The 230,394-nt window shown below is 49.0% G+C and overlaps 3 protein-coding genes and 1 long non-coding RNA gene across 38 annotated transcripts; 1 reads left to right on the forward strand and 3 right to left on the reverse strand.

Annotated features, from left to right (window-relative positions):
* Positions 1–1,265: 1,265 nt before the first annotated feature.
* On the reverse strand, positions 1,266–178,815 carry LOC127472609 (uncharacterized). Of its 34 annotated transcripts, none has more exons than XR_007905079.1 (22): positions 178,407–178,812; positions 178,102–178,160; positions 177,670–177,987; positions 177,248–177,392; positions 176,943–177,001; positions 176,616–176,828; positions 176,182–176,332; positions 173,768–173,832; positions 172,398–172,601; positions 172,083–172,231; positions 171,780–171,927; positions 171,338–171,525; positions 171,111–171,248; positions 170,836–170,950; positions 170,571–170,708; positions 170,105–170,317; positions 169,817–169,972; positions 18,457–18,558; positions 18,127–18,229; positions 17,943–17,999; positions 17,235–17,645; positions 1,266–1,847 (listed from the first exon to the last, which is right to left on the reverse strand). XR_007905079.1 is itself a non-coding variant. In XM_051791091.1 (22 exons), exons 1-22 carry the CDS (start codon positions 178,525–178,527, stop codon positions 2,054–2,056), a joined length of 3,042 nt encoding a protein of 1,013 aa, XP_051647051.1. In that variant the 5' UTR covers positions 178,528–178,811; the 3' UTR covers positions 1,268–2,053. The 34 variants fall into 34 exon arrangements, 30 of the variants coding, with proteins under 30 accessions (XP_051647051.1, XP_051647044.1, XP_051647050.1 ...); XR_007905080.1 differs by lacking the exons at positions 17,235–17,645; positions 17,943–17,999; positions 18,127–18,229 and adding exons at positions 9,542–9,952; positions 10,250–10,306; positions 10,434–10,536 and having other exon boundaries at positions 1,267–1,847; XR_007905082.1 differs by lacking the exons at positions 17,235–17,645; positions 17,943–17,999 and adding exons at positions 9,542–9,952; positions 10,250–10,306 and having other exon boundaries at positions 1,267–1,847.
* COL6A3 (collagen type VI alpha 3 chain) lies at positions 40,204–101,140 on the forward strand. Its single transcript, XM_051791131.1, has 46 exons — positions 40,204–40,388; positions 48,252–48,400; positions 49,325–49,942; positions 53,695–54,297; positions 58,305–58,907; positions 61,640–62,239; positions 63,550–64,116; positions 66,823–67,443; positions 68,572–69,171; positions 69,742–70,344; positions 70,755–71,357; positions 73,311–73,657; positions 74,139–74,217; positions 74,553–74,698; positions 76,109–76,201; positions 76,630–76,683; positions 77,567–77,638; positions 78,528–78,554; positions 78,672–78,716; positions 78,823–78,876; positions 79,036–79,098; positions 79,483–79,548; positions 80,221–80,274; positions 81,011–81,046; positions 81,575–81,637; positions 81,930–81,992; positions 82,654–82,716; positions 83,186–83,248; positions 83,409–83,459; positions 83,582–83,617; positions 83,714–83,776; positions 83,905–83,967; positions 84,658–84,690; positions 84,792–84,828; positions 84,936–84,947; positions 85,110–85,603; positions 86,260–86,359; positions 86,854–87,552; positions 88,777–88,885; positions 89,805–90,070; positions 91,425–91,685; positions 93,420–93,494; positions 95,633–95,812; positions 95,924–95,971; positions 99,934–100,104; positions 100,281–101,140. The coding sequence occupies exons 2-46, from the start codon at positions 48,313–48,315 to the stop codon at positions 100,319–100,321; spliced, it is 9,633 nt and encodes a 3,210-aa protein (XP_051647091.1). The 5' UTR covers positions 40,204–40,388; positions 48,252–48,312; the 3' UTR covers positions 100,322–101,140.
* LOC127472620 (uncharacterized) lies at positions 117,769–157,565 on the reverse strand. 2 transcript variants are annotated; one of them, XR_007905086.1, is made up of 8 exons: positions 157,282–157,565; positions 156,328–156,577; positions 154,316–154,487; positions 154,071–154,169; positions 140,861–141,006; positions 134,390–134,505; positions 129,989–130,123; positions 117,769–118,102 (listed from the first exon to the last, which is right to left on the reverse strand). It is a non-coding gene; the product is annotated as an uncharacterized LOC127472620 (long non-coding RNA). The 2 variants fall into 2 exon arrangements; XR_007905085.1 differs by having other exon boundaries at positions 134,390–134,510.
* Positions 178,816–180,806: 1,991 nt separating the features above from the next.
* On the reverse strand, positions 180,807–217,124 carry TRPM8 (transient receptor potential cation channel subfamily M member 8). The gene is made up of 27 exons (XM_051791067.1): positions 217,029–217,124; positions 214,337–214,516; positions 213,146–213,219; positions 211,805–211,961; positions 208,758–208,935; positions 208,243–208,415; positions 206,749–206,923; positions 205,691–205,758; positions 203,318–203,515; positions 201,784–201,886; positions 201,129–201,247; positions 200,442–200,732; positions 200,030–200,125; positions 199,396–199,525; positions 197,709–197,854; positions 197,063–197,175; positions 196,260–196,476; positions 193,373–193,464; positions 192,536–192,674; positions 191,466–191,637; positions 191,072–191,249; positions 188,439–188,629; positions 186,952–187,074; positions 186,540–186,639; positions 185,313–185,346; positions 184,300–184,386; positions 180,807–183,730 (listed from the first exon to the last, which is right to left on the reverse strand). The coding sequence occupies exons 1-26, from the start codon at positions 217,068–217,070 to the stop codon at positions 184,336–184,338; spliced, it is 3,540 nt and encodes a 1,179-aa protein (XP_051647027.1). The 5' UTR covers positions 217,071–217,124; the 3' UTR covers positions 180,807–183,730; positions 184,300–184,335.
* Positions 217,125–230,394: the final 13,270 nt, after the last annotated feature.

Raw genomic sequence — 230,394 nt, forward strand, 5'->3', positions numbered from 1 at the left:
AGGGAACAAGGGGGAGCCTGCAAGTTTTAGGTGTTTGACCCAAGTTGCTTCACTGGAGAAGCTGCTTCTGCTTTTCCAAAACTGGGCCCTTTAAAAACTTTCCAAGTTGGGCAGCCAAGACCAAAGCCACCCAGAACCACCAGTTGCTTTGGAAGGTTGGCACCACAGTGGAAAACACTGCTCTTACCTGGCAAGAACAGCACCATGAGTCCCACAGGACAGTAAAAGCAGTAAAAGATGCTCCCTGGAGCTGCTGTTAATGCATGATCCTATGTGCTCAGGTGGGCTTCCTCAGTTATTCTTGCATTGCCCTTATGACTGTTGCTATTAATTACTGGAAAAAGGAAGGGCCTGATTACATCAGGGCAGAGAGGTGAAGGAGAGCTCCGAGATGCACACAGCCACTCCCCCCTCTGTTTAACGCTGACTGTAAAGAGAAGGTGGCTTTTCTCCAACTCCAGTGTCCTCCTTACAGCCGTGACTGAGGAGAACCTCAAAAAGTGATCATAAGAGAAGATAGCATATTGTCCTCTTGGAAAGAGGGGAACGATGTGAGCAGTTCATGGCATCTTCCTCTGATTTGATGTGACAGCAGAGCACTCTAAGCACTGTCTCAGGAAGCCAAGTACAGGCAAAATGTCTGCTTCCATCTCCCCCTACCCGTCCCCTCCAGCTACATCTGAGATACGACTGCAATTCACCAACTGCATTACATCTGGGAGAAGGGTCTGTTCTCAAAAGTGTCTAAGACAGCTGGAAATAAACTTTGGCGACAGCTCAAAAAATAAGTGAAAACTCAGCTATTCTGCCTGATCGTTTCAGGCTGGGCAGTCAATAGAGAGGCCTTGTGGCCACTTTTCCTGAAGCCTTTGGCCAAAGCCGGTGCAATCGTGCTCACAGCATGCCCGCTTTTGGCATGCTGGCCGGTGTGGGTGCCTGGCTGAGGAGGCCCAGGCGTTGTGGCTGCTGCTGCTGTGCACAGCCTGCTGCTCTTGTCTGTGGCTTGGGCGGCAGTGACTGCACGGCCCTGCCCGAGGAGCCCCGCGCCCTCCCCGTGCTGGCAGCAGCTCTGCAGGCCCAGAGCTCCAGCTCAGCGGGCTCTGGGACACAGCCCCATGGGCTGGGCAGCCGGGGGGGCCGGGCTGGCCCACAGCCCTGCCTGTGCCCCTGCCCCTGGCTGGCAGCACCCAGGGGATGTGCCCCGGCAGGGCCTCCTTGCCCTCCTTGTCCCCAGCAAGGCCAGTCTGGCCCCCTTGGTTGTGTGCCCACCCTCCTGCCCAGGCTCCAGCCCTTCTGCCGCAGGCATGGGAGATGCCCCGGGCGAGCGCCACAGCAGCCGGCTGGCAGGGAACCGGGAGGCTGCCTGGGGGCTGCTTATGGCCTCTGCCCCCCAGTTGCTCAGCCCTACCCACAGCCTGTCCCCTCAGGGCCTCCTCTGCCCAGCCTGTCCCCTCGCAGCCTCCTGCCACCCACCCCCTCACGCATTGCCCTCGCTGCTTCCCACTCCCTTGTCCCGGCAGGGCCTCCGCAGCCCCTCAGCCCTTCAGGGCCTCCCAGCGCCCCGTCCCCTCAGGCTCTCCCCCAGACCCCACAACCGGCCCGGCAGCGGCGCAGCCCTGAAGGAGCTCCACGGGAGCTGGCTCAGGAGGCACCTCCCAGCCCTCAGCAAGCCAGACAGCAACACACGGGCAGGCCACAGATGCTGCTTCCCGGCTGGCACAGGGCTTGTGGCCACCTCCCAGGACCAGCTTCTCAGGGAGCCCCACAGCTCCAGGCTCTGCCCATCCGCTCTGCCGCAAGTGTTGAGGCTCCAGCAGAACCCCCCAAGGCCAAGGGCCTTTGGGGCACTTTCCCCTTCCCCACTGCACCTTTGGACAAGTGTTGTGGAGCACAAGGGCCCTTTTTCCCCTCTTCCCAGATGCCCTGTGGACACCGGGCACAAAAAAAAACTCCTGAGCCTCTGTGTATGCTAAGAGGGATTTCATAGTCTCAAGGTGGAGGAACAGGAACTGGTTGCACAGAGGGGTCTGTCCCGCAGGCTCAGCTGGTCCCATCAGACAGGGTTCCCAGGATCAGTTCTCCGCTGACCTCCGGCAGCTGCCCCACGGAGGAGCCTCCCTATTCTGTGCATTCTGGAGCTGATCTTCAAACCGCTGAAACCTGGATAAGACTGAGGTCTCTGGACAGCTCTTAGGATTTCCTGGGTTTGAAGTGCCAGGCTTTTGACAGCAGCGCTGTCGGGAGTCATGCCTTCAATAACTGGAAGAGAAAAGAACGGAGCCAAGGTCAGAGAGCAGATCTCTGGCGAGCCAAGAAGCCCCTCCTGCCAGGGCCATCCCAACCAGCTCTTGCCATGGCCAGGAGGGAGCAGGGCCCAACGGGATCAGCCAGGAGGTGCTGGCCACCAATACCCCCGTGCCCCTGGAATCTCTCTCTGCTCTGCCCAAGCCGTTCCTCATCTCTGCAGGGAGCAGAGCCCTCCACAGCCGGGACAGGACTGCAGCTCCCTGCCCCGGGCTCTGTGCTCCCCTCACCAGCCCCACTGCCCTCACTCACCGTCAATGGCGATCTGCAGCTCTTCCCGCTGTCCCTTCAGGTACCTGCCGGCCATCCCTGGGAACACAGACCCTGTCAGGGCCCCAGAGGCACAGCTCCCCCCCCGGGCGCTGCCGGCCCGGCCACGCACCCTCCTGCCCTGGCAGGGCTGAGCCAGCGGGGCGGGAGGGACCTTGTGGCTCACCGATGAACCTGAGGGCCGCCTCTCGCACGGACTCCTGGGGGCTCTCCAGGTACGGCAGGGCCTGGTGCAGGTACTCGGCCGCTCTTCTCTTGTCCTTTTCCAGCTGGAGAGAGCAGCAGGGCACAGAGGGAAGGGTTGGCTGGGGCTCTGCCCCTTGGCCGGGCGCTGCCTGCGCCCAGCACTGGCCTCCCCTGCCCGCACGCCCCAGGCAAGGCAGCAGCGGGTGGGGCGCAGGCTGCTGTCCCGCGGGCGGCTGCAGCAGTGGGCAGGGGCACAGTGCCAACCCCGCACTCTGGGCACTGGGGACTGCGGCTTTGGGGTCGTCCTTACCAGGCACTCACTGAACCTCCAAGGCTGCTCTGCCTTCAGCAGCTTCACGAGATCCCTCCTCTTCAGCAACCACGCTGCACAAAGCAGCGCTTTCCGAGAGGCCTGCAGAGCAACAGAGACCAGGACATGGCATCGCAGCCCAGGGCGCAGGACCCGTGTCCCTGGACCAAGGCCAGGAGGAGACTGGAGCCTTGGAGGTGCCAGGGCAGGAGACAGCCCAGCCTCCTGCCGTGGGGACACCAGACCCTGCAAGTTCTCACTTCTGCCACGTCCTGGTTCTCATCATGCCAGTGGAAAAAAAGTGGGAGCAGGCTGAAGATGATGTGTGTCTTCAGGGGTTGTTTACTCTCCTCCACTCCCAACTCCATCACCTTTCGGAAGAGGTCAATGGAGAGCACCTGCACGTGGATGTTGTCCTGATGGAAAGGAAGTGGAAAAGACCTCAGCACCGGCTGCTCCAGGCCCACCGGGGCACAAGCCTGCAAATCCACAGGCCACAGTTTCCTGGCAGCACGCAGTGCCTGGGGTGGGGGGCACAGAGCCTTACGTGGCCAAAGAGTGGCTGGAGCACCTCAGCCAGCCGCAGGGCAGTGGGGGTGGAGATTCGGATGTCTCTGTCCTGGACTTGATCGATGAATACAGAGAGGGCCGCCCAGACCAACTCTCCGTCTGTATCCCACAGTACTTCCACGAGGCTTCGTGTCAGGCTCCGCATGCCGTCAGCCTGTGTGGAACACAATGCTGTGGAATCCTAGAATATCCCGAGTTGGAAGTGACCCACAAGAATCACTGAGTCCAGCTCCTGGCCCTGCACAGGACCATGCCCAACAATCCCATCGTGTCCCTGAGAGTGTTGTCCTTGAGCTCTGGCAGCCTTGGGGCTGTGACCTCTTCCCAGTGGGGCCTGTTCCAGTGCCAGACCACCCTTCACCTCTGAGTGAAGAACCTTTCCCTACTCCCCAGGCTAAACCTCCCCTTGGCCCAGCCAAGCCCAAGCGATTGCGCTCCCCAGCCCCAGGCTGCCGGCACAGCTTCAACCAATTGCCCCCTCCTCACCATCCCAGGAGCCTTGCTCAGCACCACGAGGCCTCTCAGCACCAGGCGACGCATCTCTGTGCACTGGCTCCACAGGCGCCTGGAAAGGATCTCCAGGACGCTGTCACTCCACTCAGTCATGTTTGGGCAGTCCAGGACCTGAAAGGCACGGAGCAGTGACGGGATACCCGGCTGGCAGGAGCCCAGACCCGCACACGGCTGGGCCCAGGCAGCAGCACAGGGCACGGCACCGTCCCCGGCAGCTGCGGCTGCGAGAGGGCAGAGAGGTGGAGGGGGGTCAGCAAGGCAGCGCTCGCCATCAGGCTCACCTCCACAAGGAACGCCATGGCAGGAAGCTCCCAGCAGGTCTTCTCCCTGCTGAGCAGCCTCAGCAGGCAGCGGGCAATCGGGTAATACAAGGGGCTCGAGGCACGGCGCATCTCCCTGCCCGGGGGAAACAGGCACCATCAACCCTGAGCCGGGTGGGCCAACCTCTCCCGGGACTCACTGACAGAGTCCTGGTCTTTCCCCACCAGTCTGGGAGGGGACGAGGGTGCTCTGGGAGGCAGCTCCTCCTGTGCCCCCGCCTCTCCCAGCCTTTGCCACTCTGCTCGGCCATCCCGGGGTGACAAGGCCCTCTGGCCCACGACCACGGGCACTGCGTGGGGTGCCCCGTGCAGAGGGCAGAAAGGACAGGGGCAGCGGGGACAAGGGGGTCTCACCTGGCCAGCAGACCCACTGCGTAGTGGTGAGTGTCAGCCCTGAGGAGCGTGTCCCAGGCACGCTTCCGTTCCATTGAAACCATGACATCTTCACACTCCAGATGACAAAGCAGGGCCTTCATGGTCAGCACTGCAAACCTGGGTGCAGAGCAAAGCCCGGGTCACGCTGGGAGCCCTGAGCAGCCCCAAGGGCATGAGAGGGTCAGGAGGACTGGGACTGAGCACCTCTTGGAGTTTGTTGGAAGGTCGTATTCCTTCTGGCATTCCCTCCACAAGGTGTCAACTTCCTCTGGCGTCTGCTCTGGGCTGATGGAAATCTGGAAGAGCAGGTCCACGAGGAGACGGGGGGAATACTTTTTCAATGGCTCTGGGCACTGGAGCACCTGGAGAATCTCCCAAATCACCCTGGTTGCCTGCAGAAGATAAAGCACCCGGACACAGCTGTCAGTGCCCAGATGTCCATGTGAAAGAGCCCAGGTGTGGGAGGGAGAGGCCAGGGAAGACGCAGGGGCAGCCCCCAGCCTGGTGCCCCTGAACCCGCCCCTAAGCCAGGTTTCCAGCCCGGCGCCTGAGGCAGGGAGATGCAGTGCTCGGGGAGGATGGAGAGCTGCTGGAGAAGCGACCTGTGGGCAAGTAAAGTCCAGTTCCAGAAACTCACAGCCAGGGCAAGGACATATGTTTTGTCCCCGTCGGAGGTGGACATGCTGAGCCGTGGCCAGTTCTGCATCACACGGAGCAGCGCTGCCAGCACCTTCGCCACTGTCCTTCCTGATGAGGCGATGGTCTTCCACAGGGTTGCAGCAGCTCTGTGGGGCCAGAGTTCTGTGTCAGGGGGGTGCTGGCCAAAGTGCCTTGAGGAGCAGGGAGGGACCATGGCAGCAGGATCGGGGCTGACATGGCAGGGCTGGGAAACAGAGGCTCCAGATGGTCCTGGAACTCTCCGTCCCTTTGGCAGACCATGTGGGACGGGATGGACAGGGTGATGCCCTCTGAAGGCTGGTGAGCCCCGAGCCGTGAAGGCAGGGAGGCCCTGTACCTGTCACACGATGGGGCACAGCGCAGGAGGGTGAACACAGCATCAGCAGGGTGTTCATCAGTCACCCTCAGAAATTCTGCCAGCAGCTTCTCGTCTGGAGTTGCGCTGGCTGTCAGTCTCTGGTGCACGTTCCTGACGAAGGCTGGCACCTGGAGGAGGCATGGGGGAAGAGCTGCCAACTTGCCCAGCTTCCCTGACAAGTGCTTCCCTTCCCACCACACTGTGCTGGCCTCAAAGGCTGAGAGGGCCCAGGGGAGCTGGCTTGAGGGGCCACAAGCCCCTGGAGTGGCTTGAACCTTGGGCACAGGCTGCTTACTTGCTCTGGACTGGAGACACCATTCTCAAAAATATCTGGAGTGGGAGCATAATTCACACTCTCCCTGGGCACGAGGTCAGTGTCTGCAGTGCCCTCGGTCATTGCAGTGTCGGCCTCCGCAGTGAGATCGGGCGGTGCAGCGCCAGAGTTTGTGGGTTCATCGCTCAACGGGATGTCAGAGATTGCAGTGCCATCGATGGATGGGCTGTCAGTGTCTGTTGTAGCATCAGTCATAGCAGGGTCAGACTTTGTTGTGTGAACAATCGATGGGCTGTCAGTGTCTGCTGTAGCATCAGTCAAAGCAGGGTCAGACTTTGTTGCGTGAACAATCGTCGGGGTATCAGAGTTTCCTGTGCCATCAGTCAGTGCAGTGGTGACATCAGGGTCTGCCTCGAGCTCAGTCGGGCTGGGGTCAGGCTGTGCCATGACCTCGGTTGGTCTGGCTGTGGTCCTTTTACGCCGAATGCCCAAGAATTTCAGAAAGGCCTGCAGAAGAACGGAGAGCAGGGAAGAGAGGGATGTGCCATGGAGAGCTCCAACAGCGGTGCCAGGCTGAGCAGGGACAGCAGGCCCAGCCCAGGAGGCCGTGGCTGCAGGTACCTGTGCTGCCCTGCGGAAGCGTCCACGGGCACGGTCCTGGTCTCGTGTCTGGTCCTGTCCTGGATCTGGCAAAGAGCGAGCGCGGTCAGAGCTGAGGGGCTGCGGGACAGGCCAGAGAACACGGCCCAGCCCTGCACTCCACAGGCAGGGCCAGCCCCGGCATGCCCAGTGCATGGAACTGCCGGGGGAGCAGTCCCGGGCCCTCTTCCCCCCTCCCTTTCCCTGGCCATGTCCACAGGGGACGGGGTGGGATGAGGCAGAGCCGGCTGCAGCCACCAGCCCTGTGGCCCAGCTGTGCCACTCACCTTCCTGCAGGGGATGCAACTGCTCCATCTTCTCCGGGTGCTGGGTTGGGGCAGCTCCAGGGCCTTCCTTCTTCTTCCGAAAGGGCCTGAGCAGGCTCAGGCGTCTTCCCGCCATCCCACAGCCTGGTCTTGAAGGCACCTGCAAGAGAGAGACACCTCGGAAGATCTCCGGGTCACCAAGTCCGGCAGGCTGCCCTCGAGGCCACCTACCACAGGGATTGGAGACTCCGGAAAATTTCCGGGTCCCCAGTCCTGCGGTCTGGCCTCGAGGGCACCTGAAAGAGGGAAAAGCCTAACAAACGGTATGGGTCAGCGAGTCCTGCAGTCTGGGCTCAAGGACACCTGAAAGAGAGAAAAGCCTAGCAAACGCTAGGGGTTAGCAAGTGCGGCCTCGAGGGCCGCTGCCGCAGGGATTGGGGACACCTCGCAGAAGCTCCGTGTCACCAAGTCCCGCGGTCTGGCCTTGAGGACGCTCGCAGCACAGAAAATCCACCAAAATGCTCCGGGTCAGAAAGGAAGGAGTTGGCTGCACGGGGGCTCCGCACAGCACCGCTCTGTTCCGTCTGTCCCGTTGCATGCTCCGAGGAGCACTGAGGCGTGGCCACCTCACCACCAGTACTATGTCCTCACGTGTCACAAAGGGCCCTGTGACACCCTGCCACGTGCCCTGGGGCCTCCCCTAGCCCGGCCAACCTGCCCCAGGTGGGAAGGAGTCCATTCTCCAAAGCATCCAAGACAGCTGGACACAAACTTTAGGCACAGCTGAAAAACTAGGCAAACCCTCCCCTGCTGTGCCTGCCCACGGCAGCAGAAGGAGCCCCCTCGGCTGCCGAGGTAGCCGCAGCGGGAAGGCCACGGGGCCTCCACACGAGCTGGCACGGGCTCCTTGGGAGAAGTGCCGGCTGGTGGCCCTCCCGAACACGGGGCTGTGACACACAGAAGGAACGTGGGGGCGAGGGCACCAATGCTGCTCCCACCCCATTGCCCGGGGCTGCACCAAAATCAGCAGCTCTGACAAGTCCTCGCCCAAGGAGACCTGCCACCGCCCCCAGTCCTGGCAGGGCTGGTGCCCGTCTCCTACCCCACACAGCTGTGTGCCCAGGGCACTTCTCTGCCCCAGGGCAGCCAAAGCCAACGGGCACTGATGTCTGTGCTCTTGCAGGGGGCTGTTGGGAGCAGCAGCTGGAGCAATTGGTGGCCGTGCTCGGCAGCTGTCAGAAGGCAGAAACACATTCTCCTTGTGGGAATGATTTTTTTGGGCAAGTGATGAGCTGCAGCACAAAACTCCCCTCAGTTGCTGAGTTTTGCAGGAAGATTAGATTGGTTAGACATCCTGTCAAGTTTCCTTGTGTTATTTGGACATTTTTTCTTGCATTCTGCAAAATAAAAGCTGCCCAGTCTGATGTTCAAAGCTCCAGGTTCTGCATGTCCGGCTGCGACTCCCAGCTGATATCCAGGGCATTGGGGAAAGTGAAGGGGACAGGGAGAACTCAGGGATGCAAACGTGTTCCGTGTCTCTGATTAAGGTGCCAGCCTCCTGAAGGAGCAGCCAAGACAAGTGCTGGCAGCAGACGTCTTTTGCCGGTTGCTGCTCCCACATGGACACAGGGCACACGTGTTGCCACGGGTGCAGAACACTTGATACAAGAGCAATGGGGGGCCATGCATTGGTAGGGAATGGGCTCCAGCAAGCCCAAGGTAGGATCCTCTAGCAGCAAAACCTGAGCTTGTGAACTGGGCCATCATTGCAGCAGACAGCACAGCACTGACTTCCCTCCATCCTGCAACCTGAGTCAGAGGAGGCCTTGCTTCAGCTTCTGCTGCTTCTTCCTTCCACTCCAGAAAGGCCTGCGTTTTGAGTTCAGAATCCCTGGCCCCCTTGGCTGTGTGCCTCTAGGCCTTCTGCCGCAGGCATGGGAGATGCCCCGGGCGAGCGCCACAGCAGCCGGCTGGCAGGGAACCGGGAGGCTGCCTGGGGGCTGCTTATGGCCTCTGCCCCCCAGTTGCTCAGCCCTACCCACAGCCTGTCCCCTCAGGGCCTCCTCTGCCCAACCTGTCCCCTCGCAGCCTCCTGCCACCCACCCCCTCACGCATTGCCCTCGCTGCTTCCCACTCCCTTGTCCCGGCAGGGCCTCCGCAGCCCCTCAGCCCTTCAGGGCCTCCCAGCGCCCCGTCCCCTCAGGCTCTCCCCCAGACCCCACAACCGGCCCGGCAGCGGCGCAGCCCTGAAGGAGCTCCACGGGAGCTGGCTCAGGAGGCACCTCCCAGCCCTCAGCAAGCCAGACAGCAACACACGGGCAGGCCACAGATGCTGCTTCCCGGCTGGCACAGGGCTTGTGGCCGCCGCCCAGGACCAGTTTCTCAGGGAGCCCCACAGCTCCAGGCTCTGCCCATCCGCTCTGCTCCAAGTGTTGAGGCTCCAGCAGAAGCCCCCAAGGCCAAGGGCCTTTGGGGCACTTGCCCCTTCCCCACTGCACCTTTGGGCAAGTGTTGTGGAGCACAAGGGCCCTTTTCCCCCTCTTCCCAGATGCCCTGTGGACACCGGGCACAAAAAAAAACTCCTGAGCCTCTGTGTATGCTAAGAGGGATTTCATAGTCTCAAGGTGGAGGAACAGGAACTGGTTGCACAGAGGGGTCTGTCCCGCAGGCTCAGCTGGTCCCATCAGACAGGGTTCCCAGGATCAGTTCTCCGCTGACCTCCGGCAGCTGCCCCACGGAGGAGCCTCCCTATTCTGTGCATTCTGGAGCTGATCTTCAAACCGCTGAAACCTGGATAAGACTGAGGTCTCTGGACAGCTCTTAGGATTTCCTGGGTTTGAAGTGCCAGGCTTTTGACAGCAGCGCTGTCGGGAGTCATGCCTTCAATAACTGGAAGAGAAAAGAACGGAGCCAAGGTCAGAGAGCAGATCTCTGGCGAGCCAAGAAGCCCCTCCTGCCAGGGCCATCCCAACCAGCTCTTGCCATGGCCAGGAGGGAGCAGGGCCCAACGGGATCAGCCAGGAGGTGCTGGCCACAAATACCCCCGTGCCCCTGGAATCTCTCTCTGCTCTGCCCAAGCCGTTCCTCATCTCTGCAGGGAGCAGAACCCTGCGCAGCCAGGGCAGGACTGCAGCTCCCTGCCCCGGGCTCTGTGCTCCCCTCACCAGCCCCACTGCCCTCACTCACCGTCAATGGCGATCTGCAGCTCTTCCCGCTGTCCCTTCAGGTACCTGCCGGCCATCCCTGGGAACACAGACCCTGTCAGGGCCCCAGAGGCACAGCTCCCCCCCCGGGCGCTGCCGGCCCGGCCACGCACCCTCCTGCCCTGGCAGGGCTGAGCCAGCGGGGCGGGAGGGACCTTGTGGCTCACCGATGAACCTGAGGGCCGCCTCTCGCACGGACTCCTGGGGGCTCTCCAGGTACGGCAGGGCCTGGTGCAGGTACTCGGCCGCTCTTCTCTTGTCCTTTTCCAGCTGGAGAGAGCAGCAGGGCACAGAGGGAAGGGTTGGCTGGGGCTCTGCCCCTTGGCCGGGCGCTGCCTGCGCCCAGCACTGGCCTCCCCTGCCCGCACGCCCCAGGCAAGGCAGCAGCGGGTGGGGCGCAGGCTGCTGTCCCGCGGGCGGCTGCAGCAGTGGGCAGGGGCACAGTGCCAACCCCGCACTCTGGGCACTGGGGACTGCGGCTTTGGGGTCGTCCTTACCAGGCACTCACTGAACCTCCAAGGCTGCTCTGCCTTCAGCAGCTTCACGAGATCCCTCCTCTTCAGCAACCACGCTGCACAAAGCAGCGCTTTCCGAGAGGCCTGCAGAGCAACAGAGACCAGGACATGGCATCGCAGCCCAGGGCGCAGGACCCGTGTCCCTGGACCAAGGCCAGGAGGAGACTGGAGCCTTGGAGGTGCCAGGGCAGGAGACAGCCCAGCCTCCTGCCGTGGGGACACCAGACCCTGCAAGTTCTCACTTCTGCCACGTCCTGGTTCTCATCATGCCAGTGGAAAAAAAGTGGGAGCAGGCTGAAGACGATGTGTGTCTTCAGGGGTTGTTTACTCTCCTCCACTCCCAACTCCATCACCTTTCGGAAGAGGTCAATGGAGAGCACTTGCACGTGGATGCTGTCCTGATGGAAAGGAAGTGGAAAAGACCTCAGCACCGGCTGCTCCAGGCCCACCGGGGCACAAGCCTGCAAATCCACAGGCCACAGTTTCCTGGCAGCACGCAGTGCCTGGGGTGGGGGGCACAGAGCCTTACGTGGCCAAAGAGTGGCTGGAGCACCTCAGCCAGCCGCAGGGCAGTGGGGGTGGAGATTCGGATGTCTCTGTCCTGGACTTGATCGATGAATACAGAGAGGGCCGCCCAGACCAACTCTCCGTCTGTATCCCACAGTACTTCCACGAGGCTTCGTGTCAGGCTCCGCATGCCGTCAGCCTGTGTGGAACACAATGCTGTGGAATCCTAGAATATCCCGAGTTGGAAGTGACCCACAAGAATCACTGAGTCCAGCTCCTGGCCCTGCACAGGACCATGCCCAACAATCCCATCGTGTCCCTGAGAGTGTTGTCCTTGAGCTCTGGCAGCCTTGGGGCTGTGACCTCTTCCCAGTGGGGCCTGTTCCAGTGCCAGACCACCCTTCACCTCTGAGTGAAGAACCTTTCCCTACTCCCCAGGCTAAACCTCCCCTTGGCCCAGCCAAGCCCAAGCGATTGCGCTCCCCAGCCCCAGGCTGCCGGCACAGCTTCAACCAATTGCCCCCTCCTCACCATCCCAGGAGCCTTGCTCAGCACCACGAGGCCTCTCAGCACCAGGCGACGCATCTCTGTGCACTGGCTCCACAGGCGCCTGGAAAGGATCTCCAGGACGCTGTCACTCCACTCAGTCATGTTTGGGCAGTCCAGGACCTGAAAGGCACGGAGCAGTGACGGGATACCCGGCTGGCAGGAGCCCAGACCCGCACACGGCTGGGCCCAGGCAGCAGCACAGGGCACGGCACCGTCCCCGGCAGCTGCGGCTGCGAGAGGGCAGAGAGGTGGAGGGGGGTCAGCAAGGCAGCGCTCGCCATCAGGCTCACCTCCACAAGGAACGCCATGGCAGGAAGCTCCCAGCAGGTCTTCTCCCTGCTGAGCAGCCTCAGCAGGCAGCGGGCAATCGGGTAATACAAGGGGCTCGAGGCACGGCGCATCTCCCTGCCCGGGGGAAACAGGCACCATCAACCCTGAGCCGGGTGGGCCAACCTCTCCCGGGACTCACTGACAGAGTCCTGGTCTTTCCCCACCAGTCTGGGAGGGGACGAGGGTGCTCTGGGAGGCAGCTCCTCCTGTGCCCCCGCCTCTCCCAGCCTTTGCCACTCTGCTCGGCCATCCCGGGGTGACAAGGCCCTCTGGCCCACGACCACGGGCACTGCGTGGGGTGCCCCGTGCAGAGGGCAGAAAGGACAGGGGCAGCGGGGACAAGGGGGTCTCACCTGGCCAGCAGACCCACTGCGTAGTGGTGAGTGTCAGCCCTGAGGAGCGTGTCCCAGGCACGCTTCCGTTCCATTGAAACCATGACATCTTCACACTCCAGATGACAAAGCAGGGCCTTCATGGTCAGCACTGCAAACCTGGGTGCAGAGCAAAGCCCGGGTCACGCTGGGAGCCCTGAGCAGCCCCAAGGGCATGAGAGGGTCAGGAGGACTGGGACTGAGCACCTCTTGGAGTTTGTTGGAAGGTCGTATTCCTTCTGGCATTCCCTCCACAAGGTGTCAACTTCCTCTGGCGTCTGCTCTGGGCTGATGGAAATCTGGAAGAGCAGGTCCACGAGGAGACGGGGGGAATACTTTTTCAATGGCTCTGGGCACTGGAGCACCTGGAGAATCTCCCAAATCACCCTGGTTGCCTGCAGAAGATAAAGCACCCGGACACAGCTGTCAGTGCCCAGATGTCCATGTGAAAGAGCCCAGGTGTGGGAGGGAGAGGCCAGGGAAGACGCAGGGGCAGCCCCCAGCCTGGTGCCCCTGAACCCGCCCCTAAGCCAGGTTTCCAGCCCGGCGCCTGAGGCAGGGAGATGCAGTGCTGGGGGAGGATGGAGAGCTGCTGGAGAAGCGACCTGTGGGCAAGTAAAGTCCAGTTCCAGAAACTCACAGCCAGGGCAAGGACATATGTTTTGTCCCCGTCGGAGGTGGACATGCTGAGCCGTGGCCAGTTCTGCATCACACGGAGCAGCGCTGCCAGCACCTTCGCCACTGTCCTTCCTGATGAGGCGATGGTCTTCCACAGGGTTGCAGCAGCTCTGTGGGGCCAGAGTTCTGTGTCAGGGGGGTGCTGGCCAAAGTGCCTTGAGGAGCAGGGAGGGACCATGGCAGCAGGATGGGGGCTGACATGGCAGGGCTGGGAAACAGAGGCTCCAGATGGTCCTGGAACTCTCCGTCCCTCCGGCAGACCATGTGGGACGGGATGGACAGGGTGATGCCCTCTGAAGGCTGGTGAGCCCCGAGCCGTGAAGGCAGGGAGGCCCTGTACCTGTCACACGATGGGGCACAGCGCAGGAGGGTGAACACAGCATCAGCAGGGTGTTCATCAGTCACCCTCAGAAATTCTGCCAGCAGCTTCTCGTCTGGAGTTGCGCTGGCTGTCAGTCTCTGGTGCACGTTCCTGACGAAGGCTGGCACCTGGAGGAGGCATGGGGGAAGAGCTGCCAACTTGCCCAGCTTCCCTGACAAGTGCTTCCCTTCCCACCACACTGTGCTGGCCTCAAAGGCTGAGAGGGCCCAGGGGAGCTGGCTTGAGGGGCCACAAGCCCCTGGAGTGGCTTGAACCTTGGGCACAGGCTGCTTACTTGCTCTGGACTGGAGACACCATTCTCAAAAATATCTGGAGTGGGAGCATAATTCACACTCTCCCTGGGCACGAGGTCAGTGTCTGCAGTGCCCTCGGTCATTGCAGTGTCGGTCTCAGCAGTGAGATCGGGCGGTGCAGCGCCAGAGTTTGTGGGTTCATCGCTCAACGGGATGTCAGAGATTGCAGTGCCATCGATGGATGGGCTGTCAGTGTCTGTTGTAGCATCAGTCATAGCAGGGTCAGACTTTGTTGTGTGAACAATCGATGGGCTGTCAGTGTCTGCTGTAGCATCAGTCAAAGCAGGGTCAGACTTTGTTGCGTGAACAATCGTCGGGGTATCAGAGTTTCCTGTGCCATCAGTCAGTGCAGTGGTGACATCAGGGTCTGCCTCGAGCTCAGTCGGGCTGGGGTCAGGCTGTGCCATGACCTCGGTTGGTCTGGCTGTGGTCCTTTTACGCCGAATGCCCAAGAATTTCAGAAAGGCCTGCAGAAGAACGGAGAGCAGGGAAGAGAGGGATGTGCCATGGAGAGCTCCAACAGCGGTGCCAGGCTGAGCAGGGACAGCAGGCCCAGCCCAGGAGGCCGTGGCTGCAGGTACCTGTGCTGCCCTGCGGAAGCGTCCACGGGCACGGTCCTGGTCTCGTGTCTGGTCCTGTCCTGGATCTGGCAAAGAGCGAGCGCGGTCAGAGCTGAGGGGCTGCGGGACAGGCCAGAGAACACGGCCCAGCCCTGCACTCCACAGGCAGGGCCAGCCCCGGCATGCCCAGTGCATGGAACTGCCGGGGGAGCAGTCCCGGGCCCTCTTCCCCCCTCCCTTTCCCTGGCCATGTCCACAGGGGACGGGGTGGGATGAGGCAGAGCCGGCTGCAGCCACCAGCCCTGTGGCCCAGCTGTGCCACTCACCTTCCTGCAGGGGATGCAACTGCTCCATCTTCTCCGGGTGCTGGGTTGGGGCAGCTCCAGGGCCTTCCTTCTTCTTCCGAAAGGGCCTGAGCAGGCTCAGGCGTCTTCCCGCCATCCCACAGCCTGGTCTTGAAGGCACCTGCAAGAGAGAGACACCTCGGAAGATCTCCGGGTCACCAAGTCCGGCAGGCTGCCCTCGAGGCCACCTACCACAGGGATTGGAGACTCCGGAAAATTTCCGGGTCCCCAGTCCTGCGGTCTGGCCTCGAGGGCACCTGAAAGAGGGAAAAGCCTAACAAACGGTATGGGTCAGCGAGTCCTGCAGTCTGGGCTCAAGGACACCTGAAAGAGAGAAAAGCCTAGCAAACGCTAGGGGTTAGCAAGTGCGGCCTCGAGGGCCGCTGCCGCAGGGATTGGGGACACCTCGCAGAAGCTCCGTGTCACCAAGTCCCGCGGTCTGGCCTTGAGGACGCTCGCAGCACAGAAAATCCACCAAAATGCTCCGGGTCAGAAAGGAAGGAGTTGGCTGCACGGGGGCTCCGCACAGCACCGCTCTGTTCCGTCTGTCCCGTTGCATGCTCCGAGGAGCACTGAGGCGTGGCCACCTCACCACCAGTACTATGTCCTCACGTGTCACAAAGGGCCCTGTGACACCCTGCCACGTGCCCTGGGGCCTCCCCTAGCCCGGCCAACCTGCCCCAGGTGGGAAGGAGTCCATTCTCCAAAGCATCCAAGACAGCTGGACACAAACTTTAGGCACAGCTGAAAAACTAGGCAAACCCTCCCCTGCTGTGCCTGCCCACGGCAGCAGAAGGAGCCCCCTCGGCTGCCGAGGTAGCCGCAGCGGGAAGAACACGGGGCCTCCACATGAGCTGGCACGGGCTCCTTGGGAGAAGTGCCGGCTGGTGGCCCTCCCAAACACGGGGCTGTGACACACAGAAGGAACGTGGGGGCGAGGGCACCAATGCTGCTCCCACCCCATTGCCCGGGGCTGCACCAAAATCAGCAGCTCTGGCAAGTCCTCGCCCAAGGAGACCTGCCACCGCCCCCAGTCCTGGCAGGGCTGGTGCCCGTCTCCTACCCCACACAGCTGTGTGCCCGGGGCACTTCTCTGCCCCAGGGCAGCCAAAGCCAACGGGCACTGATGTCTGTGCTCTTGCAGGGGGCTGTTGGGAGCAGCAGCTGGAGCAATTGGTGGCCGTGCTCGGCAGCTGTCAGAAGGCAGAAACACATTCTCCTTGTGGGAATGATTTTTTCGGGCAAGTGATGAGCTGCAGCACAAAACTCCCCTCAGTTGCTGAGTTTTGCAGGAAGATTAGATTGGTTAGACATCCTGTCAAGTTTCCTTGTGTTATTTGGACTTTTTTTCTTGCATTCTGCAAAATAAAAGCTACCCAGTCTGATGTTCAAAGCTCCAGGTTCTGCATGTCCGGCTGCGACTCCCAGCTGATATCCAGGGCATTGGGGAAAGTGAAGGGGACAGGGAGAACTCAGGGATGCAAACGTGTTCCGTGTCTCTGATTAAGGTGCCAGCCTCCTGAAGGAGCAGCCAAGACAAGTGCTGGCAGCAGACGTCTTTTGCCGGTTGCTGCTCCCACATGGACACAGGGCACACGTGTTGCCACGGGTGCAGAACACTTGATACAAGAGCAATGGGGGGCCATGCATTGGTAGGGAATGGGCTCCAGCAAGCCCAAGGTAGGATCCTCTAGCAGCAAAACCTGAGCTTGTGAACTGGGCCATCATTGCAGCAGACAGCACAGCACTGACTTCCCTCCATCCTGCAACCTGAGTCAGAGGAGGCCTTGCTTCAGCTTCTGCTGCTTCTTCCTTCCACTCCAGAAAGGCCTGCGTTTTGAGTTCAGAATCCCTGGCCCCCTTGGCTGTGTGCCTCTAGGCCTTCTGCCGCAGGCATGGGAGATGCCCCGGGCGAGCGCCACAGCAGCCGGCTGGCAGGGAACCGGGAGGCTGCCTGGGGGCTGCTTATGGCCTCTGCCCCCCAGTTGCTCAGCCCTACCCACAGCCTGTCCCCTCAGGGCCTCCTCTGCCCAACCTGTCCCCTCGCAGCCTCCTGCCACCCACCCCCTCACGAATTGCCCTCGCTGCTTCCCACTCCCTTGTCCCGGCAGGGCCTCCGCAGCCCCTCAGCCCTTCAGGGCCTCCCAGCGCCCCGTCCCCTCAGGCTCTCCCCCAGACCCCACAACCGGCCCGGCAGCGGCGCAGCCCTGAAGGAGCTCCACGGGAGCTGGCTCAGGAGGCACCTCCCAGCCCTCAGCAAGCCAGACAGCAACACACGGGCAGGCCACAGATGCTGCTTCCCGGCTGGCACAGGGCTTGTGGCCGCCGCCCAGGACCAGTTTCTCAGGGAGCCCCACAGCTCCAGGCTCTGCCCATCCGCTCTGCTCCAAGTGTTGAGGCTCCAGCAGAAGCCCCCAAGGCCAAGGGCCTTTGGGGCACTTGCCCCTTCCCCACTGCACCTTTGGGCAAGTGTTGTGGAGCACAAGGGCCCTTTTCCCCCTCTTCCCAGATGCCCTGTGGACACCGGGCACAAAAAAAAACTCCTGAGCCTCTGTGTATGCTAAGAGGGATTTCATAGTCTCAAGGTGGAGGAACAGGAACTGGTTGCACAGAGGGGTCTGTCCCGCAGGCTCAGCTGGTCCCATCAGACAGGGTTCCCAGGATCAGTTCTCCGCTGACCTCCGGCAGCTGCCCCACGGAGGAGCCTCCCTATTCTGTGCATTCTGGAGCTGATCTTCAAACCGCTGAAACCTGGATAAGACTGAGGTCTCTGGACAGCTCTTAGGATTTCCTGGGTTTGAAGTGCCAGGCTTTTGACAGCAGCGCTGTCGGGAGTCATGCCTTCAATAACTGGAAGAGAAAAGAACGGAGCCAAGGTCAGAGAGCAGATCTCTGGCGAGCCAAGAAGCCCCTCCTGCCAGGGCCATCCCAACCAGCTCTTGCCATGGCCAGGAGGGAGCAGGGCCCAACGGGATCAGCCAGGAGGTGCTGGCCACCAATACCCCCGTGCCCCTGGAATCTCTCTCTGCTCTGCCCAAGCCGTTCCTCATCTCTGCAGGGAGCAGAGCCCTGCGCAGCCAGGGCAGGACTGCAGCTCCCTGCCCCGGGCTCTGTGCTCCCCTCACCAGCCCCACTGCCCTCACTCACCGTCAATGGCGATCTGCAGCTCTTCCCGCTGTCCCTTCAGGTACCTGCCGGCGATCCCTGGGAACACAGACCATGTCAGGGCCCCAGCGGCACAGCTCCCCCCCGGGGCGCTGCCGGCCCGGCCACGCACCCTCCTGCCCTGGCAGGGCTGAGCCAGCGGGGCGGGAGGGACCTTGTGGCTCACCGATGAACCTGAGGGCCGCCTCTCGCACGGACTCCTGGGGGCTCTCCAGGTACGGCAGGGCCTGGTGCAGGTACTCGGCCGCTCTTCTCTTGTCCTTTTCCAGCTGGAGAGAGCAGCAGGGCACAGAGGGAAGGGTTGGCTGGGGCTCTGCCCCTTGGCCGGGCGCTGCCTGCGCCCAGCACTGGCCTCCCCTGCCCGCACGCCCCAGGCAAGGCAGCAGCGGGTGGGGCGCAGGCTGCTGTCCCGCGGGCGGCTGCAGCAGTGGGCAGGGGCACAGTGCCGGCCCCGCACTCTGGGCACTGGGGACTGCGGCTTTGGGGTCGTCCTTACCAGGCACTCACTGAACCTCCAAGGCTGCTCTGTCTTCAGCAGCTTCACGAGATCCCTCCTCTTCAGCAACCACGCTGCACAAAGCAGCGCTTTCCGAGAGGCCTGCAGAGCAACAGAGACCAGGACATGGCATCGCAGCCCAGGGCGCAGGACCCGTGTCCCTGGACCAAGGCCAGGAGGAGACTGGAGCCTTGGAGGTGCCAGGGCAGGAGACAGCCCAGCCTCCTGCCGTGGGGACACCAGACCCTGCAAGTTCTCACTTCTGCCACGTCCTGGTTCTCATCATGCCAGTGGAAAAAAAGTGGGAGCAGGCTGAAGACGATGTGTGTCTTCAGGGGTTGTTTACTCTCCTCCACTCCCAACTCCATCACCTTTCGGAAGAGGTCAATGGAGAGCACTTGCACATGGATGCTGTCCTGATGGAAAGGAAGTGGAAAAGACCTCAGCACCGGCTGCTCCAGGCCCACCGGGGCACAAGCCTGCAAATCCACAGGCCACAGTTTCCTGGCAGCACGCAGTGCCTGGAGTGGGGGGCACAGAGCCTTACGTGGCCAAAGAGTGGCCGGAGCACCTCAGCCAGCCGCAGGGCAGTGGGGGTGGAGATTCGGATGTCTCTGTCCTGGACTTGATCGATGAATACAGAGAGGGCCGCCCAGACCAACTCTCCGTCTGTATCCCACAGTACTTCCACGAGGCTTCGTGTCAGGCTCCGCATGCCGTCAGCCTGTGTGGAACACAATGCTGTGGAATCCTAGAATATCCCGAGTTGGAAGTGACCCACAAGAATCACTGAGTCCAGCTCCTGGCCCTGCACAGGACCATGCCCAACAATCCCATCGTGTCCCTGAGAGTGTTGTCCTTGAGCTCTGGCAGCCTTGGGGCTGTGACCTCTTCCCAGTGGGGCCTGTTCCAGTGCCAGACCACCCTTCACCTCTGAGTGAAGAACCTTTCCCTACTCCCCAGGCTAAACCTCCCCTTGGCCCAGCCAAGCCCAAGCGATTGCGCTCCCCAGCCCCAGGCTGCCGGCACAGCTTCAGCCAGTTGCCCCCTCCTCACCATCCCAGGAGCCTTGCTCAGCACCACGAGGCCTCTCAGCACCAGGCGACGCATCTCTGTGCACTGGCTCCACAGGCGCCTGGAAAGGATCTCCAGGACGCTGTCACTCCACTCAGTCATGTTTGGGCAGTCCAGGACCTGAAAGGCACGGAGCAGTGACGGGATACCCGGCTGGCAGGAGCCCAGACCCGCACACGGCTGGGCCCAGGCAGCAGCACAGGGCACGGCACCGTCCCCGGCAGCTGCGGCTGCGAGAGGGCAGAGAGGTGGAGGGGGGTCAGCAAGGCAGCGCTCGCCATCAGGCTCACCTCCACAAGGAACGCCATGGCAGGAAGCTCCCAGCAGGTCTTCTCCCTGCTGAGCAGCCTCAGCAGGCAGCGGGCAATCGGGTAATACAAGGGGCTCGAGGCACGGCGCATCTCCCTGCCCGGGGGAAACAGGCACCATCAGCCCTGAGCCGGGTGGGCCAACCTCTCCCAGGACTCACTGACAGAGTCCTGGTCTTTCCCCAGCAGTTTGGGAGGGGACGAGGGCGCTCTGGGAGGCAGCTCCTCCTGTGCCCCCGCCTCTCCCAGCCTTTGCCACTCTGCTCGGCCATCCCGGGGTGACAAGGCCCTCTGGCCCACGACCACGGGCACTGCGTGGGGTGCCCCGTGCAGAGGGCAGAAAGGACAGGGGCAGCGGGGACAAGGGGGTCTCACCTGGCCAGCAGACCCACTGCGTAGTGGTGAGTGTCAGCCCTGAGGAGAGTGTCCCAGCCACGCTTCCGTTCCATTGAAACCATGACATCTTCACACTCCAGATGACAAAGCAGGGCCTTCATGGTCAGCACTGCAAACCTGGGTGCAGAGCAAAGCCCAGGTCACGCTGGGAGCCCTGAGCAGCCCCGAGGGCATGAGAGGGTCAGGAGGACTGGGACTGAGCACCTCTTGGAGTTTGTTGGAAGGTCGTATTCCTTCTGGCATTCCCTCCACAAGGTGTCAACTTCCTCTGGCGTCTGCTCTGGGCTGATGGAAATCTGGAAGAGCAGGTCCACGAGGAGACGGGGGGAATACTTTTTCAATGGCTCTGGGCACTGGAGCACCTGGAGAATCTCCCAAATCACCCTGGTTGCCTGCAGAAGATAAAGCACCCGGACACAGCTGTCAGTGCCCAGATGTCCATGTGAAAGAGCCCAGGTGTGGGAGGGAGAGGCCAGGGAAGACGCAGGGGCAGCCCCCAGCCTGGTGCCCCTGAACCCGCCCCTAAGCCAGGTTTCCAGCCCGGCGCCTGAGGCAGGGAGATGCAGTGCTGGGGGAGGATGGAGAGCTGCTGGAGAAGCGACCTGTGGGCAAGTAAAGTCCAGTTCCAGAAACTCACAGCCAGGGCAAGGACATATGTTTTGTCCCCGTCGGAGGTGGACATGCTGAGCCGTGGCCAGTTCTGCATCACACGGAGCAGCGCTGCCAGCACCTTCGCCACTGTCCTTCCTGATGAGGCGATGGTCTTCCACAGGGTTGCAGCAGCTCTGTGGGGCCAGAGTTCTGTGTCAGGGGGGTGCTGGCCAAAGTGCCTTGAGGAGCAGGGAGGGACCATGGCAGCAGGATGGGGGCTGACATGGCAGGGCTGGGAAACAGAGGCTCCAGATGGTCCTGGAACTCTCCGTCCCTCCGGCAGACCATGTGGGACGGGATGGACAGGGTGATGCCCTCTGAAGGCTGGTGAGCCCCGAGCCGTGAAGGCAGGGAGGCCCTGTACCTGTCACACGATGGGGCACAGCGCAGGAGGGTGAACACAGCATCAGCAGGGTGTTCATCAGTCACCCTCAGAAATTCTGCCAGCAGCTTCTCGTCTGGAGTTGCGCTGGCTGTCAGTCTCTGGTGCACGTTCCTGACGAAGGCTGGCACCTGGAGGAGGCATGGGGGAAGAGCTGCCAACTTGCCCAGCTTCCCTGACAAGTGCTTCCCTTCCCACCACACTGTGCTGGCCTCAAAGGCTGAGAGGGCCCAGGGGAGCTGGCTTGAGGGGCCACAAGCCCCTGGAGTGGCTTGAACCTTGGGCACAGGCTGCTTACTTGCTCTGGACTGGAGACACCATTCTCAAAAATATCTGGAGTGGGAGCATAATTCACACTCTCCCTGGGCACGAGGTCAGTGTCTGCAGTGCCCTCGGTCATTGCAGTGTCGGTCTCAGCAGTGAGATCGGGCGGTGCAGCGCCAGAGTTTGTGGGTTCATCGCTCAACGGGATGTCAGAGATTGCAGTGCCATCGATGGATGGGCTGTCAGTGTCTGTTGTAGCATCAGTCATAGCAGGGTCAGACTTTGTTGTGTGAAGAATCGATGGGCTGTCAGTGTCTGTTGTAGCATCAGTCAAAGCAGGGTCAGACTTTGTTGCGTGAACAATCGTCGGGGTATCAGAGTTTCCTGTGCCATCAGTCAGTGCAGTGGTGACATCAGGGTCTGCCTCGAGCTCAGTCGGGCTGGGGTCAGGCTGTGCCATGACCTCGGTTGGTCTGGCTGTGGTCCTTTTACGCCGAATGCCCAAGAATTTGAGAAAGGCCTGCAGAAGAACGGAGAGCAGGGAAGAGATGGATGTGCCCTGGAGGGCTCCGACAGCGGTGCCAGGCTGAGCAGGGACAGCAGGCCCAGCCCAGGAGGCCGTGGCTGCAGGTACCTGTGCTGCCCTGCGGAAGCGTCCACGGGCACGGTCCTGGTCTCGTGTCTGGTCCTGTCCTGGATGTGGCAAAGAGCGAGCGCGGTCAGAGCTGAGGGGCTGCGGGACAGGCCGGAGAACACGGCCCAGCCCTGCGCTCCACAGGCAGGGCCAGCCCCGGCATGCCCAGTGCATGGAGCTGCCGGGGGAGCAGTCCCGGGCCCTCTTCCCCCCTCCCTTTCCCTGGCCATGTCCACAGGGGACAGGGTGGGATGAGGCAGAGCCGGCTGCAGCCACCAGCCCTGTGGCCCAGCTGTGCCACTCACCTTCCTGCAGGGGATGCAACTGCTCCATCTTCTCCGGGTGCTGGGTTGGGGCAGCTCCAGGGCCTTCCTTCTTCTTCCGAAAGGGCCTGAGCAGGCTCAGGCGTCTTCCCGCCATCCCACAGCCTGGTCTTGAAGGCACCTGCAAGAGAGAGACACCTCGGAAGATCTCCGGGTCACCAAGTCCGGCAGGCTGCCCTCGAGGCCACCTACCACAGGGATTGGAGACTCCGGAAAATTTCCGGGTCCCCAGTCCTGCGGTCTGGCCTTGAGGGCACCTGAAAGAGGGAAAAGCCTAACAAACGGTATGGGTCAGCGAGTCCTGCAGTCTGGGCTCAAGGACACCTGAAAGACAAGAAAAGCCTAGCAAACGCTAGGGGTTAGCAAGTGCGGCCTCGAGGGCCGCTGCCGCAGGGATTGGGGACACCTCGCAGAAGCTCCGTGTCACCAAGTCCCGCGGTCCGGCCTTGAGGACGCTCGCAGCACAGAAAATCCACCAAAATGCTCCGGGTCAGAAAGGAAGGAGTTGGCTGCACGGGGGCTCCGCACAGCACCACTCTGTTCCGTCTGTCCCGTTGCATGCTCCGAGGAGCACTGAGGCGTGGCCACCTCACCACCACTAGTAAGTCATCACGTGTCACAAAGGGCCCTGTGACACACTGCCACGTGCCCTGGGGACTCCCCCAGCCCAGTCAACCTGCCCCAGGTGGGAAGGAGTCCCTTCTCCAAAGTATCTAAGACAGCTGGACACGAACTTTAGGCACAGCTGAAAAACTAAGCAAACCCTCCCCTGCTGTGCCTGCCCACGGCAGCAGAAGGAGCCCCCTCGGCTGCCGAGGCAGCCGCAGCGGGAAGGCCACGGGGCCTCCACACGAGCTGGCACGGGCTCCTTGGGAGAAGTGCCGGCTGGTGGCCCTCCCGAACACGGGGCTGTGACACACAGAAGGAACGTGGGGGCGAGGGCACCAATGCTGCTCCCACCCCATTGCCTGGGGCTGCACCAAAATCAGCAGCTCTGGCAAGTCCTCGCCCAAGGAGACCTGCCACCGCCCCCAGTCCTGGTAGGGCTGGTGCCCGTCTCCTGCCCCACACAGCTGTGTGCCCGGGGCACTTCTCTGCCCCAGGGCAGCCAAAGCCAATGGGCACTGATGTCTGTGCTCTTGCAGGGGGCTGTTGGGAGCGGCAGCTGGAGCAATTGGTGGCCGTGCTCGGCAGCTGTCAGAAGGCAGAAACACATTCTCCTTGTGGGAATGATTTTTTTCGGGCAAGTGATGAGCTGCAGCACAAAACTCCCCTCAGTTGCTGAGTTTTGCAGGAAGATTAGATTGGTTAGACATCCTGTCAAGTTTCCTTGTGTTATTTGGACTTTTTTTCTTGCATTCTGCAAAATAAAAGCTGCCCAGTCTGATGTTCAAAGCTCCAGGTTCTGCATGTCCGGCTGCGACTCCCAGCTGATATCCAGGGCATTGGGGAAAGTGAAGGGGACAGGGAGAACTCAGGGATGCAAACGTGTTCCGTGTCTCTGATTAAGGTGCCAGCCTCCTGAAGGAGCAGCCAAGACAAGTGCTGGCAGCAGACGTCTTTTGCCGGTTGCTGCTCCCACATGGACACAGGGCACACGTGTTGCCACGGGTGCAGAACACTTGATACAAGAGCAATGGGGGACCATGCATTGGTAGGGAATGGGCTCCAGCAAGCCCAAGGTAGGATCCTCTAGCAGCAAAACCTGAGCTTGTGAACTGGGCCATCATTGTAGCAGACAGCACAGCACTGACTTCCCTCCATCCTGCAACCTGAGTCAGAGGAGGCCTTGCTTCAGCTTCTGCTGCTTCTTCCTTCCACTCCAGAAAGGCCTGCGTTTTGAGTTCAGAATCCCTGGCCCCCTTGGCTGTGTGCCTCTAGGCCTTCTGCCGCAGGCATGGGAGATGCCCCGGGCGAGCGCCACAGCAGCCGGCTGGCAGGGAACCGGGAGGCTGCCTGGGGGCTGCTTATGGCCTCTGCCCCCCAGTTGCTCAGCCCTACCCACAGCCTGTCCCCTCAGGGCCTCCTCTGCCCAGCCTGTCCCCTCGCAGCCTCCTGCCACCCACCCCCTCACGCATTCCCCTCGCTGCTTCCCACTCCCTTGTCCCGGCAGGGCCTCCGCAGCCCCTCAGCCCTTCAGGGCCTCCCAGCGCCCCGTCCCCTCAGGCTCTCCCCCAGACCCCACAACTGGCCCGGCAGCGGCGCAGCCCTGAAGGAGCTCCACGGGAGCTGGCTCAGGAGGCACCTCCCAGCCCTCAGCAAGCCAGACAGCAACACACGGGCAGGCCACAGATGCTGCTTCCCGGCTGGCACAGGGCTTGTGGCCACCTCCCAGGACCAGTTTCTCAGGGAGCCCCACAGCTCCAGGCTCTGCCCATCCGCTCTGCCGCAAGTGTTGAGGCTCCAGCAGAACCCCCCAAGGCCAAGGGCCTTTGGGGCACTTTCCCCTTCCCCACTGCACCTTTGGGCAAGTGTTGTGGAGCACAAGGGCCCTTTTCCCCCTCTTCCCAGATGCCCTGTGGACACCGGGCTCCAAAAAAACTCTGTGTATGACAATATTTGTTTAATATTCCATCACTGGGGTAATAGGAAGGGCTTACAGAGAACAGACGTATTCCCCATAGGCTCCAACAGACAGAGCTGCCTGCATCAACTCTCCACACAGCTACAGCAGCACAGGCACACACAACCTCAGAGAGAGGGCCAGGTACTCCATGCCCTGCAGAGCTGGTCTTGGAGCTGCTGGAACCTGGGGTAAGGAGCTCCAAGAATGTCAATGTTTTCATGTGTGAGGTCTTGGTTCTTGTCCTCTGTCGTGGCTTGAAGGGCTGGAACAGAGAGGAACAGAGACAAGGTCAGAGCCCGGATCGGTGGGGACCCGAGGAGCTCCTCCTGCCAGGGCCATCCCACCCAGCTCTTGCTGTTGCCAGGAGGGAGCGATGCCCAACGGGATCAGCCAGGAGGTGCTGGCCACCAATACCCCCCCCCATGGCCCTGGAATCTCTCTCTGCTCTGTCTGTGCAGGGAGCAGAGCCCTGCACACTTGGGGCAGGATTGCAGCTCCCTGCTCAGGGTCTGTGCTCCTCTGACAGCCCCTATTGACACCCACGCTCTACAATCTGCTGTAACTATTTCACAGTCTTTGCTGCCATCCAGCATCCTTTTTTGACAGTTGCAGTCGCTGAAACACTTTAGCTTTTGGGTTTTAGTCCATAAATGAATCCTTTATTGTGCTGTATCTTTTTGCTTTGCAGCCTTTAATGCTGATTGGTTGCTTGCCAGTTTGAAGATATTTTCTATCTGTTCGCAAAATTTATGTTCAGTCCTCTTCATCTAGAAATTATAAAATTCTCAGCAATTTGAGCAAAAATTATAGAACCATAGAATCAACTGGGTTGGAAAAGACCTCTGAGATCATCAAGTCCAACCCTTGATCCAACCCCGCCGTGGTTCCCAGCCCATGGCACTGATGCCACATCCAGTCTCACCTTAAAACCTCCAGGGACGGTGACTCCACCCCTCCCTGGGCAGCCCATTCCAATGGTTGATTACTCTCTCAGGAAAAAATTTCTTCCTAATATCCAACCTAAACCTCCCCTAGCACAGCTTAAGACCGAACCCTCTTGTCCTACTGCTGGTTCCTGGGAGAAGAGCCCGACCCCCACCTGGCTACAACTCCAGGGAGTCACAGAGAGTGAGGAGGTCTCCCCTGAGCCTCCTCTTCTCCAGGCTGAGCCCTTCCAGCTCCCTCAGCCTCTCCTCACAGCACTTGTGCTCCAGTCCCTTCCCCAGCCTCGCTGCTCTTCTCTGGACCTGCTCCAATTCCTCCATGTCCTTCCTGAGCTGAGGGCCCAGAGCTGGACACAGCAAATGTAAGGTTATACTCATTGTTTGTCACATACATAACTTTAGCCTAAAAAAATTCTACATTAATTCTTTATTAACTATTTCTACTTAAGCGTTAGTAGAAAAATTTAAAAAAACTTATTCATACTGTACATGATTTAACAAACAATGTTTAACAGCCCCCTTTCAGTTGTCCCATTTCCAAGTCTTGAAATTGGTTCTTCTTTGTTCTTGGATGGCTAATTTCTGTTTAATGTCTCCTTTTAAGCAATACAAAAACATACATCCTTTACATCTGCAAACTGTGTGTCTTATCTTTAAGGTTATAGGATTCTCAGGCAGGTTTCTCAAGCAAGCAAAAGTATTAACAACATTATTCTCAGGCAAGTTTTTTTCAGACAAGCAAAAATTTTAGAGCATCAATCCCAGGCAGGCCTCTCAGGTAAACCAAGTAAAACTATTTAACAGTATTAACAACTTCTTCAAGAGTAGCTTTGCTTTTGCACTGCAGTGTAAAATATTCCTGCCTGGAAGGACTGTTTCAAAGCACTGAGACTGTTCAGGACAGATGTGAACACACCTTTTGGTGTCTCCTTTCAGCAAGCATTTGGTGACTGACAAGTATTTCGAACTTCATTTTTTTTAGGAATAACACGCGGTATCTCTGGAAAAGAATCGCTCCTGCCATCAGATCTGTAAGTACTGGGTTTACAGCTGTGACCACTGCAGAGAAGACATTCTTCTGGATGAACATTTGGGAGGGTTTTTGGTCACAACAGGCAAATGCTGAACGTGGTGCAGTTTGGTCAGTGGGACAGACTTGGAAGCACTCAGAGGTCCAAAGTGACCTTGTGTGGGCAGCAGGGAATTGCCTGAAATGATTCCTGTGTGCTCAAACACTAATTATGAGAAATGAGAACTGTTGCCAAATTTGTGTAGGTTTTCCTGAAAGGATTTTAGGTATCGGGTGTAAATAAAAACCTCATGACAAAACCTTGTAATAACAAACTAAGTTGTTTGTAGTAGGGTTGTGTCTGTGATTGTGTATTCTACATACTGGAATTTCATAAACCACATGGTTTGTTCTGTAACAGCAAAACAGACCATTAGTTACCCAGTTTTGTCAGACTTCTGAGCAGTAATTTAGGGAACTTGGCTTGGCATTTCAGAACCTTGGGACACTCATAAGAAGGTTTATCTGTTACCTGTGACTTGAGACAAACGTTTTAGAGACTGTGAAATGGTAACATGCAAATTCTTGCTACCAGAGGGCAGCACAGACTGCTAAGAAGCCTTCTTATTTGCCATAACAAATTCTCTGTAGCTTTAGAAACAACTGATTTTTGATGCCATTAGTAGTTTAACTCATTGTTTTCCTCAGTTTTTTTCCCGCTTCTGAACTGTTTGACACACAAGCCTATTGCAAGTGGGGAATGCCATCAGACACAGGGTTTCCTGAAGTGGTTTATGTACTGGTGGGAGTACATAAGATCTGCATTTGGAAGTCAATGTGGTCTCTGAGGGGTTTTGTCCTGGCAGAGCAAGTTGTTGTCTCTGGCTGCTGAGTGAAATGGGTCAGTGGCTTGTGGAAAGGGAGGGGGAACTTTGGAAGTGCTCACTTTGGGGCTGGTAGTGGTTTTCCAAAGGCGTCAAAATTGGGAAAATATCCTCAGATTTCCTACCTGTGGAGTTGAGTCTCTGCTCACAGTGTTTCTGTGTCCTCAGATGGCACCAGGAGATGAGCCCTTGCCCTGGTTTCTCAGGCTCAGACATCGATAGTTGCAGATGATTTTGCAGCTTTCCTTGGGCTTCCTGTGGAAGAGGCTGTGAAAGGTACGTGGCATCTCTTCCCTGAGTAGCTTTGGTACAGGTGAGTGAGATCAGAGAGCTCTAAGTGATGATTAATAAAAATGTGTATACAGATCCTGAGACTGTTATAAAGACAAGTGATGGGGCAGTGAATAGAAATCATGTCTTTGCTCTGGATAATGGTCGTATTTTTGTAAATTATTTGCCACTACTTATTGTTTATTCTCCCCTTCTATATGTTAAAGCAATTCCATGGTGAGGGAAGGGTGAAAGGTGAAGCTAATTCTGTGTGCTATTGCTTTCCTGATGTTACTTGTTGAATTGCATGTCTAAATATAAGCATTTTAATAAGAAATTTATCTTGGAGTTATGGCACACAGGCAGTGAGCTGAGGTACTTTTCTACTGTCCTTAATGTGCCTCTTTATTTTGCATTTCTAGCAATCATATAAGGAAATGGTTCTTACAAATGCACAAATGCCCTTCCCGGTGGGCTAGAGCAGGACTGGCCAGTAGACTTTGCAGCTCGCACGGTGATGCCTAAAAAGCCAGGTAGGGGGAGCTGTTATTTCATGAAACACCGAGGGCAGCCTTTTCGAGGAATTGGGTGTTAGTTTTGAATTAAAACTGCACAGAATTCTGTTAGGTGTGTTTTGGAGGCTAATGCTGCTTATAAACATGGGACAGGTATAAAATGTAAGGAAGTACAAAATGGTGGGTTTGGTTTGGACTTCGGAGTGGTTTGGATTAAACTACATCCTCACGTGAACTTTTTTAAACAAAAGCTGTCAGGATATGCTGTGATTGCTCTGCTCCTCTGCTGCTGGCTCTGATTCAGTGGCACGTAAGCTGGATATTCTGCAATGATATGTCTTAATCTAAGAAAGATGAGTAAAAGAATATAGCATTTTGAACCTGAGAATTCTTTCAGGAGAATTAGAGCATTTTTGGCCAGGGATTTAGTGAATCCTTGTGTTCTGAGGAGCTCCAGTTGTTGGTATAATTTCCTTTGCTTTGCTTTTAAAATTTATTCATTTATTCTGCTGGATCTTATCTTTACTGTCATGGTGTTGATACCAGAATCTCTGTTCCTGCAAAGCTTGGGCTGCAGAAATACTTGGCTTCTTTTTTTTTTTTTTTTTTTATTTTTTTATTTTTTTTTTTTTTATTATTTTTGTTAAAGCTTTATCTGTGTCTGGCTGAGGCAAAAATAAATGTTAAGCTATGGAAGCAGGATGGAATGACTGGTGTTAAGCTGCTCTGTGCAGCTCTGGAAGAAGGAGCCAAATTCCAGCATATCTGAAAGGGCCACATGTATTAGACTAAGAATTGGAAGAGGTGCTGATCACCTCATGGAATCACAGGCTGGTTTGGGTTGGAAGGGACCATGAAGACAATCAGGACTCTGGCATCCGAATTCACAGCAAAGAGCACGTCCAGAAGTGCCTCCTCACCCTCCTGCATGTCATGAGTGTCTTCCACGGCACCACCCAGCCTCTTTGGGAACGGGTACGGCTGCTGGGAGCTCTGGCAGCAGCACCTGGAGAGCAGGTAAAAAGAGCCATGGGATTGGTTTGGCTGCTGCTGGATCTGGTTTTCTCTCTTCCAGATGTCCCTCTGATTGGTCTGTTTCACAGTGGGTTCCTAGGGCACATTGGTGGGTGATTCCAAGAATTGGAAAATAGTGGGAAAACAGTGGGACAACATGTGAACTTGATCCATTTCTAGTAATTCCAACCTTCTCCTGCAGCATAGTTCTGGGGAAACCTGGTTAAAGAGTAAGGATGCAGAGGAACAAGTGATCTAAAACCCCCTGGCTCTCTGTCAGAGCAAACCTGGTCATTCCAGTGGATCTCTCTTTGAAACTGTGGGATCTTAGAGTTTTCCAGGAAACAATAACAAGGACAGAGGTGAGGTCATAGGCTTCCAATTCTAATGCTTTGATGGACATAGGAATGATTCTTCCATGTTTTACACTTCCCTTTTTCTTCCTGGAATAATTTTAAAATGATTCCTTTAACAAACCATCTAAATTTGAGAATTTAAATTTGAGAGGAAACAATGCAAAACAAAAGGCAGGGAGAGCTCACAGAATCCTCATGGAATACTGGAGTGGTTTGGGTTGGAGTGGACCATAAGGATCATCTCATTCCGCCCCCTGCCATGGGCAGGGACACCTTCCACCAGCCCGGGTTGCTCCAAGCCCCGTCCAACCTGGCCTTGGACACTTCCAGGGATGGGGCAGGCACAGCTTCTCTGGGCAACCTGTGCCAGGGTGTCCCCACCCTCACAGGGAAGAGTCAGAATACACCAAATCCAGCCCTTTGCAAAGGAGGAAACTCCTGGGTACCTGGGCAGACTCTGCTCAGTCCCACAGGGACCCACTCTGTCCATCCCGCCTGCAGAGCCCTTGGCGTGGATTTGTGGGAGCACCTCAGGCTTCGGGGACAGCACATGGAATCCAGCCCCCACTCCAGCACCCCGAGCTCAGTGCCTCACCCCCCGCGGAGGTAGGGCGTGATTTCTGGAATTATTTCATTGTGTCTGAAAGAGATGAAAGTGTAATTGAAACAGAGGAGCAGTTGATCGCTGTGAATTCTGCTCCAGGGGCTACATCCCAAACATCACAAGAGTTGGAGACCCTTGGGAGATGCTGGACATAGCCCTGAGCTTGTTGCCTCTCATGAGGATTTATCCAGCTGCTGGGATGACTGCCCTGCCAGGTATCTTGTTACTCCATCATCTCACCATAAACAGTCCTCCCACTGCTCAGGCATGAGCCAGACCAGCCCTGCAGACATCCCTGCTGCCTGCTCTGAGATGCAGGTCTCAGCAGGGAGTTAGTTCCCATACAACGGCTTTTCCTTCAGCCCACGAGCATCTAATTTGATCTAGGGGCTTGCAGAGCACAGAGCTGGCAAAACTCGATGAGCAGATGTTTTCTGAGGAGGCCTGTGCTCCTCTGTGGCCCAGAGAGGAGGATGTCAGTGGCAGCCCCGCTCAGGGATGCAGATCAGTGCAGAGACCAGTGAGAACACGCTGCTGTCAGCAAGAGCCACGTACACGTTGTACTCTGTGCATCACTGCACGTTCCTGCTCCACCAAAGCCTCCCCCTGCAGTGCAGAGGGGCAGGTCATGTGACTGAATTCATCCTTTGCAGCCACACAAATCCTTCGGTGTCACTCCGCAGCGGGTTGCTCTGCCCCTTGAGCTGGGGGCACCAGCTGGTATTTTCATGCCCGTTAAGTGCCAGGCTCGGGAGCTTTGCAAGGCTGTTGTGGCACCTGGTTTCACCACGGCCCAAAGACTGGACCATGAGCTGCCACGGAGCAAGGCCTCCTCCTTGGTCTGGGCATCATGTGAATTCCCTGTCAGAGCTCACCTTCTAGGGTGTGGACCAAAACTGGGGGGGAAGGGGAAATTTGGAAAAGCTGATGGACTGCCTAGGCCCTCAATGTTGCAGCCTGGGCTGTGTCTTTGAAGGATACAGCCTTTTCCATGGTGCATTAAGGCAGATAAACCTTCCCTAAGAGTCAAAAAAGGACCACATTCACCCAATATATAGCAAAATAATTTTCTGGCTGGCTGGTGGTAAACTTACCTTGAACCCAGCACAGCAAGGACGGTTTCGGATAGGCACCCAAAATAAGCGTCTTAAATACGTAGCAAAGGTGGCCTTGCCATGAGGCTTCCTCAAAGCCAGGCACTTCCACATCCCTGGAAGTGTTCAAGGTCAGGTTGGAGGAGGCTTGGAGCAACCTGGTCTAGTGGAAGGTGTCCCTACCATGGCAGGAGGCGGAACTGGATGGGCTGCCTTCCAACCCAGGCCATTCTATGATTCTAAACTAAGGACAAGCTGGCAACCTCCCAGCATTTCACTTTCCTGACCAAAGCAGTAACTCACCAAACACCTCTCCTCGTTGCTCATACCTCTACATTTTCCTTGGAAATGAAACAAAAGCTGGCAAGGTCCATCTCCCCGTGGTGCCTGTCACCACCTCCCTGCCAAAGCTGTTCCTGTGCTGACAGCGGGTGTCAAGAGAAGACACATCCTCCATGTGAGATGCTGCTGGCATGAGAACCCACAAAACAAAAACATGTGTCACCCGTGGCTGGGCTGGACTTAGGTCCTTCTACTTCAAGAACAGTAAGTCTGATGCATTGAGGAATCAAAGCTGCTGTGCCAGAGGACAAAAAACAAATCTCCCAAAGAATTAGATTGCTCTGAAGGCAGGGAGGAAGCCTAACCCAGATTAACTGTGACCTGGGAGAGGAAACCAGTGAAAGAAATGCTGGTGTTGGTGGATGGTGCTAAAGGGCTGCTTGGCATCCGTCTCCTCTCTGCTTGGAGGACCAGAGACCCCTAAGTGTTAGATAAAACAGGGAAAACCACACACAGAGTAAAGCAAGACAATCCAAGGTTTGGGACCCAGCCCTGAAGAGGAAGAGGAGCTGGCTGGTGGGCAGGCTGAGCCCCACAAGTGCTGATGCACACTGGTGCAGCCCATGGAGGTAAAACTGGGCTTTGAGCTGGAGCATCAGTTATCTTGGATACAGGACCTCGTCCTGGCACGTGGCTGCCTGACTGGGCAGCAGCAGTTTGTCAGAGGGACAGGATGGCGAAAGTCACGTTTATTTGGAGGGGGTTGGATGAGACATGCTGCACCTGGACTTGCTCATAGGAGGATAAAACAACCCCTTGTGAAAGCTGATCAGGCTCGATGCACTCAAAAGCTCTGGTGTCTGAGCTTTGCAGGGCAGGTTCAGATGAAAGGAACACCCTTGGGGTGACAGTGCAGAGGGCCTGTTCACAGCTGGTTTGGGAGCAAGGAGTTGGGACAGACCATCATCCACTGTGAACTCATCCTGTCCGTGTACCTCCTCTCTAGGAGCAGTGATGTGCCAGCCCAGGGGAAGGGGTCAGCATATGGACCTCAGGGAGCTAGAACATGTCCAGTCAGGCTTTGCTGGCGCTCAGGCTCACTCCTCCCAAGTTTTACTCCCACAGACACTCAGACCCATAAAGACCATCCCTGTTCCAGCTTGCTTGGAGCTGACAGGTGACTTGCTACTCGGTAGCACAGGAATTTTTTAGGGACAAGCACACTGTTGTTCCGCCTTGGGGAAATGAAGTGATTTTCACGTGTTCCCACTGCAGGATGAATGAATGAGACATTTGACAGAGGACACATTTGTAAGGCTGGCAAGCCCACTGGCTCTGGGTTTTATATGGAGAGCTGAAGGCTGTTTTTCCACTCATTTCTGCCATGAGTGGTTGGAAAGGGTGATAAACAGCAACAGTCACCAGGCAAAGCCATCCCCACCTCTTCCTACCCCAGCACAGGTTGATCTTTCACATCCAGGGACATCCCCAGCCTGAGGGGCTGCAGCAGGATCCCGGCACCACGAGAGCTGCAGGTGCTGGTTGCCCAAAGAGATGCCTAAAGGTGGGGAAAGGTTCATTTTCGCAGAGGTTTCCCATTAACTGCGAGATGCTTCCAGCAGCAGCAGGGAGGATAACAACCTCCTGAGCCTCCACAGCCAATGTTTGCTCCCCAAAGCTGAGCTACAGGACAAAGAAAGACTCAGCTTCTCCTTTGGCTCTGTAAAACCAGGCTGGCTTCCTCAGAAAAAAACCCAAACAAAACCAAACCAAAACCAACCAAACAACAAACTCACGAAACTTAAAAACTTCAGCAAAACAACATCATATTCCCCAGGAAAATAATTTGCTAGTGCCTTTTTTTACCCCTTTTACCCCAGTTGTAAGCAGGAGCTTGCATCCAGTCACGTGAGCAGCTTTAGCAGATGAAGTTGGGTTTTTTTCCTCACACTTGAAAATCACTTCAATACCAAATTAGGGTCTCTCACTTTCTTACTGGTTTGTATTTGACTGTGTGGGAATAACCTGGCGGTGCCAAGGAACTGATGTTTGCTTAAAGAAAAACTCTCCAATAGAGCTCTCCTGCAGAAAAATCCATTGCTCTAAAAATTGCCTAGGCCAAGTTCAGCTGTGTTTCTAGATGGATTTGGGCAAAACCCTTGGCTTCCAAAGGAGCTCCAGCCATTTACAGGGGGAAAATCCAGCAGCTCCCATATGATGCCTCGTCAGCTGTACCCAACACAGTGAACAGCACGATGGAAACAAACAGTTTTACCTCGTTGTTAGAAACTCGGGGTCTCCAGGCGCTTCAGACAAACAAACACCTCAAGCACAAGTTGTTCCATATGCTCAGTGTAAATCACGGAGAAGCCCCTGAGGAATAAATACATACTGGCCACATACATGCTATTTCCTGGGATTTTTTTTTAGTACTAACTCCAAACAAAACAGCCACAATGTGGAGATGCTGTTTATATCAGCTCCCCATCAACTGACAGGATGTTTATAAAGGAGAGAGCAGCATTACATAGCACAGACCCCTGTGCCCACCCAGTGGGACTCCCATGGCTCCAGGGAGACCTCAGAGCACCTTCCAGTGCCTAAAGGGTCTCCAAGAGAGCTGCAGAGGGACTTGGGAACAAGGGATGGAGGGACAGGACAAGGGGGAATGGCTTTAAACTGACAAAGGGTGGGGTTAGATGGGATATTGGGAAAGAATTCTTCCCTGTGAGGGGGAAGATGGGGAGGCCCTGGCACAGGTTGCCCAGAGAAGCTGTGGCTGCCCCATCCCTGGAAATGTCCAAGGCCAGGTTGGACAAGGCTTGGAGCAACCTGGGACAGTGGAAGGTGTCCCTGTCCATGGGAAGGGGTTGGAATGAAATGAGCTTTAAGGTCCCTTCCAACCCAAACCATTCTGTGCTCCTATGGAAAGAGATGGAGAAGGGATTCAACTCCTCAAATCCATGTGCTCACCTTGAGCAGAATGCAGGGTTCCCCCCCCCTTTAATTCAGAGCTCTGTCAAATCAGGAGAGTGGCCCAGTTTTCACAGCTGAATTAAGCCTATTCAACTTTGCTCCAAAGATTAAAAAGCAGCAACATTTTGGACAGATCACCTGGCAGGATGCCCACAGGGTATTTCAGTGTCCAGCATTGCTGCTCTCTGGGCTCCTTCTCACCCTACCCACAAGCAAAAGATCTCACGGCAAACTCTATTTATCACATAAAAACCCACATGGGCAAGATAAAATATATTTTTCTTATTTCTTTAATAGGGAACCCTAACAAGAACATACCCCTGTGGCATGGGATATATGGCACATCAATAGAGAAGTCTACATTTCCAGGGCTCTCCTCTCCACTTTAATCATAACACATGATTTTTTGCTCTTTGCCACTGGTGCACAATGACCACAGGTTTCCAATGAAGAGGCTGCAGCAAATTCTCAGGTCTTTTTTTCCCCTCCATATCTTCCTGACTAACACAGCACTCATTCATGGGTATAAATAATTCCCTATAATTCCTTTTTGAGAACAAATAATTCCCTATAATTCCTCTTCGGCTCGTCTGCCGTTACATCATCCTGTCCGCGTGGGCAGTGAGTATTTCTGGCTTCTCCCTGACTCCAGCTCTTTTCAAGCCACCTCACCTCTCTCCCCGTAATTAGTAACAGGCTTTTCCATCACAAAAGTTGGAAATTTCATTGAACTGTTGAAATTCAGCCCATTTCAAACAGCTTTTATGCAGCACAGGACTTCCAAGTTGCCACAGGACTTGGAGGCCATTTGAAAGATTTTTTTTGATCCTCTTGTGCAAGGCTTGACCTGGAAAACTCCACAACAAGAAAACAGGAGCAATCCAAAACAATGGCTGGCAAGGTCTGTGTTGGCCAAAACACGTCTCGTGCTCCCTGGATTATCTTTTCTTCTGGAGAAGAGCGTAGTTGTCTTTCACAGAAGCAGAACATCACGGTTCACATCCCAGTTTACTGACCTAGGAGATGCACGTTGTGCGAGAGGGGGAAATATCCACATTATTTACATATTTGACAGTAGTTTGTTCCCTGTAATCACAGGAACTGAAAATCCCTTCAGGCAGAAGGGCTTTTTGCAGATGCAGTTGGTCAGGGCTCCAAGTTTCACCTTTTGAATTATGATCTCTCCTACAGGCCGTGGATTAAGACTGTATATATACACTCAGACTGTATATACACACATCCTGGGGCAGGCTTGCTTTTGTTGCTGACATTTTTAAGAGGGGAAAAGAAATCCCATAGAACCATAAAATTGTAAAATGGTTTGGGTTGGAAGGGAACTGAAAGCCCATCTTTTTCCATCCCCCTGCCATGGCAGGGACACCTGCCACTAGCCCAGGTCTCTCCAAGCCCCATCCAACCTGGCCTTGGACACTTCCAGGGATGGGAAGGAGGTTTTGCAGAGGTATTTTAACATCTTGGCCAGTGCTGCTGGATGGAAAAGGCAGAGCTCTTATCTTTCCTTACTTTCCACTCTGACCTGCCCATCCAGAGATGTTCTTGCCCTTTTCCCTGGCTGTTTCAAAGCCTGGAGTGGTATCAAATGCAACAGAAATACATCAAGAAATATTTGCACAGAGGCAGACAGACAAACAGAAAGAGAAGGAGAAAAGCAGAACCAGGAAAAGCTTCAGGAAAATATTTCCTGGACCACTTCCTAACAGGGGTGCTGGTGGTGTGGGAAGCAATTGGATAAAAGCAACAACAAATAGTTTGAAACTAATGAAAACCATCTATTGCGAGCGAAATTAAAATGCAATTTGCAGCCCTGCCCTTGTTCCTGCAGTGCAGCTCTTTGCACTGATTTGCAAGCAGAGAAATAGGGGTGTGAAGGCCCCAGCTGGACCCCACATCTCCAATCCACTGTGCGGATGCTCAGCCGGGGATGGAAAAGTAACAGAGCACCCCTTGGTTTTGGTGGTACTCCCTGATTTCAGAGTGAGCAGCAGCCCCACCTTGCAGAGGCAGTTTTTACTTGAGGGGAAAAAGATGAATTTGGGTTTGGTGGCTGCCCAAGGGGTCCCTGGAGGAAAAGCCAGCAGATGGTGCTCAAGGATGGAGCCAAGGTGGGATGCTCCTGGGTGTCCCCATGCACAGGAACCCGGAGCCAGCCCCCCTGAGCTTGTGTGAATCACATGGGGGAAATCCACAGAGCTGCTTAAATCAGGGGTAGAAACGGCCCAGCTGAAGCACATCAGCAAAGAACTGCAAAGCTTCACCACTCTCTGCCAGTTCCACTGAAGACTTCTTATGAGGGGCTCAAGCTGGGACCCATATTCTGGGGATGGGAGGACACCAAGGTCCCCTTTTCATCCAGGCAAGGATGTAGCACACATGGCTTTTTTTTTTTTTTTTTTTTTTTTTTTTTTTTTTTTTTTTTTTTTTTTTGTGGGTAGAAAGAGAATTCCTCAAAACCCTTCTGACTCATAGCATTAATCACGTCTGGTTATTAATACACCAGGGAGAAAATCTTGCTAAACTTAATCCCAGCTGCCTCTACAAATTACCAGTGTGATGTGATTCAGTCTTTTACTAATTATCAGAGGGTTTGTCGGTGTCTGGGGCTGCAAAGTAGTCTGTTCCTGCAGATGTGACCCCCTCTCCCCAGGTGTCACTCACCCCCAGAATGTCACAGCAGCCACAGAAGGGACCTGCCTGGGTTCCCTGTCGCTGCCAGGATGGACAGGGAGCGCTTTTCCGGGGGTCACCAACACAAACATGGAGGGAACTGCTAAAGGAAGGATTGAAAAGGATCGTGAGCGAAAGGGGAAAAAGGTAATCCCACCCCAAAACGCCCTGAGCATCCTGGCTGGCTGCTCCCCAACTGTGTGCCAGTGACAAAGCCCCTTTTTGGAAAGGAAAACCTCTCAGCTCGGTTATTACAGCCATAAAGGCAGTCAGATGGGAATTGAACAGCTCTTACAGCCTCATTAATTATTGGAGCACTGGTAAAAGTCATTTCAATATTAAAACCATATTAAGGCAAAGAAAAAAAGGAACAAATGCTAACACCACAACAAGAAATTAATCTAACTTCCAAGTTAAATATGTTCTTAATCGAGCTGCGATAGGCACTCAACACATGTGCACACTTTACTAGTACTGTTACATTATTTACCTGGAATCCTCTATCTTGGCTGTTTTCACTATGGTTCTGAGGGTGCCTGGAACTTTCCCATGGTTTGTTCTTCTGGGTTTTTTTCAGTCAAACGAAAATGTTTCCCTGTGCTCCTCCATTGCCACACAGAAAATTCTGGTTTTCAAAGGTGTTTCTGAAGTAAAGGCAACAAAGATCCCAGCTGCTATTGAACCAATATGACCAGACCATACTGGTTACCACTGGTGGTGGCAAACTGGAACCACTAGACCCCATTTGGCGGATGTAATTCTTCATACAGGTAACAGCACCCACAGTTGTGAGCTGCTGCTTTACTGGGATGCTGGTGCTGCTGAATCACAGAATGGCCTGTGTTGGAAGGGACCTTAAGCACCATCTCACTCCCAGCCCCTGCCACGGGCAGGGACACCTACCACTAGACCAGGTTAATCTAGATCCTGTCCAGCCTGGCCTTGAACCCTTCCAGGGGTGGGGCAGCCCACCTGGGCTCTCTGCCTGGCATCCAGAATCACCTGGAAAAGCCCTTGTTTTGGATGCTTCTGCTGACATAACGTACCTCCATTGTACGTATTTTATCCTCCAGCAGCTCTCTCTCAACCACTTTGAGTGAAAATAAAAATTTTAAAAATTAAAATAAAATAAAAATAGGCTGCTTGTCAGTGCTTGGCAGCCGCTCCCATTCCCACCACCCCTGTTCAGCACCCACCGACTGACCCCCAGTGAGGAGCTTTAGCTCCCTTCTGCCAGGCACATCTGTTATTTGGGAACACCCTGCCTTTGAGCTTCAGCCTGACAGATTTGGAGGGGGGACATGACACCCTGCTTGCTTTGAGGCTCGAGGCTGGGGAGGGTCACTCTGGATCCCACTGCGAGGTCGACGTTCAGTCTCTGCCAGCACCAAGACAAGCACCGTTTCTAGAACAAGCTGTTGCATCGCTCCAAGGGCTCAGCACTTTCCTGAAACATTCCAGCTATTTCTTTATGGGGCTGGTCTTGTGAACAGGACAAAACCAAGAGCAAACATCATAAATCCCTATTTGAAAAGAGAATTTGACTATTTGATTCCAGGGAGTCCATCTCTGTTCCAGCCTTATATGGAACCAAACAAGAGCAGGAGATAAGAATTAATGTTTCCATACCACTCTTTCTTGAAAAAAAACCCACCAAAAACCCACTCCAGGCTGAAATGTTTGACTTTGGCCAGTGATCTGCTCTCGCTAAAGGTGGAGGAATAAAATTAGTCCCAAATTTAATAGGCTCTGCCAAATAAAAGGTTAAAGGTATTCTTTCACAATATATAAGTTTAAAAACTTTCAGACTCAATTTGTTGCCTTTTAAACGTTTCCTTTAAACCTATATGTATTTTAAAATATGTATCCTTATGCTAAGGAATTACCTTTTATTTATAAGTTATGCTGTAACATAAATCCCCCACTTCTTCCTCTGCATCTGGGTAGGTAAAAAACTCCGGCTGTTTTCAGTAGGAAACAGCAGATTTCAATAGGAAACTGTACGAAGAGACTCTCTCCCGCTGTGTAGATGCTCGTGACTGTTCGGGGGAAGAGGCTGAGCTTCTCGCAGCCTCGAGCATCTCGGAAGGGCACTTCATAACTTAGTATGGTCCTTGGCACGTCCTGGCTCCTGCAAATATCCAAGCCCAGCCCTTCCTGACCAAAAGGCATAGTTTAATCGACTCCTTCCATTCCACAGGGCCTTTGTTTTGTTGTTTTATTTTTTTTTTTCCCTTTTTTTATACATTTCTTCTCACAGATAAGGGGGAAGCACTTTGGATGCCGCATGGCCAGCGCGGGAAGGGGAAGCCGCGCAGTGCGAAGGCGTCCCCCGAGGCCGGCCGGGGGGGGGTTGTGTGGGGAATGTGTGTGATGAGCAGCTCTGACCTCAGCCCCAGGAACGCCAGCACCAACCATCTGGATCCCATTTGCGGCGCCGGCTGGCCCGGCCCCCCGGCAGCGCCGCGCCCGCCGCCTCCCCGGCCCGGCCGCGCTCAGACCCACGGCAGCCGCCGCGGAGGGACCAGCGCATCCCGTCCCGCATCCCGTCCCGCATCCCGCCGGTGCCTGCACCCCACGGAGCGAGGCAGGCGGCCACCGGCAAGGCTGAGCAGCACCGCATGCCATGAAGCAAGGGTGAGAGGCGCTTCGGAGCAGAAAATCCTGGAATAAGCAACTTTTTTTGGAGGTTTGCTCAGGGGTAAGTGTTGCTTTCTGCGCGGGAGCCCTTAGCCTGGGCTATAGCCCCAGCCAGCTGCTGTGCCATTTCCCCCCTTCCTCAGGGGGGTGTTAGTACTTGGGGAGTTTTCAAGGAATTTTGGACAAAACCCATTCCCAGGTTTGCATCAGTGTTGGAAGAGCGGAGGTGCGCGGGGAGGGAGGGCGATTCTGCCAGTTTACTACTCTGGGAGTCTCCTCCCGGAGCCGATGCACCGCAGTTGTACAGGGACGCTCCTGTCCCTGTCTCTGCAGGTGAATGAATCCGTTCGAAAGAACTCAGCAGAGTACTTCCCCTGCTATTACAGGATGGTTTTTGCCTTTGATACCTCGAAATCACTGCAGCAGCAGTCTGATGGGATCAGAGCAGGATGACATGGGAAGCAGTGCCCCAAGGAGGGCTTGTAATATTTAGGGGAGCTGCTTAGGCACAAGGAGCATGAATGGGACCCTGCAAGGAGTGCGGCTAAGGTGGTGTCTCAGTGCCTCTTTCCTGCTCCCAGGGCTCGGGGGGTGTTTGATAGCCACCCTCACCCCTCCTGTCCCAAGGTGAGGCAGGATGAGCCTGGCAGAGATGCTGGTCAGCCCATCTGTGCCACTCGAGTCCTGCTTCCTGGCATGTCCCCATGGCTCTGGGGTGGGCCAGCATGTGGCTCCAAGAATAATCCTCATCCTCCTGTGGTCATCCCCAGAGAGGGAAATGAGCCAAACAGCCTTTCCCCTGAGAGAACGGGCTCTCCAGCCTTGCCGTCACCTCCTGTCTCCACAGCTCCCGTCCACACTCCCTCCCGCCTTCCCCAGCCCTCCTGCCCCCTAGCCCCAGTTGCCCTCGGCTCCCTGGGGCTTTGACACAGCAATGCTCTTGCTGAGGGGGCGGCTCTGACTAATGCTGGAGACACCCTGCCACCGTCCCGCTGGGCTCAGCAAAGCCCTCCCTTCCCAACTGGAGCCTGGAGCAACAAATGGTTGTGGCCAAACTGGTTTCCTGACCAAGAACGGGGGCCAGAACTGGCTGGAGCAGAGGTAGCCAAAGTGCCTCTGGTTCCAGTGGGTGTACTGGGAAACTCTCAGCTCATTTCTGGTTGCTGTGATGATTCATTTGTGCTCTCAGGGGAGGAATCTTGCATTTTTCAAACTTCTGGCTTTACCCCATTACTTACTGGTTTAAGGGGAAAAAAAAAAGTCAGTGCTTGTGGTCGGATGATTACTGTGCTTACACAGTGCTGCCTCTGGGGCACAACTACCCAGTTTAGGAGGTTTGTGGAGGACAGACAGATGTCTCCAGCCTGAGTTTGTTGCAGGGAGCTGGGGGATTCCTTCAAGGCCGTGTAGGAATGCAGTGGCAGAGGAGAGACTCTGCACTTCCCTGGCACCATCCCTTAAGTCACCGGTATCAGAGTTCAGGGAAACAAACTTTTCATCCCCAAACTTACACCTTCATTCCGTCCTGCTCTTTGCAGAGAGGTTGACTGTGACCAGGGCTGTGATGGCATTTTTAGGACAGGAGTGGAGGGCTTTGTGCTTGTTGCCACCACATTGCCATTCATTCATTCATTCCCTTTCCATTTTCCAGCACTCTTCCCAGTCCCCCTTTCTGGTTTTTCAAACATCTCTACCATTTTCCATTCAAATGCATTAACTTGCCCTGACTTCAGGGTGAGCTAAACCAGCCCCTGCTTTACTCCCACATGTCAAAGGCGGGGGGAGTTCCTCTTCTACTTTTGCTACGTGCCTGTCCAGGAACAGGAGGGAAGGGAAGGGAACATCTTATTCCTTCCATTAGTACAAACTGTGGTAACTGCACAGCCTTGCCAGTCTTGGACTGTGTTCCCCCAGCCTGGATGCGCTGGATCTCCAGGGGTGAGGCTGTCCCTGTGCTGGGCGTGCACGGCAGAGGGTGGCAGTGCGTGCCTGGTCTCTGCTGTGAATCACAGCCAGCCTTACCCCTCCGCGTGCCCATCACTTTTTCCACGTTTTTAAGTGCTCTGTGTTCCACATTAAGCAGCCGATTTGTTTGGGTGGAGAGGCTCCGGGAGGCTTCAGTTACTATACATAAAGAGTCATTGATCTTTGAGGGAGTTTCCTCTTCTTTTTTAGCAAATACTCCCTTTCCCCTTATTAACGACTCTATTTTAGTCTCAGCCTTAGGATGAAGAAAACAACTAGATTTTAAGCCAGCAGCATGCTTAGAAGGACAAAAATGAGTATATGATTCATATCAAACACAGCCACACAGCCAGGGAACTAGCCTGGATAGGATATAAACACAGCCTAACACTGTCACTTTGCTGAATTGGAGCTCACAAGGTTTGCAAAAGCAGGAAAATTTTCCACTCTTTCAGGCTTGTTTGCTCTTAATATTCAAGTCTACCTTTCTAGGAGCCCAACAAGCCTCACCTTCCCAGTGCCACATGGCAGCAACCTTCATGGAAATGCTTCAAAAGAGCCCATGCAGATTTAAATGGCTCCACCTGTAGCCATGAATAAATCCAGGATCTGTCCTATTCAAGCTCATCCTGAGCCTCTAGAAGTAGTTTTGCTTCTCCTGAATGCTGTGGAGTCAGGTGAGATTCAGTGCTCTGTGATGAAGAGGCAGCCAGGCATGGGACACTTATGTCCCTTGGAAAGGTAACCCAGCTGTTTCACATGGAAAAATCCTGGCATTTAGCCTCACATGTGCCCAAATCACTGCTAGGAGTGGCTTTTGGCTAACAATTTGCCCAGCTGAGAGAAATTTAACAGGGTATTTATCCAGGCAAGAGAGGAGCATGCCATCTGTGCCTCTAAGGCTCCATATCAGGAGTTCACATTTCTCCTCCCTGCTTGCTCCACAGTGTGACCAGATGCATATCCCACTGCTGGGGGTGCAAACAGCTGTTCTGGGTGGCTGGCACTCACTTTCAAGCCACTGGCAAGGCTTACAGCAGCCTCTTGTCTTCACTGCCAGTTCCTATGGATGTGGGTGCAGCAGAGAACAGGCAAGCCAAGGGGATTTGAGGCCAAGCAGTTTGGTTAGGAAACAGGGTGATGATGAGATCCCCCCAAAGCAAATTGAGATGAAAGCAGAAACAACTTGGTTTTGACTCTGACATCCCACGAGACAGACTTTCAGAGGGGTCTGGAGGATGCTCACAGCATCTCATCTCTTGCACCATCTCTGGGATGATGCTTTGCCCTCCCTCATCTCCTTTCAGGAAACCTGTTGGGACCCAGCTGCAAATTCACCTCTTTCTCTCAGTACAACATGATGCACCCTCTGTGCACAAGGAATTTAAGAGATGACATTGTTTCTCAGGTTTTTACTCTATATATTCTTTGGGTATGCTCTAGGGCTGGGCAGGAAAACTGGAGCACATGTACCACGGTTTGAGGCAGTGAGGCATCCCTGGCTGTGACAGGTGGCAAAGCTGCACGAGACCAAGCCCAAACCCAGGCCATTTGCCCCCAGAAAAGTACACCAGTTATAGCTCTGCCTACCATGCTTGCTTTGGGTCCTCTGCCCTTTCCCAGAGGCTGCTCAGCTCTGCACAGCACGAATGTGTCACTGGGAGGGGGAGACAGTGGGAACAGATGTCCCAAATACAATGTCAGTATGGTTTGGACCTTAGAGACCATCTCGTTCCAGCCCTCTGCCATGGGCAGGGATATCTTCCACTATCCCAGGCTGCTCCAAGCCCTGTCCAACCTGGTCTTGGACACTCCCAGGGATGGAACAGCCACAGCTTCTCTGGGCAACCTGTACCAGGGCCTCCCCACCCTCCCAGGGAAGGATTTCTTGCCAATATCCCATCTAACCCTGCCCTCTGGCAGTGGGAAGCCATTCCCCCTTGTCTTGTCACTCCAGGCCCTTATGAAAATATTAGTCACTGATTTTGGATTTCCTGCTTATCACATGCCAAGAGTCAGTTCCGTCCACCTCAGCCCTTTAACCTTAATAAAAAAAGTATCAAACTACAAAATGCCGGGACAGAAAACCCCTCTGACAGCTTATTGCTTTCTCTTAAGAGTCCAGCATGACAGATAACATCAGTGCCTGAAGCACTGCCCAGCTGAGAATTCAGTTTTAAGAGGGATTTTGCAGCATTAGTTATTCCCTCTGCATGCTATTGCACCTATCTATATCCCTGCATGACACACATCACATTCCCATAGATGCTTCCCCACCTTCCCAAAGCCAGGCAGCCCAGCTCAGAGGCAGATAGAATGAACCAAAGTGGTATGCAACAGCTGCAGTAATTTTTCCCTGCCTTTTATGTTTTGCTTTCTAAGTCTTCTCATCTGCTTTACACTCTTTTAAATATACTCTAGTGAAAAAAAAAAAAGGCAAAACCACATACACAAGCAGATGATTGCTTAGAAAGTGAATTTGAAACATTCCCTCGAGGGAAAATAAAGGAAAAAAAGATGTAAAATGTCGAATTTTATGCACAGAGAAATATGTAATATGCAAAAAATAGCTGCTGGGGAAAATATTTAAGGAAATCACTTCGTTGTGTCAGGGATAGAAATGATTGCTTTTTGAGAGCATTATTAGGAACAGATGTATTTCTTCTGATGGAGGACATATTGTAATATTAAGAGGTCAACACACACTATATAAACTCCAAACACACATAAACCTTCAGATTATTTAAGTCTAACAAGGAGTTAGTGTTTTAGCACATGAATCATGAAGAAACTGGCTCCCCACGTTTTGGTGCTAGTTCTTAACAGTTCAGGAAAACTCTTTCCTTTCCTAAAGACACTCAGCAGCCAGTTTTTTCAGCTTATTTTTCCAGTTTGCAGTGTTTATATCAAATGCTTCACCAGAGCTTTCACCCCCTCCCAGGACTGCAAGGGACTTTTCATTTAAAAAATGAAACAAATCCACCATCAAATCGCCTTACTCGAGATATAATATTGAAAATCCAAAAACCCAGGAGAATAAAGTTGCAAAACAAATACCTGCCATAAGAATGGATGGCTTTGCATGATGCTGAAGCTCATCTCTTGTTGATGAACAAGTCCCTCTGCTTTCACAGGACTATGATGTGACCACGATGGAGGTCACTGAGAAAGCTGGAAATAGATCTGGAGGCCTCCTAAAGGCAAAAATGGGAAAGGAGGTGATTAAAAAGAGTGGCCAATTTATTATTGCTTGGGAAAGGCATTGTATTTCCCAGTCAGGGAGAAGAAATAAAAGCTGACTCTGGGTGTTGGTTTGGTACACTGTGTTACCCAGGTTCCTCTCATGGTGCCCATGGGCTGTGGGAAGGTCACAGGGGATCCCATGGGCAGGGGGGATTTTGTAGCACCAGGGGCTTTCTCTTTTCCCTTCTGCTGCATTTCGTGGCTGTAAACAGGCTCTGTGCAGCTGCTCAGTGCAAAAACCCCAAAGCTCCCAAATGTTTGCTTCAGTCCTGTCATTTGTTGGCTGGCAAGACATTAATTATCACTGGTTTATCCTGATGCTCTGCTCGTCCCCAGCTGTTGCTGGGATAGGCTGCCAGCATTCTAATACACAGGATGATAACATAACTTCCTAGGTTCTGGAAAAGAAATATGAGCACTTTGACAGCATGCATTATTTTAACGGGCTGTTTTTCCTTTGCATGAATTTTAGTTCGTATTTTTCATTCATTGCTAGCAGCATTTTAAATCTGTGGCATCCCAGTCTAAAGGGGAAGGGAGCACCCAAGATTCTTGGATGCTCAGGGTTGAAAGGAAAGACAAAAGTCAGAGGGTCCACAAAAGCTTACACAGTTTTATTGGTAAATTACACACTTGGCATGGAAATTGGTCTGTCAGACCCTGCTCTCTGACACACACATTAGCCCCTTATCTTAGAACCCCAGAATCGTAGAATATCCTGAGTTGGAAGGGACCCACAAAGATCATGGAAGTCCAACTCCTGGCCCTGCATGGGCCACCCCAACAATCCCACCATGTGCCTGAGAGCTCTTCTTGGCTTCTACACACTCCCAATGGGTGCTGCAAGGCAAGCCCCTCTCCAAAAACATGTAGCTCTTCCCTAAACCTCTTCCCCGAGGGGAGATGCTCCAATGGGGTCGAATGGGTGGTTGTCATGAGCTCAGTGCTTTTTTGCAAATCTCAGCTCTGGGACCTACAGAACTTTCTGTATTTGTGTGCTCAGGGGTCAAACCCCGTGGCTAATCCTGCATCCATGGGGAAGCAGAGGTTTTCCCTCTCCATGTGCCCTTTGGGTGAAACTAGTTTTTCCAAGAGCAAGCTGTCCATCGGGGAAACGGTCCAGCAGAGCAGGTTTGCTCCCAGTGGAGGCATTGGGAGGTTGGGCTTGGAGTGGAACAGCCAGGAGGATGGACCAGTGCCAGCTCACAAATGTGATTTTTTAATTTATTTGTGAATGACAGCGATACCTCTGGGCTGCAGCAGCTGCCTCTGTGGATTGAGGGATTGCCAATAACAGGGAAGACTTGCCGTGTCTTAACTCACATTGTGTGCTAACTGCTGGCTCGGGGTGCCTGTCAAATGTCTCTCCATCTGGCATCATTACTGTTGTTATTATTATCATTATAATTATTATTCACAAATGTGGGGGGAAAGGTAGAAGGGAGCTTTTTCCAAACTCATAAATGCCAATGTCAGGATCAAGTCAGGTTTTGGGAAACCAGGTGGAAGTTGTCCCCTCCCTTCCACTAACCTGCCCTATGATAGCCCTGAGGAGTGTTTCTTCAATGAAAGTGGGATTAGCTGCTTATTTTTCCAAATTCCCAGCTCTTGGTTCCACTGCCAGCCATGCCAGCAATGGCCATCAGTGTAATTACCATGGCTTTCCTCTTCCCCCTAGCCCTCTGAGGCTCTTGTATTGGTCATAACTCCCTGGATTGATGGAATTGGCAAGGATGGTATTAAGAAAATTGAATTACCTTTTTTTTTTTTTTCTATGATGATGACCTGGTTAACAGTTTGATGTATTTGAGTCACTTTTGGCTGATTTGAGTAATTGAGCTCCTTTTGTGGAATGAAAAGTATTAAATCACTGTGTTCCCTTTTGGGAGGATATTTTCTCAGTTAAGCAAGCCTTGCTGGTTTCTACTCCGTATGCTTGGAAATGAAGATTAAATAATAAATTGGTCATCTCCATGACTACAGAAACACGGCTTTCCTGACAGAGACATTGTTTCAGAAGGCTTGCCAGGTGGATCACAGATAACAAACTTGCTTAAATTATATTTTTGGCTCCAAGAGATAAAATATTATTCCTGGGGCCTTTCCAAAATATGATCAGCCAGCACAGGCTATTCCACCACTGGGGCTGTGAGCCTGGGGGAGTCCAAGGCCTTTTTGCTGTACAGCCAGATCATGTGGTTCAGTTGGGTCTGGAGTATTTAAATTTCCATTTGTACATTTGGGACAGCTGAAAAGGTGAGCTGAGGCTAAGCGAGAGGTTCAGGGCAATTACTGTGGTGTTTAGAAAAAATAAAATAAGAAATGGCAACAGCAAGAGGGAACCTCTTGGCCAAGATGTTTCAGCTGGTCATCCACGGGTGAGGAGGGCAGGTGAGAGGCAATGACATATTTTGATGGTAGAAATGTAGGCTCAGCAATTTCCTGTGTATTGGGTATTACCTGGGACAGCACAGGCAAGAGGAAAGTCATCTCAGTCCACAGGGGTGATTAAATGTCAATTATGTGAGTGAGGATTCCTCTTGCAAAGGGCAGCTTGCTACGAAGTAGACTGTCCAGCAGTAAAATATTTTCTTTCCTGCCAAAATGCCACAAAAACCTTTTAAAACCACATGGTTTCGGCTTTTCTATCTCATGCCTCATCCGTGCCTGGCCAGCACTGCTGCTGTTTCTCACTCTCCCTGTTTTTCTCCCTTAGGTCTCACACTGGGTGCTTCGAAACAAAGAGAATAAAAGAAAAGCTCAGATAAAAGACCAAAATGAGGAAACACCGACATTTGCCCTTTGTGGCAATGTTTTGTCTCCTGCTCCCAGGATTTTGCTCGGTTCGTGCCCAGCAGCAGGCAGGTAAGACCAGACTGCTTCCCCTGACTTTGACCCTGTACAAACGAGCCACTAGCTCACCCTGTTTGTTTCTTAACATGCATGTCGATGGTATGTCGTGGATTGATGACCTTCTGCTCCGCAGCTCCCACCTCGCTGAGGGTCCCTGGGGACCCAGACCTTGCCAGTGCGCACGGTGCCCTCCCGAGCATGTCGCTGGCCCGTGCCGTGCCTTTGAGGATGCTCTGCGGGGGACTGAGCTGTGGGGTGTGCACCCAGGGTGGCCCCGAGAGGGTTTTCATGTGGGCAGAGCTGTTCTGCCCTCCTTGCATGTGTAGGAGGGCTTTTAGCAGTGAGAGGAGCACTGCCACTGACCTGCAGGGAGGCTGCTTTAAGAGGAGGTGCTGGTGCCTTTGGGACCAGAGCTGGTGTCACTGCGGGGGGTGTTCACAGCAGGAAAAATATGGAAAACTCATGCCAGCACCCAGGCTGCTTAAACCAAGGAGCCCTTCCTTCCCTGAGAACCACCACAGAGCCTGCAAAGCCCTGAGTCAGCAAAAAATGTGCAGGAGACCATGGGCAGCTAGAAACAGAATGAGCCTAAATTCACATGTGGAGCTGCCAGCGTCTTTGTCTGGCTCAGGGCTGGTGTCCAAACCTGTGAGGGGAGGGGAGAAGCACCTCAGCTCCCCCTCCCTGGGAAGGGTAGGTCGCATGCTGTCCCCTCCTGTCCCCCAGCACTGCAGTGACAGGGTGCTGGCGGCTGCCTGGTTGTTCTCCAGCGCTTCTCGTTTTGCTGCGGGCGATGAGGGGAAGCTCAGCTTCACTGTCACCGTGTGAAAGGGGCTCTTGGTTGGTTGTTGGTTGTTTGGGTGAGGAGGAGGAGGTGGAGGAGACGTGCTTGTGCTGATCGTAGAAAATCCTAAACCCCCATCTGTTTTTTTAAAGCTGTCAAAACCGTTGCCGTGGCTGATATAATATTTCTAGTGGATTCCTCCTGGACCGTTGGGAAGGAACATTTCCAACTTGTTCGAGAGTTTCTGTATGATGTTGTAAAAGCTTTAGATGTGGGAGGAAATGATTTCCGCTTTGCCCTGGTCCAGTTCAGCGGAAACCCCCACACAGAGTTCCAGTTAAATACCTACCCGTCTACCCGAGACGTCCTGTCCCATATTGCCAACATGTCTTACGCGGGGGGAGGCACCAAGCCTGGAAAAGGATTAGAGTACCTAATCGAGAACCATCTCACTAAAGCTGCTGGAAGCAGAGCCAGTGAAGGCGTCCCCCAGGTTATTATAGTGTTAACGGACGGACGGCCCCGGGATGATGTGGCTCTGCCATCATCTGTCCTTAAATCGGCCCGTGTAAACATGTTTGCGGTCGGCGTGCAGGATGCAGTGGAAGGGCAGCTAAAGGAAGTAGAGAGCGAACGCTTCGATACGCACCGTTTCAACCTAGAGAATTTTACTGCTCTCCACGGCATAGTTGGGGACTTAGTGGCAAGTGTCCGCTCATCCATGACTCCAGAAAAGGCTGGGGCCAAAGGACTGGTTAAAGACATCACAGGTAATGGCTGGCTGATGGTATCTGCTGGCATTGTGCTGTTTGAAGCCTTTGTAGGGGCAAGACTGAGATGGACGTTCAGAGGTTTAAAAATAAAGGTTTGAAGCACGTGGCCCAGTGTTTGTAACCACCGAGCGTGCTGTTGTTTGCAGACCAAGCTGGCATCCTTGCCAGAGCTGCTGGGAGTTAGCACAGGAGTCCTTGGATGAGCAGCAGCACGTTGTGCCCGTCCTTTGGCCCCCATGGTATGGAAATGCAAATGCAGGGAGCTCTGCAGAGTTACTAAATTGCCCCATGCTATTCACACCAAAGGCAGGGAAATAGGGGATGAACACACCAGACCTGATGGTGACCCTGACTGAAAACCCTCTGGAGACCGGTAAGGTCCCTGCTGATTGCGGGGATACCATGCAGGATGTCACCTTGCAGTAGTGGGGGGGAGACAGGCAATGTGCCACTCCAGGAAGTCACAGTCTTGGCTGAAGACAGCAAAAGAAGTTGGGTGGAGAACTTCTCTGCTGAAAGCCCCAACCCTGAGCTGACCCTTAACCCCTCTCCTCATGCACTTGGAGAAGGTGTGTGGTTGGAGAGTCACAGGAATGCCTTCTCTACAAGGCACTGGCTTCCACCTGCTGCAGTGCTGGACCCTTCCCATAACTGAAACCTCCCTCCAGGCCACGTTGACTCCAACGGATCTGCACTGACCACAAGACAGGGGCCCAATTTTCATGGAAAAAAAATGAGACAGTCTCCCTCTGTCCCTCCTCTGTTTATGAAATTCCAGCATGGGAAGGGCCTTCTGAGCAGCTTTGTTGTGTTTCAAAACAGAAGTCCTGGAGATCAAACCTTTCTTTTTATTCCTGAGACTCCATCTGAAGGTCAATAGCTTGTGGGGTGACGTGAGGCAACGGGAGCGTGATGAGGCAGCGTAACATTAATCTCCCTGTGTTGTCTTGCCTATTAACCCTCACGCCAGCCCCACTGGGTGCTCTCCATCTCTGCATGACACCGAGCAACACCAAAAGGCTGTGCTCATGTGTGTTTTTATTGTGCAAAGCGCTTGACAGGGCAACTGTCCAGGCCACGTGAAAGCCACAGGGGAGTAGCTGCCCCAGAAAGATGACTAAAGGCTCACCAATGCTAAGAAAATGATACCAATGTACATGGAAAATGGATGTTACACCCAACCTGATGACAGCACTGCAGCGGCTGTTGAGCGTCTTCGCCATGAAGGACCCCAGTGATTCCTTTCTGAAATCAATAAGAAATTGGTCTGTGGCAGCTGGCTGTCCTCCTCTGGGCCATGCCAGCAGGTAACCCCACAGTGTGGAGTCACAGACATTTCTTTAAAAGCATTAGAGCCAAAATCCTACTTCGAGTGTATAATGAATTTCCAAGTTTGTTTCTACTCAAAGATATTTTTTGCAAGTATTTCCTTCCCATCCTATAACACAAAATTAAAAAATCCCACTATTGTAGTTTTGCCCCCGTGTGACTTCCACGGGTGATACACAGAGTATCACTAAACATGGGAAAAGTTGTTACAGGTCCTAAACCTTGGATGACAGTAGATTGAAAAGCATGGTACCAATAACTGTTTGCATAAGAGTTCAAGAAGTCATTTATTGAGCTGGTAACTCCACGTGGCAATAACACACATAGAAGTGCCATGGATGTTAAGTTAGAAATGAGCCCTAAGAGGAAGTGGAAATGTAATAAGATCCCAGTCCCATAGTGGTTCCTGTAGAGAGAACCAAAAGTGTTGGTCTGTGGCAGTCCCCAGAGCTGACTCATGTAAGTACAACAGTCAGCCCCAAGTTTGCCCTGATGGATTTGTTAAAGCTGAGCTGTCTGTCTCATCTGACCCTCCTTGCTTAGCTGTGTAACCAGCATGCTTTTATTTGTTCTCCACACCGGCTTGTTCCATAAATGTGCACTGAAATACAAGGTTTTTTTACGGTGATGACAAATTATCCAACACATCTGTTTCATATCTATTTTCTCTCTGGTGGGAGCTGGTGTGATGGCTCCCATTAGTGGCTGAAATCTTACTCCTCAAAAGAGATAAGCAGCCCTGGGCACAACCACTTTGAGATTTCCCTTTCATTTGTATGATGAAGTAGGACCTGTACATCCCAACTGATAATGGCACAGTAAAGACAGACCTAAGCACCCCTAAATTTTGTCTCCAGGGAGAAATAAATCCTGGAGCTCTTTGCTGAACCCTGTTGAAGTTCTCCAAGCCAACACTGGCTACTGAGCTGGCCCAGGGGAGTGATGGTGCCCTGGAGTCCTTGTTGCTGGAATTGTAGCATTATTTGAATCTCTGGAGGGCATTGCAGCGTATGAAAACATTTACAGAAGAACGATCAAACAGGCAATAAATAAACAAACAAATAAATTATTGGCACTGCTGGTTAATAGCAAAGACCTGAGGTTTATTCCTGGCCCTGCCAAACTGCATGTCAGTTTTTCTCTGGTTTCACCTTTGGCTTTCAAAAGTTGAGAGCTGATTGATATTTCTAAATGCTGCTTGTCATTCATTTGCAAATAGTCTGAAATTTGAGTTCTTCACAAGACTGGAGATCCAATAGCATGGAAATATCCAACCATGCTTTAGGGGTGTTCTTCACCCCTTATTTTTTCCATGCATACAGCTCTTGGTGATGTTGATGGTAAAATTAGTTGAGCAAAAGGAGTAAGGGCAGACACCAGGGCATTTTGGGTCTGCTTTGGTAAGTGTCACAACAGAAATGCTCCCCCCCAGCACCATGTTCATGCCATATACAAACTTTGTTTGGTGTGTGTATATTCTCAGCAAATGCTTGTGATCGTCTGGGTATGGTCACAACAAATAGAGTTGGATAATTGTGTCATGACTGATTTCATCACCCTTTTTTAACCTGATTCTGCATTCTTTGATTGAATATCCAGAGTCCATAGGACCAGATATCAGACCAGACTCCTCTAGCAATAATCAATCCATCCTTGTGCATAATATTTAAAGTGAGACAATTTTTACACGGCCCGGGTTGAGAATTGTGTGGGTCCACCTTGCTGGACAAATAACACCGGTTGGATGCTGGCAGCTGGTCAAAGAGTTACAGTACAAGAAAAGCAACCAAAACCTTTTCAATTGTTTCTAACAAATGCATTTCAAATAATACTCCTTCATGGTGGGAGAAGCCAACATATTCAGCCACTGTGTTTAACCAGAAAAGAGCAGAATTGTGGCAGAGAGGCTGAAATGTTCCATGAATCCAGTAAATCCTGGCTGTTTAGCTTCCAAAAAATAAGAGACTGCGATGATAAAACTCCCAGTGAATATTACTGTCCTCACCTGCCATCTTTGGTGTGAATTGCCACCAAAATCCACCTTTTTCTTGTGGCTCTGTCTAAACATTTGGACAGTACTGGTGGAATGGATCTTGGTTTCCCAAATTTTTATTTTGCCAAGTTTTCTCCTTGTGTGCCAGCACTGCTGACCCCTGCGTAAGTACAGCCACTGGCTCAGGTTGTGTCCACTGAAGCCCTCTCTTGATGGGTGGTGGATGCTACTGGGAAGGGGCTGGGAGCCCATATTCAATCAGAATGCAGAACTAAGAGGCAAACGTCACCTCCTCAGTGATCACGTGTTTTGTTTTCTCATTTTTGTGTTTCTTACTGGTTTTCCAAGAAACATGTCAGAACACTGTACAACCGCATGTAATCACCCATTTTAATGCTTTCACCTTTTGCATTTCTTTTTTTTAAAGCTCAAGAATCTGCTGACCTTATTTTCCTTATTGATGGATCAAACAACATCGGAAGTGTCAATTTTCAAGCCATACGTGATTTCCTTGTAAATTTGATTGAAAGCCTCAGAGTTGGAGTTCAGCAGATACACATTGGGGTGGTGCAGTATAGTGATCAACCCAGAACCGAGTTCGCTTTGAACAGCTACTCCACAAAAGCGGATGTTCTGGATGCCGTGAAGGCACTCGGCTTCCGCGGTGGCGAGGAAGCGAACACCGGTGCAGCACTGGAGTTTGTGGTGGAGAACCTCTTTACCCAGGCGGGAGGCAGCAGGATAGAGGAAGCAGTGCCTCAGATTTTAGTGCTGATAAGTGGTGGAGAGTCTAGTGATGATATCCGAGAGGGCTTGTTAGCGGTGAAGCAAGCTGGTGTGTTTTCGTTTAGCATTGGGGTCCTGAATGCTGACAGTGCAGAGCTGCAGCAGATTGCTACTGATGGAAGCTTCGCATATACTGCCCTGGATATCCGTAACCTTGATGCTCTTCGAGAATTATTACTGCCCAACATTGTTGGAGTGGCCCAAAGACTCATTTTGTTAGCGGCCCCAACCATTGTGACTGAAGGTATGTATGTCTTTCTAGACCATTGCATTTCCGTGAATCGATGAATGAATGAGCTTTTGCACACTTTGCAAACATATTTAGCTCTTTAATTATCTAAAGAATTTTTTTTTTTCAATTCATCTCTCTGGTCTGGTTATGGACAAACCATGGGAAAGACAAATAGTCCTGTGGCTAATGTGCAGAAACTCGTTGGACCAGTGGGTTATCTTTCAAAAACCATGAGGTTTTGTTGCAATAAATCACATGAAATGGTGTTTTAAAAGGACAGAAACGGAGTATAAAAAAGAGTATAAAAAGACTCATATAATCCTTATTGGGGTATCTAAACACCACGGGAATAAACACTGCAGCAATGTCAACTGTGAAACATTTATGTCATGTGATCTTACATTGTATGTCAGTTGAAAGTGTCACGAGAATAAAATGTGGCTGGGGAAGCTAACAGGGATGTTAGTGGATCCCTGTTTACCAGCGTTGAAGTTATCAGCTTGCTAAAACAGTAAAATTCCGTACCTCATGGGAGCTGTGGGCTGTCCTTGGGAAAAGGGTGAAATTCCTGCGTTGTTAACTTTGTCAAAAGGCAAGCAGCCCTTAGTGCTTCTGAACTGCAGTCTCTACCTGGCTAACATACATTTCCCTTTGATCCATTAACTGAGAAAGTTTACAGCTTTCCACAAGGCCACGGGACATCAAAATGCAGGTGTCAATGTTCCACTTAGGTCACTTTGTCACCCTTAAACCCCATTGATATTATTTCTGGACTAGCATTAGGTTGGGTGCAGTAGAATAAAGAATACCTGGATTTACTGAGCAAGTAGGTGATTATGAGTTTCTCACCTTCTGGGCTTAAGACTAATTTAAATTCACTGATAGAGAGGTTTTATGAAAGACACAGTATGTCATATTTCAGAGGCCCTTGGAAAGGGCCAGACTGGAGTTTCTGCACTTCATTAACAGGATGCTTAATGCAAACAACACTTTTGGGATCCCGTTGCCAGTCTGGAGTTCTGTACACACTGTTCCTCATGATGTATGTTGACATATAAAACTGCATTCCAGATGTCTTCACTGATCTATGTCTAAACATGATTGCTGTCCCATGGCTCAAATCAAAGGGAGGAATTTGCCTAAAAGATCATTTTATGACCTTGGCTTGATTATTCCAGGAAAGAACATAAAGAGCTTTTTCTTGTAGCATCCTACAAGCACCATATTTAGCTAAGTAAGATGAAGTCAGCATGTCTAGCTAAAATGTGCACGCCAGGACCCCTGCAAACCTCTCTTTCCTCCCCTCTGATTTTTAACAGTTTGAATGGTGAGATTAAAAATGTGGGTACATTTGGTTTCATCTGCACTTGCCTATTTCTCCCTGAGAATGCCAGCTCATTCGTGGGAGGTGCTACAGCAGCACTGGCTCGTGCAATTACATAGAGATGGATATGCTAAATGGAGGAGTTGCTATTTTCAAAGGAGCTTTAGGGAATCTCCTATCTCTAGCAACCATGGAAATCAATTTTGACTGCTCTGCTTGGTTTGCATCAGCATCTTGGAAACCTGGAGTGTAAAACACTGGTTTGGGGGACGCCACAGCCTGAAGTGGGTGCCAAACCCATTGGGGTGCCACATGTTCCTGTGAAATACTAAAGTCACCTCGCTTCACTTAAGCTCTCTGGCTGTACACTCATCCTCCTGGGATAAATGGGTACCTCAAAGTGACTTTCTGCCTCTCTTCTCCTCCATCCTTCAACTACTGGGGGAGCCTGGATGATTAAATTAGATGAGGTGCTTCACCAAAGGTAGCTGAGATGACAGTGAGGGGGGAACTATGCAGGGCTGGCTTTGATGCTGACACCCTCTTACATTCCCAGCTTTTGGAGTCACAGATGCAATGCTTTGATCCCAAATCCTTTGAAATTCTTGGGAGACTTGCCATCAGCTTTACAGAGCTTTGGATTAAACACTAGGAGATGTGTACAGCCTTGCTTAAAGGCTTTTGCTCTAATTGTATCCACTGACATTAACATCATATGTTGTTTCTTCCTCTGGGTTTTGGTTTTGGTTCTTGCATTCCTCTAAGGAATCACAGTGCAGGATTTGAGACCTGCAAGAGGAATGAGTAGTGGAGGGAGCTCTTCCTTCCTGGCCTCCCAGATCTTTCTAAAGCCCCTTTGATGTTTTCCCCAAACCTCTATATAAAGTCAAAAGCTTCCAGGTTCTCCATTTTTGGGTTTCTAGCTGCTGACAAGCTAAGGACATGCTTTGGACTCTCTTCTGGGTGATGCAAAGCAGAGATTTCGACCCTTGTTATCAATTTGAAAAGTTTCCTGTTTTCAGCCCTCTCCTCCTTGGAGTAACTGATGAGGAAAAAAACCTGGCTGGAGGGATGAATGTCGGAAGTCACGGCTCTGGGAAAGGGATCATAGAAACAAATGCTCATTGCTTTGTGAGTAGCTCTGTTCTGACAGCCTGGGCAGCCAAATGCAGCTCACTGACAACTCACATGAGGCTGTGGCTCAGGAAGGGCACCACCACAATCACTTCAGGCTTGTTCTTATCATTTTGTGTCTGACAGCACCACGGTGGGCAATTTTAAACTTCATTTTTTGATAATTGGTCCTTAATGAAACTCTTTCCAGCACGACTCTGGGAGAGGCTTTTGCAAAGGCTCAGGCTTGCTGGTGGAGGCAGGTCTCTCGGGGTCTGAGGGCAGAGGGGCAGCCGAATCACAGGGGTCATGCCAGCTCTAAATCACTCCTTGGGGTAGCCCAGCCTCAGGCACTCACCCCTACTGAGAAACCTGACAGCCACCAGCCTTTGGGAGCACTGCTGTCCGTGGCCAGCTGGTGGGTGGCCAAGGAGGACGGAAGCCAAAGCTTTGTTCTCTGCTGAAATCCAAAGTAAACAGCCTCCAGGCAGTGGAGCCCTGACAGGCTGAGGGGCTGCCCTTCTACATCCAGGCAGGGCAAGGCAGTGTTTGCTACCGCTTGCCCTGAGGGCTGTGAGGTCCCAAACATGCCAGGTCTCCTCCTCCCCCAGGCTCTGTACTGGTCATAGCAGTGAGCCTGGGAGGTGATGGACCTGCCTCCTTGAGTATTGACTCCATCTCAGGAGCTCTTAGGTGGGTAGGTGATTTAAGGACCCCCCAAGTCCATAACACAATGAGTCACAGTACTCAGCATAACTTGGAAGCAGCACAGGGTTTCGTCTTTAACATCAATGGCATGAAATCAGGGACATGATGACGTGAGTGGGGTCATCTAAAAGATGGTATTAAGATTAGGCCCCTGATGATCATGTAGAATGCTGTTATCATAATGATATTGGTCTTGCTAATATTTACCTTTTTTAAAATATATTTACTGTGTTAAATATGATGATGCTTTGGTTCTAATGCTGCACAACAGGGGTTTTTTCCTCCCTAATTATCCTCCTTCAAACTTAGCCAGGGCACTGGAATGGTCTTCCATGATTGGGCTAGCTGTGCCAAGAAAAATCCTAACTTGTTTTTGTTAGATAAGGAATAAAATGTAGGATTTGAAGACCCGAAATCAGGTATGTTAAATGGAGACCGTTCTTTACTCGTGTCATTGGTCTTTGGAACTAATCCTTTTGAGATGCTGAAGCATGATTCAAATGGTTTCACTGCAGATGGAGGGAGCATCAGCTGCTTATTTTATCTCCTGTGCCAGCTAAATGCCAAGATTTCTCTTCACTGTTTGACTTTCATCCTTTGCTTTGACATGTACAGACATTTTAATATTAAAGTGTGTAAACAACAACATTTTTGCCACTCTTCAGCTTTTCTGTGTTTTAGAAAGGGGAAACATTCAAAGTTATTATTAGCCCTCTGTTAGAACCTAAAAAGCAATTATGTTTTGAAAGCAAGACCCTTTTAACAGTACCTCAAGCCAACAAGAAGTTCTAAACATTGCTGCACTGTTGATATAGAAATGATGCTGAGTGTGGTGAAGACTTCTGCTAACGTGATGTTCATGTGTTACTTGCAGTTATTGAAGTGAACAAGAAGGATATAGTCTTCCTGATAGATGGCTCAACTGCTCTGGGGGCTGCCCCCTTTAACGCAATTCGTGATTTCGTTGCCAAAATTGTCCAGAGGCTGGAGGTTGGACCCGACCTGATCCAAGTGGCGGTGGCGCAGTACGCAGACACGGTGAAGCCAGAGTTCTATTTTAACACCCACCAGACCAGAAAGGATGTGATGACTAATGTGAGGAGGATGAAGCTCATGGGTGGCACGACACTCAACACTGGCTCAGCGCTGGACTTCGTGAGGACCAACTTCTTCACCAGTGCTGCTGGGTGCAGGGTGGAGGAGGGGGTGCTCCCCATGCTGGTGCTCATCACTGGGGGTAAGTCCAGGGATGCTGTTGACCAAGCGGCAGCAGAGATGAAAAGGAACCGGATAGTGACCCTCGCTGTGGGGTCGAGAAACGCCGACCTGGCAGAACTTCAAGAAATTGCCCACGAGAGAGATTTTGTGTTCAACCCAGAGGACTTCCGCCTTCAGTTCATGCAAGCCATTCTACCTCAGGTGCTGTCGCCTATCCGGACACTCTCAGGAGGACTGATTGTCCAAGAACCACCCTCAGGTAATTAATTGCCTTTTTCTAATTAAGGAAATATGGTTTTTACGTTTGTCTACTCTTATTCTATGCCATGTGGAGATAATGGGGGAAAAAAAGCATCAAACACATGTTCCAGCATGGTTAAATGTTGTCTCTTTGTTTAGTAAGTGCATGAACAGGTTGGTGAACTTGGTAGTGTGGTTGTTGTTACAGCTTTATCACCCCTTCCTGAAGATTTTTGTCCTGTTTCATGTTTGTCACCAAGGCCTGGATGTGGAAGATGTGCTTTACTAGTTAGGTACCAAAATTGTTCAACAGAGGCTTTTGCCCTCACTTAGGGTTTGTGTAACCTATTAATGGGACACATGGGGAATGTTAAAATCTCTCCTCAGTGTGAGAATCATTGGTGGTGGGTATTTGCTCAGGAACATAAAAGTTTCTTTGGAGTGTGAAGAACATAAGCCCATTTGTTCTTGGAGATGTCCAGAGAAAGCTACCCTGATGCTGTTGGACTGAGACTCACCCTTTAAGAACATATTTACAGTTTCCTTATCATTTACTAAGCTCAAGCCCTAAGAGGTGTAATTGAGAATGTTGCAGTGTTGTTTTTCATTTAGTCTGTTTAGAAGATGATCCAAAGCCTCGTGGAGCCAGTGGGTTCTTTTTAGTTGGTCTTGCCATTGACACCAGTAGACTTTGGAAGCAATCCAACTGCTAGGGTCGTGTCTTTTGAGGGAGTCTCCCCTGCACTTCAAGAGATGTTCTGGGTGCAGAGAGATTTTATACCAAATTTCTCAGGATTTCTTCCCCGTAGAGAAGCTTGAGGTTGAACCCATGCTGCACTAGATCAGATTTGAACCTTGCATTCCTGTCTCATGGCATTAAAAAACCAGGACTTCTTCCAGCTCCCAGTAAGGTCAATAGTGAGGTTCCCGTTGGCTTAGTGGCTGTTGAACCATGTCCATATTTTTTCTACTTTATAAAGTAATTTAAAATTATAAACCAAGTGCAAAAGAAATGGAATGTTTGGAAAGAGCCCATAAAGAATTAAAGCCTATGGCTGATCTACATACAGAGCAGACATTTTGAAATCAGTTTACCAATACTTGTCCTTAATTAAGATGAATATCACAGGACTTATCATTTAATAAGCTTTGTTTCAGAGTGTGTTTCCTGCTAATACAGTTTTGCATGGCTATATACCAAATCTTGCATTTTTATTTTTCAATGTAAATTAAAAATGTTCCTATATTTCCCTGTTCAAAGCTCATTTTTGTGCAGCTTCTCTTTTTTCCAGTCTTTTTGTTCTACTGTTCTCACAGCTATTCACATACATAATAAGCAAGGGATCAGATCCTACTCCTTTAAATTATTAATAGCAGTAAGAAAACTGATTTTGACACTGGGCACTTCCATTTTAACTGGATATTGTCTCACCCTGAGCCTTGAATGGCACTTTTCTGGGAAAAATTAAAAATACAGGAAACCAAGACAATCTGTAAAGTCTGAGAACAGTTCCTGTATTGTAAACTGTTGGGTTTTTTCCCCTTTTGTTTTCAATATGTCAGTATTTATGTATTTTATATACAGGACAGCATGCTTACAGGGACAAGGTAAGCTAGAGAGATGGATGAATATAGTCATAAACACTTTAAATAGAAAGATAATGGGCAGAATTAGCAATTGGCATAAATAAATTTTGAATAACTCTTTGGAGGAAGGCATCCAGGAGGGATGAATTAGATGAGTTATCAGTTCTATGAGATCTTGTTTAAAATTTTGGTGGTTTGGTCTGTGATCTAGACATGATGTGTTTAGAGCAAAAAAAGCACAGGGTGATAATCCTGTGGTTTCTTGGGGTGTAGATCTGTGTGCTAGGGCACAGATGCCAGAGATACAGCCCAGGAAGGATTTAACCCTAAAAACAAACCGAGAACTGGCTGGTTACTGCCCAAAGTGGGAAATTTCTCCTCCTTCACCAGCCCACAAATGGATGTCTGTAACTGCCAACATTAAAGTGCATTAAATGCAGAGGTCAGAAGGCAGATGTCCTCAGGCAGCCACTGCAGTGTCATCTGAACCGGCTTCTCTGAGCCTTGGCAAAAGTTATTTTTAATACCCACTCAAAACACCAACCAGTTTGGCTACTTGGCAGAAGTGTTTCCCCATGCAGGTGGAGCCTAACTCTGCCCCACAGGCCAGCCACTGCAGGACTGTGGAAGTCACTGAGGGGCAGGACCTATCTCTCCACCTCTAGGGATGCATGGGAGTATCCCTGTGGAATGCTCAATAAGAGGGTGCTAGCACTGGTGCCAGAAAGCCATATAATTCCCTAAAGCTTTGCTGGGAAGCCCCAGGTCTATGTGTGGTGACTTGCAGATGAGCAAGGTGTCTGTAGGCATAATTTGATGTTGCTCCACCAGAATCAACCAAACTGCTTTCTGCTGGTTAAGGCTCTGCCCCAGAGCACACAGCTCTGGCATCAGCGGCCATTGGAAATATCTGCCACGGGAGAGGCTGTTGATAAACCCGACATTCAGAAGAGTTTTCAGTACGAGTTAGAATCCTTCCCTGCCCCATTCAGTCATTTCCATCAAGGTCCTCGTTTCCTCTGTGCTGATCACACCCTTGCTCCTCTCTCTCTGTCCTAACCAGGTTTACATGCGTGTACGGCGTATGCTGCATGCACACATGAAAAGAAATTTCCGTTTTTGTTTTCTGTGATGTCTCATGTTGTTTTCTGTGCTCTACTGCAGTTCAAGTAACCAAAAGGGATATCATCTTTCTTTTGGATGGATCACTCAACGTCGGAAATGCCAACTTCCCCTTTGTGCGGGACTTTGTTGCCACCCTAGTTAACGACCTTGATGTCGGCAGTGACAAAATCCGAGTTGGCTTAGTGCAATTTAGCGACACTCCCCAAACCGAGTTTTCCCTATACTCCTACCAAACCAAATCAGACATAATTCAACGTATGGGGCAGCTGAGGCCCAAGGGGGGGTCAGTGCTGAACACTGGCTCTGCACTGAACTTTGTGCTTTCGAACCACTTCACGGAAGCTGGTGGGAGCAGGATAAATGAACAAGTGCCACAGGTCCTAGTCCTGGTGACGGCAGGGAGGTCTGCAGATCCCTTCTTGCAAGTTTCCAATGAATTAGCTCGAGCCGGAGTGCTGACTTTTGCTGTTGGCATTAGGAGTGCGGATAAGGCAGAGCTTGAACAGATTGCCTTTAATCCAAGAATGGTGTATTTTATGGATGATTTCAGTGGTCTGCCAGCTTTACCCCAGGAATTAAATAAACCTATAACAACATATGTTAGTGGAGGTGTGGAAGAGGTTCCACTCGCCCCAACAGGTAATACCTACCTTCCTTCATGTTGACTGCATTAAATTATTCTTGTTTAAGTTAATTTCTTCTTTCAAATATACACTTTGACATCTGTCCAAGCCCTGAGTCATCAAAGTGGTTATGGCTGTGCTTAACTAGGTGATCTTTAAGGTCCCTTCCAACCTAAACCATTCTATGAGTCTATGAATACATGGCTTGACACTGGCAGCTCTTCATTTTGCTCAAGTCACTGCTACCATGCTTTAAAAGCACAGTTTTGTGCTTTTTGGTAGGTCAGGACCAAAGGAGGATCCGAGTGAGTCTATGCCCACCAGCCACTGCCTCAGGTGCTCCCTTTCTGTTGCCATAATAGTGCCACAACCTGTAAATGCATTACGTGCACTAAATCAGGCAATGGGAGCACGAGCTTTTGGCCACAAGGACTGGTGTGGAAAGGTTAAAGTCACACCAAAAGCACAGAGGAGCAGAGGTACAGGTACAGGAGGCCAAATCCATTCCCAGAACCACTTGGTCAAAGTGATGTTACCAGGCTGTTACAGAGGCTGGATTTGACTCCCTATGTTCAAAGTTATCCTCCAACTTTAAACCCAAAAGCTGTTGGCAGGTTTAACCCTTTTTAAACAGGTATTTTCTCACTAATTCCATTATTGTGGCTGTGTGCTTATGAAGACATAAGAACAACCACGATTGGTTATTATGGAAAGACCATCAAGATTATTATGAAAGATGTTAAGACACACAGATACGAGATGCTTGGGTTTATCTTGGGTATTCAATGAGATTAAAAGGGCATCAGATGGAAACAGGTAAAAGTTTTTTTCTCCTCTGAAAGTCATAACTCACCTATGGCTTTAGATGTTCCTTGTGATGCAAATGGGAGAAGATAGAGAAAATGCTTTGTGTATGTGTGTATGAACTAATCTCTATTTGTTGTCTACTGAGCTTTTAAATAGAAAAAAAACCCCCGACACTACTGTTTTACTTCATGCTTGTATTATTGACATATTGCTAGACCTTAAACATCACTGGATCAGCCAATTTATGACATGATCTGATGTGATACAATATGTGGTATGTCTGTCTGGTGCCTGAATTTATTGGATCTTAGGATAGGGGTGTTCTTGCTTAACTTTCTTCCTCAGATAAATAAGTCAAAGGGGCTGTTTAATCCTGTAGACTTGGAATACTTTGGTAAATGAGAATATTGAAAGATTGAAACCCAGCTGACTTGTAGAGAAGTTTCTAGGTTGATGTGTAAGGAGAAAAATGCCTTCATATCTCTTTTCCCCCTCTTTTCATTTGTGAATTTATTCTAGAAAGCAAGAAAGATATTTTATTCCTGATTGATGGCTCAGCCAACCTCTTGGGTAGCTTTCCTGCCGTCCGGGATTTTGTACACAAAGTCATTTCTGACCTGAACGTGGGTGCTGATGCCACACGAGTAGCAGTAGCTCAATTCAGTGACACCATCCAAGTTGAATTTGACTTTGCTGAATACACGTCTAAGCAAGATATGCTTCTCAAAGTGAAAAGGATGAAGATTAAAACTGGGAAACAACTGAACATTGGAGCTGCACTTGATGAAACTATAAGGAGGCTGTTCGTCAAGGAAGCTGGAAGCAGGATCGAAGAAGGGGTTCCTCAGTTTTTGGTCCTCCTCGCTGCTGGGAGATCAACTGATGATGTGGAGGAACCATCAGATGTTCTGAAGCAAGCTGGAGTTGTGAGCTTTGCTATCAAAGCCAAAAATGCCGACCTTGTAGAGCTGGAAAGGATCGTTTCTGCCCCTCAATTCATTGTGAACGTCGAGTCCCTGTCTCGGATTTCAGAGTTTCAGCCAAACGTAGTGAACCTGTTGAAAACTGTCCAGCTTCAGCCAACAGGTATAGGGAGCCCTGGGGTTTCCAAGAAGCTAAAAGAAATTACTTACCTGCCCCATCTCAATTGGCAACTGAGGCACTTGGGTCTGGTGGTGTTTGAAACAATTATGTAGAAACTGCTATTGCACTTAGATTTTCCTCTCCTCAGACCCTGATCCAGCAAAGTATTAAAGTTCAAATTGAATTTTAAAGATAAGTAAGGAAAAGGCCTTTTGTTCAGCTGGAAGAGCTGCAGTTGGTGCTGTTACGTGGGTACAAACCTGAAATAAGAAGGAGTCATTGCCTCAGAGACAGTGCGGTAATTGATGTGCAGTGCTGGTCAAGGGCTAGAAGAAGCAGATACAGGCTTGTCTTGATTTCTTTTTCCATCCTCCCTTTTCTGGAGGAGTGGTAGTGTGTAAGGAGCACTGCAGAGCACTGGATTCACTCTTGCTCTGTTGTTTCTTACAGGATACGATGGCAGTTTCTAGATTTTGTTCCTATACACCAATAAATTAGATGCTCTCGACTCTATTATGGTTGAAGCTCAGTAGATGAGATGGATTAATTGAAGAATATTAAAAAAAGAATCATAAAGAGGATCACACTGCCATAATTATAAATTCAGTCTGTGGTGCTGGAAATTATGAATGTAGAGCTGTGTGATTTCCTGAGGCAGCCCTAATTTGAGCATTACCCTGTCTTCGAATAGAGGGTGGAGACAAGGGAAAGTGTAATAACATCCACATCATCTCTTCATAAAAGTCCTGAGCAGATGGACTTAGAATCATAGAAACATAAAAAAGAAATAGGCCTGGAAGGGACCTCAAAGTGCCATCTGCTACATGCCCTTGCTCCCAACAGGATCTTCTTGTCCAGAACCAACTGACATTGGTCTAATCTGTTCCGGAAACCCTCTGGTGGAGATTTCCCAGCCTCCATAATCAATCTGTTCAATCCCGTTGATCTATATCAATAAACATTTTCCCTTAATGTCAAACTTCTACCTCCTTAGTCACAGTTTAAGCCTTTTACATCTCCTTGAACTCGAGAAGGATACAGATGTCAGCTCGCTCCCGTGTTTTGTGTGCCATGCATATCTTGTCTCTGTCTTCATGTCACCAGCTCTGTACCCAGCTCATTCAATCTACCCTGGTAGGCCTTGTAGATCTTATTCTGCATTTTTACCCTTTCCTCTCCAACATCAGCCTGATCCAAATGACCAGAGTGCAACAATCGCATCCCCTGGTCATCTCTTACCCCACCCTTTCCATGCAGATTCATTACCCTTCTCATATTTGTGCAGTTTCTGCCTCAACAAAGACTTGTGCAGCTAGTGCTCTTGAATTCCACCCTCCCTTTTCAAACCATTTGTGTCATGTCAAGATCATTTTGAATCCCTTGGACCACCAAAGACTATTAATAATTGTGCTATTAGCTCACTGATAGCTGCATCCACCCACTTTTCCTAGTATTCTTGGCTAAAAGAGAGACACTTCGTTAGAGTGTCCATATTTTTTTCTTCTTTATCCACTATCTAGACACTTTTAATAGGACTTTTTCCTGCTCCTGAATTTTAGAGGAAGTATATGAAATTGGGACACACCAGGCAACATCTGCTCCTTCTTCCCACCTATATTAATGTTCTGGTCCTATGCATTAATCCACCAGGTTTCCAACAGTCCTCTTAAATAATAAGTTTGATCTGAAGTCTGCATTAAGAATTCAACTGCCCTTGTTATTTCTTTATATGTCTAGCATTCATAAAGCAGATATTTAAGATTTTCTTCAGAGAGACAGATCATGTTCCTGCCAAGATATTTTGGGAATGCTGTCCAGCAGTTGGTGTGTTTGAGAGCCAGGGATGTTTTCTGCTTGGTTAAGCCAAAGCTTTGCAATTCTGCTGATCAGTAGCAGAATCCATCAATAATTCTCTGATCTTTGACAATTCATGGTCTTGGAGGTTTTTCTTTTTTTTTTTTTTTTTTTTTTAAATAAAGAATGTTTGGTCAGAATTAACTTTTCTTTTTTCCTGCCTGAAAATAGTAAAAAAAAAAAACAAAACAAACCACCAAGCAAAAAAACCCCAAACAAACAAACAACAAACTCCTGCCCCCCCACCCCCCCAGTATCTAACATTTTAGAAGATCATTTCAGCATTTTCAGCTGAATGTCCTTTCCAACTATTTCTTATTTTTATTCTGGGCATGTGCAGAAGTATTTATTTCTAAGTCCAGTGGTACCTCAGAAAAGCTCTTCTCTCCCTCTCTTCACCATCTCCCCGTGAGCACTCCCTGCAATATGTCATTTCATCCAGAGACTCAGAGTTTGCTGTGAGCAAAATATTCCTGATGCCCCAGCCTCCTCCTGCATATTGCAAAGCCAAATATCAACTTCCCAGCTCCCTTGGGAGCAGATGGCTTCTCCCAGCCTCAGGTAGGAGATGGCACCCAGAGTCCCTTTGCATCCTATTTCCTATGAATCTATGATTCTATGACCCGGTGGGTAAGGCATGGCATCCACTGCACTGTGGTTTCCACCAACTTCCACCCATCTGCCTCTTCACCAGGGATTGCATCCGATGGCAAAGGAACTGAACCACTTGTCCTGACACCTTACTTTCTCCTCCCCGAGCTTTTGTACTCCTTTGGTTCGATGTACGCGGAGAATATTAATCACTGCAGAACAGCATCTCACTTATTCCCCCCTTCCCTTACTTGTCTCAAACAGTAGTTGAGAGAGGTGAGAAGAAGGATGTGGTGTTTCTAATCGATGGCTCGGATGGTGTCAGAAGAGGTTTCCCTTTACTGAAGACGTTTGTCCAAAGAGTTGTTGAAAGCCTGGACATCGGTCGTGACAAGGTCCGCGTCGCTGTCGTACAGTACAGCAACATCATACAACCTGAGTTCTTGCTCGACACCCACGAGGAGAAAGCAGATCTCATCAGTGCCATCCAGGAGCTGAAGGTTATGGGAGGATCTCCTCTGAACACTGGAGCAGCCCTCGACTATCTCATCAGGAATGTGTTCACAGTGTCGAGTGGCAGCAGGATAGCAGAGGGTGTCCCACAGTTCCTGATTCTGCTGACTGCTGACCGGTCCCGGGACGACGTGAGGAGGCCCTCGGTGGTCCTGAAGACGAGTGGCACGGTGCCCTTCGGCATTGGGATTGGAAATGCTGACCTCACAGAACTGCAGACCATTTCCTTCCTACCGGATTTTGCTATCTCTGTTCCCGACTTCAGCCAGCTGGATTCGGTGCAGCAGGTCGTCTCGAACAGAGTCATCCAGCTGACCAAGAAAGAGATAGAGTCACTTGCCCCTGATCTGGTTTTTACATCTCCCAGCCCAGGTGAGAAGATGTTTGTGTCTGCACCAAGAGCCAGCAGCAAAATATGATGTTTAGTAACATCATGGTTGCAACACAAACCGAGAAAAGCAAAGATGGTCACGGCTAAGACTCCCAGTCAATCTTGGTCTCACTGTTGGTGCACTACTTAGGGTTGGTAGGAGCTGTGTAATTAAGCTGAGCCACCTTTAAGCCCAGTCTCTCAAGGTGGTCCACGCTATATCCACATGGAAGACCCAAAAAGTGAATGCTATTTCCTTAATCTTATTTTAAATGGATGGATTTTAAATCCATGCTATTCCTTCTGGAGTGGAAATTGCATCATTTAGATGCTACAGGAACACCATCACACTGCTATAAATCAAGGTCAGCTCTCTGTTATATGTAAGACATGCTGATTTTTCTTATGTTTGCCACCCTCATTCACCAGGGGAAGGGAAATTTGAAGTGGGCAACGGGAAAAGGATCAGATCTTCCATTTCTGGTCTCACTCAGAATGAAATACAGCCAGTGTACGCCTGAGATGAAGAGTAACCCAGATCAGTCCCTTAGCAGTTCACCATCCTACTCTGTCTGTTCCTAAGCCAGACCACCTTCCTCTATTTTCATTTATCAGTGAGATATACTGTGATAATTCAAGCTCTGACCTGAATTACCACTGCAAAAAATACTTAATTAGGAATCAAAAAGTCATCCTGGAAAGGCAGAAGCTGAGAGAATAATAGGATAGAAACTTTCCTAGAGGATAAACCCAAAGAAAGAGGGGTAGTTCTGAGTGTAAAACCATCCCAGGCTGCCTAGCAACCTGCCCTGAGTAAGGACTATCACCAGGATATGTTTCCTTGGGTGGACATCCCACAAGGAGTTATTGTTCCAAGTGTCCCCTGCTCCCTCTTGCTTCCTTTGCTCTGGAAGTTGCTGTTCTTGCTCCCTGGGGATGTGCCTAGCAGACTGGCCCTGTCTCTGTCTTGGACTCACAGCTGGCTGCTGGGGCTCCCAGGAGATAATCACAGGCAACGAGACAAGGAGCATCCTCCCCATGGCCAAAGGCAGTGGTGTAGATGACGAGCTTAGCTGCTTTCCATGAGCAATGCCTGGTGCACCTTCTGACCGCTGCCTTCTCTCCCGCAGCGGGTGTGAGGAGGGACGTTGTGTTCATGGTGGACGGCTCCCGCTACGCCGCCCAGGAGTTCTACCTCATCCGCGACCTCATCGCGAGGATAGTGAACAGCCTGGACGTGGGCATTGACACCACCCGGATCTCAGTGGTCCAGTTCAGCGAGCATCCCCACGTGGAGTTCCTGCTCAACACCCACTCCACCAAGGACGAGGTGCAGAGCGCTGTGAGGCAGCTGCGGTCCAAGGGTGGCCAGCAGGTGAACGTGGGGGAGGCCCTTGAGTTTGTGGCAAAGACCATCTTCACCCGGCCCTCCGGGAGCCGCATCGAGGAGGGTGTCCCTCAGTTTTTGATCATCCTCTCCTCCCGCAAGTCCGACGATGACTTCGAGAATCCATCGCTCCAAGTCAAACAAGTGGGGGTGGCACCTATGATGATAGCAAAGAATGTGGATACTGAGGAGATGGTACAGATTTCCCTTAGTCCTGATTATGTATTCCAAGTCTCCAGCTTCCAGGAACTGCCCAGCCTCGAGCAGAAGCTGCTGACTCCTATTGAAACTCTGACTGTGGACCAAATCAGGCAGCTGCTGGGAGATGTGCAACCCCCCATAGGTAAGGTGCTGTCAGGACTGGCTGTCTCCAAGTTGCTACTCAAGTAAATGTTGCCCAAAAAGCCTTCCCTTAAGTTGAGGTTTTCCTTAGACAAAAGCAAATGTGCAGCACATGTACAGTCTTGGAAGGAAACTTCCAGATAGGTGGAAATTCTACTCGAGTACCTAAAGTACATATAATTTATAATTTTCAAGTCAATACATTGCCTATTTCGGTTTTCAATTCAAATTCTGCAGTGTGTACAGTTGCCTATTCCCATCTAGCAGCTCTCTAGGAAACAGACATAAAACTGGAAACATTGACAAATCCAGATTAGAGCATTAATAAACAAAACAGATAAGGCTCTAAGTGATGCATGCTTCAAATATCAGGCAGACTGTTAGCACACACATGCCCACTTGCACACAAGCCCTTCTGGAGAGGGCTCCCAGAACACCATAACTAAAGTTGGCTAAAGTATGTTGTGTGGCTCTACCTCACACGAGAGCAGATAGCGCGGAAATCCTCCAGCAAAGCTTCAGCAAAGGCTTTGGCACACCAGTAATTTCCTCTCTTCTTGCTTCCCCGCAGATGTTTCTGGTGAGGAAAAGGACGTTGTCTTCCTCATTGACAGCTCGGACAGCGTTAGGCCTGAGGGGCTTGCTCACATTCGGGATTTCATCAGCAGGATTGTTCAGCAGCTGGAAGTGGGGCCAAACAAAGTGCGAATCGGGGTGGCACAGTTCAGCAATAATGTCTTTTCTGAGTTCTACCTGAAGACCCACAAGTCCAAAAATGCTGTCCTGCAAGCCATCCGCCGTTTGAGGCTTAGAGGGGGCTCCCCCCTGAACGCTGGCAAAGCCCTGGACTATGTGGTGAAGAACCACTTCATCAAGTCTGCGGGGAGCAGGATAGAAGATGGAGTGCCCCAGCACCTCGTCGTCATCCTTGGAGACCGGTCCCAGGATGACGTGAACAGACCTGCTAATGTGATCACCTCAACAAACATCAAACCCCTGGGTGTTGGAGCCAGGAATGTGGACAGGGACCAGCTGCAGATCATTACCAACGATCCTGAGCGTGTGCTTGTGGTACAGGACTTCACAGGACTCTCAACTTTAGAAAAGAGGGTACAGAGGATTCTTGAAGAGCTTCCAATACCTACAACAGAAACACCTGGACCATTCTTACCTGGTAAGGCTGGTATTCTTCCTGTAGACTTTTCTGAACAGAGCACAGATTGTATCTGTACAATGTGAAAATGATTCCATGATTACACCTTTTGATTCCTATCCCTTTAGTCACATGGATAAAAAGAACACGTTGAAACACATCTTGCTGAGCGTAGGAAAGAATGGAATTAAATTAGAAAGGAGATAAGGGTGTCTGTCACAAAAACAAGTAATGCTGTATGAAGTGTTATACAAAATCTTTCTTCTTGTGTGGATGTAAAATCCTGCCAAGGGTCAATGAAACTAAAGTGGTAGAACGGAGAGAGAAACTTCACCTTGCAAAGTGATGCTTCACAAAGCACTAAGCCACTTAAATATTATAGATGCTGCAAACAACTGTTAACAACTGTGTTTGCTTTGTGATTTTTTCAGGAGGTAAAAAGCAGGCTGACATTGTGTTTTTGCTGGATGGCTCCATCAATCTGGGGAGAGATAACTTCCAAGAAGTTCTTCAGTTTGTCTACTCTGTGGTGGACGCCATTTATAGGGATGGGGACTCTATCCAGGTAGGACTGGCCCAGTACAACTCAGATGTCACCGACGAGTTTTTCCTCAAGGACTACTCCACCAAACCTCAGATTTTAGATGCCATCAACAAAGTCATCTACAAAGGCGGGCGAGTGGCAAACACTGGCGCAGCCATCAAGCACATCCAGGAAAGACACTTTGTGAAGGAGGCCGGCAGCCGAATCGACCAGAGGGTGCCCCAGATCGCCTTCATCGTCACGGGCGGGACGTCTACGGATGACGGGCCGAGGGCCTCCCAGGAAATCACGCAGAAAGGCGTAAAGGTGTTCGCAGTGGGCGTGAGAAACATTGACCTGAAGGAAGTCAGCATGCTGGCCAGTGAGAGCGCCATGAGCTTCAGAGCATCCACAGCCCAGGAGCTGTCTGAGCTCAATGAGCAGGTCCTGGTCACACTGGAAGCCGCTATGGAGGAGACACTGTGCCCAGGAGTAGCAGAGGTGACAAGAGGTAAGCACAATTCTTTTGTAATGTGCTGAGGTCGTTCCCAAGGGTGGTTTTAAATATCCAAAGTGTTTTGATGGACTTATCCATTCTACTCTTGTGCTTTGCCTGCAGCCTGAGGTGCAGCATGGGCTCATTCCTCCTTCATGAGTGTGGTGGGGGACTGCAAACCTTTGGTACGAGAGCTGCCTGTTTGTGTGTGTAACATGGTGTAGCATCACCACAGAGGTGCCATCGTGGTGAAATTCATTTCAGATGTGACAGTCAGGCACTAAATCACTGGCCTCCTATCACTGTCTCGAAGGGGGTCTTTTATTTAGCTGCCTTTGGACTAAGTCTCACCTCCTTTCTCCCAGATGTGTAGGGACATGATAACAGTATCATCTTAACAGACAAACTTATTCAGTGCCAAAATGAAAAGTGATGGTCCTTGTTTTGCCCTTGGTGTCTATTACAAGCTAATTGGACTTCTTGGCCATTCGGGCATACAGAGTGTGCTAGAAATCACAGAATCATAGAATTCTAAAATGGTTTGGTTTGCAAGGGACCCCAAAGATCATATAGTTCCAACCTCCCTGTCATAGGACACATTCTGGTAGACAAGGTTGCTCCAAGCATCATCCAACCTGGCCTCGAACAGTTCCAGAAATGGGGCAAACTGTGCCAATGCCTCACCAGGAAGAATTTCTTCCCAATATCCCATCTAACCCTGCCCTCTGGCAGTGGGAAGCCATTCCCCCTTGCCCTGTCACTCCATGCCCTTGCCCAAAGTCCTTCTCCAGCTCTCTCATAAACCCTTTAGGCACTGGAGGGGGAAAACAATTTTTCTTGCCAGACCGTCCAGGGTGCCCACTGGATCTCACAACAAGTACATGAGGAAAAGCCAGCGCGTGAGTGGTTGTAGATTAAGGCAGAATTGCCTTAAGAGGGAATCCCATGATTCGGCTGCTTCAGAAGCCACACAGGGGAATTGCGGTGAGTAAGTGAGCTGGTATTGCTGTCAGATCTGACTCCCAGCAGCTGGTTTTACTTACTACATTACAGCCAGTCCTACTCCCAGCATGACTGAACACAGCTCAGCCCTCTGGCATTGAGCAGAGGTGTCACCTGAACTGCTGGAGAAGCTGGAGAGTCACAGCAGCCCTGAGCTGAGCAGCAGCTCCAGCTGAGAATGAAAGCTGAGTGCAGGGAAAAGCAAACCACTGCTGGTGGTAACCAGGAGCGCTTCCCAAGTGCAGCACCAGTGGGACTAATATCAAAGAGAATTCAAACACCTCCCTGTTTGAAAGCCTATGTAGGAGAAGAAGATGTTAAATCCTGAGGAAAGGCATCCAGCAGCCTGATTTCCCCATGCTCCAGACCAACGGGCAGCTTGGTGGCTGCAGGGTGATTCCACGCCCCCACTGAATATTCCAGCAGAAAGGCAGACTGTGCATCACCTTGTTGGCTTGGGCCGAGCATCTTCAAATCCTGTTTCTTCTCTAGTTCCCAGCTATCTCATATAAATCCTAGCTACACCTTTCAGGGATTTGGGATCAGTTACCTTGTTGTCACCTCCCTCTGCATCCCTGAGGCTGGAGGACTGTCACTTCAAGCACAGGCAAAGGGTATAGGTACACTATGCAAGTACTGACAGGTTTTCACGCAGTGGAAAAAAAGGAGCAGTCTTGACTGCCTGGTGAAAATGAAAATTTCTCTTGGACTTGGTTTAGGCAGCTCCTCCCAATGAAAAGAAAAAGAAAAAAAGAAAAAATTAAAATTAATAAAAGGCAAATTTTTTCAGGTTATCATTGCTATGATGAAAGGAAATAGAAGGCACTTGTGTATCAAGTGCTGGCAGTTCTTGATGCAGAATGTCTTCACTAGTGACTAAAAGAGTGACTAAAAAAGCCATTACTTGAAAAACAATCATCACATTGCTCAATGATGCTCTTCTCTCTCTCTGCATTTCCCTTTCAGATTGTGACTTGGATGTGATACTTGGCTTTGATGTCACGGATGTTGGGCCCGGCCAAAATATATTCAATTCCCAGAGAGGTCTGGAGTCCCGGGTCGAGTCCGTGCTGAACAGGATAACGCAGATGCAGAGGATCAGCTGCACTGGCAGTCAGGCACCCAACGTCAGGGTGGCCATCATGGCCCAGGCACAGGGGGGACCCGTGGAGGGACTGGACTTCTCCGAGTACCAGCCCGAGCTGTTCGAGCGGTTCCGGGACATGCGCAGCCGCGGGCCCTACCTCCTGACGGCGGACACGCTGAGAGCCTACCTCAGCAAGTTCAGGTCCTCGCCCTCCGGCAGCGCCAAGGTGAGTCAAATCCAAGGCCACTGGGAGGGTGTTGGCCAGGGAAGCTGGCTTCTGGTGTATTTAAAAAAAAAAAAAAGGCGACTGTAAACTCGTAACTTAAAATTATTTGTTAAATAAGTAAATTTATTCACCAGAAATTTGGTCACCTAAACCCTGCCTGTTTCCTGCGCTCCCACTTCATTGTCAGGGTCCTGTCCTGACAGTTGATTGAGCATCGCTGCAGCCAGTGCCCATGACCACTGCTTGGCTGCAAACTATTGCTCTCCAGATATTTCCCCGATCGTGCTCTAGCAACAAACACCTGCATGAGACAGTGTGCGGGAACCTGGCACAGAAATTCCTGGAAAAAACATGGCCTGGAAAAGGCACAGCAGTTTCCCCATCTCCTCTCAGACGAAGCATCCCCTGGAAAAAAGGCCCTTCAGGTTGCACTTTGATTGTGTTTCCGAAACTTTCTGATATAAACTTATTTCTCTCCCAGGTCATAATCCATTTTACTGATGGTGCAGATGACCCAATAAGTCAACTGGAAGCTGCTTCATCTACTTTGCATGCAGAAGGTAAACCTTTTACTCTTCAAGGCAGTGATTATAGTCCATGTTTACATGTGGCCCATTTCACCCCCATTTCTCATGAATCCACTGTCTTTGGGCAGTAAGGAATAAGGATTTCATGAGTTCTACAGGCACTGGCTGTTCTTCACTGCCTTCCTGTGATATTTAGCTGCCTGCCTAAGCACGTGGGTAACTCACACTGAATGTGCCTGTTCTCAGTCAAATAAGCTCCTTTTGCAATCAGAGAGGTGGATAAGGATGTGTCATCACCGGGGAGGGTGTGCAGGCTCTGCAGAGCACCTCGCCCCATCCCAAAGCCCCTTCTGCTTCCCCCCTCTCAGGTGTCAGCGCTCTCATCTTCGTGGGGCTGGACCGAGTGAGCAATTTTGACAGAGTGATGCAGCTGGAGTTCGGCCGTGGGTTCACCTACAACAGACCTCTCAGAGTTAATCTGCTGGACCTGGATTTCGAGCTGGCAGAGCAGCTCGTAAGTAACTTGGCACAGGCAGCGCTGCCTTGTAATGCTGGAGGGAAGCCCATGGCTGGATCTCCTGCAGGGCTGAACCGTGGCTGAATTACACCCTCTTGGCTCTGCTCCTCCCCCCTCCCTGCCTCACATCAGTTCTTCTTACAGATGCCACAGCAAACAAAGATCATGGCACTGCCTGGTCTCCTACCGCTCCAGACGAGCGGGATGGGATAAGACACCATCAAAAGCTGCCGTGCCAAAAATCTGCCCTCTACCTATATTTATACTGTTGGGGTTTTTAACCTTATGGCAGTGCCCTGTCATACCTGGCCAGTGTTAGAGCTTCTTGCAGAAGCACTGCTTTCTAGGTTTCTTTCCCCAAGCTGATTCTGTTTAGTTAGTTCCTACTTAATATTTATGTAATCCGAAAAAGCAAACAAACAATAAGTCACTGTCTTTCAGACGCGCTTTTGACAGACAAAGGAGTTATCCTTTAAGATCCCTGTCAATCCAACCCATTCCATGATTCTTTCTTCTTCAAGATTTACTGCCCTCCCATATACATAGACCCTCTTGAGTCTGTTAGGCTATTTGCTCTCAACCTTGGAATGTCCAGTTCCCCCCAGTTTCTCATCTGCTACCAGCATGGTTGAGGTCCTTTTGCAGTAGATTTAATAAGATTGGGCTTAACCACTGATCCCTGTGGTAATCTTGCTAAGCCCTTCTCCGCACATCAAAGTGCAGCCACTTGGGAGTGAACCTTGGGTTTTGGGATAAAAGCTAGTCTTCAGCCCATCCCCAAGTAATTCAGCCTAGGAAAACCCTTCCAAAATGTAAATGTGCAAAGCTGGCAGGAAGCATTTGCAGCCAGCAATGTACTTGGCAATGAAAGTGATTTTTTTTTTTCTTTCCATCGGATGATGCAAAAACCAGCTGCAATTTCTCTGGGCCCATATCTTTCTTTTGAATTTTTTTTTTTCTCTTTACTATATACTCACAAATGGTTCTCAGCCTGCGTGTTGCTGGTGAGCTACTCAGTGCCACAACTTTCTTGTGGCCTATTCCACAACCTGGATTGGTTTCTTTGGAGCTGAGATTTCTCTCTTCAGTGACAGGCGCTGCTCTGGGGACTGATCTCCTACTAAATACATTCTGTGAATTCTGCCCCACACAGTTCCCATCTAAACCCTCCTTCTGATGTCCAAAATACGGTGTTGGTTTCTTCTTGCTAACCATGTAACCTAACCAGTCTGCCAACACACACCTCCCTCTCTTGCTGTTGGGGGTGTTTCAAGGCAGAGGGACCCCAAAATGCTGCTGGGTCAATGTTATGTTTGTCACAGGAGCAGTCCCGCAGCCTTGCAGGAGTTATGGGGCTCTGCCAAGTTTCTTACATCTTCATGTTGTGTCCTGTGTTGTTTGCTGCAGGACAACATTGCAGAGAGGACGTGCTGCAAGGTCCCGTGCAAGTGTTCAGGACAGAGAGGGGACAGAGGTTTGCCAGGCCGCATAGGACCAAAGGTGGGTCATTTCATCTGGGGATAAAGGGTCCCTGTGCAAGGGACCCCAGTGGTGATGGGTGAGTGATGGGCAGGTTGTAGTGGGTGATGTTAATGAGGGGATCATCTCCACCCACAGTGGGTGATGTTAACGAGGGGATCATTCCTCATTTTAAAACTGACCCCGGGCCTGGGGGTTGAGAGCTGCTCTTCTTCTCTTTCCTCACAGCCTCTGTGTTGTAAAACACCCAAGAGGGCAGGGAGGAGTGGCTGGAAGGAGGAGGCGAAGCATCTTGTGGAAAGATTTTGGGACATCAAAAGGAGATGGTTTCTCTCATTAACTTGTTTACTCAGATGACCAAGTAGCTGCTTTGTGCAAATCTAGGGAAATCTGGAATATCAATCACAGAACTATGAAAGAAATGCATAATCCTCTCTGTTGTCTTCTAGGGTGTCACAGGTGATCTTGGATACGGGGGCTATCCTGGTGATGAAGGAGGACCGGTGAGTGGTTGTCCCTGCTCAGGCACTATAGCAAAGCATTTAGAGGCTTTTCCACTAAATATTTTCTGCTGGGGATGTGGGTGTGGATTAGAAGAGACAGAAAGCAGAACTTTGAGGTCCCCCCTCCCAGTAGCCTGAGTAGCAACTCAGGTCCCAGCTGCTCCTGGGATAAAGTCAGTCAGGAGCTTCTTGAGAGCTGGAGAAGCATGACGGGGGGAAGAACTCCCATTACTTGATGTGATCCAGGTCTGTGCTGTTTCTCCAAGGCAAATAAAATCCCCAGCTTCATCAAAGCTGCAGCCTATGCCAAAGTTTTCCAGCAGCTGAAAGGTTTGAGGTAGTACAAGGAGGGAACCAAGAGGGGTGTTTCCATCACATGGCAGACAGCACGAGTCCCATGACTTCTTACTAACACTGCTTCATCCAAACTCCTCATGAATCCCACGTCAGCCCTGTAACAAACATCCCCGAGGCATCACTCCCGGGAGGTGAAGCCGAGGCCAATGGCCCAGGCTGGGGCCAAGTGCTGCAGTGAGACACTGCGTGCAAGGCAATGCTCTCCTGGGGCCTGGAGGTCAGGGTGGGATTAGATGCCTATGCAGAGCTCTGGGGGTTTCATCTTGTAATTTTATTTTTGAAAGAGAAGTTTTATAAAGCTCTTTCATAGCTGAGAGTTTGGGAAGGATGTTTCTCTCCCAGTGACAAAGACTTGCAGTTGGTCTCCACGTGAGGAAAGTTGCGGGCAGGAGCTGGTGGGGTGATCAGGCAAAACCTGATGTTCCATTTGCTCCTGTGCCTCCAAGCCACCTCCTGTGGCAGTTAGCCACAGAAACTCGCTTAGCAGGCAAACCCTGACCATTGCTTTTCCCCCTGCATGCAACAGGGTGAGCGTGGACCACCGGGTGTGAACGGGACACAAGGTTTCCAGGGATGTCCCGGGCACAGAGGAACAAAGGTATGTGTGGCACCAGCCTGCACGGAGCAGACCCAGAGTCCAGTGGGTGGGAGTCCACCAAGGGCAACTCCTGCTGCTTTAGGAGGTCACACAACAGCTGCCATGTCCACTCCAGTGGTGGTGTCCACCTGGCTAAGCACCGAGGCTTTCAGCACGAGTCGTGGCTTTAGTGTTGCTGTGAAGAGCAAAAAGGAAGCCCAGAGACACCCAGGCTCAATCTAAGACAAGGATGATCTATTTTCTGCAGTCTGGCTCTGGGGGAAAGATTTGGGAAGAGATGGATCTGTTCTTAACACCAAAAAGTGGCTCAGAGCTGGGACAGTGTGTGGATGGAGACAAGTGAGCCATGGCTGCAGTTTTAGAGAGGAACCTTGAGCTAATTGTTCAGGACAGCAACCAGAAAAGGTGGGGAAACATGTAATATTTATGGAAAATATTCAGTGAAATTAAGGGGATGTTTCCTGCCATTTGCTCTGACCACAAGATCCTCTGTCAGGGAGAAAAGGAATGCATGAACCAAGCCCATTAGTTGCAGCTGAGATACTGAGTCTCTTTAAAAATCTGTCCAACCTTGTCAAAGGCACCAGGACTGACTCTAGATTAATATAAAAATGGATGCAGGGAGAAAAAAAAGTCAGTGGAGAAAGAGTTGTGGCTAAGGAGTGAGCTGTTTTACTGGATCAGCTGGATTAACCCTACAATCCACATATTTTATCTTGGCACAAGCCTTGAGGAGGCAGCTGAAGAAAAATATTGGCATAAGAGGAAATAGGCAATGCCCTGGTCCTGGCTCTGGGTCTGCCACCAAGCCCAGCTGTCCTTTCTCCACCACCTCCCACAGCAATGAACTGGACAAAAATGGAGTAACTCCCTTTTCTGATCTCTTTAGGGTTCTCGGGGATTCCCAGGAGAGAAGGTAGGGAGCTATTTCCTCATGCCATGGCGGTGAGCATGAATGTATGGACACATCAGGATCCCCCTCCCTGTTCCCTTTTCCCTCAGTGAGCATTTGCCCTTTGCCTCTCTTCCACAGGGTGAACTGGGAGAAATGGGCCTGGATGGTATTGACGGAGAAGAGGTCAGTCATTTTAATTGCTTTACTCCTTATAACAAGATGCTTCAGTGAAGTGTTTAAGGAGCACTTTGGAAGTGGCAAATATGCTAAAATATTTTTCTTTTTTTAGGGAGACAAGGGTTTGCCCGGCTCCTCTGGAGAGAAGGGATACCCCGGCAGGAGGGTAGGCTTTAATCACAGTGGGGCTAAGGGATGGTGTCAAGGTGGATTTGAGCCAGGGGAGGGGGGAAAGCCATCACGCTGCCCTCAGGGCTGAGGGCCTGGGCAGAGATGCTTTTGACAGGCAAGGGCTGCTCTCCCAACCCTCTGTGTCTTCCTGCAGGGTGATAAGGGAGTTAAAGGTGAACGAGGAGAGCGAGGTGACCGCGGGGTCCGTGGAGATCCGGTAAATACTGCTGAGACATCTGCTTGATTTTCCACCCACTTCCCACCACTCCTGGGGGTCATCAGCTCAGGCTTATCAAATGGTGCTTGACAGTGGCAGGTCCAGTGACAGAGCAGGAACTGGGAGGTGACATGTGGGCACCACATGCCTCTTGATACCAACCTGTCAATCACTGTTTCACTATATTAAAATCCCCCTTCCTCCCCTTCTTCGGTATTATTATTTCTCCCTTGAAAAACTGTGTCTGACTGAAAACAGCAATAATACTTCATCTATTTCAGTCAAAAAAGAAAAGTTGGTCCTGAGCTCTAGCAGAGCAGTTTATGATGCCTGATTTTCATGTCCCACTTACACAGATGTTTCTCATTGCTCTGTTGCTTTCAGGGAGATTCGGGAGCTGATAACACTCAGCGGGGCTCCAGAGGCCAAAAGGGTGAAATTGGACCAATGGTAAAATTTCTTTGCTGTCTTGTGTTGTTTTTTGGTTTTTACAATAGGATGGGAAAGAGAAAGTATGAGAAAAGGGTGCTGTCAAAACTGTGCAGGTTTCTTAAACTCATCATGCCTCATCAGATGGAATGGGTTTTTTTCCACTAGAAAATGCAACTTTCTCTGTGAAGACGTCAGTTTAGAAGATGTTTTGTGTAAAAGGTGCCTTTTCAAAAAAAATTGTTATTTTACAATGTCTTTTTTGATATTTTCACGGAAAACAACTTTGCATATGGAAATTAACTTCATATGTTCTTGTAGGTCATATACAGAAATGGAGAACTGTTTAGATGATACCCAATCTGAACCTCCTGATTCACCTGAAACATTGGAAAAAAAACCCCAAAACACACTCTCCTTGGAAAATTTCAAAAATCATATGTTTTAAAATCAGCTCAGAATAAAAATGCACCTTAAAATGTCAGAAGGCACTTCCCAAAGAATAGGGATGTCAAATTGTGTTGGCTCAGAAACTTGATGGAAAGTCTCTGTGACTTGATAGAAGGATTCTCACCAATGCAGGACTATTAAGTAATGTGTGAGAACATGAAAGGATCCAATTTTTGAGCTGAACATATTTTCCCAGTGCCTGCTCATCTCAGGGCTCTCACCTGAGTTTTGTTTTTCCCTTAGGGAGAACCAGGACCGCCAGGGCTCAAGGGCCAAGACGGTGGAGTCGGGAGGAAGGTGAGCTGCCAGACCCCCACTCAGCAGGGGCCAAGCTTAGATTGACAAAAATTTTTTCCCTCCTCCCCTTCCATGTACTTTGTTTCACAACCATCAGGGATGCAACCACAAAAACCAACAAAGCAAAAAAAAAAACAACCCCACCCAAGCTCAAGAAGAAAAAGCCTGGGGGCTTCTCTGCTTGTTGTAGGGATTTTAAAGGTTTAACCCTGAATTTATTCGCATGCAAATAACTCAGTGCTCAGATCAGTGGAGTTACAACTGATTTCTATGTAAGGCCAGGCTGGACGGGGCTTGGAACAACATGGCAGGGGGAGTGGAATTAGGGTCTTGAAGGTCCCTTCCAACCCAAACCATTCCATAATCCTGTGATATGCATCTACATTTGGCTGCTGGTTTTGAAAAGGCGAAAACCAAACTGGAGCTGGTGTGACTGGAACATCTGGAGATGCCTTCCCTGCTCCCATCCCAGGGATGGTGACACGCTCCTGCATACTTGAGGGAGCAACACACCTCTGTGGTGGAGTGTTGGGGGATGTGAGGAGGGAGAAAACATGCCAAAGTTTGATTAGAGACAGCTGGCCATCCAGATTTCTGTCTCCCTCTCTCCCCAGTAGTTTAAACAATTCAGATTTAATTTTGGACTCAGAACAGCATAGATACATGGACATAAAAGTGATAGAGAACCGTGTGGTTACATATTCCAGTAACAAGCCTCATTGTTTCTCCATTCCAGGGTATGACAGGACGAAGGGGACAGATAGGGGTTAAGGTAAGTGGTGATGGGGGCAGCACCTTGGGCTCCTGCCACACCATGGACCAGGCAGCCACAGCACCCAAAGACATGTGCCAAGAGATGAGCCCTCTCTGCCTGCTCTCTCCCCCAGATTTCCCTGCTCCTCCTGCTCGGGCTCATCTCCATGTATGCTTCTAGCTGGACTGGGTGCAGAACCAGCCATTCTGGGGCTGCCCGTCCTCTGCAGCATTCCCTGGTCAGATGTTTTGTCTCCATGTGCTGCTGGAGCAGTGTAACAGGGTCAAAGCATAAAGGAGGTTGATGCCTATTGATTGTAGGGGGGCAAATTACCCCACCCATGCTGTGCTTATTCTCTGCTATAACTATATTCTGAAAAAGGAGCCAAACCAAGAAAAGAAACAAACACCATCCCCCCCCCCCCAAAAAATCTGTTCTTCCCTGCTCTTTGTGCAGTCGTAAATGCCCTGAGGTCTCCTTTCCCTTTGCATGATGTTGACCATGTCCCCCCGTGCCAACCTGCACTGTCCTGTTCTGTACTTCCAGGGCACCGCGGGCGCTCCTGGTCAGGCGGGACCGGCTGGAGAACAAGGCATGCGAGGGCCTCAGGTCAGTGAGTCTGCAGCAGAGCAAGTGTCTTGCCTCATGGTGCTGCTGTGTTGTTTCATCACAACCACTTACCCAAAGAGTCTCATGAACAGGGAGTGTCAGGGTTTGGGTATTTTTGGGTGTGCTGTGGCCAGGCTGTGCTTCCCAGGGACATCAAGCCTGGAGCATTCACACCACCCAAGTGTGATGAGTTTACAAACCATCTCTCAGGCACTGCAGCATTTGCTTTCTTTGGGGTCTTGGTGTGTTTCTGTCTGTGTGTGTTGACAGTGTCTCTTTTCTCTCCATGCAGGGTCCACCTGGCCAGCTTGGCACACCAGGCATAAGAGGAGAGCAGGGTGTTCCTGGACCCAGGGTAAGCCTGCTGCTGCTTCTCAGACATTGACCCAGCTATATCCTTGTTGAACTAACAAGATTCAGCCAATGTGTCTTTCCATTCCCTAGGGCTCCAACTCTGCTCCACTCTCTTATAACACACTCTTCCAGCATGATTCTCCTCTCAACTTACACTAAAGATTTCTTGATCGAGAGTTATGGAAGAAAAAAGTTAAAAGCAACCACAGAGGGGTCAGGACTTCAGCGTTTGGCCTGTTATGGTTTGCCATTTTAGTTCAAAAACACCCCTGAGTGACTGGCAGGGCATCTTCTGTGACCTTTCACCCTCTGAAGCCAGAGCATAACCATCTCACATGCTTCCTGGGGGCCCCCATGTACTTATTTCTCTCTCCTACTACATGGACATAAAGCCAGATAATCCTGCATTTCCCCATGATTTTTCCCCTCCTGCTTTCCCGGGGGGTTCTCTAAGGACAATGTGAGGTTGCTGCTGACATTTTTGTTGAACTGAGCTGGACATCCAGCTCTTCCCAGCCATGAATTGGACTTCTGAATTTCCTAAGGTGTTTTGAGAGGCACCAGCCCTACTAGTCAATACACGATTTCTGTGGTCACCTCATTCCCTGGTTTCTGGCACTCAAGTTTTCCTGACAACATGCCTCTCCCCATTTCCATTCCAGGCTGGTGGTGGACCTCCAGGAACCCCAGGAGAGCGTGGCAGGATCGGTCCCTTGGGACAGAAGGTATGTCTTCATGAGCACTTGGCATCAGCAACCAAAACAGCATTGAAAAGCTTCTGGATTTTGCATGAGCTTAAAAAAATATATGAGACGAACCTCTTGGGCTTGTCCAGTGTGGAGTGAAGCAAGGTCAGTGCTCTGGTTGCCTCATTAGGCTCCTGTTTCATCAAACAGAGAGGCAAAAGTAATCAAGTAACTGGGCAGATTTTCAGATGATGCCCACATGGGAAGGTTGTTGTGCTGGATCTCTCTAGACCCTCCATATGATTTTATCTTTCCTGAAATCACTAAAGGTCCCACTAAAGAGCAAGAATTTGGCAGAATTGCTGGCTGTGTAGGTCCAGCCGTGCCTCTCTGCCACAAGGACCACTGCAGACTGGTCTACGTAAAGAAACCAGCACTGATGGGGTGGGAGAGGCTCAGAGCTGCCTGGAGTTCCAGCACATGCTTTAACAGATGCTCCTGTTCACAGGGTGAGCCTGGAAACCCAGGACTCAAAGGGCCGAATGGACAGCCAGGCCCACGAGGAGAGATGGTAAGTGTGGCCACGCCCTCACACCTTTGAGAACACTTAAAGAAAAGTTTCTCAAAGGCCTGTGCTTGAGTGGGTTCTTTCTATTGATGCTGTTGGACCTGTGGGGTTTCAGCTATTTATATATGACTTCATATTAACAACTTTGGCTTTCCAATTTTAGGGTGATGACGGACGAGATGGAATTGGTGGCCCAGGTCCTAAAGGCAGAAAGGTAGGTGTATGCTCAGCGTGCCCAACTCCTTAACAAAGACAAGGAAGTTGCCAAGGTCCCCAGTGCAGATGGAGAAGGGCATTTTGTAAAACAGATTCAAATAAACCCTTCTGTTGTTTCAGGGAGAACGCGGCTTCGTAGGCTACCCGGGGCCCAAGGTAGGGTGCAGCCCATGAGCTATGCATTCCTTTTCCAAGGAATGTAGCCATGATCCTGCAGATTTAGAGCTGTAATTTGTGTTTTTCCCCAACCAGGGTGGACCTGGTGACCGTGGTGTTGCTGGAGGCCCCGGCCCAAAAGGAAACAGAGGCCGCAGAGTAAGTTGGATCGTGACACAGCTTTTCCCTTCTGCATGAACACCCTGAAAAGATGTACACATCTTTTCCCTCAAGTGCTCCTGGCAATCCTGCAGACGTTCACAGGTAGAACTTCTCTTTGTCTCTAGGGAGACGCAGGAGAACCTGGGACACCTGGTCAGAAAGGAGAGATTGGATATCCTGGACCATCAGTAAGTGTTCATGGCATTGCTGATGGAGCCTCTGGCTTCACCCTCGGAGAGAATCCTGACTGAGAAATGTGGTGATCCCTATTGGTGCCAGGCATTGAAAAATAAACCCATCACCTCCTCCTGCTGATTTCAAGTTGGGCAAATCCCTCTTTATTTGTCTTGGATGTGACTCTAAATTTCTGACTAGCTGTTTATCACTGATAAATATTTACCCATCCTCAAACCGAAGGAAAAATTCAAGAGACACATTCTTACCAGGCACTAGGATTTCCCCATGGCAATATGCCCCTTAAAATTCCTTCTAGGACATTCTCAGCTCCTTATCATTTATCACCCCACACAGGATATAGTCCATGACCAAAGCTGGCTAGCACAGAGCATCCTAAAAAGGCCAAGATGACTTGAACTTAGAGCATTATAAATTATAGAAACAAAAAGTCATAAAATGGTCTGGGTTGTACAGGACCTTAAAGGTCATCTAGTTCAAACCCCCCTTTTGGGTTTCATCTCAGCTATGTTTATTCCCCACATGGGAAAGCACTTCCCCCTGTGCTGGAAACACAGATGAAAACAGACAGGTTTTCCCTTGGCTTCTGCATAACCTGTAGTTAAATGATTATTCTGACAGTGTTCATGTGGCACCCTGAAAATACACACTGCTCTGAATTTATTTATTTTTTTTTTAAACAGGGGCTTAAGGGCGATAAAGGAGAATCCAGAGATGTAAGTGTGGCATAATTTCTCTCTTGTTTTGAAATACCCTTTGTTGGCTGTGTGACATATCTCCTTTTCCCCCCTTTCTCCCTCCCTTTTATTTTGTGCAGCACTGTTCGCTTGTGCGGAACATCAAAGACAAATGCCGTGAGTACATCAGCGCTCTGCTAAGTCCCTTTCTCTACCCTTCTTTGCCCATCATGTTACATGACTGGCACTGACCATGCTGCTTTTTCTCTCCATCTTTTCCACAGCTTGCTGCTATGGTAAGTCACATTCAGCCCTTTAAACCCCAGAGTGACCGTGTGCCAGAATTGTTGCCCTTCCCACATGCATGGTATGAATGATTTACCCCTGCTGAGGACGTGGTCCTTGCACCCTGACAGCTGTTTGAGGCTTGATTTGTTCCCAATGCACATTCCTGGCAGGTCCCAAGGAGTGCCCTGTGTTCCCAACGGAGCTTGCCTTTGCTATCGACACCTCCTCAGGCGTGGGCAGGGAAGTTTTTAATAGGATGAAACAAACTGTGCTCAGAGTCGTCAACAACTTAACCATCGCTGAGAGCAACTGTCCTCGTGGTGCCCGGGTGGCTCTGGTCACCTACAACAACGAGGTCACCACAGAGATCCGCTTTGCTGATGCCAGGAAGAAATCCAGCCTCCTCCAGCAGATCCAAAACTTCCAGGCAACCCTGACCACAAAACCACGCAGCCTGGAGACTGCCATGTCCTTCGTGGCCAGGAATACCTTCAAGCGTGCCCGAAGTGGCTTCCTTATGAGGAAGGTGGCTGTCTTTTTCAGCAACGGGGACACGAGAGCCTCCCCGCAGCTCAACGACGCCGTGCTGAAACTCTACGATGCCGGGGTCATACCCGTGTTCCTCACCAGCAGGCAGGATGCGGTTCTCAGCAGAGCTCTGGAGGTTTGGGGTCGTTCACCCTTTCTTTCCTTTTCTGCTCATGACCTCAGTCTGGTTTGTGGGGGAGACTGATGGCATTGGATCGTACCGGCAGTGAGGGGTTGGCTTCCACAGGCCTCTCAAGTGCTTCAGCACTGAGAAAGCATTGCTGGCCAAACTCACCCAGCATGCCTATTGGGAGAGAAATCCTAATTCCACAGTCACCACACCGCGTGCTGTGAAACACTACTGAGGTTATCATGAGTCATTTGTATTCCAGACCATAGCTCCAGGGTGCCAGGTGTGGTATGAAACAGAAGGAAGGAGTCTCCATAGTGAGAAAGGTCTGGCAGAAAAGGCAAAGGGTGGGAAAATTGGAAGTACATTAGCATTGTTGGCAGAAGGAGAGTGGACATGCAGAGATTTAAAGCCACAAAAAAGCCCCAGACGAGCACACTGAGCACTGGTTCAAGCACTTGATCCTTTACTTGGAGTTTGTGACTCTAAACTAGTCCCACTAACACATGTCAGGGCCATGAGGCTCCTCCAAATGGGATCCACCAAGGCCACTGTGCTGAGCAGAGAATCTCTCAGAGTTGTGCATTGCCTTCCCTTACTCTGAGCTGAAAACAAGAGAAGGCAGCATTGCTAACACTGTGTTTCTGTTTCCATCTAACCAGATCAACAACACAGCGGTTGGCCATGCCATTGTTCTTCCAACCAGCGCCAGTCAACTGAATGAAACTATCCAAAGGCTCTTGACTTGTCACATTTGTCTGGGTAAGGCATCCAATTTCTCCTCTAAGACAGTGCTAAATCCTTCTGGTCACACAGCAGTCAGTTGTAAGTGGTGCAGAAGGGAAGCCCAGCTGGGAGTCAGCCCTTTTGTTGATGAAGAAAAGGGATTCATGTTCTTGGGTTGAGCAAAAAATTGAATGAGGCACACTGGGGGTTCTCTACTTTGTAAAGAGAAGCTCCTTTTTAGTCTGGTTTCCACTTTAACAGCCCAAATACTGGTAGCAAAATGCTCTCAAAGATGGTCTTCTGCCATTTATGACAGAGTGCTTCAGAGATTCTCTTGGACGCAGGAGCATGTAAAAATTCTAAGTGCATAACTAAATGTGTTGTGGTGTGAAATGAATTTGGTATCAAGTAATGGACCAGCCAATGTCCATGGCTTGATAGTATTTCATATGATGCAAGAGATTTTTACAAAGATAAAAGAGGGTGATTTTTAGTTCCTTCAGGTGAAACCTACTATATTTCTTCCTTAGATGTGTGTGACCCCAGTCCAATGTGTGGTGCTGTTACCCAGAGACTTGGATTCAGAGACAGAAGGGCAGCCCCAACAGATGTTGACACTGACATAGCCTTCATCATGGATAGCTCAGAGTCCACCACACCTCTGCAGTTCAGCGAGATGAAGAAGTACGTTTCCCACCTTGTAAGTAACCTGGAAATCAGCTCGGAACCAAAAGTATCCCAGCACCATGCAAGAGTGGCAGTTCTCCAGCAAGCTCCTTATGAACACGAAACCAACTCAAGCTTCCCACCAGTAAAAACTGAGTTCTCACTAACAGATTATGGATCCAAAGAGAAGATCATTAACTACCTTCACAACCAAATGACCCAGCTGCATGGCACGAGGGCTCTGGGCAGCGCAATTGAACACACAATAGCTCATGTTTTCGAGAGTGCACCAAACCGTCGGGATCTCAGAGTCATAGTCCTGATGATGACAGGCAAAGTGAACAAACAAGAACTTGAGTACCTGCAGAGGGTTGTCACCAATGCAAAATGCAAAGGGTACTTCTTTGTTGTCCTGGGCATCGGCAGGAAGGTGAATGCCAAGGATATCTACAGCCTAGCCAGCGAACCAAGTGACGTGTTCTTCAAGCTGGTCGATAAACCAGGAGAGCTTCACGAAGAGCCCTTACTGCGTTTTGGCAGACTGCTGCCATCTTTTATCAGAAGTAAGTCTAACATCCTGCAGCCAAAGTGTTATGGAAGGGGCAACTCAGAGAGGTTAATCTCACAGGTCTGGTCTACCTGCCTGTTGGCGGCGGGAGGTGGCTCTAGCATGGCTATCTCTTTGGGCAGTGGGGCCCACTGAAATTAGTCTCTTTTTATATCTTCTGTACTGTTTGGTGCATTTATGGCTGCTCATAGGTTTACCTAGTTGAGTAAGTCTGGGTTTTGTTCACTTTGGACTCCTCATCCCATCCCATCCCACATTGGCTCACCAAGTAGAGTTTGTGCTTCTGTCTGCTTTGACTTGGTCTCCATGGGCTCACCTGTGGGATCTGACCTCATCCTGCATGGCTTGCCACTCACATCTGCAATATATCCCATAGGGTCTGGTCCTGCTGAGGCTCTTGGCCCTTTGCAGTCTGCCAGCACTTCCTTGGAGCTCCTTGAACACCCAGCGAATCTTTCTTCCCAGTATCAGCATAAATAACATGTCTAGCAGGCACTTGTATGGCTCAGGCTCAGATCTGGAGTTGCTGCATGCAGACTTAAGGACCAGATGGATAGGATTCTTTGCTCAGGGATAAACAATGCTGCTGAGTTTGGGATGTGCAGACTATGCCTTGAAAATTTGCATCTCAGCTTAGCTGGAGACCCCAGGCTGGATCTCCAGCAGCCAGGGATCCTAAACACACCCAGCCAGCAAGGACAAGAAATGGACCTTCTCTAGGAAAGCTAGTTTTTCTCTAGGAAAACTAGCTTTTAGCAAAAATTCCTGAAAATTAGACTAGTGGGCTGATAAACCACTGATTCAGGAATGTCTTGCACTAAATAGAAAGCAAATATCTGGAAATAAATGTTTAGGTTTTCTCAGTTTGCTTTTTCCATTAACTGCATACAGCAGCCCTGGAAACTTCTAACTCTTGAAAAAACATCATCTGTGTGGCTGGAAGTGCCTTGTTACAAGAAATCTGTTTACACCTGACAGACTAAGACACACAGCCCTCTGGTATCTTGTAGCTATGGTTCTCATGTTTGTAAACTGGAATAACAAATCTCCCAGCCCAGGGTGCTGCAGCAGCCACACCAAACATCAAGAGATATTCCATAGCAAGCAAGAAGAGAGAAGTTGGGTTTTTTTTAAAATGAATAAGAAATATATGTAATGCATTGCTGGTGGGTAACCACCATCCTCAACACCAGTGTTTAATGTCTCTCTCTGTCTCCAGGTGACTTTGCTTTCTACCTGTCTCCAGAGATAAGGAAACAGTGTGAGTGGCTCCAGAATGACCAGCAAGCCAGGAGCCAGCACCCCGTGCACCCCGGGCAGAAAGCAGTGTAAGTACTGGTTTGTCTGCCAGACAATAAGTGTTGCTTTTTGTCTCCCTCTTTATCTCAGAGAGAAGCCTTCACTTCACAGTCCCTGTTTGGAAAAAGAAAGAAAAAGCAACATCAATACCAACAATCAGGATTATCTTTTAATTAATATAATTTTAATAATATTTTAATTAATTTTAATAGCTCCCTTAGTGCTGCGTCAAAAGAGCAATAGAGATATCTGACAGAGAGGGGTAGACAAGTACACATATAATTTTCAATTTTGGTTCAATTTCATATTTATATATGTATAAAAATATGAAGGACATATATACTCCTTTGATTGCGTAAATCAGGAATTCCAGAAATTACAATTAATTTGGGGGTTTCTACTTAACACATTATTTTCAGAGGCTGGGCTGCCCTGGATTATCTGATATAGAGATTCCATCACAGAATGCATCCTAGTGTTTTCTGAAGAGAAGTGAAGGCTTGTGTCACCAAGACTCCCTGATGGCACAGAGCTGTGCTGGCTTTAGAAGGTTGAACCCCTTGAAATTAGACATGTTACAGACCTGTCTACTGAATCACAGAACAGTTTGGGTTGGAAAGAGCCTGAAAGCTCATCAAGTTCCAAACCCCTGCCATGGGCAGGGACACCTTCCACTAGACCAGATTGCTCTGAGCCCTGTCCAAGCTGACCTTGAAACACTTGGAACACTCTTACGTGTGTAAAGTTGGTGCATAGATAGACTTGTGCCCTGAGTGACAAGCAGTGCTCTGCAGCACTTTTCAATGCTTGGTTGTGGGCAAACCTGAAGCTGGCAAAGACCCACCCCTCGGGTGGGTTCTTGCCAGTGTTTTTTATGTCCTGTACTCTCTGCTTCCAAAATCCTGCTCGCAAAAAGAAGAGCCATCTCAGCTGCTTTTGCTTCGGCAGGTACGTGGCACCCAACGCGACCCTGAGCCGGACCCTCAGTGCCAGCACCACGCTCAGCGCGACCATCAAGCCAGCGGCGAGCGCCCGTGCCAGAACCACCACTGCCAGCACCACGGCCCAGAGCAGAGCCAGCGAGCAGAGCACGGCCAGTGCCGTGCTGCCAGCGAACGCCACCGCTCCGAGCGCAGCCAGCGCCACCGCCCACGCCAAGGCCGCCGCCCGCGCCAGCGCCAACGCCACGGCCGGCGGCAGGAGGAGACAGGGCGGTACGTGAGCAGCTCTCCCCACGCCAGCACTGTCTCCCCCTCGGCTGTGCCACGGGGGCTGTGGCTGTTCTTCCTCCCTGGGAGGATCACCCTTAGGGGAAATGTCAGTAAGAGGCCAGATTTTGTGCTTGCAGAAACAAGTTTTTAGGTGCAAATCTGGAGATCTGCACTGGGGGGTTGACTTGTCAACTTGTGTTGAGAATTTTGTGCAAAAATGATTGGGGGACAGGCTGACCACAGGCAAAACATGAGAAGAACATCTAAACCTGGGACAATCCATCCAGCAACAGGGAACTTCTCCTTCTAGTGTGGCCCTTTTGCTTTCTCTGATTTCCTCGCAGCATTACCCCTTGGCCAAGCTTCGCTATTTGTGGTGATTCACACAATGGCATTGTTTGAACTCTGTCAGCTAATACAAATAATTATTTCATCACTGAATCAGCGTGGAGACCTCTTTGGGAACTCTAAAGCTCTTTCATGTGAGCACAGTTCATGTAAAAGAGACTTCCCACGTATTTTTGCAAGGGGGGTACAGGCAGATCTGTAGTAGCTGAGCAAGTAACAAGAACATGTGTCGAAGCACAGGGATGCTTATGCAGTCACTGAAGGCATGCCTCTGCATAAATAATGAATAAAAAGCAATATATAAAAGAAATCAGCTTTTGCAAGGTTAATGCTTTCAATAAGCTTGAGGAGAACAAATATTGCTGGGTGTTTCTTGCTCTGCTGCTACTTTTCAGCAGCATTTATAAAAGTCTCATTCAATATTCTACCAGAGCAGGAAAACCTTTCCCTAATAGCTTCTTTGATCTGTCTAAGGTTGTGTTAAGCTTATCATCCCTGGAAGTGTTGCATGAGTCTTGGAGCGACCTGACAGAGCTGAAGATGTCCCTCTCCAGAAGGGGGGTTGGAATGAGATGGCCTTCAAGGTCCCTTCCAACCCAAACCATTCTGTGATTCCAAGTTCAAGCTTAGGCAGGCTTGGCTTGAAGGTCTTCAGCAGCTGTGAATCCATTGCACCCTAGAGAAGGATCTGACTGGACACATTTACAGTTGTTGGGGAAGTGCTGGGAATTTCAGGCTGTGTAAATCTTGTAAAAAAGAAAAAAAAAAAACAAACTTTGATTTGCTAGATTGCAACAGATGATTAGAAATAAATAAATCATCTAGGCTATGGAAAACAAAGCCCCTCTGCAGTGTGCTGGGTTGAGCACCTGAGATAGCAAAGTCCCAGCCTTGGTTTCACATGCCTTGGCTGTCAGTGGACGAGGAAGAAGATCCTGCAGCACTGAGGCACTTTTTCCCCGAGACCTTTCCTCCCTCATTCATTGTTTGTTCTGATTTTGCCTTGCAGCAAAGGCCCACGACCTCCAGATCACGGATGTCACCGAGAGCAGTGCCAGGCTGCGCTGGGCCAGCCCCGAGCCACACCAGGCCAGCGTGTTCGACGTCACCGTCACCTTGGCACACGACCACTCCCTCGTGCAGAAGCAAAACCTGACCGGCACCGAGCACGTGATCCGAGGACTCAGAAGTGGACAAAAATATATCGCCGTCGTTACCGCCTACCAGAAATCCCAGCCCAAAGTAACCTACACAGGGACATTCAGCACCAGTGAGTACCTCTTCAAAACACTTTTTTTTTTTTTTTCCCATTGAACGGACACAAAAAAGTGGGGATAAAAGTAAGTAAGGGACAGGGAATCAGTTGGTAGCAACAACCCCAGCCCTGGCAATGCTCAGTTGTGTTACTGCATGTCTGCAATCCTCTAGACCAGCAGCAGGTTATGAGATGGGGTAAATGTGTTTCTTTGAAAAATGCAAGTTAAACTTCAGTGGGCTTGAATTGACACAGACTGTGGGATAATTAAAGGCAGTCCCAGAGTGGAGTTTGTTTGTACGTGCTGGAGGGTTTGTACAATGGTGCAAAAGGTCCTGGTGGGGGTCCAGCCAGCACTGCTGCAATTAATAAGAGTCAAACTGGTAATTTCAGTCCAGCCTGATTGCAAAATAAGCAAGAAAAGCTGCTTCTTCAATTGCCATTTCCATATGCTCCTGTCTACTTCCCATACTATCCAAAAAAACCACAAAGAAGAGATTAAATGGAGGGTTTAGTCCTTTGGGGATCTAAGCTCCATGTGTACAGATCTCATGTAAACCTCACCAACCTGAGCCCTCTGGCATGGCCAAAAGTTGCTGCTAAGATACAGTCAGTTTTTTTTAATACAGTTTGGCAGAGAGGTGACTTGGCTTGGTGGTATGAAGTTTGTGCTGGTTGTGCCAGTGCTGTGTCTGGCTGCTTCTGGCACTTCAGATCCAGTTTCAGTGCCCACGGAGAGCCTTTCCTTTGGCTTTGGTGGGTTTGGACCAGTCTCTTACCTTCACAAGCAATAAACATGCCCACAAAAATGTGGAGAAAAGACATCAGTGTGGAGAAGTAACATTTGCAAGTGCTGAGTTGGAGCTCCTGATGCCTAGGGAAGCTGCATTTCCCATAGAATAAATCTTGAATCGGAACAAATTGAGCAGGCAGTGGTGACACCACATTAGCCCACAAGCTGTGACCTGGATACTGAATAGCATTGTCCCCTTACCCACACCCATGCTGTCCACTAAAGAAAAGCAAATCCAGCCCTTCCTGTGGCTGCAGCCCCTTGCTACACTCCAGCCCTGTGGAAGATGAGCCACAGGAAGGGTCACGATGCAGTGGGGTGCAGCCATGCAGGGCACATTGCAGTATGAACCGTGTTCTTCCCATCACAAGGATTTTCTCCCCCTGTGACAATCCTCAGTGTAGTTCATAGTGGAAAGGGAGGCGTGATGGGAGGAGTGTGGTCCAGGAAAGCCGTGGAATGTTCCTCGAGGGAACAAGAGAGGACCCATCACGGATTTGCTCGCCTGGAGGATGCCATTTTTATTCTGTTGTCTCTAAAGCCAGAAGAGCAAAGTCAAACTGGCTACAGAGAGGCCACATGCAGCTCCTGAGCCCCCACCCAGTCAGTGCTGTGGGGTGAGAGGGGACCCTCCTCAGCAGTCATGTGGGGCCCTGAGGATACTGTTTGGGATGACTCCTGAGGATGAGCTGGGTTGTGCAGCAGAGCCGCTGGCCGGGAGGGAAGGGAAGCCCTCCAGGCACAGCTGGGCGGTTGTGGATGACTCATCCCATCAGCTGCCTCTAATAAACATTGCTGAAATGTACGTGTAGGGTAAACAGACCCAGACCTGACTCCTGCAACTCATGTGCATCCCCTGCGCCGGAGCTGGGGCCAGGCAGTTTGTCTGTGGCTGAGCTGAGGGCGCTGCTGCAGATGCCCTTCCTCTTGGCTGACCCCCTCCTCCTTCTCCACAGAGGCCTCGGCGCAGACCAAGGTGTCTCTGGCCAACATGATGCTCAACACCGAGCCACTGGAAGGGCCTGACAGTGGTGAGTATGGTGGGAGTGCGGGGCTGGGGGGCTCTGGCAGGACCCCACTGAGAGCCAGTCCTCTCCTTGCCTGCTCCTAAATCCATCGTGTCTCAAAATCCTCTCAGGACCAGAGGATCTGTGAGTCCTTTGCTTTGCAGAGCCAACAGAGCGTGACCTAGATGACATCCTTGGCCATGTGGGTATGAGCCCTGTAGTGGGGTCTCTGCCCCATGAGGGATCCAGAACGCCCTGAAGTTGCTGTGGTCTTCATGGGGAACTCAAACCAGGTCCTGTTCCTAAAATAAGGATGGGTGATGAGCCACGACCCAAGTGCTGGCCACTCTTCAGGGACAAATTGTGTCCCATGGCCTCCCTGGCATGTGTAGATGAAGGTGTGGATACAGAACATCACCTCATGCTTGCTCATTCCCTCCTTCCTCATGTGGGGCAAAAAACAGGTCTCAGCCTCTTGTTTTGTCACACAGCTCCCAGTAGGGGCTTGGCCAGACTGGACAGGGCTTGGAGCAGCCTGGTCTAGTGGAAAGTGTCCCTGCCCATGGCAGGGGGTGGAACTGGATGATCTTTAAGATCCCTTCCAACCCAAAGTGTTCTATGATTCTATGCCCAACAGCCAGAGATTACCAGGAGTCACATTTGCATAAATTAGACTAACTGGTAGCCTCCCTCCAGTTTCACCCATCTGCCCATCCCCTACTGCTCTGCCATGGGTGGTGTATGTAGTAAACTGCTAAATGAGTGAGCTGTCAGCTCCCACTCTGTGGTTGATCCCATTAACCTGTGTTAATAACCCACAATCACTGTAGCTGTTAATCGTCATTTCATCGCTTTGGTGGACATCAAGCCCATTATATCAGCACTGTTACACTCAGTTGTACCATCAATGCCAGGCTGCAACTCTTCCTCCAAGGACCTGGAAGGGCTCTCAGCCTTCATCAAGCAGCGCATCCAACCATGGAACTGTTGTCCAAAATGCATCCCATGTTTTTCTTTAAACATTTTGCTTGCACTGTGGCTCGTTTTCTTCCTGCGGAGATGCTGCTGCTCAGTGTGCTCAGCCAAGGGTTGTGAAGCTGCTGTTGAGCTCTGGCTGCTGCTCGTGCTGAGTGGGACGGACATGGACCTCACGCCTGGCTGGTGGCACCACTGGAGGGGCTGAGGGCTTGTGCCAGGCAGGGACCATTTCATTTCTGCCTTCCTGCATGACCCATCATCCCACCCTTCCCATATGTTCCCGCTCCTTTGGTCCCTCTCCCTAGCACTGACATCCCCTCAGAAGCCTTGTCCCCACCCTCATGGCTTCATTTAACCTGTTGTGTGCCAGCCCTTTGGAAATAAGGTTTGTAGGCTTTTCCTTCTCAAAGCAAGATGGATGTGCTCGCCCTGTGCTTCCACACAAACCTCTCATTCTCAGCTCCTCTTGATGACCCACTTGCAGCAAACACCACTGCCGGAGGATTTATGCAGCTGACCATTTGGGGGAAATATTCCCCAAGGATGTTAATATGAAGGTTTTCACCAGGCCGAAGACCTTAAAGAGGGCAGGGAATTTGGGAAGGGTTTAGCCGAGTGTCTGTGCAACAGGAGAGACCCACATGCAAATCTTCTGACAGACCTTGGAGGAAGCCCCAAATTCTGCCCTCCTTATATAGGTAAAATAGCATGGATGGACTAGCATTGCTAATAAAAACTCTGGGATATGGACCTAAATTATCTATTTTGGGGCCAGGAAAGCACCATATGTTTAAATCTGCACCAAGCCTTCAAGTCTGCCAGGTGCAGCTTGCTTTCAGAGATAAACACACTTAAAGATTCAAAGTTGCAGCCAAGACAAATAGCTTTGAGAATAGATGGGGGGAGTTGTGTGAGGGCTCAATCCTGAGTGCACCAGCAGGGAATAAGGGGCTCCCACCACACTGCTCCAATCTGGAGTTTGGATGCATGACAAAATCAAGAGCGAGGAGAGGTAAGCTGGAGGCTGAGGAAGGTTTGCATCCAGCAAGAGAAATCACATGTGAAGGAAATGCCACCAGTCCTGTACTGGGCTTTGTTTTCCTTTTTTTTCTTTTCAATCTCTTTGCTTTTTCAGCTTGTAACCCTTTCAGAGTCACTTAACCTTTGCACCTTTTGACATGCAGATTGGCCAGACCCTTGCTTGCTGGACTTTGACATGGGCATGCAGTGCAAGGACTATCAGATTGTGTGGTTCTTTGACTACAAACACAAGTTCTGCAGCCAGGGTTGGTATGGTGGCTGCGGAGGTAATGCCAATAGATTTGAGGCCGAAGCTGAGTGCATTAGCAAATGCTTAAAGCCATGTAAGTACCACATGGGCATTAATCCTTCTGTGTTTTATCCTGTTGTCAAATGATATTTGGATTGGAGAGAAAACATCGTTTAAATCCTAACCCATGCTCTTTTTCCTCCAGCAGCAGCTGAGAAAGCCATGCAGCAGCATGAGAACAGATTATTGCCAGGTAACACCCAAAAACACCATTAATAATCACAAACCAAGCAAATCCATTCTCTCACCTTGACCATTTCACAGCATGTCCTAGCCTGTCTGGGCTACCAGCAATAATACAGACTTAGTTTTCACTTGCTCCTTGACAAGACCACGCCCAACCATCCGCTTTGCATGAGCAAGTCACCTTTGCATGTGTGTTGTCACAGCAAGACGTGCTTTGTTTGCACAGCCTGACTGCAAATCACGGCTCTGTGGCAAAACCGCTCGGTAGGTTTCGTGCAAAACGTGGGGTTGGTGAACTGGAGCTTGGAACAGGCCCAAACCAGTTTCTGTTTTCATTGCGTGACCAACCAATGCCACCACTCTGCTGAGATGCAGAGAGTTCCAAACATTTCGTTGCCAGTAACCAGAACACTTGATGGGAAGTGACTCCAAGAGATTCAGACCTTGCAGGCAGATGTTTTCATTTTGCACCAAAAGATAAAAATCAAGATTGAGGGAGGAGCACGCGGGAAAATGGCAATGACCTCCTCTCCTCAAGGAGCTTCTAAGGTTAAGGGGTTGTGTTTGCAAACCTCTTCAAGACCTGGGAAGGGAGTAGAGACTTCCAGTCACCACTGTGGTGGTTGAGCAAGGTTGGGATGGGAACCTGATCCCAGCAAAGCCTCCTTATCATAGCAGCCTCCCCCTCCCAGTGGTGTTTCAGGGCCCTCTGCAGAGATGGGAGGAAAACCAAGAAGTGAAGACAGCTCCGGTACCTAATGGCAGGGCATTAGTCCTTGAGGGGTCATGGCAAATTAAGGACCTCTCCCACCTTTTTGATTTTCTTAGGTTTATTTTAGTCTCCTTAAAAGGAGTTTGGGAATTTTAGGCTTGGTAATTTTTGTCACTGGCAGCCCGAGTCCAGCTGTGGTTGCCCCTAAAGAAATGTGCAGGCAAGTAAGGAAGAGGCCATCACCAGCCATGGAGATGTCTGGGGTGGAAAAAGGAGATTTGAAGGCGCTTTGGGGATTCAAATGGGCATCATGAATCCCTTAGCTGCAGTTTGAGGAGTTTTCAGCCAGAGGAAGCAGCATACAGCCTGTGCAGCAGAAACCCATATCTTCAACCTAGAGCAGGACTGCACCCTCACAGAGCAGGGAAACCCCACTGGTGTGGTTTTCTCCAGAGGGCCCTGTTTTTACCAGCCCCAGCCCATGGGCCAGCCCCTTCTGATCATCGTCACATGCCTTGATGGTGTTTCCAGCAACTGTTGTTGAGGCTAAAATGGTATTTCATCAACTTGGCACCGTTCTGCCCCAGGCAGATAGTCAAGAAAAGCAGCTGAGGGGCCCTGGAGGGACGCTCGTGTCTCTGCCCGCCACGTTCCACTCACCACTTTATCCTCTTCTCTTTTTCTGAAAAACCAGAGCTTGAATCCACCACAGAAAAAGAGACACAGGATTCACATGCAGCTCAGCTTTAAGATGCTGGGCACTGGGTTGGGCTCTCAGTTCAGCCCATACCAGGCACAACACTGAGAAATGAGTTCTTTCTCAAACCTCAGGATTCTTGGGGTACAAAAATATGCACAGACCCACCTTCCATTTGAAACCTTTTAAAAGCTGTGATAACCTTTATTTATTGACTTTATATACATATATATATATTTAATGTGTAGATGTGGCACTTGGTGGTGTAGTGGTGGACTTGGCAGTGCTGGGGAATGGTTGGACTCAAGGGCTTTTCCAACCTGAATGGTTCTATGATTCATTTATTATTATTTTAATTTTTTACCATGTGCCACTGAGGAGCCCAGGCACATTTACTCCATGGGGTGAATTAAAACCCTGGCTTGCCATGGCTCTCCCCATCTTTTGAACTTACCAAAGCCAGCCACAGCTTAAAACACATTTTAACTCCTTAGTTCTTGCTCTCCATCAATTATTTGAAATTTTTGGAGAAGCTTTTTCTTTCATTTCAAACTGAAAGAGGAGAAATTTAGGTTAGATATATAGAAGAAATAAATTCCTGTGAGGGTGGTGAGGCCCTGGCACAGGTTGCCCAGAACAGCTGTGGCTACCCCTGGATCCCTGGAAGTGTCCAAGGCCAGGTTGGAAGGGGCTTGGAGCAACCTGGGCTAGTGGGAGGTGTCCCTGCCCATGGCAGGGGGTGGGATTGGATGAGCTTTAAGTTTGCAACCTAAACCATTCTGGGGTTCACTGTGTTTTGGGCTTGGGGTTTTTGGTAGGTTTCAGTTAAAATGCCCTCCAGGGGTTGAACCACACTCATGGTGATGTGAAACTGGAGAGTGGCACAAGCCACTCATGGGAATATGACTGCAGACAAACTGAAGATTAAAACTTAAGTGAATTTTCCACAGCTTTCCTAAAACTAGTTCTGCCTCTAAAGTGGTGGTTGAATCTCCCTGTGCATCTGCTGATTCTGAAGGCTGATTCCACCTTCCAAAGGGATGAAGAGGGGAGGGGAAGTTGGGTTGCCTGGACCCCATTCTACAGAGAAAAACTGTATTATACTTCCTGAATGTTTTGGTTACTGGTTGGATTTGATTCCTGTGCAGGGTTTGGGGTAGAGTAATTTCTGTGTTCACATCTGCTGGATTTCAGAGTTTTGGAACGTGTGGAAGAAGGGAGATGAGCTTAGGGAAAAAGAAATCTGAATATAAAAAAGGCCAAGAGCCTGCCAAAGGCATGGGGAGGCTTTTGGCTGTAGGAGCCCAAAAGCAAAGCTGAACTGGAAGGTCATACCTGAGGATGGGGGGGGTGCAAGGTCTGTGACATTCTGGACATTTCCTGTCCATCCCAGGAGCATCCCAGCCTCGCTGCAGCATTCCTGAGCTCTGAGCAGCTGCCAGCACCAGCTGCAATTTCCTTTAAAGTGAACCTGCTGCCCAGGGTCCACTGCCTGACCTACTTTCCAGCTGGGATTTCAGGGATAATCCTCTGTGCCCTTCTTCCTATTAAAATGTTAGAGGGGTTTTGTACACCTTTGCGTTCAGCAGGCACTAAAGAAACTTGCTGGCAAATGCATCTATGTATATATTCACTCTCTATCGATATAGTCTTTCCTATATTCTTTTGTGTAGCAGAGACCAGGTAAGATCTTTCAGATCCTTGCAAAATGTTTTTCCTTACTGCTTGGGACAGGTTGAGTTAACTCTGCTTTTGGGGGGGGGGGAAAGGAAAGAAGGTAAAGGCTTTTTTTTTCTTAAAAAAGGGTCCTGGTTGCAAACACCCCTCTAGCAAGAGGAACTCACACTTTGTCTATTGTGACTCCCCCTCATCCAGGATGGGTATGCCGTGCTGAGTAGAGGTGGCACGAGCTCCTGCTGCACCCCTGTGTGCAAGGGAGGTTTGTGACATGGTAAATTAATGGCTAATATCAGATTTCATTTTATTTTTTAAAAGTTATTTGGAAATTTCATTTTAACACATCCAAGTGCTTTGTTATTTTGTTTCCCGCTCACCCAACAAGGGATGCAGGAAAATGTGGGCAGCGTGTGGTAGATCCAGGAGCATCTTCACATGGAAGATTTCTCTTTTCAGAGGAAGGCAGGCATTTTAACAGGAAAATGATGGTGCCAATACATTTTCCCTTGCAGCCCAACCAGTCCTCTCCCAGATCTGAGACCTGCCAATCACTTCCTGCAGATCCAGGGGATTTGCAGGCGACTGCTGCTGTGCAGTGCCCTTCCTTCATCTCATCATCACTCCATGGATACATGGCAGCAACATGGATGAGGGCTTTGGATCAGGGCTGATGACTTCCAGGGAAAGACCTTCTCTTTGCAAGGAAAGAGATGGGATTTAGTCACAGGAGACTTGCAAAGTCAATGCCGTGGTTGCCCTGCCTGAGCTTGCATGCCAGCCCTGCTCACAGGCATTTCTCTGCCGTGCAAGCGCGGCCAGGAGAGGCTGCGCTTCACCCAGGAGTGCTATTGCTGACCACTCTTGCTCCTGCTTTTATCTGCAGCCGTGGATATCTGCTGGCTGCAGAAGGATGTGGGGACCTGCAGGGACTTTGTGCTGATGTGGTACCACGACCCCAACACCAGGAGCTGCGCCCGGTTCTGGTACGGCGGCTGCGGCGGCAACGAGAACAGATTTCACACGCAGAAAGAATGTGAAAGTTTTTGCATCTCTGGTAAGAAGGGGTCAGCCAAATCCCTGGCATTCTCAATCCCTTGCGTGGCTGTTGTGGGGTTGCTCACAATGCCAGACTCCTCAGCAAGCCCTGGCAATTAACTCAGTTACCTTCCCCCAGTATCCTGCACGGAATAACCTTATTTATTTCCTCTTTCTCCATCAAACCCCTTTCAGGGAACATCAACTCTGGTGTGATGACGACGATAAAAACATAGAGCCCGGGGCTGGCCAACACATACCTCTGAGACAGCCAGGAGCATCACCATTGCCACCTTGCCCCTATAGAAGCTAAGGGTATAGACGACCTTGCACTGTAATATTTCATGCTTTTAACTTCCAAGCAAACCCTGAAGGAAGGGGTTTGCTGCATGACCTATCAATATGGTGCTAAACTGTTTGTGGACTGAGTGCTACACATGCCAGGGTTATATTGTATAGCTTCAAAATTGCCAAATATTTACCTAATTGCAGACTGTTATTGTCTCTCAACGTGTCTCTAAATTACCCTTTTTATCCTGATTTCGGCAGTTTGCCTGACTAAGGCACCATAAAAATGAGTAAAAAAAAAAGAATCATAATAATTTCACTGCAACTTGCTACCTGCTTGCTTTGAACCTTCTCATAACTGAGTGTACCTTTACAGGAGAAGCCTTTGTGTAAGAGAGTGGCTGATTCAGATAAACAAGTGGTTCCATTTTCACTCTTCTTCTTTTATTGTTTTTCTCCTTCAGCTGGATTAGATCTCAAACTAGATCTCTTGTATACATTTGTTACCCATGTGGCCAACCGAACTAGCAAGGAAAAGGAAGCAAAGTTTCCGAATGCAAATGCACTGCTGGGACCAAGGCCTCAGTTAACAAATTTTTAAATTGTGGTGTAGGATGCCTCTGGCATTCTTCTGATGTTGTATGTTTTATAAAATACGAAGCAAAGCAATCTGGGGAGGGGGGAGCGGAGGGTGGGAGAGGGATTTTATTTTTATTGTGAATTCCGTGTCAGGAAGTCTATACAAAGAACTTTTAAATAAAGTCTAATGGAGGTTTTGAGAAACTCATGGGTTTGTCTTTGTTAAAGCCACAGTGGGTATCAGTGGAGTAGTTCTCCAGGGTTTGGAAAGCAGTTATTTGCTGGGAAATCCCCCTGTCCCTTAAAGGCAAGATGGATGTGGTATGGATATTCAGGGGAGCATCACTGAGATGCTGCTGGTAACCTGGAGTTTTCCAGCTTGGAAAAAGATGGAAACCGAGATGCCTTGGTTGTGAAATGTCCATCCGGGAAGAATTTAAACTCAGCTGGACATGGCATGGAGCAACTTGGCCTCAGCTGGCTTTGAGCAGGGTGTTGGACTTGGATGTCCCTTCAACCTCTGTGACTCAATGACCCCATAAGTATTTTCATCTGTCTCCTTTGCTGTCCACAGCCATGATTTTGACCTTTGGCTATTCCTGTCCTTATCTGAGTTCAGCCAAGGAAGCCAAAATTCACAGAAGCAATGCACATTTCCCTGCCTCTCCAAAAATCCCCCCTGAAAAGCAGGAAGCAGATGAACATGACTGCCCCAGGGCACGGGGCAGCTCTGGGCTCTGGGGCTGATGTTCCTCAATGTTCCTCAAGCCCCCATTGTGGTCTGCAGATGGGGGTGGATAACATTTCCCATTTCCTGCTGCAGGTGCAGGGAAGGAAGAAGTGAGCCTTGCAGGCACATGCCATGGAGAGGGCAACTGAACGCCAAAAGCAGGGCAGGCCCAAGGGAGAGGGCATTGACTTCTGGAGAACTGGGTTGCATTGGTTAAATTTTGGGAAGGAGACCCAGAGCTCCTTACAGTTTAGGTCTTATCCAGTGTTTTCCTCCATGGGTCAGGGTGGAACTGTCACGAGGAGAAGGCAACTTGATGCTCTCCCACTCCACATTTTGAGGTGATACTTTCTGAAGCACTTCGGATGGGTCTCCAAGGACCACGACAAGAGACATTCCACGTGTATTTTATACGATGCCTTTGGAAGCACCTCCTCCCCAACAGGATGATTTGCCCTCCATAGCACCATTTACAAGACTGAATTTAGCTGGTCCAATGCCTCAGGCTCCTTGTTCAGTGCTGCACATGATCAACAGGATTCCGAGAGCCTCACCTGAACTTGTCCAGCTGAGTGGGGCTGCAGGTCCCTATGGATCTGCAATCCAATAGGTGGGGCAAGGAGAGCTCGCAGGGCTGCTCTGGGCTTTGTCCCCGTGGGGCTGTACAGTTTTAGGCACCCCATTCTTGGCATGCAGAGCAGCCCAGATCCCAAAACCTCCCGTCAGTACTAAGCCACTTGAGTGGGGATAGGGCACAGCAGGACAGCGCTCGGCTGGGGAGGAGCCGAGCCATGGCAGCGGCACTTGGGAAACTGCACTGTTTATTTGGCACCCTGTCCGAGCACATCACAAGGGCTTCATTAAAAAAGAGGGGAATGGGTGAATGTTATTTATCTATTCTTGTAACCGGGTCTTGCAGCGGCTGCTCCCGGCTGCGGCTGCTCCCGAGGACACCGCGGTCCGCCCTGCCCTCACCGTGAATGGAGCCGTGCCCCAAACCCCCTTTTCTGCTCTCACGGGGGATAAAAGCTGTACTGAGGTTAAAGTGATCCTTCCCTTCGTCCTCCCACTCCTCTGCAGCACGGGAGAGGTTTCTCAGTGCCTGTGCCGCCTCCGTTTCCCGGGAAAGCTGCTTTCAATGAACCGTGCAGACCTCCGGGATGCGAAGGCGCAGCCCGGGCTTTCACAACTTGCCGGGCGGGGGAAGGAGGAGGAGGCTTGGGAAGGGGGCCCCTCATTCCCTCCCATGCCTGGGGCGTTGCATCGCCTCTCCCGAGCCTTTTAAGGAAGCACGTTACGCCCCGGGCCCCCGGCCAGCGGCCACGAGGGGCTACACATGGAAGTCATCTGCAGCTGGGAGCGCATCTGCCAGCGTGGCTGCGGGACCAGACCGGGAGTAAAAATAGCTCAGCGCGCTCTGCTCCCGGCTGCTCATGGGGAGCCCCGAGATCCACGCCCTGCTGCTTTTGGGGTGGCCTTAGAATCCCCTCTAAGCAGGATTTCTTATGGAGACATCCTGTCTAAACTTCCTGCATCAAAAGTGGCGTTGCTTCACCCCTGCCCAGGGGTGGGACAGCAAAGACACAAAAGTCAGACTCCAGCCTCGAATTTCCCTGCGAGCTGAGGGCAGGTTGAGGAATAAAAGAGCTTCTCTGGAATTGCTCTAAATCCCCGGAGTTTTACAGGAACGGGTCAGGGAAACCTTCGCAAGGCTGATGGAGGTTGAGCTGACCCTGACTTGGAGACCTGCATAAAGTCCAAGTGAGCCTTGAATTTAATGCTTTGTCTTCAAATCTGTGTTAATTCTGTCCCAGTCACAGAATCATAAAATGGCCTGGGTTGGAAGGAACCTTTAAAATTAACTCATTCCACCCCCTTCCACCAGCCCAGGTTGCTCCAAGCCCCATCCAACCTGGCCTTGGAGACTTCCAGAGATGGAGCAGCCACAGCTTCTCTGGGCAACCTGTGCCAGGGTTTCCCCACCCTCACAGGGAAGGATTTTTTCCTAACACCCAATCTAAACCTACTCTCTGTCAGTTTGAAGCCATCACCCCATGTCCTGTCCCTTCAAGGTCTTGTAAATAGTCTCCATCTTTTTTGTGGGGTCCCTTCAGGTACTGAAGGGAGATGGGTGAATTACAATCAGCGGAGCCAGCAGCCCTTCTTTTACTAGTGATCCTCATCATGGAGTATTTCACAGTAAGGTTGCCCAGAAGAAGCCACAAAATCCTACATCCCCTCCTGCACCCACACCTCCTCCCTAGAGGGAGTTAAACATTGAAAGCAGACCCTTAAATTTAAGACATCATCAGCATTTAATGCTTGGTTTGGTGCCCTTAATGCTGTAGCTTTGCATTTAATCCTGGCCTTCTTGGGAGACCTTCGCAAGGAGAGGCAAAGTGGCTTTGACACATTTTATTAGCCAGTATTAAATTTATTACATCTGTAAAGGAAGCCAGTCTAACAGTCCATAGATGTACACATGTACCTGCCTATCCTGTATCCTTCCAGTTAAAGAGGGTTTTCCAGCAATGCCCTACATGGCAAGTGTTGACGTTGCAAGGTCAAGAGTTGAAGGAAAAGGATGTCTTCCACGCTGGGTGTTCCTGGAAATTAGGACTGTATCCAAGTGCTTCAGCATAGATGCAGATAAAGCAGTTGAGCCTGGAGAAAAGGATCTTCACATAACTGGGGCAGAAATATGGGCATTTTCTTGGCCAGGGGTCTTCTGTGTGGCCACCACCCTACCCTTGGCCCTTCCTTCTGCTTGTGAAATGGAAGTGCTACATCTCCCAACCCTAAAATCATTAAACTTCTGAGTAACAATAAGCTGGGAGAAAGGGATTTGAAAGATCCTAGATTTTCTAGGTGCTCATTTGCTTTCTGCTTGTGTTTTATAGCCTCATAAGCTCTTCAGGGCAGAGTGGTTTCCCCCTGGGAGCAGCATCTGGCTGCACGAGCAAGCACCATGCCTGCCATCTGAGCCGACCCGAGCCCAGTATCCTGGGTGGCTTTAAATCCTGGGATCATTTTAAATCCGTGATAATTTCTCAGCCCTTGCCCAGCAGCTGTGGATCACTCACAAAATGGCAAGAGGGAGCTTGCTGGAAGCACAGCCTTCCCAAAAGCAAAGCCCGTGGCTGAATCGGACGTGGCGGGACAGACAGCCGCGGGAATGGCCGGGACTGTGCTCCAGCTGTGGGATGATTTATGGGACGGCAGGAGCGCAGCTCTTCCTCGGCTGAACGGGGCAGATCCGAACCAGATGGCTAACCTTTATCTCGACTGCTGAGGAGACAGAGGAGCAGACAGGGGAGAGAGAAAGACGTTGGAGTTTCCATTAGCTGCCGCTCCGCTGCCTTCCAAAGCCAGCTCAGAAAGAAAAATGAACACCAGGAGCCAGGAAACTTTGCTTTGGTGAACTATATGTTTTGTTTCGCCCTCCGCTGCTATAGCGACCGCACCGAAATAAAAGTGCGGCCGGCTGGGGTGACCTCATCCTACTGCTCCACCAAAATCGGGTATTGTAAAGGTATAACCTGGGCAGAGGACTGAGGACATGCCCATCGCTGTGCTCTCCAGGACAGTGGGGCTGGAAAGGGCAGGAATAGGGGGAACGAGGGCAAGAGGTTGAGGATTTTTCCCGCCTAGGGAGCAAGAGACATGGGGGAGATGTGGGAGAGTGGTGGGTGCTGCCTTGTGCTCCCAGGGAAGGGGCAGCTTTTGGCCATGGGGGATGAAAAGCTTTTGGGAAGGCTCTGTTGGGGTGGGGGTGGGACAAAATGGGGAGTACTGAGTCCAGCTCTGGGGTCCCCCAGCACAGGAAGGACATGAACCTGTTGGAGCGAGTCCAGAAGAGGCCACAGAGATGATCAGAGGGATGAAGCACCTCTGCTGTGAGGAAAGGCCAAGAGAATTGGGATTGTTCAGCCTGGAAAAGAGAAGGCTCCAGGGTGACCTAACTGCAGCCTTCCAGTACCTGAAGGGAGCTTGCAAGAAAGGTGGAGGGCATGGAATGACAGGACAAGGGGGAATGGTTTCAAACTGCCAGAGGGCAGGGTTAGATGAGATATTAGGAAGAAATTCTTCCCTGGGAGGGTGGTAAGGCCCTGGCACAGGTTGGGCAGAGAAGCTGGGGCTTCTCCATCCCTGGGAGTGTCCAAGGCCAGGTTGGACGGGGCTTGGGGTAACCTGGGCTAGTGGAAAGTGTCCCTGCCCATGGCAGGGAATGGGACTGGATGAGTTTTGAGTCCCTTCCAACCCAAACCTAGGGATTCTCTGTTTTCCAAACTCCTAGCTCCATGTCTTGCAGCCAAGGAAATACTCTAGGAATAACATCCAGCTCTCACTCATCGAAAATTAGCTTCCAAACCTGGGATGAAAGCACACCAGTGTGCTGCTGGGGATCCCCTCTGAGATGGGAGTGTCTCAATTTTAGGATATCCCAGTGGGCAAAGGCCAAATAAGCCATTGTTCTTGAAAAAAGGTAGAAATTATTTTAAAGTCTGTGAATTTATTTATATATATAATATTTAAAGCTTATAAATAGGTTCTGCAAGATGGTGAGCATGGCCAGTGAACTGAAGAGGAACCGAAGGCCTGGAAAAAAAGGTTGCTAGGGACAAAATCAGTAGTTTGTTATTTCTAAAATACCCCTCTAGCTTTCCAGCAGTGATTAATTCGGCAGATGGGGAGGTTGCGTTGGAGGTTAATGAAAAAAATGAGCATTGCATTAGAGTGACTGGAATATTGCAGAGGGCATGACACAGCCTTTGGAAACAACTGGAGCACTGCGGCCACTCTTCTACGGCGTTTGGATTTCAGGCTCCCCTGCTGCTTCCCTGCTCCAGCCCTTAGGAGATCCTTATATTTACTGATGGCAAATCTCGGATGACAACGTTCCCACTGACTGTCTAGCAGCTAAAAGTTTAAGTGCCATTTGGAAAGGAAAGTTAAATGCTCTCACTCACTGCTCACACATTTTTTCCCAGAAATCTGGCAATTTTGGGGGCAGGAATGATTTCCTAAGGGAAAAAAAAAAAAGATAATCAATGGTCTAAAAGGGAAGTTTTGCAGCAGGAAGATTAGTTACAATGAACCTGACCTTTCCCATCAAAACCCACAGCTCCACAGATCTCATGGCATTGCATTTTCCCCCAGTTCATTTTTTTTTTAAGGCTGCTAGAAGTGAGAAATGATTTTGGAAAAGCCAGAATCCTGCCCTGGGCGCTGTGCATGGCTCACTGGGTGAAACTCCAGCTCCCAGACTCCCAGCACTTGGAGTTACACAGGGGTGGATTTTGGATAAACTGACTGACAGTTTGACACACAGCAAAAAATTGCCAGATCCCAAAGCCTTTTCCAAAATAACTATTCAAAATCCCCACTTGCATTGTACTCCTTCTTTTTCTCTGTGCTTTCTCATCCTTCATCCCTTTTCCTTGGGGTGCAAACCATGGGCAAAGGCACCACAGCTCTGCATCGTCCTCTGTGACCCCCAGCAATAGATGCAGGTGGTCTTGGGCTGGCAGAAGCATTATATTTAATGTTATTTCTCCCTCAGGATGAATTATTTAATGCTATTTCTCCCCCAGGATGGAGAAAGGCAGAGGGGCACCCCCAGAGCAGCCTGGAAGCTGCATCTCCTCTTCCTGCCTTAAAAACCTGTAGGTTGTAGGTGTCAGTCCGGGAATAAGGCAGCAGATTGGCCAATGAGACACCTAAAAATGCAAATATTACCTTGGAAAACCTCAGTGGCCAAGCCCACGAGGTCTCTGAGGACAGCCACAGCTTCTCACACAGGTATAACACAGACTAAGCAGCTTAGGGACCTCTGAACTCGTGGCAGCTGCCATGAGTGACATTAGGTGACATCTCCAGATTGCCTGTAATTTTGGGAAACGTCCTAGCAAGCAGAATTAGAATTATTTTCCCAGGAAAGGCTTTTTCTTGAAGTCAGTTGACTCAGAGCATCCTGCCAATGCAGCCCAAAGGACCCCTTTATGCCCACTTCCCAGCAGGACGGGGTGGATCAGTTGGGTTTAACACCTAAATACAAAAGCCTTGTCAAGTGCTAGAAAAATATCTGCAGTTTGGAAGATTTTAACAAGCTCTGAAGTACTTGGGATTAAAGCCAGCTTCATCCTGGAAGTGGGAGAGGAGCAAAGAAGGCAGGTGTCAATGCCTGAGAAGGGCACAGGCCCTCAGGGATGGGGTTAATCCCAGATTAAACACCTTGATGAGAAGACTGAGGAGAGACCTCATAAGAGGCTAAAACTTCCTCAGGAGGGGAAGTGAAGGGGCAGGCCCTAATCTCTGCTCTCTGTGAGCAGGGATGGGACCTGAGGGAATGGCTGGAGCTGAGTCAGGAAAGGTTTAGTTTGGATCTCAGGGAAAGGTTCTTCCCCCAGAGGGTGGTGGGGCACTGACCAGGTTCCCCAGGGTTTGGTTACAGCCCCAAGGCTGCCAGAGCTCCAGGAGTGTTTGGACAACACCCTCAGGGACAGGGTGGGATTGTTGGGGTGTCCTGGGCAGGGCCAGGAGCTGGACTGGATGGTCCTTGTGGGTCCCTTCCAGCTCAGGTGACTCTAATTTGGGGGCTACATCCAATTTTTAGTGGGTTTTTTCCCCAATCTGAACAAAGCCATATCTGCCCTATTTTCCTGCCCCAGTTGCCTTGGGAAGGGATGTAGGTATACAGAAAAGGATGGTTACTCTTCCCACCTAGGGCTTGCATCACCCCACAGCTTCAGAAACCGTCAACCATCACCTGCATATCTGCATTTAACAACCCAGGTCTTTTTTCACTTTTCCACAGCTTTTTTAATCCCTCATCCATTTGGCCCCTCCCTATTCAAAGCCCCCACTTTTGAGACCTCAGTTCTGCCACAGACATTTGAGCCATTGCTGGACGGGGAAGACTGAAAAGGGCACCTCGTTTCCACCCCTCCTCTTCTGCCACTGCAACAGGCAGAGCAGCTGGAATGCTGCATCCTTTTTCTAGTTTTTTTTTGGGGGGGGGAATAAAAAGGTATTTTTATTTGCAGTCTGGAACCAAACTCATTGCAAAAGATCAGCTGTACTCTGGTCAGCCCCGTGCATCATCCCTGCAGCTGCGTTCCACCGCAGGGACATCTGATGCTGCTGGTCACGTAAAGACGGGCAGGAGAACATCCCCCTCACAAATTTCCTTTGGCAACCTGTGCCCTGGAGTGCTAAGCTCTGCTCTTTTCCAAGGGGACTTGAGGATTTCCCAAAGCAGTGCTGTGCTGATCCCTGGATGCCCATGTTCCCAGCTCCCCTCCTTGCAGCGCGGGCTCAAAACTTTTTCCCAGATGGGTTTCCCTATGTGGGGGCAACTCATCCTGAATCACAGAATCTCAGACTGGTTTGGGGTGGAAGGGACCTTAAAGATCATCTCATTCCAACCCTCCTGCCAGAGGGTTTTCCTTTGCTACACGCTCCACAACTGTGCATCCTGCTGAATTCCTCCAGGCCTGCGAGAGGCTGCATGTGATGAGTTTCCCATGGGGGAGCATGGGAGGAGTTGCAGTTCCCAGGCACTGCCAAAATCCACTATCTCCCCATGAGTTTTCATCCCACCTTTGCTTCCTTGGCATTTTCAGCAGGCAGGGAGAGGCCCAAGCCCTGTTTGTCAGCCCCCAACCTGCCAGAAGCACGAAGGAGCTGCAGGAACTTGGTGCAGCAGTGAATGCTTGAGCCTTCCCTCAGTTCTGGGATACCACGGGGGGAACAACCCTTTAGCAGGTACAGAGTAGAGAGGATGAGTAGCAAGGATTTATTTCTGCAGAAGATGCATCTCCTAAATGACCGCCTCTTCCTCCCCAGCCCCAGCTCCCTACACGTCTGTCTGCACCAGAAATCTCAGGAATTTCCACAGCACTGCTCTCAGGAAATCTCTGCATTTCTCACAGACATGCCTAAGAAGGGACATCGATTGCACAAGATGGTCCCAGCACAGGGGAAGTGAGAGTTCAGGGAAAAAAAAAAAAAAGAGACAAAAATCGCAAGCAGCAATTGCTCTTGGAAAAAGCAGTCAGAAGTTTGAAGCGTGTCCAGACCACTGCTCTGGAAATCAAGTTGAAAAATCTTGTGACATCAGGCTCTCTTAGGGGGTCGCTGCTATTTCCCAGCTGTAAAACCCTGGGAATGTTGCTAGCAGCCCATGGTGGATTTAGAAGAGCTAGAAAGACAAGGTTGCAGTGGCCAAGCAGCATCTTATAGAACCATTAAGGTTGGAAAAAGTCATTAAAACTGGAAAACACCTCCAAGATCATTAAGTCCAACCTGACTGATCCCCCACCTTGTCAATTAGACCAGAGTCCAGTCGTTCCTTGAACACCTCCAGGGATGGGGACTCCCCCATGGGCAGCCCCTTCCAATGCCTGACCACCCTTTTAGCAAAGAAATTCTCCCTAATATCCAGCCTGACCCTGCCCTGGCACAGCTTCAGGCCTTTTCCTCTTGTCCTGTTCCTTGTCCCCAGCAAGCAGAGCCCAACTCCCCCAGTTCTCCCCTCCTGTCAGGGAGTTCAGTGGTCATTGTACACATTGTGGCACCTCTGGCAGCTCAGTTTTGGAAAGCACAAAACACAAATAACTCTCCATAGGTAGCAAATCCCCATGGGTTTGTTCTGAAGGTCCAGCTGCATCCCGGTTTCACCCACCTCCGGCCTCAGAGAGCCTCAGTGGGAACTTTTGCTGTGAGACAAAATTGGCACCTCTGGACACCTGATTTCAGGCCAGGCATCTTGAAGGAGATAAATATTTGCATTTTTGAAATGAGCACACACTTATTCCAAGAAGGGTCGCTGGAAGTTTATGGATATATTAGCAAGTCACATGTAGATGGATGGAGATGGTTATCCCAAAGAAGGCAGCACAATCCTGAATTGGTCAGCAATTGTATCCCCTAGGAATAAGGGGGATACCTCCAGATTTTGGAGGTTGGAAATGGAAAAAAAAAGAAAAAAAAGGAAATTTAACAATAAAATATATAAGAGGAGTTTGTCCTGCTTGCTGAGCAGTGGGAGATGATGGATACTCCACGGACATGGAGCAGCAAGAGAGGCACTGGGCTGAGCTCTGTGGTTGAGCATCGTCTCCCTGCCTCCCACACAGATCTGGGACCCAGCCGTGAGCTCATCACTGGGGGGGTGCCAGCCTGACCCAGGAGGGAAGGGAAGGAGAGGAAAGGCAGCACGAGGAAAAGGAGGATCAAAAAGAAAAAAGGAAGGAGGGGGTTGGGGTAAAAGAAAAGGAAAATGGAAAACATATGTGTATTTAAAAAACTAAACCAAAGGAAAGAGGAGAAAAGAAAGAGGGAAGGTAAAAAAGGAAAATGGTAAGTATATATATATATATATGGAAAAGGAAAAAGGGGAAAAGATAAAGGAAAAAGGGAAAGTAGAAAAGGAAAAAGAAAAAATAAAGAAAAAAAGGAAACAGACAAAAGGAAAAAGGAGAAAGACGAAAGAAAAAAAGGAAATAGGAAAAATAAAATTAAAAAAAAAAGAAAGAGAAAGAAAAAGAAAAAAAAAAAAATAGAAAAAAAGCTTGAGGCCGTGTCCAAATGCACCTACAGCAACTCACAGAAGGAACAAGAAGTGGGATGGGGACCAGGGCAGGGCCAAGGGAGTTTTTTCCTGCTGAAAACAGCTTCCCTGCCAAACCCAGAAATGGGGGGAAAAATCATCTTAACTTCAATGCCTTTTGAGCCCACATGAAGTGGAGCTTTGAGCCCTGTGTGTATTTAACACATGTAACAGCAGGGAACTCTCCTGGCCCAAGGGGCTGAAAAGGGGCTGGCTTTGGGATTCCACAGACCTCTTTGCTCTCCGTGAGACTGGCAGGGGGCAACTGCCACAGCACACACGCAGACAAGGAGGGGTGGAAGTAAATAACCCTCTCTGTGGAGAACCAAGTGTATTTTTGAAGACCCTGCTTGGCTGGTCTCCCCTCTGAGCTGGTTGAGACAAGGGGATGATTTGTGGCCACAAATCCCTGCGTGAGATTTGGAAGAGGTCCCTTGCTGACATTACAGCTGCTGTCTCCTGCTCTAAAGGCCAGGCTGGTGGAAAAAAAGGAGAACTTACTTCATCAACAGCCACAGCAACTTTAACACTCATGCAGTTGCCATCGTCTGCTCTGGTTCCTGCATGACTGGGATTGCACCATGGAGCAGGATCCCATGGGAAAGCCTGTGGGGCAACTCATCCCCTGCCTCTCCAACAATACAATTGCATTTTCCCAGGAAGGTTCTACAACTTCTGCAGAAATGTGCTTCAGCCACAGAGGAGCTCAGTTACAAAAACCCCATGTACTCACAGAATCACAGACCGGTTTGAGGTGGAAGGGACCTTCAAGATCATCTACTTCCAACCTCTGCCTTGGGTACTCAAGCTGTCCTCATCTCATCTCACCTCACAGTAAGCCACTGATAAAGCCTCTTAACCATCCTCTGGGAATCGTAAAAGCACCTTCAAGGCAGCACTTTATCTGTACTGCCCCTATGGGAGCCAGCTTGGAGCACACCCACAGGCTGGCTTGGGCAGAGCCTGGCGATGGAGGGGGGTTTGTACACCCAGAGTCAGCAAACTCTGCCAACAAAATTGATGATGCCAGCACTGGGGGACTAAGAAGAACCCAGCCCTCGGGTAGCTACAACCCACCTGCACTGTGACTTTTCTGGAATCATTTTGTTAGCAAGGCCAAGTGGATAAGGAGACTTTCCTCCCAGTGGCAAATCCAGCCCTGCTGATGGCCTGAAGGATGTGAGAAGTGAGTGAGATTCCAGCATGTTTTAAGCTGTTTCCCTTTAGGGTGGGAATCAGAGATGTGCTGTGGGGAGCTCGGGGTGGAGCAGGGGGCTGCTTCTCCATACAATCCCCCTGGGGATGCAATCCTACCCTAAGGTGGGAGATTGGCACCAAGATGGGGCCTTTCCATCCTTCTGCAGTAATGACCCTTCTCATTGCAGCCTTTCCCCACATTTTTTTAACCCCATGTTCTCACACCATCCCAGTCCTTAACTACTAAACAAGCCTTGATACTGGGTGTCCCTTGCAACCCTACAAACATGACTAATTCCTCAGGACACAGCAAAAACAAGTCAATAACTCATCCAGCTCTCCAAGCCCTAGGCTTTGCCATTTTTCAGAAACTCAGGGGTGGATACTGGCTGATCCAAGGCAGAAATTCTAGTAATTTCCTCCAATTAGTATCTTTTTCCTTTACTTCACTGACACAATTTTCTGCAGAGAGTTTTACTGCATCATGAGGTGTCTCATGTTTTACAGGGACGGCCAAACACCTCCTTGAAACAGCAACTGACTGCCCAAGCTGGGCTCAAAGAAACTCGGTGCTTTCTAGAAATACTTTAATCTAATAATACCTTAATCTGGGAAAACTTCAAGCTTTGGTTTAACTTTGCACCCTCTCATTTCCTGGGGAGTTTACTGTATGAGAAGACAAAACCACTCCTCCGTCCCCCAGTGGCACGGGGTTGGTTGAAAATGTGTCCCCAAAAGCTTTGCTATTTAGCTGCTTTCTCCATAATTTTTTTGGATGAAACAATATTTCTCAGAGAATAAAAGCCAGACGTGAGAGCCCGACATTCCTGGCAGCCACTTGGGGCAGAAAGCTGGCAGGTGACCCCACGCTGCTGGGCCACGCTGGAAAAAATGTCCTTGTCCCACTTCTGATCCCATTCAGAGCTGAAAACCGTGATCACCCCTCCCCTGAAAATCCAGACAGGAGAAAACAAGTTTCTCTATGAAACAGCTTAAAAGAAAGCAAATTAGTGAAAGTTTGAATACCCCACTTCTCACAGGGGCAGGAAAATTCCCAGAGCACAACGTTGAGCTGGCTGGCAACAAGGTTTCCCAGCTCCTTCCACACCATGGCCATATACTGGGAAAACCCAGTACCCAGGGATGTGTCACCAAGGCGATTCCTGCTTTCCTTCTCAATTTTTAATAAAAGTTCATTATTTCTGGAGCATCCATCCTTTGCTGGGGTCAGCAAATGCACAGAGAGAGATGAACTTACTCAGTCTCACCCCTGATTCCTTATCATCCCACTTTCCCACACATCCAGCTCCTTCACTTCCATTATCATCCAACAGCATCAAGGATAAAAATACATTTATTTCCATGATTTTCCTGGTGTTATTCTGGCAATCAGTAGGATAAAGATGAGAGACTCCAAGGGGGTGATGGTGGAGGGCAGATTTTGGGGTGTGGGAGGAAATCCTGAGGTAAAAAAAAATGCAGATTTTGGGGTGAAAAGACAAATTTAGGGGCTTGGGAGAAAATCCTGAGATAAAAGGGGCAGACTTTGAGGTTAAAAATGCAGATTTTTGGGTGTGGGGCACATTATGGGGTAAAAAAGGTGGAATTGGGGGGGTGTGGGGAAATCCCAGGTTAAAAAAAATGCGGGTTTTGCAGTCTGAGGCAGATTTTGGGGGGTGTGGGAAATTTCTGAAGTAAAAAAAAATAAATGCAGATTTGGGGGTGAAAAGAGCAAATTTTGGAGTGTGGGAGGAAATTTTGAGGTGAAAATGCAGACTTTGGTCTGAGGCAGATTTTGAGGTGTTGAGAAACAATTCTGAGGTAAAAAATTCACATTTTGGGGTCCAGGGCAGATTCTGGGGTGAAAAGGCAGATTTTTGGGGACAGGGAGTGGGGGAAATCCTAAGGTTAAAGAATGCAAATTTGAGTGATCTGGGGCAGATTTGGGGGTAAAAAAAGCGTATCTGTGGTTTGTGAGGAAATTTTGAGTTAAAAAATGCAGACTTTGGGATATGAGGCAGATTTTGGAGTGAAAAACTGCTGATTTGGGGATCTGAGGAAGATTTGGGGATCTGAGGAAGATTTGGGCATTAAAAGCGATTTTGGGGTGCAAAGGGAAATTCTGAGATAAGAAATGCAGATTTTGGGGTCTGGAGGCAGATTTGGGGCTGAAAAGGGTAGATTTTGTGTAGAAGGTGCAGATTGTGGAGCCTGGAGGGATATTTTGAGGTGGGAAAGGCCAATCTGGGGTGAAAAAGGCAGATTTGGGGCTGGAGGATGAGGGCAGAGGTTTCTGGGCCAGCCCAGGAGAAAGGCTGCAAATGCCCTTTGCATCCACCCTTTGCTCTTGCTGTTGCTTCTGACCAGTGCTGGGAAGTGCTGCTGGGTGGTTTGTGTCCCACAGAGAGAAACATCTTTCTCCTGGATTTTTGCCTGAGGTTGCTCATTTTCATCTGATATGCAAAAATCCCTCCTATTTCAGACGCGAGGCCTCGGTATTTTCTTCAGTCCTGAACCTCTCACATGATTGCACTGGCACAGAAGCCAGAAAAGTTTAGTCATGGTCTGTGTCCCTCCTGTGCCAAGGAGGACAGAAATGAAAACAACCGCTTTCAAAGGCAGTTGATGGACTGAATCCCAGCCCAGAGCTAACGGGCTGGAGACACATTTGTCCCAGGAATCCTGTTAGCCACACACACACCTTCTCAGTCAAACAAAAGGAACCTCCCATTCCAAAAACCTGCAGTTTCAGGCAAATGATTGAACACAGAAAAAAACCAAAAGTTGAAGACTTTGAAAAGAAGTTTGTGTTAGAGGGTATTTCCCGCCTTTCTCAGTTTCCTTGAGCTCTGCCTCAAGGAAATGGCAATGATCCTCCCTTCTCACAGCACCTGATGCTGGAGACCTCAGATCCCTCTGGTCTCCTGCTCCATCCTTGCCACTGCCTCTAAGGAAGCTATTCTTCCATCTCTGCCTCAGCTCTTCCCAAATAAACTGAGTCAAACCTCAGGAAAATCCTGATGTTACCATAAATATAGGGGGTTTTGAGGAAAAACTCATGTCATCTTTCTTTAATTTATTCCCTTCAGTGTTAGGAGTTTCATACTGAATCTCATACTGAATTTGATATCTGTGAATCCTTCCCCAGGAAGGACTGGGAACTCCCCATGGGCTGGGATTTCAGGGCAGATCCCAGACCAGTGTATGAAAAGTGGATAGCTCCACAATCCCAGTGACTGCTGTGGTTTTCACTCTCATTTTTATTTCTTCTGAAAGAAAGAACAAAGCAAAAGAAAAACCCAATCAATGCTTCCCTTGTTTTTAAAGCAGAAATTCCTAGTTGGCCTGCTGACACTACCTGAACCTGTCTCTGCTGCATGTAGTGCTCAAAGGGGGCTGAAATGAAGTCTTGTCCCAGAGCAAGGGCAGCCAAAATTCAGGTTTCTGCACACCAAACTTCATTCCTCTGCCCTTCAGCTCCATGCCCAGGTCACTGTGCTGGAAGACACGGCTGCAAATGTCCTTTGCATGGATCAGGGCAGGACTTTGCCCCTTTTTTCTGCTGAAAAACTACACTGACTTTATGTAACGTGTATATATCTATCCCTGGAGATACATAATGGGTTAATCCATAGAATGACTTCAGTAATCAGGGTCAGATGTGCATGAATGACTCAACTAATGTGTTCATGGAACAAATATCCCTGTTCCTGATCCCTGGCCTTAAAATAAGTGGAACCATAAAGTGGAAGCAGTCATGTGGTCCCTCTTGGTCCTGACATCCCTACCTCTGCTCCTTACCTGCACCCTGCTAGAAGCAGCTCAGCTACATCTCTTCAGATTTGCTTGTATTTTGCTCACACATTCAGGACAGGAGTAAATGAGGGCTGTGCAACAGAACAGTGAAACTGGGTGATTTGCTAACTAGCTCTAATTTAGTTGGACATCCATACCTGACATGTCAGAGGACACATCTGTGTGGAAGCATGATGTGCAGCTTAGGCTGGGCTGGTGCCAGATTTGGCTCTGAAACTAAGCTGTGGAGAGAAGCCGTGGACTGGATGCAATTTCCATCAGTTCTGTAAAAACCTCGCTTCTGAAGACTTTTAAAGGTCTTGAAAATCTCCACTGAGCCATGTGGAGGGCCAGACTCTAGGAAGGGTATGAGGTGGGTGATAACAAGCAGGGCTGAAACCCTCGAAGGACTAAGAAATATGAAAGGCCAAGTTGAGCTGGACTGTGGGGGCAAGCAGTGAAGCTCCACATGATGCATCCCAAAAGAGAGGAGTTTTGCTCCAGAAAGCCAACACAACAGGTCCACAGATACCATCAAGGAGTTTTAGGAAGAAAATGCGTGGCAGAGAAAATTCTGAAGTGGTGAGGGGCTGGGCAAGTTGTAATGGGAAAGAACAAATGAATGTGGAAAAAAGTTCACTACAAAGTAAGAGCTTGCATTGGTCAAATGGCTAAAACTGTGGGGAAACTCAGATGGAAGGAGAAGCAATTCAAGTCCCTAGTCCTTAAATGGATAAAAATGCTCAGAATCATTGGAAGCAACATCAGGACAAATGCTGTCCACAAGCTCTGCCAAGGCAGAGGCTGCACAATTAATGCTCTGTGAGCAAGACACTGCCAGTTTCAAGGACATCTGGAAGGAACTAGTGTCCAGAGCTACTGCTAAACAAATGTGCAATCTGGCTAAACAACTAACCTGGAAACACCTTCATGATACAATCCTGCTGCAGTCATTTAAGTGGGAGAAAAAAAAAAAAGAGGTAAAAATTGTCATAGAAGAACATGAGCAGCACCTCAGGTTTCAGGAAAGTCATGTTGCCCAAAGTCTTGGGGAAGGCTTAAATGGTGAGTGAAGTTAAAATTAAAATCAAAATAAACTTGCAATCTTAGGATCCCAAACAGAGAGAGGGAGGCTACCTGCTCCTCTGGATGGAATGATGAATCGTTCCCAGGGTGAGGAGTCCCACGGTATATTTGGGTTTCCTCCACTGTCACCTACCAGTCATTTTCCCCACACTGCATGAGTGGACCTTGACTGCTCTCCCCTTTCAAGGAACAGTCTTTTGCTGCTTAACTGTGCAAATAAATTCCAAATACAGGATTTTCCAAGTTCCAATTTTAATTTGTTGTTCTAACAACATGCCTGAAACATTTAAGCCCCAAGGAATCTGGGAGCAATATAAGCAGTAACAGACTAACCAGTAAAAAAAAAAAAGAATCAAACCAAACAAAACAAAAACAACAAAAAGAACCAACCAACAAACAAACAAAAAAAACCCCCACAGAACAGTGGCTTCTTTTCAAGGAAGATACACTATTTAGGTTTAAGTCAATTTACTGGTAGTTTCAGGTAAATTATAGGAATTTTATAGGGTGCAAAATGCCCTGGTACTTGTCAGATATATGGCAAATAATACTGTTCTCCTCAGCCAGGAACAAAATGTGGGGATATCTCCATTTTAGGAAGTGAGCTGTTATTTCACTTCTTCTGGCCAACAGAAGCCCTTGCACAACACACTTTACTGTCTCCAGTATTTTCAATTTTCAACAGATCTCCCTGTTCCCTCTGTGTTCAGTCATGGTTCCTTAAAAACACTTAAAAAGAGAAAGGCAAGATACGAGGACCGATTCTGGTGGAAGGTGTCCCTGCCCAGGGCAGGGGGGTTGGAACTAAAATGATCTTTACAGTCCCTTCCAACCCAAACCATTCTGTGATTCTATGATTTCAGAACCATCTCCTTCATAGAGTGAGAAGATACTGTGCAAATGTGAAATACTGCTTCAAATCATTTACTGGCTGGTGACAAGGTTTTGGTCTGAGCTGCATAACGAGCAACCACAAGATGTTGTACAGAGAAACAGTCCCCCAGCAAGGACACAGAACCCCACAGAAGGCTGAGGGACAGTGAATAGCACAGGGGCAGGAGGAAATGTGAGTGCCAGTCGCAGCAGCTCCAAACTCAGAGATGTAAGAAGCAGGTAAACCACATGCATGGCCAGTCCAGGTCAGCCCAGTCCCCTACATCTTCACCTCAGCAAGGGTGATATGTCAGGCACTCATTTTATTGCACTTCTGCCTTGCAGTGCTTCTTCAGTGACGAATCACAGAATCATTAAGGTTGGAAAAAACCTCCAAGATCATCAAGTCCAACTGTTAACCCAGCACAGCCACGTTCACCACTAAACCATGTGCCCAAGTGCCACATCCACACTCCTTTTGAGCACTTCCAGGGGTGGTGATTCCACCACATCTCTGGGCAGCCTGTTCCAGTACTGGAATATTGAGTCTGGACAGAACTTCCCACCTTGCAGAGACCCCCCCTAAGGGTGCTGCAGCACACAGCCCTGCTCCCCTGCACAGTCACAACTCCACACAGACTTACCTCAGGGACATCAGGAAAGCAGGGAGCTGTGACAAGGGTTTCTGCTTGCAGATATCACTTACCAAACCCTGGCTTCATGCCAGTGGCTGGACCAAGCTAACATCAGACCAGCAAACCAACCCATGGGACAACAAATCTGGCAGAGCCTTCCCAACACACTGGATTAGCTGGGCTGTCCCAAGGCCATCGGTGCTTAGCTGGGCTGTCCCAAGGCCATCGGTGCTTGGTCACACACCAGCATTTGTCTCCAAAGGAGGCACCTCAGTGAAGAGTGGTAGCACAGCACATGTGGTATGATGGGACCATCAGAGAAGTACTGCCCTTCTTGCTCTCAACATGGAAAGAAAATCACTCCATCACCCGAAATGGTCCAGCAGCAGATCTGGCTTCCAGGCCAGCGGGACCATGAGGTGTTGGAAGATTTGTCCATCACTTAATGCACTGCCCCAGTGAGCTCCAGAGAGCCTGTGCTCAGCCCCAGGCCCGTAAGGAGGGAGGAATAAAGGGCTGGGAGCTCAGGGCTGTTTGGAGGTAGGACATCCACACTTGGCCCAAAGCACTCTCAGGGCAGCTGCTTTGATCTCTCTGTGACTGCATTAATGTGCAGAGCAGAAATATCTGGCGGTCAGCTGGGACAACATACAGCACAGCTGGGGACCCCAGAGGAATCTGAGGCTTTCTGAACTTCTGCAAACACTTCCTTCTTTTTTTTTTTTCTCCCATCCCTTTGCTTTTTTCCCTAAAAAGTGTGGTTTTTTTCCCAGGGAGAGATGTCAAGCTCATGATGTAACAGCTAAAGTGATGGCTGTTCTTTAAGACAGTAGGGATGTGCAGTCACAGAAGTATGAAAAATTATGGGAAAAGTATCTTTAATAAATCAGCCTCCTCTCATCAGCGTACAGAACTGATCTTTAAATCCAAAAACTGCCTTCAGATACACACATCAGCCCCAAATCTCCAAACATCACTTATATGTGCCCAGATAATTGTGCCTGGCTTAAAACAAGAAGGTTTACTTTTTTACTCTGTTCTTGTACTGCATTGCAGAAGGAATTCTTCCCTGGGAGGGTGGGGAGGCCCTGGCACAGGTTGCCCAGAGAAGCTGTGCCTGCCCCATCCCTGGAAGTGTTCAAGGCCAGGGTGGACGGGGCTTGGAGCAACCTGGGATAGAGAAAGGTGTGGTGGAAGGGGGTGGAACTGGATGAGCTTTCTGGTCCCCTCAAACCCAAACCATTCTATGATTCTATGATTTATTTTATGATTAAAGCACAAGTCACTGCTCAGCAGCTGGGCTACTACCAACCCACTGAGGTACCACTCGGCAGTGAAGGGACCCATAATGGGTGAATATATTTGCACTTCTGAGACTTGTCACAGTTATAACAGGTATTTCCAGCATAACTGAAGACTCCCAAGTCTGGAGTTTCACAAACCAGGGAAGCTTCTACCTGTGCTTCCCTCACAGAGTGGGACTAGTGATACCCAGTGTCCCTGGATGCTCATTTTCCATGTATCTACCCCAGTGGTTGTTTTCTTTCCATCCTCACCCACTAAGCTGAGGAGTCTAAAAAGAGCCTGGGCAAGCTCCTAATGCCCTTTACTTCTCTATGCCTTGTGCTAGGCTGAGCTGAGGCTATGGTTCAGTATTTCTGAACACCCATTTCACACACTATCTGGTTTACAGAGTGCACCAAACCCTCCTGAAAAGAGAAATTAAGATAGTATAGAGTCCTTCAAAGGTCCTCCAAGTTAAATGCCCACCTAAGCTAGGTATGCAGGACTCTTTATCTGATGGAAAGAGAAAGAAGTCGTCTCACAGGGTGAGTCAATCTGTCCAAAGATAGGTGGGAGGGATGCCTATTTGAGACAGCCTGCCATTCCCTTTGGAAGACAAATCCCACTTTGCAATATTTTGCATTTTTTACCAACAACACAATAATTTCCAGATGACTTTTGTCCTCTGCAATATCTCCAATGTGTTTGGGAGCCTTCTAGAATAAAGGGCCTGTTATCCCCGTATGCCGTGAGTCATCTGGAGGAAAGGGAAAACCCTTGGAACATGGGGATGTAAGTGGTTCACAGGGCTGCTTGGAAGTCTGAAAGAGTCGTAGGCGTCTGTGGGCATGGAAATCTCTGCAGGGGTTGGGGGAGGGCTGGGAACAGTGACCAGTTAGGGTTTGAGCCAAACCAGGGCAAGATTTTTGCTCGGTGAGTCTGATGACCGTGTCTGTTTGCCAAGGGAGAAATCTGGCAAGAGTGTCACCAGGATGACAGATATGGAAAGTGTTGGCAAAAGGCACAGAGTCAAAGGAGTGGAAAGAAGGGAGAAGGTCCCCACAGAGACTATCCCACGTCCTCTCTTCCCATCAGCCAGTACTTATTGGATATCCAGCAGGCTGGGGCCAGCTCGGGGTTTCTGACATCCTCCTTTTCATCCCTAAAGAATACCACAGGCTCCTCTTAATTCAAAGCTCCCTCAATAGAAATTATAAGTTCAGGTTACATGGGAACAGCGGGACTGAGGTTTCAGGGCAACCAGAATCTTGCACACAACCTGTGTTTTGCCAGGCTGAAGGCCCACACAGCTGACACATTGTCCATGCTGAGGTATTTCAGTTAGAGGCAAGACTTGGAGAGAAAGCCAAATTATTTGGCTCAATAACCTTGCTGGAGGCCTGAAAAACCTGCAAATGGCCTCTGCAAGGTCACTTCTGGACACTGGGAGGAGAGAGGAAGTGGCAGGGAAGAGTGAGCATTACAGGATTGCTCTGGGTTTGCGGTCACATGAAAAACACCTTTGGCAAGAGATGAGCACATCTCTCCATCACCACTGGCAGTCCCCACACCAAGAAGCAGCTCAAGGCTACTGAGACAAGAGGTGGAGAAAAAACCCACAGGGCTGGGTGGGCCATGTGAAATGAGATTTTCAGCCATAGTCATCTTCCTTACCTACCGACCTGGTGAAAACAAGGGTCTGATGCCATCAGCAAAGGCTTCCCACAATGAGTTGCATTAAGATGGAAGAGGTCATTGCTGTTGGGTACAGCAATGCATGCAGTTCTTCCCATCAGCTAAGGCAGATGCTTCTCTTGGTGGCACCAATCTGAAAACAGGACAGAGATACAGCTGATGAAAACCTCACAGAAGAGGGGAAGCCAGCCCAGTAGGCAAATCTTACCCCATTCCAAATGTCCAGGGTAGACATCCAAAAGGCAGGCAGCAGCTCTCCAGATAACCCTCACGTCTAGTGCTGCCATATGAAGTGTCTGAGGCATAAGTTTTCTGCAAGATGTGGTATTTTGTGTACTGGCATCGTCTCAGTTATGTGACTGGCAGGGTAGAAGTCAGCTAAAAGCACTGGGTCATGTGCAAAAGAAAGTAATAGCATGGATTTGCCTCTGGGGATCAAAAAACCCCAACAAAACCCAGTAGATTTTAGAAACAGAGGTTCTTTGGGTAAAGATAGCCCTGGTTAGCTGATATCCTGTGCAAACCCTCGCCTCTTCCTCAGAATAAATACCTCTGTTTCTATTCAGAAGTGATATTTGAAGCTAAGAAACACCAAAAAAAGTCGAGGACTTAGGTATGGACTGACCTTCACTTCTGTGTGAAACTTCAAAAGACCTGCACACCTCTCAAAAGGTTGCCAGGTGAAACTGGGCAGATTTCAGACAGAATCAATTTTGACCAGCTGAATTTCTTTTAAATCCACTGCATTTCCCTACTGCCCGAATGAGAGCGTTTGTATTACCACAAGAACTGCCCAGTGTAAGTTTTTATTATGTGATAAATAAAAACAATGACAATTCATCTCCTGTTACAAATGATTCTGCTATTGACATGCTGAAGCTGTCACAAGTCTAGAGGTCACCAAAGCATTAAACATGCAGGTTTGGCATTTATTTCTTTTGATGAAAAGCTATATTAAGAAAAAAAATAGTTGTTCCCAGATACATTTGGGAGCACTGGAAAGATGTGGGTAAGTGTTGCTATGCAATCCACTAGCATGAAGTAGTCCTTTGTGGCTCAAAGAACAATCTCCAGAATTAAAACTAGTGTTTTTGTCAGGATAAATTCCTCATGCCTTTGAATAGGAGCTCCAAAGAGATGGAAAGGTCTATTTACTTACATCACTCGACCTCTTGTTTCTCCCAAGTTTTATTGACAGAACCCTGCTTCTATGGGTTTACTTTGAACAGCACATCAAAAGCGCTGTTAGTGTAGGAGTTAGAGCTACATTTGGTTGGAGAACCTTGTAACACGAATTGTTTCCTAGAAAGCTCAGAGAATGCTAAAAAAAACAACCAAACAACATAAAGACAGGAGCTGACCCGGCCCAAACATTTGGTAGGTGAGACTTGAAGGAAGCAGCTCCCTGGCAAGCTGCAAGTTATCATGCTGTCTTAAAACAGACTGTTTATTCTAAGCCTGGGTAACCACAACATGAGGAAAAGCTGGAGGATGGACTGTATTTCTCAATATAGAGAAAGGGCAAACCCTTTTTCTAAGATCTTTCACTTTGGGATTTGCTTTACATGGAGCATCTAATGCTGCTGAACAAAGGCAAGACATCACAAAGCACAGACAGCAGACTGAAATGTCCCCAGAGCCCAGGATTTCCATGGCAATCTGGAATTTAAACTGGGGAAGCCTCAGGCAGGTTTCCCTGAATAGGGGAACGATTAGAACATTTTGAAAGCTCTACACCCTGCTGCAGGGGAGCTTTGTCTCCAGTCACCCCCTGTGTAAATCTGTCCTAGAGCACTGGCAGTGCTGAGAGTCCAGTGAGTAACTCCCTCTAATTCCTTCCAGGGGACTGAAGGCACGGCTCTGGGGCAGGCAGGAGTTGCAGTCTCCACTTCAAGCCAGACTCCACTGCACCAGATCCCTGCTTGGGCATTCCACAGATATTACAATCCCTGCCCTCCCGTTGCAATCCAACTGGCCAGTCCTCACCATTCCATGCAGTTTCACCCCGATGGAGTGAAAAGGCTGCTGGCAGTGAAATCTGGATGTGCAAGGATACACTTATCTACCTGAGCAGGACCATCAAACCACAATAGGCTGCTTAAGCCCTTTATTACTCTCAAATTTGGCTTTTAAGTTTAGAATAACCCTGGTAAGCTTCTAATTCTGAGTAAATTCAGAAGTATGCATGTCCTAACCATCACTCTTGGGATAACTTTCAGAAAGTAAGAATTTTGGATGGCATGAAGCTGTTGAGAAAACAGTTTTACGCAGGATCATACCAAATAATTTCCTGTGATGCTACAGCTGAAAATACCACAAGTTTAAAAGAGAGGGAGGGAAAATTCTGTTTCCTCAAGGACACAGCACAGTTTTAAACAGGACAGAGTGGATGCTCCTGAAAGAGCTTTACAAGGTCTCTATAGAAGGCTGGGATCTGGAAAAAACATTGGCAAGACAGAATGGAAAGCAGAGGTAGGACCTGTTGGAACTGCTGGGGGTCCTGATGCTGCGTGGGAGTTCTGGGACAAAGGTTTTATCACCCTTTAATTCCCTGCACCAGCTTTGGAAAATAATTGCTCTCTCCATTCTCAGGTTCTCCACATGTAAAATAGGAGGATTAACAATCTCTCTCTGACTCTGGGTGCTTTTGTAAGTCAAGTATATGTAATAACATATTATAAAATCAGTAGTGTTAAATTACTGCAGGTTCTTATTGCCAGACCACATGGATCATGAAATAGGTTTACAAAGGAACTCTCATACCAGTGAAATGAATGCCTGCTTATCCCTACAAAAAGAATCACACTCAGGTGGGCTGGCAGGTGTAGTTTTTGTTCTCTGAAAAACCTCAATATTTTTGTATAAGCTCTTAGAAAGGCAAATTAAATAAAAATAGCATTGTGGAAATTAATTGGTGAATTACTTTAAAAAAACCCAAACAAACCACAAAAAAAAGCCCTAAACCCACCTGAAATATCAATGTAGTTTGTTCTAGCGATGCTGATTTCTTTTTCTGATAGCATAAAATCTCTTCTTAATGATGTAGAGATAATTTGTTGCAATAACAGTAAAACAATAAATCAGACTATTAATATACTATAAAAATAGCATGGTCTATAACATACTGAAGTCAGATTCTAATAAAAGCATCTCCACCAAAAAGGCAAAGCAGCATAGAAAAATGAAATGTTTTGACAGTGTCAAAACAAAAACTGTTGTGTCAAAGCCTGGGAAACCCACGCCAGCCTAGGAAAATTAAGCTCCCTTTCCTGGCTGCAGATGAAAAATCCAGACAATTTTATCACAAGCCTTTCTGTCTCCCACTTGAGTCAGACTCCTGATAACTGATCCATGAATACAGCCTCGTCCTGCCTGTCCCAGAGAAGCCAATGGCTGATGTTGCTTGCCCGTTGCCAAACTACAGCAGCACATCCCAGCTCCCCTCTGAGCACTCTCAGCTGCTTCACAGGCCAGGAAGGATTTGTTTACCAGTGTCTGACAGCAGCACTAAGTGGCCTTGCCCCATACAAGAGCTTCGTTAAGGCTTCTGGGGGATTAGATCCATGGGGCCCCCTGTGTTCCTGTTAGAGCCCCACTTCCTACTTGGAGACCAGCTCTCCCCAACCTCTGAAACATTCCTCAAAGGGGTAGCGTGAGTATCCCAAAGCAGAGTCATTCCACTCCCTTTGGATCAGATTTGCAGAAAGCAGATGAAATCCAAGGCAAACCCTTGAGCATTTCATGGGAACATTCCCAATGGCTCCAGCAGGATTTCATTTGGATTTCTGGGCTACAGCCCAAAACACCAAGCTCTCCAGGTAAGTGGTGGGTTTGAGTGCCAGGGTAACACCTTGGAGATCCTTGGCTGCAGGTGGAGGCAACCCCTTCCCAGGGAAGGCACCAAGGAAAAGGTCACAGACCACTGCGATGTTTTTGCCTTTGTCATGCAAATCCAGCTCATCTCCCCAGCGCTCAGCAGCCCTGACCAGCTGTGCAGCTTCCTCAGGCAAAACCGCTGGAAGCCGCTGCACTGTAATATTTCATAAAATCCTACACCCTGCTCTGTGTCCTTGCATATGTATGGATAATATTTGTTTGCCCCACATGTCGTATGCTGCAGAAGTATTTTCTATTTCCTGGCAATCCTGGAAATCATTAATGACCTCAGAGCATAACAGATGGTCTTGCCCTGTTTGTAAAAAAAAAAAAAAATCACAAAGGGAGGAAAGTTTGCAGGATCTGTTCAGTGTCCTATGGCCAAGCCCTGCTAGTGAGAGCCCAGCAGTCCAGAGGGACCCACTGTAGGCTGGGACACAACCTTCAGGGAGCTCCTTCTCTGAGCAGAGACTGTCCCAAGGTTTTTCTAAATGCCTGGCTAATGTGTGCTGGGCAGCAACGCTACCAGATGTGTGGGAGAAGCTACCCTGCTCCTTTCCAGCTCAGGCAATGGGTTTGCATGAAGCTGAGCTTTCCTTCATGCTTTGACAGGTACAACACGTGGTGTACTTTCACACTGGGACAATTTGGAGATAGGATTTGACTGATGGGAAACCCAGAGGGGAAGACCTGGCTGGTCCTGAGCAGAGAGAGGAGGATGTGTGCTTGTTCTCTCACTGAAAGGGAGACCATGGGAGCAGCTACAGCCAGGACCAGGAGGTGGAACAACCTCTGTTCTAGAGAGCTGACAACCCAAACAGCTGAAGAGAAAAGTACTACACCACTTAATTGCAGGAAAATTGAATCAGAGAGGAGTTTAAAAGGTAGGTTTGAGGTTGCATGGAAAAAACTCTGGCAGACCATGAGCTGAACTTACTGTCCTGAAAGAAACCCACATCCCAGCCCAGACCTTCACACCATCTCTCTGACCCCCAGCACAACTCTTGTACTGGATCTGTCCTCCAAAGGGTGCCAGCAATCCTGGGGAAAGATTTTCCTGCTGGAGAAGAAATAAAGGGTGGGGTGGGATGAGACTGACTGTGAGGGAATTGGGATTATTTTTATCATTGTGGTGCTTCAGACTTTTTTTGGTCTCTCTCCATTTTCAGCTTTGCAGATGAAGTAGAAACTACGGTTATCACCACTGAAACTTCTTTCTGGCACTTTGACTGCTGCCCTGGTTCTGACCCCTCTTAGAAGCAGAGCAGGGAAGAGAGAGGAGCCAGCAGCTGCGAGCAGCACAGCCGCGCAGCTTCCTGAGCTGCAGCCCGACAGCAGGCAGAAGTTAAGGGCCTCTCTTTCCTCTGTACCACTGCTACAGGACTTACAAGGATGCAGTCATCCTTGGTCCTAACTTCTGGAGCAGATTAGCTCCTTTTCACCTCATTAAAACCTTTCTCAGATGGCCAGCTCATTTGAGAAGGCACCTAAAAGCAGCTAGAGGAGCCTTCAGCACCCACATTTGAACAATCCTCCTGTTTGTTGTAGCGTTTCAAATTTTCAGCAGCCCCTTTATTTCTGTTTCTCTTTTCTTTTGTAAGCAGTTTTCTGGGAGCAACAACCTCTCCCTTTGACCTCTCACATAACACTGGGGGCAGTTGGTGCTATGACTGCCCAAACTACTCAAGGAATTCAACAACAGAGCCAATGCCTGCTCTCCCAGATTCAGACCTGCCTGTCAGAATTGCTGGTTGTTAGGATTGCTGTAACATTTGAAGGCCTCACCACAGAGCTTTTTTACCCCAGGGATGTCACATGGATTCAATCATCTCCCAGTAGCCACCCACAGCTCTCCCAACAGCTGCACAGAGAGAAAAATACCCGCAGCCGTGACTCAAAAAGCAATCACAGTTCAAAACTCTCAAAGTCTAAATTTCTCTGTCATTTGGGGCTTTTTTCCCAAGTCTGCTGACTGCCTGGGACTCTTCCCACTGATCTAAAAGGTCAGGGATTGGGTAAATACAATTAGGTAGGGACTGCATCCCCACTAACTGCTGAAAAGTATCTGTCTGCAAGGTGAACATCTTGCTCACCACATGCCACAGGATTAATTCTTGCTCTCCTTCTCCTCCCCACCTTTCACAACATAGTGCTTCACCATGGCATTAAACTTCTCCATGAGTTTGTGGTAAAAAAGCCTCAGGAAGGCTTTTGGTAGTAGCTTGGGGGTTTTGTTTGGGTTTGGGGATTTTTTTTGTTTGTTTTTTTGGTTTTTTTTTGGGGGGGGGTGGGTTTTCTTGGGAGGGGGTTGTGGTTTTGTTTGTTTGTTTGGGGTTTTTTTGGTGGGTTTTGTTTGGTTTTTTCAATGGGAAAAGCCCTCTGCCAGCATTTCCCCATGATGCTTATGCCCCCTTGGAAAGCAGATTGTGGGACTGTGATGCTCATGGTCCCCTTGGAAAGCAGATTGAGGGCCAACCAGCAAGAAGCTGGGTCCAAGTGGCAGGTCCTGTGGAGCTTGGGATCTCACCCAGGGAGCTGGGGAGGTCATCTCTGCCTTTGGCAGTGAACGCAGAGAGCGTCCTCAGGAGAGGTGATTTCAGCTCCTGGCTTGAACACAGGCCTCCTGCCTGACTTGGCCAACTCAGTCTTTTCCCCTTTAATCCAATATTTCTTTTGCTCTGCCTTGTCAATATGTGTCACAAGTTTTATGGAGAAGGGTAGGGCTAGGCATGTGCTTTCTGGGCTTTGCTGAACCATGGTTGTGACTCCCAGGATCTGCTGTACAATCCCACTGTCTGCCTTCCTGGGAAGCTGTAAATGCCCTTTCAGCCCAAAGAGGACCCTGGCTCTGCTTAGTTTTCTGAAAACCAATTAGTTATTTACAGACGTGCCTCAGCTATTAGCACATCATTAATCAACATATCACAAATAAAGAAGCCCTTTTGCTATTTCAGGGCACCCTCCAAGTAACTGTTCTAATTGTTGATAACTACTCTGCCTATATTGTGATGTGCTTTCTTGCTGTGCACTTTTGAATGCAGTTTTCTCCCACTCACCTCATGATAAATCTTGTTTTTTTTCAGAAAAAGAACATGTGCTTTTATTAGAAAGGAATTTATCTACATCAGGGAAGGGTTTTCTTTCAGGTCTGGGATAAATTTTCTAGTTAGGCAAAGGGAGCACGTGCAGCCCTAACCTGAAGAGCAGCATAAATTTTGCTTTATGCATCCAATGACACTGAGAAGCACTTTAAAGAAGGTTTTCCAAACCCCACAAATAGTTGGGACTGACTCAGATATTGTCCCTAGAGTGCCATTCTCTGCCCACGTTCTCGTTTGGGAGAAAAACACGACCTTTCCAGGAATATTTCTGAGATAACTACTACTATCATGGTACAGAAAAATCTTTTCTACAAGCAAAGCCCCATTTGGTTCCGATTAGCCTAAATTCTAACAGTGCAATCAAGGCACCATGGCCACTATGGTAAGCCAAGAGGTGCACCCAGAGAGCAGCTCTCAGCATTCCTTCAATGGGAGAAGTAGCCACCATAGAGGGACTTGGGCAGTTAAAGGAATTACAGCAGCTGGGGGGGGAGTTCAGATCTGTCTCCTGAGGGAGCTGGGGGGGCTCAGCCTGGAGAAAAAGAGACTCAGGGGGGACCTTTTTGCTCTTTCCCACTCCCTGACAGGAGGGGGGAGCCGGGGGGGGTCGGGCTCTGCTCCCAGGGAACAAGGGACAGGAGGAGAGGGAACGGCCTCAGGCTGTGCCAGGGGAGGGTCAGGTTGGACATCAGGAGGAATTTCTCCCTGGAAAGAGTGGTTGGGCCTTGGCAGGGGCTGCCCAGGGAGGTTTGGAGTCCCCATCCCTGGAGGTGTCCAAGGAAGAACTGGCCATGGCACTCAGTGCTCTGGGTTGGGGACAAGGTGGGGATGGGGCACAGGGGGGACTCTGTGGGCTGGGAGGGCTTTTCCAACCTCAGTGATTCTGTGATTCTTTACACTAACAGAGTGCAGGTTTAGACTAGATATTACAAAGCAATTCTTCCTTCTGAGAGTGGGGAGGCCCTGGCCCAGGTTGCCCAGAGAAGCTGTGGCTGCCCCTGGATCCCTGGAAGTGTCCAAGGCCAGGTTGGACAGGGCTTGGAGCAACCTGGGCTAGGGGAAGGTGTCCCTGCCCATGGCAGGGGGTGGAACAAGATGAGATTTCAGGTCCTGCCAACCCAAACCATTCTGTGATGGCTGTGTGACCTTACACGGAGCAAATCCTCCATCCTTCTTTTTGGAAAGATACATTAGGCTTGCCAGTGTTCGAGCAGTGCCTCTCCTAGTTTTTCAGCTTTCTCCCCCACTTCAGTGCTAAATCTCTCATGATTAATTTCAGCTGTGACCTAGAAAAGAAGCAGACCTATATTCACTTTTTATGTATTCCTTTCCCTTCTCCTGAGCCAGCAGTCAAAGCTTTATGAGCTGATATTTTCCCCTCCCACCTCCCTCGTGCCCTAACTTTGCGATGAGTATTTGCCTCAGGATTTCACACACTGAGCCCTCAAGAGGTGCCTGGTCTCTTCCACTGTGCACATGATGCTGTCCAGGTTTGCACACTGTGATTCCCTAGGAAAGGGGAGCCAAGAATTGCATCTCAGCTGCTGATAGGAAATTGGTTCCCATCAGTTTTCCAGTGCACATCCCCAGAGAGTGAGTCAGGGCTTAAAAACTGACTCCAAAAACCAACAGACAGGAAACAGAAGAGTTTCTATTTAACGAAGCAAATACTCCTGAGACAAGCTGGGATGAGGAGGAGGAGGGAAGGGCCTTTCCAAGACTCTACCGTGGAAAAGGAAGAACCCGTGGCGTTAACAGGGCTGCCTTTTGTCTCCTTCCCTTATAATTTCTGCAAGTTCTTTTAATAGAGATGAACATAAGTGCCAGACAGAGCTGAAGGCTCTCTGGCAGCTTTGCTGCCTTCATATTTCTGTTTCTATCATCCTAAGCCCAAGAAAACCCAGATTTGCACCTTTTCAGCCATGTATACATTATTAACAGGACCTTTGGGATGCACTGCTTCTGCCATGAAAGCAAATGTCATCTTAAGAACAGTTAATTCTGCTGACTAGAAGGAAGTAACAGCAGTTATTTTTGTTCCCTGGCAATACCTAAGCCTTTGAATGATATCAGATGGGCAAGAGTCAACAACCCAGCCTGAATAACGGGCTGCTCAGACAGCCTATAAACAGATTTTAGTGTCCCTCTTTTATATAAAGCTACACACAGCCAAGGGGTCTGCTGGGGACTGACACACACATGCCTGGAACAAGAGGGTATTGAAGTAGCTGTAAGTCCCTCTAATCCCTTCCTACCAGAGGAGCCACTGAAAACACAGCAGCCACCAGGATGCTTCAGCTCTCAGGGTGGCTGGGTGGTGCAGGAGCAGGAAACAGCAGCCAAATTCTTCATATCTCCTCAGCCTCAGCTGAAGAAAAGCCCCAAAGCAGACGGTAATTAAGCCCCAAATATTTGCATTAGACTGAAAATACGGTTATTTTCACCACACTGGCATGCAGAGCCAGGAACACAGACAGGGAGAGGCAGCTCTGTGCTGCCTCCTTACACAGCTGGAGCCCTTCCATCTGGGAGATGGAGAGCTCCAATAAAGGTTGGCTTTAACGGGCTTTTCACTCAGACTTCAGTGTTTTTGTGAAGCCAGATGATGTTGAGGATACTGAATTGCTTCCATAAGCTACAGGAAAAAGCTGTATTAACTCTTTTTGAGAGGACACAACATTTTCTAGTTGAGACTCGAGGAACAGTGGATTTGGAGTTCAGTCCTTCTCCAAGAACTAGGCCCACTCAAACACACCCATGGCCCTCTGGGCTAGGTAGCAGCAAGGAGGTGGTGTGACATCATACCCTGCTGGCTGTCCTTCCTCAAGCCAATGGAGAAGATAATTGTAGGCAGATGAGTCAACCTGGGCTGAAATCTGGTGGGAATTCTAACCCAGTAACCATTTAGGGTCTTATTGTTCAAAAAAAATCATATAATTTTATGTCCCCTCATCACCTCCTTCTTGGTCTACTTACATTAGAAATATTTTGGGCAGGAATCACTCACTCCTTTTATCTGCCTGTTTAGGGCTTATCACATCAAGTCTGTCTCACATAGTGTCATTGAAAGAGGTGAAATCCCCAATCTCTTGATTAATAAAAATAGGATAAATGTAACCTACCCACTTCATTTTGGTCATATGTTAAATTTACAGCCTAATGACACCGAATTCGGGGACAGGATAGGAAGAAATTCTTCTCTATGAGGGTGGGGAGGCCCTGGCACAGGTTGCCCAGAGAAGCTGTGCCTGCCCCATCCCTGGAAGTGTCCAAGGCCAGGTTGGATGAAGCTTGGAGCCACCTGGGCTAGTGGAAGGTGTCCCTGCCCATGGTAGGGGATGCAACAAGATGGTCTTTAAGGACCCTCCCAACCCAAACCACTCTATGATTGTTCCTGGTGATAATTTTAGGAGAAACTTGTTCCCCCTGAGACTAACGTTGCTATCTCTGCTTTAGAGCAGAAGCCTTTCAGAAAATGCCCTGATGCTGCAGGACCAAGGCTCATTTAACTCAAGATCACACATTCATATATCTGAAAAGTCCACCTTTTGTTCAAATTATTTCTTTGATATCCATTTTACAGGATAAACAGAGGTAGGAACATTCAGGTGAGCTCCCTTGTTGTGGGCTGAAATACATGGGGAAAATTTTATGTTCCCTTGGGGCTCTTGTTTGGGATTTAATTTCTTGTGTTTAAAGAGAATTCAGGATGGTGAGTGCTGAAAACTTGGCTTACTCTGTCAGATTTTACAAAAATCCTATTGTTGCTCTTACCCTGGATTCACAGAAATCGAGATCATCCACCCCTTATTTCCACAGAAGTGGAGTTCATAGGGTAAGTGCTTTGGAAAAGTCCTACCTTACATCTCATAGCTGCTAAAGGTTTATGAAAATCTTGTCCCCTGTTGCAGGCCATAAGAAATGAGCTCGTAAGAGATGAGATGTTTGAAGAAATGTCCCACAGAACCTGGCAGTAATGATAAGGAGGAGACTGAGACCATGTAATTAGGTTAGAATCTGCCCATTCCTCACTGTGCATTGAGGGTAACGAAGGTCCAGCTCACACCACAAGGCACAGCAGGGAGCAGAAGCTGTCAGGGAGTTTAACAGGACAGGACTGTGCAACATGCTACAAAAAAATTGCCAGTCAGTGAGCCAACAGGAATCAATCTTTGTGTCACATACTGTATGTACTGGGGCAGGGTGCCCAGCTCAGCTGGGAGTCTAAGTTTGGTGACTGAGTCATCTCAACCTGTTAAATGGGATCCAAAGGTTTTCCCACTTGGTTTGAGGGAAATAGGCACACACATAACTCTGATGGCAAGGCAAATTTCCTTCTGTTGCAGCTCAGGCAGGGTCAGGCTGCACCACTGAATGTCAATATCTCTTTACATTTGTGCTTTTTTGTTGCCCACAGAATGACTCTGAAAAACAAATGAGATTTTCCCCATGAGTCAATGTCAGCAATATCTGACAGACCTGCACAATGGTGAATGGCAGCTCAGTGAAAACCAGCTCAGTGAAACCAGCTCTCAGAGGGCTGGCATAGTTTGTGCACCCAGAATAGACCTGAGCCTTCCATGCAAAAGCAGAGCCATTGCTGCCTGAATATGCTGGGAATTCCAGAGCAAACAGCAGCCACCCTAGAGAGGGGAAGCCCCACATTGTGGTCCAGCCATAAAAAAGCTAAGAAGTCCTTTGGGAGGTGTGGTTGGCACAGAATTCCTCCCTCTTGTCAGCCCTTAGAACAGAGCTGAAATACAGGAGCACAGACCACTCGTGCAATAATATAATGCAACATCATCCATGCAGTAACAGTGCTCTGAGACACCATGGATAGCACACGTGCTCCCTCCTGGACCAGATTATCCCACCCTGCCATGGGACAGCCTCTCTCCTGTGATTCAGTGCTACATCCTTGCTGTCCTCCACACTTAGCCCTGACACTGGGCACTGCTTGTCCCTCAGTTAGAAATTCAGAGACTAAGGCCAGATAGAAACATTACATTACCACAATCAAACACTGGTTTTAATCCAATTATCCTTTGTTATGCTTCCCTTTCCATCTTATTTTAAAGTCCACAAGGGATGAGGAGTACCACTTGGAGAAAAGTGAAATGCAGTACAGTCTAAAGAGTCAAACCAAAAAAAAAAAGTCAGTAGAAATGTCATCTCGTTTTAATCCAGAGCTAAAAATCTTTGTCCTTCCAGAACATTATAAACACACTTTGGAAGCTGCTAATGACTGACTCTGAGACCCACAGACAGAAAGAAAGACGAGACAACATGTCTTTTAAGTACTCAAGAAAGCCTAAAGGAGGAAGTGGGAGACATGTCTGGAGGAGGAGGAAGACACACAGAGCTTTTAGGCACAGCCTGCTGAGAGAGTGGTATGTTTTTGACAAGGAAACTGTTTGTTTCTTTTGGGATCATAGCAACAGGACATCACGGACATGGTGTGCAAGCAAATAATGATTTTTCCAAGGAATACCTCTCTCCAAATAAAGTAATCAATTTCTCATCTTAATGGAAAAAAACAAATCTATACAAACCTGCCAGGCCAGAGAGACAACACTATTCTCCTCCAGCACCTCTTCTGTTTTTCCAAAAACATTTCCCAGCTCTAATTCCAAGGTGGTGAGTCTTCTTATCCAGATAGTTGAGCAGCCTATTCTTGAGAAACACAAATCACAGATAAGGAGGTGACCCAGACAGTTCTCTGAAGGAGTAAAAACCCCGTGTTTGTTTGCTTTCAGCTGCTTCCTCCAGGCCATCCCCATGGCTGCTGCTGGGAACTGATCCACCAGTCCTTGAGCTGCTTCCAGCTCAGATATGAGCCACTCTCCCACAGCAGCTTTGCAGGTAGCAGCAACCTTTGCTCTGACCTCCCTTACCTGTTACAGTCCAGCAGTCCCCCAAGCCTAGACTAAGATGGGAGAATTTCAAGAGAAATTTCAAGGGCTCTTCAAGATTTCAAGAATTTCAGGGGCTCTTCTCCAGCCCTTGGCTGGGTTTGGTTTCACAGAATCACAGGAGGGGTCAGGTTGGAAGGAACCCCAGTGGATCAATGGTCCAACCTCCCTGCTCAAACAGAGTCATCCTGGAGCACATTGCACAGGATTGCATCCAGATGGTTCTGGAGTACCCCCAGTGAGGTGCACCAACTATCCTGAAGTGGGTTGATAGCAGAAAACACCCCAACGTGAAGAACGAAGTCACCAGCACCAGTGATCACACTCCTGTACGTCTGTTTGCATCCCTCCTTTCTTTTCCAGCTCTTTTTGGCCTGGCAAACAGGAAGAAACAAATGTTATAGCTATCCCAATCTCTTTTCATGGAATCATTTCAAATGACTTCTTGAATCACTTCAAGGGCTTCTTTTGGAAGTACTTCATCATCATCATGGCCGGGTTTCGCGAACGAAGATTTGGGAAGGCTCTATCCACATTTGCTACAGGCACGCTGGTGGCTTATGAGGCCAATACAAGACAGACATATCCCATTGCAAAAGGCACAGCAGAAAGACTCCTTAGGTGGGGTATTCTGCAAGACACGGTTCTTTCTGCGTTGCCTTTTTTCCTCGAGAGTGACCCTGCGTGTGTTCTCGAAGGAGACAGCAGCGTTATAGATGGGGTGTCTCCAGGCCTCCCGATTGGAGGCCAGAGTAGACCAGTTATGTTGATCAATATGGCCAAGGCTGAGATGTTGTTTCAGGGAGTCCTTGTATCTTTTCTTCGGGGCTCCTCTCATGCGGCAGCCGGTGGCAAGTTCACCATAAAACAGGATCTTAGGGAGGGGGTGGTTGGTCCTTCATCCTGGAGACGTGCCCTGCCCATCGCAGCTGTGTTCTCAGCAACATGGCCTCAATGCTTGTGACTGCTGCTTGCTCTAGAACAGATGTGTTGGTCACAAAATCTGACCAGTGGATGTTTAGGATTGTACGGAGGCAGCGTTGATGGAAGCGTTCCAGGAGTCGCAGGTGGTGGCTGTAGATGACCCATGATTCAGATTCATATAGGAGAGTAGACAGCACAATGGCTCTGTAAACACTGATCTTGGTGCTTTTCTTCAAGTGTTTATTATGCCATACTCTTTTATGGAGTTTTCCAAAAGCACTATATGCCTTTGCTATTCTGTTGTCTATCTCTCCATCGATCTTACCATCCAAGGAGATGAGGCTGCCTAGGGAATTAAACTGCTGGACTGATTTGAGCTCTGATTGGCCAGTGGTGATGTGGGGATGTTGGGGGACTTCCTGAGGTGCAGGTTGATGAAGAAGTTCCGTCTTCTTCCAGCTGACTTCCAGCCCAAAGAGCTCAGCAGCCTCAGCAAAGCAGGATGTTAAACGCTGCAGAGCTGCTTCTGTGTGGGCAACAAGGGCGGCGTCATCAGCATAAAGCAGCTCCTGGACAAGATGGTTTAAGGTCTTGGTGTGGGCCTTCAGTCGCCTTAGGTTGAATAGACTTCCATCAGTACGGTATCGAATGTAGATACCATCCTGATCATCGAGGTCTGCCATGGCCCTTTGGAGTATCATGCTAAAGAAGACGGTGAATAGGGTAGGAGCGAGAACACAGCCTTGTTTCACACCATTCTTAATTAAAAAGGGCTCAGAAAGTGCATTGTCATATCTAACTTGGCCGTGTTGATCCTCATGGAGTGAGATGATCATTTTAAGGAACTTGGGGGGACAACCTAAACGTTCCAAAATCTGCCACAGACCTTTTCTGCTCACAGTATCAAAAGCCTTGGTGAGGTCAACAAAGGTTACATAAAGACCTTTGTTCTGTTCCCTGTACGTCTCTTGAAGTTGTCTGAGAACAAATACCATGTCTGTGGTACTCCTGTTGGCTCTGAAACCACACTGACTTTCAGGGAGGATACTTTCAGTGGGTATTAGTCTGTTCAAGAGTATTCTTGCCAGGATTTTGCCAGCAATGGAGAGCAGAGTAATATCACGATAGTTTGAGCAATCTGATTTAATACCTTTCTTCTTATACAAAGTGATGATGACTGCATCTCGAAGGTCTGATGGTAGTTCACCGAGTTCCCAACAGCACACCACAAACTCGTGAAATTTGGTGTGGAGTGCAAGGCCCCCATGTTTCCAGACTTCAGGTGGAATTCCATCAACCCCAGCTGCCTTGCCGATTTTCACCTGCTGTATGGCCTTGAGGGTTTCTCCTAAAGTGGGGGCAGTATCCAATTCATACTTTACTGGTTGTTGTGTGATGGACTGAATTGCTGAGTCTTGAACTACACGGTTGGTACTGAAAAGAGTCTGAAAGTGTTCAGACCATCGATTCAGAATGGAGCGCTGAGTAGAGGGCTTTGTACCTGGTATTTAGGTCCGTATGCTGTTTTCAAGGCCTCATAGAATCCTCTGTGATCACCTGTATCTGCGCATAATTGAGTTTTTTCAGCCAGATCGATCCACCACTTGTTCTGGATGTCACGGAGTTTCTGTTGGAGCTTGCTGCATGTGAGACGAAAGGCTGTTTTTCTTGCGTGACAGGATGGCAGTGCAAGGTGTGCTTGGTGGGCAGTTCTCTTCTTCCTCAACAAGTCTTGGATTTCTTGGTTGTTTTCGTCAAACCAGTCCTTGTTCTTCTTGAGGGAGAACCCTAGGGATTCTTCAGAGGATTGCAGGATGCTGTTTTTAATATGGTGCCAGATTGTTTCAGGAGAGGAATCTGCAGAAACTGAGGGAATGTTTTCGAGCCTAGTTTGAAGGTTTGCCTGGAATTTGTCTCTTACTGTGGCTGACTGGAGATTGTTAACTTGGAGTCTTCTCCTTGGGATGCTGCCCCTTTTAGGTTTGAATTTGAGTTTGAAATTGAGTTTACAGCGCACCAGCTGATGGTCTGTTTGGCATTCTGTGCTGGGCATCACACGGGTATGGAGGACATTGTGGACATCTCTCCGTCGCACCAGGACATAGTCGATGAGGTGCCAATGCTTAGAACGGGGGTGCATCCAGGTTGTCTTCAGACTATCTTTCTGCTGAAAGATAGTATTAGTGATGGTGAGTTGTTGCTCTGCACAGAATTCTAGCAGAAGTCGACCATTATCATTGCAGTTTCCAACACCATGCTTGCCTAATACTCCTTTCCAGGCTTCAAAATTCTTGCCTACTCTGGCATTGAAATCACCAAGGATAATGATCTTATCATCTGCAGGAACCTTTTGGGTAAGGAGGCGCAGGTCGGTGTAAAATTTATCTTTTTCAGCAGGGTCAGCTTGGAGAGTTGGGGCACATATACTAAAGATGACAACGTGTTGGTTGTTGTTTAGTGGGAGGCGTAGGGAGATAATGCGGTCAGAGTGACCTGTCGGCAGATTTTCGAGTTTAGGAACAATGGAGTTTTTGATCATGAAGCCGACTCCTGAGAGGTGTTTTTCGGTTCTGGGTTTGCCTGACCAAAAGAGTGTGTAACTGGCACCATGTTCTCTGAGGCTGCCTTCTTCATGAAGGCGAACTTCACTGAGAGCGGCAACGTCGATGTTGAGACGAGCCAGTTCATGGGCAATTAGGGCAGACCGATGCTCAGGACGTCTGCCATCCGCGGAATCGAGCATGGTTCTGATGTTCCAACATGCTAGAGTTAATTTAGGTACGCCTTTGGAGGCAGGTGGGTGCCTTTGTCTTTTGATCTTTGTGCGACCGCATTGGAAGAAGATGCCCGTTGGCCTGCGGTTGACCAACCGGGTGAAGGGGAGATGAGCTTTGTTTAGGCCACCTTTTCTAGGCCCCTCTCTGAGTGGAGCAAGCAGTGCTGTCCTTGGAAAGGCTGCTTGGTCGTTCAGGGTGCTGCCCCAAGAGACTGTCATCTCCGGTCAGTCTCAAATGACCAATATCCTGAACCTCCTGCATGCAGGGTTGGGTCTGCGGCTCCCAGTGCACCTTTCACCTGCCGTTTCGACCCTCGCCTGTCGTTACAGGGCTTTTTGCACGTGGGTAAAGCCTTCAAGCCTGCGCAATGGGTTTTTTAGATGCGCGGAACTGAACCCACCCTTTAATCCTGAGTTTCATCTGCCAGGGCCGAGCGAGCTTGGACGGTGGCAGCGAGATCCTCGGGACATAGGTTTGATTAGAGTGACCTTCTCTTAGATGGATGGCCTTACAGGGCTAAGCGAGCTCCATCTGCCCGGGTTTGAGATTAGAGTTGTCCTTCTCCTAGGATGATTGCCAGAAGGCTAACGAGCTCATCCTGCCCAAGAATGTATTAAGTCTGGCCCTGCTGTTTTGACCTGTCTGGCATGGGTGACCCTACTGAAGGTATGTACCATTGCCAGCATAGCTCACAACCACACAGGGGCACACAGGCTACGTTCCTGTTAGAACGGTTTGGGCAAGTCTTTCATTTCCTGCTTTACTATCACCTATTTATAAACAATCATAAGGAGATACCCAGGAACAGCCCTTTGTCCTGCCCACCTTTTCAGGATGTAACAGAGCAAAGCAAACATATCCGGAACATGCCAAGCCTGAGCAATAGCAGCAGGTGAGTCAAAGACAAACAGACAAACAAACCGACCCACCGTTCTGGCCCCTGTACACATCCAAGGCTGTGGTGCTTATCGAGGCTCCAGCATGGCTGGGACCCCAATCACTCTAGAGGAACCCCACTATTCTCCTTGACCAAAACCTTCCTCCACTGTGTTACCATGTATCTGCAGGTGCACTGCACACCTGTGACACTTCATACAGGAGTGCCCTGCTCTCCCTCCCGCCAATCAGAAGACCCCCATGGCCTGCTCGATACTCCTCCCCTCTCTTTCCCACCCCCTTCCGCTATACCCCTCTTCACCTTCCCCCCCAAACCTGAAACAGCAAACCTCTGTGTGCTCCGAAGCTGCTCTCTCCTTCTCCATGGGTGTGCAGCAACTGCTGGCAATGCTCCCCCACCTTCTCTCTCCCCTCCCCTGCTGCGACTGCACCTTGGGAAGAGATCCCATCTGTCCCAGGAGCTAAGCCTGCGCATGCAGCCCACTCACAGACCCCACACCCCCCGGAAGTACTTACAGAGGGGTAAATCCTGTTACAGACTAAACTGCTGGGACCTTGCTATGTGGGAAAACTGAGAGTCACATTAATCGGCAGCTTAACTGAAATCTTCTGCTCAGCCTGGAAATACAGCTGTCTCAAGTGCAGCTGTGACACCTGAAAAATTTTAAGGCAGAGACATAGTAAAAAAAAAACAAAAAAACCACCTGTAAAGAGCTGGAAATAAATAGACTCAGGTAGTGCCTGGGTTGAAAATCGCTGAAGGGCAAAAGGGTGTAAGGGGAAATCACAGAATCACAGGATGGTTTGAGACCATATCTTTCCATCCCCTGCCATGGGCAGGCACACCTCACACTGGACCACGTTGCTCCAAGCCCCATCCAACGTGGCCTTGAACACTTCCAGGGATGGGGCAGACACAATCCACAACATATCAGATGTTAGGAAATAAAATTAAGAACATTATTGCTAATTTTATAGGCGATAAAGACTGTGGAGAGGTAAATTATAGTAAGTACGGGTCATTAATACACCACATGTTGAATTATTTTCTGCACTGGTGTTTTGCAGCAGAGCCAGGGTGAAGCTCTTGATCCTGGGACAACAGACACTAAGTGGTGCCTCAGGTTTTATTATTTATAATTATTTAGATTTATTATTATTATTATTTATTATTTGTTCCCACATAGTAATTAAGAAACTGATGCCAATGAAGCCCAAGATGAGTAATGCCCTGAAAACTCAGGGCCACACACACTACTCTGTTTCTTTGCTCCCTGAGGAAGCAAAAGATTGCTTTAAGTGCTCATTGAACAGAGGACACTTTCCAGTTGACCTGCTTAATGCTCAGGATGGTTGTGAATCAATTGTAGAAGTACCAATTAGGTGTTGAAAAGTGCATATAATTAACATCCACAATTTAGGGACATTTCCCTAAAGCAATGTAATCTTAACAGTATATTTGTATTCCACAATATCAGTTTGATTCTTTCCTCCATCCAAATCCAATACATACCTGGTTTAGTGGAGTAAGCCTGGATGATTGTATTAGAAAGAGACTTCAAAAAGCTTTTGGTTGAGGGTTTCTGTAGTGTATCCAGATGCTTTCATGACTTCATAAGCATGACAGAACTCATCCAGTCTCAACTCTGAATGCCTGTTCTTAACAACATAAAAAATTTGAGGAAATCAGTATCTTAAAGAGAATCTTGATTGCTCTTGGAATACAAATGGAGGCTTTTTTTTTAAGTTTCAAAACTTCACTTCTGAAAGAAACAGAATAGACATTTCTCAGTACATAAAAAAGTATTTTTCGAACTAAACATACTGATAAGAATGTGTTCAGAAAAGCAAAACACATGCAGAAGGACTTTAATGGCTGCAGTTACTTTGGGAAGGTAAATCCTTTGAGCCCATTTGTTCATCAACACAGCAACTTGCCACAAACTCTCTCCATCCTCATTCTTGTACTCAGATGATTTTGGAAAAAAACCTGAGTGCTATCCATTTCAAAGTGTCCTTTACTATTTAGGTACAATCACAGGAAAAAATACGACACTTTTGAATGTACAAAAATAATTTCAGTAATCACAAACATTACAGGAGCAGGTTGAAATGACTGACTACATTGCTATTGAAGAGAAAATATTTTGAAAGGGGAAGGGAGAGTTCATTTCTAAAGAATTTCAGAAGTCCAAGATGAAAACTATCTCTGGGTGGGGAAGAGCTTGATTAGGAAAACATTTTTAACTCTTATCCAGAGCATTACTCCAGTAGGATGCTCAAGTTTATGTCTGACCTTAAACACACGTTGTCACTGGGGTCAAAATCTCCCCTCTGCCCTGAGGGATGTACTTAAATGCCATGATAAACTCAAAGGAAAGCTTCCTGGTTGGAATCTATCAGCCTGTTGACTCTGTCCCAGACCTTTACAGCATCCCTGTTCAGCTCCCTCACTGTGGCCCTGTGAAAGCTCAGCATTAACACTGGACAATCCTTACGGACTGCTGGCACCTTTTTCTTTCTTTTTTTTTTGGCTCAGGAACCAACCTCATTATTTGGCTTGATTTATTCAGCATTCCCACTGTGCAAGGCCAGGGAAGAAGTGTGTTAGCTCTTTCTGCAAGAACTCAGGGGGTCGTTGGTGTCCGAGTCCTGGCTGGTTTGGGACTCTGGTCTGTGTGTGATTACCAACTGGAATTTGGTGGGAGGCTGTATTTAATACCACCCTTCCCTCCAGAGAAATAGGAAGGCAGAGAATTTTTAAGGACCACAGGTGCTTTATAAACTCTTGCCACAACTGCAGGAGTGTAGACAGCAAGAAGACAGACAAATTAGCCCCAAAAGAAGGATTTATGTAGGCAGGGTGCCTGCAGTGCTGCACCCCTACTCTGTAACATGCAGAGTTTTGGGCAAGCATCACATCTCTGGACCAGCATCTGCAGTGGCACTGCTGCCCTTTCCTGAGGGACCACTTACAAGAGACCCTGCAGGCACTGGACACCCTCACTGCCTTTGGTGCCAGAGGTACCAGTATGAGACAGGATCAGAGGCAGAACACATGTCATACAGCTGGAGCTCTCACTGCTCATCTCCAAGGCCCAATATCAACATAGAGACTCCAACCTCAGGGCTTTGGAGAACTAAATAGAAAGGGAAAGAAAGCAAGAAGTCAAAAGCATCCTGTCAGGACAACACCAGGGCTAAACATCCAAAAGAGAAAAAAGCCTAAAAAAATCATAACCATGACACTGAGTCAGTAGGGATAGAAGTCACACACATACATGGGCTCTACTTGCTCTTCCAGCACTCCTGAGATATAAAGCATCTTTCCTTCCCTCCTCCCTGACCACCAGTAAACAGTTTTGCTAAAAGAGTAAGGGTCCTGTAGCAACTCAATCTATGCCAGATCTTTGCTGTCCTCTAGTGCTGTCACCAGCTTCTCCCAAGTCATTCCAAGTTAAACAGATGAGGATTTTTACTATCTTTTTACAATCCAGTTTTTCCACCTGAAAGAGGAGGATAACTTTATATAACTTTTTGCTCCACAGGGGTCACTGAAGGCATAGATAATGCTCAGAGATGCCCAGATATAAGACAGAGACTGACCCTCAGCCAAAAGTTACCCCAGTCAAAGAAGCATTTTCAGGGAATTTTGTGCTTTTAGTCCTAAAACAGGGAAAAAAGAAACTGGCATCAGCAGTGACACACCAATGTAGCCTGATGTCATAGAAGAGACATCTCCCAGTGACAAAGTTTGTTCAATATTTTAAACAAATTTTAAATTGTGTTTAGTCTGGAAGTGATTATTTTGCTTATTCAGATTGATGTTTAACCACACACTGAAAATATGGTCAGGTGGCCCAGCTCCAACCCAGGAAAATGGATCACAGCACCATAACCAACAGTGCATTACACAGGACTGAATAATACAGATACACCATCATTAAAATCCCACAATTTAAACGCTGGAGCCGAGGTTTTAGAGTGGTAGGACAAGCATGATACATGTTCTCCTTTTTCAAATCCTGCAGTGTTTCAGGATACATGGGAAAGCAGATGTTTTTAATAGTCTGAACCTTAAATAAGCTTATTCTTCCAAATCAACTGCATGCAGTCAGGAGTGAGACACTGCTGCACGAATGGTCAAAATGTTCCATCTGTCTTGACTCCAGTGGAAAATGTGTATTCTGACCAAAATAGAGATTTTCACAATAAGACTTATTTTTCCCTGTAGTGTCCAAGGCCAGGTTGGACAGGGTTTGGAGCAACCTGGGCTAGTGGAAAGTGTCCCTGCCCGAGGCAAGGGGGTGGAATGAGATGATCTTTAAGGTTCCTTCAAACCCAAACCATTCTGTGATTCTGTGATTCCACTGTCCTTATGCAGAGTAAGTCCATGGATACTGCTTGGCCATGCACCCACTGTGGTGTCATCTGAGGTGGCAGAGCCAGGCCCAGACTAAGGGGAACCTATGGATGTCCTGTGCACTGACTTAAATATGTTTGAGAGACATCAGTCACACTGACAACTCGGAGAAGTTCAAGCAAACCTAAGGCTGCCAAAGAGGGTGTTCAGAAAGCAGGAGGAGAGAGCACATGCAAATCTAGAAGCAAAACTGGAGAGTAATAACCTCCAAGTTGTTACTTGGAAAGAAGGAAGTCCAGAGGACTCTTGGGAAGGATCTCAGGAAGCACCATTTTACAGGCGGGACCACAGGCATCTGACACAGGAAAGCTTTCAAAAGAAGTGTGGCGTGGGTTTAGACCAGAAACTATAAAGCACAGCTGCTCTAATCATCTTACTTTATTAAGAGAGAAGTGAGAGATGTCTGTTGGGAATATTGCCCCTTCTCACGGCCCAGAGGATGCAGGCTGAAGGGATGATCCTCCCCTCCCACTCAGGCCAGAAGGCAGCAACCCCTTGAGTTAAGCCAACAGAGTCATGTCAAGAGCAAGCAGAGAGGAAACCATTCCCAAATGCTACTCACATTACATTAGCTACCCATGGACCTCTCTGTCCACATCTTCCTCCATGCCATACCCCTGACACACCTGTCCCCTGTGCCAGTCAAAAGCCCTGTCAGGGGAAAATTACAGAATCACAGACTGGTTTGGGTTGGAAAGGACTGTAAAGCCCATGTCATTCCAAGCCCCTGCCATGGCCAGGGGCACCTTCCACTAGACCAGGTTGCTCCTATATTGTTTGTTCTGTCTTCCTTGAGATCCTCCTGAAGGATTGGAGGTTTGAACCCCACTGAAGGGGTTCAAACACACACAGTAGGAGCATGCAAGCAGCCCTCTGAATAGGCTACCGCCTAATAATGGGAGGATGCTGTCTTCTCCTAGGCAGATTTGCTGGGGGACCTCAGCCATCAGGTAAATCCTGTGCTCTGGGCTTGCCTTAATGGGTACAGCGAGGGACAGAGCCAGGCTGGGGAGGTTTGGGACCAGTTGTGCCACGGTTGCACCCAAATCCTTGAACACTGACCTCCTTTCCCAGCAGCAGCCGTGCTGGGCACATGCCACACCAGATGCAGGAGCTGTACCAACATGGAAAGTTGTACTTCTGAGGTGAGGCAGCTCCTGAACAGGATGACTTGATGGGGATCTCAGTTTTATATCCAGTAACCGAAGACTGTGGTCTAAGTGTTGTGGGCTGCTCGCTGGGGAACAACTGTGAATGCCCGCTCAGCCCTGCTCAGAGGAGTGTTTTCCAGGGATTTGTAGGAGCTGCACAGCTTAGGTGACACAGGACATCCCCACTCAGAAGTGCTGAGAGGACTCTTCGTCATGGGGGCAATACCAGGTTAGAGACATGGCAGGAAGAGAATAGTGAGCACTGACAGAGAGCAAATCCCACTTATTCCCTTTCACAGGTTCCCACTGAGCTGTCCAGTGCCACACATTAAATACGTGCTTCATTCAGCAGAACAGCAGCTCAGCTCCCTGGTTTCCTTAAGCCAGAGGATTTTATCTGGAGCAAACTGCAGCTGGGCTGCAAAGGCAGAGAGCAACATGCAGCCCTCGGGGGCAGTCCACATCGGATGCGAGCAAGACAGATACCAGCAAGACCTCTGCCTCCCAAACCTCAAGGAAGTTGCAGTTGCATCATGTGAAATCCCTTTAAAGACATTCCCTAGCTTTCCTTCACAGTGACAGCAAGGAGGGAGGAACTGGCAGGGTCCCTGTTCCCAGCTGCACGCAACTAATCCACATGAATTTTTTTTCCACCTCAATTCCTGGGAACATTTGCCGTGGAAGAAGCCAAGCCTTCTACTGCTTCCAACTCCAAAGATGTTTCTTCTGCATCATCCATTTTCTACCAGCTGTTTGAGCTCACAACCAGAGTCAGACCAGTCAGAGCAGAGCTGCAGGACCCTGACTCCCTGATGGAGTACAGGCTGCCTCCTCCGTCCCAGGTACTTTGGCTTTGCCCTCCTTCTTCTCCACACTGATCAATTCCTGCCTTTCTCTTGTGGGTACTTCCACTCACAAGCATCTGTCAGCTGCTCAGACTTTCCCAGAAAAGCCCTGGCTTCCCTGAAAAGCCTGTCTCCAGCTCAGAAATGTGCTTCCCTGCCTATAGCACAGCATGGGGGAGTATCACCTCACCCTTGGGCAGCCAGAATTGCACAGCAAGACCTGTCCTTTCCCTCAGCAACAACATACACTATTGTAGGTACACTGGGTGCTGCCATAGGTAGAAGTGTCTTTGGACTTGGTCTGTCAGCCCTGCTTGGTGCCAAAGTAGATGATACCCACCAGGAATGGAACACTGGAATAGAGGTGAGGAACAGGGAGTCAACCTGTAACTCAAGCTATGAGCAGCTGGCTGAGCAAATGGAAAGGCGGACCCTCAAGAGATGTGGGATCTCTTCTCCACATTGCCATGTGCCCCATGAAAGGGTTTCAGGAGAAATCATCTTTCTCAGGGCTTCCCTTTCCTCCACTCTCTTGTTGGCATTTCTCCTCTCTTTAGCCATCTTAGAGTAAGGACCTGGTTCTCACAGGAAGTAAGATCATAGAATCCTAGAGTGGCTTGGGTTGGAAGAGATCTTAAAGCTCATCTTGTCCCCCACTCCCTGCCATGGGCAGGGACACCTTCCACTAGCCCAGGTTGCTCCAAGCCCTGTCCAGCCTGGCCTTGGACACTTCCAGGGATGGGGCAGCCACAGCTTCTCTGGGCAACCTGTACCAGGGCCTCCCCACCCTCACAGGGAAGAATTGTGTCTATATATCTAACCTAAATCTACTCTCTTTCAGTTTGAATCCATTCCCTCTTGTCCTGTCACTGCAGTTCCTGATGAAGAGTCCTTCTCTGACTTGGAAGATTGGTCTGAGGTCTCCACACAGCCTTTTTCAGCCTGTCTCCACAGGGGAGGTGTTCCAGTCCCCTTAAAAACTTCGTGGCCTCCTCTGGACTTGCTCCAACAGTTCCATGTCCTTCTTACATTGGGGGCATCAGACCTGTACACAGTATTCCAGGTGGATCTCAACTGAGCAGAGCAGGGGGGGAGAATCCCATGCTGCTGGGGATGCAGGTATCCAGTGGTTTCATTTCTACCAAGGTAAGCAAAGGTGACATGACAGGTAAACTCCTACCTACATGATCCAAAAACCAGGATAACAGACCAGTTCCCCTGTCTCCCAGATATTCACCCCATTTGCTAAATGAAACCTTAAGTACCAAGGCGTATTTTCCAGACTACAGCCACTTTCCCCTGACTAATTGAATCCAAATAATAACAGTATGAATTATTTTTCTCCTCCCCCCCCATGACTCCTGAATTCCCACGCCATAGCTCCTCATTAGGCCTGGTGTTAATTAGAATGGACTGTGAAGTTCACTACATCTGTGCAAAATAGTGGGGGTGGACAGACACATGGTCTGAGCTCTTGTGAAACCTCCAGGTCCCAAAAAATGACCCAAATAATGGTGATAGCTTCTTCAGTAATTTCTTTTGATATTTATCTTCCCATGAAGTTCAGTAAAAAGAAAAATAGAGAGGAGCTTACAAAAAAGTAACCTCAAGCGCTTTGAGGAGGGAGTTATTTTGCTCAAAAGCCTTTCATTAATAATCCCCTTAATAACAGGTTTTATTAGCTTGTAAACGTTTCCTTTTGCTCAATCATTTGATGGCATCCTTGGCAGCAACACCCCATAATTCTTCCTAGCGTGTGTGTCAGCCTGCTGTTTAAAGTTTAAATTAAAGCAAGGCTTGTGGTTGAGGCTCTAGTGCACAAAAAGGAAAGGAAAGCATCAGTCTTTAAAGTAACAGTGTTCCTATTAGCATGGTAGCTCCCCAGGACAGGAAAATCCTGGAATACCACCCTCTTAAGTAATGGATTCAAACTCTGAACCAAAGACCTTTCCATCCCTTCAGATCTGCATCCTCACCCACTCTTCCACTGAAAAATCCTAAGCACTGAAACAACTGTAAAACCAAGCTGGGAAGTAAATGTATCTGCCTCTAAAAGAGGGGCTGTAAAACAGGGCAATAAACAGAGCTGATTTCACAGAATTACACCAGAAAAGAGCAGTATGCAGTGCTTCTGGGAATCCTACCTGGAGTTCTTTGAATCATATCACAGTTTGGATAGAGAGGAAAAACAGTCTTTCTACCTGGATCCTGCTGACCTCTCTGGATCACAGAATACCAGAAAGGTTTGGGTTGGAAAGGACCTGAAAGCTCATCCAGCTCCAGCCCCTGCCATGGGCAGGGACACCTTCCACTAGCCCAGGTTGCTCCAAGCCCCGTCCAACCTGGCCTTGGACACTTCCAGGGATGGGACAACCTGTGCCAGGGCCTCCCCACCCTCACAGGGAAGAGTTTTTTCCTAATGTCTCATCTAAACCTATTCTCTGTAAGTTTGATGCACTAAAACTGGTGAACTGCATCTCACACACTGGTCAGTTTGGTGCTTGGACTCTCTCTGGTCTCCCAAAGGCCCCACGGAAACTTCATGGTGCAAACAAGAATGGAAGCTGTAGGACTTTGGACCAGCTCCTGATGTCTCTCCTGTTTCTCTCTTGGCTTGGCTACCATGGAGGATTCTGGAGAAAAGTGGCAGGACACTGAATTAATATTCTCAGCCAAAAAAATGAGTAGGAGGCCTGGCAAGTAAGTTTTCACTCTCCCCATGATTCACCAGGAAGTCAGACAAGGAATGTCTCCACCAGGAGAAAAATAGGCTCCGCTTAATGGCATCTTTAATGGTGACATATTTCTTTATGAACTGCCAGTTAGTTACTGGAACAACCTCAGCGCAGAACAAGAGTGACTTCTAGTGCAGTCCAGGAATATGGCAAGTGTTATTGCTTGGCATTATCCCTACATGTGTTTGAGTTCATCAGCCTGTGCTGCCTAACGCAAACTAGGCTTGGTCTGAACTGCAGAGTGCCTGCAAAAGTGACGGGGATGTGGTGGCCCTGGTGAAAGCAAAAGCCTTGTCTTGTTCCATCTTACAGACACGGAAAGCCATCCCAGGTAACTTCATAAAGCAACAGTGCACACATGGTTGCTGGTGGCAGCAAACTGGATTTCCTGAATGCAGACTTTTCAACTACAGTGGTGTAGTTACCTCACTGACCAGTTTGAGAGCTAGAGTGCTGCCTGCATGATATTCCTGAGGGAGGCTGAAGCTTCTCCTCTCCACCTCCCTCACTGACCCTTCAGAGCCTCTCTGGCACTCTCTCCAAATCTCTACCCCTGGACCATGCTAGGAACAAGATGCCCAGATGCCAGATCTGACCCAGCAGAGCCATGCTTATGCTCTTAAATGTAGAAGAGTTTCTGTTTTCACCTGTAACTGCTTCACACTAACTTGGCCATTTTTGAACCTGACTAATGACATTCACACACAGCCTGGGCAAATTAATCTAGCCCTGCCCAAGCTGAGATCTGCAGGCTTCCATCGACATCCCACTGTGCTCAGACAGGACTGTGTTACCAGCTCAGCAGAAAGCCATGGGACACCAGATGTTCCTGGCTGTGCGGAGCACTGATCCCTCCCTGGCTGCTGGGACACGAGAGACAATCCATCGGGAATTTTTAGTCACCTCCTTTGCTGTGTGACCAAATTTGTCTCACAGCATACATCGTGTCACACAGGGTCCTGCTTCTATCTCTTGCCCAATGGTGACCTGGTGGAAGTCAGGCAGATGGCAACAGCCTGGTTGGTCTAAAACTTTTAAGAACCAGAGCCCCACCATGCCCAGCACCCTCTTTCAGAGTCCTGTTCTCTCTGCCTGTATTTTTTGTAGGTTTACACTGTCTTCAACTAATGGCAAGTAAAAACAAGCCCCTGGTATGCTTCTACTGAAAGTGTTTTATATAAAACTGCAGACAGAGAGGAACAGAAAATGATAAAATTGAAATATCAGAGTGAGGGGAAAATAAATGGTTAACACAGTTCGTACGTGGTGCTGCCTTCGTGCAAACACGATGTCAGCTGAAAACTGCTGGCAAGTGAAACCAAGAGGGATGGATCTCAGCTGAACAGTATATATTCCCTGGGAAAGAGAACACAGAAGTTGCCCGTAACTGCACATGGCTATCCTGTTTGTACAAGATCAAATTCTTTCCTGTGCACGTAGCAGCCTTTCCAGAATCACAGTCCATGACGTCACCCAGTGCCAAACGCCTTCCTTGTGGCTCTGCTTTTAACACTGGAGCCCCCAAAACAGCTGGAGAATATCACACACAGTCACTGTAGGTGAAACCCTGGGTGTCAACTCCTCATGGAATCACAGAATGGTTTGGGTTGGAGGGGACCTTAAAGATCATCCTGTTCCCCACCCCCTGCCATGCCCAGGGACACATTCCGCTATCCCAGGTTGCTCCAAGCCCCATCCAACCCAGGTCCTGAACCCTTCCAGGGATGGGGCAGCCACAGCTTCTCTGGGCAACCTGTGCCAGGGCCTCACCCTCCTCACAGAGAAGAACTTCCTAATACCTGATCTCAACCTACTCTCTGAGTTTGAAGCCATTCCCCCTTTTTCTATCACTCCATGCCTTTCAGAAATTCTCTCTCCGTCTTTCTTGCAGGTTCCTTTCAGGTACTGGAAGGTCTTCACTTCTGCAAGCCAGGATTTCACAGGGAGATTATCACATCCCACCCATTTAGGGATCCAATGAAGCCAGCCAGATCATCCTCCAATCACCTTCCAAGAGGACCAGGCACCACAGAAACCTACTCAGAATGCTCCAAATTGCCCCAGTCAGGACCCTTTCCCCACCCCGGCCTGAAGTGCCTTGGAGACCTGAGCATAAGTGATGGGAAAGTCTGATGGAGTTCTGATACCCAACTATTCAAAGCCCATCAGCAAACTCTGGTATGTTTACAGCCAGATATTCAAAGCCAGAAGGAAAACCACAAAGCACCGAGCCTTCAGCATGTTGATCTCTTCAGTCTCAAGCATCAACCTGAATATGTTTTTGAACTTTAGGTGCTCTCCACTGCAAACATACCCTGACATATCTTCTCCCTCCACAGAAAATATCCTTTGAATAACAGTTGGTTTGAATGCAAGGAAGAGACACTTCTGTCAGGGGCATAAGTTATTTAGAAATATTTCACTAGAACACTGGAGCAAATAGAGACCTCACTGAAAATGAGAATGCTCATAGGGAAGAGTGATTCCATATGAGTTTTAAGTTTCAAATTTCACAAAATGTTTTGCTGTAACATTTTTCAAGGGAAAAGTTCCAAGTTTAGAGCCTGAAATGGTTTCATTTAAAACAATGTTTCTTTCTTCTACAGATTTCTGTTTCCAAGCTGGGCTGTTGAAGATGGACTGAAATGTAAGACATTTTTCATGTCCTCAACAGGTCCAATAATATACTTTTCTCTTTTTATTAGAGGTGTGATTTCTACCCCGTCAGATTCCAAATGGAAAAAGAGATACAGTTCATCTTTCTCATTCCTATTTAAAAAACTCTCCCCCACCCCGACACAGTGAAAAGAAAAAAGCCAAAATAGCTTGTTCTGGGTGTGTCTGTGCCTCTGTCTCCCAGATAAAAAAGCCCAGAGTGCCTCAGGCTTCCTAACTCAAGTGTATGACTTTGCCTGGAGCAGTGGAGCCCATTCAGTTTGGAGAGCAGAGATTTAAGGCTAAAAAGAAGCTGGTTTGGTTTAGACAAAAGCTGCATCATTCACCCATGGCTCTGTTCAATTCTCTGCTACCAGAAAACCTCCAGCAATCACTGGAAGACAGTCTCAAAGACTTTCCTGCAATGTCCATAAGAAATGGCTTTAATACCACACCCAGCATAAGAACTTGCTGTATGTTCCAGGCTGCTGCCAAGACTCTGACTCTCCTTCCTGCATCTTTAGTTCCTGGGCAAAGCCATATTTCTAATCTGTACATAATGTTCAGCTTCATCTCTTGCAGTTTATGAACTTGAACACAAAGGCAATTCTCATCACCACTGGAAGGAGTGAATCTCCCCTCATTCCCTGGAAAAGGAAAAACAGCATCTGCCAAGGCAGACACTCCAGCCTAAACTTTTCATATAACACAAGGAAAAACACCTCTATAACATCCTTACAGTTACATCCAAGTCACTGGAGACATGGGGTTTATTTCTAGCTCTGACACAGACACCTGATATGAACTTGCACATTCTTGAAGACCTGTCTCTGGCTGAACCAACTCTTTAAAATCTGAGTAACTCATCTCATTGAATAAATCTGTAAGGGACATAAAATGCTACTCTGTGCCTGAGAAAAAGTCAGAACCACATCCTGAAAATTCTCTGCAGCTCAGTGCTCAACAAAATAAGCATCTTGACTCTTTGTTTTCTAATGCCAAATTTATTTCCAAAACAAATGTTCCTAATCCTTAGTGCCAGCTTAACTTGTGAGTGGTTTGTCACTGAGTCAGAGAGAAGTTGCCTCTCACCATGGCCAAGATTCAACCCAGCTAATGGCAGGCACTGAGCTCCTTGAGTCTGCTCGAGTCTTTACGTGCCTAATGAAGGGACAGACAATGTTGTAAGGCAGTTCAGATGTTGATAGAGCTGAGTCACCCCTTCTCTGTAACCTGAACATGCCAGACATGACTATAAAGAAAATAGTAACCACTATTTTGGGGGCAAAAGCCAACTTTTCACATCCATCAATCACTAGAAGGCTGTGCTTTATTAAAGACCTGAACGCAGCAGGAGCACAAGAATGTTTCTATGCCTGAAGCCTCAGCCAGAGCCAACCCAGCTAAATTTTCCATGGAAAGCTTTAGCTTGAGGGAGGAGAGCAGGGTGGAGGTGATAGTATCAGTCACTTAGTGACAAAGTCCTGCCTGGCATTGCCTCCTCAAGGAATGAGCCAGCTGCAGTCACTGTTGCCAACCTTCAACCTCATCAACCAACTGAAGGGGCCCTATTCATATCTGAGCAATACTTATTTTAGCCAGGAGATTCAGCCCTGGGAATCTCTTTGAGGACAAGATAAGCCTAGTGGGATTTGGCCAGTTAATGCCTATCCATATCACACGGTATCCAAACACCAGCTCAAAGTACAGGACAAATAGCCTTCCATTACACCTAGGAAGAAGAACAGGCAAGAGATTGCCCTTATTTCACGGATATGGGAAAAGAAAGAGAAGGACTGTGGTAAGAACACCACTCTTACTACTCCAACATAAGGGCAATCAATACCTGCACCTTCATGGTTAATGTTCCCATTATAGGGTGGTTTGCTTTCACCATTTCATATCAGCAAGAAAATCACAGTCTTCTCCTTTCCAGGCTCTGCTAATATCCTAAAATCACAAGAGCTTTAGGTGTTGCCTGACACTCACACCCAGGTCCTTCAAATGCTCCATGCCAATAACACCATTACCTGACTCTTCTCTACACAGTGAGCTCATAAATATTTACAGAGAGAACAGAGTATCTGTCTTGATAATCCCTGTTTTCTGAGGCTGAGTTTCCAGCCCATGAAACATCACGGCTCAGACTGGTGCCATGTCCTGACATTGCCAGAATATGCTTCATGTCTGCCCCAGCAGAAGGGTTCAGATCCACCTTTGCAGTTTCAGGCTTGGTGTTTCCAGACTGGGGTCTCCACACGTTGCCTCCACCCTGGACCTTGTGCTGCTCCCTCAAATCTCAGCAGTACCAACAGCACCCAACTCATCCCCTTCACTTCCCCAGGGGCCACAGAAGAAGCTGTGCTGGACAGTCTCTCTTCTGATAGCCAGTTCTGTGCAGGCCAAGGAGACTTTCCTCTCAGAGCTGTCCTGCCTTTAAGAAGCCCAGATTTTAACCACTCACACAAGGAGCACAAGCAGTACAATCTATTTCACTGAGTATAGTTTTGTCACTGTCTAAGAGTTCAGACAAATGATTGAACAGGTCCTATCTGGCAACAACACACACAAAACCTAAAATCAAGCCATTTTAGAGTGTCTTACACATGCTTTTAGGTGCTTAAAATAGGCCACACTGCAACAAATCCCTGCCGCTAGCTAAGTGTAAGTAATTCTCCTTTTTGGCTTACTATCAAACATAAATCCGATGAAAGATGAGCACAGTCCCACAGGAAGCCATCAGAGCTGAGAAAGCTCCTCAGGCACCCACTTGAGAAATTGATACTTCTTCTTGCCAAGCTGCAAGATACAGGCAAGCTGATGGGTAACTCTGACATCCTTCTGCTGTCGCCCCTGTGTTGGTGTTGACAGCGGGAACAGGAGAGAACAGAAGTCACTGAGGTAACTCGAGTACCTGATGTGGGCACACACGTATTTACTGCTTCAGGTCAGCTGCCTGTCTTTTCAGAGAAGTCCTAGAGTCTCTCATGTCCTTTTCTTTATGCATGGCAACCTGCAGGACAGATGGGAAAGATTCTGGAGAAAAGGTGGTATTTGGTATGAGTAAGAGTGAAAGTATTTTGGCTGGGAATGAGTGGGTATGCAAAGGCGTGGGAGTTGTGATTCATGAAATGCTTCCCTTCCCCAGCAGTTCCCCACCTTGCAAAGAGCAAGTCGCTGGCACTGGGGAGCAGGAACTCAGTGGCCAGGCATTTGGCAGGAATGTTTCTGGGTCAAGAGCCAGGACTCGAGCTGCGTGTCAGCCAGAGCGTCTCCTCAGAGCAGCTCTGATGGAGCATCACCAGGAACAAAGCAACACTTCCTGAAACTCCTGCAAGGGGAGATTGAAAATTCAGCCAGCCCTCAATCCAAGAGGGCGTCAAATGCACAAGGATCACGTTTCCTCTCCGGTTCCAAATAAAATCCCCACTATAGGTATGTTGAATGGTCCCAAGGAGCAAATTCAGCAGTAGTTGGGCCTGAGAGATCACAAGCCCAGCTTGTGGGCTTGGAAAACTGGAGTGCAAACTGAGCTGCAGTGGCACAGGATTTCTCTCTCCCTGACACCATGGGCTATTGTAGCTGTACGTGCCCCTGATGTAACCCTAGAAATGATCTCTTCCAAGCACACTGGTGCTTGTCCTGACCTCTGCTCCCCTGCTGGGGAATGCACAGGCAAGGGGGATGCTCCGTGTGCTCCACACAGAGCCTAGATTTTAAACGCTGGAAACCTCCGAGCAGGGTTATCCTATCTGCCTCAAATCCAGCCCAAGTACTCTCCTCTTGTGAAGACAACTTGAGGATGAGCACATCAATATTTTAATCAGACTCTCAGCAATATTCAAGACCAGTGAAATGTTTAAAACTGGTACAGAGAACAAACCAGCAATGCCCCACATAATCAACATTGTCAACTCTTGGAATAGCCAATATTTTATTCAAAATGCTGCTCTGGGAATCATTTTGCTGAAAAAAAGAACAAATTTCAGGAGGGCCTGGGGAATAGGAACTAACAAGCCCAAAAGGTCTAGAAACAGAAGAGGCAGAAAAAGGAATTTTCTGTTTTTCGGTCTTTGATGTCCTGACTTAACTATTCCTAAACCACAAGGGACCAATAATACTTACTTAAGACCTTGTTTGATTAGAAAAGTATCAAAAGCAATGCTCAAGTTAAAATATCAGGAGGCAGTGTTAATTGTTCCTAAAAGGAAACTTCAAGACTAGGCAAAAAAAAAAAAAAAATCAGTTTCCTTATTAACTATGGCAGTTACCCCTTTAAGCATTAATAGCTTTACAGAACAGAACACAAAGCAGTGAAACCAAACAGTTTGGATTGGGAATGACATGATATGCACTACTTAGCATGGTTTCAGATGTAGTCAGATCTCAAAGTGTAGGCAAAATACAGACAAATCAGAAGTGCAAAGTTCTCTTGCCTGCCTTGGAAAGGAAATATGTACCTGCTGCTCTACAAAGAAACAAGATTCCTGCAAAACAAGAGTTCACATCCATGCACAAGTACCAAGTTCCATTCTCTTCAGCCACTGGCAAAAGGACTAACCTTCCACGCTCAAATTAACATTTCCACTCTTCCAGTCCAGCCCACAAGTGGGAAAGCCACAGACTTACAGTCAAAACCAGAAACCATAGATTCATCTACGGAAATTACAGCTCCTGTCACCATGAAATTATCTGGGAACCAATTGATCTCTGGCATTCCAAGAAAAGGGGATGGTACCACTCTCTCCTGAGCCATCAAGGGCTGCTGTGGAGAAAATTTTCCTTCCTGGTACTCTGGCAAAGCAAGTGCAAGAGCAATCACAGCTGTGTCTGAGGACAGGAGACTACTCTTAGCCAAAGTATTACTAATGCAAGTGTGCTGAGCAACCACAAGCCTATGTGGGTATGGATTTGTGGGTGGGCAGTTGCTGGAGGAAACATTCATCTCTGTGGGGTGGAAAGAGCAGCAAAAATGTCCTAAGGGCAGGGAAGATCAAACAGGAGTAAAAGTACTTATTCATTGCTTCTCTTGTTTGCTTCCATTTGTAGATGAGCTGCTAAAGCCAGAAGAAAGATCTCAGAAAAAGAACCTTTTTTTGTTTCTTCCCAACCACTGACAAAAGGGTTTGCTGAATAATAAAGTATTTATGTATAAAGTAGAGTTGAAATACCATTATGACCACGGATGGCTCAAATACAGCAGATGGAATTCAATGCTGGTGGAGAGAGCAGAGAAGGGATGGAGGTGGAGCCTTTCCTTCTCATGCCCTTGTAATTCGGAGGTCTGTGTGACATGGGAGACCTCCAAAAAGCAAACTCCTCCTCAACCTGACACAAGCAAAACCTCCAGCTGGATCCTGTGTGTCCTAGAAGGGCTGCTCACACATCTGAGATTCTGTCCTGGGCCTCTTTCCACAGCTCCTGGTTGTATACAATATAAAAAGCCAAAAATAGCTATCAAAACAAGATTTGGAAGCTTCCATATCCCAGGATAATATTTAACTAGTAGGATAAAGAGAGCAGTGGCACCTTCTTTAATGAATTATGGGCTTTGTTTTTAGCTGAATATACTCAGAATGGCTAAGTGATCCGTTTAAGTGCTGGGGAAGAATCTAGTTCAGTCAAGACACAAAACTTCAGCAGCCACCACCACCTGCTCCTCGTGACTGTGAGCAAACCTGCTGGTCATAAGGCACTTGGCAGTTTACTGGTCCAAAATATGAACATAAATAGAAGCATTAAATAAATCTCATCTCCCTGCCCTGTTCCCTCTGCTGTTGTTACACCACAGAAAGGTGAGAATAAGTTTGCCAGTGAATTCATCATAGTACCCATAAAATTGCTAGGAAACGGGCCTACTAAGACTGCCACAGTCACTGGCAATCAACCTTGGGGGTAGAAGGTTTAATCCTCTCTCCTCTGAAGCCACTGGATGGATGACTCACAGTAGACTGGTGTTGCAAAGCTCCCAGTTTCTCTTCAAATTGAGCGGTTGAGCTTCCCGCTGCTCCAGAAGCAAAGCAAAGCCAGAGCCAAACACCACACACTAATGGATTTTTCCACATGCTGAGACCCAAGAGCTTTAAGGGGCTGTGAGAGCTCCTAGAAATAGAAAGTTTCGTTACCTGCCTTGGAAAACTTTGCTCTGTGCTCTGCAGTACAGTCCTGCCCGTGTTTGTAAGGACGCTTGAGGTCATGAATGAAAAACATCAATGCACATTTCTGCTCAATTCTGTGAGGCCTATGAGGAAGGAGACAGGAGTGTTTAAAGTAGATTTGTAAAAAGAGTATCACACGATCCCTGTGACAGTCCTACCAGGGCAGAGTACTTCCCACAGAATAAGGTGGACAGAATATATTCAGCATGTGACCAGCCTGACCAAAGGACTGCCACAACTCAGTGACTGCTGAACCTCTCCTCCCTGTGTCCCCAAATTAGTGCCTCATGTTGTAAATTTTAAGTGGTAGCACAGTTGGCAGCACACTGCAGACCTTTGTTTCACAGATTCCCAGATAACTGCTGCTTTTGTGCAAGCCCTTCTCAAGCAATAACAATAATTAAGTGCCTTTTATATAAGGTCTTTCATTCAACAGTCCCAAAGTGCTCAATAAATTTAACAAACCATTAATACTCAGCAGATGTATCACTTCACAGATTTAAAGAGGCCACATACTTCTCCAGGATCCTCCACATTCCCACAGATGGTAGGTACCATAACTACCATAAGTATCTATCAGTTTGCAGAGAAGTTGAATTAGGAGATGCCAAAGGCCACAGTGCATTTTGCTGATAACAAAAGGATTTAAACAGAGTTCCTGGCTCTTAACTTTGTTCCCATGTGAGCAGAAGACCACCCTGCCTCCAGAAATTCACACCACTGTGTATCCAGAACACTGAACTGAAAAGTAAGGATGCATTCCTAGACTGCATGAAAACCCCACTGGTTAAAGTGAGCCAAGTCCAAGCAACAAGAATTTTTTCACTGGGACAACTTAAACTCACTAAAATTGAATTTAGTGGCCCAAGCAGGACATTGAGAGAAGTCCAATAGTCACCAAGGAACTGTAACCTTTCCCATACATGCCAATGGAGGGTAGAAGAGCAGAATTTCCCCTAACAAAACAAATCATGGAATCTAATGCTTGAAAGAATAAGTCTTTCCACAACAGCAATGCCATCTTTACAACACCTAGATTAGACACCCATTAGCTCATAATATACCCAAAATGCACTCAGGCAGCTGGTGATGAGAGCCAACAGCACAAAATGAAGCATCCACATGATTGCCACTGATAATATGGATCCAGACAAGGAAGGACTTTGTCCTGCCTCCTGTCCATATCCCATAGCTGACACAAGCAGAGTGTGGGCAGCAGGGCAGGGGGAGATTCTACCCCCTCAGCTGAGACCCCCCTGCAGAGCTGCCTCCAGCCCTGGGGAACAACAGCACAGGGACATGGAGCTGCTGGAGAGAGTCCAGAGGAGGCACCAAGATGCTCCCAGGGCTGGAGCCCCTCTGCTCTGGAGCCAGGCTGGGAGAGCTGGGGGGGTTCCCCTGGAGAAGAGAAGGCTCCAGGGAGACCTGAGAGCCCCTTCCAGGGCCTAAAGGGGCTCCAGGAGAGCTGGAGAGGGACTGGGGACAAGGGATGGAGGGACAGGACAAGGGGGAATGGCTTCCCACTGCCAGAGGGCAGGATTAGATGGGATATTGGGAAGGAATTCCTTCCCTGTGAGGGTGGGGAGGCCGTGGCCCAGGTTGTCCCAAAAAGCTGTGGCTGCCCCATTCCTAGAAGTGTTCAAGGCCAGGTTGAATGGGGCTCAGAGGAACTTGGTCTAGTGGAAGGTGTCCCTGCCCATGGTAGGGGGTTGAAATTATATAGTCTTTAAGATCCTTTCCAATCCAGGCCATTCTAGAACTCTATGAACCCAGCATCTCTGGAAGCATGAAAGCCTTCTCTGTGAGTCTGAACCTGTGGAGTTATTCCTGACATGAAATCTTCTGTCAGACAGTAGCCAGACTTCAAGATTCCAGCTAGTTAGCTGCTGTATAACTAGGTCATGCTTCTAACTCATCAATGTGGCATCACCCAGAACATCCTAATATTCAGTGGCCAAACGATCAGGTTCCACTGTCCCAACAACTTACCTCCCCACCAGCAAAACCACAGTAGCTGAGCATCCGTGCCCAGGCTGCACAAAACATCAGGAACAGGCTTTGGCTGAGGTACAGCTCACACAATTATCAACTGTGAGGGTGTGCAAGAGCAGCAGTGATTCCTCCAGCTGTGTCTGAGCCCCAGTGTAAAGCAAAACATTTCTCATTCTTTCTTAGTCATAGAATTGTAGAATACCCTGAGTTGGAAGAGACCCACAAGGATCACTGAGTCCAATTTAACACTTCTTGACAGTTTGTTTACCTTCTACTCCTACTATGCCACTGCTCCCACAGGCAGTTCAAGCTCTGCCACTCCATTCGAATTATACTGCATTTGTTCCTTTCAGGCAAATAAAGAGGCATTTTCAGAAATCTCAGATAGTTTGAGACCATGGTACAATAGTCACAGTAATCTAAACTGCAACTTAACTGTGTATCCCCATTCATAGTTGTAATAATTAGAGGTTTGAGTGGGTTTTGCCTAAAGTTTATCTACTTATGAAGAAAACTGCACTAGTCTAACACCACATCGCAATCACTTTGTAACACATCATGCAATAAAGTCCAGTCCTTAACTATTGCACCTTCTGCTGGACACAGTGAGAATATTCACATCCTCTCCTAAGCTTCCTCGCCTCTAATTGTCTGATCTACTTCTCCTGTTGGTATCTTACACTCTGGATTTGAAACAGAAGTGGGAACCATAGTTATTGGAAGTGCTTCCTTCTCTATTTTCTACCAAGCATACCTTGGATAACTGATCAGCAATGCAACCAGCTGACAGAACAACCAAAGGGAGACATTGCCAAGCTCTTCTCAGCTGAATTAGACTAACACAGAATAAGTAACCTGGACTGTATTTAGAAAGTCACAAGTCCACTGCTTGGCCTGACTGTGGGTGAGAAGAAGGCCCATCCAAGGTGACACCCAATTCTTCTCAGCTGAAATAAACTGAATTTCTACCAATGGGAGCCAGGTTTCACAGGCTACAACAGGGAAAGTATTCACTGGACAGAGACTGTGTGAGCACACATGAGAGACGAGACTGGGGCCCATTTTTCATCATGTGGAAATGTAACAGTTTTTTACTCTGTTTCATGAGTCAGTGTTCCCAACGGAAAGAGCACACACGTCATGGTTTGGCACTGCACCCCACTCCACTTCCTACCAGCCCCATCCCACGATGAATCCAGGACAGCCATTTGGTTAACCTCTTCAAGGAGGGGTTTGTGGCAGTGGTGGTCTCCAGGAGCAGGAGGGGTGGCAAGGCAGAGATGTGTCTCTCCTTGCAGTCCATGCAGCATGAACCACCACTGTAAGGAAAACAAATGAGCCCAGAAAGCAGTTGGGAAACTGGAGAGAAAGGTCTCCTCCTGGCATGAGTCAAGCCCCAAAACAGGTCAAAGAGCTATTCTGGTTTGCAATGGGTACAAATTGTCCACCAGAACCTATGACAGTTTTCTCCCCACTGATTCATTCCTGAGTATGTCACTGGGCTAATGGACACAAGGATGCCGTGGTTGCTCCCATTCACTCAACGTGCAGGACACAGGATTTTCAACAGAAGGTTGCCTTTCATGGTCCTTCATGTCTCATTAACATGGCAAAGTATCCCTGAGCTGCTAATCTGGGAGGGTTTCTATTTTGGCCACAATATGCATCTGGGAGGGCTGCAAAACAGTGCTCATGGCCTAATTAAAAAATAAAAATCAAAGGAACCAGCTCTACACTCAATCTCAAACCTAAGACAAGCCTTTGCTGAGTTAACAATCTTGCCAAGAGGTCTCTGGATCCATACTGCCTTATATTCTCTCAATCCTAAACTCCTTTCCCAGGGTCTTTTGGATAAATCCATCTCACCTATTATCTCAGGTGCATCCTTCCATAGAGCGACTAGGCACACAAAAACATCACATATCACATGTGAGGGAAGTGCTCCAAACTATGGGATTTCTTAACACTTCCTTTTCTGCCTCTTTCTTCCATGAGTATGTTGTGAATATACTACTAAATATCACAGTTTATCCTCGAAGTCCCAATCTCTTTGCCTTTGTCTGCAAAAATTATTACATTTTATGGAGTTTAGTTAATTTGGGCTGCCTGAATAAACAATTTTCCAGGCCAAAATATTAAAACTATAAAGCCATAAACGTGATAATTATTCCTCCTGCTGACTGATCGTGGTGCTATAGAGCTGACCACTCCACACATGACAGTGCACATTCTGCAGTAGCAAGGGCTGATATCAACTCCACCAGCAAACACAGAATATAAACAGCAAAAAACCCAGTAGGTTTCAAACATTAATGGTGAAGGACACCAAATTCTATTACATATACTACAGGGACAAGAAGTTACAAGCTGTTAAGGGATTTCCAGCTACATCTGTGATATACAAGGAAAGTCCTCAAGTAACTCTGAGTAGGAAGACCTCTTCTTGAATCAAAAACTTTGGTTTTTAAGTCACCCCTCCCACTGCATGACTGCTCCCCAAGAAGGCTATTACTTGGAAAAGCATCATTTGAAATTGTGTGGGATACACCACAACCAAAAGAAAGTGGTCCTGCGGTGTGCTGTTAAATTGATCAGACTAGATATGCTGGTATTTCTGGAATTCAGCCTCTAAGTGGTAAATTTAATCATTTAGTAGAATCTAACTTCTGTGTTAGGTGCCCAGAGACAGCATGAAATTTAGAAGGGAAAGTAGTACCGCTTTCTCCATCATATAAAATTTACTGAGAGAAATAAATTTGAATTTAAGGTTAAACATGTCCATACCTGTTTATTTTTTCCTTCCCCCTCTCTGCTTTACACAGAGAGTTTCCTACGCTTTACAGTCTTGTTCTCCTAACAGAGCCTGTAAAATTCCTGTGCTTCCTAACAGAGCCTGCAAAATTCCTTATCACAGTTCTCCTCTTCCCATCTGGCCAGATGTGTTCTCCAGAGGTTGTGCTGGACTTGAGGTGGGATCCTTGTGTCTTCTGAAGTCAGTGGAAGGTTTTCCCTGGGCTTCTGTGGGAACAGGACTCCATCTTTTGTCACATGCTCTCCAAGATGCAACAAAATGCTCTCTAGGATGTCACATCCTGGAGATGTTCCTATTATCTGGACTCAAAAATCTAAATGGTGAAGCCAACTGCCAGTTCCCATGCTCTTCCCAAAAAGAGGTGCAAAATGAAGCACATCTATCACAAATGTCATAGCTTAAGTAAACAATGGATCTTTTTTTCTAAAGTGTAGGTATGCTGGGCATCCAAAGAGCTAAATATATAATCCTTAATTCCTGCCTGGAAGGAATAGGATTTGGTTTATATCCATGCATAAATCAGGACATGGCTCCTTATACTTACCTTGACTGTTTTAACGTGGGGGGTTTTTTTTTAAAAAAAAAAAAAAGCTTTGAGCTAATGTTTCCTTGACATTTGTTTATCATAGCCTAGATCCTTGAAAAAGAGACTGGAGTAAATCCATGCTTTCAACAGCACACATCTTACAAAAGCCTGGGAACTCTTAACTATGGGAAAAATGACAAGGCTTCAGGATGACTCATCATTATTTGCAAAAATGTTGGAAGAAACTGGGGAACAAAGACTAATTAATGTATTTCCCACTCTTCCATAGATTTCCATCTGCTCTGCCCCACTTTTTGAAGGCCTCAGCACACATAGAAATGTTTCTCTGCCTGCAAAGAGGTTGCATGAGCAGGACTGGGGCTGCTCTCAGGCCTGCCCTCTAGACTATTTACAAGAGCTTGTAGTCCAAGGACAAGGGGGAATGGCTTCCCACCGACAGAGGGCAGGGGGGCTGGAACCAGATGAGCTTTGAGGTCCCTTCCAATCCAAACCATTCTAGATTCCTGTGAAACCAAAGCAGCCTGAGGTGGCCTGGGGAGGTGGGGAATGCCCACCCTTCTGGTACAGGCAGTGCGACCAAGGATCCTTAGTGCTTTCCAGGTAAGGCACCAGGGCACACGTGGGGCCACAGCCTCCCTCTCTGAACTCTTAAACACAGCCCCTTGCTAAATGCAGGGCATTCCCACCGTAACTGGGTCTTTCTGCTCTCAGGACACGGGCACAGCAACCTGGCAAACAGCTGAAGGGCGGGACACTGGAGCCAGACGCAGGAGTCCTCCACTGGAGCACACACCCTCAGCCCCCCAGTGACCCTGCAACTCACATCTGACAGCTCTGTGCACTTTACCAGTCAGTGCCATACAAGATGAAGCTCCTTAGGTGAGTGCTGGAAAGGAGCAAGGATGTTTTTCAGTGCTGCTGGATCTGGAGAAGCAGGCACAAGTGCAGATTGATGTGCACCTTATTAGCTGGTCTTCAAGACCTTCTTTGGAATATTACTAACCCCTTGCTCTCAAAGGAATTCACCAGACATGCTTGGAGGATCTCCCAACTTCTTCAGACAAATCAGCTCTGCAATGACCTTCCTCCAGCCTGGTATTCTGAGTACTAACTATGGAAGACAGGTAAGTTGAAAATAAACTGGAAATTCTTTCTAAATGTCTTTTTCTTGAGACTATAAGAACATTTTTGCAAATGCTGCAGAGTCATGTTCTAGTGAAGAATGCTTCATTAAAAGCTCTTAGGAGACCAACAAAGACCTGAAAATTGGATAAGTACAATTTACAGTAAGAATTTTCTAAAAAGGGAAAGAACTTTTCCCTCAGCTTGATCAGGGTTCCACATCCTCCCCAGTTTGTCAGCTCTGGAGCAGTGTCTCACAGGGAGGATATCCAACACCCTGGAACTTTCTCTTCCCTAATGAAAGTTAGGGAGTGAAGTTTCTTATTAAAAAAAAAATTAAAAATCGTAGTAACAGTTTTGTACCTTTCTATGGAAAAAACCAAAACAGTCCCAGCGGACTAAACCAAGAATCTGCTCATCTGTCACTTCTAATGACAAAAAACTGCCAACATTGAAACTTATAATTTCAGAGTCAATATTACTGCTCATCTTTGCGGGAGATGGAAGAAAAAAAATCCATGTTATTTGCTACAGCAGAGCCCACAGGGCCCTTGTTTTGAAGTGTTACTTAGTCAGATCTACTAACCTTATCCACACAAAGTCACTGTATCTTGATCCAAATCAGTTTGAAGTCAGAAGGCTTGTAACTGATACAGTGGGAACTGAATGAAACCCTGGAGAGAGAAACTGAATGGGAAACGGGTTTTAAAGAGAGACCTCTTGCCCCCAAGGCGAGACAGTCCTAGGAAACTACAGTAACACATTGTTCTTGTTGAGCCTTTTGCCAAGGCCAAGAGATTTAAAACAAACATAGCTCTAAGACAGCAAAGGCAAAGATTTCCATTTTTCCCCCAGACATTAGCTCAGCTGCAGTATCCTATTGACTTTCTGCTATCTCTGCAGAGTATTTCCGGCTTCAGCTGGTGGCACAGAAGACATGAAAACTCGCATTTTGCAGTTTGTCTGAAAATGAAACCCCTAAGGCTCTATGTGAAACAGTTACTCACAAGACAAAAGGTTTCGAACCTCTCAAACACCCACTTGGCTCTTGCATTACATTGTGAGGAATTATCGTCATTTAGAAAAACTGGAAGACTTCTAAGTTCATGAGAACAAAAAGAGGGTTTCCACCAACACAGTGACAACAAAATCTCCACGTAAATACAAAAAGATTTCTCAGAACAGAAGTAAAAGCCATGCAGATTTGACAGCACAAATATTTCCTATTTCTCAAGAAAAACAAGTGTTCAACATGCTAACTCTGAACAAGACAAGCAGTGAAGCTGCTCTCCAAAGGACTCCAGAAATACTGAATATTCATTTTGCTGACATGAATCTCACAAAGCATAGAAAAAAAAAATCTCACAGGACCCTGCCTTCCTATCTTCACAAGAGCAGGGACAATCTGAGCAAGTGACATTTCCCTATGCTAGGGAACCAAGCTTAGCTCTTGCTTCTGTAAGTAAACTGCATTCCCAGAGCCACACTATAATGTACTGATCTGCTGTTCAGTCTTTTTCCACTCAACGTGTTTTCATTTCTCATTCAAGATCTCCCTCTGCTTCCCCAAGTTGGGCATTGTTTTCTTTTAAATCAGCATCTCTTCTTGCTGTGTGAATGCCCAGGCTGAAGGACAGATGAGGACTCAAAGATCTGGCTGCCTGTAAAATTTTTCAGAAGAAAGACTAAGTCAGGTGCTTGTGGTAAACTCACCATCTCCAGACAAAATATTTGAGGGCCTGTGTAACAGTTCGTTAGGATACATGCCCGGAATAAAGACAAGTTCAACAAACATTCAAACACACAAAGTATCTTTTTATTACAGTGAGAATAATAATAATAATAAACTTAGCAAAGATAAACAAAAAACCAAAAAGAATACAAAATAACTACCTTACTGGGTGACATTAAAACAAATAGTACTAACAGCATTTAATACAGTATAATATTAACTAGTAAAAAGGGAATTAAAGGGATACCAAAAAAGGATCTTAACACAATATTACGGATAACTATTAACACGATATCGGTTAGTAAAAAGGGAAATTAAAGGGAAATACTACGGACAACTTATTTATGTAACAATATTCAAAAATAAAAGGGGAATTAAAGGGACATTAAAAAATTTGCTTTCTCATTTGCTTCCTATCAATAAACTGTGCTCACCCACACAGACAGGCCAGGGCTACCAAGACCTGCAGCAGCTGGTGATGCCTGAGTGGCAGCCAAACCCCGCCTGTTCATCACCTGAGAGCAACAGTCTGTGCATGCCCTGCTGTAGGGCAAGGGGTGAGTGACCCCTGCCCACATCATCTTCCCCACCCCTATGTATGCCCTCTACCACTGTGTTTCAAGGGTAGATGTATTATCTTGCAATATGTAGCAAAACCAAGGAAGAACTCAGCTCTGATAATAGGGGATATCAGGCTGACTTGCTAAAAAGCACAATGGACCTTACAGTTAACTTGTGCCATGAAGTTGCATTGTACAATACTCTGGCTGGTTTCACATCCTAATATGATTTCTTTCTCACACCTCTATGCTCCATTGATCATCAAATTCAAAAGTACCCCCCTTACAACCTGTTCTCCACAGAACAAAACATAAGTATTCTGAAAAAGGGCTGCTTGAGGAACAGGTGGAATTTTGAACAAAACAAACAATCCTGACCATGAGGATACAGACTCCCCTATGTCTTCCCTTTTCAGGTTCACAAACTGCACCATGACTTTTCTTTTAGCAGCATGCCTCTTATTATGAGAGCACCTACACTCAATCAGATCCCAAAGGGAAGAAAAGAGTTGTGTTGTATCCTGAGGAGGAATAAACTGCTTGGGACCAAAAAAAACCCATAAAATCACACAACCAGTGGCTTACCTCTTCTGGCATGCACCATTTTCCACAGCAATTTCAGCGGCACTGATTGTGTCACTGCACATCTACAGAACACACACTTACAGCTCTACCATTAAAATAAGTTCTCAGTAGATTTCACTGCTGAGGGAGAAAAGCCCCATTAACCACATTACATCTCAAGCCTGCTTCCACTGACAAGGTTTGGTTGTTGCTGGTTCTGCCTTCTTTCTCCTCTTTGCTCATAAACTGGGCCATCTTTGCCGCAGACACCAAAGGACTTCCCTCCATCCCTGAACATCACCATAGGAGGCCCTGTTTCAGCTTCTTCTGCTTCTTCCCTCCACTCCAGAAAGGCCTGCATTTCGAGTTCAGAAGCCCATGCCTCCTGTGTTTTTAAGGTGTCTGCTTGGAGGAGAGGTTGAGCAGCTGCACCCTAAGGCTCATGTGCCATCTCAGTCTCTAAGGTTGGCCCCAGCGCCACTGCCTTGGGACGCCTGAGCGTGGAAGGGGAGTGTGCCTTCAGGCACAGCCACGGAAGCCAGTCAGGACGACAGGCTGCCCCTGAAGCTGCCAAGTGTTGCTGTGAGGCTGGGCAGTCAATAGAAAGGCCTCGTGGTTCCTTTTCCTGAGGCCTTTGGCCAAAGCCGGTGTAGTTGTCCCCACAGCATGCCTGCTTTTGGCATGCTGGCTGGTGTGGGTGCCGCAGTCAGTTGTGGAAAGAACGACGTGACAAACTCAAGAGGTTCCAGCAGAGTGGTGATTAGCTCAGAGCTATCGCAATTTATTGGGGGGGGGGGGTAGCTCTATTTAAGGGGTAGGTAGGGAAGGTTCTGGAAAACAGGAAGGAACATGGGACTGACAGGGGTGATAACCAACTGGGGAAGGAAGGAGAGAACATGTGATGAGCAAGGCCCAATGAGGGAAACAGCTGCAATGCAGCAAACTTGGACCAATAGGAAAATGAGGATTAAACATGAGGGGAAAAATACAATAAAACTTGAAAAAACCAGGGTACAAACATTTTAATACAGGCACTAACAATATTAAAACTGCCTTCCCGGTCTAACTGTCTTTCTATGTCCAGCGTCACAATGTTTCAGTTCCTGGCAGGTGTTCGGCTGTCACTGTCTCTCTGAGCGTCTCTTTCAACTGCTCTGGCCATCTTTGAAACTGTTTTTCTTCCTTCCATGTGCCTGCCGCCTGTGGGTGCCTGGCTGAGGAGGCCCAGGCGTTGTGGCTGCTGCTCCTGTGCACAGCCTGCTGCTCTTGTCTGTGGCTTGGGCGGCAGTGACTGCACGGCCCTGCCCGAGGAGCCCCGCGCCCTCCCCGTGCTGGCAGCAGCTCTGCAGGCCCAGAGCTCCAGCTCAGCGGGCTCTGGGACACAGCCCCGTGGGCTGGGCAGCCGGGGGGGCCGGGCTGGCCCACGGCCCTGTCTGTGCCCCTGCCCCTGGCCGGCACCCAAAAAAAGCTCCTGGGCCTCTGTGGATGACAAGATTTATTTAATATTCCTATGCTAGCGTAATAGGAAGGGCTTGTGGAGAAGAGGCGTCTTCCCCACAGGCTCAGGTGGCCCCAACAGACAGAGCTGCCTGCATCAGCTCTCCACACAGCTACAGCAGCACAGGTACACACAGCCCCACACAGAAGGCCGGGTACTCCATGCCCTGCAGAGCTGGTCTTGGAGCTGCTGGAACCTGGGGTAGGGAGCTCTCTGTACAGCTCCAACAAAGGAGATGATTTCAAGCGCCAGCTTGGAGACAGTGGGGCTGCTGTCATCTGTCATGGCTTGAAGGGCTGGAACAGAGAGGAACAGAGACAAGGTCAGAGCCCGGATCGGTGGGGACCTGAGGAGCCCCTCCTGCCAGGGCCATCCCACCCAGCTCTTGCTGTTGCCAGGAGGGAACAGGGTCCAACGGGATCAGCCAGGAGGTGCTGGCCACCAATACCCCCGTGCCCCTGGAATCTCTCTCTGCTCTGCCCGCACTGCCCCTCGTCCGGGCAGGGAGCAGAGCCCTGCGCAGCCAGGGCAGGATTGCAGCTCCCTGCCCCGGGCTCTGTGCTCCCCTCACCAGCCCCACTGCCCTCACTCACCATCGATGATGAGTTGCAGCTCTTGGTACTGTCCCCGCAGGTACCTCCCGGCCATCCCTGGGAACACAGACCCTGTCAGGGCCCCAGCGGCACAGCTCCCCCCCGGCGGCGCTGCCGGCCCGGCCACGCACCCTCCTGCCCTGGCAGGGCTGAGCCCGGGGCCTTCCCGCCTCGGGACTCCCCAGGGCTGGGCTGGCACAGGGCGGCAGCCACCAGGGCACTCGGGGCTCCCCAGCACATCCCTGGGCCCATCCTGCTGCCGCTGCAGCAGCCGGGGCTGGGGCCGAGCTGCAGCGGGGCGGGGAGGGACCTTGTGGCTCACCCATGAACTTGACAGCCGCCTCTCGCAGGGGTTGCTGTGGGCTCCACAGATACGGCAGGGCCTGGTGCATGTATTTGGCCACTCGGCTCCGGTCCGTTTTCAGCTGCAGAGAGCGGCAGGGCAGAGAGGGAAAGGTTGGCTGGGGCTCTGCCCCTTGGCCGGGCACTGCCTGCGCCCAGCACTGGCCTCCCCTGCCCGCACAGCCCTGAGGCCCGGGCAGCAGCTGCTGGGGCCGGCTTTGGAGGGAGCAGAGGGCTGGCTGCTCCCCGGCAGCCGCGGGGCCGCCCTGCCCCACAGCCCAGCTGGGCCGGGGCTCCAGCGGCACCCTGGCTCCGGGGCAGAGCAGCCTGCAGAGGAGCCCGCACGCCCCAGGCTTGGCAGCAGCGGGTGGGGCGCAGGCTGCTGTCCCGCGGGCGGCTGCAGCAGTGGGCAGGGGCACAGTGCCGGCCCCGCACTCTGGGCATCGGGGACTGCGGCTTTGGGGTCATCCTTACCAGGCACTCGCCGAAACTCCATGGCTCCTCTGTGTTGACCAGGCGCCCAAGATCCCTCCTCTTCAGGAACCTGGTCACAGCCAGCAGCGCTTTCCGAGCGGCCTGCAGAGCAACAGAGACCAGGACATGGCACCGCAGCCCAGGGCACAGGACCCGTGTCCCTGGACCAAGGCCAGGAGGAGGCTGGAGCCCAGAGCCCACAATGTGCCAGGACAGGAGGCAGCCCAGCCCCCTCCCATGGGACACCAGAGCCCACGAGTCCTCACCTTTTTCACGACCGGGTTCTCATCGTGCCGGTGGAAGTAGAGCGGGAGCAGGCTCAGGCACACGTGTGGCTTCAGGGGTCTCTTTCCCGCTCTCTCTATGAGTTTCATCACACGTGTGAAGATGACCATGGAGCCCTCCCGCACATTGCTGTCGTCCTGGTGGAAAGAAAGAGGAAAAGACCTCAGCACCAGCTTCTCCAGGCCCCAGTGGGCACAGACTTGAAAATCCACAGGGCACAAAGTTTCCCAGCAGCACCCAGAGCCCACGGTGGGGGCACAGAGCCTTACGTGGTCAAAGAGTGGCCGGAGCGCCTCAGCCAACTGCAGGCCGGTGGGGGTGGATATTAGAGGGTCTTTGCTGTGGACCCTCTTCTGCAGCTGTGTCCAGACACTGCTCCAGAGCACATTGTCGAGCACAGAGAGTGTCATCCAAACCGTATCTCTGTCCTCGTCCCCCAGGAGCTGCACCAGGCTGTCCAACAGGCTCCAGATGCTCTTGTCCTGTGAGGAACACAAGGCTGTGCTGTGAAGCCATGAACGGCTTCAGTCCCAACCCCGCTCCAGCGGGGCAGCCCCACGTGCTGCCGCGGGGCCCGGAGGCCAAAGGCCTGTGCCGAGGGACTGTGGCAGCTGAATAGGGAGGCAGCAGAGCTGGCAGCAGCTGCCACAGCTCCTGAAGCCAGGCCAAGCCCAAGTGACTGCACTCCCCAGCCCCAGGATTCCAGCACAGCTTCAGCCAACTGCCCCTTCTCACCATCACGGGATCCTGGCTGAGTGCTATGAGGACTCTGAGCCCCAGCTGACGCCACTTTTTGTCTGTGCTCCCCAGGTTCCTTGAGAGGATCTCCAGGACTCTGTCACCACATTCTCTCGTGTCCAGGCAGTCCAGGACCTGAAAGGCACGGAGCAGTGATGGGGTGCCCGGCTGGCAGGAGCCCAGACCCGCACAGGGCTGGGCCCTCCAAGAGGCCAGAGAGATGGAGGCAGCTCGGTGCGGCAGCGCTTGCCATCAGGCTCACCTCCACAAGGAATGCCATAGCAGGGAGGTCCCAGCACGGCTCCTCCCTGCTCAGCAGCTCCAGCAGGTGGAGTGTGATGCGGGAACACAAGGGGCTGGAAACACGGCGCATCTCCCTGACAGGGGGAAAAAGGCACCATTGACTCCGAGCCCGGTGGGCAAACCTTTCCCAGGACGGACTCACAGGGCCCTGGTCTTTCCCCACCAACCCAGGAGGGATCGAGGGCACTCTGGGAGGCAGAAAGGACAGGGACAGCGGGGACAAGGGGGTCTCACCTGGCCAGCAGAGCCACTGCGTAGCGGCGGCTGCGAGCATTGAGGAGCCTCGCCCAGCCACGATTGTGGTCCACTGAACGCACCACATCCTCACAGTGCAGGCAGCAGAGCAGGGCCTTCATGCTCAGCACTGCAAATCTGTGTGCAGAGCAAAGCCCAGGTCATGCTGGGAACCCTGGCCCCAGCCTCGAGGGCATGGGAGGGAGGGGAGGACTGGGATGGAGCACCTGTTGGGGTCAATGGGAAGGTCGTGTTCCTCCCGGCATCCCCTCCAGAAGCTGTCAACCTCCTCGGACATCTGCTCTGTGGTGATGAAAACTTGGAAGAGCAGAGCCACGAGGAGATGGGGGGAATACTCCATCAATGGCCCTGGGCACTGGGGCTCCTGGACAATCGTCCACAGTGCCAGAGTTGCCTGCAAAAGATAAACCACCCGGACACAGCACTCAGTGCCCGGACTTCCATGTGGCAGGGCCTGAGCGTGGCAGGGCTCCCCCTGCCAGGGGAGACTTGAGGGGAGCGCCCGGCCTGGTGCCCCTGAACCTGCTGCTAACCCACATTTCCAGCCCAGTGCCTGCAGGGAGATGGGCAGGGAGATGCCATGCTGGGGGAGGATGGAGAGCTGCCAGAGAGGCAACCTGGGGGCAAGCAAAGGTTCCAGAAACTCACAGCCAGGGCAAAGACATCGGTGTTGTCCCCATCGGAGGTGCGGGTGCTGTGCCATGGCCAGTCCTCCATCACAGAGAGCAGCGTTGGCAGCACCTTCTCCAGGGTCGTTCCCGACGAGGCGATGGTCCTCCACATGACTGCAGCAGCTCTGTGGAGTCAGGGCTCTGTGTCAGGGGGCTCTCGAGCACAGCGCCCTGACCTGGGCAGCTGCAGGGGCCGGGTGACAGAGCCACAGTGCTTTCAGGGGCAGGGGGTGATGGGCTCTAAAGGCTGGAGAGCCCTCAAGGCAGGTGGGGCCCGTACCTGTCACATGAGGGGGCACAGCGCAGGAGGCTGATGGCGACATCCGCGGGGTGTGCCTGGGTCAGTGCTAGAAGGGTGTTATCCAGCACGTGCCCAGCAGACACATTGGCAGTCAGCCACCAGTGGATGGACCTCACCACAGCTGGCACCTGGAGGGTACGCAGGGGAGAGCTGGAGAGCTGCCAGAGGGAAAATTCCCCACCTTCCCCTGAGAAGTGCTTCCCTTCCCACCACACTGTGCCGGCCTCAAAGGCTGAGGGGGCCCAGCAGACCCAGCTTGAGGGGCCACACAGTCCCTGCCCACAGGATGCTTACTTGAGTAAAGACAACTCCCTCATCAAGAAAGGGAGCATCGGGCAGGCTCTGAATGGGTGTCCTGTCAGAGTCTGCGATGCCCTCAGTCGTTGGACTGCCAGCCTTGGCCTTGAGCTCGGTTGGGATGGGCTCAGGCTGTGCCATGGTCTGGGATGGTGAGGTCCTGGCCTTTCTACGCCGAATGGGCTTGGATTTCTGCTCTCGCTGCAGGAGAACGAATGGCAGGGAAGAGAGGGATGTGTCATGGAGGGCTCCAACAGTGGTGCCAGGCTGAGCAGGGACAGCAGGCCCAGCCCAGGAGGCCGTGGCTGCAGGTACCTGTGCTGCCCTGCGGAAGCGGCCACGGGCACGGTCCTGGTCTTGTGTCCGGTCCCGGCCTGGATGTGGCAAAGAGCGAGCGCGGTCAGAGCTGAGGGGCTGCGGGACAGGCCGGAGAACACGGCCCAGCCCTGCATCCACAGGCAGGGCCAGCCCCGGCATGCCCAGTGCATGGAGCTGCCGGGGGATCAGCCCCCGGCCCTCCTCCCCCCTCCCTTTCCCTGGCCATGTCCACAGGAGATGGGATGGGATGAGGCCCATCTGGCTGCAGCCACCAGCCCTGTGGCCCAGCTCTGCCACTCACCCTCCTGCAGGGGCTGGAGCTGCTCCACCTCCTCAGGCTGCTGTGCCGGGGGTACTCCAGAGCTTTCCTCCTCCTTCTTCACCCACGCCAGCTTGGGCACCCTGCGGGGTCTCTGCTCCATGCCTCTGAGTGGCTTTATGGTGACCTGCAGGAGATGTGGCACAGAAAAGCTCTGGGTCACCTAAAAAGTACCCTGAAGGTACCTGCAACAGAGGAACCTTGGGAATGCTCTGGGTCATCAAGTCCCACAGTGTGCCCTGGAGGGCACATGAGGCAGTTCAAGAGCTGTCAGAGGGAGCAACTCGCCCACTTTCCCCAGGAAGTGCTTCCCTTCCCACCACAGTGTGCTGGCCTCAAAGGCTGAAGGGGACCAGCAAGCCCAGCTTGAGGGCCACAAAATCCCTTCTCAAAGGCTGCTTACTTGACTAAAGACAACTCCTTCGTCAAGAAAGGCCGGACTGGGAGCACTGGGCAGATGCTGAATGGGTGTGATGTCAGTATCTGCAATGCCCTCAGTCCCTGGGGCATCAGCCTTGGTCTTGAGCTCGGTTGGGCTGGGTTCAGGCTGTGCCATGGCCTTGTTTGGTGACATCCGGGCCTTTCTACGCTGAACAGGCTTGGATTTCCGCACCCTCTGCAGGACAGCAAAGGGCAGGGAAGAGAGGGATGTGCCATGGAGAGCTCCGACAGTGGTGCCAGGCTGAGCAGGGACAGCAGGCCCAGCCCAGGAGGCCGTGGCTGCAGGTACCTGATCAGCTCTGTGGAAGCGGCCACGGGCACGGTCCTGCTCTGGGTTCTGGTCCCGGCCTGGATCTGGCAAAGAGCGAGCGCGGTCAGAGCTGAGGGGCTGCGGGACAGGCCGGAGAACACGGCCCAGCCCTGCGCTCCACAGGCAGGGCCAGCCCCGGCATGCCCAGTGCATGGATCGGCCCTGGGCCCTCTTCTCCCCTCCCTTTCCCAGGACATGTCCACAGGACATGGGATGGGAGGAAACCCAGTCAGGTGCAGCCACCAGCCCTGTGGCCCAGCTCTGCCACTCACCCTCCTGCAGGGGTTGGAACTGCTCCACCACCTCAGGGTGCTCTGCTGGGGTAACCACAGGGCTTTCCTCCTCCGCCTCCTTTTCCACCCATGCCAGCTTGGGCACCCTGGGGGGTCTCCGCTCCATGTCGCTGTTGGGTTTCAAGGCTACCTGCAGGAGAGGTGGCACAGAAGAGCTCTGGGTCACCATGTCCTGCAGAAGTGCCTTGAAGGCACCTGCAACAAAAGAGTCTTGGGAATGCTCTGGGTCATCAAGTCCCACAGTCTGGCCTAGAGAGGACACGGGGCAGTTGGAGAGTTGCCAGAAGGAACAACCTGCCCACTTTCCCCAGGAAGTGCTTCCCTTTCCACCACACTGTGCTGGCCTCAAAGGCTGAGGGGCCCAGCAGATCCAGCTTGAGGGCCCACATAGTCCCTGCCCACACGTTGCTTACTTGAGCAGAGACAGCTCCCTCATCAAGAAAGGCCGGATTGGGAGCATTGGGCAGGTACTGAATGGGTGTCCTGTCAGTGTCTGCGATGCCCTCAGACGTTGCACCATCAGCCGTGGTCTTCAGCTCATTTGGGCTGGGCTCAGGCTGTGCGATGACTTTGGATGGTGAGGTCCTGGCCTTTCTTCGTTGAACTGGAATGGATTTCTGCTCTCTCTGCAAGAGAACGAAGGGCAGGGAACAGAGGGATGTGTCATGGAGAGCTCCGACAGCGGTGCCAGGCTGAGCAGGGACAGCAGGCCCAGCCCAGGAGGCCGTGGCTGCAGGTACCTGTGCTGCCCTGCGGAAGTGGCCACGGGCACGGTCCTGGTCTTGTGTCCGGTCCCGGCCTGGATGTGGCAAAGAGCGAGCGCGGTCAGAGCTGAGGGGCTGCGGGACAGGCCGGAGAACACGGCCCAGCCCTGCATCCACAGGTAGGGCCAGCCCCGGCATGCCCAGTGCATGGAGCTGCCGGGGGATCAGCCCCAGGCCCTCCTTCCCCCTCCCTTTCCCTGGCCATGTCCACAGGAGATGGGATGGGATGGGATGAGGCCCATCTGGTTGCAGCCACCAGCCTTGTGGCCCAGCTCTGCCACTCACCCTCCTGCAGGGGCTGGAACTGCTCCACCTCCTCAGGCTGCTGTGCCGGGGGTACTCCAGAGCTTTCCTCCTCCTTCTTCACCCACGCCAGCTTGGGCACCCTGGGGGGTCTCCGCTCCATGCCTCTCTCTGGATTTATGGCTACCTGCAGGAGAGGTGGCACAGAAAAGCTCTGGGTCACCTAAGAAGTACCTTGAAGGTAGCGGCAACAAAGGAGTCTTGGGAATGCTCTGGGTCATCAAATCCCACAGTCTGGCCTGGAGGGGACATGGGGCAGTTCAAGATCTGCCAGAGGGAGTAACTTGCTCACTTTCCCCCGAGAAGTGTTTCCCTTCCCACCACACTGTGCTGGCCTCAAGGATGGAGGATGAAGGGGCCCAGCAGATCCAGTTTGAGGGCCCACACAATCCCTGCCCACAGGTTGCTTACTTGAGCAGAGATGAGTCCCTCAGCAAGAAATTCCACACTGGGATCATCAGGCAGGCACTGAGCGGGTGTTGTGTCAGTGTCTGCGATGTCCTCAGTCCCTCGGGGGTCAGCCTTGGTCTTGAGCACAGTTGGGTCAGGATCAGGCTGTGCCATGGCCTCGGATGGTGAGGTCCTGGCCTTTCTACACCGAACAGGATTGGATTTCCGCACCCTCTGCAGGAGAATGAAGGGCAGGGAACAGCGGGATGTGCCATGGTGAGCTCCGACAGCGGTGCCAGGCAGAGCAGGGACAGCAGGCCCAGCCCAGGAGGCCGTGGCTGCAGGTACCTGTGCTGCCCTGCGGAAGCGTCCACGGGCACGGTCCTGTTCCTGTGTCTGGTCCCGGCCTGGATGTGGCAAAGAGCGAGCGCGGTCAGAGCTGAGGGGCTGCGGGACAGGCCGGAGAACACGGCCCAGCCCTGCGCTCCACAGGCAGGGCCAGCCCTGGGATGCCCAGTGCATGGATCAGCCCTGGGTCCTCTTCCCCCCTCCCTTTCCCAGGACATGGGATGGGATGGCATGGGATGGGAAGAGGCCGATCTGGCTGCAACCACCAGCCCTGTGGCCCAGCTCTGCCACTCACCCTCCTGCAGGGGCTGGAACTGTTCCACCTCTTCAGGTTGCTCTGCTGGTGTAGCCACAGGGCCTTCCTCTTCCTCCTCCTCCTTCACCAAGGTCACCTTGGGCATGCTGGGGGGTCTCTGCTCCATGCCTCTGTTGGGCTTCAAGGCTACCTGCAGAAGACATGGCGTGGAAAACTCTGGGTCACCATGTCCTGCGGAAGTGCCTTGAAGGCTCTTGCAACAGAGGAGCCGTGGGAATGCTCTGGGTCATCAAATCCCATAGTGTGGCCTGCAGGGGACATGGCGCAGTTGGAGAGTTGCCAGAAGGAGCAACCTGCCCACTTTCCCCAGGAAGTGCTTCCCTTCCCACCACACTGGGAGAGCCTCAAAGGCTGAGGAGGCCTAGCAGACAGAGCTTGAGGGCCCACACAGTCCCTGCCCACAGGTTGCTTACTTGAGCAGAGATAACTCCCTCATCAAGAACTTCCACACTGGGAGCATCGGGCAGGCACTGAATGGGTGTGGTGTCAGTGTCTGCGATGCCCTCAGTCTGTGGGGTGTCAGCCTTGGCCTTGAGCTTGGTCAGGTTGGGCTCAGGCTGTGCGATGACCTTGGTTGGTGAGGTCCTGGCCTTTCTACGCCGAACAGGCTTGGATTTCCGCACCCTCTGCAAGAGAACAAAGAGCAAGGAAGAGCGGGATGTGCCATGGAGGGCTCCAACAGCGGTGCCAGGTAGAGCAGGGACAGCAGGCCCAGCCCAGGAGGCCGTGGCTGCAGGTACCTGTGCTGCCCTGCGGAAGCGGCCACGGGCACGGTCCTGGTCTTGTGTCCGGTCCCGGCCTGGATGTGGCAAAGAGCGAGCGCGGTCAGAGCTGAGGGGCTGCGGGACAGGTCGGAGAGCACGGCCCAGCCCTGCGCTCCACAGGCAGGGCCAGACCCAGCATGCCCAGTGCATGGAGCTGCCGGGGGAGCAGTCCTGGGCCCTCTTCCCCCCTCCCTTTCCCTGGCCATGTCCACAGGAGATGGGATGGGAAGAGACCCATCTGGTTGCAGCCACCAGCCTTGTGGCCCAGCTCTGCCACTCACCCTCCTGCAGGGGCTGGAACTGCTCCACCTCCTCAGGGTGCTGTGCCGGGGGTACTCCAGAGCTTTCCTCCTCCTTCTTCACCCACGTCAGCTTGGGTACCCTGCGGGGTCTCCGTTCCATGCCTCTGTCTGGCTCCATGGCTACCTGCAGGAGATGTGGCACAGAAGAGCTCTGGGTCACCTAAGAAATACCTTGAAGGCAGCGGCAACAAAGGAGTCTTGGGAATGCTCTGGGTCATCAAATCCCACAGTCTGGCCTGGAGGGGACATGGGGCAGTTCAAGATCTGCCAGAGGGAGCAACTTGCTCACTTTCCCCCGAGAAGTGTTTCCCTTCCCACCACACTGTGCTGGCCTCAAAGGCTGAGGGGCCCAGCAGACCCAGCTTGAGGGGCCACACAATCCCTGCCCACAGTCTGCTTACTTCCACAGAGACAACTCCTTCATCAAGAACCTCCAGACTGAGAGCATCAGGCAGGCACTGAACGGGTATGCTCTCAGTGTCTGCGATGCCCTCAGTCATTGCACCATCAGCCTCCATGGTGAGTTCAGGCAGGGCGGTGTTGGATTTTGTCCCATCATCGGTCACCGCGCTGTCACAGTTTGCTGTGCCGTCAGTCAACGCGGTGCCGACTTCAGGGTGCGCCTTGAGCTCACTCGGCGTGGGGTCAGGCTGTGCCGTGACCTCGGCTGGTGTGATCCTGTACTGTCCACGCCGAACACCCACGAATTTCAGAAAGGCCTGCAGAAGAATGGAGAGCAGGGAAGAGAGGGATGTGCCATGGTGAGCTCCGACAGCGGTGCCAGGCTGAGCAGGGACAGCAGGCCCAGCCCAGGAGGCCGTGGCTGCAGGTACCTGTGCTGCCCTGCGGAAGCGTCCACGGGCACGGTCCTGGTCTTGTGTCTGGTCTCGTCCTGGATGTGGCAAAGAGCGAGCGCGGTCAGAGCTGAGGGGCTGCGGGACAGGCCGGAGAACACGGCCCAGCCCTGCACTCCACAGGCAGGGCCAGCCCCGCCATGCCCAGTGCATGGAGCTGCCGGGGGATCAGCCCTGGGCCCTCCTTCCCCCTCCCTTTCCCTGGCCATGTCCACAGGAAATGGGATGGGATGAGGCCCATCTGGCTGCAGCCACCAGCCCTGTGGCCCAGCTCTGCCACTCACCCTCCTGCAGGGGCTGGAACTGCTCCACCTCCTCAGGTTGCTGTGCTGGGGCAAGCCCAGGGTCTTCCTTCTTTTTCTTCCTCCTCAGCAGCCTGGTCACACTGAAGCGTCTCTCCGCCATCCTACAGTCGGGCCTCGAGGGCACCTGCTGCAGGGATTGGAGACGCCAGGGAAAAGCTCTGGGGCACGAAGCCCCAGAGAATGGCCTCGAGGGCACCTGCCGCAGGGCCTGGAGACTCCTCGCCGAAGCTCCGGGTCACCAAGTCCCGCGGTCTGGCCTCGAGGACGCTCGCACAAAAGAAACGCCTTCAAAACGCTCCGGGTTAGCAAGGAACGAGTTGGCTGCACGGGGGCTCCGCACAGCACCGCTCTGTCCCGTCTGTCCCGTCGCCGGCTCCAAGGAGCACTGAGGCGTGGCCACCTCACCACCACTACTATGTCCTCACGTGTCACAAAGGGCCCTGTGACACCCTGCCCCGTGCCATCCCACCGTGTCACAAAGGGCCCTGTGACACACTGCCACGTGCCCTGGGGACTCCCCCAGCCTGGTCAACCTGCCCCAGGCGGGAAGGAGTCCCTTCTCCAAAGTATCTAAGACAGCTGGACGCGAACTTTAGGCACAGCTGAAAAACTAAGCAAACCCTCCCCTGCTGTGCCTGCCCACGGCAGCAGAAGGAGCCCCCTCGGCTGCCGAGGCAGCCGCAGCGGGAAGGCCACGGGGCCTCCACACGAGCTGGCACGGGCTCCTTGGGAGAAGTGCCGGCTGGTGGCCCTCCCGAACACGGGGCTGTGACACACAGAAGGAACGTGGGGGCGAGGGCACCAATGCTGCTCCCACCCCATTGCCCGGGGCTGCACCAAAATCAGCAGCTCTGGCAATTCCTCGCCCAAGGAGTCCTGGCAGGGCTGGTGCCCGTCTCCTGCCCCACACAGCTGTGTGCCCGGGGCACTTCTCTGCCCCAGGGCAGCCAAAGCCAACGGGCACTGATGTCTGTGCTCTTGCAGGGGGCTGTTGGGAGCAGCAGCTGGAGCAATTGGTGGCCCTGCTCGGCAGCTGTCAGAAGGCAGAAGTCGTTGCTCCTTCCAGGAATGATTTTTCCATGGAAGTGATGACCTGCAGCACAATAACATCTTTGCTGAGAAGGCGCAGAAGAATCTGGCATTTAATAATCCTAAATTCAAGAAATCAGGAATGCACGTTACTTTTCATTGCTCTACACAAGTAGTTTAAAGCAAGTTGCAAACTTCCCAGGTTAAGTGGAATGATCTGAGAACGTAACATATTTGGAAGTTTGCTTCCCATTCCAAATCAGCAACTCTTTTGTCTTAACAGGGTCCACTGAGAGTGAATTGCAAAAAATAAACACTAAATGGAGAGAAAAAAAAAAAGAATTGGGCATTGTTTGGTTTTCAAACACTTTTCTGTTAAGGGCTAATGATATAATAATTCTTTTAAGGTATAAAAGATCTCAAGGAATGGAAGTTCACACAGTGTTGCAAAAGCAACCCAAGCAAATAAGGATATTTCAAAAAGCACCTATCTGTACCAGAGAGAGGATTAGTAAATGGCCAATAAAGTACAGTTCTCCCCTCTTCTGCCCTGCATGACAGGCAGCACCAGTAATAAAAACAGAAAAGTCATAGATATTCTTTCTGCCCTCCAACTTGCCACCTTCCCCTCTTCACGGCCTCAGCTGCAGCCTTCTGGCAAGTCAAGCAAACAGTTCTCTCTTACACATCTTAAAAACAAACATTCCACTCTAGCCAAAAATTTGGAAGTGATACCTCCAATCCCTGTCCACATTTCCCCCTGAAAGCCCCTCCTCTCTCATTCTCAGCCCCTGTTCTTCACCTCTGCCTGCACCGCTCTTTGCACCTGCTCCTGCAGCAACGTCCCCGGAGCCAGTCTCTCCTCCTTTTCTAATACCATCACAAAAGGGTCATCCTCTTTTCTTTCTCTCTGCAAAAACAAGAGTAGTCTGAACAGGATCCTGGCCTGTAGAAAGCAGAAGAAACTTGTCTCTGTAATAATAACTCAAAACCCAACAGGCACTTGTAGAAGATGCACGACTACACAGCCTGACCAGTGAAAAGCAAAACTTTTATTAACGCAAAGCTGTTCTCGAACTAAGCATTTTCCTTCACCAAAAGCTACCTTCTTATAAATGCTAATATAATACACAAAATACAAACAAAGTACACCTACCCTGCACAGAAGTTACTATTTGTCTAAACAATCTGACATACTTGGAGCCTTCTGAAGTTAGCAGCAGAGAGACATGGTTAATTTGCACTGTCCAAATTGTACTTCACCTTCAAAAAGACAATGATTATAGTTGCATTAAGACCTCGTATCTGCTTAAACAGCCAATAATTTCAGACTTTTCCAGGGGACAGTTGGAAAGAACTAGATAAAACTTTACAATGCATAGTTTAATGAGATGTTTAATGTACTTTATATACACTTTCGGTAAGAAGATTGAACTTAACTTCATTTTCCTTCAAACAGACAACTCTGGTGCTTCCTCTGGGGCGAAAACCCATTGGCCCTACTGCTTAATCCCTTCATGGACACAGTACTGAGAGTGGCTGCAAACAAACATTTAATACACATCTAACAGTCTGAATTCGCAACAAACACACAACTGACCACAGGCATCCCTGTACATGCACACTCTTATTAACACACATTCACTAATTCCAGGGCCAAGAGGATTTAGAGAAGCTCACTCGACACACAAGTTGATCAATGTTCAGCAGCTTTTCTTTTTATTGACAGCACTGGAGAAGTATTGGGGATAATCCTCCATAAATGCTTCCCATGGAATTACAAAAGCAAAATTATATGTTATATTTTCAAAGGTCATTGCACATTCATGTTAAATCCCACCTTTCTATGCCTCCTTGCTATGTAAGTCCTTTGTTTCTGGTCCATAAAAATCCTTTGTATGATGTATCCTTTTCATCTTCAATGAATTATTTCCCAACCTTGAATGTCCAATGCTGATTGCGTACTTGTCAGTTGAAGAGATGTATCCTATCTACTTGCAGAAGTTCTTTTTCCAGTCTGTCTTTACTTGCATATCTCTTATGGAAAAGTTAAAAAATTCTCAGCAAGTTAAGCAAAAATGCAAGGTTCTTATTACATTAGAAGTGTACATGACTTTGGCCTAAAATAACTCTACATTAGTTCTTTTTTAACTATTTTCTATTGAAGTGTTACTTTATTAAAATCTTAAAAATTAGAACTTCAAAGGAAAAACTTGTCCATACTAAGAAATCCAGGGTTAACTGGGAGCATACACGATTTAGCAGCTTTTTCAATGTACAGTATTTAACGACTCCCTTTCACTTATCAAGTCCCACGGCCTGTCCTGGAGGGGCAGTTGGAGAGCTGCCTAGAGAGAGAGCAACCTGCCCAGTTTCCCCCGAGAAGTGCTTCCCTTCCCACCACACTGGGTCAGCCTGGCCACACTCCATCCGGCCCAGGGATGCCCCAGGGCTGAGCTGGGCAAATACACAGCAGGTTTTATATAAGAAAGGAATGAACTAAAAGCACAATCTTCACATCCAAGGTATACGACTGATGTGGGAAAAATAATTTCTAGAAAGGAAACTTATCTCAAGAATTTATGATGGGCGCTAACTGCCATGGGAGACAATGAAAGCCTGGCCCTTTGGAAACTTTTTAGCAGGAAAACACCAATATTATCACATGGAAAGAAGTAACACCTCTATTGGTAGTGCTGTCTGCCTCAGGATTGTGTAATGCACAGCACAGTACAGTTAGGTCATGAGATGCAGGAAGGAAAGAGCAGTAACCTTTCTGATAATACAACGAGGATATAAATATCATAAGGATATAAAGCTATTAGACAGCATCCAAAGAAGGGCCCGAAAGATGAGGAAAGGACAAGAGAGGAAGCAGTATGAGGAACAGTTGAGGCCAACTGGCTTGTTCAGCCTGGGGAAGAGGAGACTGAGGTCAGACCTCACCAGGGTCTGCAGCTTCCTCGCTGGGAAGCGGAGGGACAGCTCTGATCTCTGCTCTCTGTGAGCAGAGACAGGACCCAAGGGAACGGCTGGAGCTGTGTCAGGGCAGGGTTATGATGGATCTCAGGAAAAGATTTTTCCCCCAGAGTGTGGTGGGGCACTGAACAGTCTCCCCAGGGCAGTGGGCACAGCCCCAAAGCTACCAGAGCTCAAGGAATGTTTGGACAACACTCCCAGGGACGGGATGAGATTGTTGGGGTGTCCTGGGCAGGGCCAGGAGTTGGACTGGATGGTCCTTGTGGATAGCCTCCAATTCTGGGCATTCTGTAATTCTATGATTCCTAGACACTGGGAATGAAGACGGATACAATGCTTTGCCAGGAAAATAAATGCCATTTGAAGTGCCTTGAGTCCATTGTGCACCCAGGTATACTGCACAAAATGAGACAAAATTCAGCTGCTCCTTTAGACAGAAAGCACAAAGAGCCATCTCCCCACATGAAGCAGCACAATATCAAAAGCTGGCCCACAAGCTCTTCTCCATCTCCAAATGCAAACATCAGCAAACAGATGCTTGCTAAAGTCAAATGAATTGCAAGGCTCCCAAGATACAAATTCCCACTAAGGAAACAAGCCAGGCCTTTGGAAACATTTCCTAGATGAACAGAAGTCTCTGCCATATAGGGTTGTAATAGTTGAGCTTCCACACTGCTGCACAGTCCAGGGAGAGCAGGGAGAACTCCACAGTGTTCATGTACAGCCCAAAAGGTGGATACAGGGTTAGACCAAAGGCTTTCCACAGGGGGATGATGCTAAAATGCACTGTATTCTGGCACATCAGTATTGCAGACCTCAGCAGGTCTGACAGACAGAGCATGCAAAGAACAACCTACATCTGGTTATGACACAGAGGAAAGGGAAGGGACATTGATTCCTTATGACAAGCAATTAGTGGCTAAAGGAAACCCAAGAACAGGTCCCTTTGAGTGACATGGAAAATCAAAGCGATTTTGGCAACAGCCGCAGAACTCTCAGAATTAGGAGTGCTTTGTAACAGCAGCTGACAAGGACTAATTGCTGCCACCAGACTTGGGGGAAGATGAGAAAAAGGAGAGTTTGGGTAACATGGGAGTCCTGCAAGTACATAAACAGTCATCCCATGCTTTACCATCACCTTGCAACAAGCACAGAGGGCTGTTTTGTCAAAAAAAGTAAAAATAGCAAGACAATCGTAGTGACTCCTGCCAAGACACTGCCACTCTGGTGGAGCAGTTCCCTCCTGCTTGGTGGTTACTGCCAGCTCAGAGAAATCACTCTTCAGGAACTGGTACCTGTGTGAGCAACAGAAGGAACGTCAGAGCAGAGCCCCCAGCCCACCTCAGTGCTTTGCTTTCCTCCTCCTGACATCAGCTCTGATAACTGGATGCCTTGTGCAGCACTCGGGTTCAAAGAGCTCATTGCAGCACCCATCCGGCACACGGTGTCTTGGTGGAGAAGCAGAGACTAATGATCAGAAGTGACAGCAAAAGAAACACCTGCAGGTAAAGCACCTGTACAGGCCAATCTTCTCTGGCAGGGTGGGGAGGCCCTGGCACAGGTTGCCCAGAGAAGCTGTGCCTGCCCCATCCCTGGAAGTGTCCAAGGCCAGGTTGGACGGGGCTCGGAGCAACCTGGGCTAGTGGAAGGTGTCCCTGCCCATGGCAAGGAGTGGGACTGAATGGGCTTAAAGAAACAGAAACGAGGAAGAGAATTTGGCTCATATTCCTTTTCCAATATTAGACAATACAAATACAAGCATCAATAAATAATACTAACTCTTCTTCCAGAGACACACCCCTTTGACATTACAGACACATATAGAACTTATTCAAGCCAGAGAATGGATTTCAAGAGGGCTTACTCTGCTCAGGTAGCTGCTCTTGGATTTCAGCTGCATTCATTTGATTTTGCTAGAAATCTCTTTCAGAAGGCCTTTCAAATCAGAGAGCTCCACAAAAAAAGAAAAGAAAAAAAAGGTTATTTATGTGAAGTCAATCTAGCTCAAAGAAAGCAATGCTCATGAGTCATGTGAGTAACAAGAAATTGCCTCTCCAAATATTACACTAAATAAAACAGTGCTTGAAAGGACACTTTCCATTAGAGTCTTCATCAGGGCAATTAATGCAGTGAGCCCTGATGCAGATGTATTTCAGCTGGTTAACAAGAACAGAAGCACAATATGGATATTACTTTTCAGTAGAGAACTAAGGTTATCACATCTCCTTTCAGTTTCAAGAAGAGCATCACTAGCCACAGACTCACTCACCATTTCCATTTCAGTCTGGAATGCAAGCTATTATTTTGCAGTCTAAATTATCTGACAGCAATCAAAAGATTTATCTTGAACTATTATGTGGGTCTTTTTCCTCTTGGACTTCTAAAAAGTCTGTTCTGCATGCTACAGCAACTCCCTGCTTCAGAGGTCAAATACACAATTCAGTCAAGCCTCAGAAAATACCCCTTGGGAAGGTCTTTTCAGTATCACGGTCATAAAAATTATACCTGTATGACAATTCTGATAATGATGTGCTCTCTAGTAGACTGGTAGCTCTACAATGCTTAATTACTTCATGTCTTCAGCACTAGAAGCTAAATCTGACAGACACGTTTGGGAAGGGGACACTTAATTACTTAATCACTATAAACTTTCTTTGTAGTCATGATTAGATGCATTGCCAAGTGTATCCTTTCATAAGCCACTGCTTCTTTTGTTATTCTTTGCAGTAAGCTTCGACACTCATTCTTTGAAGTTAATGTCTGTGTTCCTTAAATCCATCCTCATTCCCAGGGCAAACCAGACTGGCAAAACAGTGGCCCATCACCTGCTTTACCAGAGACAATCACACTTCCCAGAGCAATTTGAAGCACAAGTACCTTTGCATCCAGTTGTCTAAATCGATGCACCATCCTGAAAGCAGAAGGAGAACACAGAGGAAAAGGTTGAGTGCAGGTATTAGAGAAATCTTTGCTAACCACCACACTCCCCCCCAGTGCTCCATCCTCCCAAGGAGGTGGAGCTGCAGGTGATTGGCATTGCTTTTATGACAAGTAAATGAACTAAAATATGAACTACTATTAATAGGATGCTGTTCCATTTTCCTTCTCAAGACACTTCTGCTTCCAATACAAAAGCTACTTTTTGGGCATTTGCTTGGCTTCTTATGCAATGCTGGGTTACCTCTGGGTAGTCTTAACTTAAACACTTATCTGTGGACAGCAATGTCCATGTGCAGGGGCACGGAAGAGTCTGGTCTGTCTTGCCCTTTCTGATCAGTTCTTCTCTGCCATTTGATTTAGGGAAATACTCAAGCTGCTGGAAGTTAGCAACCAAGTTAAGCCATCACACAGAGCAGGTTACTGTTCTGTTTTCTAGCTTTATGGTTTTTTTTTTCCTCTTAGACTATTACTCTGAAACACTGAGACAGATCCCAAAGATAGTGTGTCACGAGCTGGCAGTCGCCAGCACAGTCCAAGACCCCAGACTTCCAATACCATCATTCCAAAGAGCATCCTCCTCTCCCCAGAGGTCTTTCCTACTCATGCTACTAAGCACAGATCTCCATACAGATTAATGCTGTGGCAATGTTTGATATTCCAGGTCTAATGCTAAATATTCTCTGCTAACTGTATCACAGAATTATTTAGGTTGGAAAAGATTATCGAGTTCAATCCTTAACTCAGCACTGACAAGGCCACCATCAGACCATGTCCCTAAGTGCCACATCCACGTGGCTTTTACATCCCCCCAGGGATGGGGACTCCACCAGTGCTCTGGGCAGCTGTGCCAGGGCTGGACAACCCTTTCAGTGAAGAAATTCTTCCTAATACCCAACCTGAACTTCTAATGTTATAAGAATAGTCAGCAGTAGCACTGCTTTCCACGATGAGATCTCAAAACACCACAGGAAGACATTTTCTTCTCTGCAGCACATAAAAAAAGCCACCATTTCACTTCAAAAATTAAAAACAAAAAGCACATTTACACTGAGTTTATTTACTTACTCATTAGTTTGTAAACATTTAGAGCTGCTGAAAACTTGCCATCACTAGAAATATTCAATAGAAAATTAAGAGAAGGAAGACAAAGAAGGGCAGACGTACTCTTCTGATGAATCATTTGCTTTGGTATTGATTTTGACAAGGTAATTCTCCTTCATGACAGCTTCCCATGCCAGAATTTCATTGTCCTCATTTCTTGAGCCTGAGAAAGTGTATTAGAAAAAAAAAAGGTAAATTTGTCTCTTTGATGCTAAGATGCAAAAAGGTTGGGTCAGTGCTTGCACTCAGAGGTTGATGATTCCCTTCTCCACATCCTGAGCACTCACAGCCCCACTTCCCTCTTCCCCTCCTGTTCACTCCTGGCAACCAGAGTTGGCTAAAAAGAAAAAATATGGAGTTTAAACAAAAAACAAACAAAAAACCAACCAACAAACAAAAAACCAACAAAACAAAACAAAAGCAAAAACAAACAAACAAAAAAAAAGAAAAGAAAAAAGAAAACCACCACACTTACAAGCTCCAAAAGTCTTTCTGGATTTTTTTGGAGTCTTAGTTAACACAGGTACCACTCCTTCAACAGGTATAGGACATTCCAGAAGCTTCCTATGTGGATTTGAGTTTTCCGTTTGTTTCCACACTATCCCAATTGGAATGTTAAGACTGAAATATGTTAAGAATCATGACTTTTCATTGAACTTTTCATATTTCAAAAAGATGAAGCACTGTCTTCTCTAAAAAGCATCTCCGGGTTATGCTGTAAATTCAACAGTGACGCAGAGCAACCCACTTGGAGGCAGCAAAGTCCTCCAGGATAATACTCCAGCTGTCCATTTGGACAGCACAAACCACATGGGTTTTAATACAAAAATAAAATTAACAGAGACAAAAGAAGTCCAGAGCTGGAAAATGGCTGAAGTTTCATTTCCTCCAACCTCACCCAGCCCCTAGTTGTTCTTCCAGATACCGACAAGCATTCAAACACCCAAATCCCAACCATTTCCAGAAGAGTTAAGTGGGGAAGGCAGGATTTGGCAGCAGCCTAGACATTAATGTGCTCTCTCCGTGCAGGTCTCAGCTCCTGTCATCAGCAAAACCCCGATGACATTCTGGCTCTAATTAACTCTTCCGTTTGCTTTCAGAACTGCAACATCAACTGCGCATCCTTTGAGTAGAAATATCTGCCATCAAACAACCTCCCCTGCAAGGAAACCACCCAGTGATTTGGGCAGCCAAAATGATTTAGTCAGTGCTAAGGAACTTCATATCCCAAAGCAGGCTCTTCCTCCTCAACTAATAACAAATCTAGCCTGTGCTGCAGGGAACAGGCAGGTTGCTGATGGGTGGGAATAAGCCTGTCAATTAATTCAACTTATCCTCTCCCAGCTGCTTCTGAATGGCACTTATGAAGGAAAAAGAAAACACTCTATTTCTTGGGGGAAAAAGCTTGTTAAAACAATTCCTATCTGTGCCTCTGACAGAGGAAATGAGGGAGAAATAGCTAAAGGACTGACTCGCCACATTTTTGAGGTCCTTTGCCCATTTGGCCACATCCAGAGGGCCAGGAAACTCTTCATTCTCTTTCTGTCACTCTCTAGCAAACAGAACAAATTAAAAGAAACACAAAACCACCACCCTGCAGAGCTGGAAAGCAGCACAGGCAGCCCTAAACTGATAGGATGAATCTGAAGTCTTCATTGATTTACACAGGAGGTAATTCTACCTCGAAATGGCTTGGATAAGAAAGCACTGGATAACTCTGACTTGAAGATTTGAATCTTACCCAAGAGATTTTCAGCAACACAGTGGGTTTGCTTATGACAGACAACATGAATGAGTTGCTTCTCCTTTCCAGCACAACCAGCTCCTCCAAGGTCTACAGTACCCTTGGAAATTTCCCAGCAAACGACCAACTGCCTGGAACAGGCACAGAATGCCAAGGAGGAACTGCAATGCACCTGCCACAGAGATGACTTCTGGGCAATAAGGACAAATCCAACTCACAACAAATGGATGGCTCTTTGCTTTCCTTCTTACAGCAGCACTTGAAACATTTCCTCATCACCATGAACATGTAGGCAAAGATGACAAAAGGGAAGGGGATAGTCAGGCGACTGCAGTATTCCTGGACCAGGAAGTAACGCTGGAACTTCCACACCTGGTCGTTGTTCTCTTGCACTGATCCAACTGTGTAACTAATGGGTGAAGAAAGAGAAAATACCCCCAGGATTAGATATTCAAAGAGCCCCATCAGAGCCAAGGAATACAGCATGTCTGTGCTGCACCAGGGCAGGGTTTTATAAAGCCACAGAATCTCAGACTGGTTTGGGTTGGGAGGGACCTCAAAGCTCATCCAGTGTCACCCCCTGCCATGGGCAGGGACACCTTCCACTAGCCCAGGTTGCTCCAAGCCCCGTCCAACCTGGCCTTGGACACTCCCAGGGATGGGGTAGCCACAGCTTCTCTGGGCAACCTGTACCAGGGCCTCCCCACCCTCACAGCCAACAATTCCTTCCCAATATCCCATCTAACCCAGCCCTCTGGCAGTGGGAAGCCATTCCCCCTTGTCCTGTCCCTCCATCCCTTGTCCCCAGTCCCTCTCCAGCTCTGCTGGAGCCCCTTTAGGCCCTGGAAGGAGCTCTCAGGTCTCCCTGGAGCCTTCTCTTCTCCAGGGGAACCCCCCCAGCTCTCCCAGCCTGGCTCCAGAGCAGAGGGGCTCCAGCCCTGGGAGCATCTCCATGGCCTCCTCTGAACTTGCTTCAGCAGTTCCACATTCTTCTGCTGGGGGTCCCAGTCATCCTGGAGTTGGTAATTTTTACTGACTAGGAGGTTATTTACTTCATTTTTCCTTTTTAGAGAGAAACTTGCAAACGTGAGGAACTAAGACAGTAGAAGGAAAAACCCTGAAGTTACAAATAAACTGGGAAAAATAGGATGAGGGAGAAAATACTCCATGTACTTTTACTATCTCAGCTTTAGGCAATTTTCTTCCAGCCTAGACACGTGAGAACAGGATGCTTCCTCACAAGATACTGTGTCTCATTAATTCATCAGCTAAGTTGTGGGGGAAAAAAAGAAAAAAAAAAGACTAAAAATAGAACATTTACCAAAAAATGAAAAGGTCCTGAGATTTTTAGTAGAGGTACTACAGACACTCCAGGAATGGATCAAACCTACTGCACTAAGCACTGTATGATCCCAGCAATGCAACAACCACGGGAGCAAACAGCTCACAGGCTGCCTGACCTTTCAGTATGACATTAAGTGGCAGATGAATGCTCTCAAAATGTCTGTGCTGAGATCCCAATGGACCTTTCCTGAGATAAGCCAAAACCTTCCCTGCTGGAAATTCTCTTTTGGTTTAGAAGATAAATACAACTGGTAAAAACTAGGGGTTTTTTTTTACTGGCATAACAGTATAAAGTAGAGCATTTACCACTAGGTGCTGTTAAAGTGAGTGTTCTAACAAATACCAAAGGTTTCTAAGGTAGACCTGGAATACTGCTAGACTTTATTAATGTGAGTGGCTTCACCCTTTCTAAGGGGCATAAGCACTGTTGTCTGTCACCAGGTCCTTGCAGGTTAGGAAAACACACAGATGTGCTACACTGGTCCTGTCTGCATTGCCAAAAACCACATTTCTGACTGTCTTTAGAGTCCTGCTAAAACTAGGGAGAAAGGTTCATTGCTGAGGGGAGCACAGATCCTAAAGCTGGGGTGCTCAACTCACCACACTCACACATCTCATCCCAGGCCAGGAAACATTGGCAGTGTCATTCAGAAAGGACATCCTCTTGAGGAACACCAAGAGTCCTCAGCAACTCCTGTAAATACTCTTGTTGCCAAAGCAAATCCCTGCCAAGATCATCACTGTCAAGGTACCATCAGAACACAAAAATAAACCCAGTGGTCCTCGAGAATGATGCCCGGGGTTGTGGTGCTTTAGTTATGTTGTAAGGGAGTGTAAAGCAGAAAAGGAGCAGGGCTGGGAAGTGGAACAGAGCCACAGCACCAATCCAACTACATGCTCAAGTGAGACCAGAGGGCCACACACTCCCCAAGTCTGAAATGAAGGACTTCCCATGATTAACTCAACTCTGTGTCAGAGCCTGCAGTGGAAACAACAAAGATTTCTGGAAGAAGCTGAGGGAAATGTTCCCTGCTCTTGCCAGTCTAGAGGTGATGGCCCTTTTCAAGACAAAGTCCTTTTACACATCCCAAGGGGAGGGGGCCCACTGCCTGTGGTGTAAGTCTGAACAATAAAGAGCAGGCCCACCAGAGCAGTAACAGGCCCATGCTCACCACACGGCAGTTCTGGTTAATAAAATCAGGGTCCTAAAAAGATGGTGATAACTCATTTATTCAGTCTAGCGAGGTCAGCTGAGCAGAAACACACTTGGTAAGGCACTGACTCACGTATCACCCCCTGTGTAAACCACGGGGGTTTGTACCAAGTCACTGTGCACAGGACAGGCAGCAATCCCTCCCCAGGACACTGTACCAGCTTCCATCAGGCTGCTGTGAGAAATGCAGAGCCCAAGGGTTGGCTTCCTGCCGTTTTCCAGGACTCCATTCCCTCTCCCAGAGATACACTGGTCCAGAGATCCCAAGGAAGCCATCGCTCCTTTATTACGTACCCGAACATGGCCACGAGCAGGTTCACGAGGAGGATGTTGGTTGAGAGCATGTAAATGCAGACAAGGGGAATGGTGATCCACTCGGGAAAGCGGGGCTGGTTGTTGGCATCCAGCTCCACACACAGGGGCTTGGACTCGTTCCCAGAAAAGGTGCAGCGGTCAAAGTTGTAGGTGGTACCTCAGAGGGTAAGAGGGGAGAGCAAACTGTGAGTGCCCTCCTCCTCTTTCTGCTGGGCTCTGCTCTGACCACAGTTAGTGTGGCCTCCTCCCTCCCTGCCTTCCCATCAGACCTAGAGGCAAAGGGTCAACATGCAGGTCAACACAGGCCTGGACAACCTCTGGAAGGACAGAGCCTTCTACCCACCCAGCAGAGACCCCCCCAGGGGATAATTACCATCCACATCATCAGGGTACTGGCCAAACATGGCCAGGTAGGGCTCGTAGATGACCGATCGGAAGATCCACTCCCAGCGGTGCTCGTTCTTCCTCAGGATGCCCTGCCTGGCCACTCCAAAGGCCACCATCCACACAGCAAAGAGGAAGAGGAAGAAGAAGACGTCTATCATCTGAAAAAGGACAACAAGCATCAGTGCCCCACCGCACGTCTGTTCCAAGCCACGTGTGGCTTTTTGCTCCCACTTTCACCAACACACAGTCACAAATAACTGACCATCCCCACTCAGGGAACTTCAAAAACTGGACAGCAAACCATAAAGGCATGGCATGTTTTCAAATACAGGATATCCCCCTGGTACCAGGCAGGCTCCACAAGAGCCAGAATCACATACAAGAGCTGTGGTTGCAGCCTCTGGAGCACCCTGTCAGGTGAAAGCAGCCACTCTTCCTGGAAACACCCCTCTGGATGGCTTAAACCAGCATTTATAGCCCATACACCCTGGTTAACAGTTTCTTGAATTTCTAGCTCTTAACAATGCACAGAGAACTGAAGGTTGGTAATACTCCAGCTGAGTTTCCCCAGTTACTACAGATCCACCTCCAGATCTGCCCTCCCACTAGCCCCAAGCATCCTTCTTATTAGACTTCTTCAAAACTATTGTATCAGAGACTCCTCACCACCCTCTTCTCCAGGCACTAGTGTGATGGATGCAGTGGAAGACCAAAATCCTCTTCCTGTACCATTCAGCATCACTATCTAGTTTGGGGAACACCCATGTGGGCAACAGGAGTGATGGGATACACCACTGAAACATCTGAGACACGGAAGCTACCAGGAACAAAATCTCCTCTTCTGTTCTTCAGCCTGATCCTTATTCTTTCCCTTGTCACAGAAAAAAGCCCTGCTCTTAATTACATCCCATTTAAACCTCAATACATCCTGTTCAGCAGAGTTCATTTGCTGCCATCACCAGAACACGGTGATTTCACTCTTGAGGGGGAAAAAAACAAAATGAAAGGTGTTGCATCATTTATTTAGACTCTCTTGAATAGCTGCCAGAATCTTACCATCCTCTGCAGCATAATAATTTTGGGTCCTAGATTCCTGCTAACTGTGAAAATATGGATCAGCCTCAGAGTAAAAACTATGTAGTCCAAACAGAAAATGACTCTCCCGGAATACCAAGAGCTTTCATCAGAGTGAAGCCTGACGGAGACATTAAAAGAAAATGAAGACAAGTGTTGGATGAAACATGCAGAAATCAGGTAGAAACACAGGGAAACATTGAAATGGAGAGTGAAAAGTGAGTTAACTGGAAAGCAGAGCCCTCTCCCACATGATGACAGAAGTGTTTAATGCACACCTTGTTTACACCCTTCCAGCCTTCCCTGAATCATCCCTGCAGCTCCTCTGATAACAGCAAAGAATTTGTACCTTTAGCTACTCCCACAGCCCTCCAAACCCACCACAGTGCAACAACCCCTCTGCTGCACTGAGCTACCAGCAATAGCCTACAGCTGAATGAACAATCAGCCTGGAAAAAGTGTTTGTATCATTTCTTTGCCATGGTTGTTAACTCATCCCATCATGTAAGACAGCTTCTGGGAGATAACAACACTCTTAGACTGTTGGAGGGACAGTCACAGTCCCCTTAAATACAGCACACTGAAGCTCAAAGAGTCCAGACTGCCAGACTAAGCAGTCAGAAACAGAAGCCAGGGAAAGTCCCAAAGATCTCCTGACTTTATTTTTTTTTTTTGAGTTAAGACTTTGCAGTATTTGGGGCCTTCATAAAGAACAGGGAGCTTCACAAACACATTGTTCCCCAAAATCTCATTGCACGTAGTCAAAACCCACAAAGGAAGCAAAGCCGTAACACAGCCACAAGAAAAGGTACCACTCACCTGAACACAATCCCTGCTATGAAGTAGAAGATTGCCAGTGTATCCATAACATTCCACGGATCTGAGAAATACTTACTGCCATTCATGTACCACTGGGAAGGAAAAAGAACAGAAAGTAACCCCCAAACAACACAATTTCCTTGCCCAATTTTTTTTTTATTTGGTCACGCAATAGGTGCACCAGAGTTCAGACTGCTTTTAATTTCCCCAGTAAGAGGGGGTTTAATATATCCAGCAATGCCAGAAATTACTGGCCACCTGTTTTCTCAGAATCTGGCTGTGACCCATTAAGAGCAATGAAACACTGGGGGGACACAGGGGGGTCACTTAAGGGTAGCTGATGAATTCTGGCTTCTCTTCTTTCACAGAGGTCATTCAGGAACCTGTCCCTGGCTACATGCACATGCTTTGGATCAAAGATGCAGAATTAATTTATTCCTTTCTTGACTTGACTCTCCATTTCTGACTTGCAAGTCTAGTGAGAATCTCTGCTCATTCCCAGACTAACTGGCACTGCAGCCTGGATCCAAAGTTTCTGCAAGAACCAACATCCTGAATCAGTTCAGAGATGACTCCTGAGGAAAGAAGTTTAATCAGGAGAAAGCTCTGCCAGGCCTATAGAAATAAACTGTGTCCCTGATCATAATTCCTTTTAATTTTTATTGAAATGATCAAAGTTTAAGAGAGTACTGGTCAGTGAATCTAACTGGCATATCCAAGGAAAGTGATTCTGCTCTCAGTACCATTATGGGACACAGAGATCAAGGAGAGTGTTCTCCTAGGTGGAAAAGAAGCAGTAAGTAGAAAGCCCCACTTTACTATTCCAATGGCATTTCCTTCACGTGACGGGATGCACAGCTAAATTGGACAGGATGGCAGCTGCCAGGGTGCCAGGCTCAGGAAATACCTTCGAAATTCATGCCAGGCAGTATTTCAGCATCTCAGGGGACACACAGCCCTTTCTTACTACTTAAGGCACCAAAGGCTGAGCAGTGAGTGGGGACAGCATGTCTCACACCCGTGACATCAGTTTGTCTCTGCCCAGTAACTCCCTAAATCAAACAGAACAACCGAGACTGTGGAGCAGGTCAGTCCTCAAATTCCAAGCAGTTCCCACTGCTGGGGCTTCACATGCACGGAGGTTCTGCCCAGACTCCTCTGTCTGAGAAAATGGAGCTTTCCTGCACACCCCACCAGTCTACCCACTCACCTGGCTGGAGGCTAAATCCATGTGGCTACAGGCACAGCAGGGAAAAGGTCCCTCCGATCTCACTATGGCCATGACAGCTCTAAACGGGACATGAGAGAGCAGCTCCAGCCAGTTACTCATCTCTGGGACCAGCAGAACTGAAAACAGGGTTGAGCCAGTGGCTCACGGTTCAGATACAGTTCAGTTCTCCTGCTTTAAGTCTGGCACCATGTCTAGTAGCTGTCACTTCCACAGCCACCTCGCTCTCCGACCAGAGGGCTGATTTCTCCCCAAAACTGATCATCCAACTGCAGCAGCTACAGTGGGAACCCAGCCAACATTACTCTTACTTTTCCTTGGATGTGAAAACAAAATTTGGCACATCCCTAGCTTTTTTTTCTTTTAAATATTAAGGACGCAGATACTATTTTGATGCAGAGTTAGACTAATCCACACACAATGTATCTTGGAGGAAGCCAGGGAGAAATTTCCCTGAGAAGCTCAGAGGATTGAAAGACTTTTCTGTGTTCTGCTCCTTGGAGGAACAGCTTTGAAGTCAGGACACTGGCTTGAGATAACTAAACCTTCACCAAAGTCTCTGTTTTAGCTGCTTCCGCTCCCACGGCCAAATTGGCCACCAGTTACTAACAGGATTACTGAGATCTGCAGCTGTTCTACCTGCTCAGGGTGGCAAGAAAAAGGGACACTGGTAGGAATTTAAGGTTTCTATCCCTAAGGTATTTCCCCAGGACTTTTGCTAGGTACACACAGGAAGTGCAAGGACAGGTCCAGAGACACCAGAACCTAAATCAGCAGAAACAAACACTCCATTAGTGTTTTCATTGCAAAAGAGTCTTGTACTTCTCTCCCACTTTCCTTAGTAAGTAAACTTGACATAAACAAGGTTCCACCTTAAATATTAAAAAGGGAAAAGACCACAATAACATCAACATCAGAAACGTCATCTGAGCTCATGTAAAAAGTGTTTTTGCAGGGTGGGAGGATCCAGCAGATCACCCACAAACACTCATGCCTTACAGGAGTCAGAAAACAGCACTGCACCAAACCACACACCCACCCATTGCTCTTCTGATTTCCCCTGCATGTTCCCACTGCTCTGAACACTGACTGGCAGAGACCAGCTTGCCCAAACCCCAACCATGTCATGTGTCCCCTTACATATGAATTGAGAAGATACCAGTATGGGGTTGGCTATAAAGGCTGTCCTGCATGCTGTTCCCATACCACGGCTAATCTGGTCCTACATCAAGCTAGTAATAACTGTACAGGTGATTAAAAGCTAAACAGAAATACGTAAAGGGGTGAGATGTGGAGAAGGGAAGCTGGGATCACTTGATCCAGAGGTATGCACCCGGATAAACGTGCTAAATCTAACCCTTTATTCTCAACTGCTTTGGCAAGCCAAGCATTCCTGAGAAATATCTGCACTGGCATCGGCTTACCCACACACTCCTCTTGGTGCATGGACACTGCAGCTACTGGGGCACAAGTAGAAATTAAATATCAGAGGAAAAAAAAAATATTCATTGAGCCTTGAGCTGCCTGAACACCCTCCCCACCCCCCCCGAAATCCCCCTGTCCCTGAGCACCAGCCTGTGCTGCCTTACACTACTTGGAGGGGGAAAACCACAGGCCTTGGCTCTAACACTGAACACTTGGGTTGCAAGCGCTGCCTACTTGTCTCACTTCATCACAAAGCAGAATGAAGACCAGCACGTAAAGGATGATCTCCAGGGCAGTGGGCTCCTTCTGGAAATCCATAAGCAACACGTAGGCGAAGAGCAACAGGAAAGCGATGTAGAAGATGACATTCCAGGAGAAGACCACGAAGGGGGAGGTGAAGAAAGACACGTAATACAAGAAGAGTTTCTTACTCCTCTCCACAGGCTTTTTTCTGAGGGATTAAAAGAGGGAAAAGGTCTCAAAGCACAGCTTTTATGCCTGGGAACACTTGTGTTCTTCAAAGCAAAAAAGAGAAAGGTGCAAAGTCTATCACAGGATGTTACTTTAGAGGTGAAGCCATCCTGCATCCACTTACCTCAGGCACTTCAGGAAACTGGTACATCTTCCAGGTCAGGCTGGAGGGCCTTGGAGCAACCTGGTCTAGTGGAAGGTGTCCCTGCCCATGGCAGGAGGTGAAACAAGATGGGCTTTAAGGTCCCTTCCCATCCAAACCAGTCTGGGATTTTGCAATCTTAACTCCAAGATCAGAATGAAGACAAGCTGTTAAAAGCTCATTCAGGCTTTTAATATCTTTGAGACTGACTGAATACTAGAAAAGGTTTTTCAAGGGGGCTGTGGAGTCTCTGACCCTGCAGATACTCAAAACCCAACTGGACAGAGTCCTGGGCAACCTGCTCCAGCTGACCCAGTTTGAGCACAGGGCTGGACTGGGTGATCTCCTTCCAGCCTGAACTGCCCTAGGATTCTACAATTAATTGACTTGCTTGCTTTCTGCTAATGAGAAGCCAGTTAATTACCTGAATGAGATGAAACCACAGCCTATTAAAGGGAAAAAGAACAGGCACAGTATGATCTTCCAGTTCTTAGTGTCTCTTGAAATCTCTCCGTACCACTGCTTGGAAAGGAAGTTCTGCAGGGAGGAAGAAAACATTCTCATTAGTTCTAACAGCAACAAAACAACCTAGAAGTGCTATTAAAAACCATTTGATTTAGTAAAAAAAACCCAAACTTTGAGCTTTCATCAAAATACTTGAGATTTCTGTTTCAACAATAAAGAAAGCTTTCTGCCTCAGTAACCATGTGCCGGGTCCTTAGTCCAGCCATTCTCCATCTCTGTGATGAGGAGTTAAAAGCGAGGCTGAGAGCAGGACTGGACCTGATTGATAAGATACATATAAATCATGACCTTTTATGTAATGCCCATCCACACCAGGCATTAAATCCACACTGCGCACACACAGAGCTGTGCCAAGGCAGAAATCACTTCAGGCAGTCTCTACCCTCCAGCTCATTAGGATTTACAACTTTAAACCAAGATTCTTCCCTCCTGACTTAGCACTTGTGGGTAAATCAGCCGCCTCCTATTTCTACAGGAGGAGCCACACCCACAGTCAGGTCCCAGGAGTTACAGCCACCCGAGCACCTCCTGTGCACTGCCATTACCTGCACACCTGGCTGGGCAATGAACTGCTGGTCTCTGGCTTCCACTGCCAGTTCCAGACAGTTGCTCTCTCCCCAGGCTTCACAGGAATAAGTCAGCAGCTGCTCAGCCAGATCTTCGTCGCTGCTGTAGCACTCGGTGAACAGCTCTGCAGGGAAGAGGCAGCCCCACACTGAGATCCAGCTTCCACTTCCACCAACTTGGGTGCAATTGTCTTCAGTATAACATTTGTAGCATCAGAGCATGCAGACACAAGAACTCCTTTCACGTTTTCACCACTGTAGAACGACGTGTGCACTGCTTTACAACCCCATTTGCGCATGTTTAGAACTCATGTGTGGACGGAAAACTGTAACACTAAATTAGCTCACACGAGAGACAGCATTAGGTTGAGATCTGCACTAAAAAACAGAGTAAAAAATACAACCTTCTCCTTAAATCACTTGGTATGTCTACCTATTTCATCTTCTTTTCTTAAATTCCATTTGGCACTGATCTAATGAATTACAGTCACTCCCATATTAAGGGCTGGAAAAGGTCAGAATCTGATACTTTTTCACTGGGAAATGCTTTGTTCACCCATTCACTCCTCAGTGTCTTGTTAAATCAGACCTGAGGGATGTAGATACTTGCAAGAAAGTCTATTTAAGCAGGTTTTGCCCCGTGGAGTAGGAGATACTTTCTGGTAACGAGCAAAATATTTTCAGTGTGGCCTTGTGCCACTCCTTATAGAATCACAGAACCATTTAGGTTGGAAAAGACCTCTAAGATCACTGACTCCAATCATTAGCCCAACACTGCCAAGCCCACCAACAAACCATGTCCCCTAGTGCCATAAAACAATATCCATCCTTGGAGACTTTCAAGATGTGGCTAAACGAGGCCATGACTGAACTGATCTAGTCCTGTGGTACCACCACCTCAATGAGAAGGTTGGACTGGAGGCCTCCAGAAGCTCTTCCAGCAACATTTCTATGGTCTCCTATTCAATCTTCCTATTTTTCCTACTCAGCTACTTCCTATCACCCCCTTTACCTGTCCCCTGCTCTGACTCAGGGTGGTGACACACCATTTTCTGCACCAGGCAAGACAACAAGGCCATAACCACTAATCAAGCCCCAGAGGCAACACTGTGTTTTATCTCCCCCCAGGTTTAGGAGCCAAGATCCTGCACCACAGGATCCTGTCATCTTGGAATAAGGAAGGGATATGATTTTGCAGTTCAGAATTTAGGAATCCAATATACTATTTACCTGCAATTTATTCTCACTCCCCAAAAGTGCTCCTGCAAATTTGAAGGGTGGCTTTTCCCAACCTGAATATTACACCAGTGCTCATGTGGAAAGCTTCTCTTTCTTCATATTCTCCCCCCTGTTTGTGGGCACCCATCTTCAGCCTTGCCATTAGAGTAAAGCAGCTTTTATTACCCCACAAAAGAAATTCTCTACCTCAAAAAACCCACCCCTCAACACCCACTTTTGGAGGCAAGCTGTTCAGACAGGACACAAGCTGTTCAGACAGGACACACAGTTTCTACTGAGAACAGACGGTGTAGAAGAGATTTCCAAGCAGCAGAAACACATGTTGACACTAAAGAAGAATATTTAATGTTGGATATCTAGTTTTCAATTCCCTGATCTCTGACCCCTCCTACTAAATTTCTAAAGAACTTAGAGAGAAGGCACTTACCCACTGCTCTTGTCTCATACTCATTAGCAAGTTCCTCAGACTCACCAGCAGCATTTATATCATTCTTCACCTTGGCCAAGCTTTTCAGGAGCTTGCTGGCCCCAAGGGCTGCCAAAGTGCAGCCTCTGGTCTGTGGAGAGAGAGAGAGTCAAATCATGCAAATCCCTCTGTGAAGAAAACATGGTCATAGAACCACAGGACCAGAGTGGTTTGGGTTGGAAAGGACCTTAATGACCATCTCATCCCAACTCCCTGCCATGGGCAGGGTCACCTTCCACTAGACCAGGTGGTCTGTGATTCTGTGATCATTAAATATCCTGTCTAATCCAAATAAGAAATGGATTTCAATCGAACACCTGGAACCAGAACCCACCCATGTTGTGGAATGGGTGGGAACTCAGCATCCAAGCTTGAGCACAGACGAGGACATACAACTGGCTTGGCCTGCTGACTCACACATGACCCTAAGAAATGACCACACCAAACTCAAAATGGGCAACATTAAACCAACTTAGAGTCACCTAGCAATTATGTCTTCTGGTTTTGTGTCTGAAGATGGATCCAGAGCCTTCAGAGGCCTATAAACCAAAGACAGAGAACCCCACTGTAAGGAATACAGGAGAATTCAACTTACTTGCTCCCAAATGACTTTAGACAACTCTTTCTTGTTCTGAAGAACTGACCAAATAAACAGAGCTTGTAGTGGGTGCCTTGTGATAGGACACTCCTCCTGAAAGAGAGAGCAACAATCCCTCAGACCTAAGCTCACCAAACTGTTCTCAACTGGAACAAATCCAAGCCTGCCACTCTCTTGTTTTCACATTGTCTTCCTTTTACAGCCAGCCCACCAACCCTCTCTCTCATCTCTCTGCCACTTGTCACACACTGCTGTGAGTTAGGTTATATTTGGTATTTATAATAAAGCCTTAAATCAGTCTCCCTGTTTTCCCAAAGGTGGCATTAAAGGACATTTGAGTCAAAGTCACTTCCTGCATTAACCAACTGAGGTTGGAATAACCTCATTCCCAGTGGGATCCACCACTTACTGAGAGGTGTATCTCCATCTCATCCTTGCTGTTTTTGTAATCCCTCTTGACCCCTCTTCGGAAGTCCTCAACCATCTTCCACACGAAGGTGAGGAGGGCATCGTTGTAGGAGTTCTTGGCGATCTGCAGGTTCTTGAACACCAGGCTGCTGAAGTTGTTGGTGTACAGCTCTCTCAGGACCTCTGTGGTGAGGAACTTGCGCAGGTTCAAGCCGTTTTCCAGGAACAGCCGGACAAATTTGGGCCTGTCCTTCACTAGGGCTGTGAACATCACGTCCTGTAAGTCAGCAGACTAGGAGGAAATGGGAAAGCAATATTAGGGAGCATGTGTGCCATGTAAAGCTCACCTAAGGCCTGGCACGTGGCTTACTCACCTTTTCACCAGAACCAGTTTTTTTCTGCATGGAATTGCCTTTGTTGGATGGCCCAGAGCACTTTTGGCATGGGCAGATCACCTTTGTAAACAGTGACCACAGAATCATAGAATCCATAGAATAGGATATCCTGAGCTGGAAGGGACCCTCAAGGATTGAGTCCAACCCTTAGCTCTGTCCAGGACACCCCAAGAATCCCACACTGCACCTGAGAGCGTTGTCCAAATGCTCCTTGAGCTCTGGCAGCCTTGGGATGCCCCTCTTCCCACAGCCCCCTGTCCCACTCCCTGTACTCACACAGGAGGGGTTTGTACCTCCCAGTTCCGGTCATTGGTGAAGATCTCATCGCTGGCCAGGTCCAGCTGGTTCCACTCCAGCAGCAGCTTCAGCTGCCCATTCCAGTTATCCCTGTCGTGTTCGTTGGTGCTGAAAGCTGCAGAGGGGGAACAACCTCTAGGTAAAGACCAGAGAGCTTCCTGGCATGATTATCTCTGCTTCTCATGCCACCTGACAGGACTCCTTCCGACTGTCTTTCCCACCTTCCTGAAAGGCTTTCGGAGGATGCTGGAGGCTCAGAGACATAAATATGGTCCAACACAAGCCACAGAAGAGCTGCCAGGAACACTCGTAACCAAAATCAACACAAGTGTCGTGCAGGACACAAGGAGTCTCCTTCAGGCTCCTCAGTGTCCTGCAAAAGGATTCCCAATGGGGCCCTACCAGCATCCCCAGAGCTCTCCTAAATCCCTTCCCAATTACCTGGCTTGGATCTCACCCACACTAACAGATCCCACAATGTTGCTGTAGCCTGCCCACACCACTCCAGATGAAGACAAGCTCTACCCTGTGGCAGGAGTGTAGAGAGATGGCACTGCTCTAAGGAAAACTGTTCTAGAAAATAAATAACCATCTTTTCCCATTTATTTTAAAAACCCAAACAAACTCCAACCAGGAAAAACAATTACTTGCCTTTGTACAGAGCAAAGGAAATGGCATTGCTCACAATTTCATCTCCAGCTTCTTCTATTTTGATCACTGTCAGTAAATGAGGGTTCTCAAGGACTTCTTTGATCTACAAAAAGAAAAAGTTCCATTTCAAAGCAATCAAGGTTGTCTAGTAGTTGATCTCCTAGAGCATTTTAAAAAGAAATTTCCCACCACATTGTGGCAAAGCTGCTTCTCATCAGTCTCCTTTCCACCAATAGTTAAAATTTAAATAAGCCCAAATACAAATAATGAGATTTATTTTAAAGTCACCAAAATACAAGATTAATTATCCTCTGAACATACAGCAAATAACTGATTCCCCTATGCAGAATAAAAAGATATAATCTCAGCAATTAGAAGCTACTTATAAAGTAAAAAAGAAGATTGTGAAGCACAAGTTTCAACAAATGTCAAACAACTTGTTAGAGACCAGTCTCTACCTCCTCGTGCTTTGTCAAAAACGGAGATAATTTCTCACATAATGAAGCTTTATGGAGTTACTTCCATTCTAGCACACAGAAAACAAAGAATCTTGGCCACTCCTGACTGTTGGAGTAGTGCTTTAGGAAGAATTTGTAATGGCATAGCTGGAAACTGTTTTCTGCCTAAAAGGTAACTCCTTCTCAAAGGCAGTTTCAATGCTGAAAGCAGCCTCAGATTTTTCAGGAGCTGCACTTTCTTCTGTCCCCATTAAGGAGGGCAGAAGCGTAAGAACAGGTCCACCTGAGGGTCAGGTAACCAGAGGTACAACACATTCCTGAGACTGGGCCAAGCAACCCAAAGCAGCAGGTGCTTTCCTCACTTCTCCAGTCTTCCCAGCCTCCAGAAAACACTTGTAATACAGTTACACATGGCATCACAATGGTGACTACCTCTGGTCCAAGAGGCAAAAAAAGGGCAAAAGAAGAATGTTTTGGTGTATATTCAGTGCTGTGTCTTCAACTGCATTCCATGTACACAGAGCCAGTAAATCAAGCTAACAGAGTCACAGTGGAGATGTGGTAAAACACTGCCCCAGTAAGCCTCTAGCCCTAAACATCCCACTCCTGGTGGGAAATGCCTCCTGCCCCATGGTTTTCTTCCTGCATGCCTTAATAAAGGAGCTTAGGGAAGAAATGACAGAATTCTGAAGTAGAATCACTGCAATTTGAAAGTCTGTGCAGCAGCAGCAATAACCCTTTCTCTCTGAGCAATTCTGGAACTGCAACACCAACCAGCTCATCAGCCAAGAGACACATCCAGCAGCCAGTGCTTCAGAGGAATCACAAGCATCCAGGAGCCGACAGTCACAAAACATCTGGCCTTAGCTCTCCTGGGTCTAGACATGTGCTGACTTTCCAAAAGATTGGGGCCCCCCACCTCCCTGTATCCTGATCCCTGAGTCTGGAATCTTCCTTTTTTTTAAATCCCCATGGACATAACATGGCAAGGAACCCTGCACATCCCACAGGTATCACCAGATATCCCCGGACCCCTCTACCCTTCTCCCGCTTTCAGCTCCCACAGTCCCACTCACCCACTTGATCCAGCTTTCAGTCTCCTCTTCCGAGAGCCTGGAGATGGTGCGGGGCAGGAACCTGAGCAAGCTCTCCTTGACACAGGAGGAAGCAGGAGTGCCCTCTGCCTCCACCAGGCTCGCAATGACATCTGCGATCCGGCCAGAGCCTTCCACCACCACACAGGGAATCTTACTCTTGATGGCCACGTTGATGGACTAGGGAGGCAGAGAGGGAGAGGGGATCACCTGAAGCATGACTGTGTTATTAGAGCCTGCTACTGAGTAAGAAAGCCTGGAGAGCAACAGAAACCCACAGTCCAGAAGAGTATTTTTATTACTGTCCACTCATACATTATCAATGACAAGCCTTTAAAACATCACCCATCTAATGACAGAAGTCCCACAGAAACTGAGGGGCAGACATCACCATCTGCCAGATTTTTATAGAGTCACAGGATGTTTTGAGTTGGGAGGGACCCTGAAGACCACCTCGTTCCAACTCCTGCCATGGGCAGGGACACCTTCCACTAGACCAGGTTGCTCAGCTTTTGAGTTGATGGGCAAATCAGGACAACTGACAAGTGGAAATGGTATTCAGGTCACATAACACTGGCCAGCTCCAGTCACTGCTGGTTATGGCACAGCACTGCTCAGGTACCACCACAGCTGAGAGCAAGAGCTCTGGATTTACGTGCAGCAGCGTTTACAGAGCGCTACTTCTGTAGCGCCAGCAGAACATCGAACTCTGATGTTACTGAAAGTCTCCAAGTAGCCACTTGCGTGATTTCTCACACAGCAATGCTGTACATGGACCAACAGCAAGAAAAAAAACTTGTTGAAATCACGATGGAAGGACCCTTACCCCTGTTGCAAAGACCACAACAGCAAACATTGATTTCATTTGCATCACTACACTGAAAACAGACTCACTGTCTGCCAGCAAACTGTACAAGGGGAGTCCATGCAAGTTATCATCAAGCACTGGAAAGACACATTAGCAATGAGACAGTTTTCTGAGAATTAAAAAAAAAAAAAAAAAAAAAATCAACTTGTAGTCATCAAAACCACAGGCAAGTTCCTCCTGTCAAGTGGGGAGCAGGTCTGTGACAAAGGCAAGGTGTTTTTTCTTACCAACTACATCAGAGTGGTTTTCTAAAGAAGGGTTCAGCTGAAGTGCATGTTTTACATCACAGGGAGTTTAAAACAGAAGCTTGGAACAGTTTTATTTCTCCTCTGCTAAAGTTGATTCTTGTCATCACTCACAGAAGCTGAGAAAGAGGGAGCCTTTCCCTGCCAGCACTGCTAAGTTTGAGGCCTGGCTAGGCCAGACCCCCACAGCATGGAGCCTGCTGTGTCATTTGGGCTGATCACAGACCCAATTTACTCCTTCAGAAAAGGTCTTCACCTACAAATGAGCAAGAAGGCAGGCACGGGTGTCTCAGTGCACTTAGTGCCACTGAGAAATAAAACTCAGGACAAGAGGACACGGCCTCACATTGCACCAGGGGAGGATGAGGCTGGACATTAGGAACACATTCTTCACTGAAAGGGTTGTCAAGCACTGGAACAGGCTGCTTAGGGAAGTGGCAGAGTCACCATCCCTGGAAGTGTTCAAAACTGCACGTGAGGATGTGGTTTGGTGGTGAACACGATGGTGCTACATTGTTGGACTTGATGATCTCAGAGGTCTTTTCCAACCTTAATAATACTGTGATTCTATTAAATAGCCAAGAGACTGGCATAGGTACTTAACTGAATCATCATCCAGTTACTTTCCAGAGGAACCTCTTGCTAGGAATAATGCATTTGATTTAACAAGGCTTTCACTCATTCTGACTAGCCACTAAGTCTGTGTTACATGTCATTGCTTAACAGTGGGTCTGAGGTCTCTTTATAACATATGTGTAATTCCATGGCACATAGAGTCAGTTCCTTCAGTGATGGCCAAATCCTCTCTTTAAACATCAGCAATTCAGAGCTAAAAGAAGATGGACACATTCAACACATCCTTTTGAGCACAGCTTTCCCCTAAAACCTGAATGGATCCTTCATTTCATCTCAGAACCTCTGAATAACACTCTGCATCCATATTCCCCTACAACCTATCTGTGGGAAAGCAAAAATTAACCACGTGAATGGAACCAGAACACCCAGGAAACGTACAGGAAGGGCTGGGATAACTGAAATTTCACACAGTGGTTCAGACTAATTGATTAACATCAGCAGTGAAGTGGTAGCACACCTGCCAAGCAAAATAGTTTGAGTAACTTCATTATTAACAGCAGAACAGAAAAGTACCAAGATCACCTCTTCAAACAAAAAAAAACATAAATATCACTCTGCTTCAATTTTGCTGTCTTCATGGGAAATAAGTAAAAGAAATAAACTTACTTTCAAAGTCTCTTTCCCTCCACCTTGGGCAAAACACACAATTGGAATCTTCCCACCATAATTAGATTCTGTGAAACAGGCCAAAAGTAAAATGAAGGACAAGGATTAAATCTATTAATGCAGAACAACTTATTTTTCCTGAGTACAATGAAAGAATTTCCAAGCAGTTCATGCAAAAACTAGTTTGACATTGATTTTGCCACAGTTATTAACAGCTTTTCCTGTTTTTAAGGAAAACTCAGTTTTGACTAACATTCTGCATAGCTGGCTTCAGACACGCTTCTCCAACAGAAGCTTTTTCCTGCTAGAAATCAAATTTTTTTCCTCCAAAACTTGATTTTATTGTATTTTCCTACTGCTTTGACCATTTTGAGTCTCAGTGAAAGGTGAGCTCAGAGGATTGTATCTTGAACTTGTGATAAGAACATTTTCAGTTGTAAAGGAAAGCTAAGAATCCCGTAACTCTAGAAGCTACTGTTCGAGAGACATTCCAAAAAACCCCCAATCCCAAACAACAACCCCCCCCCAAAAAAACTCTTTAACTAAGAATTTCCTGCCAAGGTCTTTGATTTTTTTTTTTGTCTCATTTTGGTAAAGAAGGGGGTGAAAGACAAATTCTTTAGGAGCAGGTTGCAGATGGCTCAGTCACCCTCACACATAAACATTTTGGGAAAAGCCTAATTTCAGTTCCTGCGTAGTTGTGCTTCAGCTACCCAGAATTCAGTGCCAGGTGGGATGTGTGTAGAAGGGTCAGCTTCCAATAGGAGGTGAGGGAAGGGCTGTGTGGTTGGAATGGGAGCATTTGTTGTGACATCAAGACAGCAATATGAGGGGAGGTGTTGATCTGAAAAGGTCTGGTAGCTCGTAGAGCGCTCAAGATGCAACACAGCGCACGCACACACACACACACACACACACACACACACACACATCCCTTCCAGCTCAGCATCCACAGGACGTTGCCACCGCTTTGTCATTCCCAGGAAATCGCTGTGCATCCCCCCCCCAGCATGCAAGGACGAGGAGGAGGAGGTCTGCACCCCGACCCCCACACGAACCTGGGATAACCCGCTCCGAAATGTACTTCTCCAGCTGGGTCCGTACTTTGGCCTCCGTGGTCGGGTGCCCGTGGGTGCCGTTGTCCACCAGCAGGAGATGGGTGTGGTTGTTATCCAGGCAATACAGTGGGTCTCTCTTGAGGTCATCCATGATGTAGTGGGCCAAGTAGTTTCCCTAGAAGCACAAGCACAGTGTTGAGAGAGACCCAGGGACAGGGAACACAGAGACCTCCCAGGACAAGGATACACCTCTCTGGGAGGGTGGGGAGGCCCTGGCACAGGTTGCCCAGAGAAGCTGTGGCTGTCCCATCCCTGAAGTGTCCAAGACCAGGTTGGATGGGGCTTAGAGCAACCTGGGCTAGTGGAAGGTGTCTCTGCCCATGGCAGGGCATGGAACAAGATGGGCTTTTAGACCCTTCCAACCCAAACCATTGTATGATTCTATGACAAGCCATGACAGCTGAACCCCAAGCCACCAGCTATTCCTCATTAGTTGGGAGTCCAAATTTCCTGACTCAGGACATGCTCACTGGCAGTACCAACAGCAGCAGAAGGCAGTGACAGAAGGTAGCACAGGGGCACAGCATAAATATTTGCAGAGAAAGTTTTTCTTTACAAGAGCTGCCTGATTTGTCATGATCCTCCTGTAACTCCACCTCAGCCAACAGAACAGTCAAAGTTATTTGCAACAGTTTAGTCCTTTCAGAGATCCAGTTAAATTCATGCTTCCTTCAGCCACCAAAAACATTGCATCTGTGGCATACTTAGTTTCACAGAATCACAGAATATGCTAAATTGGAAGGGACCTGCAAAGATTATCGAGTCCAACTCCTGGCCCTGCACAGGACCATCCCCAAGACACACATCATTTCAACACCTCACAGAATTTTTTAGGTTGGAAGAGACCCTCCTGAGATCATCTAGTTCAACCCTTGCACATCTTTGGAGCCCTCAACAAACTGATCTGCTGTTATTTATCTAGTGGGACGGTTTTTTAGACATGTTCTGTAATGTCTAGTGGACAAGAGACAAGGGGAGCTATGCAAAGTTGGATGACAGTATCAATGAAGATCCTTAACAACAGCAGCAGGTACAACCTGTCTAAGTCAGTGGGAATCCCCACTCTGGGTGAGTGCATAGGGATTTTCCTGGAGCTAGAATAACCATGGAAGAGGTCATTCCCTAATGCAACACCAGACATGGAATTAGGGCTGCTGAACCTCCACACAGACGTGCTCAAATCTGGCACAGTTGAAATCCCCCTCACCAGGCCTGAGGTGTGTGACTGCCTTAGACACTTCAGTTTCCTCCTGTTCTGGGAAGAGCACCTGATGTTTTGAGGCCAAGCCTCCTCTTTCTTTTCCCACCGCCCCATCCACGTGGCACTTGGGGGGACACGGTTAGGTGGTGAACACAGTGGCTGTGCTGGGCTGGTGGCTGGACTTGATAAAGGTCTATTCCAACCTTAACCGCTCCCCGATCCCCGTTCCTTACGTCGCTGTCGGCGGCGCGGATGAGGGTGTCCCGGTTGGAAATCATGCCCCAGGCCGCTATGCCAATGGCCACCACGTTCTCCTCCGAGCTGCGACTGATGGTGTTGTCTCTGACCACCTCCCCAATGTACTTCATCAGCCCATAGTGAGTGCCCCCGGTGAAAATCCAGGCCCCTGCAACAACACCCAGTCACCCGGGGAACGCAGGGAAACGCCCGCGCTCCCCTGCCTTCAGACACAACCACCCAACCCCCTCTCACGACCTTAGAGGAGGTGCTTGTTTTTCAATTAAACGCAAAAGATGCGTTACACAACTCACCTTATGCTACCCTGGGCACCCCACAACTAACTCTCAACCCTGTTACTTCCAAACCACAGAGTCACACGTGTCCCAAACGCACCAGCCAGCCAGAAGCAAACAGAATGCTCTGCTTTCCTCCTCACCCTTTGAGCTGCTGCCTCTCTGACACTATCCTGCAGCGATCGACCATCATGGGCACAAAAGCAGGTCCTTACCCTTGGACTGGGCGATGTAGATCAACCTGCTGAATATCTTGCGCATCCGGGGCTTGAGCGCGAAGTTCTTGGCTCCCCCAGTGACAGAGATGACGAGGTTTGGGGTTTTCAGGTGCCAGTGCTGGGTCATGAGGTCGTAGAGTGTTTCGGAGTCTGTGTCGCACGACAGGCGGATGTACTTGGTGAGAGGAGAGAGAGAACAAACACAGCAGCATAACCAAATATCCCAGTCCCGGCTGGGGACAGAGCGGGGATTGTGCTTTCTTCTCTAGTGCACGGCCTCATTCCAACAGCCAGCAGGGATGAGGGGAAGTGAGGATGAAATCCTTGTTTCCTCCTCCAAAACACCTTTATCCTTCCCCTGCAACCAGGCGCCCAACCCACCTTCCTCTAGAGAGGGCAAAAGCACTGACCCCGGGTTCAGAGGAACACTGCAGGGATGAGCACACCACCAGCATGACAATTTCAACTGTAACAATACTATTTATAGCTTACATCACAAATCAGTGGAAGCACCATTGCAAGGGAACTAATAATAATGACGGTTGTGTTTTGATTTAATTTAACGAACTACAAATTCCAGGCTCCATGTGTGTGGTGGCCCTGTCACAACACACACCCATAGCAGCGTTTCAAGTATAACACATAACTGTATCAAACATGTAGTACAGCTTGAACTCTGGCTTTGTCTTCCTTTGCTATTCAAGAGCCCCTTCACAGTGGACTTTTGGCAGACAGCCACACAGCCCATATGGGGGATGAAAGGGAGCAGCTCAGACCTGAATCATGGAGGATCTTGTACAGATTGCCCAGTATTTACAGGAGAGCAAAACCAAAGGATTCGTTTGAGGAAGAAAAGTCCCTGCGACGCTGAACTTGAATGAAAGAACATATGCCTGTGTTCCAGGACAGGTTCCCAGGAGGAGTGGCATTTGGCTCAGAACAGAACATCACAGAGGATGACTGGCAGGCTGCAGCACCTACACAGGAGAGCTAAGGGTCTCCCTCAGCTTCTGCTCTGAGAAGCTTCAGCCACATAAAGCTTTGGGTGTTTTTCAGGAGAGGGTCCCCCCTAGGAAAGTGGAGGCTACCAGTATATTTAACTGATGAGCCAGTAAACTACACCCAAGGCAAACCTCATCAGAGCCCCTCGGCTGAGCCACTTCCCTTCTCCTCAGTGCAACGGTGCCATCTCCTGGTGCTGCTGGATCCTGCTCCTGACCATGGCCACGATTCAGAGAAGCCTTCTGGGGACTGACAGCTCCCAGAACATAAAACACAGCAACTGTGATGTCCCTGGGTGTTACAGGGTTCGAGCAGCACAGCAGGAACAATGAGCTCGAAAGCAGGACTTATTGAGGGCAGAGATTTTTATAGAATCCCAGGATAGTTTGGGTTGGAAGGGACCTGAAAGCACATCTTGTTCCATCCCCCTGCCATGGGCAGGGACACCTTCCACTAGCCCAGGTTGCTCCAAGCCCCATCCAACCTGGCCTTGGACACTTCCAGGGATGGGGCAGCCACAGCTTCACTGGGCAACCTGTGCCAGGGCCTCCCCACCCTCACAGGGAAGGAATTCCTTCCCAATATCCCATCTAATCCTGCCCTCTGGCAGTGGGAAGCCATTCCCCCTTGTACTGTCACCCCAGGCCCTTGTCCCCAGTCCCTCTCCAGCTCTCTTGGAGCCCCTTTAGGCCCTGAAAGGGGCTCCAAGGTCTCCCTGGAGCCTTCTCTTCTCCAGGCTGAACAATCCCAGCTCTCTCAGCCTGTCCTGAAACCTGTTTATGGGTCTGTGGACATCTGATTTCTGATCAGAATTTTTTAGGACTCATCTCTCCTAAAAAGCATCACTCAGGCTATAAAACTTCCCATCCCTCACTGATCATTGACAGCAATTCTTAGGTCACCTTGGGGTTGAAATTCTGCCCACTGTGCATGAGATCAACAAAAAATACTTTGCAATCTCTAAGAGTAGCAGGTGCCTTGCTAGGAAGGGAATGAAAACAGGGAATGTGACTCCAGCCAGCGTGCTGATGGGATGGATTTGGAGACAAAAGCCTTGAACAAAGTATGCTCTGAAACGTGCACAGTGGCCTTGAGAGTCCTCATGAAACAACTGTGGGCACACAATCTGATTTCCGAGGTTGGAAGGGGGGACACAACCTAAGGAAAGAACATTTAAGCTTTGAGAACTCTCAAATATTGCAATAGGGTGACATATTTCTTCTTCCAGTGAAGTCACACAGCAGTTTACAACACTGTATTGAAACTAAAATATGCATATCAAGAAACATTTGAAGTATTCAGCTCTGTCTAAGCGTGATTCAAAACTCTCAGTCTTATTTCCCACTGAAATGCCTCCTATTTCTGCTACTTTGCATAAAACAAACCCAATTAATTTTCACAGTGGGCTCTGATTTTCCTCATTTAGTTTGAGTGTCTCAAGCAAGCTGCACTGGTGGGAAGTATCAGTCTTTTAGGAGGCAGATGAGCTCAGCCACATGTGACTCCTCATGCAGTATCAGCATAAATCATGACAAACAGCAACACCAGCTCCTTTCTCCTTTCCACCCCTCTCACTCCCTTCCACTGTCTCCACTCCAAGCAAAAACGCAGAGGAAAAAAACAGCAATCAGAATAAAACCTCTCAAGTTCCACTGATTTCTTGCATCCCTCCAGAATTTACTGTTACTGTTGGATCTCCACCCTGGGAAATACTCCACATTCAATTGTTTATAGGCCTGAGCAAGTTGGTCCATGTGGATGTAAAGTAATACTAGAGCATCACCCTCATTCACCCCTTCTCCTGCTGTGCCCAGCAACAGATAATTTAATTTCTTTTCACTCCCATCACCAGCCTAGGAAACAAATAGCACGGAAGAAGTTATTCTTTATTACCTTTTCTCAGGGTTCGAGAAACCAGCTTGTCTCCTTTGCAGCCTAACTCCTTCCATTAGGCTAAAACCCACTTCACCTTCCTTGCTTTCCTGGGGCTTCCACTGGCACCCAACAGCAGCCTCATGGGCACCCCTAATACACCCACTTACCTTGCCTCTTTTTCCCAAGTTTTCAAACTGAATGTCCCCAAAGGCATCGGTAGGAAGCTCCTTTGTGTGCTTCTTGTAGTTCCATTTCTCACTGGTGTTAACCTGAGTGCCCTCTATGTGTTGGTTTTCAGGGTATCCACATTTACATAAGTTTCCCCTGAAAAAGAGGGAATAGCCAGGAAATCACAGTTATCCTGGGCACAGAGAAGTGAGCTCTGGCAGCAAGGAAAGCAACAGGCAGAGCTACAGAACCAGTTGTAGCTACTGGGATTTGCCACCTGACAAAGCATCTAATCCTGCTTCCTTCCCCATAACCTGCTTCTGCCCAGCACTGGGAAGTGGTTGTGCAGGACTAGTTGGAAAAGCTAGGAGAACTTTTCCTAGGAAAAGTTGCACCACCATCCGCAAAATGCTCTGCACATCCCTGCTCCCTCGGAGGGCAAGGACAAGGGGGCATTGCCTCTCCCCTCCAGAGGCTTCCTGCACTCTGCTGCAAATCAAACCAGTTCACCTTAAAAATATACAGACAAAAATAACCCAGCAAGTTCTGAAACCCTTTCCCTGTGGGCCTGGAGGAGGAGAAGCTGGGAGGAACCAGCTCCTCCATCCTTCCTTGGTCCTTTGCCAGACACCCCATTTTAGGTGGCAGAGGAGGACCCTAAGTAAGACTTTCTGAAATAAGACTAATTTCCCTTGCTCTCTCCAAGGCATTTTTCCTCCCAGCTTCAGAGCAGAATGGGGTTAGAGAGCCCTGAGAGCTCTGTATTAGGACTTTTACAGCTGCATCAGTTTGATCGCTTTTCTCTTGAGACTACAAAAAAACCAAAAAACCCATGAAAGCAAGGTTATGGTCCCCAAACTTGCATTGCACGGGTACCTGTGGCTGAAAATGGAGCCAGGATAATATCCTGTCTTAAGAGAACATCAGCCTGAGCAAAACCTAGTTAGTGTCTGTCTTTGCTGTAAAGGCTTGTGCATGATATTTGTGATTTGGCTTTAAAAGGAAAACTTAAATTATGCAAACCTCTGATACATACATACATTGGTACAGACCAATAGCAGTACTGCATCCTTAAAAAGACCTATACATTGCTACAGTTATGCTTCAAATAGGGTATTTGATATTAAACCCTGTGACAAAGCTGCTGGAAGGTCAGACCCATAGTTTTGCATCAAGTTGCTTATGGAGTAACTCAGAGGAACCAGATCAAGGTGTGGTTGCACTGCTGAATTCACTTCTCAACAAAAAAAAGCCAGCAGTTTACTCCCTGCCTTAGAAGACAGACACCCTCAGCTCCCGGTCCCCCAGCCTTGCAAAACAATTGAAAAGTACCTCCTTACATTGACTTGGAGTCTTTTGTAAAAAAGACACATTCTCTCTTCTTAAAGTTTTCTTGGATGAAGTTGGCCAAATCCTGGAAAATAATTTTTTTAAGTTTCTTTCTGATAACTCACAAAACACAAGAAACCTCAGTAGCAGCATAGTCAGTTTAAACCAAGATACTACTTAAAACAGTACAGCAAACACTGGTCCTTCCCAAGAGTAAAAAAATAAAAGGAAAAAAAAAAGACAACGTTTTCCAGGGTAGAGGCAATTTTAATTCAACACATTAAGACCCCCGAAGGAGATTTGAACAACTTCAAGTCGTGCTTTATGGGAGCTCAGTGGAATACAAAGCCTCTCCACCTTGTTTAACCATTAACTCTTCTATTAACCTTGAAACTCCAGGAGCCCAGGGGAAGCTTTCACACTTGGGGAATGCAAATTCATCCCTAACCTGCCTCTGCAAGCTACCAAAGCAGCGAGAAATTCTCGCTTGCTGATAAAGGGTTGGGGGTTGTTTGTTTTCAGGCATTGCTCGGATTTGCAAGGCAAGATTTAGCTCAGGACAAAGAGGGAAGACACAGTTGAGTTTTTACCAATTTGACACAACACTTGTGGGTAAACGGCAACTAGAGGAAGCTATTCCAAGTGGAAAAAAACATGAGAAGTATAATATCCAAAACAAAGAAAATTGAAAGGAACGTATTTAACCAGTAGAAGTCACAATGGTGCAAGACCAAAAAGACAAAAGGGAGGGGGAGGCACTTGCTAAAGCCCCAAGAATCAGCCATTAGGCCTCTTGCAAGCCGGTCAGGAGCAGGGAATCTGTCAGACAACTGCTGCCATCAGCAAATCATTCAGGCATAAAGGGGTGTTTAACGTAATTCTGTGCTGTCTGCCTTGGCCAGCAAGCTGCTCAGGAGGTCGGTGTGGTTCCTTGGACAGATTTATCTCTCTGAAACACGAGAAAAGATTTAAAACCAGGAGGGACTAAGGATGTACAACAGTTACAGGGATCCAAAGGAATGCAATATCTCCTTAAGAGATTCATCATGTCAGCAAAATCACTGCTCCTGCTCCAAGGGCACTGGCTGGGAAAACCTCTCCACAAAGGGAGAAGTGACAAACCCATCGTCCTGCTCCTGACACGGCCCAAGTCACAGCCACAGCGTCCCACTCCCAGGACAGCAGAGGTCCCAGGTACTCACGGCATCGCTGCCGGCCACGTCTATGCTGCGGGACATGCTGGAATACAGGAGCCTGGAATTCTCGAAATTGCCATTCCTTCGGTGCCTCATGCTGCCCATGGAAACCTGGAGGAGCACGGCAGAGGGGGGGACGGAGGAGCAGATTTCTATCACCAGACACCAGCAAGGACACTTGGTGCCCTGGGAAGGCAAGGCAGAGGTTATTTCAATCCAGTATACAGAATTAGTCAGTACATCAATCCTTAAAACACAAAACATTCCAAACCAATCCTTTCTGTTATTTCATACCTCAAAGAGACTTCCTTCTTTTTTTCCCCACTCCAAAAGAACACCAAGGCAACATCCTTTGAGAGAGGAACACACCTTATATGCCACCCCACTCAATTCATGCCCAAATCTCAACTCTGTCTCTGATGGGACGCTCAGGACTTGGCTGTTCAGGGTTCGTGCACCTGAGTAGTACCTGACCCAGTGTATTTACAAATGAAAGGGGATTTTCGGGTACATTTGGAGTACAAAGATAACAAACTGCAGTGTTGAAGCACCTGGCCCAGCAGTGACCCAGGAGCTTCCAGCAGCACCTGAGCAGCGATCCCACAGGTCTGTCCAGCCTGGAACAACCACAGTCAACACGTGCAGTCCTAAGAGTGAGTGGACTGGATACTGGATCCAAGAGTTAGGAAGTCACCCTTGGGAGCAAATTGATTTCAGGTGCCCTCTAAAACACATCCCTGTATTAAACTCACCGTCTTTGAAGGAGCATCACTGCACTTGCAGCAAAGCACAGAACAAGGCTGTACTTATTCTACTGCAAATACTTCCATTCCCTTCATGCTGCTTTCTGAATAATACTGGAAAAAGCCTTTTCCTGAAAGGAAAGCTGCCAGCCAGCTTACATGGAGAACTCAAGAGTCCACTTGTCCTTCCAACACTGTTTTCTCTCCTGCCTTTACCTCTGGCTGTGTGCTCTGGGGTGATCCTGCCACTGCATGGTACAAAGCATCCCTCCCAGACACAGAAATACTCGTCTTGCCGCCCTGCTGAGCCATCTCCCTGTAAATACGTAACTTCTGAGAGCCAAGAACCGGTAAGTGTGAAACAATTTGCTTAGGGCACCTGACACAGCGGGAATGGCTCAGGCTGTGGAAGCTGCAGTTGTAAATAAGATGATGGGAGTGTGACGTGGGCAACCCCCAAAGCAGAAAGAAAAGGCAAGATTCCACATAACGACATATATTTATATTTTACAGTTATTTTAAAAATCCTTTGAAAATCATGTTGTGCTGCGGGGGAGCATGACTGACTCGTTGTTTACTGTGCATGGTAGAAGCCCTCACCTACTTCCCCCAAATTCTGCAGCATGCCTGAGATCTCCATCATTGCTAAGTGATGGGAAAAAACCCTTCTTCTTCCTTCCCAGCTTCTGCACAGGATAGGAGTGATTTAAACCCAAGAAAAGGCAAAAAGTTGAAAGTGAAGAGATGGATGGCTGGGCCCAGAGAGGCTCCAACCTGGCAATGAAGCATCGTGGAGACAAAGACATGAAAAAAAACACCTTGTCAGGCCCAGTTTGCAAGAAACCCCAGGAAACTGGGACTTGGCAGCTGATAGGGATGGAAACCTGAGGCTGGAGGATACTGGCAACCGTGCACTGGGAGACATATTTCCTAATAACCCAGAAAGCAATTCTTATCACTTCATATGATTAATGTTCAGTGTAAAGATGTTTTCAAAGCTGTAATTCCAGACAAAAGCTCCGTGGAGGGAAATTACGCTTTGGTCGTGATCTATGGAACTTATTTATTGACAGTTTTACTTGCGTTGCTGGTTTGTTTAATAAGTTTAACACCAGGAAACTGGCTACGGACATAACCGTACAGAGAAGATTAAAAGGAAAGGGTATTAAATTATTAATTCCAAAGACTACAGGATTTCAAGTTTGCCTCGCTGCAGAACTGATAAGAATGAACGTGCTGCAAATAAAAAAGTATGAGATGGCAAAGAAGCCCTGAAGACGTGGGATTTAATTTTAAATTCAAGTTCTGAAAAGCATCACTGATAGCTCAGTGTTTGGCTGGTATCAGGGAGGACACCCATTAACCCCACAAGTGTTAGAGATAACACAGCAATTACACACATCTTAAAAGATGTGACAAAGCTGCAGCCCACAGAACAGGCAAGTGGTTCATTTTCTATCACATTTCAACCCACTGAATTAAATGTATAAGACATTTAACGCATTAAAGCATAACTTTATAAAGTAACACATATTGAGGGTAATAGCCACTAGAAAAACACCAGAATAATCCTCTAAAACGTAAAGGCTAATACTGTGACTTCCACAGCACTTGAAGGAGCATATTCCAAGGAAATCTTCAGCTTGGAGGTGACTAAAAAGAAAGAGAAGTAACAAAAAATAGCTAGTTCTAAAGAGACTTCTAAACAGGCTTTTAAAAACTTGTCCGCAACTGAGAAAGCAACACCAGCCTCCATTCCCAGGCAGCTTCCAGATAAATGGAACCACTATCTGCGTTTAACATAATCCCACAACTGGCTCTGTGTGAAAGCTCTCAGAAAGCAGAGCATGTTGGCAAACTCCAGCTGCAGCACTACCCCAAATCCAGCAAATTCAGAGTCTCTACTCATAAGGACAGAAAACAATCCAATGTCTAATCACGTACCACAGACTTACCAAAGCCTCCAGGACGTGCCCCACCAATCCTACTGCAGTCATGGCTCCAGGAGGCAGGTTTTGATATACTTCAGCTGGCAAAGCCCCACCTTTATCTGTGTCACGCCTTCCTTTTGAGGGAGGGAGGGACCAGGAGCAAGGAACGGCAGGATTGCTCACCAATTAGTAACAGAAGTCGCCTAATTGCAGCGGGCTGCAGGAGATGAGAGCTGCAGGTTATTTGTGAGAGCAGCAGTGCTGCTGTCCCACCTGCTGCCCATGCTCTGCAGCTCCATGTCAGCAACAGCACTACTAAAAAGCCAGAGGTATAAGAAAATACTTGGGGGAAAAAAGAATTAGATTTTAAGGCAGCAGAAGATAGTGGAGCACTTGTAAAATCAACACCTATTAATCTAATTTTCTACAAGGTTGTTGAAGCACTGGTGAATGCAACAGAGGATTATACAAGTGATGTTTTGACCCCAAAAAATATTAGTCAGTGTCTTAATTTTCTGTTTGACACTCAGCTGGTTTTGTCCCACCTTTAAGTTAAAGCTTTTCACTTTGGTAAGAGCAATTCCTATTGCAGTGATATTGGATTATCCCCAGTCCACTGCCCTTTCAGAAAGCAGAGCTATACCATGTGCTGCTGGAGAACCTTCTACAGCCCCGTTTGAACCACCCAGTTTGAACCCACTTTAGGCCAGGTTGGGCTTGGGGCAGCCTGGGCTAGTGGAAGGTGTCCCTGCCCATGGCAGAGGGTGGGACTGGGTGATGTTTAAGATTCCCTCCAACCAAAACCATTCCTGGATTCTAAGTCTCAGAGTGATCTTTCCTTCTGTGATGGAGTGTAGGTTTATTATCCCAAATCTCACATTACCTTGGCATATACACATCTCCATTTGCATGAATTATCACTTAGGGGCTTCACTTCACATGGCAGCATCCAAGAGCTCCCTACCACGTGGGGGTGTTCAGCCCAAAGTTCACATCCAGGTGATTCCCTGCCCCTAAGGAATGCACAGAAAACACAGATACCAAAGACAAGCAGGTAAACCTGAGAGGGAGCTAAATGGCTCCTGTGCATCCTCTGGCCCCCTGTTTCCCAAGAGCAGAGTTTTCATGGACAGCAGCATGTTCCTGTCCATGTGGTCATGCATCAACATCCCTGAAGTGCTGAACGTGAGTCTTGACTGACACCTGCAGCAAGTCCCTCAGCAGCTGTCCTGGGAACCAGCCTGACAACAGATCACAAGAAAAGAAACTGCTGAGAGCAGGGATGGGGAACTCAATGATCCCCTTAAAATCATAGCTGCAGAGCTGGGCAACAAGCCCTTCTGCCTGGTCCTCTAAGGCAGAGCAGGCCTGGAGAGGAGACAGATTTTTGGGGCCACTTAATTGTTCTCAAGTGCAGCAAATCCCCACGTACCTCAAGCAAGAAACCAGGCACCCCAAGCGTAATTCAGAAACGCTCTCTGAACGTGTCAGTTTTTAGGGCCAAGATAATCAATATTTTCCAAAGACAAGAGCTCCTCCATGGGCAATAATTCACACTTGCCAGCATTCCTGCATTCTTGGTCTGAGAATACATATACAGATGTTCCAAATCTACAGTAATATGCTAATATTTGCTGTATTCCAGCAAATCAGGTCCGACTGCAGCAGAGAGATTTCAGTGAGAATTTGCCAAACTGCATAGCATTTCCTGTCTTCTCTAATTCACAGAAGTTATATTACTCTGGTTTTGGACTAAAAAGAGGTATTTGTGAACAATCAAATGGAGTTGTTATGGACCCTGGCCCAAGAGCTGTTTCTATGATGAGTGAAGTAAAAGCTGTCATCCTCAGCATCAGCACTGTTGTTATTGATGCAGGAATCAAAATGGAGCAAGCACTTTTATTACAAAGAAATGGAAATTCATGTAGATATAAAAGCATTTTCCATTGTACTGAGAGCAGAGAAGAAACTGTAAGGAAGAAAGATGCTTCTGCATGTGAATAAACCTTATGATCATTTTTTAAAAAGCATAAAGCCAGAAAGCAGATTTAAGGAAAATGGTGCCTGAAGAGCTACAGGGATTTGAGCCCTGCTGCCCCCACTGTGCAGAAAAATAGGTCCAATAGGATTTAATTCCATGGCTGGTAGAAAATCACCTTTTATCCCAGGACCTGTGAGAGCTTGAGAAGGGTTTTTTGAGGGTGAAGGTAGAATTGATGGTGCCCCTGTGAAGTTAAATGATATCACACAATCCCAAGGTGGTTTGGGTTGGAAGGCACCTTAAAGCTTATCCAGTTCCACCCCCTGCCATGGGCAGGGACACCTTCCACTAGCCCAGGTTGCTCCAACCTGGCTTTGGACACTTCCAGGGATGGGGCAGCCACAGCTTCTCTGGGCAACCTGGGCCAGGGCCTCCCCACCCTCCCAGGGAACAATTTCTTCCCAATATCAAACCTAAGTCTCTCCTCTTTTAGTTTAAAACCATTTCCCCTTGTTCTTTCACTATCTGCCTTTGTAATACATACTCATTCTCTTGTAAAATTTATTTTGGGGTGGAGTTTTGTGGGTTTTGTTTTTTAAACTATGTTAGTCTCAGTTCAGCACACCAAGGAAAATTCTTAATGCCAAGGAGACTGTCACGGGCTGACAGCATTAAAGTCACCACTACTGACCAATAAACCCTTTTTTAGGAACAAGGCTGTTTTGGCTAAGCTTTGAGCCACACATTTTATAACAGCCTGGTCTAGTGGATGTCAAGTGGAAGGTGTCCCTGCCCATGGCAGGGATGCAATGAGATGAGCTTTAAGGTCCCTTCCAACCCAAACCATCCTGGGATTCTGTGACTATTAGCCCACTGTTTCAAGACACCTTACTGGAAATTTCTATACAGGGTTTCAAAGCTCAGGCTCCACAGAAGCAGTTGGTTAATCTTTTGATGGATCAGATGGGTAAGAAAGTGAAATACTTCCTCTGTTGAGTGCTAATCACCACCATTCCCTTGGCTAAATTCTCCCCATGGATCACCAGAGAGACCAAAGTGTCAAACACTGTCATAGAACAGCCAGACTAATTACAGAAGCTCAAACAAAGTATTCCATGGAGATTCACAAAGATCATTCCCATCCCAGAAATCCCTCTGGATTTCTTTTCCTTTGGCTACAAGCTGTTAACACTGCTCCTGTTTCTGAGCAGGACACAGGCACTGATGCAGCTGCAAACAGAATTCCACTTGCTGTGCGTGACCTGCTGTCATGGTTTGAGAATTCAAACCGCTACACCTGCCTGCTGTATCCCATTTATTGCTCATGTAACAACCCACTTCTCTTTTCACCCAAACTGCAGAAACTCCCCTTGAACAGGGGAACAGCTTGTGTGTGGCTCCTCACCCTTTTCATGTTGTGATTTTGGATCTGTAACCCCTGGGGAGAACTGTTCTGTCACATTTCCAATTGAGACACTCCATTTCTCAACAGCATTAGAAGCAGAGGAGGAAGCAATGAAAATTATTAAATGGCAACTATGAGATAACACTTGAGCACTTCCATCCTCAAAAGCAACTTGAAGATAATGAACACAAAAAACAGAGAGAGAAATAGAGAACTTTTGCCATTTCAACTCCATGCCCTTTGTCTCTCTACCTCACCTGGCTCCTTAAATGCTCAACTTTGCTGAGACCAACTGGCAAGTTCCCTGTTTGTGTCTTTTACAATTTCCCAGCCCTGGACAAGAATATCTGAAGCTGCTACATGGATGGCAGGTCAATATTCTAGCAGTGGCAGGTCAATATTCTGGCAACAGGCACCCCCCAAAAGCATTAAGAGAGAGCAAAGGAAACTTAAACAAGAGGACAAGGATAAACTTCCCCCAGCTTTGTGTTTCTTGGGGTTTTTTGGCAATGAGAGATCTGACTCCTATTTCTGTGTGTATGGACCACTGGGATGCACATATCAGCCACCAGAGTAAGGCTCTGATAATACAGTCAATTTGTTGCCTTAATTTTGGGTTATATGAAAGCTCAGTACAATGAGGAGCAACAGAAGAGATTCACTGCAAGAAAGGTCAATAAAACTATTCACACTATAGCAGAGTCCTGTCTGAAAAGCACAGGTAGGGTAAGTCCCTTCATGATACAACTCAGGCAACAAAAACACAGCAGAACTTTCTGAAAACCCAAACCATCTTAGAAAAGCCTAAAGAGCACAGTTCTGTGAACAGGCAACACTTGGACTCCTCAGCTTTTCCTGTATTCGGGAAGGCAGGTGCACTGCTGGGGATAAACCAAGTTTCACAAAAAGATCCCGGTGCCAGTGATCCCTCTACTCTTGGTGAATGGAAACTCTTTTAAAATGGCATATTTCTGGGTGGCTGCTCAAGTCACAGGGACTTCAGATTCACTACTGAAAGCAATTTTGTAATTTTTAGCCGTTTGCCTGAAGATGAAACAGAACGTTCCATCAAGCCTACATTGACACACTAAGGGGCACAGCAGAGGGAACACACTCTACTGCAAAATGGCAATATTTTGGTAACTCCTGATATTTGAACTGTTCAAAAAAAGGATTATTAATGGAATTTAAAACTATTTGAAGCACTTCTTACTAATCTGAGTGTGGAGCTACTCTCGCTGAAAGAGGACAGTCTCCTGGACAAATATAAGTATGACCTTGCAAAGATAAAGTCCTGCTATTATGGGACCTCGAACCAGAGCAGAGAGCTCTGGTTCAGCCCTCTCTCATCACCCATCCTGCTGTCCACAAGCATTTTAAACCCTATTTAACAATTTACATTCCTACATGCAGACACTTGGATTTCCTCTAAGTGTGAGAGTGCATTGCATTTGAAGAACAATGAAGTCATGCCCATGTGCATGTCAGCCCAGAAAGCTTTAAAAGTGCATTTTGGTGTGAAATATTAATAGGTATGAACAGAACACTGGCAGATTCTTTCTGTAAAAGCCCTAAAAATAATTTAAAAAGAAATCCACCAAAAATAATTACATAATTTTCAGCTTATCAGTGTTGAGTGACTAGAAATTGGTCACCTCGGGCTTTTATGCACTTAATTTGATGGAAGTGTTCTGAGAAAGTTTCATCAAGCTTTAAAAATGACAAGGGGAGAGGAAAAGCTTTGGATGCTTGAGATCAGATTAAAAAAAACCAAAACCCAAACTAAAAGGAACGAGAAGCCTCTAGTCAACACACTAGAGCTGGAGACTCACTCCCACTAGTTTCAATGCACAGCTTAGCTCCAGCTCCATGGGTTTCTCGGAACTGAGCTGGAATTAAAACAAAAATGTGCATTAACACAGAATAATCCAATTGATGACAATCACAGGGAACTGACAGCATTGACACAGCACTTCTTGAAGATATGGACTCAGAAATGAAAATTGTCAAAACTAAAAAACCTTGAATTTTAAATTAGCAATAAATTCTCTTCACATTTGCACCAAATCTAAGCTTCATCAAAACCACCTTCCTTAAAAGGTGTGTGTGTGGGGGGTTAAATATATCTGAATATACACAGAATATTTAAGAAAAATATCAAGCAAAACACTTCAGTCTCACTGAACTGAGACAATGCGTAATATTCCCATTCCTATTTTGCATGCCTAAGATCATATACAGAAATCAAAGCGAAGTGGCACAAAGTGGTAACACCAAAGAAAATGCTCTCCAATTGTAGTTTAATCCAAAGAAACTGCTCCAGTGAAGAAGTACATCTGCTTTTACAGAGCCATGGTATTAAAACACACTGTCAAATTCATCCAATATTCAAATGAACGTATGCTCGGGACTGTTTCAGCCCCCCTTCTCTGGGAACTGGGTGTAACACACACACCTTGCACATTTACTCCAGTTTCACACCCCTACATGGGGTAACAGTGTGTCAACATCCTCCATAAAAGGGTGCAGTTAATCAGATATCCAAATGTATCTTGGGTAAAATGCCTTTAAAATCCATGGAAATCAGAATGAGTCATGTAATGGGAAGGTACCTCGAGAGATCCAAGTCAGTCAGAACTAAACTCCACATAGTTCAATAGCTCAAAGGACATCAATCCCATAACCTGTCCAGACCCTTTTCTGATGTTCAAACATCTGAGGATGTTTGAACATCCTCAGGCTGATTTTTTTTTCTACTATCAGAGAATCCCAGAGTGGTTTGGGTTGGAAGGGACCTTAAAGTTCATCTTGTCGTGGTCAGGGACACCTTCCAGCAAAAAGACTGGTTGCTTCCTACTTGAGATTTCCTTTAATCCAGCTTGTGTCCACTGCCCCGTTCCCACACACCTCTGAGAAGTTTGGATCCATTTCCTCTCCACCTTCCCATGTCAGGCAGTTGCAGATACCATTAAGATCCCACAGCACCTTCTTATCTCATCCTCTTGTCGTGCACTGAGGTGGGGGAAATACATGGTTCAGGTTGGAAGGGACCTTAAATATCACAGAGGGGGATTCTCTCCAGCACAGCCCAGGCCAGTATTGGCCTCTTGCTGCCAGCGAACTGTGTTGACACATATTCGACTTCATCCCACAGATCCAGTTAATGACATTTTTATTAACCCAGGACAGGCTTTACCAGGGAGGGGACCAAAAACATGTAGTCAGGCAATTACAAACCACTAGCTGAGCTAGGAACAAACCTGGCAGCTCCTGGGAATGTGCTGCCAGTTCCCAATCCCTGAGCAGGTCAACCAGAGGTAACTTGTCCAAGTGCTGTTTGCTTTCTGTTTGTTTTCCTGCTGCCACAGAAGGAAAAGGGACAGCAATCATCAATCCCTTGGAGGTAATGTTAAGAAAGTACCAGGAGAAGTGTTCAGCTGGAAAGTGAGGGTAGAAACCAAAATCAGCTGTGACAGTCACCTCAGATCACTCTGACTGACTTGTTTTCTAAAAACAGAGTGATGAGAGGCCAAGGACACCCTCATGTATTGAAATAAAGCTGGATTCATTAAAACTTGCTGAAACAGGGAGGAATGACAGAATAGATGTCAGGGAATGCAGAGACAACAAACAGAACACAACAACCACTGCCAAATTCACAGGAAAAAAATAAAATAGCCACACTTCAGGCTTGAGGTGGGAAAGTTTCAGTGCTCTTCACACAGAAGACCCGACTCCTTGAGGCCTCTAAAATGCTTTGTATTACTTAGTACTTTGTTCTCAGCACAGCTGCTGCTGGAAAGTCAGTTGGAGAAAAGCAGGAGGGTGGGGGGAAACTGCTTCCAAGAAATTTAGCTCAGGTCAGTCAGCAAGAACTGCTCCCTTCCCACCCCCCTCCCAAGGGAGGAACGTTCAGAAAAAGTTTTGAGCTAAAAAGAGTCTTTGAAAAAGAAGCACTAAAGGCAACATTAATAGACAGAGGCAGCAGCTCTGACAAGAATTTCAGCACACAGGGAGAGGCAAGGAGGAAGAGAGGGAATCAGTGGAAAAAAGTCCCCTGGAGGCTGAGGTCAGACGGATTAAGGCACTGTTTCAGTCAATATCCGCTGAAAACCATAGCTGAAAGCAAACAAACACCAAATATACCTTTTCAGAGTCTTACAAGGAAAAGACTCTCATAGAAAATGTATGAAGAAGCTTCAAAGTAATTATAGGTTAGCAAAGGTATATTTCTTTCATTGACCATTATTTTAATTAATAATTAATCAGCTGCTACTGTCAAGCCCATGTGCTTAAAAACACTAAGCAGTGTGTTCTTTATAAGGGGCAGTTTATCAATTTGATTTTATGTCCATCACGCAACATTAAAATGAGAGACAAGTGATTTAGAGCAAACCATGAAGTTGATCCACTCACTTATACATTTCATTGCTGTCCCAAGCCCATGAGGAGTGGGTGCCTGGGGAGGTGGGGGGGTTGGATCGACTTTAAGGGGAAGAACAGCCCGAGCCCAAGGTCAGGCCCAAAGAGAAGGTGCACGACTTACCTGCAGTTCCACTTCTGGAGAGCTTCTGCTTCTGTGGGCACTGCTGCTTCCCAGACATCCCCAGATTTCACAGCCAGGAGTGGAGGATACAGAGCAGCACTTGCACCAAAGCTGGAGTCTCTCCCTGCAGACACAACCAGCAGCAAAGAGGGGACCAGACACACCCCTCCTGCTCCCCCTGCCCCAACAGATACCATTGATGTGGACACTAAATGGCTCTAGAGCTCATTAGCATTGCACACAAAATACACTTTTCTTGTGAGGTTGGTACTTTCTCCAAGCCTGGTCCCACTTGCCTTTCTTCCAGTACATCCTCAGCACATCAGCAGCACAAAGCATCCACTCATCCTTTCTCCAAGACACTTCATTCACAAGGTTGAAGACCACTCAAAGGCCCAGGAACAGAAGTGGAGGTGAGAGGGTGAGAATGTTTAATCCAGGAAGGTTGACTGGGGACCCTGTCAGTTGGGATCTCAAGGGAAAAAGGGGGAAACCGTAAAAAAAACCCAACAAAACCACTGTGGAGACACTGATAAGGGACAAACCTCACCAGAGCCACCAAGTGATGGGCTGCCCAGAGACCACAGGCACCACTGCCAGCAAGGTCAGCAGGAGGCAGAAATGGTACATGTCCCAAAAAACAGCTACTGGGGGAGACCAGTGGGAACGAGGAGCATCAGAAAAATGGTAGAAAGAAACATGTTATAAATTAAAAATAAAGTTGGCAAAAAGTTTGCAGGGATTAACTTCTCTCCCTGCAATACCAGGCATTAAGGCCCTTAGGCTTGGCCTTAGTTTGCCTGAGGTAAATATCTACCCACTGGTGCTGTGGGCTCTGCAGGGAGTGAAGTCATTTTGCCAGTTCCTTGTCCCCCCCCCTTTGCAAAGTGGAAGCTCCTGCAGGTCTTAAGATGGAGAAAAGTCAAACACACCCCTAAACCAAACTCTTGCACTTCTGTGAGCAGTGTTAAGTCATGGAGAGAGCAACAGCAGCAATAATTCTTCCAAGACTTGCAAGTTTTCAAGTTATTGGCACTGGTAACGTGTTTTGGTCTCAGACTCTAACCAGAACACACACCCTAAAGACATGGCCCTGAATTTGATGAATTAATACAATTATAGTATTAATTGTATTAATACAATTAATGCTCCTGACAGAGGAGCACCAGAGACATCCTACTCTGAGCTGTGGAAGGAAATGAGAAGGGTGGGGAATATTGTTAAAATATAAAAAGGATATTAAAACCAGCTTCAAATACCTAGATTACAAATGCATATCCCATCTGCTAGTAATTTTTTGCATCTCAAAAGAAGTCTCAAGCAAGTCAGCACCATTCAGCTTTTCTCACTGCAAGTGGCAGTATTAGAAAGATCTGTTCTAAACTTCCCCATCATTCCCAACTCTCCAGCTTCTTCCTCCTACCAGATGGCTGAAACCACAGAAGTAAAGCATGTGTTTGAAACTGCTGCTCCCCTAATTTAGGGGAGAACACATTCTTCCTCAATTGAAAAAAAATAATGAAAACATTTATGATTTCCAGCTTCTCTGAAGCTGCAGAGAAAGGTTTTCACTCTGACAGCTTGGCCTGGTTTCTGCAGGCAGCAACATTTAAGAAGCAATTTGAAACTGCAAGAGCACTTTTGGGGAAAGTGTCTCAAATGTCAGACAGATCTATTAAAACAGCTCTTGACAGACTAATCTATAAGCCTTTCTCTTCTAGTGTGAGATTTGTATCGATTTTTAAAATAGCAATCCCATTACTACACATTAACAGCATGGATAAACATCTCTCCGAGTATTTAGGATTGCAACAGGACAAAGAGAGAATATGAGGGCAGTAATTTTCCATCACATAGAAAGTGAGGTTAAATGGAGAAAGGACCAGCTTAACACTTGGTGTCTGAAAATCAAATCCATCTCTAAAGCAAGTTTTCAGCACAGCAAGGGCTCTGCTGACCTTTTTTGTTGCCCAAATCCACTCCATACATCTCTGATCCACTCCCAGCAGTCAGCTCCAAATCCCTCACTCACCACACTGCCTCTCCCACTGCCCACCATGGAAAATCCCCTTCTCAGGTGTCCAATTTTCACAATTTTAGGGGTAACTGAGGAAAACCAGGAGCAAGTGCATATACTCATGTGGCTCAATCAGCATGAATGCAGAAAACAGACTCATCTCAGAGATCTTCCAACCAAATGATTCTGTGAGAAGAGACAGAAGAGAAATGGGAGAGGCAGCATTTCTCTTCACAGCAGTTTGGATTCCCAGAGTCAGAGAGACCAGCTCCTCCCCTCCCCGAGCCCATCAGCTGCTCTACAGACCTGTCCCCTCATCAGAACCTGTAAGGCTGAGCAGATTCCCACTGTCACAGCCCAGATAAACCAGTGCTACTGCACTAAATCCTGCTGTTCTCCAGCCCAGAGGTTCCTTGAGCTCAGCAGGCTGCTGTGTACATTGCTCTGACCAGAGATCAGGAAATCACAGGATGGTTTGGGTTGGAAGGGACCTTAAAGATCATCTCCTCCAGTCCCACCCCCTGCCATGGGCAGGGACACCTTCCACTAGCCCAGGTTGCTCCAACCTGGCCTTGAACTCTTCCAGGGATGGGGCAGCCACAGCTTCTCTGGGCAACCTGTGCCAGGGCCTCATCACCCTCACAGGGAAGGATTCCTTCCCAATATCCAACATAAACCTTCCCTCTGGCAGTGGGAAGCCATTCCCCTTCTCCTGTCACTCCAGGTCCTTCTAAATAGTCCCTCTCTCTCATTCTTTCAGGCTCCCTTCAGGTCCTGGAAGGGCCAGTTTGGTCACACCAAAGCTTCTCTTCTCCAAGCTGAAAAATCCCAATTCCCTCAGCCTTTCCCTTTGTCTCCACTAGTTGCCAGAGTCGTGCAACAACCAGTGACCTTGCTTATATCCTGGGTCCCAGGTATGGAATAAGCTACAGGAATTTCCAGGTTGCCCTCTCAAAACCCTGTGGTTTTGCCTCTCATACAGACTTGCCCCAGCTCACACACATTTAGGAGCTCATTTCCAAATGAAGCTTCGCAACCACAGTTTGTGTTATCTTCAAACACGACCTGTGGACACTCCTGGCCATCAGCACTCTGGACAACAGCAGCATGCTCAGAGGGGCACAGCACCTCTTCAACTCATCCAAGTTTTTGGTCTTTCAACTACCAAAAGTGATCCATCCCAGAATCACACGTGGAACCTGAGCCTCCCACCCACTGCCACCACTTATTGTGCACCATCTCAGTGGGGAGGAGCAGCCACGGGCTTCAGGCAGGCAGAGAGCTGTTTTTTTCCTAGTGTAGGGTGCACAACAGTAGTTTGGAGTTCACACCTCAACCTCTAGACAGCCAGGCTTGGAGCAGAACAGCTGTGCTGCACCAGGCCTGAGGCAAAACCAGTGTCACACCCCCCCCTTCCCATCACCATCAATTACACAAGCTGCAAGCCAACATTTTCCCACCAGGATGAAAAAAAAAAGCTGCTATTCCTGATGTCCTTTCCCAGCTGAACATGGAGCAAACTCTGCAAGCATGAGGAAGACACCTAAGGAGGTGATGTCACCCACTGAGCCCCAGGCAGTCCTGGCTCCTACAAGCCTGCTGCCTCCAGGCACATTTCTTTTCCATGTGCTGTTCCCTCTCTTCCGCCTCAGACAACCCCTGCTCACATCCTGCAATTGCTTTTTCCAAGTCCCTTCTTATAGAAAGAGTCACAAGAATGGACCTAATTGTTGCTCCAGCTTCTCTTAGGTGGCAAATAGCCCTGAATTAGGTTGGAGATGGCTTCACATGTGGACATCCTGCCTGGCACAGCTCCAGAACCTCCCACCTTGTTCCTGCACAGTTTAGCAACCAGTGATAGTAGTAGACCTTGGACCACATCCACCTGGAGTGGCTGGGTCACCTCAGAACCAGGACACCTGACCAAAGGGACAGCCCACACAACATAGCACCATGCTCAGAAAGAGAAAGGGAATCTTTGGGTCTTTTCTGTTTTGTTCCCCACTCTGCTGGGGGTGAGAGGGAGTCAGAGGTAGTGCCACAAGAGAGCATCCCAGGGCTCCCAGGTCTTCCATGCTCTCTGAAGAGGTCACCCAGCATCCAAGAGCCCGGGTGTTACCTGGCACCTGCTGGTTGCAAAGGGCAGAGCCCTGACCTTCTTCAGACTCTGAAGTGAAGAAATCTACTGATAGAACTCAGACATTTCAGCTAATCTTTCCATTAGGGCCCAGCTACACAAACCCCCAAAACTTAGGGCCAGAGGAATATCCATTTGCTTTTTAAATGGATTCTGTGCCCTTAAGGCTGCAGAATATAATGGAAACAACAACAACAAAAAAACCCAAAAAAACCTCAAACAGGTCATGTACTAGAAAGGTGATAAAACCCACACCATTAAAGCAGAGATTTAAAGGCAGGTGCATTTTTCTCTACAAATCTGATCCTGCTGCAAAATATCCGCAGCTGTTACAGAAGTTCACATTAGCCCATCAGCTCCATCAAAGAAGGTTTCCATGGGCTTTGCCAAGAAAAGAGACAAGTTTAAAGAACAAAAGTAAAGAGAAAAAGGAAGAACATTCTATTTCCACAGTTACTCTTGCAGAGCCAGTGGAATGGAACAGCACAAAAATGCCCAGGAAAGTGCTTGCTGTGCAAGCTCACTGCCACACAGAGCCCAGGGCTGCTGCCCTTTAGCAAACACCTGGTGTCCATTATTTGGGCTGTGCTACACCCCTCCCTGGCCTGGAGAGGGCAAAACAGAAGGGAAGAGGGGGCTGTCCCACCCCATGTCAATACCTGATAAAAGCCTGAGCTGCTTCCTGCAGAGTATCCCCAGCACAGCACACCAAGTATCATGCAGGCGTAGCAAGACCAATGCACAGAACGTGTTTTCCTGCTCCCCACTTCCCTACTCGCCTGTATTCCCACATGTTGGGAATTCCTGGCTGGCAGCCAGGCTGAGGTCTGCTCCAGCTGCTGAGGAGCCCCACATCTGCTCCCAGAAACTCCGGGACAACAGCAGGATACACCAGGGAGAGAAACACCATCCAGGGCAAATAAAAGGTATAAACAGCTTCTGGGAGGAGCAGTTGGGTGTCATAAAAGAGACCCAGGTCAGCTGGAGCAGAGAACAGTCTTACTCAGGTAAAACTTTTCTTGACGCTATCTCTCAACAGAGTAACACTACCCAGAAACTGCCTTTGTGACTGAGAGCCCAAACTGTTTTCAAATATCAATATTAAAAAAAAACCACCACAATTCTTTCAAACTCAAACCAACATGAAGAGGAAAAAGAGTTTGAGTGTTGGGGGTTTTTTTTCAAACAAGAACCATGCTCTAAAATACCATTTTATATTCGAAGATCCAGACTCCTTTCTGCCACTAGATGTCCCACAAGTAAGAGGAGAATCCAGATGGAAGTGCTGTGAGCTAATTTGGATT

This window comes from Manacus candei, unplaced genomic scaffold, assembly GCF_025592945.1.
Source record: "Manacus candei isolate 608988 ecotype Guabito, Panama unplaced genomic scaffold, ASM2559294v1 h1tg000029l, whole genome shotgun sequence".
In the NCBI taxonomy this organism is placed as follows: domain Eukaryota; kingdom Metazoa; phylum Chordata; class Aves; order Passeriformes; family Pipridae; genus Manacus; species Manacus candei.

What these genes read in the sequence shown, in the direction of transcription:
- COL6A3 (XM_051791131.1), top strand. Translation starts at nt 48,313, where the DNA reads ATGAGGAAACACCGACATTTGCCCTTTGTGGCAATGTTTTGTCTCCTG. An exon ending in TTGGATATCCTGGACCATCA is followed by an intron (nt 83,968 to 84,657) that starts GTAAGTGTTCAT and finishes TTTTTTAAACAG; the next exon opens with GGGCTTAAGGGCGATAAAGG. An exon ending in TTCTCAGCAGAGCTCTGGAG is followed by an intron (nt 85,604 to 86,259) that starts GTTTGGGGTCGT and finishes CCATCTAACCAG; the next exon opens with ATCAACAACACAGCGGTTGG.
- LOC127472609 (XM_051791084.1), bottom strand. Translation starts at nt 178,527, where the DNA reads ATGGCGGAGAGACGCTTCAGTGTGACCAGGCTGCTGAGGAGGAAGAAA. An exon ending in AGGGAGTTGTCTTTACTCAA is followed by an intron (nt 172,232 to 172,397) that starts GTAAGCATCCTG and finishes CGTACCCTCCAG; the next exon opens with GTGCCAGCTGTGGTGAGGTC. An exon ending in TCAGCCAGGATCCCGTGATG is followed by an intron (nt 170,318 to 170,570) that starts GTGAGAAGGGGC and finishes TGTTCCTCACAG; the next exon opens with GACAAGAGCATCTGGAGCCT.
- TRPM8 (XM_051791067.1), bottom strand. Translation starts at nt 217,070, where the DNA reads ATGACTGCAGTAGGATTGGTGGGGCACGTCCTGGAGGCTTTG. An exon ending in CTAAAGTCATTTGGGAGCAA is followed by an intron (nt 199,526 to 200,029) that starts GTAAGTTGAATT and finishes CTCTCTCCACAG; the next exon opens with ACCAGAGGCTGCACTTTGGC. An exon ending in GTATGAGACAAGAGCAGTGG is followed by an intron (nt 197,855 to 199,395) that starts GTAAGTGCCTTC and finishes TCTTCCCTGCAG; the next exon opens with AGCTGTTCACCGAGTGCTAC.